Below are 288,358 nucleotides of genomic sequence, written 5' to 3'. Positions count from 1 at the left end.
GAATTTAACCTGGTCAGCAGCATACATGGTAAGCACCTTACCTACTCTATCTTTCTGGCCTGATTCTTGTCACTTTTCAAATCAGTGTGTGGAACCTTGGTCAGGATATTGATCACTTTCACATATAAAGTCAGTTTCAAAATAAAAAATTAATGTCCAAAGATCTTTGTCCTGTTTCTCTCTGCAGCTTTCCACCTGCCCCAGCTTTAACTTCTGAATTCCCTAAATAATTGTTTTCCTCACTCACTTGACATTTATTATATGCCAATAATATATAGTTTTCAGTATATTTTAGGCATATTACTGCCCCTCTCCCCTTGGAGTCAGAGACATTATTTAAAATCTCTTGCCCTTTATTTCCCAGGAGTCTGATACATCGGGTATCAGAAAAGGTTTACAGATGATGCTGAGTCTGTAAGACAGAGAACGAAAGCTGGCAAAGATGACAACTCTGAAAATACAAAATGGCCAATAATTTTGAGGGAACACGGTAAACTTATTTACCTAGAAAACTGGATATTGCTCCAATGACTTTCCAAATATCAGATAAACAGCTGTTCAGATTAACCAGATAAACTTCAAATTCTTGCCAGGGGAATCTCATGCTTCTTAATATTCTAAGACATGGGGCTGGTGACAGAGAGAGGTGTATTATGATTAAACTGAAATTATTTAAACAAATAGAACTTTAATAATCATATTAGGTTAGTCATAGAAAAGTTATTAAATACATCTAAATAGAAAATTGTTAGAAACTATACAAGTGTTTGCTTGGGATAAGTTAACGGAAAAAAAGAGAAGGAAATGACACTCAAACTCTGAAAGATTTTGGCAAGCAGAGTGTTATTATATGAAGCATAGAAAAGCAGAAAGCAAGATTCAACTCTCTTCAAATCAAAATCTCCTCATCCTAGAAAACAAGCTAGATTTTCAAAGTTAATATTTAGTGAGTTGCTTTGTGAACTAATTATCATTATTATGGCTCTTAAAAAATCTTGTTTTTGTTTGTCTAACAAAAAAAAACGTGTCTATTAAAAGGCTGATTTTGTTGTTGTTTTGTGGTATTGGTACTGAACCCAGGATTTCATACATTCAAAGCATACATTCTACTTATGCACTATATACACAGCCTCAAGACTCATAATTGTGGGGCTGGGGCAATAACACAGCGGATAGGATATTTTCCTTGCACGCAGTCAACCCGGGTTCGATTCCCAGCATCCCATATGGTCCCTCAAGCACTGCCAGAAGTAATTCCTGAGTGCAGAACCAGGAATAACCCCTGTGAATAGCCAGGTATGACCCAAAAAGCAAAAAAAAAAAAGACTGATGATTGTCCTTTTAAAAAAATTATAAAATTTATTAAAAAATTATAATTTATTTTCTTGTGTTGATGGAGGCATTTATCTGACAAACATACATGTATGTTTGTCAGTAGTAGGAACCGAGTAGGAACAGGATCCAAGTTTCATGTAGCTTGAAGTCATCTTATTGACAACTTTTGGACTAGTAAGTCCTGAGCAGAGAGCCAGGTAGAAGACCTGAATATAGATCTAGGTGTAAGCTGTGAGCACAGAGCCAGGTGTAAGTCCTGAACACAAAGCCAGGAGTAAGCTCTGAGCATCACAGGATATGCCTCCCCCCCCAGAAAAAAAAAGAAAAAAGAAAAAAAAACAAGCAAAGGAATAGAAAGATTGATTAAAATAATTTTATTATTTTCTTTTCCTTGTTATCACTCAATTGTCAGAGTAATTGCTAAGTAATAGGTGCGTAATAGTAACAAGAAATTAAACATACCCTATTTTACAAAAGACACATTTGAAAAGAAATCTAACTTATCCAATAATATTGCTCTCTTGGTCATCCGTTTTATGAGCATTCTTACTCTCACTTTACAATAAAATTAAATTCCATAAAATAGTTTTAAAAGATTGGATTCAGATATCTACAAACTACCCATTCCCAGTTAAGGTTAAAGTCATCTCAGTTTCCTTCTACCTCTCCCACACCCATTTCCTCCCAGTAATTTCATGCTACTTAAAGCTTTACAAATGTTGTATTTGCTGTGTGAGAAACAGTCACTTTCCCCTTGAAGTCATTCTTCTTTTTAACTTTTCCCTGGAGCCCAGAAGATACAAATTATACCAACTCTAATCTCTGAAGCTAATCAATACATATCCATATGTTGAATGCTATTCAAATCAGGTAAATGTCAAAAAAAGGAGGAAAAACAAAATACTATGACCTCAAATACTGCATTTCTTTCCATTTTGACATAAGTGCTCTGATGTACAATAAATTTATGATAAAAAATCTAAAATCAAATCTTGTGATGTAATCAACAAATTGCTTTTTTTTCTTAGCAATGTTCTTCTAAAATACAATTGCCACTATTTTCTATGCTAATTCCTTTCTTATAAAATTTGATGTTCTGAGGAATATTAAATCAGTGTGAAGTGCCATATTATTCATCATAGGAAACTGTTACCAATTAAACAATGTCTCAAAATTCAAGTTTGATTTTTTTGAAAGTTCATGTTTTTATTTATTGCTCCTGAGAAATACTTTCATGCCTCTGAATCTCCAGGAAAGTGTAGGGCTTGTGCTTTTCTTAACCAACAAATATTTATGTGGTAAATAGAATGCCTGTGGCCAAGAACTTACGTGTTGACTTGCATCCTGATGAAAATTTAAATAGCTGATTAAATTCCTCAAACACAGGATTTATAATGGATGCCACTATCATTTCCAAAGTAATTTAATGCATATTTAGTGCAATTATTATCTGCTATCTTCTCATAAGGAGACCCAGCTGTGATTCTGCAAGTGTAAGAAAGAGCAATTGGTATAAGGGCAGCAGTTTGTTGAGATTTGTGTGATGAAGGTCTTCTGAGCCTCACTTCACTGGAGATATGTAATTGTAGCATTGAAGAACATCCATAATGTTGCTGCCATGTATTGTGTGCATTTTGAGTAAATGATAAAAATAAACGGAATGATTAGCACACAAAGACTGAAATGACTTATTTGGATTTTCCTATCACTAATTAGATTAAATTCATTTGTATTTAAATGAGTACATTACTAAGGCATATTCCTTATTAGAATACAGAGATCCAAGAGCTAATGACAGAGGGAAATAATCTTGATAATTCCTGATAATCTTTGTCTGTACATGCATATGCGCACCAAACCCATCATCTCACAAACAAACTGAAGAAAGAAAGACTACACCCAATCTTTTACCACTGTGTTATAAAACACTATCACTGCACTGTAGCATTGTTGTCCCATTGTTCATCGATTTGCTCGAGCGGGCACCAGTTAATGTCTCCATTGTGAGACTTCTTGTTACTGTTTTTGGCATATTATTCTGGTCTAAAGTAGAACAGAATTTTTCATAATTCCCAAAGATTGTACTTTTCTCAGAAATTATTCCAGGACTCTGTCAAATTGCGTAGCAATTGATGATGATGTTGAATACCTCTAACTTCATATTTTTTTATGCTGAAGTAGTAGACTGTTCTTTCTAGAGAGCATATCAAAAATTTCTTTCAAAGAAGCCATAGAAAGCATGATGCTTTGAGGATAAAGAAGAGGAAAGTAGAGAGAAGTCAAAGAAATGATAAGAAATATAGTTTTAATATAAAAATGAAAATAATTCTAACTAATGTCATTATATAATTTATTTCAAGGTTGATGGGATTATATGGCACTAGGGGCAGTTTGTGGGTGTGACTGCCTAGCTACTGGAAAATTGGGGGTCTGGGTGGAAGAGGCCCAGTCCTGATCTGAGCAGGCTTGGAGATCTTAGCTTCGGGTCCCACACACTTGGGTTCCTCTGCCAGTTCCTTCATGCGTGAGGCTCATCCAAGCGTGTGGAGAATGGCCTTGAGCATGATTGTGGCTGGGTTCCGGAGGTCTTCGGCTACCAGGGCTCTGCTCGGGGCAGGGAGGGAGACTCAACCCACCCCTGCCGAGGGGTACAAGTGAAGACAGTCAGACACGGGGGCAAGAGACTCTGCGTTGCTCTCTTCCGGGAGCTTGGTTTTATAGTCTCTGGATGTTGGTGTTGATAGGATTACATGGCCTAGCAAGCTCCCAGTGACGTATTCATATGCCAAATACAGTAAGAATGATGAGTCTCATTCTCCTAACCATGAAAGAGCCTCTAATGCAGCACTGTTGGGAAGGAAGAGTAAAGAGAGGCTGCTAAAATCTCAGGGCTAGGACGAATGGAGAGGTTACTGGGCCCGCTTGAGCAAATCAACGATCAACGGCATGACAGTGACAGTGATACAGTGATTTCAAAGTTGTTTATAATCTGAGCAGCTAATACATTTATATATTACCTGATATATAGTTGTTTATAACCTGAACAGCTAATATTATTTATAATAATAAATAATTTTATATTATTTTATGGAAGAAAAGTTTTAATATGTTATTTTTTACATTATTTTTGACTTTTTGATGAGTCTCTCAGGCAGTACAGGTATGCAGGAGTCTTAATTGGTAATTTCTTGCCACCTTGACTGGTATTTTGATGTGAGAACCTGACCAAATACATGTGCTGACTGCAGGCATCCTCCTGAATCCTGTATCTTTCCAGGATTTCTGACTTTTTATTTTGTGGAGAGGTGGTGCACACCAGCAATGTTCAGGGGTTACTTCTGGCTATCCGCTGAGGAATTACTTCTCAGAGCACTCAAGGACCATATGGGATGCCATGTGCAAGCAAGTGCCCTATCCATGTACTATCTCTCCAATCTCTTTATTTTTGTAATGTTTTTAAATAAAATTACCAAGTATTTCCAGCACATTTGATATTCTTAACTCACAACACTAGGCCTATCTCTGTATGTCTCTGAAGCAGATTTTTTTTTCTCCTGCAAACACCTGAAAAAATGGTATCAGTTCCATTACCCTCTGAAGAAACATAATACTTTGGTCCTCTGAACATCCCTGAGATTAAAACATAAGTCAGTTATCACTTCTCTTGAAAAGAAATGCAAAATTAGCTATAGAAAAAGAATTAGGAAAGACTGAGCTAGAAAATAAATTTTAACAGAAAATAATCTTTAAGAAATGAGTATCATTCCATAAAGAAGCATAGTAAAGGTATACTGTGCTATCTGCATCATTCTTTCATTTTGATCTCTGGAGAAAGACACATCTGGAATTAAAAGATATATCTTCATGTCCTTTAAATGTGAAATAATAGCTATTCACCAATAAAAAGAATCAAGCAGATAAAGAGATTGTATTAATATACTAATATATGGTATTAATATATATTGCAAGACTCCACATGAGGTAGTTTAGTTGTTTGGATTTCTGTCAATCAATTGTCTCAAGCTGGTGCTTAAAATGTGAAAGTAACCAGGATAAGCCAAGAAAAATGCTAATCCATAGCTTCCATGCTCCTGAATTCTCCTAACTAAACTCTCAAGGGATTGTCAATTTTGCTACATTGGTGTTTATATTTAATAACCACTGTTGTCTTTTTCAGTCAATGTTTATGTATATGTTTATGCTTTTAGCAGGAGCTGGAATGGGAAAATAGTATTCTTACAGCAGCCCTCAAAGTAGTTTAACTTTAGTGAAAAGGAGAGAAGGAGAAGTATGAAGCAAAGAGCAGAGGCAGACTTAATAGCCTTCCTATCCAGGAAAATCTATAAGTCGAAACAGAATTTGTATAGTTTTGCTCAAAGACATCAATTTTAGAGATTGTACTCATCTCTGAGAGGGACAGAAACAAGTTAATGCCTCTTAAAAGAACTAGGCAGAGAATCAAGTGAATTTTATTGTTTCCTCAATTTCCTCTGATTATGTTTTCATATAATAATTTGATATATGCTTTTAACATGTGTTTTAAAGATGTATTAGATACATTCATATTTAAAACAAAAAACATTTGAGAGTAAATATCTGCAATCATACACTACAACCTTCATTGCTCTCTCGCACTCAATCAGCCACAGTTGAACAAGTCTCTCACAGTTTAGCTTTGAACTATGAATGTAGGTTTATGCATAAAAAATCCATCACCTGGGATATGGACCTTAGAGACAAGAATTTACTTAAGGTAGCTGCATCTGAAGTTTCCCTATGTATTCCAAGAAATTTTGCTCCTTGATGTAGAAAAGACATCAGTTAGGAGGGATTTCATATCTAGAGTATAATACATATGTAGGCTAAATCTGATTGATTGAATATTTCACTTCTGAATATATGTTCATAAATAGCATATTAAAGTTTAAGTATAGTTTAAGTAATAAGGTTCCAATAATATTAAAGTTTATGATATTTATGTACAAAGTATCTGCATGCCACCACCACTAATATGCCCATAACCTTCCATTACTGTCCCATGTATCTCTGAATGAAGACCAGATCAGAAGTGACATAAAAACGTTGTTATAAATGATTAAGAACTTGAAGAATAGACTTCTTTCTGTTCTCTAAAGGTACAGATTCAGGTTTCTATACAGCACCCTACGTTGAATGAGTTTTACAACCTATATTGTTTCTCTGCTGCAACCCCTGTCTTTTTAGTGTCATATTACTAAGGGCTCCATATTGTTTACCACAACTGAGAACCCCCTAACATGTATATTGTCAATAGAAGAAAGAATTGTCAGAGGTGCATAATCACATTAAAGATTTATAAAGGACATAAGAATTATTTCAAGTGGGAGAATAACTCAACAGAACAGTGCTATAGAGATGCCCTGGAGATAAGTTACCTAATTTGATTTTTCATTTCCAGAAATGCATTCTCAACTCCTTTAGAATAGATCTGTATTCATTATTTTGGGTTTTAAGTTTGGCAATGCCCATTAGTATAAAGATTTTGAGCATGTCTTTAATATCTGTAGATCTACTTTTAATAATACATTATGAAAATGTTGGTACATTACAGAACAAATTTATTCTTTTTTTCAGATTTTACTTAAGTTACAGGATCAAGCACATTACTGCCACTTCATGATGGGACACCTAAATTTCTACAATAATAGTTAAACATACAACTAATTTGATTAATTTTATGACATTAGGCTCTAGAACTCATTTAATTTTATATACATTTCTTAGAAAGTACCAATAAAACTACTGAATCTAAATCTATTCAAGTCCTTAAAGTTCATTTATTTTAACCTTTTCAAGGGATCCAACTGCTTTGTACTCTTTGTGCACAAAGATATATATGTATACATATATACATATGTATGTATATTCAATTGTTTTTAAATTGATTCATATTCAACTAATTTGTTTTTAAACTCAAAAATTTCTTTTTAAATTTCTAACTGTAATGTCTTTTCCCCATTTCTGTTTATGCTAAATTTCAATTTTCAAAGCATCAGTATGGGAGGATCAGTGATACATATAATTTATATCTTATTAATTTTACGGAAATAATTTCTAATCCATCTTGTGTGCAAGAAATACTTAAAAAGTAAAATTTAACCTCAAATATTTTTGTTTTGTTTTGGCCATACCCAGTAATTCTCAGGGATCTCTCCTGTTGAGGCTCAGGGTGCTGAGGAATCGAACCCAGGTAAGACACGTCCCTGCCTGCTTTACTAACTCTCCAAAACCTATTTTTTACATGAATGCAACAAAGCTTTTTTACATTGTTTCTATGATATTGTTTATTAAAAATGTGACACAATTTTCTGTGAGGTAGGGAGGATGCACCTTGGCTACAAGAAAAGTAAAAAGTAGAGATTGAGTCTCCAGGGATTGCTCAGGAAGCAGCTATATTAGGGGTTTGGACATGGGCTAAGCAAATATGCTGACAATGGCTAGGAGGACTGTTATCCAGAGTCTGAGACTTGACTTCATGTAGGAAATTCCTTATGTAAACAAACACAGTTGCAGAAGCAGAAGTGGAATTATGCTCTATAATAGCACTCCTTTCCCTATTGACTGGTTGGTTGGACTCTTAAGATAGTTAGGTGTATGTCACCCAAAAGAACCACTTCCCCCTATCCCTTTCTCACTACATTTCCATTGATTTCTCCCAAAACATAATGCTTTAGAAAGATGAATTTGTTTGGATATTGGTTTACTTTACTTTAGTTGAAAAGATAGATTAAAAACAGAGAGACATGTACAAATAGAAGTAAATAACTATACTTCCAAATCCTGAAATTGATTTTTAAATTTTATCTAAAAATTACAAAAAATTTTAAATGAAAATTCAGATAGCAAGTTTTCCCTTCTCCCTAATGTTTGTAAGATGCTCCTACAATTTGAATGGCTGTGATTTTTATGATTTTTTTTTAAAAAAACAGTGAATTTAAAATCAACTTTATTTGGAAAAATTTGAGACAATTTACAAAACTAAAATTCTCCATTTTGTAAGTATAAGACTTTTTATAGGAGACATATTTACAAATATCTAGTTTTTAAGTGCCGTTGTACAGTATTTTTTCAATAGTCATTAATTTATCATTTATTGTTTAAATGTTATCTTTAACTTCAAATGGGTCACAGTTGGTGAGATGCTTGCCTTGCATTTCAATTATTATCATTATTATTATTATTACTACTACTACTATTGCTATTATTATTTTACTTTTTGGGTCAAACCTGGCTATGTACAGGGGTTACTCCTGGCTCATGAACTCAGGAATTATTCCTGGTGGTACTCAGGGGACCATATGGGATGCTGGGAATCGAACCTGGATTGGCCACGTGCAAATTGCCTTGCATTTCTAAGATTGACCAAACCCTGTACCATGCTAGTACCATATATGGTCCCCTGAGCCCACTGAGGTTATTCCTACCAGAGCACAGAACAGGAGTAAGCCCTGAGCACTTTGGGTGTGACCCAAAATCAGAAAAACACATTTATGCAAAAAAAATTAAAATATATATTTTTAAAAAATAAAACAGATGTTATATTTTGCCACAAGATTAATCAGCAAACTTATATGTGAAATAGATTTTCAAAGATGTTTCATTTATACTTATAGAAGACATAAAAACTGTATTTCTAGATTTCTGTTCTATGAAAAGAATCACCTTGGGTGGCAATAACTTCAGTCATAAGACACTAAAATCAAAAGAGCAACTCTATCTCTACACTGAGAAGCTTGTCTTCCTTTAAAGGGCCTCAAGAGCCAGGATTCCTAGCTGAAATTCCAGTGGAACCAGTATTAATCCATGTAGCAGTCATTTAAAAAGCTAAACTTTTAATATAAAAATATTTTTTATCTTAATAAATAAAAACTGTATTTTCCAATGAGCACCCTTGAGCATGCCAGGGAACATAGGCATATGAAAGCGACTGGAGACTTTTATCAACTCCTGTCTGGCTTTTCTATAAGATTATTGAAAACGCATGAGCACAGATAATATGAAAGAGTAAATGGGAGCTGCAGCGATAGTACAGCAGGTATGATTTTTGCCTTGCATGCAGTCAATCTGGGTTCGATTCCCAACATCCCATATGGTCCCCCGAACACTGCCAGGATTAATTTCTGAGTGCAAAGCCAGGAGTAAGTAACCACAGTGCATTGCCAGGTGTGACCTAAACAGCAATAAATAAATAAATAAACAAACAAATAAATAAATGAAGATTTGGCATTTAAAGCTATGTTATACCAGAACCCACACCTTTATCCAGCATACAGACACAGCCCTGTATGGATGGAAATGTTAGGTAATCTTCGCTCACCCAGTTGTGAGCATGAGGTAACAGACAAAATGAGTCTACTGTTAGCATGAAAGTGGATTTTCCTGTGCTAGAGAGTTCTTGAGAATTCTACGAAAGATTTGCATACAAAACATGGAAGATATAAAGTTAGCTTATTGCACAGATAAAGTATATGGTCTGAGTCCCTCCCAGATGTCCAGTCCTCTCCTTCATCCTTGAGTGAAGTCACCAGTCCTGTCCCTCACACTGCCTGATGAACTGCTTCCTTGTCTCATCCCATTAGTCTACTCACTTCCTGTGAATAACAGCCAGGTCCTGTCCTGTTCCACTCTTTCTAGCTCACGTAATCTTCCCAGACTCTGGCCACAACCATATGGCATGTGGCTGAGGTCCTTGTGCTCTGTACCCTGTTGCTGGGCCTCCTTCCTAACTGTACCCCAGAAGTTCCTGTCATCTTAAGTTCTAAGAAAAAGCCTGAGAGTCTGTTTTCCAGATTGATTACTTAATAGATGAGACTGGGGGCTCATCTATTAAGTATAAAGAATTGAAAACTCTTTATACACATTTCTGCGTAGTTTCCTAGTTCAGACTCGCCAATGGACACAACTGTTTAATGAGAAAGTTCCTCACCTCCATCCTGGCTCAAGACCTGATGCCCAATGAGTGTAGAGCTCCATCATCTTATTCACCTAATAACTCCTCATCCCCTGGGCTCAGCTGCTTGTCTGTGAGCCTCTACATGCCCTAAATGAGGGATAGGGTCAAAGATCAAAAATGCCTTTACCTTCACGCTCAGGGAAACCTCCCAGTACTCATGGATCGTGCTGTTTGTAAAGTTCACTTGAGCCAACCCCCTTTCCACCTGGGAGTTCTGAAACCGAAGCCTGTGATCATCCATCTGGCCTGAATGCCACAGTTCTGAATAGACCTGATGGTTGCCCTCTTCGGACAAAGCTAAGATGTTGGGCATTGCAGCTGTTGGGAACTGCCCTGTGCCCAATGTACTCAAAGCCTGAGTTTCTTGTCTCTGGAAACCTGAGCTCATGCCTTTAAGGAAAGGTACGTATGGTGCAGCCATACACAAAACAAAACTGAGTTTGAGTGTTCAAACATTCCCAAGACTACATCATGACCTGCAAACTGTCTTCCAAACAGTATTTCCACTTGAGGGACCACCCCCTTCCAATGACTTGTATTCTGGTTTGTGAGAACAGACCCATGAACCTGAACAAAAAGTCCCTCCCTCTGCTTTTCCTGATGTGACTTGGACTTGACACCAGAAATCCCCACCTAGGTGGGCTCAAGAGCTATACCCTTATGCCTGGGGTACATCTTGGGGTGGAATCTATAGAAATTCCTTGCTTGGAAGCCTAATTTCCACTAACCACCTCCAGGAAGGAGTCAAGAGCTACCTCCCCGAGCCTGTGCACATCTCTGGGGCTGGGTTATTAGAACTTTTCCACTTAGAAGCCTGAAAGCTGCATGTACACCCATGTTTAGAAGCCATTTCTCTAGTGAGGTTCAAAACTGTTTTGGGTTTGGAAGCCACCACAAACCTGTGGCTAAAGGCAGAAACCTTTCCCTTAACTTTACAGGATATGGTACAAAAAGTTCTCTGTGTTGTAATGTGCCTACACCTACTGACTCTCTTGGACCTGATGATCCACACTCTTGTGGATTCTCTCTCAGTATAGACCTGAGTTCAGCAAAGTCACATGACCTATGTGCCAAACATTGAAATTTCTCACTGTACCTGGTATCTTCATTAGGTACCACTCTTCTGAAAACCTGTAAACTTCTTGTATGTCTGTCCAAAAGTATCCAGGGGGGATTGGGGAGGGGAGAGGGGGGCAGGTGCCACCTTGTAGCATCGGAATTCCCAGATGGGGCATGGCTAGAAACAGCTAGCCAGCTACTAGTAAAGCACTTCACCTTTAAAGTTAACTCTCTCAGCAGAACAGAACCATACATGCAGATCTTTCATGTGATTCTCAAGAAACCACCAGTGTAGGAAAATCCGCTTTTTTGCACTAAAAGCTGGAAGTGGGATCTGGCAGTATATAAAAGGAGGCTCCTCTCTCTCTCTCTCTCTCTCTCTCTCTCTCTCTCTCTCTCTCTCTCTCTCTCTCTCTCTCTCTCTCTCTCTGAATGCTCTTCAGACCCAGAATCTCTTTGCATCCCCCCAGCTGCCTGCAGGATCAGATAGGACTCCTGCCAGGACAGACTGCGGAGTACAGGCAGGCCTCTTAGGACCAGACAGAGGCAGACAGACAGACAGACAGGGCTCAGACGCCCAGGATAGCTCAGATTCAGGCAGGGCTTGGATGCCCAGGCTGGGACAGATGCTAAGCACAGGAGTCTCACCCATGCGCATCAGGGCTGTGGCTGAGACAAGGAAAGCCAGGACAGGATGACAGACACTGATGGGATAGAGTGGAAAGGCCCAGCGACAGACACAGCACAGGAGTATCACCCACATGCACATGCCGGTGGCTGGAGACTAAGGAAAGTGTGCACGGGATATAGAGCATGCAGGGATGGGGCCTGGGTGGGGTCTACTCGCATCCTAGCCCACTGGGTGTGAGTAGACTGTGTGGATGCGAGTAGACAGAAGGGTCGGACTCAGGACTGCATAATGCCAGGGACAGGGCTTTGTTTTTCAATAAAGAGAGGCCTGGGCATCTGGTGAGGGACCTGGACACATCTATTTAAACGGTACAATAAAGTCATACATTTTAATCTTCGAAATTTCGAAAATCTGCTTTCATGTTAACACAGCCATCCCTTTACCCATTCTGATTGGTTACCTGTCCCATGGGCGAGATTTAAAGTGACCAAGTTCATCTGGCTTCCCACTCTTCCACGCCCACGGTATCACCATCACCTGAGAACTTTGGAGTTGAAGAGGAAAGTAGTTTCTTTCCACCCACGAATCTTAACATGCAAGATGAATTTTCAAAACAATGGATTTTTAAAACTTAACCAGGATATCATATTCTCCTTTTTTTTGGACAGGAGACTAAATGTGAGGTGTTTGAAGGAGTTAAACAATTCTCAGTGAAATGGTCCCAAATTGAAAAATAAGGAAGTGAAACCTTCCCTGTGAATAGAGTTCCCGTATCATCTCTTAAGAGTTAGTTTGAGTTCATTCAATCTCTTCGAGTCTTGTCCTCCTTCCTCTGAAAAACTCAGAAGTTCTGCAACAGGATTAAATTAATCTACTTGATAAGTGTCAAGTATTATAAATGTGGGCACGGGTTCAGTAGAAAGAGAAGGCAAAGTGCTCCCATTGTCCTCTAGTATGGAAAATGAAAGCATCAGAGCTCATGGCTAACTTATGGTGGCGGGGAGGAAGTGAACACTTTCTAAGTATGGCGATTTCAAAAAAACTGGTTTAAATTCACATCTTGGGTGGGTACAAATGTTCCACCCACAGCCAGCTGTGCACAGAGAAAACCTCGTCCTGCCTTGGGTGGCACCTGGTCTGCCTAGAAAGTTTGAGAAACGGTTCTATTTATTGCCATTTCAACACTCCCCAAGAACTCCTCCACAACATATAATTTAATCCATGCTGTCCCTCGACTGCCTGCCTGCCTTCTTTTATTGGTATTACATTTAATGAAGCCTACATAGACTTGAGTAATTCTCTTTAGTATCCTCTTTCTGTCTTCTCCAACCACTTAACCAATATGCTACAAGCACTGTAGCACTGTCGTCTTGCTCATCGATTTGCTCAAGCGGGCACCAGTAACGTCTCCATTGTGGGACTTGTTGTTATTTTTGGCATATCAACTATGCCATGAGTAGCATGCCAGGCTCTGCCATGTGGGCGGGATACTCTCGGTAGCTTGCCAGGCTCTCCAAGAGGGATGGAGGAATCAAATCCACGTCAGCCGTGTGGAAGGCAAATGCCCTACCCGCTGTGCTATCGCTTCAGTCCAAAATGCTACAAAATAGTTTTTTTTTTCGTTTTTTGGGTCACACCCGGCGATGCACAGGAGTTACTCCTGGCTCTGCACTCAGGAATTACTCCTGGCGGTGCTCAGGGGACCATATGGGATGCTGGGATTTGAACCTGGGTTGGCCGCGTGCAAGGCAAACTTCCTACCCGCTGTGCTATCACTCCAGCTTCTTCTTTTTTTTTTTTTTTTTGCTTTTTGAAGATGCTACAAAATAGTTAAAATTCATTTTCTTTCTTCAAGCATGAAAACTTAATTCAGCAAAGAAAGAAAATGATACCCTTGACTAAAAATGCTGTGTTTTGTATTCTACACCCCCCTGAACTTCACTCTTGTAGAAATGCTTATGAAAGCGTCTTTCAATCCAATTTTGGGTGTAAGTGATAAATGAAATGAATAGCATAATTTCTAACATGTTTCATACGTTTCTTGCCTTTACCATAACAGAACTTTTCCATGCTTCTCTTTGGTAATAGCTCCTAAAAACCCCTGATATCTGGCCTGATCTTCAACATTTTATGTGCATGAAAGGTACATATTATACAATCCATTTGAAAACAAATTTCTATATAAATATCAATTTTCTTCTAAAACTACTACTCCAAGACTTTCATTTTCTTTACAACTATACTTCTATAATGATCTTGTTCCTTCCCAATCCTTCTTTCTATAATTGCTTTGTAGTCAGACTTTCCTTCTCATTACTAGACTACAGATGCTCTCCTGAAGGCAATCAGCTGTGACCTCGCTTATATTTAGGTAATGAAACATTCCATATTGTCATCCTCTCCCAGATAGCTTGTCCTCCAGAAGATCAAGCTTGTCTCTAAGCTGTATCTCATCTCTCCATTGACTTTTACATAGTTGCCTTTGTTGGCTTTTCTCCCTGAGTTCCCAGCATTAGATAATCCACCCACAGGTCTCACTTTGAGGCTTGTTTCCTTTAAATTTGCTTTACAAATGTCCCTTCTTCTCTGACCTAACATATTTTCTTCTCTCTAACTTGTTTGTTTTCAGGTTATATTGTCAGCTTGTATTTCAAGCATAATTTATTTTAATTCTTTAACTTTCTAAACCTTATTTTTCCCCCAAATAGGATGGATTCTATAATTCATCCTACTGGAAAATTTTTTGGCTTCCCATTACTTTTCTAATTTGTATTAACTCTGCCACTGGTAGTTCTTCCAAGATCTGGCTCAATCATTATGCAAACATTATTTATCACTGTATCACTGTCATCCCGTTGTTCATAGATTTGCTCAAGCAGGTGCCAGTAATGTCTCCATTCATCCTAGCCTTGAGATTTTAGCAGTCTCTCCTTACTGTCCCTCCCAATGGTACCTCATTGGAGGCTCTTTCAGGGTCAGGGGAATGAGATCCATCATTGTTACTGTTTTTGGCATATTGAATACGTCACAGGGAGCTTGCCAGGTTCTGCCGTGAGAGTCTACTGAGATACTCTCAGTAGCTTGCCAGGTTTTCTAAGAGGGAGAACTAGACAAGAGGTCACAGCTGCGAATGCGTTCATGCGCTTCCCAGAGCTCTGTTTTATAGTCTCTGGATCTTGGTTCTTGATGGGATTACATAGCGACAAGAGTAGTTTGTGGGTGTGGCTGCATACCTGGGTTCCTCTGCCGGTTCCTTCATGCGTGAAGCTCGTTTGAGTGTGTGGAGAGTGGCCTTGAGCATGGCTATGGCTAGGTTCCAGAGGTCTTTGGCTGCCATGGTTCTGCTTGGGGTGGGAGGAAAACTCAAGATAGTCAGGCATGGGGGCAGGAGACGCTGCCTTATAAACCTTATGTATAAATAAATATAACCTTATTTATACCCATCTAAATAAAAATAGTTCCTTATATTCATAAAAATCTATAAAAACTGTGTTTAAAATACTTAAATAAGTGGTCTCATTATGTTAGCTGTTTTTCTTCACTCAATACTATATTTTCACGATCTGTCCACATATTACACATCCAATTCTTTTTAGCTTATTCTCTTAATAAAAGCTCAAGTACATTCTCTTGAGATTTTATATAATTCTTTAAATATGTCATAATTTGATTATTATTTTCCATATTAAGGGGGTATTAAATTTCTCATCAGATTTTTAAAAAATTATTGAATCACTGTAAGGTAGTTACAAGCTTTCATGTTTGGGTTACAATTACACAATGATCAAACACCCATCCCTCACCCATCAGTCTTTAAGTGAGGGAACTACCAACGTTACAATGTGTTTACTTTTATATTTGTCTCCTCTTCATATTTAAGTGCTTCTCTGGACTGTGTGCAGAGTCTATATCATGGCTATTGTTTATTAATCAATAAACAGTATTGTTTATTTCAATATTATTTCAGCCTTAAAAGAAATTGCCAAGTTAATCCCTAAAATGGTGATTGGGGATGGAGTAATTTGAATAAAATTTGAATCTAATTTATCAAACAAAGCCGTATTTATGCCATTATTAATGTTAGAAAAAAACTGAAACAGCAGAGAATTTTAAAATGCACAAATTGAAGGAATGGACAATTCACTTCTTGTCAGACAGTAATCAAGTCAGCCTAAATTTCTGCAGTGTCTAATTTATGAATTTTACCAGTCTTTAGCAGATGCAAATTTTCATGAAAATATCAAGTAACCAAAATATAAGGTTTTTCTTTTTTATTTATATAAACTAAAATTTGACTGATAAACCCGTTCTCAACCCTCCCAACTACCCACTGGGCTATACAAAGACTTCAGGGGACTTAAGTAACATTAGTGTTTTCTAGAGTAATTCCCCCAAATTTGTCTAGTCTTGCCATTGAAATTTCTTTGTCCTAAAAAGACCTTTTTTAGAGGTAGCTTTGCTTTTTCTTATTTGTTTCAGTAGAGCATAAGGATCTTTGTTGAAGTAGTGAGTTCTTATTTCTAAGGTCCATTTAATTGAATAATACTATGCAGAATGCTAAGGTATTCATGCCTCTGTGGCAAATGAGATGAGTATTACCACCTACTCTCGGGAAGTTCCTATTGTGCCCACTTATCCATTTCCTGGTTGAAATTATTCTATCTGCTTCTTTTTGTCTCTTTGTCTCTGTCTCTCTCTGTCCTTTCTCTAACACACACACACACACACACACACACACACACACACACACACACACACGGTTACTTATACATGTCATCATACCACAGGTTCCTTCTCCTTTGTTGTATTCAAAGGTGTTCCTCTCTCTTACTTTCCTCTCCAAAAGATTTAGTGTAATATCTCTGGTTTGAGAGAACAAAGAACTTCTTTGGCTTTCTATCAATTTGGAAACAAAGGCTAGGGAATTTCAGGGATAACTGCCACTTTTCATTGATTAACAAAACAAAGTTAATTAGGGATAGCAATTAAGCATAAGTGTTACTTTAATTAGTTGAAATAATTATCTTCCACAGAACTTGGAAGAAATATGAGTAACCACTTCTTAAACAACTAAACAGAGGACAGTATGCAGAAGACAGATTTGGGAATACCAGTTTCCCTTCCCAACTTTTCTCAAATAAATTGGGCAGAGTGTGTTTAAACACCAGTGTTGGAAAAGGATCAGCTAATACGTAAAGGCAGTGCTCAATAATTATAAATTATTATAACTTATTAATTATTATAATTATAAAAATTATTGCAAGTTTAGGAGTTACAATATTTTTGTGAGGAAATGTTTCCCATATTAATTCACAATGATTGAAGCTTATTTTATAAATCTATGGAGAAAGCAAAAAAATCAGGATGAAATGAATAGATAATTGAATTCCTAGACCAATTCACCTCCAGGCTTCTTCCACATTTTTCTAGATCAATGGGTGGATACAAAGAACTTGTATTCTGTTCTTTGAACTTGACTTTTCGCATTCTATAAAGCATAATAAGAGCCTTTGCTGACCGTTCTCTGTAATTCCTTATGCTCTTATGTCCTGACATCTTGGGGTTTAGACACTGAACTATCCTCACAAAGAATAATAAAGGCCACTGCTTTTGTGAACTCATCTAACTGAAAGTAGAAGCCTGTATCCCACTAACAAATTTAGGTTCCATATGTTCAAGGCAGTAATCACTAACAAGAATATGCATGGAGTTTACCAAAATCTTCGGACAAAGTAGCATGGGAGAGCCGAATTTTATATATCAGTGGCAAGGCTTAAACAAAGTGCCTAACTATAATGTCAGTGTTTTATCTTATACCAAGCCTATGAGTGTCTTTCAAGTTCTTTTCATCCTTAACCTCCTTCCATCTTTGTTTCCTTCCTGTATGCCTCCTGTTCTACCAATTAATCCCTTACTCCTGTATGGTCTCACAATTATTAGATTTCCTGCTGGGTCCCCTTAGGATATCTTAGGGGTTCAGGTGCTTCATATGCATCCTTCTCTTTGAGAAACACTGGTTTAAACAAGAAAATTGCAAATGCACTACTCATTTGGTTTATACTACCTTGTTTATTTATAAATTCAATATTTTTCCTTCTCCTCCCCTCCAGCCCAAAGTGAGATCAGTATCATTTGGGATAAAAAAGCCCTAAAGAAATTTTGTCCCAGATTTGATCTTGACTAAGTATAATACTGCTAAAGTAGTATTATTTCCACAGATCTGACAAATTTCAGATTTTTTTGAACAGTAAGCAAGAATAGTATCACCCAGGATCTGAATTTGGGGGTACAATTTTCAGTTTACTTTTTTGTAATTTTTTTCCAATTTATTTTTTTGTAATTTATTTTAGGAAATAGGATAAATCTTGCCCTGTTTTTCTCTCAAAACAAAATTTGACAGATCTTTTTAAAATGACTGATTTAATGGTTGGTTTTATAAACATTCCACTTTAATTCCATTTTTAAAATGCTATTTTTCTATAAAAATAGAAATCCTTGTTTACAATTTCAAACCTATTATAAGAGTCAACAATAGTACTTTTACCATATTTATTTTTGCTATATCTTTTATAATTTTTATCATTATTTTTGTCATTATTGATACAAATGATGTTCATTTAGTGTTAAGACAATTTTCCACAAATTAAATTTACATATCAAATCCAAGCTTTATCAAAATTTCAACTACCCCTTTAAAAACAAATATTGAATTTGGAGCTCTATGTCATACCTCACTGTATCACTGTCATCCTGTTACTCATTGATTTGCTAGAGTAGGCACCAGTAACGTTTCTCCAATGTGAAACTTGTTGTTACTGTTTTTGGCATATTGAATACGCTATGGGGAGCTTGCCAAGCTCTGCCATGCAGGCGAGATACTCCCAGTAGCTTGCTGGGCTCTCTGAGAGGGGCAGAGGAATCAAACCTGGGTAGGCGGCATGTAAGGCAAATGCCCTACCCACTGTGTTATAGCTTCAGTCCATATCACACTTCATGAGAAATAATTCAAGATATTATTTTTCCCTGATTTATACTGATCTGCTGATAGTTAATTTTATTTTTACTTTTAAAGAAAATATTAAAAACTCATTCAAAAATCAACTTGAAAGATAACAATCCAAAATTTGGGGGTTAATCTTAGTACATTTTCTTTATCAAATATTTAAGTCCCTATCAACATTAATGACTCTCCTTCAGAAGCAATTCATAATCCTACCTCTATTTCTGAAAATTTTCCCACAGGCATAGATTTATCATTTATTATTCCTTCCTTCCACAACTTATTCTGATCGTGTGGGGCCCTCCCCACTACTGTCAGAGAAAATAGGTTTTACTCAGCATAGCATAAGCATCACCATTTTTCAGTGGCTATCATTCTGCACCCAAAGCTTGCTTAATGGAAAAATCTGTACAACCAAGACCATGGCTTTGAGGTATATCTCAGGCTTATCTGATGTTTCTAGCTAACTCAGCAGGGTATAGAAACCTGCATTTGGCCAGTTCTGGGAGAGAGATGAGATATGAACCCCCAGATGAAAATAACCAATAGAAGTTTGACACGGCACTTGCCCAACACAAATCAGCTGGAGTCAGCCAATCAAGTAAAAGGTTACCAGGAAGTTAGCTAGCCAACCCAGAGTTGGACAACTTGCAAAAATCAGGGATAAGAAAGGAAGTTGTCACTCTCCTACTAGAGGGAACAACCTTGACCAATCATCTTTCTGAACTCAATGCTTGCTTGATTTGTGCCAAATAAAACTTTATACTACAAAGTGCATTGCTTTGTCTGGTCTTTTGGATGTCAGACTCTAACAATAGTAGTATTCTAATTGCTCTCAATACTTTTTCTTATAGGTAGTTAATTTGATGGGTACAGTAGAGTAGGGGTAAAAGGGGGAATAAAGCAGGATGAGAAAACTGCTGAAAAAAGAAAATTGGACTATTTCATAATGAAAAACAGAAGGATCTTGAGATTAACACTGAAGTAGACACAAAGTGCTAACCCAGATAGGATAGCTCTGGGGTTACCAACTTTGTGATAAACAGAGGACTTTGGAAAACCAGTTCCAACCAGTTGGTAAAGCAAGCTCGGTGAATAGAACCTTGAGAGTTCACTATTCTCCTCATTAAGCTCCAAATACTTATTTCCCTGTGAAACTCCTAGCTTTATAATTACATAACGATTGCATATGATTCTATAAGCAATCATTTACACTGAAGTTGCTCACATGTGCAAGCTTAGCACCACCCTACTTATGCTACTCATCTCAACCTTGTATACATATTACTCACATTAGTTATCTCACTCCATATGAAGTCCATACTCCCAAGCTTTGTGTGTGTGCCACCTTATAAATCTCTCTTCTATTATCTACACTATCTTGTCTTAATTATTTCTTCTGGGAAGACAAAGGGCTGAGGTGCAGCAGGTTCCTTGCCCTTCATTCCTATGACATTTTCACATATTCCACTCATTGTCTTTCACTGAGTTCCCCTAATCTTTCTCTGCATAAGCCTCTATCCCCTAGGAAACACCATAAAATAAACACTCTAATTCCACTCAAGAATACATTATTTTTCTGCTCTCACTTATAATGAAACATGTCTTATTATAACTGATCAGCCATTAAATAAAATTATGCCTCATGCTTGAAATAACACCCCAAGTAACAACAACTAAGTAGAATGTAAAGGGCAACAAAATGTTTTCTTTTAAGTTTTAACGGTAACTTTAAGAAAAAAATAAAAGACTTTACCTTTCAGGTTTCTGATATGTAAATTCTAAAAGTAAATATATTTTTATTAGTTTCTAAAATTAAGACTGGAATGATGAAACATTAAATATTGAATTTATATTATATTTATTTATACATTAACTTTTTACCTAGTGTTTTTCCTACATTGCAAACATGCAGTGTTTTAACCTCTAGTTTCAATTGTGTTTAAATAAGCTGTGCTGAATATTTACAAGTACAATTATACAAATCCTGTTGATTGAGAAATTATTCATGGCTGAAAGATTTAGAATTATCATTCGGAGGGATAGCATATATCCTGTGGAATTAATGTTTTTGTGTTTTGGGTATAGATGTCAAGAAATGCATGTACACAAAAGAAAGTCTGACAGCTGGATCCTGCAGCATTTTGCTACTGGAACTGTCCCTCATAGTGTCCCATGAAAATCTAATCCTGAAACCCCATGAATATGCTGGAGTCCATGTGAAGAAGTTACTTTATATATGCCCTATATTAGAGGTACCAGTGAAACCAGGAGCTGCATTTTTTCACATCTCCATAACTTACTGTACATATACAAAGACATTATAACTATAGGTTTCTAACCACACATCAAGACACAAGAAGCAACTCCATACTACAAATGTCTCAACGGTGAAGAAACCCACCTGGCTTAGTGAGTGGAGTTGCTAGCTCAAATGACCCAACCAGTAATATCGAGCTATATAATCTCTCTGATAAGAAATTTAGAATGGAACTGTTTAAGAATACATAAGGAGTTCAAAGAAATGGAACGCATGGCCAATAAAATTAAAGAGTATATGAGATCATAAATGAGGAAAATGTAAATGAAAATACAAGCAGAAATGACAGATTTGGAAAACTTGGTAGGTGAAATGAAAAAAATCACTGGAAGACCTCAGCACCAGAGTAACAGATGCTGAGGAGAGACTCAGTGAGTTCCAAGAAGAGGTGCAGAGAATCTCCAGACAACAACAAAAGCAGGAAAAGAGCCTCAGAATAAACCAACAGATGACAAGAGAACACTGGGATGAATTCAAGAGAAATAACATAAGAATCACTGGGGCAGGAAGAAACCCCCCCAGACGAGCAAGCAAGTATCAAAGCCATCACTGCTGAGAAGTTCCCGAAGCTGAAGAGCACAAGCACACAAATTCAGGAGGCCCTGAAGGGAACCTGCTCAAAGCAATCCAAAAGAATACGCCAAAAAAAAAAAATAGTCTATGTTAAAAAAAAAAAAAACATAGATAGAGATAGAATACTGAAAGCATCAAGATCAAAGAAAGAAATTACAAAGGGATGTCCTTAAGATTTACAGCAGACTTATCAGATGAAATGCTCTAGACCTGAAGACAGTAGTGGGATACAGTGAAAAAACTCATTGAAATGAAAAACACACCAAGAATACTTAACCCATTCAGATTTGAAGGAACAATATGAGCCTTTATAGATAAACAACTCCAGGACTTCAGAGATTCAAAGCATTGTTACAAGAAGAACTAAATGGCGTACTTTAAGATAAGACAAGTCCCACAAATACACCAAATTCCTGCAGAAAGATGGGCCAAAACCACTGTAACAATAATCTCTCTCAACATTAATGGTCTAAATATACCAACAAAGAGACACAATGTTGCGGGATGGATAAGAAAACAGAATCCAACAGTCTGCTGCTCCAAGAAACACATATGAACAGTCAGAGAAAACACAGATTCAAATTCAAAGGAAAACAATTCTACAATCCAACAACCTCCTCAAAAAAAAAAAAAAACCAGGGGTGGTCATACTAGTAACAACATAGATTTCAAGCTGAATAAGATTATAAGAGAAAGTAAATTCTTTTCTTAATGATCAAGGGATCTGTATATCAGAAAGATCTCACATTCTTAAATGTATATGCACCAAATGAGGGATACCAGCTTAAACAATTGCTATTAGACTTGAAGAAAGACATCAGTAGCAACACAATAGTAGTTGAAGACTTCAACACCACTTCGTCACCTCTTAATAGATCAACTAGACTGAAGTTCACAAGGAAACTTTCTTCTTTATATATAACATATATTATATATAACATATTATATACATATATATATGGCTGGAGCGATAGCACAGCAAGTAAAGTAGTGCGTTTGCCTTTCATGCAGCCTACCCAGATTTGATTCCTCTGTCCCTCTCAGAGAGCCTGGCAAGCTACCGAGAGTATCTTGCCCGCACGGCAGAGCCTAGCAAGCCCCCTGTGGCGTGTTCAATATGCCAAAAACCGTAACTACAAGTCTCAAAATGAAGACATTACTGGTGCCTGCTTGAGCAAATTGATGAGCAATGGGATGACAGTGATGATGATGATATCTCTCTCTATATATACACATACGTATATATAAAATGGTTTATATATATTATATGTATGTATATATGTATACCTACCTACCTACCTACCTACCTACATACATACATACATATGGCTTTGCACCCCCCCAAAAGCTGACCACTCATTCTTCTCAAGTGCACATGGGACATTCTCCAAAATAGACTGCATGCTATGCCACAAAATATATCTCCACAAAATTAAGAGTATAGAAATTGTATCAACATCTTTTCAGACTAGAAATAGAAGTTAATCACACACAGAAATAAGACATCTGGAAATTAAACAGTTAACTATTGAACAACACGTGGCTTAGAGAGAAAATCAAAGAGTAAATCAAAAGATTCCTAGAAATAGGCAGGAATGAAGACACAAGCTACCAGAACTTGTGAGAAATAGCAAAAGCAGTGTTACAAGGAAAGTTTATAGCTCTGAAAGCATTCAACAGGAAAGAAGAAAGAATTCATGGAAATGAAATAATTTCACAGGTTAAAATTCTGGAAAATACCAGCAAAAGGAACCCAAACCAGGCCGGAGGAAAGAACTAATAAAACCTAGAAGCAGAAATAGATGGGCTGGAATCCCAAAATACAATCCAAATGACCAATGAAACCAAAAGCTGGTTCTTTGAGAAAATGAAAAAGATCAATAAATCACTACCAAGATTCACAAGAAAGATAGAGAACTTTGATAAACCAAACCAGAAATGAAAGGGTGGACATCACAACAGAAACCACAGGAATTCAAAGGATCACCAGAGATTACTTTGAGAAATTTTATGCCACAAAACAACAGAACCTCTAGGAAATGGATGAATTTCTAGATTCCTATAACCTCTCAAGGCTGAAAAAGAAGATTTGGAATACCTGAATAGGTGTAATCACTATTGAGGAAATTGGAATGGTAATCAGAAGTCTCCCCTGAAACAAAAGCCCTGGCCCAGATGGATTCACTAGTGAATTCTTCCAAACCTTTAAAGAGGTTCTATTGCCAATCCTTTTCAAGCTTTTCCGGGAAATTGAAGAAACAGGAACACAAACAGTATTTATGAGGCAAATATCACCCTGATACCAAAATAAGACAGAGACATCACAAACACACACAAAAAAGAGAGAAGTTCAGGCCGATATCTCTAATAAACAAAGATCATCCACAAAATTATAGCAAATAGAATTCAGCAACTCATAAAAATAATGAGGCAGGCTGGGGGCTTTAGGTGGAGTGGGGAGGCAGGAAGGAAACTGGGAAACTGGGGTCATTAGTGGTGCGAAATGTGCACTAGTGGAGGGTTGGGTGTTGGTATTGGAATATCATATCACTGAAACTTGATCATGAACAGCTTTGTAACTGTGGATCTCATGGTGACTCAATTAAAAAAAAGGAGTGATACAGCTGGGTTATATGGAAGTTCTACTTCTAGTTTTTGGAGAGATCTCTATATTGTTTACCATAAAGGCCGAACCTATGACATTCAACAGTGGATGAAGATTCTTATCTCACCAGAATCACACAACACTGGTTGTTCCCAGACTTTGATGTGTGCTGTTTTCCACTGGTAATAGCTTATGTTGTTTTAATTTACATTAGACTGCAAATATTATATTTTTGAGTTAGATAGTCCAATAAACTTACTGTGAATAGTTGATGCCAATTTTAGAGATCTGTTCTAAGTCAGTGAGATCAAATGATAAATTAAAATGATATTTTTGGAGACTATTTAATCAATCTGTTAATTATATATTCTTAGTTTCATCTTTGGAAATAAGAACTCAGTCTTTGACAGCTAAAACACCTACACTTCCACTTTTAACATGGAGAAAGTTTTAGAATTCTAAGATGTAAACTAAGACTGAGTGATTTACCAAGGTATCATAGCAGATAAAGCACAGAAATAGGATTCATCACTAAGTCTTGAATATTTGAATATTGTAATTCACCATAATATCTTATCCTAAAGCTATAAAATGTGTAAATTATAATACCACAATTCTCATAGTTTGAGAGTTAGCGTTTATAAAAAATAAAATAAAAAATACAAGAGGTCACAGAAGCATAGTACATGAACTAGAATGAACCATCTCTTTAAAAAAATAAAAGAATAAAGTTGCATTTTTTTTCACGTTGGAACAATTTTAGTATCCCACTGAGAATCCCAGCAACAGTGGCCCAATACTGTAATGAATATATAATTACTCTTTTTATTCATGAATCTTTTTCTTTCTAAGAAAAAAATTACATAAATTCTAATTGCTTATTTATCTATTTTCCCCCTCCCCCTCCCTGTGTTGATGTACAGGCTGAGGCGTTGTGCACTTTTGCTGTGGTGCTTACTGAAGATCATATTCCTTAATAAGGATGCTTTCACCCTTCTGGTCGTTGTGCCTGCTGGGAGTCCTGTGGTGCTCACATCCATGCTCACTGCGGGTGCCCTGTTGTTCCAGTGTTCTTACATCTTTTTAATTATGATCAAGGGTTCCATTCAATTTTAGTTGTGGTACTTTCCCACAACTGTCAACTTTGCAGCATGACCTGAAATTTCTTATGCCAGGAAAACTGTTCAGAACATGTGCAATACCAGGGATCAAGCTCATTACCTCATGTAAAGCAGACTCTTTAGTCACTGAGTTATCTCAGTCACTCGCTTCCCCAATTGCCACTCAGTACATCCTAGTAATATGCTCCAGTTCATAATATTAATCCCAATGGCTTGTGCTACAATATAAATACACGAATCAGTAATGCTATGCCAAAATAAGAAAAATTGTGGACAAAAGCAAATGACAAAAAATGCAGAAACTTTTGGTTCCCTAAAAAAGATTATTTATCCTAACTTTAGACTTTTAAACCATTTACTTACTGTTGTTATTCTCAAATCTGGTTAAAATAAAACTGATATATAAAACACTTTATGCAAGTAGAGTGTATATGCAGCCCACTTTTAATACTGGAAATGTCAAAAGACTAAAATATAGAAATAGAGAACTTCAAAAACAATAATAATAATTACAAATAAATAAATACTAGACCTAACAGATATATACAGAATATTCTAATACCAAATCTTTTAAAATATACTTTCCTAGAATATCTTACAGAATAGACAAAATGTTAGAACAAAAATCACAGCTTAGTTGATTTTAAAAGTTTGAAGTTATACATATTTCTGTGTGCAAATAGAATGAAGTTAAAATTCAGTAACTAAATAAAATCAGTGAAACTCACAAATATGTGAAATTAAAAAACATACTCTTGAAAACTAAAGGGTCAAGAATAAATTAACAGGAAAATTATAAACAACTTAAGAAAATTAAAATAAAATCCTACAAACCCAAACATAAATTTTAGAAAAACACAGGGCTCAGTAAAAAATGTATAACTGCAAATGTTTAAATTCTAGAGGAAAAAAACCTAAATTCTATGAGGGGATTACACTTAACAGAACTACAAAAAGTGGACAAACTACATTCAAAATTAAATCATCATCATCATCATCATCATCATCATCATCATCATCAACAACCCGTTGATCGTCAAATTTCTTGAGCGGTCTCAGTAACATCTCCATTCGTCCTAGCCCTAAGATTTTAGAAGCCTCTCTTTACTCGTTCTTCCTAAAGATGCCTCATTGGAGGCTCTTTCAGGGTCAGGGGAAAGAGACCAGCATTGTTACTGGTTTTGGCATATGAATACACCATGGGGAGTTTTCGAGGTCTTTGACCTCTTTTGGAGAGGTTAGAGACAGAGTTTAGAATGAGCTAGAGACTCTCTGCTATGTAATCCTACCAATGGCCAACATCCAGAAACGTAAAACCAAGCTCCTGGAAGAGAGCAACACAGAGAAACTCTGGCCTGAGCGCCTCGCTCTGTTCTCTGGGGCCCCTCGGAGGGGATGGGCTTCAGTTTCCCTCCCTGCACTGAGCAGGGCTCCAGCAGACGAAGACCTCCGGAGCCTAGCCACAGCCATGCTCAAGGCCCCTTTCCACACATTCGGATAAGCCTCACGCATGAAGGTACCAGTAGAGGAACCCAGGTGTGTGGGACTCGGGGCTGAGACCTCCAAACCTGCTCGGATTGGGACTGGGCCTCTTCCGCCCAGATTCCCCATTTTCCAGTAGCTAGGCGGTAGCACCCAGGGACTGCTCCACGCCATATAATCTCACCAAAGGCCCACATCTAGAGACTTAAAACCAAGCTCCTGGAAGCACTTGGCTACTTTGCGGCCTTGCGACATCTTATAGCCTACTTCTCCCTCTGGAGAACCTGGCAATCTACCGAGAGTTTCCTGCCCACATGGGAGACCCTCACAAACTCCCCATAGTGTATTCAAAATTAAAAGCAAGAAGTATATAATAAAGGATTAGAGAAAAGCAATAGAGGGATCAATTCACCAATAAATCGATAAACATTCAGGTAGCCTAATAAAAAAAAGAGAGAAGCAAATTGTTAAAATAAGATGAAAGTGGAGATCTTACTACATACCTTAAAGAAGTAATTTGGATTACAGAAAAATATGAGTAATTGTAAACTGAAAAATTAGACCACACAGAAGATTCCTATTTGGTTAAAGCACTCAAATTATTCAAACTGACTTTTAATGAGAAGTTAAATGCTAAGGTACTATGATAATAAGAGATTTATCACTTTCATAAACTTTGTCTGGAACCATAAAATAGTATAGGATTTAATGCATCTGCCTTGCATGAGGTTAACCTTGCTATGGCATGGTGATGGAGCTGGGGGCCAGGAAGCACACCCAGGCTGTGGACAACATCAGGAAGCTGATGACTAAAGGCCACTACTCCCCGGATGTGTGGAGCTAGGCTTGCACCCTGCCCGCCCACCCACTCCATGGACTGCCATGTAATTGTTTTCTGCGCTCTCCTGCCAGCCTCCGGGGCCACCATATATATGACGGAGACTCAGCCAGGAGGTGCCACTGGAGCCCCCAGGGCACAGGACTACACTGACCACACTGAGTGGTCCCCGCTTAGTGGCCACTTCACACCCCCGTGGGCATTCAGGGTTCGACTCTCAGGTGAGCTAAGTCCCAGTCTTCCAATGATTTTCAATGAGTTTAAATAATTTTAATCAATCTTTGGCCCTTGGAATAAACTTCTGTTTTCTGTTAAAAAAGAATCCCTGGCATTATATAGCCCAGCTCTTCTAAAACTGTCCCCTAAATTGCTGAGCAATAATGGATGTGTTCTTCGTAAATGTAAAGCAACAAAACAAAGAATTCTATTAAACAGTTGAATAAATAGCATTGATCCTTCTCAAAATCCTCCTGATTTAAGAAGTAAGAGAACACATTCTAGATTTTTTAATAAAACTTCACCAGTAGAAATAAAAAAATTACAAAAGATTTCAGAACCATATTCCTACAAACTCTTAGATAAAATATTATAAAATATTATGCAGCTTATTAAAATGGCACTCACTATGACTGAAAAGCAGGGTAGCACTCTAGCACAATTGTCCCATTGTTCATCGGCTTACTCGAGCATGCATGAGTAATGTCTCCATTGTGAGACTTGTTACTGTTTTTGGAATATTTAGTATGCCACGGATAGCTTGCCAGGTTCTGCCATGTGGGCGGGATACTCTTGGTAGCTTTCTGGGCTCTCTGAGAGGGACAGAAATCGAACACAAGTCTGCTGCATGCAAGGCAAATGCCCTACGAGCTGTGCAAAATGTAGGGTACACAACATTAAAAGTCAGTTATGTAACAAAAAATTATACAATGAAGGGAAAAAGACCTATCACATAATTTTTTCATTGAGGTACAGAGGACATTGACAAATATCTAACACCTATAATGATTAAAACTGTTAGAAACAACATGGTGAAGGTTGGTATTAAAGGACTTCAAAATACACTACAAAGATACAATGTCCAAGATAGTGTGATATTGGGGGGAAATGAACATTGAATGCTACATCACTTCTATCACTTGTCATCCTGTTGATCTTCGATTTGCTCGAGTGGACGCCAGTAACATCTCCATTTGTTCCTGTTTCATGCTAGAGTAGCCCAATAGTATCTGCTCGCTCCAGGAGCTTGAATAGCCTCAAACCGTTCATTCAGGGTTTTGATGGAAGAAGTCTGACCATCTCATTGGTGGGTGGCCATGAGGTCTTTTGATGTCCCGTGGAATCCAGTTGGTAATAGCTCTATTCCAGCGGTCATCTCTAAATCGCATTATGTGTCCGGCACATCTGATTTTCGATGGCTTGGCAAATGAGACAGCGTCCCTGATTGTCGATCATCGACAGAGATCTGAACTCTGGAATCCTTCTCTCACTTGAGTGAAATGTGATATTCCAAGAAGAGCTCTTTTGATTCCTCTTTGGGATACCTGAATAGCTTTCTCGTCCTGTTTTCATAGGGCCCAGGTCTCTGAGGCATATGTTAGAGCAGGAATTATGCTGGAGTCGAAAAGAAGTGCCCAGAGCCAGAGGTTTTTCTTCCTCTTAAGAACTTCTTCGACACTCTTGAAGGAGTTCCACACCACTCTCTTCCTCCTGCACAGTTCAGGTGCCAGGTTATTTGTCATGTTGAGTTCTCGGTCCTATCTTGGCATTGAAATCACCAACAATGATCTTGTAGAAGATGTGGACTTCTTTATAGAACTTCTCCAGCTCCATGTAGAATTTCTCAATTTCTTCTTCATAGTAGTTGGATGTTGGTGCGTAGACAATGAAGATAGAAACTGCCAGCAGTGAGCCACTTCTATTCAAGTGTAATCATCCAATTCGGGTTGTTAGGCATTGGAATGAATCAATGTTCATGGCCAAGTTCGTGTTGGCAAGGACACCGGCACCACCGACGCCTCTATTGTCCCAAGTTCCGAGGAACAGTTCTTCTCCAGTGTCGCAAATGGCATGATATGATTGATGCCTGCTCATTTGGGTCAGACCAATGATGTTGTATTTGATCTTCTACATTTGCACCATCAGGTCCTTGATGGATGGTTCCAATGCCAGCATACATGCATTGAAAGTACAGTCATTTTAGTGCTTCTTCGTTTTGGCAGTCTAGTTAGTCCATGAGATTTTATTAACCTCTCCTTACTCATCCTTCTTAACTCTGCCATATTGGGGGCTCTTTCAGTGTCAGGGGAATGAGGCCCATTGTTGTTATTGATTTTGGCATATTGAGTATGCCACGGGTAGCTTTCCAGGCTCTGCCATGCAGGTGGGATACTATCGCTAGCTTGCCGGGCTCTTGAAGAGGGATGGAGGCTTTTAGGGCGGCCTCTAATCACCCTTACAGGTCTTCCCATGGTTCACACCATATTTGAACCCCATCAAATATGGTGCAGTAATTATGGAAAATGGGTATTCAGTGTCTTATGATGTGTCGGGAAGTTGCGAAGCTGCCGCATGGTCCGGAAAGCGGCCTGGAGCGTGGCAGTGGCTGGGTAGTGGAGGTAGTGGAGGTCACTGATGAGGTGTTTATCTGGTGCTGGTAGGGTGGAGTTGTCTGGGTATGATCTCTGCGGTGTTGGAGATTGCAGGAAGCAGGCAGGGGATCTCTGTTTCTAGGTCCCATTGAGCCTGGAGTTCAAGTCCAAGTGGAGTCCTCCATGACCCAGTCACTGCCACACTCCAGGCCACTTCCTAGACACGGGCCAAGCCTCATGCATGAGTGAAGCTCCACAAAACCAGGTAAAGCAGAACTTTGTGACCTTCGACTCCAAGCTCAACGGGACCTGGAAACAGAGATCCTCATTGAATGCTAGAACAGAATAAAAATCACAGAAGCAGACCCACATACATATCTTAAACTAATCCTGAAAAAAAAAAATTTAAGAAATTCAATGGCAAAATATTAGCCCTTTCAATTCATGGTGCTGGAATAGACAGTTCTATGCCAAAATAATAATAGCAACAATAACTCAGCCTTTATACTTTCACATAAATTAATTTAAATAGATTGTAATACTAAGTATAAAATCAATACTAAAAAATTATGTAGCTAAGGTGTAGGGAGAGATTTGAATAACTGTTGTTTTAGTGATAAATTTATATATATATATATATATATATATGGCAGCAAAAGTAGGACTCACGGGAGAAAACTTAATTTAGTTGGAATCTACAAAATTAAAGCCTCTATAATGTAACAAGATATTTTTTCTTTTCTTTTTGGAAAAGAAAAAATATCTCAAGGAAAAGACATTAACAAGAATGCACATGAGCTAAAAAATAAGTCAGGATGAATTAAGAAAGTAAAGAACAAGGTCATAGAGAATAAACAATGAGAAAAGCACAAAAACTATGAAAATTGAAATATGTGATTCACCATGATCTTGGCAATGGAGTAAGTATTTAGGGGTTAACACACACTTTGCATAAAGTCAATCTCACTTTCATCCCTGGTACCACACGGTCCCCTGAGCATGGTCAGATGTAGCATCACTTGGTGGTCTAGTTATTCCCCAGTCCCGCAATGCCCGAGCAGCTCCAAATACACCGACCCTGGCTTTGAACTATCTGCCTGCTTGGTTGGTGGAGAATTTCTTGGTTGGGGGCCCCTAAGCATGTCTTGGGATACACCTAAAATACATAACAAAACCAGTAAATAATCTTAAAGACGACTTAAGGAAAAGTCTAGAAGTCTTATAACTATTTTCAGCAGTACTTCTAGATGCAACTAGACCTTGAATGAATACATTTATTTCACTAGAAACTTTTTGAGTTGATAAGTTGATAGAAATTGTTTAGGTTTTTCCAAATTTCAAATAAGAGAGAGAGAGGGGGGCAGTGGTTCAGGGAAAATGTTTATTATATTTATAGTGTGGTCCCTCTGATATAATTACTATGAACCCCAAATGGTGTCTTGACTTCCTGTGGGGCAGATTTATATTTTGAAAAGGCAATTACAGAGAACACAGACTTTAGTAGGCTGATCTGAAGACAAAAAGTGACCATTTAAGACCTAGCGTGCTCTCAGGTGACTGAGTAATACAAATGAAAACCAGGAACCAGGCAATTATGATCTCTCCAAGAATATGATCTCTTTTTACAAAATATGATATGTCTTTGAAGATTTAAGGACTTGACTAATTATTGAAAATTGAGTTAAACAGGAACTTTTACCAGTTTGTTTTTCTATATTGACATCTCATTTAAGTTCACGTTTAATTTAACTGTTACTGAGATAGTTTTATGCTAGCAAGTTGACAATTTAGTAGGGTAATAAGGGGAATTGATTTTGGCCATTAACTATTCCCTAAAGGTTTTCATCAGAACGTTGCATCTCATTGAAACTGAAACTAAGGTTGTGTAAAAATTCCCATAAGCATAAATTGCAGGATTCTCTGCTTCTCCTTTTCCCTGAAAATTTGGTTAAGGTAACATTGGCAATGATAGGGAAACACAATAAAGTCATTTTTACCTAATTGCTATCATTATAAGCTTTAAGTGAGAAGCATGAGTGATTAAGACTTGATATTCAAAGCAAGGTTGTACAAGTTACCCGAGGACTTGCTGACTCCAGGGCCGGATTCTCAGGATAGGCAAAGCATTTTCATCTGTATGTAAAGGGGTGAAAAGCTCCCCTCAGACTGTTTTTACACTACCATGAACTATGGTTGAATATGATTGTAAGTAGTAGACAGACAATCAGTGAAGAATTTCTTCCTTGTTTCTTATCATTTGCATTTTTGAGAAAAATTAAAGAAGGCATTGAGTGTATAAAAGAAAGACTGAATAAAGAAAATGGAACGGGGGAAAATTAGTGGACAAAATAGAAGTAATTGAAATGTCTTATAGAGTTTTCGTAAATCATGATTTCTCTAACTTGGTAATATCCAAAATATAGTTCTGTTTATATTTGCGTCTGGCAGTTCACATAACACAGCCTTTTTTTCTATGAGTTTACCACCTTTGGGGGGGCTATATCTGCATATTCTCAGAATTATTCCTTCCTCCATGCTCAGGGAGCACTTTTGGTGAGACTCAGGGAACTATAAAAGGTGCTAGGGACCAAATTTGTGTTGTCCAAGTGCAAGGCAAACGCCTTACCTGCTATACAGTCTTTCTAGCCTCAGCTGCCTTCTCTTTAAAGTAGATTCCATATGTAAAGGAAACCATGAAGCATTTGTCCTATTCTGAATTACACTACTTACCAAAATGTCTTCCATACTCATCCATGTCACTGAGAATGACAAAATTTCTTTTATGAATGATTAGTAGCCGATTGTGGCTATACATCAAATCTCTTCTTCTATGGATGGAGAGGTTGTTTCCATGTCTAGGGTACTGTGCACACTGTAGCAGTAGACAAAAGAATAAACATAACTATTTGGGATCCTGGCTTCATTTCTTTGGCTGTATCTCCAAAGTAGGACTATTTGATCATAAAAAGTTTTGAAATAAACTATCAACTGTCATAAATATTTTACCAATTTATATACCCACCAACAGTACATAAATAGCCCTTTCTCCACTTCTTCACCAATACTTATGTTTTTTGTCTTTTTAAAGATAGACATATTAAGAAGTGTGAAATCTGGCTTTGATTTTTATTTTACTGATGATTACTATTTTTATATTAATAGTATTAGTATTAGATGTTTAATCCGTTCTGTATCTGTTGTCCATTTTAGGTGTTATTTGACAAAATGTCTAGTCAAATCCTCTGCACATTTTTAAATTAGATTTCTTTTTTGCTATTTAGTTAAATGAGTTACTTATAGATTTGAAATAGTATACCTTTATCAAATATATGCTTTCCAAAAATGTTCTTCCATTCTCTAGTTTGCCTTTCTATTTCATTAGTGATTTTCTATTGGGCAGCAAACTTAGTTTGCTTTATTTTAGTACATTTTCCCGTTTTCTTTTGAGGAACGTATCTGTTTACCATTGCATAACCTTGACTCTTTTGCCACAAATTAATCATATATGTATGGGTTTACACGTAGGCTTCTATGTCCCATTGACCTATGTGTATATATTCATATCAATTTTGAACTGTTTAAATTACTATAACTTTATTATATAGTTTTAAAACAGGAAATATAATGCCTTCAGCTTAATTGTTACTAAATATTTTTTTGGTTATATGTGATTTCATATAAAACTTATTGTTCTCTGCATTTTTGTGAAAATGATATTGAATTTAATAGCATTTTAAAGTTAATATTGAAAATAATGAGAATATCACTAAAGGTTATATTTAAGTTATAAATTTCTTATAATTATAATTTAATAATACTAGCATGCAGATAAGTAATAATACTACTGAGTACATATATACTGCTACACTATATAAGATGTATACAATATGTTATTCATTCATCTTTACAACAAATTTGTGAGATAGTTAATGTTTATTTAACTAGTGGGCAATAAATCAGAGTGATGATTAATTAATGAGTAACTCTTCAAAGCATGATCAAGTATCTGGAGAAAAACAAAATCTAAACCAAAACATTTTAATCAATTCAAATTAAGCCTTGGAAAGGTTAAGTAATAACATTTTTCTGCTTTATAGTAGGAAATATCTTCACTTTTACGAAGTCTACTCAGTATTACTGTAGGTGAACATTAAAGAAAATTAGTCCTATCTAACTAGAAAACTATTAGAAATTTGTGGAAAAGAATAACATATTATCTAATAAACACGTTAAATACAGTAAAAGTATTGATCTAATATCTGCAACAGAAATACTTTTTTATCTTACATCACATTTGAGAGTTGAAATAAGAGAATTAGAACACAAATTTTTCTCAGTTATGTTATCAAGTATATTGCAGTGATTTACTCTTATAAACTAGTACTGCATGATGGATTGGCATAGTAGCTCTGCAACTGGAGAGTAACTTCAATAGCACTATAAATTATGCTATCTTAATTAAAAGTAAATTAAAATACATGTGCCTATTTATGTATATGTTACATATGTATACATACATACAATTATGATTGAGGGCTTATAAATCACTATAACATGGGCACTATTGGTATTCTAATTTCATAAATGGAACAACTGAAACGGTGAATTAAAGTAACTTGACCAGATTTTCATAGCTAAGCAAGAACTCAGACAATGTAGTTCCAAAGCTTATGTTTCAAAAATTAGCTACTTAAACATTTTCTGCTTGTGATATTTTGTCACCCACTATCCTAGGTCTACAGGTATACAAAATAGGTCCACAAATCAAATATTTATTGACAATCGATCATAAATTTGTACTGGAGCAATAGTACAGTGGATAGGCGTTTGCCTTACATGCAACCGATCCAGGTTCCATCCCTCCATCCCTCTCAGAGAGCCCGGCAAGCAGTCAAGAGTATCCCGTGTGCAAGGCAGAGCCTGGCAAGGTACCTGTGGTGTATTCGATATGCGAACATCAGTAACAAGTCTCACAATGGAGACATTACCAGTGCCCGCTCAAGCAAATTGATGAACAATGGGACGACAGTGCTACAGATTATAAATTTAATTTGAACAAAGTTTTTTAAAAGTTACTGAGCCATAGAAAGTCCAGTAACCAGTCCACTACATGTCATATTTTTAAAATCAGGAATATAATTTTTTAATAAATATCTTTTCATATATTTCAAATTTCTTTTGAGTTCATACATTTGTTTCATAAAAAAATCTCTTGAAAATCCATCCTGATATGCAATACAGTGCTGAAAATATAATACAGTGGGTGGGATGCTTGCCTTGCACACGGCTAGCCAGGTTTCAGTCCCTGTCACTATATTTCATGCTTTGAGCTTTGTAAGGAGTGACTCCTGAGCACTGAATCAGTAGTAAGCTTTGAGAAACACAGATGTGTCCCCCAAACAACAAAAAACAAACAAACAAAACTCATACCTAAATACCTTAGTGGTGTGTGTGTGTGTTTGTGTGTGTGAATATGTGTGTTGTGTGTGTGCATGCGTGTGCATGTGTGTGAGTATGTGTGTTTTGTGTGTGTGTGGTCACTCCATCTGGCTGTCTTACAGCCTAATTGTCCTTCAAGAGGTTAAAAACCTAAATGTGAATCTATCCATAACCTCTTCTTTAGAAGATTAAAAGAAGAGAAAACTAGGCAGCTCAGACTAATATGCATTGATCCATTGACTTTTTTCTCTATGCCAAGTTTTTCTATGCAAGCTGACAGAACGAAGTGTTCCCAAGCTTCAGATTCTGTGGGAAAGATGAACCTAGTCAGTCAATCCCTCAGTGCCGGAAATGTAGCTTGAAGTTCAGAACCAAACAGCATAATGACATTGTTCAGGGCTTACTCCTATCTCTGCACTCAGGAATTACTCCTGGTGGTGCTCTGAGAACCATACTGGATGCTGGGGATCAAACCTGTGTCAGCTGCATGCAAGGCAAACGCCTGATTGGTTATACTATCATTCTGTCCCGCCTTTCATTCTTAAAAATGTTATTGATTTGGATTTTGAATTTGGTGTAGCTAGAAAGGTTGAGAATACTAGGCACTGAGTTTCCAATTCATGCAGGTTCAGCAACAGAGTCATAACAATGGATATAAATTAGAGATTTTTTCAGTAAAACTGACACGGAATAAATACCAGGAGACTTCATGAAGTCTCAAGGGCCCCAGACTTCTAAAATGGAGAGTTCGAAATATAAGGGATTCTGTCAGTCTAGTAGGATGACACTTGGGAATAATTTTAATTTAAAAAGTAATAATTAATGATATGATATTTTAAGTGTGATTGGTGAGTACTATTTATAGGTCGACAACTGTGCAATTCCATAGGAAACCCTGGTTAGAAAAGTCTTGTGTTTGGTTAATACTCTATGGTTGTCATAGTGAAATTGTGTTTTTGAACAAGAAAACTCATGTTTTTGTTTTGTTCCAGGCCTTGCAAATTATATCCTGATTTTCTTTGTGAGTACATAGAGTTAAAATCACACTCACTGGAAAATGCTTTGAATACTTTTTACATCTCTACTCCACAAAATTGGAAACTTGCTAAAATAGTAAGAGCTAAGACTGAACTAAGAACTTGCACCAAGCACAAACACAAAATCTCACACCAAAGGTAACGTTTATTTTTGTTTCAGAATTTTAAAATCCTGTTATCAAATTAAATTTAAAACACAAAACCTCCCAGTCAAAGTGGGTTAAAAAAAACTGTAGAAATGTATATTTTAAAGCCAAGTAATAATTGAATCCCTGCGGACTAAACAATATCACTTAGCAGTCTGCACAATGTGAAAGACTAAAAGCTTTTAATTAGACTTTTACTCAATAGGGGAGGAAAAATAATTTAAAAGACTCAGGGCTAAAGCTGAATTGTTAGTTTTAACTTTGAGCACAAGGAAGAAACAATTTGACTAAATTAGTTTAGCTGTGTATTCATTAGCCTTTAATAGAAATGTGAATGCAAACTGACTCCAGGTTATTGTACTTAAAGCCAGCTTTTTAATTAGTGATTGGCAAAATGTTTATCTAGTTTGTTGTTGGAATGTTGAACCTTTTACACAACAGGACTGTTGCAAACCTTTATGCAATCTTAATTTGATCTTTCTAGAAAACAAGATTTCATGTACATAAAATCAAAAACTCTGGTAGTAAAGTTGTTTTTATTTTCGCAAACTTGGTACTTAAAAAAAAAAAGTTGTTCTATGTGACTCATTGAAATGGAGAAACAGCCAACATCTACTCAAACTGTTGAATGAGACACTCAGTTGAACTTGGCCATACCTTGATTTTCATTGCTTTGAAGCTAGACAGACTTGATTGCCTGAGAGTAAATGGGTTATAATCCCAAAATATTAGGAACATCCATAGATGTTTTGAGCCTGTTTCTTGGTCTTTAAAATTCAGATTACATAATGAATCTTAAATATGTTGTATACTGAAGATACTTACCAAGGGTCCTATTTGAGATACTAAATATATGGTACTTACCAAATATAAGATACTGATATACAAATATAAGATACTGAATATATGGTAGCTAACATCAGCTGCATCATTATCAACAGTATTTTTAGTTTTATACATTTAAGTAAAATAATTGGATAGATAAAATCAATCATTGATTTAACATTGAAAACCTGTGAGATCAATTATACAAAAGGACATAGAGAAAAAGTATTCTCCCATTTATCACAAATAATATGCAATTATTTGCATTGGCCAATAGCGTGCTACAAGTCAAATTAATATATAATGTAGCATAAATTTGGAGGGGGTTGTACCACATCTAGTGGTGCTCAGGTTTATTCCTGGCCGGTCCGGGGGACAATGTGAGGTTCTGGGGATCAAACCAGGGTTGGCCACATGCAAGGCAAATACCCTATCCGCTATCCATTTCTCCAGTCCCATGTAATATAATATTAATTTACTCTGGACATCAATTTTATAAATGATTGTAAAATTTATTCATCCTTTTTAATGATTACCTAGGTATAACATAATTGAAATAGTGCCTAAATGTTGGGAAATTACCTCATTTCAACTCTTTTGCAGTTCTAAATAAAACTTAGGTAAATATAGTTAGGCAGAAATTATCTTGCACCTGCACAGCTAATGGTTTGTAACTTCTAGAAGCAATATTAGTGGTGAAAGCATATCTATATATTTTTTCATTTTATAGATATATTCACACTTCTAATTTTACTAATTCTAATACTTATATTTCTACTAATGTCTTCAGGAAGAGTTTATCTAAGTCCTCACCAAGTCTTAAAAAAACAAACTTAAAAAAACAAAAACCTTCCTTTGCATACTATAAATGAATCTATATCTTTAAAAAGCTCAATATGCATTTCTTTTATTATGCATGAAATTTGCTCTTCCTTTAATATAAGAGTAATGTAAGAATAATTTTTATTTCTCCGTACAGATACTGGACTGAAGCAATAGCACAGCAGGTAGGGCATTTGCCTTGCACGTGGCCAACCCAGGTTTGATCCCTCCATCCCTCTAGGAGAGCCAGGCAAACTGCCCAGAGTATCCCGTCCACACAGCAGAGCCTGGCAAGCTAACTGTGGTGTATTCGATAGACCAAAAACTGTAACAACAAGTCTCACAATGGAGACATTACTGGTGCCTGCTCTAGCAAATCAATGAACAACAGGATGACAGTGCAACAGTGCCTTACAGATACTAGTTCTCCCACAGATCTGATTTCATATTTACTGGATTATTGGTCTTTTTTTCTGAAAGGATTTTTTCCAAAACTATGTCACATAGTAAGATCCATTTTTGGGTAAACTTTTCTATTCTATCTTCTCAGGGTTTTCATTTTTTTGTGGTTATACACTCATATATTGCTATAATTGCTAGAAAGGCTGTTTCAATATCTTTTAATATTTTATGATTTTCTAAGACTTGCATGTTTTTACTACTTGTAGTTTAAAATATTTTTATTTGTTTTAGTGACCCCTTCAGCTGTTTCAGTATTATTTGATATATTTATCTGCTCATCATTAAATACAAGTTGTAATATATGCTAAAAGATTTTATTGATAATAACATACTTTACATTAATATATTTATCCCATTAATCTATTTGCCAATTAGAGCAATATTCTCAACAGGTTTAAAATTCTTAGTAGTTATATTATTCCGAATCTGCTAAATAAGAAATTACATATTTATTCCTCAATTTTTACATAAACTTCAGATTATTAATTTCTGAAAAGATACATGCTAGTATTTTAAACAAGATTGTATCAATGTATTAAATTTAGTTAGAGAAAAAATACTTTTATGATATTACATATTTCCATTCAAAACCAGAAAATTTTTGTTTGTTTTTTATTGTTTGGTCCATATCAAGTGGCGCTCAAGGATTATTCCTGGCTCTGCACTCGGGAAGCTGGGGATCAAACCTAAGTTGACTGCATACAAGGCAAATGCCCTATCTGCTATACAATTGCTTTGTTGCCCTGAAAATGCATTTTTTTCACTTATACTTTTAATTACTAGAACTTTAGAGCTTTATTTACATATCTTTAAATTTCTTAAATATCTTAATGAATAATTACCTTTCTGTTATTTAAGGTTTTTTTCTGTTATTTAAGGTATATTTTCAAATTGCCTTTTGTGTAACTTTGTATAAACCCTTGATTTGGTTATTATTTTTTTACAGTGCTCAGCATAACTAAATCGATTACTAGTTGGAAACAGATTTTATTCAATTTTTGAGTTATATTTTGTGTATTTTGGAGTTACAGTATTAGTAGTATCCTTCCACTGTATAAAATATAATTAATTTAAAGGGGAAAGTTAATGAGGTACAGAGTTTTTTTTAAAAAATAATGCATTAAATCAGACCTAGATATACTGTGATGCACGGAGATACCTGGAATCAGAGAAGACAGAGAACAAAGTTACCTAGATCAGATCTGGAAGAGAGGATATCACTAGAAGTCCTACAGGTATTAAAATAACTGTTAGTAGTAAGAATGCATTCATGCCTATGGATTTGAAAACTTAGATAAAACTACTTTAAAGATAAACAGTATGTCAATATCAACTCCCAGTAGTCCTGTGACCAGTAAAGATTTTTCATTTCTAGCAATAATTTAAAACAACCCAGACCCAAATGTCCTCAATTGTTTGGAATTCTGTCAATTTTTAAGTGAAGAAGCCATACAGAAAATAAATACACCCTTTCAGAAAGAAGATGTAAAAGGTTAACACTGTTGTGATACTGAAATAAAATATTACACGACTCCAATGAAATTGGATACAAAAATTCTTAGCAAACCTTCTCAAATTATATTCAACAATATCTAAAAAGTATCACACCATGACGAATTATATTTTCTCCAGGATTGCAAAGTTGCTTCATGAGTCAGAAATTATTTAACTTAATTCAAAATTTTAAAAAACAATAAATAAAAGTCACAGATATCTCAATACGAATAAAAAAGCATTTTAAAACATAAACATACATTTGCAAAGTCCTGAAAAAACTAATAGAAAAAGTAGTTAATTTAATGCATAGATCCTATAAAACATCTACAACAAAAATCATCTTCAATGATAAGAAGTTAAATTATTTTTATCTAGATATAGGAATAAGAGGAGGAATTTGCTCATACCGTCATTTCGATTTCACATCACAATGCAGGTTTTACCCAATGCTTATAATAAGGCAAAAAGAAAAAAGAGAAGAAACAAAAGTTATGAAGACAGGACATAGAAAACATAACTATGAAAGCATAACTGTGTAAGAATAGATAACTATGTACACTAAAAATCTTAGAGAAGCTAAAAAACCGAATGAATAAGTAAATTAGCAAGTTACCACAAAGCTTATAAGAATAAATGTTATTTGGATATAATAACAATGAAAAGTTGGAATTTGAAACTTAAATATCACTCAAATTATAGTCTAATATAATTGAATTAGGAATGTACTTAATAAAACACAGACGAGATATAAACGAACAGCAAAATATTATTGATAGTAGCTAATGATAAAAATTGATACATATCTTTTTTCTGGGTTTGAAGACATGATTTCTTTTATAATGTATTGAATTGTAGAGATAGTATATCAGGAATTGTGATGGCCTGGCACATGGCCGACCTGGGTTCAGTCCCAGGCACTCAATATACTCCCCTGAGTCCTCCAATAATAATCTCTGGAGAAAGCCGTAAACACTTCTGGGAGTAGCTTCACTACCCCTGGCCCCAAGGTTATAATTTATCCAGAATGGTTTATACATTTAAAATTATTCTTATTAAAACCTTAGAAGCTTTATTGTAAAAATTGATAAATTTTACAATGAAAAGAAATAACCTTTAAAAGTGTTATTATAGAAATCTCCCATTCAAAGAAACTCTGGTAACCAAAAAAAGGATAAAATTTGTGAATATCATGTCTGTTCACAAAGGGATGTCAGTATAGATTAGTGGGCATTAACTCAAAATTAAGGGTTTGTCAGAAAGCAATTAAGACTATGATATTTGTAGAAGAATAAAGATATAGGGACAAGATAGATAGTACAGTTAGTCTAGGCACTTGCCTTCCTTAAGATTATGCCTGTTTTATCCTGATGCCATATATGGTCCCCCTATGTGAATGATCCCTGAACACAGAGCCAAGAGTAAGCCTGAACATCACCAGGTGTGGCCCAAGTACATAGAAACAATAATATTAATAATAGCTATCTCATACAATAATGTGAAACAAAATATAAGGCTAGATTTATTAATATATTATCAGAAGAAATCAAGGTAATTTATGGAAAATGGATACTTTTTAATAAACAACCTTGAAAAATTGAACGACCATATAGAATCATGTTACCTTTAGTCTTTATTCATAATACATAATATCGCTGGAGTGATAGCACAGCAGGTAGGGCATTTCCCTTGCACACGGCTGACCCGGGTTTGATTCTTCCATTCCTCTCGGAAAGCCCAGCAAGCTACCAAGAGTATCCCGCCTGCATCGCAGAGCCTTGTAAATAAAAATACCTGTGGCGTATTCGATATGCCTAAACCACTAACAACAAGTCTCACAATGGAGACGTTACTGGTTTCTGCTCAAGCAAATTGATGAACAACGGGATGACAGTGCTACAGTGCATAATACATACAGATTGAAATAAAACAAATTTAAAATTTATAAATTAAAAAATAAGTCTTTAAATGATCTGAAAGAAAGAAAGAGAAAAATCATTGTAGCCTTGGGTTAAGCAAATAATTCTTAGGTCAAAAAATAATAAATTGGAGTTTATCAAAATTCAAAAATTGTGCTTTTTGAAAGATAAGATTTCTCTCTACATATTACTAATGTTGCACTCTTTCTCAATTCCTTCTAATATTTGACTCTTGAGTATGATTTGTAACATAGGGATCATAAACCCTTTGAAATTTCTTGAGTGAAAGAAGCATCTCCTGGAGTCAGTAGAAAGATCAAGCCATAGTTAAAATATTGGAAATCGTAGCATAATACAAAAGTCTCTAGATAAGACAGAAGAACTTTGAATTGAGTATTTAATAAACAGTGTTATTGAAAAAAACAATCATGAACACTTTGAAAATAAGGTGTTTGGAGACCTTTCAAATTTGTAGGAAAACATTGGTTTGTTCTTTCTGCCTTGCCACAGGGAGCTTGGGTTTATTGGGTTACTCCCATCATAGTGTTCCCATTCCTCTTTTTATTTGTAACCTCTTTCTTTGTGCTCTGTTAACTTGTAAATACTGTTTTTTCTCTCCTCCTTAAATCCTTTTCATAGTTAATTCAGAGCAATGTCCTTTTTGCATGGACACAGGAAGACAGTTAATGCTATGCTTTTGTAACTTGGGAGTTAATTGACTCCAGATAATATTACCCCTGGGCATCTGTTCTCTTGACTTAAGCCTCAGTTGCCCTTACTCTTAGATACCCAAAAGTAGGGTTCCGATGAGGACCCTTTCTTCTAGACCATAATAATATGATCTAATCATTCATAGTATATTTATTTATGTAGATATTTATTTGTGATAAACTTGGAGGATAAATAAAAATCCTTGAAGATGGGTTCAAGATGGCAGTGTAAGAACAACATGAACTCATCTTTCACCACAAAATAAAATATCTTCAATTAAGTATGAATTAATGAGCTAGAACAGAGTATTGAAAACTAGATTGGTAGAGCTTCTACAACAAATGTTTTTGCTTCACAAAATAATACCTTTATTTAAAAAAGCAGATTTTTGCTCTGGGTTGAATCTCAGAACATACATGCTTTTAGACACTGTTTTGTCAAATACATGATCTTGTTAAAGTCAGCACTGGTGGGCGATACTTTCGAACCCTCCCTGCATCCTACCCTACATCTCACTAGATTCTATGGATGGAACTAATGAAAGGCCCAGTAGTGTCTTGACACACATAAAATAGAAAGCTAGTATGTTCTGTGTGATGGTCAGGTAGATGTCCCGCAAATCAGCAGCTGATACTTCCCCCAAGCACATAACAGCAGCTCCCCCATCTGCCCTGCACTAACTGTGTGTTGCTGATGGACAGGGCAACCACCAAATCTCAGTGAAACAAAGAGAAGAAATGAACAAAGAGGAACCAGGGAAAATGCCAGAAGACAAGAAGATGGCAATAAATACTGTATAACTGTGACTGTCATCCTATTGCTCATCAATTTGCTCAAGCAGACACCAGTAACATCTTCATTGTGAGACTTGTTATTGTTTTTGGCATATCGAATATGTCACGGGTAGCTTGCCAGGCTGTGCCCTGTGGGTGAGATACTCTGTGTAGCTTTCCAGGATCTCTGAGAGGGACGGAGGAATTGAACCCATGTGGGCCATGTGCAAAGCATCTGTTACCTTACCCGCTGTGCTAGCACTCCAGCCCAGGCAATAAATACACACCTACCATTTGTCACATTTAAATGCAAACGTGCTGTTCTCTAATCAAAAAACAGAATGGCTGATGTATAGAAATTCCCTTAGTTTAGCTTGTCCAATGTGTCACTTAAAACAAGTTTCCTTGATGTTTTCTTTCTGGAGGATCTGTTACACTGATGTAAGCAAGGTTATAAAGTAACTGACTATTAATGGTTGCTATGAATTTCTCCATATTTAATATAGGTTAGTGTTCTAATATTGATAAATATATATTAATGAGATATGTCTCTCAAATGGATTGATATCCTTATAATTATATATTATCCATTTAATTTTTTATTACAGTCTGAATTCAGTTATACTCACTTTCCTTTCAAGTCCATACCTTTACTTTCAGTCTACATGTTTTAAATAACTGTTTCTTGTATTCAACATGACTTATACTCCACAAATCTGTGTTTCTCTTTTATTTGATCAATTTCTAATTTCATACCAATTGATCTGAAAAGATGCTTAATAAAAATTTCAATCTTCATAAATTTATTGAGACTTATTTTGTTTGCTAACATATAGCTTGTTCTTGAGAATGTTCTGTGAGCTCTTAAAAGGAATGTGTTTACTGGCATAATGAGTTGGAATGCTACAAAAATATCTACTATGTGCTCCTTTTACAGTTTTTCATTTAGGTTCTCTGTTTCCTTGGTGATTTTCTGCCTCAGTGTATCTGTTGCTATAAGCAAAGTATTAAAGTCTCATTATTGTACTGTCAACAACTTCCTTTTGGCCTGTTTATATATATATATATATATATATCACTATCACTATCATCCCGTTGATCGTCAATTTGCTCGAGCAGGCACCAGTAATGTCTCCATTTGTCCTAGCCCTGAGATTTTAGCAGCCTCTCTTTACTCGTTAATCCCAGTGGTGTCACATTGGAGGCTCTTTCAGGGTAAGGGGAATGAGACCCATCATTGTTACTGTTTTTGGCTTACTGAATATGCCAAGAATAGCTTGCCAGGCAGGATGCTCTCGGTACCTTGCAAGGTTCTCAGAGAGGGAGAACTAGGCTATAAGAGGTCTAGGCTATAAGAGGTCGCACAGCCACGAATGAGGCTGCGTGGTTCTGTGAACGTTGTTTTATAGTCTCTGGATCTTGGCCATTGATGGGATTACATGGCGCTGGGGGCAGTTTGTGGGTGTTGCTGCCAAGCTACTGGAAAATGGGGGTCTGGTAGGAGAAGGCCCAGTCCTGATCAGAGCAGGCTTGGAGATCTCAGCCCCGGGTCTCACACACTTGGGTTCCTCTGCCGGTTCCTTCATGCATGAAGCTAATCTGAACATGTGGAGGAGGGCCTTGAACATAGCTGTGGCTGGATTCCAGAGGTCTTTGGCTGCCAGGGCTCTGCTCGGGGTGGGAAGGGAAATTTTTATACATATATATATTTATATATACCTATACCTATATATTTATATATATGGATATATATATCACTGTATCACTGTCATCCTATTGTTCATCAATTTGCTCAAATGGGCACCAGTAACATCTTGCTGTTTCTGTTTTTGGCATATGAAATATGCTACGGTAGCTTGGCAGGCTCTGCCATGCGGGCTGATACTCTTAGTAGCTTGCCAGGCTCTTCGAGAGGGACAGAGGAATCAAACCAGGCTTGGCTGTGCTATCGCTCTAGCCCATATTTTGGCTGGGGTGTGGGGTGTTGGGTCATACCTGGTAATGATCAGGCAATGATTATTTCTGCCTTAGGAATTACTTCTGGCAATTCCTAGGTGACCATATGGAATGCAAGGGATCAAATCCGGTTAGGCCACATGCAAGGCAAGTGCCCTGCCCATTGTATTTCCTCTCCCAGCCCTTGGGCATATTAATATTTTCTGTCTGTATTTTGGAACTGTTAGGTTGGGCATATATACAGTCATAATTGTTATATATGTGTGATGTATTTATCTCTGTTATTAGATAACCTCAACATTTATCTCTTGCTATCTTTTTCATTGTAAGTCTATTTTTATCTACATGTCAAATATATGCCTTTTTATGTTTTTTATTGGTTTATATTGGTAGTCTTCATTCCATTACATAAGGTTTAGCTTTGTCTTTAAGACCTATGTGAATTTCTTGCAAACTGAATATAGTTGGGTTTTAATCCCTCTGGTCTTTCCATGACTTTTGATTTGTAAATTAAGATCATTTACACACCACTATCACTATCCCTGAAAAAGAGGTAGGGGAGAGACAGTGTAACAATGCACTTGCCTTGCACACAGCCAACCCAGGACCAATTCCCTGGCACTACATACTGTTCTTCAAACCCACCAGGAGTGATCTCTGAGCACAAGGCCAAGAGTAATATCTGAACACAGCCAAGTGTGGCCCAACTCATCCTTCCAAAAAAGACCCTGTTTAAAGGGAGGTTACTAATTTATCAAGGCTAGACTTGCTGATGTCATTTGTCTTTAGTATAATTTTTTCCATTATTTCTTTTTCAAATGTTTCTGAATTTTGTGTGTGACTCTGTGTGTGTGTGCATATGTGTTGGTATGTTGAGATTAAAACAAAAGGCTTCATGCAGGCAGCACACACCTTATTCTTTCCTTCCTTCCTTCCTTCCTTCCTTCCTTCCTTCCTTCCTTCCTTCCTTCCTTCCTCCCTCCCTCCCTCTCTCCCTCCCTCTTTTCTTTCTTTCTTTCTTTCTTTCTTTCTTTCTTTCTTTCTTTCTTTCTTTCTTTCTTTCTTTCTTTCTTTCTTTCTTTCTTTCCTTCTTTCCTTCTTTCCTTCTTTCCTTCTTTCCTTCTTTCCTTCTTTCTTTCTTTCTTTCTTTCTTTCTTTCTTTCTTTCTTTCTTTCTTTCTTTCTTTCTTTCTTTCTTTCTTTCTTTCTTTCTTTCTTTCTCTCTTTCCTTCTTTCTCTCTTTCCTTCCTTCCTTCCTTCCTTCCCTCCTTCCTTTTTCTTCCTTCTTTTTCCATCCTTCCTTCCATTCTTTCTTTCTTTGCTTTTCTTTCTTTCTTTTTTCCTTTCTTCTTTCTTTGTCTAGTGTTGATAAATTCATTATTTTCCTTTGCAAATGTCTCTATTTTTCCCTCATATCTAAAGGGAAATTTAAAAAATTATTAACTGGAATTTTTTAATCTTTGAGTAATTTAAATATATCATTCAATTCTATCCTGAACTGTAGATTTTCTCCTGAGAAGCCTGATTAAAGTTTAAAAACAGGATATTTGTAAGTTGCATGTCTTTCTGTACTAGCTAGCAAATTTATTGTCTTGGTCTCATCATTATGTGTCTCCTTAATATCTCTTTGTATTTAAACAGGTTTCCTATAGCTTCATTAGTGTGTACCTTAAGATATTTCCACGGGTTTAATAAATTCTCTGTAATTATAACCCTCAAAACAAATTATAAACCTCAATATGAAAATCTGGAGCACAGATATTTAGAAGAAAAACTGAAGAAACTGAGATAATCTAGAAGATAATCTAGTCAAATAAAAAAATCTTTGGACAATTGAAAATACAGCCCCATATATATACATGTATGCATGAAAAAGAAAACAAAAATATAATGAAACTAAGTTAGACCTATATAACAACAATTTTTCTGAGTGATAATTATCAGAACTCACAAAAACAAGATGGCTGGATAAATAAATTAAAACCAGCATTAGCTAAATGATTTAGAGTGTCATGAGAAATATGAACATTTCCTGTGGAAATACTGTAAGAACACGCATTTCCATTCTATTTTTTAGTGTACACCAGCTGACTACAGAGTAACGGTGTTTATAAGCTTCTTTTTTTAAAAAAAAAAAAGAATATTTGGTCACAAAGACTGTTACACTAAAATGTTTACTGAAGACCACTAAAGGCTTTTGTTCTTTTGAATGTGTGCCAGTCTCTGTGGTGTGAGATGATCATTGTGTGATTGTAACCCAAACATGAAAGCTTGTAACTATCTCACTGTGATTCAATAAAATTAAAAACAAACGACCACTAAAGGCTCTCTTTGCTTCTTCTTGGCACATTATATTCTTAAATGGTAGGTGAAAGTGGGACAGAGACAAACAGCTGTTTAGTACATATCAATACAGGTCTGAGAGACAGTACAGGGGTTATGGTCACTTGCCTTATATGAGGCTGGCCCTAGTTCCATCCACCACACCACATGGTTTACTGAGCACTGTCAGGAGTACCATCGGGCACAGAGCTAAAAGTAATCCCCGAGTTCCACCTGATTTTTTCTTCCTTCCCCCCAAAATGTAACAGTAGGCATTTTTTATGGGCTAACATGTATGTGGAACTCAGCATACTTGTTTGCCAACAACTTAAAGTGACACTGTATCTTCCTACCATTTGTTTTTTGGTGTATTGCTTACCATTTGCCTGTAGAGGAAAATCAAAAATAGCTGACCAATGAATTAAACACAGTACCACTTTTAAATATATACAAAATTCTGCATTTCTAAACTAGGTAAAAGTAGCTTATTATTATCTAATTCTATTTTCATTTAATATATTAAAACCTATTCAAATTATATTTTAATGAAATAAATGTGCCTTCCATTAAGTCTCAAGTTGAGTGTTCTGATCAAAAAAATTGTCTTAGTTGAGAGCCCTTGCTCTTTTCTATTACAGTATGTGATGTATTAATATTCGATAAACAAATATAGAAATATAGCTACTATATATCAAATATTTACCCAAACAATTGAGTTATATAAGTAGGTTTCTTATGTGCAAAACAAGTATAACATGTCTGTTTTGTAATATGTAGCACTGTAGCACTGTTGTTCCATTGTTCATCAATTTGCTCGAGCAGGCACCAGTAATGTCTCCATTGTGAGACTTGTTACTACTGTTTTTGGCATATTGAATACGCCACAGAGAGCTTGCCAGACTCTGCTGTGTGGATAAAATACTCTCTCCGAGAGGGACAGAGGAATCAAATCAGGTTGGCCCCATGCAAGGCAAACGCCCCACAGGCTGTGCTATCACTCCAGTACATAATTTGTTATATTAGAGATAGCTTGTTTAACAACAAAATGTATCATATGCCTATTCTACTCAAAGTGGTTAGTTATGTAAGTCAGGTAGCATTGTGAATGGCATGTAACTGGTATTAAAGGAACAAAACTCATAGAATCCACAGGAGAATGAAGAAGCAGCTAAACATGAATTTTGATAAATGTTCCTTTCCCTTTGTTATCTGGAAGCACAGTGATAAACAAAGGATAATCATTATTTTGTCAGTAGATGTGTTAGCCTGGTTCCTTCCTCCAAACCCAGATACATGGAAGACACAGTATAACAAGACACACTATAATAAAAATGAGACCAAGACTGCCCCTTGTCACTGACTTCTATTGTTTATTCAAAGCAGATTTAGGTTGTTACACCAAAGCTCACCAAACTCAAATTCTTATATTCATCCAATGACTTTAAATAGAATAATTTTAGATACTTAATAATCTTTCTGCTTTTATAGCCCATGAACTTACACCTAAAGTCTGTTAATCATAAATAAGATGAACTATATATGAAAAACAACATATAAAAAAACCCATAAAGGTTCTGTTTGGTGAATCTTAATGTTTTAATTATATAGGATGAGTAAATTTTGGAAGCGTTATTCAACATTTTGCCTATAGTTAAAATTGTTTTGTTCACTTAAAATTTAGTTAAGAAATAAGTCTTATGTTGAGTATTCTTACCAAAAAAAATTTGTTATTTTATTTAATTTGTTTTTGAGGGAACAAGGCAGTTTTTATTGAGTGAAATATATTCAGACAGATGTGAGGATAGAAAAACAGTAGTAACATGTGTTCAAAAGAGAACATGGACTTGTCTAAAATGGAAAAAGCAAGCAAACAAAGATATGTGTTCAACTGAGGATACAGGCTTGAAAAATCAAGCCAAAAAGCAAAGAGACATATAGAAATACATGTTCAACCGAGAACACGGGCTTGAATGAGTGAACAATAGAAATCCATTTTCAAGAGAGAACATGGATTTGAGAGAGCAAGTCAATAAGCAAGCAAAGAGACATAGATCCGTATTCAAGAATACAGACTTGAAAGTGCATGACCCCAAATTTATATGAAAATAAAATAATCATAAAAATTTATTAAAAATCATTAAAATAATAATAAAAATCATAAAAATCCAAAAACTGTGTTATATCCTTCCCTCACCTCCAAAGTTATAGCAAATGATTATAAGGATGACTTAAGACTAGGACTAAAACAAAACAAATGGAAGGAATTGGTATACTTACTTTTCAATATTATATATGTGAGATTAACTCTACCTTATTAATATGCTCACAGCATCTGAGATAAAATAGTGCATTTACAAAATTCTTTGTCAAAATTTAATATATATAGCATGCTATAACAGAAAAATTAGGGGCTTTCTAACAAGAAAAATTGCCCGGTGAGTACATTTATCCCATTAAACTATTATTTGAAGTGGTTTTAGGGTATTCCTTATATGCAAATATACATTGCTAAAATAAACTGCTTTTACCTAGTGTATAGAAGCAGTTTCTTTTTTTAATAGTATTTAAAAGTGTGGACTGGGCTTAAATTCCAGGCTGGCCACTAAATTAGTTGCAAATGTGTGCAAGTTACAAGTCTTCTCTCTGTTTTGATCCATAAAACAGAAACAATAGCATATAAGATGAACCATGGAAAAACTGTTGATATTTGAGTTTTCACCCATAAAGAGAGTAATTTCATGTCATTTAATCTTGTTAACTCTAGTCTATATGCTGAGGGGATGATAGAGAAAATATATGACATGCATCAAGCACACTTCTAGAATATACTCAACCCACAGTAATGTTTTCTTGTATTTCCCTTGATTCTCTTTGAATGATGCTGACCTTTAGGATAATCCATTCTTAAGTATCTGTGTTAGTAAAGACAGCCATGGGATAGAAAGTCAAATACAGCAAATAATAATCACGTTCTCGAAAAACTGAATTGTTCCTTCTGTATATACTAATCCACTCAATTAATTTTTCAAGGGATGATCTGAACTTTTGTCACTCAGAAGGAAGACATTACCATTCTACATTAGGAACATGACCAATAAGTTCTAAATTTTATTTATATAATCTATCTACCTGCATGTCACAGAATATAACTTTTATAAACCTAAAAGCCAAACTATCTAAGAGGGTTTCTTTATGACTATTTTAAACTTAAAAATGTGATTTAGCATCAGTAACAATTTGAACGGATACAAACGTGCTAACAGTATCAATTGTAACATTTCATAAGGATAAAATTACCAAAAACATAAAATAAAAAAACTTAGTGGAAAAAATTAAGATAAAATATGAAGTCAACAATATCAATTTAAATATATCTCCATGCTAAGCTTTCTTAACTTCTGTCCCTCATGTCAATTGCTCAAATATTTTTAGAGTCTCATATTAACTTCTTTTTTTTTTTTTGCTTTTTGGGTCACACCTGGCGATGCACAGGGGTTACTCCTGGCTCTGCACTCAGGAATTACCCCTGGCCGTGCTCAGGGGACCATATGGGATGCTGGGATTCGAACCCGGGTCGGCCACGTGCAAGGCAAACGCCCTACCCGCTGTGCTATCGCTCCAGCCCCCTCATATTAACTTATTTCGTACAAACTTCAAAAAAATAATAATATATTACCCCAACCTTTTCAAAGAACAGGTCACCCCATTTTTATTTTAGGCATGCTATTGGGTTATGCAGTTTATAAATGGTTATATTAAAAATAAGAATACCAGCTGCAGAAAATCACAGAGTCATGACCACTTCAATTAAGAAGTATAATCATTTGTTAGCTTAATTAGTACTCTAGATTTCAACTTAGCAAAGTGTTGATTAAAGTTTTCTTCAAGTAAATTTCAAATTAGCAAAAAGCAACCATATATATACATATATATAAAATATAGTCACTAGTGTCCAATGCCCTCAGAAAATTTTTGTATAAGAACAAAAATATTTTTCTAAAGTTAATTAAAATATAAACACATCAAATCCAGTTTTCTTCTTCTATGCCTTGTCAGTTATTATTAATTTTTATATAATTCAAATTGCAAAAGCATCTTTGTTGTATTTCATCAACAACTACTTAGCAATATAAAACTTATTTTATATGGGTCAGCTACTTAGTAATATAAAATTACAATTGCAGCCAACTTTTTGGTAAAGAAGAAATCATTAGTCAGGTTTCTATTTGTAGTAGTAGCATTGTAATCCATATACCAGAGAGAAAATAAGTAGAGCAAATTTAAAACAAAATAAAGGTAAAAGATTGGCTCTTTAGAGATGACTTACTAAAATTTATAAGGATGACAAAGGCTAGTATCAAAGCACCTCTTTTTCAGTTGTTTACGAAAAGTGTATTCAAAGGTTTTTTCAGATTTTTGAGGATCAACCTACACAGTTCTGGCAGTGCTCATCTCTGCACCAACTATGTTGTGTTAACTCTCAGGCAGAGCTGAAAGTCATTTCATTTTTTTAATATTTAATTTACAGGAATAATGCAAAAACAATTGCACTAGAAATTTTGACTCTGATACCCCAGTCAACCAAATGTAGAAGTATGACATATGGCACAAGAGCAAGTTACAGATGGCTCAACAGCAGCCGTACACATCTGGCACATGATTGTTTGATTTTCTATTTGCCAACTCACCAGATGACTCTTTCTGGAGAAAAGCCCAATAAGAGAAATTCACTCATCTTCCTTTATTCTAAGACTCAATAGCTTGAGTTATTCTTCTCACTGTCATCTTTATATCCTGAAACAGCCATTAATTTTCAGCCCTTCTAAAAGAAAAAAAAGAAAAAACATCACTCTGGTTCAGTTTGGTGGTAAATAGCACCCATGCTTTCTGAGTTTACAACCACAGTAAGCACTTCAGAATTTTCTCTGGAAGCTCATTAGATAGCCTATAAAATGGAACAACATTTTGTACGATGATTATGCAGTGGTAAGAATACACTAAAGGAAATTCACAAATATCAGTCTCCCTCCAAAAATGTCATCTAAATATTGAAATCAACTGTAAGTACAATTGAAAATTTACCCACTTTAGTAGCACCCAATTGGAATGGAATGTGAAAAGAATGTTTGTTAGAAAAAATATTTTAGGGGCTGAGGTGATAGAACAGTGGATAGGGCATTTGCCTTGCACGCAGCCAACTTGGGTTCAATTTCCAGCATCCAATGTGGTCCCACAAGCACCGTCAGGAGTAATTCTTGAGTACAAAGCCAGGAGTAACCCCTGTGCATCCCTGGGTGTGACCTAAAAAGAAAAAGAAGGAAAGGAAAAAGAGAAAAAAACATTCTATGGTAGATGTTATAGCAAACAAGTGTATGTTTTCGTTACATATGAATTAATCACATAAGATGCCTGTGGTACAGAGACTGACACACATCCAAAAGAACAAGAGCAAACAGTGCTGGTGTGGATGTGGGGATAAAGGGACTCTCTTTCAACGTTGGTGGGAATGCCGACTGGCCCAGCTTTTTTGGAAAACAATATGGACGTTTCTCAAAAAAATAGACATTGAAATCCCATTTGACCCAGCAATACCACTCCTGAGAATATGCTTTTGGGACCCAAAATCACACATCAAAAACACCATCTGCACTTCCATGTTCATTGCAGTACTATTCACCATAGCCAGAATCTGGAAACAACCTGAGTGCCCAAGAACAGATGAATGGATAAAGAAACTATGGCACATCTACACAATGTAGCTGTTAGAAAAAATGAAGTAATGAAATTTGCCTATAAATGGATGGAAATAGAGAGTATCATGCTGAATGAAATGAGTCAAAACAGAGGGACATAAATAGAATGGCTGCATTCATTTGTGGTATATAAAAATGATATATAGTAGAAGACTAATATCCATGGCCAGGGTAAATAGGGGGTAGGAGGTCTGATCAATGGTTGGAACTAAACACAGGTGTTGGTGGGGGGAGGGCTATAGGTAGGTACAATAGAGAAGAAACCAGTATGGCAATAATAGCTGAGAATGATCATGCTGGACAAAATCTGAGGGCTAAAAGTAGGTAAGGGATATTTTTGATAACCTTTCAGTATCAATATTGCAAACCATAATGCACAAAAGGAGAGAGAGAGAGAGAGAGAGAGAGAGAGAGAGAGGAAAAGCACTTGACACAGAGACAGGCAGGGGGTGGCAGGGTGGAGGGTGATGGGTGATGGGAGGGAACCTGAGGACACTGGTGTTGAGAAATATACACTGGTAGAGGGATGGGTCTTGGAATACTGTCTGACTAAAATTCAATCACAAATTGCTTTGTAAAGGTCTATCTCCCGTGATTCAATTAAAAAGTAAAAAAGAAAAATGCCTGTGCTCGTCAGTGTCACTGGTCTCCAACTATTGCTAATTTCCTCATTTCTAGACATATAATAGGATTGATGATTGAGGTTATGTGACTTGATTTGGTTAATAATATCAAGTATAAATGGTATAAGGCTATTCCATAGGGAGCTTTAGGAGACAGGATGTGACCAAGAAGCATCTGTATGGAAGTAAGGACCACTGACCTGGGTTTGAAGAAATTGCAATGACTAGAGCTTTGCTGCCAACTTTAATCTGTGTGAGAAAACTTTGCTAAGTACTGATATTCAGGAGGTAATTTTTACAGCACCATTAGTCTATCCTCACTCATATAAATCAAATACATATTTCATTAAATACCATCTTAGTCTTAAGCCAATACATAGAATTGGAATAATTTAGGAATAGTGCTCAAAAATTCTTTTACAAAGAGATATAAAAATAGTCATAAAATTTTCTTGAGGAATATTGAGGCCTCAGTGTCTGGTTTAATTGCTCCCTTTTCTTAGGCCAAGAGAAAAAGAAGCCAATAGCACAGCGGGTAGGACGTTTGCGACCTGGGTTTGATACCTCTGTCCCTCTCAGAGAACCTGGCAAGCTACTGAGAGTATCCTGCCTGCACAGCTGGCAAGCTACCCTTGGCTTATTGGATATGCAAAAAAACAGTAACAATAAGTATCACAATGGAGACATTACTGGTGCCTGCTTGAGCAAATCAATGAGCAACGGGATGACAGTGATACAGTGATACAGTGAATGCTATACCTGCACATTTTATATCTTTTATAGTATTGTAATATGCAGATCTCCACCAGAGGAAATTTTAAAAGTCAAGTTTACCTCAAATTGCAGGCACAATATAGGGGAAAAAGTGAATTCACAAAGATGATACCCTGGCAAACTACCGAGAGTATCCCACCCACACGGCAAAGCCTGGCAAGCTACCCACGGCATATTCGATATGCCAAAAACAGTAACAAGTCTCACAATGGAGACGTTACTGGTGCCCGCTCGAGCAAATTGATGCACAACGGGATGACAGTGCTACAGTGCTAAGCTAAAAAAATACTTATAAAACTATTAAGGGGAGGTGTGTGGGGTGTATGTGTGGTGGGGGCTGTTTTCTGATTTAACACTACCTGATAAAGATTTCTCTTCATCTTACTATTACCTGATCAAGATTTCTCTTGCTCTGGGCTGAAGTGATAGCCAGGGGTAATTCCTGAGTGCAGAGCCAGGAGTGACCCCTGTTCACCGATGGGTGTGACCTAAAAATTAAAAAAAAAAAGATTTCTCTTGGATTTAACACTTTCTGATAAGATTAAATTCTTGGTTCTTCATTATGAGGGATCATTTGGCAAGAAGAAGATTTGATTTCAGAAGATTTTGTCTGAATATGACAATGGAACCTTTCCTTAGTACTTCTCATTCAATTTGTTTCCCTACTCTAACCCCCCAAACTAAAGTTTCTTTCTAAACCCCCCTTTTCCTACTGTTTCTGTCATAGTAATGGAGTCACCCACGATCTATTCAAGTTAACTGAACCAATATTTAGTAATTTACCCTTGACTTTTTAATAATATGGTTAACTTAGCTCAGTTTGATTAAGTTTATTGTGTTTTCTCCTTGTTTTTATCATTCATTTTATGATAGACCAATATTCTACCACACTTCACATGTCTATTTCTATAGTAAGTTGTCTAAAGCCAATTTACTGGCACTTTCTACTTCTGTTCAGTTGGGTGGTGCGGGGAAAAGGTTGCAGAAAATAAAACAAAGGAACACATAAGGAGACAAACAAACACTAGTGCCCACATTTTATGGTCACATTTTGCCCACTGGGCATGGGCAGCCCCCAGTGAGCTCATAGGCTGCGCATTTATTCAATACAATATTGCTCCCCCATTCTATTTCCCAACGTGTGAGTTATTCCTTAGGTTGACAGAGATATTAAGGAAAATTAGTAAAGCACATCAAAATTCAATGGCTATAATAAGAGCATAACTATGATATTTCACAGACAATAAGCAGAAACTGCTAAAGTATAAAGCTGTGAAAATTTTCTATTCTATTTGCCTGTTTTCCTCAAATCTAAAAGACACTGAACTGTTTTATTCTATTCTTTTCTATCACCCAATTATATTCTGAGTACTAAACTATTTTGCTCAGGAGACTATCCCAACTTTTAGATTTCCATTAGGGCAATGATCTCCCACAGTAACTTCATTTCTCGAATTTATACTTACTTTTCTCTAATCCACTACTTTTTAGTAGATTTAACTTTGATCATGTCACTGATCTGGTTGGCTCTGACATTTTTTTTTAAGTTTCAGCTTTCATTGTCATATTTCTTAATAGTATAATACATTTTGAGGGACAATAATCTCTTTACTAGTTGCCTTAATATTATTTCCCAATAAAACTGATTTTCAAATTTAGAGGAGGAATGGGCAAAGTTGAGCAAGTATATTCTATAAAACACCCACAAATGATTCCAATATCCCTAAATGTAGTTGAAAATAATAAAACTATATCAGTGTATCACCGTGTCACTGTCATCCCATTGTTCATTGCTTTGCTCAAGGGCACCAGTAACATCTCCATTCTTCCCAGCCCTGAAATTTTAGCATCCTTTCCTTACTCAACTTTCCCAATGATTGGAGGCTCTTTCAGGGTCAGGGAATGAGACCTGTTATTGTAACTGTATTTGGCATATTGAACATGCCACGGGGAGCTTGCCAGGCTCTTCCATGCGGGCGGGATATTCTTGGCAGTTTGCTGGGCTCTCCAAGAGGGACAGAGAATGTATATCAGAGAATACAAGCAAGTATGCTAAAACCAAACACATGTGTGCTGCTTAAGGCACATCAGTGGGCTAGACTATAAGAGGTCTTTGTTTTATATAGCCTATGGATCTTGGAGGCTGGAGCAACAGCACAGCGGTAGAGCGTTTGCCTTGCATGAGGCCGACCCGGGTTCAATTCCTCCACCCCTCTTGGAGAGCCTGGCAAGCTACAGAGAGTATCTCGCCTGCACAGCAGAGCCTGACAAGCTACCCATGGCATATTCGATATGCCAAAAAACAGTAACAACAAGTCTCAAAATAGAGATGCTACTGGTTCCTGCTCGAGCAAAACAGGATGACAGTGACAGTGACAGTGATGGATCTTGGCCCTTGCAGGGATTACATGGAGCCAGGTGCAGTTTGTGGGTATGACTTCCAAGCTACTGGAAAATAAAGGGTCTGGGTGGAGGAGGCCCAATCCCGATCCGAGCAGGCTTGGAGATCTCAGCCCCAGGTCCCAAATGCCTGGGTTCCTCTGCCAGTTCCTTCATGTATGAGGCTCATCTGAGTGCATGGAGAGTGGTCTTGAGCATGGCTGTGGCTGGGTTCTGGAGGTTTTTCGGCTGCCGGTGCTCTGCTTGGGCTGGGGAGGGAAACTCAACCTGCCCCCTCTGAGGGGCCCCGGTGAAGACAGCCTGGCATGGGGGTAGGAGATTCTGCGTCCAATAAAACAATATAAAAATACTAAATCATTTTCACTGCATAAGAGATTCTTTGTGCCTGTTTAGATTCTTTGCTACTGGTCTGTCTTTCATACCTACACCACACTAATGTATGTACACATGTAAACACACATATGTGCACACATGTGCAAGCCTACAAAATAATTTGAGATTACCTAAATATATCAGGATTACCATATGCTCATGTATTTACATATGCTTTTCACATTCCAACTGAAGTACTTTTCCCACTTTTCTATCTTACTCATCATTCAGAGCTCAAAATATACTATTTCTGCAGATTTTTACTTCTCTTCCTTTCCCCTAATTTTTAAAAATATCTTGTTACTTCTATGCTTTTCCTGGTTTTTATGTATGACTGATTTTTAATAAAATGCACTTTTCCTCATTTATGTTCTAGATTATTATATTGGGTAAAGTAAAAATAAATAATTTTCTCATAATTCTTGTAGCTAGAAGATGCAGATATAGATCAAGGAGTCAGTAATGTTAATTTTTTCTGAAGTCTCTCCTAGATTTTAGATAATTTCTTCTCTTCTTTAGATGTTCTTCTCTCCATATATCTGCATGCCTTGTCTAAATCTTATCTTATTATGATTATTTTCAGTCATATGACTGTTGGTCATAAAATCTTCAGTCATAAAATCTTATTTTAACTTAACTCTTTAAAGATACTCTTCCCAATAGTACCATATTTAGAAGTCCTGAAGATTGAAGTTTCCAAAAATGATCTTAGGGGGAATGCAATTCAGTGCATAGCAACTAAGCTATGCATGCTTTGAAAGAAGACTCTCTTAATAACTTGCATATTTTCTAGATTCTACCATGATTGTACTGACAGTATCCCACTCGCACAACAGAGCCTGGCAAACTATCCGTGGCGTATTCGATATGCCAAAAACAGTAACAACAAGTCTCACAATGGATGTGTTACTGGTGCCCGTTCAAGTAAATCAATGAACAATGGGATGAAGGTGCTACAGTGCTACCATGATTGTTGATACATTACTTGAAAATAATACATCAAATTAAAACACTTTGAAGATGGATAAATCACAGCAAAAATAAACCAAAAAAAAGCCAGATAAAACTCAAACATCTGGATACTGAACAATACATTATTAAAGAAGCTATGGGTTAAAGAGAAATAAAATTTAAAATAAAAGCTTTTATATACAAATGAGAATGAATACATGAGATATTAGACTTTGTAGGAAACAGAAAAAGCTGTGTTAAGAGAAAGTCAATAGCAATGGAGGCATACACCTTAGGAAACAAAACTAAATACAAATAAACTACCTAACTTCATGTCTCAAAAGAAAAAAGAAAATAAAAGAGGAAAAGAAGAGCAAAGTGACCTCAAAATAAGAAGGAGAAAAATAATGAAATTATAGCAGTGAAAATGATTTTGAAATAAAAACACAGTGCAAAAGATTGATAACATTAAATCATGTTGTTTTTATTTATTTATTTATTTTTAAATTTTATTGAATCACCATGAAATAGTTACAAGCTTTCATGTTTGGGTTACAATCTCACAATGATCAAATACCCATCCCTTCACCAGTGCCCATTCCCCACCACCAATATCCCGGTTATACTCCCCCTTTCCCACCCTTCCCGTACCTCTAAGGCAGACAATATTCCCCATACTCTCTCTCTCCTTTTGGGCATTATAGCTTGCAACACAGGCACGGATGGTTGATACAAGGGCCTGGTGGATTGCCCCATAGCTGGAAGACTGCTTCATGAGTGGAGGGGAGAAGGCAGATGGAATAGAGAAGGGATCACTAAGAAAATGATGGCTGGAGGAACCAGTTGGGATGGGAGATGCATGACAAAAGTCATGTTGTTTTTACAGAATTAGATTGACAAACCTTTGTCTAGACTCACAGAAAAAGAGAGACATAGAGAGACAGAGAAAGAGACACAGGTATATACACATACCTGATAAATAGAATCAAAAATATAGAAATGTGAGGGAAAAAGTTATGATAGCTTAGAAATACAATTAATCAAAGAGTTATCCAAGGTTTCTATGAGCAACATTATCTCTAAATTAGAGAATTGGAAGAAATAAGAAATGGATAAGTTTTAAGTCTTCCAAAAGCTCAAGATTGAGTCAGCAGGAAGTGGAAATATGAATAGACCTATTATCACCATAGAAATTGAGATACATGTGAAAAATTTCTCTAAGATAAAAATCCTGGTCCAGATGGTCTTACTAGTAAGTTTCCCTTTGGTGGCCAGGGCTCCTTCTCACTGCTACTCCATCCTAAAGTATGGTGGGTTGGAATTCATGTTTAGAGCTGTGCTGACAGGAATGTGGACAGGCTTATGGTTTCTGGAAAGTGCCCAGACGGATTGTCTCCATTTGGGCCATTGTGGTCTGCAAGAATCAATTTCACACAAAGGTAACATGTTGTCTCATAATCTCAAATTTTGCATCAATCTAACTCCATGTGCTGCTTCAATTCTTTTGCTCATTCATGTTTTGGGTAAGACAGTCATTTTGATGATATTGATTCTTCCAATCCATGAACAGGAAATATAGTTCCATTCTTTTTCATTCACTGTTGACTTGTAGCTTTCATTATATGGATCTTTGACCTCCTTTACTAAGTAGAGCCTATGTACTTTAGTTTTTTTGATGCTATTGTAAAGGGTTTTTTTTTTCTCTCTTAAATTTCTTTCTTACATTGCTTACATATTGTTTACATACAAATCTTGCATGCAGATAAATACCATTCAGTTTATGTCCAAATTGTCCCTCAAGCATCCTAGAGTGCAGCCCAGAAGCCCCCTGAATAATGCCAGAGTAGCGTGAGTACTCCTGGCACCGCAAGGCCCTAATAGCACCACATCCTTAGACCCTAGAATTAAGCTATTAGACTACTTGACCAAAATTGTCAATTTTATGGAGGGGCCTCTGAGTCTCCTGGACTCTGTTTGGGGGACCAAAAACAAAATAACATAAAAATGTAATAATACATTTTTAATAATAATGCATTATCTGAAACTCAATCATTAGCTCACTGAGATGAGCACATGCTTTGTGTCAAGGAGGCTTGGGCTTGATTCCTGGCACCACATGACCCCTAAGTACTTCTTGGAATTATCGCCAAAGCACAGAGCCAGAACTACTGCTCAAGAACTTTCATATAGTGCAGTAATTTCTACCTCACTCCCATTCTACAGTGGGTACCAATTTCATTAACACTAAAATGTGAATCTGTAGACATCGATATACCTATGTTCATCACAATGTTATTCATAATTAAGATCTGGAAACAACCCAAGTCCAACAACAAATGAGTGAATAGTATAGTGCTAGACTTACAGGAAATACTATTCAGCTATGAGGAAAAATTCAATCTTGCAATTTTCTGTAACTTGGACAGAATTGAAGGGTTTAGTTTAAACTAGGTGAGTCAGAAGGAAACAGACAAATACCTGATTTTTCTGCCTTATGTGTTATAAACAAAGCAAATGAACAGATAATCCCTGAGTGGGAACAAATCCTGAGATATTTCAACAGGTATTTAAATAGAACTGACTTGCAAAGTCTGGAGAAGAAGGAATCTTGGGAGAGTTGGGAGATCTTGGGAGTAAGAAAGTGCTATTGTCATTTCGGTGGCAGAGGATAGTGAAGGAACACAGCACATATGAGACAATAATGTAGAAACTTGTAAATAAAATAAATAAAATTGATTCTTACTTGTCTCAGAACTGAATTAGACAGTTATATTATAAATTTTAACTTACATATTACTACGTTGACTGGACCAGGTGCTATGTCAAGCACTTTCTATGCATTAATTTTGGAAACTGGGTAATATTTTAACCTTTATTTAATAGGTAAATAAACTGAGGGTTTCAAAGGCTTAGCTACCTGAAGAACTTTTGGTGAATAACAACCCAGAAACAGAATCCAGAGATGTTTTACTTATAAATTCAATATCACACGATCTGATTACCAACATGTATCTTCTTTAGTTCTTTACTTTTCTAAAATTTTTTCTACTAAGATATATCTCTAATTACTTTTTTCATTTTACTTGCATTTCCCCTCTTTATTCTTTCATGTTACAGAGGACTTGAAATCTAGAATAAATCTTACTTCCACTCTCCTTTTCCATCCTGGGTCATTGGAGCTTGATGACACACTAGGGGACCACAGATCTTTTTGTATGGGTTCGAAAATCCTTGCCACATGTATATTTCCTTTACCTTATTGGCAATTATGCTTTCCTTGTCCATTACTCAATTTCTGCTCTTTATATACTGACTACTGCATTCTATAGCTAACTAAATTTATAATCTCTATGATATGTGAGGCTAAATTACCTATATGTAAATAGAAAATCCCAATGAACAAGTGGATTTATATTCTGTTTTGTGGACTTTTATATTCCCACCAGTGTTAGAACATTTCAACCAGAAAGAAGCATTTTCTGGATATCTTTCTTCTTTTCAATACCTTTTCAAAATAGAGATGGTAAAGAAACAGCTGGTTTACTATATACATCAGAGTAAGGAATAAGACTTAGAAACAAGACCTGCAGAGTAAAGGGAAACTTTGAAAAATTTAGCAAAGTGGTCAAAATTACGCCAATTTCTTATGAATCCTAATTTATAATCCTGAAAAAAGGAAGCCACATGATAGGATTTTTTCAAAATTTTATATGATAAATTATAAGTCATATGATAGGATTCTGTTTCCAAGTTCAATGAGATAGAATTGAAAATACAGCAACAGATCCCTAAGTATATGGTCAGTTAATCTTCAGTAAAGGAGCAAAAAGCCTACAGTGTAGCAAGGAAAGTATCTATCACAAGTGATACTGGAAAACTGGTTGCATGCAAAAACAACCAAAAAATAAACACAGAATTTTTTCTAACACCATGCAGAAAAACCAGATAAAAATAGATTAAACGCCGCTTTCTGCCCAGACGAGACCCTGAATGGCCACACACTAATGGCTCCTTTGTTCCTGAGTGACCATGATCCCGGAGGTCCACTAACTACTTTCGGCACGCAGCAGCTTCTTTTTCATATTATGAATTTTTATTAGAGAATCACTGTGATGTACAGTTACAAACTTATGAACATTTGTGTTTGCATTTTACTCATACAGTGATCATTTACCCATCCCTCCACCAGTGAACATGATGGTCACTCAATACCTCTATTGCAAGCTACAACACCCAAAAGGAAAGAGAACAAAGGGGATTGCCCTGCCACAGAGGCAGGGTGGGGTGGTGGGAGATGGGGTGAGGTTGGTGAGAGGGATACTGGGAACATTGGTGGAGGTGAATGGACCCAGCAGCTTCTTGAAGAAATGCCTCTAGACTGTGAACTAAACTACAGCCCCATTCCGTCCTGGGACGGGAAAGGTTATTCTCTCTCTGCCTTTCCTGTCGGTGGCATGGTGACTGCCATCTTTTAGAACCCACAAACAGAGGCACAAGCTTGCAGTGATGTGACTTCGGGGGAAATTTCTCTGGACTTAATTACTAAGATACCTGAAATCCAAAACCACATGACTGCTCTTGTGGCCACGCAACCTCATATGCTCTTCATGCTCAGCAATGGAAAACAAATTATCAAATGATGCCTTTTCAGCAGGTCTGATTGTTGGGGGGAAATTCCAAATAATAATAGCGAGTTTTCTGTTGAAATATTGAGTGTAATAAAAGTAAAGAGATTAAAGTGACAATAATCAGCCACATAGCTGGGGGTGAGGGGTGGGATAGGAGGTGCACTGGGGTTCTTGGTGGTAGAACATGTGTACTGGTGAAGGGATAGGTGTTTGGTCATTGTATGACTGGGACTTAAACCTGAAAGCTTTGTAACTTTTCTCATGGTGATTCAATTAAAAAAATAGATTAAAGACCTCAATATCATGCCTGAATCCATAAGTTATAGAGAAAAATATAGGTACAACTCTCTATGACATTAAAACTATATGTATCTTTAAGAAGGAAATGCTACTGACCAAGTGGAAGCAAAGATAAATGAAAGGGACTATATTAAGTTAATAAGCTCCTGCATTTCAAAGGAGATAATGATCAAAATACAAAGATAGCCCACAGACTAGGAGAAATTACTTGCCCACCTCTCATCCAATAGGTGGCTAATACCCAAGGTATAAAAAGCACAAGTAGAACTGTATAAAAAAACCCACATACAACCCCGTCAAGAAATGGAGAGAAGAGCTAAACAAAAACTTCCTAAAAGAATACAGACAAATGTCCAAAAAGCATATGAAAAAATGCTTTATCTCACTAATAATCAGGGGAATGCAAATCAAAACAAGGAGATATCATCTCACACTACAGATATTGTCACTCATCAAAAAGAACAACCAGTGTTGGTGCATGTACAAGGGAAAGGAGACTCATACTCACTGCTGGTGGGAATGTTGACTGACCCAGCCTTTATGGACATTTCTTTTTTTTTAACTTTTTATTAAATCACCATGTGGAAAGTTACAAAGTTCTCAGGTTTATATGTCAGTTATACAATATTCAAACACCCATCCCTTCACCAGTGCCCATATTCCACCACCCAAAACCCCAGTATACCCCCGCCCCCACCCCCTACCCCCTACTGTATAACTAATGAATTTCACTTCATTTTTTCTTTACCTTGATTACATTCCATAATTCAACACAAAACTCACTATAGTTGTTGGAGTTTCCACCCAAGAGAGACAGACCTACTACATTTGAAAATTAGTTTTCCATTGCTGGAAATGAAGAGATATGTAGCCCCACTGCTACAACCGGCACGCCCTCGGCCCAGATAAATCCGGAGCCGCTGAGCGTGAATCGGACCCTCTGCGTCTAAAGACTTTGATTCCAGAGATCTAACACATTCGGGCATCCCGCGCAGCATCCGATAGCAATGCACTGGGACTGCGAACTGGGCTACAATTCTGTACTGCCGGGGGTGGATTTTTTTCCTCCCCACCCTGTCTTCCTGGATGGAAAGCGGCGGGCTGGCGGAACCCATGTGGCAGGCGCCATCTTCTGTGACTCCAAACCCAGAGGTATTCGGTTTTTACTTTTGGGGCTCCCAGGAACTCATGGGCCGGGGGGGGTGTAACCGGCACGCCCTCGGCCCAGATAAATCCGGAGCCACTGAGCGCGAATCGGACCCTCTGCGCCTAAAGACTTTGAATTCAGAGACTTCTTACAGCAATGCACTGGGACTGTGAGCTGGGCTATGTAATTTCTGGCAGAATTTTCCCTGGACTTTATACAGAAATCCAAAACCGCGCAGACGCTACTGCATCCGTGCGACTTAATATTTATAATTGTCAGTAATGTGAAATGGTTCCTTTTGAACAGGTCTGACTTGGGGGGGAAACTCCAAATAATAACAGTAAGTTTTTCTTGAAATATTGAAGGTTTTTAATGTAGCAGCCACCTCTCTGGACTGTGAACTAAGCAAAAGCCCCACGGTGGCCGACGCGGCGTGGCGTACACCATACTATGAGGCGCAGGAAGGGGGATGAGGGGGAAAAAGAAAAAAAAAAAAGGGGGAAAGGAAAAAGGAAAAAAAAAAGAGAGAGAGTTTATGGACATTTCTAAACAAACAAAGAATTTAGCTTCCATAGGATCCAGCAATTCTACTCCTGAAAATATGACCCATGGGCCCCAAAACACAATGCAGAAAAAAACCTCTGGACTCCTGTGTTCATTGCAGCACTATTCACAATACCCCAAATCTGGAAACAACCCAAACGGCCCAATAATGGATGACTGGATAAAGAGATTGTGGTACATGTACACAGTGGGATACTACTCGGCTACAAGAATAGATAGTCATGCAATTTGCTGATGCATGGATAGATCTGGAGAGTATCAGAGAGTATCATGCTAAGTGAAATCAGTCAGAGGGAGAGGGACAGACATAGAATTATCTCACTCATATGTGGTATAGAAAGAAATATAGTAGACTAATAACCAGCACCCAAAGGTGAAATGAAGAATAGGAGAATTGGTCTTTAGTAGAATTCCTAGCAGTAGCAGGATAGGGAGAAAAGGGATCGCTAGGACAAATAAAGAGCCAGGTTGTCAATCTGGCCAGGACTAGGTCTTGAGAGGAGATAAAGTAATGTGCATGATACCCTATCAAGTAACGGTATTGAAAACTACAGAGCCTAAACTGGAGGTTGGGGTAGGTTGAGGGTGGGGTGGGAAGTGCTTGCCATAGAGGAAGGCTGGGGGGAGGGGCCGGAGGAAAGCTGGGACATTAATGGAGGGAAGTTGATATTGGTGAAGGAACTGGTATTGGAACATTGTATACCTGAAACTTAATCTTGAATAATCTTGTAACTTTGTAATTCATAGTGACTCAATTAAAAACAAAGAAATGCAGTGCAGTAAGAAAAAAAATTATCTTCCAATTCCATGTTTTTTATATTATTAGCATAAAAACATAAGCAATAAAAGTGTATACTTTACCAAGCGAGACAACTGAAACTTAGCTTGCTGCTAGTGACCTGGTTAAGTAATTCGTGAATTTGGTAGAAATTGAAATAAATTCTAGTTATAATTCATGTATTTTTTAAATTCACATCTCAAATATGGACCTATTCACTCTTGGAGGACATTTTCACAATATTTGTTTAACTTATATTTTACATATGATTAAGTAAATTAAAAGTCACATGAAAATAAATAATAAATAATAATTAAATTGCAAAAAATAATACTATATAATTAGGGTTTTATAAGGAAGGGGCACAGTGATAACTGAGATATGTATTTGAAAGTTGCTTCTGCAACCAATACCTCTGGAGAAACACCTATGTCCTAATCAGATTCAATCTTAATAGGAAATGCCATACACGCAATACCTGTGTATAAGAAGGTCTGAGGTCATGGCTCTGGAATTAATCCTGTGCTAAATCCACACATCAAACTCCATGAACTTTAACTGCAGTTAGGAAAGACAATTTCAGAGCCTGGCTGTAGGTGGATAATTTATGATGTAGTGTGAAATAAAGGACTTTCTATACCTGGGCAACACAAAGGGCAAATTTATTGTCGTCAATTACTTCTATACAACAGTAGGGTCAGCCTCTGGCCCCAATTATTCATGTGCAGAAGCAAAACTGGTAGCAAGAAAATCAACAGATCCTCAGATGTTGTGAAAGAAACCTGGAAATGAATTGAGGAGGCAAGGTGGTTTCTCTATTCTCTACCCTGGTACCAGGAAAGCTCTGTGTTGACAAATCTCACAATCAGTTAGTGGAGAGATAATGGTTCTTTGATGGTGCTCCAAATGTGGTGCACATTTGGGTGAAATGTGGCAATATATATTTTGAAAAAGTGTGCCGTTGTACGGCTAAAACAAATGTGGTCATATGCACCAGTATTCCCTCAATGAATATTACTCCTCATTTTCCACAATGCTCTTAAGAAGATGGGACAAAATGTAGTTCAAAGACAAATGAGACGGGATGGTAGGAAAGTGCAACTTTTTAGTAAGCAGAATTTTGTACATACTTCAATGGAATGAGTCTATGTGGAGCTTCTGTTTCCATTTTTCTCTTCAGAGTTCTCCCTTTTCACTCCACCTGAGATGAAGTTGAGAATATTGATATGATGTTGTTAAGTGTTCCATAAATAGAGGGTGTTTTAGATACATAGGAACACCCCAAACAATGTGTTTTTTCTGGAAACTATAATATATTCATATAATCATATTCATAGCTAAGAAAAAGGGATGTACTTTTCCTATTTTAATGAGAGTCATTAAGCAATGAAGCAAAACTGTTTGTGTAACTCCCTTGTGGTTTAATACAACTTCAGATAAAGGAAAAAAAACATTAAAAATTTACTTTGGAAGCAAAAGAGAAACAAATTAGTTAAAATAAAAGACAAACTAGATATCGAGGTTTAATATTACATTACCTTCAGTGTCTTTTAAGAATTTATGTCATTTAGGTGGTAGCAGCTATGATAAACTGAAGATCTGGGGTTACAGTTTCTTGACATAAAGATCTTCCTTCAAAGAAACACGAATAATAGAGTGGTCTCAGGGTCAAAGAGCAGGAATTCAGAGAAATTAGTCATACCCTTTTGAAATGTCTACATTAAGTAGAGATCTTTCAAGGGGACTTACATGACAGAGCAGTCTCCACAAAAACATAAATTTTCAGGAAATATAGAAATCTAAATATTTTTTCTTGCCTTCAGCAATTTCCTGTACATTGAGTGAAAAATTTAAATGCATGTGTCTATGAGGAAAAATAAAATGACCTAGATATCTGCTAGAAGATACAGTCAATACATACCATACCCAAATTTTATACTTTTAGGTACCATGGCTCAGGAGAACGGAGATCTGACATATATCGTTTCTCAGTCTCCTCAGGCTACAAAAAAAATATTGTATATTTATATTAAAAAACTTGAAGAACCCCCATTTGGGGATCTTGTCTGCCTCTCCAGCTGAGATTTATAACTCTCTACTTTGTGGAGTACCCTCAGCTCTCTCCCCTCTGGAGAATTCTGCCTTCTCTCTTGAATGCATAATTCTCTCTCACTCCTGACTCATATTTCCCTAAATAAAAATACTTTACCTCAAAAAATGAAACAAAAAAAGAAAAAGAGACCATTTCTCCCATCGTTTTGTACTCTGGAATTCTGAGAGATCATTATGATTGAGTACTGGTAAAAAAGTCTCAACTTGGATTTCAGAAAATCACCTTCTATTGTCTCCTCACACAGTAGGAGAGGAAAAGAGAATGAGAATTCTGTTCTCTGGTTTCTCTTCTTATAATATACACTAATTTCATCATGAAGATGCTGCCCTTATGACCACATCTAAACCTAATAGCTCCCCAAAGTCACATATTTAAGTAACATTACATTGGAAATTGGGGCTTCATCATAAATATGCACATATGTATATATGTATATGTATGTGTATGTATGTATACATATACATATATGTATATGTGTGCATGTATTTGGAGAGATAAAATCCAATTTTCAGTAAGACTTTCTAAATACATATGCTGTACCTATAAACACACAGAATAACAAATTTGTTAGAATGAATCATTAAGGAGTTCTTAAAACATACAATTAAACCAATAAAGAGAAACAATATTGTTTTAGTAAAATAAACATGGATACTTGAAGCAAAATAAACTTGTATTGAAACTCTACTCCTCCACCTCCTATCTCTGTGACAGAAAACTCTGAAAAAAGTATAATACTAATTCCTTCTGAAGAGAGTACTTTGAAAATTAGTGAAGCTATATATAAAATGCCCAGAATTATGACTAGTACTAAGAAAACATTCATTAATATTAACTCACCTTTTATTTTGCAGCAGGAAAGTTTTCCACACAAATAATAGTTACTTTTTAGTATACAAATTTAATTGGTTCAAAATTAATAAAATCCTGGAAGGATAAAGATCTTAGCCTGAAACACTTGTGCAACAGTGCCCTTAGGGATTATTTTCCTCAAACCTTAGCATACAACTCAGTTATATGTTTGCCACTCAACGTTGCTGGATGCTCAACACATCTTCAAGCATCACACCCATTTTTCCAAACAGGAGGAAAAACTCCAAGAGTCCCTGATTTTTTTTTATGAGAAAAGCTAGGTAAGTGTCCCTTCTTTGGCCATCAGTGCCCCTTCATTGAATTTTCTATAAATAGGTAAATTTTCCACATGAATTAATTAACCTATGTAAAACTGAGGAAGAAAAACAAGTATGTGACTTTTTAACTTCTATACTGAGTATTGTTTAAAAGGGAATTACGATGGGTCATCTGTGGTGGACAAACTCAAAGATAGCCCTTAATGTTAATTCCTAGCTATGGCATATACACACTTTCTATTATACTTTTGATATGATTTTATAAACAATATTGCTTCATAATTATGATTGATTTCAATGAAAGATCATCCAGATAGTTCTGACTTAATTCAATAAACTTCATAATTTGTATTAGATGGTAGAGAGGTAAATCAAGAAATATGGAAGTCACCCTTACTAGTTTGGAGAGAAGTAGATGAAGTGGCAAAAAAAAAAAAAGAAAGAAAGAAAACTTCTAGGAGATTAGAGTGGCCCATAACAGCAAGTGAGAAAATGGATTCCTCAAGGAACTGTATTCTAACAGTAAGTGATTTTGGAAGAATCCTTTTTCTCATGGAGTCATCATGCAAGAACTCTTCCAGCTGTTATTTTTATTTCAGCCTGTGAAACCCTGAGCATAAAATTCAGACTTACTGCTCTGTGTATTTGACCTGCAGAACTATGAGTTTATCAATGGGTTTTTTTTTACAAAGCTAATAATTTTGTGGTAATTTTTTACTTGGTACCAGAAAGCTAGCACACCATCCAAACTGCATATCAAATCTCATTTTATCATTAAATAATTTTATAAAATATGACAAATCATATTTTTGATAAAAAGTTCAGCAAATAATGTATAGTAAAGAGGAGAAAATAACTTAAAGAATAAATGATTTATTAAAGTGATCATCATGAAAAAGGAACAGGGATGGGTGGGTTTTGAGTCAAGTTCATAAACAGAAATAATTATGTATTCAAATGTAAAATGTATAATAAAATTAAACATACAATCAGATTTTTCTAATTATATGGAAGTTTTAAAGCAAACTAAAAGGTAAAAAAATTAAAATTATTTTGCAAAACAATGATATCACTTGTCCCAAGAAAAACCTGGATGCTAAGCTAAAATATTGAGCTATTTTTTTTATTATGGCTCCACTCAAAAAGGTATTTTATTAGCCAGAATCTTGAGGGACACATTTGTAATTTATATGTACTTAATTTCTGAAATTTTTAAAAAGGAGTTTCAATTAAAATTTAAAAATTTCTCAAATATATGATAGCTTAACGAATGTGCAATCAACCTAAATACATATACCATTACTTTATGAATATTACTACACTTAAACTAAAATGTTGAGTGAGAAAACAGAAATGCACCACAGTGAACACAAAGCATCTATATCAATGTCAGATAACTGAGAGCCCCAATTCAGAAATGGTGAATAAACTCAATTACTTGATTCCAAAGGGCCAGTAAGAGCACAGACTCCACAACACCTGAAGCAGGTGAGAGCTTCCCAAGCCTTCGCATTGGCTGAAAAAAAAAGAAAATAAACCAGATGTGTCCACGATCCAAATCCTGGCATTTTATAGAGGACATGGTCATTTGTCAGAATGACATCAAGACACTTTGAGGAGAGTGTGAAACCTAAATATCATCCAACACATTAGGATTCTGGAAGAGAAAAGTAAAAATCACCCTGTCACTTGGTGGAACTGAAAGCTAGAAAAAATTAGACTTCCTTGTGATTAATGTTAGTACCTTCAGCTTCTACTCTGTCACCTACTTCTGTAGAATCTGGGTTTACATCATGGGCAGGAAGAAGCAGTTAAAGCACGCATTAAGGCAAAAACAGAACCAGCTTTTAAAGAAAGATTGCTTTAACTCTTCAAAGAACCTCCCCTTTCACATACATCATGTCTCTTTCTGAGGCTGGCTCAGATCAGCGAGTATAATTAGACTGAATCTCTGGTGGCAAGGCAGGTGGCAGCTGAATGGCTAGAAAATTACACACTTTGCTTCTACGCTGCCAGAAGCTGCCGTTTTCCTGTTTCTGATTTTGTTCTTTGAAGAAAAAGTTTTTTTCCCAGAGAATAAATTTAAGTGGAGCTGTATTCAAAATCATAAAACAGCTATGAGAGAAAAAAGAGAATATACAAATATAAGACCCTGTTAAATATGATCAGTAACTTAATAAAATCTATTTCAATACGGAGTATAAAAATTAGGATATAAGATATATGTGATCATTTAATAATCATTTTTTAAAATCTGATCACGCATATTCCTCTTTAAGTTGAGGATGAGAGTTTTATCTTTAACCTTGTAAGTATGCACGCTTTTTCTCTTCTTAAAGATTTTTAAGAATTAACTAAGATTATGAATTTTCCCCACAGGAAAACTGTATATGTAATTTAATGTATCAAATTAGCACCTATGAAATTATAGAAATATAATTTATAGAAATTATAGAAATACTCATTTCACATCTTTCTCAATGAAAATTCATTGTAGATTAATATAATTTAAAGTACAAAATTATGTGAAAGACATGTAAACATAAAAGAATAATATATGCATGCTGTGTACAAATTGGAAAAAATATTCTGACTTTTTTTTCAGAAGTAATATCTAGAAATATGTACTATAAAATAAATTAAGATAGGCATTTTAAAAAACAACTGTTAATGTATAATGGTGATTTACAAAGATTTGGAAATTATTTGAAAAAAGTATATAATATAAACGATTTAAGACAAGGCTTTAATAGATGAAGCAGCAAATAGATTTAGTGATAATTGGATGGAGTTAATGGAAAGGACAAAGGATATATAAGGATATACAGAAGGACATTGAAAGAGAGCTTTGAAAACAGGAAAGGAATCTGTTGCAAAGAGCAACAGATGGACATGTGAAAACTATAAAGGGTGAAGATCATTTTCAAAATGGTGTTGAAAGAAAAAAAGAAGACAGTTAGAAAAAATTGAATGGATGTTAAAGAAAGTTTATTTCTTGAATACAGAAATTAAGCAACATAAGGCAAATAATTCAAGATTAACGCCAGTTTAGAAATAGTAAATAGAAATGAATGTCATTAGTTTGTGAATACAATGGATTGATACTTTCTGTGACAATTTTACGGCTGAATTTATTATGATACTTTATTTATGCAGAACTGTGGTTCAAACATGGCCCAAACATTGGGAAGAGAGTCAGTGGATAGCATATTTATTTACCAATTTTCTCAAATTCCCGAAGATTTAACTTTTAGAAGTGTATTCAAAAGTGTATGTGTTTTTAGAGATTTCCAGAAAAATTTGTTTTGCATAGATACCCTTAATATTCCATGAGACATAGTTCTCTCAATTCCTTCCCAGAAAAGAATTCTTGTACTAACCCAAGAAAAAAACTCTTGTTCTTCCTGACCAGTCTTAATCTCTGGTTAAAGCCAACCTCAAACATCCTATGATCTCCCCCAAATCCATGTTTTCAGCACTATCTCTCTTCCAAACTCAATTATATTTTCAAATGTTTCTATATGTCCATTGAAGAAGACAACAATCCTAATTACCACAGGAAAAATCTTTCAAAATCACCTATCTTTCAGCCTCACCACCTTTATCTTTTTGATCTGCGTCCTACCATAGTCAAACTGATTTCACCGACACATGTGCCCTGTACTCCTTCAGGATAGCCAGGAAAATTCTGCTTCCTTTGCATAAACTTCAAGGATTACTTCTTAGAAGTTCCTTTTCCTCATGCACATCTTACATAGCTATCAATGATAATTGAAGTAGCAAATGTCGTGACATTCCCACTTTTATTTCTAATACATTGTCTGCTGCATATTGTTTATATACATATACACATATAGTATGTTACAAATATCATAGTTCAGACTTTTATTTCAATATACAGCTTTTCTTTAGTAAATGGAGTATCTTCTCCAATGTTCAGATGATAGGTTTTCAGAAAAATAAGATTATTTACTGAGTGATGATAAATAAATAGATATGAGAGATATGAGAAGCAAACCTACTTTAGTTTAAAATACTTTATAATAGTTAAAATACTTTATAATATTGCATTTTGGACTACACGTCAAATATAATAGTCTGTATGTAACATGACACTCATTTAAAAAGATAAATCTAAAATGGATTGTTTTCAAAGTCATAAAAAAAGAAAGGATTAAGAATAGTTTAGATTTTCTGCAAGACATTGAGCTAAGAAGCCAAACAGTAGATATAAAGATACACTCTTTGACCTGAAAGAATTGTCTGCGACCTGGTTAAAATTGTTGATGAAACTGAACAAAGAGCATTTCAATCAAAATAAATATCTGGAAGCTGTAAATGTACACACATAGATAATACTGTCATGGGAAAATACAACTACAATGATAACATAAACACTAAAAAAGAAGAAGGTCCATTTCCAGACAGGCATAGTTATATACCTGATCTGTTTAGAATTTTCTCTTTTGTATAGATGCAACCACCAAACTTTTAAGTATGGTGTAACTACACATTGTGCCCATTAGCTTAACCCCTTCTATTTATCTCATCTGTCATTCCAAACAGTATGAGAGAGAGTGAGAAACAGAAAGAGAGAGACACAGAGAGAAATAGAGAAAGAAACAGAGAGAGAAGAGAGAGGCTTAGCCAAAGGAAATACTAACTTTCTAACATTTACATTAGTTTTCCCTGTAATTTTAAAATTAAAGTTATTATTGCATTATAATACTCTATGTATCACATTTGATCATTATAAATCAATATATAAAGTTCACCTCTAATCTTAAATTGTTAAACTGTATTTTTAGTTTACATACTTTGTATGTGTGCTTGTGAGTGAGATCTGCTTGTATGATTCAACATGTCATGTCAGTATCTTTTCACTTTGGAATACAAATGAGACTGAGTTTCAGACTTTAGAGGGCAAAATGTCAGATTCACCAGTCATCCCTAAATATACATTTGATAATTATGTGCTTTTACCCAACAAAAATTCCTTCAGTAAAAGTAAAGATACAAAATATTTAAGACCCATCTCAAGAAAACAATATCCTAGATAATTATGGCGACTGAGTTAGTAAATGCAAAACAACTTTAGAAAAATATCAAGAGAGGTATTCAGTATAAGGAGCAAGGCCCACGAATATGGTGTAGTGGTTGAATATAAACCATGCATATGTGAGGCCCTGGATTTAATCCCTGGTATCACACACAAAAATATAAAGAAATGAGGAGCCAAATCGATACTACAGTGGGTAGGGCATTTGCCTTGCACTCGGCAGACCCAGATTTGATCCCTGGCATCCCATATGGTTCCCCCAGCAATGCCAGGAGTAATTCCTGAGTACAGAGCCAGGAGTAACTTCTGAGCATTGATGGGTGTGATCCAAAAAAGCAAAAACAAAACAAATAGGAGCACTGTTGTTTTTTTTCTCATTTCTTTGTAAAGTAATGAAATAGGAGTAATGAACTATACATTTAGATCCTTAAATATAGTTTCAAGGAGGAGAAAGAAACAAAAGATAAGAAATGAGACCATGCAGTTAGAATTAGTAATTGGGTCATAATTTTAATGGAACAAGGAACTAGACTGCTTAAGTAAAGGAGAAAGCAAGAAAAAAGAAAGGCAATAATATAAATCTTGTGATACACAAGAAATATTGGCAGATAAAAACTAACATAAATTTGAGAGCCTTTGAGTCTTGCAGTCAGACGTACAGCAAACCATTCTAGTCATGTGGCCACAAAAGTGACTTCAAGACTACTTAAGAAAAAAGTAGTCACTAATGAAGAAGGTGACCAGTGCGTGCCAATTATGTTTAAAAAATTAAAAGTAAAATGGCTCTGTGCAGTCCTTGCTTCTTAAAACAAACCAAAGCAAGATTGGGAGGTCGGAGTTTCAGGAACAATCTAGAGATGTTGCATAAAAATAAAATGCAAGCTTAAATTTATGCTTCTTTACTACAACACCAAGACTGTACTGGCCTATACTGAGTTAAAGTATAGATTTGACTATAAATTTATGAACAACTGAAGAGTGATCCAAGTCAAATTTTACAGATAAGAAACTTTCTATATAATTTTGGATTCCTCTTACATAGAAGGATAATATTCTCTACTTTTGAAATGGAAACTTGAAGAATAAGAGGATCAGTAGTAATACATATTTGGCCAAGATCATCCAGGCTACTGCTATTTATCAGGATTTATCTAGCTATTACTGTTTAAAACACTTTATATAATGAATTAAATATAGAGCAGGGATAAGCAAGGGCAGTTATTTATTCACTGGAATGGTCTCCTCTATTTCAAGTTCAGTAATTTAAAATTTATAAAGTTAAACTGAAAATTATACCAGGGCTAATGAGAAGTAATCCTTTGTTGGCATAAGACCAGGCCACCAAATGGATCTTTTCCATCATTTATTTCTCCATGGAGTGTAAAATTCCTGAGACCTCTCAACTCTCTTGGGATTAGACAAACATGAACAGTAAGCTTTCTAAAAGTTGGTAAAACTCTACTTAAAGCAAGTCTCTATGTTCTAACATATTACAGCAGCCAAATAAAGTTCAAGATTTGGAGCAAATTACATAAATTTCATCAAGGTTAGTAATTATTTGGTTCTGAAGGAATTTAGAGTAATAAAAAGCTAACAAATAAAATTCTTTATAAGTATACATTACATTTATTTGAATTCTTAAAATAGTAATTACCCATCCAATCTTAAATATATATATAAAGAGAGAGAATAAATTAGAGATATCCCTCAAACATCCTTTCCCCATTTAATGTTCCTTCCTTTTTGAACTTTGTTGACTCTTGTTCTAGTAAGAGGCATGTACACATACATACATACATACATACATACATACATACATACGTACATACATGCACACACACACTCACACCTCACAATGCTGCAAAGAATTTTAGGAACTTTAACATTCACTGAAGTAGTGAATTCATCCTGAATCTTCCTTCTTCTTAATAATAGTTTGCTCTAAGCTGTGTCTAAGGATTTGTAATGGAAACCCATCAAGGATATATAAACCAATAATTGTAGTTTATGGAGGTGTAACTTCCTGAGACTTGAAAACTAATGAAAAATATTTATCTAATGAAAACTAATGATTTGCCACAATAAGACACCACTTTACATTTATGAAAATTGATAAAATTTAAAATACCAATGGTAAAAATATTAATAAGGATGTTGAATCTACATTAGTAAGTATGTTGAATCCACTGTTTCAACTACATAGCTGGTGAAGCTGGAAATTATTACACTTTGGAGAACTCTTAAGAAGTTTAGTACAAAGTTGAGCAGGCATTCACACTAAAACCCAGCAATCCATGCCTCAGTGTTTATTCAAGAGAAATGAAAACTTACATCTACATAGAGATTTGTTTAAGAACTGCTATTATCCACAGCAACTTTTTTAATTGAAGAATTTTGAGTTACAAGGTTATTAATAGTTGAGTTCTAGGCGTATCAAATTTCAAAACAAACTGTACCACTAGTGTCAGTTTCTCTCCACTAGTCTTCCCATATTCCCTCCTCACCCCAATTTCTTCCCCACAACAAATACGTTATGTGTGAATTATGTCTTAATACAATATCATTAACTTGTCAGAGGCTTATTACAAAATTTCAGTGGATGCAGCTTAGATCTCATATTTTCAGTTTTGTTGAGTCTGTATTTTTGGTATTGTGGCTATACTACTCATCCATATCACCAACACAACAGAAGTCCTGATGCCTTTTTATCCATTATTTCCCATTCTCTTCTTCGCCCCTTGATTTCTTTCCTTCTCTGTCCTTCTTCTCTCAAAACACTTAGGTCAAGGGTAATTGAGGCATCCCCCCCTGTACTGCAATACATTTCCTCTTCCAGTCTTCCATCTACCACAGATAATTCAGATCATCCTGTATTTATCTTTATTATTCTGGCTTACTTCATACAATATATCTTCCAGTTTCAAACATGTTGCAGCAAATTGCATGATTTCATCATTCCTCGCAGCTGCTTAATATTACATTATGTGTATATACCACATCTTCATAATCCATTCCTCTGTTATTGAACACCTATATTTATTCCATATCTTAGCTACTGTACTGAGTGCAAAAATGAATAATGTTGTGCATATGTATTTTTTAGAACATTCCCTGGGCATAGATTGTCCTGGACAAAGATCACCCTGGGCATAGATTGTCCACAGCAAGTATAATTTTATTAGTTAAAAAGTGGAGAACAACTCAAATATTGATCATCTCCTGATTGAATAAATGCACTATTGCCATAAAATGGAATTTTTAAAAAAGAGAATATTTTTATTGTTGGCTGTGCATTCGGGGATCATGCCTGGCAAAGTCTGATTGCTGGGGATTGTACCCAGATAAATGGCTTGCAAGACAAATGCCTTATCTCCTATACTATCTCTACAACCATGAAAATAAACTATTTATACATGCACCTTTAAAGAAAATCCATGTAGATAAAAGAAGACAGAAAAAAGAGTGCAGATCATGTAATTTCTTAATTTGAAATATAAAATGATCCATGGATAAATATCAGAATAATGGTTATTCCTGAAGGCAGTAATTTAATATAAATAAGTTACTGGAATGTTGAAATATTTTATAGCTTGATATAGTGTGAGTTAAATGGATGTTTACATTTTTCAAAATTTATTATATGTGTCTTTTACTGATATACATTATGTCTCAATGGTAAGGTTTAAAAAATATCTAGAGATAGAGGCCAGACAGATATCTCAAATGGTATAAAATATGCCTACATGTTCAAGGCCCTGAGTTTGATCCCAAGGAATACAGTCTCCCCCATATGCAAACTGGTGTAACACTATGGCTCTTGAGCATAGCACCTATCAAAAGAACCTCAAAATAATGAGTTTACCTCTGAATCAAGAGAAACTGTACTTAAGAATGAGGTCAGGGGGCTGGAGTGATAGCACAGCGGGTAGGGCGTTTGCCTTGCACGCGGCGGACCCGGGTTCAAATCCCAGCATCCCATATGGTCCCCTGAGCACCGCCAGGAGTAATTTCTGAGTGCAGAGCCAGGAGTAACCCCTGTGCATCGCCAGGTGTGACCCAAAAAGCAAAAAAAAAAAAAAAAAAAAAAAAAAAGAATGAGGTCAGGATAGTGTGAAAAAGAAAACCCTCTAAAAGAAGCATGTTACATAAGGACATTCTTTAGACCAACTTCTCAACAGGGGATATTTTAAGAAGGGGGGAACAGGTAAAAGTCCCCTAAATGGGGACCACAGTATGAAAATATGAAGTAAATTGTTAGGCTAGAGGAAACAGTGACAAAATATGAGATGAGGGCCAAGATCAGAAAAGGATTTATCTAGACAAATAAATCCATGCCATAGAATTTGCATGTGGAATTATAGCACACATATTATAATCTGCCCTCTTATAATCTGCCCTCTGGTAATTAGATTATAGCTAGAGTCTTTCTCCAGGTGAAAGCATTTCAAGCAAGTATTTGCTAAGAGTCATCGTTCTTCCCACTTTCGGCCTCTCAATCAAGCTAAGCAGTATCAGTTGCTTGCTTACTTCAGTTTATTATTATAAAACATAGATCTGAGGACTACCTGTATTTTGATCTCTGCATTTTAAACATATATGTACATATATATTTAATTACAACTGGACTATGATTCTTTAATAAATCTAAGTTTACATTTTTAAAAGTCACATTACTTTTTCAAATAAATTTCAAATAATATATAGCCTGGTGGCTATAGTTACTGTAATATATATTTAATATACATTATATAATATATATACTGTATTTAACATTTCAATATTGTTAAGATGATAGATACTAAAATTTCAAAACTTGTAATTATGTGTAATAGTAAATGTTCATGAGAATTTTATGGTGCTTTCAATGTATGTTATGTCAATTTCAATGTATTTCAATTTATGTTATTTCAATTTTAGTATACTTCAATTTCATAATGTACTCAATATGTGTTAATATGTATTCTATACTTTAAACTAGAGGCTCCCAAACTTATTTGGCCTATTTTCTTCTTTAAAGAAAAAAGAAATTACTCAGAGCTTCCCAGAAATCTACCTTCAATAAGGTAATAAGAGAAAGAGCCCCCAATTGCCGTGAGGCTACCAAAGGCCCCCTGGATTGTTCTGTCACCCTATTTTAGGGCAGTATTCTCCACTTTGGGAAAGACTGTTTTAAACAATACAATGTTATGTGCCAAGTATATCTTGATAAAATAGAAAATAGTTATTTATCCAAAATGCTCTTTCCACTTCTGAGAAATTGAGGTTTATGTTTGATCCACTGAAAGTTTTCAGCAAGATTATGAAAAACCAGATCAATGACCCTTTTTGTTCCCTACAAGAGAACATTTACTGTCACCTGTTTAGTACCAAGTCTCTGAAGTACATAAGGATCTTAAAGATAAGGGTTGAGTCAAAACACAAGCTAGAACTTCACCCAAAGATATTTTTTACATATTAGTGGAACCAGCAGGTAAAAATCAAATTAACTATTTAATAGTAATTTCATCACCACCAATCTTTATTATCATAGCAATGTGCTCTGAGAACAAGGCTAGTTGAAAAAGGAGAGTTATTAGAACTAATATTTATTCTATTTCTAGTTGTATATTAAGCACTTTGGTGATAATTATTTCAATTCCCCAAATTGTTTTAACAGGTTACCATGTTATTTATTTATTAACTAAATTACATAAAGTTAATACCTTAGAGACATTAACTAATTAGCACTGTAGCACTGTCATCCTGTTGTTCGTCAAGCGGGCACCAATAATGTCTCCATTGTGAGACTTGTTGTTACAGTTTTTGGCATCAAATACACCATGGGTAGCTTGCCAGGCTCTACCGTGTGGGCGGGATGCTCTGGGTAGTTTGCTGGGCACTCCGAGAGGGACAGAGAAATCAAACCTGGGCTGGCCACATGCAAAGCAAACGCCCTACCTGCTGTGCTATCGCTCCAGTCCATAACTAATTAAAATTTTAAAAATCTATGTTCTTGAAAAAATGTATGGGTGGGTATGTATATATGATGATAAATGTGATCATGTTATTAAACAAATAGGGGAGAAATAAAATTTCAAAAGACGTTACAGAATCAGAATTTGTACCCATCTGACCACATACAGTTCATCCCAAAATATGTGTAGATTCTTTTAGAAAGTCTTCCATGGTCAAGTACTCATTACGTGCAAGGTCTCATGTATCTTACCTGAGTTAATATCACACTTTCTAGCTTTCTTGTTTTGCTCTGTTTTGTTTGGGCGCCATACCCAGAAGTGCCCTGGCTGTGTGTACAGAGATCACTCCCAGTGAAGCTTGAGAATTGAACCCAAGTTAGCTGCATGCAAGGCAAGGCCAGTAAGTGTCTTTTGTCTTATATTTCCAGCCCCTTTTTGCTTTTTGAGGCTGTGGTTTTTAGTTCTGTGGCAGGAGATTGGCACTTTAATGGATTTCTTATTAATTTGGCTGAATAAATTAATGTCTGAATGCTAGGAATGGTAATAGTCACTAGAATGGTACATGTTTCACTTTTCCTTTTTTTTGGCTGTGATTGTTGTGATGACCAGGAGTTACACACATTTGGTGGTGGCACCAGGATTCACAAAAGGCAGAATCACCAGAATCCATTTGGCATGGGAAAGTTCTGGGCACTGAACTTGTAGCCTCAAGCCTACAAAAAAGTTGCCCTACCACTGAGCTATCTCTGGGACTCCATGCTTGTTCTCTTAACCAGAAGAATATATATTCTTATCATATTTGAAAAAGAGCAAAGGTTACCATTTTCTTTATTATATTGAGCCAAAATTTTAGATAATAATTAACACTCATTAGTATTCATAATAGCATTAGCAGTAGATTTTAAAAGCTTCTGTACAATTATTGTTCATCATTAATTCTAAAAACACAATCTGGACAATAGAGATTGGTAACGCCCCAAAACATAGGGTGTTGTTTCATTCACTACTAAAGACCACACAGTGTTGGATACATTATAGTAAATATATCCAACATTTATTATAATGCGTAAAAACTAATAGCTATAAAATAACATATCATATACTAAATATATGTATATAACTATACATCAAGTTACATATAACAAATGCATTTGTTAACCACTGAATCTAATAAAACTTCATTTAGGTTTGTTTTACACCTGACTGTGATGTGATTTAGTGAATTGGTATGGAAGATTATACTTCATAAAAAGCATTTATTTATTTCTGGAGTTCATAGTCTTTAATAGAAAAGAATATCACCAAAAATGAACACTATAGTTACCAAATAGTATAATTGATTGCCAAAATATATGGTATATAATAGAATATAATTGAAAGGAAAAATCCAGGTGAAATCTGAGACCACTTGGACAGCTAGGGTGGACTTCATAAAGATCAGACAATAATAGTGCTTTTGAAAGAGAAATCAAGGTATAATATAGGAGTATATAAGAGCAAGAAAATTCTAATACATATAATGAAATAAATGGTAGAAAATTAAATGTAAATTAAATAAAAAACAGCTCAAAGTAGAAGGTCATAATACCATGGTGACTCAATAAAAATTTTTTTAAAAATAAAAATAAATAAATAAATAAAATACCATGGCACTTCATACTAGAAATTAATGTGATGTTCTAGAAAAATAATCGAATATAGTGAAAGGGGTTGCCTGTGTAGGCTGGACAAACATGCTTACTCGAAAAAGCCCTGAAATGAGAGAAAGTTTAAAAATAACCCAAGACTAGTAACGATCAAAAGCCAGCTGATCTAAAATATTTTTAGTTATCAAAACTCATGTTAGTATGTATCCTTGCAGGTATGTTGAACCTTAACCTCTAGGCTGAAAAGGGTTGGCATTTGGTGAGAGGTAAGAATGGGTTTCAGCAGTGGGAGTTGATAGTTATTTAATAGCGATAAACCAAAATGAGATAAGTCAATGTTTTGGACAAATAGGGAAGGAGAACTAGTCACAGTATAAATAAAAAACCCTCAAAGATATAAGAATAAAATGATGCTTCATTATGTTCTTACTAACACTTCCCCAATAATGAACAAATATAAACAAGGATATCATTGGAATTAGAATTCATCAAGTCAGATCCAGACTGCTATGTTCTCAAGTTTCTACAAGTGCATACTATTGTTGGAAAGGAATGAATCACTCAGAGGAATGTTTGTTTCTTACTCTTACTGTCTCGTGTCTGTGTTAAAGTTGCAATTACCTAGAGAGTAAAGCATGATGTTGATAGACAAAAAAATTCATGGCATAGTGTTGACATGGAAACCAGTAACTGGTTCATATTGGGGTGAGGGATTGTTGTGTTTTTTTTTTCTGAAGAACTAATTGTTAAATGCTTACAATAGATGATTCATAAAACCTTCTTTTCTGTAGTCCGTAAATATTCTTCTGTGGAGAGTATTGTTACATAAATTCCAGAATTGGTTTACCTCTCTTCTGTCTAAATCTTAAATTTCCATGTATATATATATACATATATATATAATTTAGGATTCTTTTTAAATCCTAGATTTCATATATATATGCATTTATATACATATGTACATTTAATATATAAATGAATAAGGATCATTTAGTTTCCCTTATTGATATTTTATTATTTTCTATGCTGTGTGTTGTGTCCAAATTTTGATTAAACCTACTACAGAGCCTCAGGAGAAGAGATTAAAATATTTGACCCATTATTTTAGAGGTAAAAGTTACCAATTATGAGTTACTAAAAAATTAATTTTTAAGAAATAGAACATAAAAACTTTAACATCAAGAACTGTAAGCATGAAGAAAGAAACCATCCATGCAGGAAAGCATTGGTTGTATAGGGAAGAGGAAAGGAGATGAAAATAACAGGGAGCAGGAAACAGAGGAGGCAATGAAGGCATGCTCCTTAATCCCTGTTCTCTCTTTTCAGCACTGACAGTGCTTTTGCTCTCTGCAACAATAGCAGAGTATTTTGCAGGTTTGGGATGTTTTTTGCTTTTTGTTTTGTTTTTTATGGCAGGGGAGACTTTTAACTTATAGCACATGCCACGGCTGGTCAATTTGAACAATTGTGCTTGAAGTATCATTTTTTCAGCTCACAGGTATTGAGTGGGTGTAATTGTTAAACCTAAAAGAATCACTGTCACTGTCATCCCATTGCTCATCGATTGTTCGGGTGGGAACCAGTAATGTCTCTCATTGTGAGACTTGTTGTTACTGTTTTTGGCATACGGAATACGCCACGGGTAGCTTGCCAGGCTCTGCCATGCAGGTGCGATACTCTCAGTAGCTTGCTGGGTTCTCCAAGAGGGGCAGAGGAATCAAACGGATTGGCTGCATGAAAGGCGAACATCCTACCACTGTGCTATTGCTCCAAATCTAAAAGAATAATTAAAGTTATAGCATCAAAATTGAGGATTTATACAGGTCCATATGAGAACATACTATCTTTTATTTATTTGTTTGGGGGTCACATCCGGAAGTGTTCAAGGCTTACTTGTGGCTCTCTAGTCATTCTTGACAGTGCTCAAGAGATCACATGGGGTGCTAAGGATTAACCCTGGGTCAGTCATGTGCAAAGCAAGAGCACTACCCATTGTACTACTGCTCTGGCCCAATAACATACTCTTCTTAAATTTACACACAAAGACTTTTGTTATTTTACCAGGTAGACAAGAATCTACTATGAGCATATCTTAAGAAAAAAAACTTTTAAAGCATGTAGCCTAAGAATTTGTGAAATCACAAAACAATTGCAGCTATATACATCTTCAAACATTAAACCGTATATACATAAACACATACTGAACATTTTTACTTCATTGGAAGGGACAAATTATCACTTCAAGCCTGCTCAGATAGGGACTGGGTTTCCTCCACCCACACCCCCCATTTTCCAGTAGCTTGGCAGTCACACCCACAAACGACCCCTGGTACAGTGTAATCCTATCAGTGACCAAGATCCAGGGAATATAAAACAAAGCTCCAAAAGCGCGTGGCCGCATTCATGGCCGTGCAACCTTTCATAGTCCAGTTCTCCTCTCAGAGAACCTGGCAAGCTATTGAGTGCATCCTGCCTGCAAGGCATAGCCTGACAAGCTCCCTGTGGTGTATTTGATATGCCCAAAACAGTAACAAAGGTGGGTCTCATTCCTCTGACCCTGAAAGAGCCTCCAATGTGGCACCATTAGGAAGGACAAGTAGAGATTGCTAAAATCTCAGAACTAGGACGAATGGAGACATTACTGGGCCCGCTCAAGCAAATCAATGAACAATGGAATGACAGTATTACAGTGACAGTGAATATTTTAGTGGTATAAAAAATTATATTTTAAAATTTGTTAAAAATAATTATCATAAGGGCTGGAGTGATAGCACAGCGGGTTGGGCATTTGCCTTGCACACGGCCTATCCGGGTTTGATTCTCAGTATCCCATATGGTCCCTTGAGCACTGCCAGGGGTAATTCCTGAGTGCAGAGCCAGGAGTGACCCCTGTGCATCGCCAGGTGTGACCCAAAAAGCAAAAAATAAAAAGTATCATAAAATATTAAAGTGATAAATCATTCTACTGAGCCCCTCACAAACTGTTTTCCTTTTCAAATTTGGTCAAATATACCTATTATAAAGTATTTTAATCAATTTTAAGTAACAGTTCAATCATGTTTAGAATATCCACATTGTTGCATAACTAATTTTCATAAATTTTTTTAATCCCTCAAAATTGGAACTATGCCCAATAATCAATTCCCTATTTTATCTTCTTCCATCTCCTGGAAAGAACCATTATATTTTCTGTCTATAAGACTCTAATGACAATAAAGAGCATATACACTAAAACCACATTCTATTTATCTTTTTATGCCTGGTTTATTCCATTTGGTATAATGTTCTGAAGTGTTATCCATGCACTTGCAGATCACAGTTTTGTTTTGGGGCCTGACTATAACTCATCAGGCTGGATCTCATGCTTGCGTGTGTGAGGCATGGGTTTGATAACTGACTTTGCACACCCCTGGAGCACTGACAGCAGTGACCTCTGAACAGTAATCTGGGAGCCTCGGCATTCCATTAGGCTTAACCACGAAACCGTCATCATCATCATCATCAGACTTGCCTTATTTTCAAAAGCTAAATAATATTCTACTATCTATATATACTACATTGTGCTTTTCTATCAATGTACTGTTGGAGATTTAGGTGGCTTCAGCCTTTTGACTATTGTGAAGAATGCTGCTATGAACAGGGAATGTTCAAATTTAATTATAAAATTATTTTTCTTATGAGTTTTAAGTGATAATTAACAAAGTTATAAATCTATATCAAACAGTATGTTCTTGGCAACAGATTAGTAAGTTTTCATATAAAATAATAACAGACTATTTATTTATTTTTATTATTTTTTAACCCTTTTTTATTGAATCACCATGTGGAAGGTTACAAAGATCTCAGGCTTATGTCTCAGTTATACAATGCTCAAACACCCATCTCTTCACCACTGCCCATATTCCACCACCAAAAATCCCAGTATACCTCCCACCCCCCACCCCCACCCCCGCCTGCGTAACTGATAAATTTCACATCATTTTCTCTTTACCTTGACTACATTCCATATTTCAACACAAAACTCACTATTGTTGTTGGAGTTTCCCCCCAAAAAAGACAACCCTACTGCCAAGGAAGCATTTGATAATTAATTTTCCATTTTTCCATTGCTGAGAATGAAGAGATATGAAATCCCGCTGTTCCAAGTACATAACTCTTTTATTTTCTCCTTCCTTAGCCACCAAGTTCGTGCCTGCTTAGTAGTCCTCATAATATGGTGGATGCCGCATCGCTTCTCCCCGAAAAAAGAAAAAAAAAACAAGAAAGAAGGATATTTCCCCTCCTCGGCTGGCGTGGGGCTATGGCTTAGTTCACAGTCTAGAGACATGGCTGCAAGCAGTTTCTTGGACCAAAAGTAGTCTAGTTGGCCTCCGGATCCTGGTCGATCAGCAGTAAAGCGGCCGCACAAAAGTGTGGCCACCCAGGTCGAATCTCGGTGGAGCGCACGCCGGTATCAGCCCTGGCCCGAGACTACCCAAGAGTCCCGCAATAACAGACTATTTAATAGTATTTACCAAGTTAAATTTAAAAACTCATGTGCTTATCAAATACATAATTAGAAGGAACTCTTAGAAAATTAAAATAATATGCTTAAATTTTACACACACGTATATAGTATAGATATTACTAAATTCATTGATTAAACAAAACTGAGAGTAGAAATAAAGTCTGTTTTAACTTTTCATTGAAACACAAAGAGGAATTTCTGACTGCTCATTACAACAAAAATCCTTTAAGATAAATGTCCGGTATTAATAAGAATGTGTCCTGAATAATTTTTTACTGAACTTTTGGTCAATATCAGCCAAAAACATGCTTTAACAATTCATAATTAAATGAGAGAAGTTAGAAACACACAATTCTGCAGTTATACCATTACAGATGTCTAATACTTTTGAAAAACTGAAATGGAGTTTTTTTAGCATCTTCATATGCTATTTGATCTTCATTATGTATCCAATGACTATTATCTTTCTATGATGCAAATTGTTTAAATTGTTGCTCTAATAGAAAATAAAATAGGAAATAATCATTAAAATATTTAAAAGAAGTAAAAAAAATGAAAGCAATTGACCACAAGAATATTAGCAGCAGTGTCCAGAGTTATAGTATAGCAGATATGGTAATTGCCTTGTATGCAGTCAACCTGGGTTTGATCCCAGGACCCTATGTGGTCCCCTGAGCTAGCCATTGAGTATATTGTGTGTGGTCCCAAAACAAGCAAACAAGAATTGTTGGTGACGGGCTTGGGCACCCCCTGCCTTAGTTCCTATAAACAGGAATGAGTATGGAGAAACGTGGCGTGAGGGCAAGTCATCCCCTGACAGACAACCTTGACAGGAGGCCGAAGGGCCACCATGCTCTGGCGGCCAGCCTGGAAAGGGGGTCGAAGGGCCACCATGCTCTGGCAACCTGCCTCGAAAGAAAAGTTGAAGGGCCACCACGCTCTGGCAGCTGGACTCGAGAGGAGGCTGAAGGGAGGATTGGCTCTCGTCTGCCATGGCCATGCTCAAGGCCACATCTGCTTTCCCATGTTTCTCAAGGCTGAGAAAAGGAACCGAAAAACAACTAAGATTGGCAAAAATAAAGTTGCCTGCACCGTTTGAATAATGTTTATGCCACTTATGTAACCTGCTGATCTTTGCTAAAATAAGACTATATAAACCCGCTTGGATTTCAATACACTTGCTGTATGCCGCATATTGTATGCAGTCCTCCCTAGCCCACTCAACTCTCATTCCCTCTCTCCGGCCGAGGTTCAAGTTGGCCGCGCAGGCTGTGGCAAAGAATATTAGCAGATTTAATCACAAAGTATTTAAATAAAAGTATAATGAAACATCAATATAATCACCATATTAAAAGTTCTACTAAATCTTGTCCTTCATAGACTGCATGTGCAACTTTTACTCTGACACTAGAAGCCTCTAATACTTTCCTTACCTTTTCTAGTGCTCTGATCCGTAGTATAGGATAGATTTTATACTTCTATAAATAAAAATTATATCTAAGAAGACAATACTCCATGGTCAAATTGGGCTCATGTGTTTATTAGATAATTATACAGTTAAATTATAGCACAGTAATGGCAAACAAGTATTGTAAATTTTAAGTATCCAAGTTTGTATATTTTAATTTTTCATATATGCAGTCCTAAACTGTCATTAATTCTCATTGTTTTCACATGAAACAGACAAATGATGCACTAAAAATAATTGCATTCTTCAGAAATCTAATTATCAATCACCTATAAAGTTTACTCACTATTATAAATCATCAAAAAAATTCAATTTGGTAATGAAAATATGATGATTAGATTTGAACCTCACTATTTGCAGTACTTATGTTCTACATAGTTTCTATGAACACAGAACTATTATGTATAGAAGAAATTCAATGTTAGAGTATGGTGACAATCCAGCTAAAAAAATTTTGTTTTGTTTTGTTTTGTTTGAGCACATCCACCTGTGTTCAGGACTTATGAGTGGCTGTGTGCTCATAGATTACTCCTAACAGGTGTTGGGGACCATATGTGGTGCTGGGATCAAACCCAGGTATGCTGTATGCAAGGCAAGCATCCGGCCTGCTGTATACTATATTTCTAGCCCAGCCATAAAATTTTTGTCAAAGTGATGCTTTGTAAAAGAGGTGGTACATTTACCATGCTCTTGTTAAATAAATTCTGTAGCATTGTATCACTGTCATTCTGTTGTTCATTGATTTATTTGAACGGACACCAGTAACGTCTCCATTCGTCCCAGCCCTGAGATTTTAGCAGCCTCTCCTTACTCGTTTTTCCCAACAATGGAGGCTCTTTTCTGGGTCAGAGGAAAGAATCCTGTTATTGTTACTGTATTTGGCATATTGAATACACCACGGGGAGCTTGTCAGGCTTCCCATGCCGGCGGGATACTCTTGGTAGCTTACCAGGCTCTCTGAGATACATGTATATATTTCCCTCTATGATTTGTTGCCTAATGTCTGAATCCCATCAATTATAGTGTGATAATTATGGAAAAATGAGTAGAGTGTCATATGATGTATTGTCCAGGAATATGTTCACTCATGCATGAGGCTCCGCCCGAGCATGTGGAAAGTGGCCTTGACTGTAGCGGCAATTGGGTTTTGGAGGTCAGCTGCCAGGGCGGGGGGTCTCTTGGGGTGAAGAAGGCTCTCACCTGCCCCCTTCTGGGGCGTTCCAAGTGAAAACAGCCTCGCACATTGTCCAGTGGCTTGGTTATGGGGGCCTCATTGTATGCTCCTTCCGGGTGAAGCAGCCATGAGTTCTGGAGGGTGGCTGATGAGGAGATTATCTGGTGCTGACAGGAAGTGGCTTATGGATATGATCCCTGGGTCACCGGAAACTGAGGGAAGCAGGCAGAGGATCTCTACTCCTGGGTCCCATTGAGCCAAGTCTCAGATCACAAACTTCCACATTACCTGGGTTCCATGGGACTTCGCTCATGTGTGAAACTTGGCCTGAGCATGTGGAAAGCAGCCTGAAGCGTGGCAGGGGTGGGGTAGTGGAGGTCGTCTGCTGGGGCTGGGTACCTTGGGGTGAGGAGGGCTCTTACTCGCTCCCCTCTGGGCCGCCCAGAGTCTAAATAAGTTAGACTCATTAATGTAGGAAGTCTATGCTTACACATACATTACATTTTTCTCTGTGTAACACTTATCAGGTAATTTTTTAAATTCTTCTGCAGCACTCTGATTCACAGAACCTGCCTTGCCTTCAAATTTAACATTTTTCATACCATGCATTGCCCTTTGAAACGTGTGAGCTAGTCATCACTAGCCAAGAATGGTTTAACATTTTCTTGACCCTGCGTAATGTGACCATAAATTTCTTTGGCATTCAGCCCCAGAACAATGTTATTCACTATATTTTAAAAATCAATTGTCATTTCATGGACCCACAAATATAGCCATCATTTTCCTACAGCTCCCTCACATATCATAGATGTTACTCCATCAATTTCTTGAATTAGCTTCACCAATTTGAAAATTTCCTCTTCTGTTTGGTGGGTATACAGCATTATTGATTCAATAATAAACTCTTGCCTATATAATATTTAGGAAATGACAGTATTTTCACCCCAATCTACATTTACTAAAGAGTACTTCTACACTACTTCAGAGGATCATTTTTATAATAAGATTATTATAAAATGAAAAAAAAATATGACACTTAACGAACAACCATAAGGACATTTATTGACAATATGAGAGTGTTTTGAACTTGAAGCAGTGGGACGCTTAGGCAGTCTCGGGCCAGGGCCGGTGCCGGCTCGCGCTCCACCAGAGATTCGACCTGGGTGGCCATGCCTTTGCACAGTCACTTTGCTGCTGAACGACCAGGATTCAGAGCCAGCTATATTACTTTGGGTCCCAGCGAGTGCTTGCAGCCATGTCTCAGACCGTGAACTAAGCTTTTGCTCCATGCTGCTCCAGGAAGAGAATTGATGCAATTTTCAACTTAAATATCCCTGGACTTAATTACTAAAATACAAAAATCCTAAACCAGTAGCATTTAGGCCGCTAAGGCAGTAGCGGCCGTGCGACTTTATATCTCTTCATTCTCATCAGTGGAAAACTAATTATCAAATGTTTCCTTGTCAAGAGGGCCGTATTCTTGGGGGATAAACTCCAATAAGAATAGTGAGTTCTGTGTTGAAACTCCAACAACAATAGTGAGTTTTGTGTTGAAATATGGAATGTAATCAAGGTAAAGAGAAAAGGAAGTGAAATTTATCAGTTATGCGGGGGGGTGTTGGGGAGTTGGGGGTGGGGGGGTGGGAGGTATACTGTTTTTTTTTTATTTGTCTTTTTTTGGTGGTGGAATATGGGCACTGGTGAAAGGACGGGTGTTTGAACATTGTATAACTGAGACATAAGCCTGAGAACTTTGTAACTTTCTACATAGTGATTCAATAAAATAAATTAAAAAAATAAAAACTGGACCATTGTGACAGGGAATCGCAAAGCAAACCAGAGGACTTAGGAGGTGAGACAATCCAGATATGGTTTGAATACATTGCACCTTTACTAGAATGATCTGCTTCCTCAGAAATTTTTATTAGTATCACTGATAAGTCAACTCAAATTAATGTGTACAATTAAAGTCAGCCACAAAAATTTTATATGTGGACAATATTTGACACAGAATTTACATTCATTCTAATCTTATTCACTTGGAATGAACTTATCTGAAAATAGGTTAATATCATACTCATAACAGTTCAGCAAAAGGGCTTAAAAATAAATCATTGTAAATAAGAAATGTAGTAGGAAAGGGGGGAAAAAAAGTATTTGCCCTGTGTCAGAACTGAGACTCTAAGAAGAAAGGTAAAGAGAAGGTAACATTTATCAAAAAAGTTGCCATATGTCAGGCATTCCAATGTTCTTGTTTTAGAGAGGAAGAGAATTGAGTTCTGAAAATAACATGATCAAGAACACATTAAAAAAATTCTAATTCAGTGCTGCAGTTTATAATACATTGGTAAGTTCTTTTCAACTAACAGTTTGTATTAAGTTATATGTAGCTGTATCTAGGATTTTAAGTTGAGTTGGGGGGGAATGGATTTATTATTCTCTACCTTACTGCACCCCATTCATTCTTGATACTTATTTGTTGAGGACCCTGATCTGAGGAAGCTGCATTATCAGGACACTCTTATGCTTTTTCCCAATGGGAATTATCAGCAGGAGGGCAAAGATCAGAGTATAAATTGATGTTTCCCTCAAAAGGAAGAGGTTATGAATCTGCTAGCATATCATAGTCTCAGCATACAGGTTCAGGGATTTGTCAGTGACAAAGCTGGGTATCACTATCTAAATATATAAATGAGGACACTAGAAACAAATAAGACTGACTTGATGATTAAATGTCAAAACATTATAGGTAAAATGAATTACATATTCACCAAAACCAATGCATTATAATTTCTGAATGTGTACTTAGTACAAATGTCAGTACCTTTATTATTGGAAAAATTACACAAGACAAAAAACAAATCATGGAATTGTATATGAATTTAAAGTCTCCCCATTATTCTTTCTTTTTATTAACAAGTTTAATATAGTCTCATAAAAATTATAACTCAATCTGTCTCATGATATTTTTCAACCCCAGGTTCAACCACTTCTCAGCCTGAGATAACTTTAGTTACTGACTTCAGGTTATGAGCAGTACAATTTTTATAGCAGAATCCTTTACATCTTTAAACTCCAGCTGTTTTAAATAGCATGTAATTAATTTCAAAACATTTGAAAGTATTGCACCAAGCATTCTTTAAAGGACAATATTGTGATGTAAATAAAGGTATATACCTCAAAGCTTCAGAACTAGGAAATGACTACTAAGAAATAGTAGCTGGAAGTAGCCTCAGTGAATGTATTTAATTTACACCTGGCCTACTTCTACTCACAAACTACTCCTAATTGCCAACAGGTATAATTACCTAAAGTTTGAATGACATTTTTTTTGCATACCTCAGAAATGCTTACGCTTTCAGATAAGCTTACATTTTCCATTTATCCACCATTATTTTACCAAAATGTTTATTCTTTCAAGAAAATGACATAGTATCTCATCAAGTTAAATTGAATAGTCCTGTTCATACTAAGAACAACATAAATGCAATCTATATAGTTTTATTATTTTTATTTCTCATCTCATTTTGATAGTGTTAATTTGTCTCTGCTTAAAATTTAAAACTTCTTAAAACTCCTTTCAGAGTTATAAAAAAGTCCTTATTACAGAACTCTTCTCTGGTTATATGTTTTAAAAATTGGGTCAGAATGGAAGCTCTTGGAAGAGTAATTCTTACAGTTTCTCATAGACCAGTGTTTCCCACAGATGGTCAGAACACTGCCCAGAGGCTGCTGAAACTATTTAGAAGGGCAGTAGCAGACTTAGGGACAACGGGTGGAAGGGCTTTCTGTTCACTTGAAGAAGGGAGGTTTCTGGAGGGTTGTGAGATCTTTATTTCTGAAAAGGTGTACTAGACCATATAACAGGCCAAGTAAACAGGGAGTCTTTTCCTGTATGGTTATATAATGTGATTTTATTTTTAAAACTATTTTAAAAAGTAATTATTTCATCAAAATATCAATTGAGCTCCATAGCTATTATTTAGGAAGTAATACATAAGCTTAAAAAGAGAATATTAGTTGTGATATAAATTTATTACCTATCTTGTTTTAAAGGAACAGTTATTAAAATGTTGATATGTAATTATTTCATAAACACAACTAAAATTAAAGATTAACTCTTCAGAGTTCATATAAGATATGCCAAACATCCTCCAATATGTTATATTTGCATTTTGGAATAAGGTAGTAGAAATATGACCAGAGATTTTGATTCTGGCCAAAGTGGAAACATGGAAACCAAATTTGCCCTGACACTGATGCAATTAAAAAAAATAGGAAAAAAATAGTGATGCCAGAAAAATAATAGTAAAATAACTTAAGCCCTGATGTTGTTGTGTCAGATAGTGACCTAAGACTAGGAATCCAGGTAAAATCTGAAAGTGTCTTGACATAGGATATGGAATTAAGATCCAAGGAGAGCAAGATAGAGTTTTCAGGACAGAGATATAGAAGAACTACAAAGTAAACAAATACCATAATTCTGTAAATAAATTTTCAATAGTTCATTATAATAGCAATTAGAAAATGCATGCTAAGTAACTTCTTGTATCAAGGTGAATAACAACAAATATATGTTTATTCTATAATATATATGTCACTGTCACTGTTATCCCATTGTTCATCGGTTTGCTCTAGTGGGCACCAGTAACATCTCCATTTTGAGATTTGTTATTACTGTTTTTGGCATACCCAATACGCCACAGATAGCTTGCCAGGCTCTGCTGTGTGGGCTCTCTGAGAGGGATGGAGGAATCGAGCCCGGGTCATCCGCGTGCAAGGCAAACTCTCTACACACTATGCTATCACTCCATATATATGTATATGCATATATTATGTATATACATATGCATATATATTTCATAATCAGGCTAAAGTACTTCATAAATTTTTACGGTTCTATGTAGGCTTACTAGAAGGGAATTACTTCATCACAATATAAGCCCTAGATTAGACAGTATTATGTCTCACATAACAAATTTTAAAAGCGAAGTGAAAGAAAACTACCTCCACTAATTCTACTATATTCTTGCAATAAGTTCAAAAATATTAATGTACAAAATATTCAGCATTGAACAAGGGAATATACCATATTATCTGGCATACAATAACAAAACAGAACTGACATGACATTAGGATTAATAAATAAGAAAATTAATGCAGTTAATTATATTCTATTCTACATAATTAGAGACTATTGAAAGACTTTGCATTTTAAAGAGAGATAGGAAAGAAAGAAGTGAACTAAAAAAATTCCAAAATTAAATTCTAGATAAAAAGATAATGCAAGATAGGTATGAAGAATGCACTGGATGATATTATAGAAGACTAAATTTCACAAGGAAGATATTTCTGAAATTGAAGAAAATATAAACAGTTGAAAGAATAATAACAAAAACAAATGTAATGTAGGTGATGAGAGAGTTAGGGAGCTACAATCCAAAGCCAAGTAAAATTGCATTGGATTGCAATATCTAATGGTAAGATGAAAGGAGTATTGAACATTTTTTGAGGCATTATTTGAGGCAATATCGATGAAAAAAATTCTAAGAATGAGGCATTACTCAGTGGTAGAATGCTTGTTTTGCAGGCATGAGTGCCAGGTCAGTCCAAAGAACCACTCCACATGCCAAGTCCATCTATCAGCACTGATATTTGTGATTTTTGGCCACACAACAAAGTTTATAGTCCCCAGAAAGCATGCCAGCAACTAAATGTGCAATGCCCAGCGAGCCCTGGCAGCCGGAGTGTTTGAGAAACGTATCTGAAATGTGTGGCCCCACAAAGAGCATCAGAACTAAAGGGTATGAGCACAGGCAACCTAGTTCCCTTCTCTGCTCCAGTCACTTCAACAACAACAAAAAGGGAAGTGACAGAGAAAATGAAAGTAAAGTTCCAAGTTTGATTAACTATATAAACAAATACCCAGAATATCAACAAACCCTATGTGCACATGAGATGAAACCATAAAGGTCACATTATAGTCACAGTGCCCTAAAACAGAGCATGATTTGGGAAATAAATTTGAAATTAACAATGAGAATAACTTTGGAATTTCTTTCATTTTAAAGTGATAATGCATAAAAGTACCCATTGGGTCAATGATAAATCTAAAGGAAATTATATAGATTTGAAAGTGAGTAAAAAAATCAAAACAGGCCGTGATGTGATCCTGGGGGCCACACGTGTGCAGCCTCACCGCAGCTGCACGAGCATGATTCCAGAGGCCAGCTAAACTACTTTTGGTACCGGCAGCTCCTTGCAGAATGTCTCCAGACTGAGAACTAAGCTGCGGCCCCCTGCCTGCCCAGGAGGTGAAAGGCCTTTTCCTTGCCCGGGGGGGGGGGGGAGGAAGGGGGGGGGGCATAGCGACCGCCATATTATGAGGACCACTAATGAGAGATACAAAAATCCAAAACCTCATATCTCTTCACAGCAGTTCTGACTCTAGTGGGGAACTCCTAACAATAATAGTGAGTTTTTTGTTGAAATATTGAATGTAACCAAAGTCAAGAGAAAGTAAAGTGAAATTTATCAGTTACATGAGGTGGGGGATGGGAGGTATACTGGGGGATTTTTGGTGGTGGAATATATACACTGGTGAAAGGATGGTTGTTTCAACATAGTATAACTGAGACTTAAGTCTGAAAGCATTGTAATTTTCCACATGGTGATTGAATAAAAAAAAATCAAAACAAAATTGGGGGGAGTTTAAGGAAATTGAAGAATTACTTGGTAGCACATTTATAGAAAAATTTTCCCATGTTAGCACTGCAGCACTGTAGCACTGTAGTCCCGTTGTTCATCGATTTGCTCCAGGGAGCACCAGTAAAGTCTCCATTGTAAGACGACTTGTTACTGTTTTTGGCATATGGAATACCCCACGGGTAGCTTGCCAGGCTCCATCATGCTGGCAGGATAGTCTTGATAGGTTGCCGGGTTCTCAAACCCAGGTTGGCCACCTGCAAAGCAAACGTCTTACCCACTGTGCTATCGCTCCAGTGACATTTGAATATTAAATGTAATCAAATATTGTGAACTATCTTAAATTAAAAAATTTAAAAAACAACTGCAGTCAGAGCCTCACCCAGAAACAGAACCTTTCACTGGGCCCCATGGCATGACCCGGCTGGTCAGCACCGCTAAGGTCATCTGCCCAATAGGCCCTTGCTGGACTCCAAAGGTGACCTGGCCAGAGGCCACCCACCCTCTCCCGAGCCCTCCCCAGCCAGAAGGGAAGGCGCCCAAACCACAAGCCACTTAATAAAGGCAATTAGCTTTTCAGATTTACTCAGCTGGATATTACTTATTTACTTTTACAATCCCTCTGACCCTGGTAAGGGCAGAATTCTCCACATCTCTATCTCAGGTTACCAGCACAAGGTGCACAGGATAATCAGCGAGCAATAAAGAACAGGGCCTTCCTGGTCTACTGGCGGCTGCCACAGGATAACCAGCCACAGCAGCAGCGCCCGCCCCCTACATGGCTCAGGTTGGCCTCGCCTTCCCTCCGGGGTGAGGACATGCCATCCCTAGGACCTTGAATGAAGGAGGGCGATTTCAGCTCTGGATACTCCCTGGGGAGAAAGACATTGCCTGAACCCCTGTATCCCACCCTTCCTTCCCTCCTTGTGCCCCAGAGCCAGCCATCATCAGCCAGACAGGTTCAAAGTGGATGGCCTCACAGTGTGGAAGTCAGAGGGTCGCAGGGCCAGAGCAATAGCACGGCAGGGAGGACTCTTGTCTTGCACGCGGTCAACCCAGGTTCGATCCTTGGCATCTCATATGGTCCTCCCGAGCACCACCTTGTTAGAGAGAAATATAATGCTTCAATAAAAATATATTCCACATTATAAACTATAGGAATGAATTCCAAAGTAAATAGAAGAAAGGAAGTAATAGATACCAAAGCAGAAGGAGCTTTTTTGTTTAGCAAAAAACAAAACAAAATCAATAAGACTAATATTAGTAGTGAAATATGTGCATCAGCATAGGTTTCACAATGGTATTTATGGTGATATTATTTTAAAATGTCAATATAGCAATTTTTACACAATGGATAAGTTACTTAAAACATACACTGCTCTATAATAAGTTATGAATATCTATCTATTTAAAAATATGAATTTTTAGATAAAAATAATCCTACAAAGAAACTTTTAATTCCAAGTGACAGAAAACCAAATAGTAAAAAATATTTTCATCTCATCCTAAGAAATCAAATTGATAAAAGGCAAACATTAAGGTAAAATACAGAAATTTCTCTAAGAAGCAAAAATTATTAACCAAATGTTAGCCAAAAAAAAGGATTGATTAAAAAATTTTTAAGTAACAGTGCATTAAAAAATCTATCTGAGGCATCATGACATAGAAGGCAGTTAATGATAGTTTCATGTGTCGTGTCCAGTGTTCGTTTCTGTTTTCCTCCACCATTGTACTTGCACCCTCCCTCTCCATTAATACATCCCTCCAGCAAATTCAGTCCTATGTATCAGTTCTCATTTTCTTTCGCTTTAGTCAGATGTTGTTTCTTTAGTATGTTCTTCTGACCAAGTGGGATGTATGCCAAAAATAATAGATTTGTTTAGCACTCAACAAAATTCTAGAAAGGAATGAAGCTGATATTTATTTGGCACAAGATCAACTTCTTCCCCACCCCAAGCCCCTGCCCCATGGTTATCAACCTAGGCTCAGTACCAAGGTAATGAACAAAAATACACATTCCCAGAGCCTCTGCTCTGTTAAATAATTTGCCTGAATACCAGCAGCCTCCTGAGGGACTAACTTCTAGCAACCTGTATCTGTTTGCTGCCTGTGATCCTCCTCTTTGAAACACTGATAGATCATGGCATATTCTCATCTACTGGAAACCACTGAGAATAAAGACACTGACTTAGATAATCACAGAAGTTTGAGAAGCAACTAGTTCAGACATGGCTGATTGATGAGCTTCATCTCCCATACAAGAACAGCCTATCAAGGCCGAGAAAGGTGACTGCTGTATCTAACACAGAGACATCTATAGAGAAAATCAAGGAAAATACAATTCTCAATGAGTACATAGAGATAGGAATAATCCCCAGCACTGCTGGGTGTGACCCCCAAATAAAAGCATACAAGAAATTGAAAGAAAAAACAAGCATCACCACTTATGCCCCCACCAAACAAAGAAAAACCTGTCATAAAGCTACTCACTTAGGTCAAGAAGACAATGCATGAACAAAATACTAATATCAACTATGAAATCAGAAACACTAAAAAGTATGAAACAAATCAAACTGCTAAAGAATATAATAATTGCATTGAAAAAATTAAATAGAGGGGTTCAACAGCAGATAAATAAGGAAGATGATTCAGCAAATTTTAAGAGAAGGTAATGAAATTCTAATTAGAGTAACAAGTAGAAAAAAGAGAAAAAAGACTAAAACAAACTAAAGAGATATAAGAGCACCTTGAAAATCACTTTTCTCATGATAGGTACCCCAAAAAAGGTTGGTGGTGTCAGAAAGCTTTTCTAGTCTAGGAAAGCAGACATCCAGATTCAAGAGTTTCAAAGTATTCAAGATAAGAATACAAACAGATCCACCCAGATTCACTCTCTAGTCAAATACAAATATAGACTCTTAAATTCAGCAAGAATAAAAGAAACCTAAATAAAAGATAAAAGAATTATCATAACAGTATTAAGAGTTTTTTTTCAGTACATACCTTGTTAGTTATATGGGACAGGGATGACATGAAATAAATACTAAAAGAAAAGTAAATATGACAACAAAAATATTTAACGAGGTAAAATTGCATTTCATAATTGAAAGAGAAGAGTTTCCTTTACAAACAAAAGTTAAAGAAATCAACTCACCACTACAGTGGTCTTACCACAAATATTCAGAGTAACTCTTAAAAGATTAATAGGGCAGCTAGTCGAGCTCGTGCTCGGCTCCGGCCGGCCGGGTTTTCGGCCCGGGCGCCCATGCCCCTGCAGAGCCGGTGGATGTGGAACAAGCGGGAACCAGAGACAGCTTTAGGAATTGGGGTTCCAGCAAGTGCCTGCACCCATGTATGGAGACTGTGAATTAAGCCTTTGCCCCACGCCGGCTAACGGAGGAAATATGTAATTTCTGGCAGAATTTTCCCAGGACTTTATACAGAAATCCAAAACCGCGCGGACGCAGCAGCGTCCGCGCGACTTAACATTTATAATTGTCATCAATGTGAAAGGGTTCCATTTGAACAGGTCAGACTTGGGGGGGAAACTCCAAATAATAACAGTAAGTTTTTGTTGAAATATTGAAGGTTCTTAATGTAACTGCCACCTCTGGACTATGAGCTAAGCAAAAGCCCCACGCTGGCCAACGTGGCGTGGAGTACACCATACTATGAGGCGCAGGAAGGGGGATGAGGGGGAAAAATTAAAAAAAAAAATGGAAAAGGAAAAAGAGAAAAAAAAGAGAGAGAGAGAGTTATGTCAACTATAGTGAGTTTTGTGTTGAATTATGGAATGTAATCAAGGTAAAGAAAAAATGAAGTGAAATTCATTAGTTATACAGTAGGGGGTAGGGGGTGGGGGGGTAAACTGGGGTTTCTGGTGGTGGAATTTGGGCACTGGTGAAGGGATGGGTGTTTGAATATTGTATAACTGACATATAAACCTGAGAACTTTGTAACTTTCCACATGGTGATTTAATAAAAATTTAAAAAAAAAAAAGATTAATAGGGCAAAAAAGCACAGTAGAAATGACATCTGTACCTTTATGTTCATTGCAGCACTATTCACAATAGCCAAAATCTGGAAACAACCCAAGTGCCCTAGAATAGATGACTGGTTAAAGAACCTTTGGTACAGCTACACAATAGAATGCCATGCAGCTGTTAGGAGAGATGAAGTCACTAAATTTGCTTATAAATGGATAGACATAGAGAATATCATGCTAAGTGAAATGAGTCAGAAAAAGAGGGACAGACATAGAATGACTGCACTCATTTGTGGAGTATAAAATAACATAATATGAGGCTGACACCCAAGGACAGTAGATACAAGGGCCAGGAGGATTGCCCCATAGCTGGAAGCCTGCTTCCTGAGTGGAGGGGAGAAGGCAGATGGAATAGAAAAGGGATCACTAAGAAAATGATGGCTGGAGGAATCAGTTAGAATGGGAGATGCATGCTGAAAGTATATAATGGACCAAACATGATGACCTCTCAGTGTCTGTGTTGTAAGCCATAATGCCCAAAAGTAGAGAGAGAGTATGGGGAATATTGTCTGCCCTGGAGGCAGGGGGAGAGTGGGAAAGGGGGAAATACCGAGGATATTGGTAGTGAGGAATGTGCACTGGTGAAGGGATGGGTGTTTGATCATTGTGTGATTGTAACCCAAACATGAAAGCTTGTAAGTATCTCACAGTGATTCAATGAAATTTTTTAAAAAAATTAATAAAGGGTTAAAATTTAGTAATAGCTAGAACATATAAATTCATAAAACTCACTGATAATATAAATATAGACTTAAATTCAGAATATTTAAAATATTGTCATGATGATGTTTAATCACTGATAAGGCTAGTATAAAAGCTAATAAATTTTAAACATAATTATAATAATTTATTAATGAGTCACTGTCACTGTCATCCTGTTGCTCATCGATTTGTTCGAGCGGGCACCAGTAACATCTCTCATTGTGAGACTTATTGTTACTGTTTTTGGCATATCCAATATGCCACGGGTAGCTTGCCAGGCTCTGCCGTGCGGGCTCAATACTCTCAGTAGCTTGCCGGGATCTCCGAGAGTGGCGGAGGAATTGAACCCAGGTCAGCCACGTGAAAGGCAAACGCCCTACGGGCGTGCAATTGCTCCGCATGGCACTTATATTAATGGGTAAATAGCAAAAATATATAAATGGTAATATCAAAGACATCCACTACTCAGCCACCGCCATGCTCCAGGCTGCTCTCTGGACACCATAAGACACTTAATACCCATTATTCCTGTACCATATTTGATAGGGTTCAAATTTGGTGTGAACCATGGTAACACCTCTCAGGGCAATTGGAGGCCACACTAAAAGCCTCCATCCCTCTCAGAGAGCCCGGCAAGCTACCAAGAGTATCCCACCTGCACGGCAGAGCCTAGCAAGCTACCCGTGGCATTTTCGATATGCCAACAACAGTAACAATTGACCGCATTCACCTGACACTGAAAAAGGCCCCAATACTGCAGTGTTAAGAAAGATGAGCAAGGAGAGGCTGAAAAAATCTCGGGGACAAACTAGACTGCCAAAATGAAGAAAGACTAAAATGATTGTCTGTACTTTCAACACATGTACGCTGGCATCAGAAGCATCTATGGAGGACCTGATGGTGCAAGCGCAGATCAAGTACGACATCATTGGTCTGACCAAAACGAGAAGACATCAATCACATCACGCTATTTTCGACACTGGAGAAGAATTGTTCCTCGGAACATGCGAAAACAGAGGGTTGCTGGCGTTGGTGTCCTTGTCAACACAAACTTGGCCATAAGGATTGATTCATTCGAATACCTAACAACTCGAATTGGATGATTACACTTGAATCGATGTGGCTCACTGCCTGCACTTTCTATCTTCGTCGTCTATGCACCAACTTCCAACTACAATGAAGAAGAAATTGAGAGGTTCTACATAAAACTGGAGAAGTTCTATAAAGAAGACCACACCTTCTACAAGATCATTGTTGGTGATTTTAATGCCAAGATAGGTCCGAGAAGGTTGCCCAAAGAACTCCACATTGGGACCCACAGCCTAGAATGAACGATCAGGGTGAGAGACTGACTGAATTCATCAAGTCGACCAAGACCATCCATGGTAACTCACAGTTTCAGAAGGACAAGTCTAAACGCTGGACATGGGAGTTTCCCAGTGGACAGTTGCACAATGAAATTTTCCACTTCATATTCAATCGAAGGTTTTGCCTGACCAATGTCGCTGTTGTCTCAAAATTCCAAACGGGATCAGACCACTGTCTCCTTCGTGCAAACTTCTACTTCACAGAGCAGGGAGAAAGGTCTGCAAAATTTAAGTCTAGAAGGCAACTCCCAGAATGACCACCAACTGGGAGCTCTTTGGCACTATTGCAGCAACGTGGAAAGATGCTGTCCTTGACAACATCGATGAGAAATATGATCGACTGGTTCAGCACCTCCATGACTGTGCAAAGAATGCCGAGAGTGAGAAAGCCACAAACAGATGCCTGTCTTCGGAAACTCTTGAGCTCATTCATCAACGTGGTTTGGCACGAGCCTCAGGCAACCACAAGCTAACGTCGACCAAGATGACTGCCCTCCAATGTCCCGATGGATCTATCACATCTTCCAGAAAGGCAATGGAGGGGATTACTCACGACTTCGACTCAGATCTCTTTGACAACCATGTCCACCTGCCCACATACCAAATTCCTCAGGATGGATATGTCATTCCCAAAGTCCTCCCTTCTGAAATCCGACACGCCATTTCTCTAGTAAAGACTCGAACAGGACCTGGTCCGGACAAGGTCAGATCTGAACACCTGAAAGAATCTGCTGCCAGTACTCATCAATACACAGGCTCTACTCTTCACACGCTACCTGTCTGAATGCAAGGTTCCGTCTCAGTGGAAAACCAGTAGGACTGTTCTGTTGTACAAAAAGTGAGACATCCACGATATCGGCAACTATCGCCCAATCTGCCTGCTGTCTGTCGTCTACAAGTTGTTCACTCGTGTCCTCCTGAATAGAATAGGTAGAACACTAGTGGAAGGACAACAATGTGAGCAAGCTGGTTTCGAAGGGGATTCAGCATGATAGACCATATCCACACAGTGACCAAACTCATTGAAGTTTCTTGAGAGTTCAAGATGCTGTTCTGTCTGACTTTCATCGACTTAATGAAGGCCTTCAATTCTGTTGAGACTGAAGCAGTTATAGAAGCCCTGGCCAAACAGGGCGTTCAAACTCAGTATATCAAAATCCTCCGTGAGCTATATTGTGGATTCACCACCAGGATCTCACCATTATACAAGGAAGTGATCATTGATGTAGAGAGGGGTTCGGCAGGGTGATACCATTCCACCGAAACTCTTCAGTACCATCCTCGAGAACATCATGAGATGACTGGAATGGGAAGGAATCGGAGTGAAGATAGACGGTCGGCAATTACACCACCTCCACTTTGCTGATAACATCGTTCTCATAACACCAAACATTAGCCAAGCGGCATAAATGCTGGCCGACTTCGACCACAAGTGTAGAAAGGTCGGATTGCAACTGAATCTCAACAAGACAATTTTGAGAAAAACAAACTAGTCCTTAAAACTCCATTTGCTCTCAATGGAACGAACATCTCCGAATGCAGCAGCTATGTGTACCTAAATCGAGAAATTAACATGAGGAACGACTTGATACCAGAACTGCGCAGGAGGAAGAGAGCAGCGTGGAATGCCTTCAGAAGCATCAAAAAAGTGGTTAAGAGGAGGAGGAAACTCCAACTCCGAGCACATCTTTTCAATTCCACCGTTCTTCCTGCACTAACATATGACTCGGAGACCTGGGCCCTAAGCAAACAGGATGAGAACGCTATTAGGGTATCCCAAAGTGGAATCAAAAGAGCTATGCTAGGAGTATCACGTCTCACTCAAGTGAGAGAAGGAATCTGGATTTCTGACCTATGTCGATGGTCAAGAATCAGGGATGCTGTCTTGTTTGCCAAGGCATCAAAACTCAGACGGGCCAGTCATATAATGTGATTCAGAGAGGACTGCTGGACTAGAGCTGCTATCGACTGAATTCCACAGGACGTCAGAAGACCTCGTGGCCGCCCACCAACTTGATGGTCAGATTTCTTTGTCAAATCCCTGAATGAATGACTTGAGACTCTTCCTGTTCCTGAAGCAAGCAGATATCATTGGGCTGCACTAGCATGTAACAGGGACAAATGGAGACGTTACTGATGCCCGCTTGAGCGAATTAAAGATCAATGGGATGACAAGTGATACAAGTGATCAAAGATTGCACAAAGAAACTAGATGAATTATCTCAATAAATTTTTAGAACCCAAAACCAATATCAAAAACAAGCTGTAGTTCTAATATACTAATCACAAAGCATCAGGAAGATAAATTAAGGAAACAATTTCATTTTCAATAGGTTAAAAAGGAATTGAAAAGTTTAGAATATACTTAACCAATGAATTAAAAGGCATGTCAATAGGCTCCTGGCACCATATAATCTCATCAATGGTCTTGATCCAGAGACTCAGACATAAAGCTCCCAGAAGAGAGCAACATAGAGTGTCTAGATCCTACTCCAGCTGTCTTCACCCAGGCAAATTGGAAGGGGCCAGGTGAGTTTTCCTTCCCACCCCAATAGAGCCCCAGAAGTCTAAAACCTAGAGTATTCAATCACCACCATGCTCACAGCCACTCTCCGCTTGCTCAGACAAGCCTCACCCATGAGTGACTCTGCTGTAGAGCCATTCTAAATTTTAGAATTCCTGAAGCGTGTGGCCACATTTGCAGCTGTGCAATCTCTCATGCTCTACACCACTGATGTACCAAGAGTAGCACTCACAAGGCCTTAATGGCTCCAGGATGAAATACAACAATCTTCGCACACTTTCCTCTAAGGAAACTTTATTGGACCATTTTTAGCAGATTATTTATGACAAGCAATACAAAATGAATTGTTTCAGTTCTGCTTTGGGGAGTGAGGTTTAGGATTTGGGATGGAAACATTCGAAATTTGGTGGTGGAAAGGTGCAATGGTGGTGAGACTGGTTTAGAATATTAAAAGTAATGAATTGTTGTAAATAAATTTATAAAAATAAAACTTTTTAAAAGTCATGTCAATGAAATTTTTAAAAACATAGTAAAGATATTAAAGAAAAAAATTAGAATGATAGTCATTGGAAGAATTAATATTACTTAATTATCCACCATCCAAATCTATCTACAGATTCAAAGCAACTCCTGTCAAATTTTAATATGTTTTCCTCAGAAAGAGAATAAAAATACTAAATTTTGTGTGGAACCACAAAAGATCTTGAGTAGCCAAAGCAATCTTGAGATAGAACAAACATCAGAAGCATCACACTTGCTATTCTCAGCTATATTCTGAAACCTTAATAAAATTATATAGTATTAACATTAAAATAGACACATGGAACCAGAGTGATAGTATAGTGGGTAGGGCATTTGCCCTGTAAGTAATAGCTCTGGATTCAATCCCTTCACCGCATATGGTTCACAGAGCTGCCAAAAGTGATCCCTGAATTCAAAACCAAAGCAAGCAGATGTGCTCCCCAAAGAAACCAACCAACAATCAACCAGCCAATCAAACAAACAAACGACAAATAAAACAAAAATATAGTCACATATATGATAAACTAGTTTTCAACAAAGAAGAAAATAAAATAAAATAGGGAAAGAGTATGCTTTTAAAATTGATGCTGGAAAAACTGGATAGTTAATAAAAGAATGAAAGGTGACTCCATTTTGCCATATGCCAAAATTATCTTATAGCTATACTAAATGTAATGTCAGTAAAAGATAAAAACTGTATGCACATCATCACTTATATATCATTGCATATATAAGTGATCTTTATGTATAAGGATCAAATCTAGGTCCTCATATAAGAGAAGGAATCACTTTACCACTGAGTTACACCCCCAGTCCTATTCGTGGAGAAGAATCTTTTTTTTAAGTTAAACTCAGATACAGAAAGTTAATAATAGTTGTCAGGGACTAGTAGGTGGGGAAAAATATGGAGAACTCAATAATAGGTTATAAAATTTCAGCTAAATCTGCCAATGAATAATATATGCAAATTTAATGTATAGTTATAAAATTGTATTATATAATTGAATTTTCCTGAGAAAGGATAAAATATATTTCTCTCAAAAAATAAGGTGTGATGATATATATGTATGTGTATATACATACATATGAATTCAATGTTGGTTACTGATCACACAGCACATTTTAAACATATTGTAATTTTGAAATTTTACCTTGACAAATATTTTTTCTTATAAGTATACACTAGTGTACACTATGCAAGCCAACTATCGAGTTCAATGAACAAGCAGAGCTAATATCTTAAGAAGTCAGAAAAATTGTTTATTTTAGGTTTAAGGGTTTTACATATTGATTTCATGAGACACCAAGAAAGGTTTTTTGGTGCTTAAAATTTGTGTATATTTTTCAGAATGTTGGTCAGATAAATAGATATGTAAATGTTATATTAGTTTACAAGATAAACATTATGTCACTTAAAAGACTTTAAAATTTTAATGTAAAAATATTTTGGAAGGTATACCTGAAAGTTCTCAGAGACTATTTCTGGCAGTACTGGAGGACAATGTGTGGTGCCTGGGACCCTAGGTATATCTGAGTTCACCATGTCTACTACACACACCTAATCCACAGTACTATCTTTCTGGCAGCAGTTAAAAGGCTTTAAAAAGCTATTTTTGGAAGCATTATATTCCCTACATTATATCTTCCCATTTCTATCAAGTAACTTTCATTGGAAATAGCAGCAGGATTCTTACAAACTCACTTCCTAGATTTTCTATTAACCTCAAAACAAGAGACAGTACCAAAATGCATTAAGAATAAGTGCTGATGGATCATTGTGAGATTGTAACCCAAACATGAAAGCTTGTAACTATCTCACGGTGATTCAATAAAATTTAAAAAAAAAGAAGAAGTGCTGATGAAACCTCAAGTCCTTGTGTTGAACTGAGGCTTGGTTGGCCAAGAATTGCATGCGGAGCCCCTGAACTTCTTGAGAGCATCCTCAAAAAAGAAACAATGATGGGCTGGAGCTACAGTCAGTGGTAATGTGCTTGCCTTGTAAGTGACTGACCCAGATTCAATTCACAGTATCCCATATGGTGCCCTGACCACTGCCAAGAAAATAAATAAAAATGACCAAAAGACACATGAAAAAATGTTCCACATCGCTAATCATCAGGGAGATTCAGATCAAAACAACAATGAGATATCATCTCACATCACAGAGACTTGCGCACATTCAAAAGAACAAAAGCAACAACTGCTGGTATGGATGTGGGGGGAAAGGGACTCTCTTTCACTGTTGGTGGGAATGCCAACTGTTCCAGCTTTTTTTTGGAAAACAATGTGGGTATTCCTTCAAAAACTAGAAATCAAGCTTCCATATGACCCCGCAAAACCACTTCTGGGAATATATCCTGAGGGTACAAAAAATCACAGTAGAAATGATATATGCACCTGTATGTTCATTGCAGTACTGTTCACAATAGCTAGAATCTGGAAACAACACTAGTGCCCGAGAACAGACAACTAGCTAAAGAAATTTTGGTACATCTACACAATGGAATACTATGCAGCTGTTAGGAGAAATGAAGTCATGGAATTTGCTTATTCGTGGATGGAAATGAGAGTATCATGATAAGTGAAATGAGTCAGAAAGAGAGGGACAGATATTGGAGGTCTCCACTCATTTGTGGAATATAAAAATCCATAATGTGAGACTGACACCCAAGAACAGTAGACACAAGGACCAAGAATATTGCCCCATAGTTGGAAGCCTGTCTCGTGAGCTGGGGGAGAAGGCAGCAAGAATAGAGAGGAGATCACTAAGACAATGATGGTTGGAGGGATCAGTCAGGATGGCAGATGTGTGCTGAAAGTAGATAAAGGAACAAAACGTGATAACCTCTCAGTATCTGTATTGCAAACCATGATGCCTCAAAGTAGAGAAAGAGTATGGGGTAAATTGGCTGTCATGGAAGAAGGGGAGGGTTGAAAAGGGGGGGGATATACTGGGGACACTGATGGTGGAGAATGTGCACTGGTGAGGGATGGATGCTTGATCATTGTATGATTGAAACTCAAACATGAAAGTTTTGGAACTGTATCTCACAGTGATTCAATTTAAAAAAAAGTTAATTTCACAGCACAGAGTCTAAAGTATCTCTTGAATATCAGTGGGTGTGGCCCCAAAACAAAACAAGGAATCAGTACTGACTATTGCTCAGAATGTTTTTCTCTTCTGGAAAGCTAATAAAAAGCAAACTATGGAGTACTCTCTATATTGTAAAATAATATTTTTAAATACATTCATTGGGCAATTACACCAGCAATTGAAATAAGAGAGAAGTTATTTTAAGAAAAATAATAATATGATTGAAAATATCTTAACCTGGTTGTAGAATATTAAAATTATGAGATCTTATATACTTGCTGCAGTAAAATTTTATATAAATTAAAATATAGGAATGACAATCTTAAGTTACACTTTAATAGAACAAAGAATAATATTTGATATTCTAACAAAATTTTTTCTTGAAATGATATAACAATAAAACCACATTTCAATAACTTCATATTGTTATTATATTGTATTCATATTGTAATCTAGTTTCATGACATTTTATTTATTATTTTTTTAATTTATTTTATTGAATCACCATGTGGAAAATTACAATGCTTTCAGGCTTAAGTCTTAGTCATACAATGCTGAAACAACCATCCCTTTACCAGTGCCCATATCCCACCACCGAAAAAAAAAAACCACAGAACACCTCCCATCCCGCCCACCCCCGCAACCCCCCCTTATAACTGATAAATTTCACTTTACTTTCTATTTACTTTGGTTACATTCAATATTTCAACACAATCCTCACCATTATTGTTAGGAGCACCACACTAGAGTCAGACCTGTTGTGAAGGGAAATGAGGCTACCGCGGCCGCACGGTTTTGGATTTCTGTATTTTAACAACTAAGTCCAGGGAGATTTCTTCTGGATATTGGATCATTGTAAGCTTGTAAATCCCGTCTGTGGTGGTCATAATATGGCGGTCCCCTTGCCCTTCATCCCCGGGAAGGGACAGGCGAGAGAGAGAAATACCTTTCCCCTCCTGGGCGGGCATGGGGTCGTGGCTTGGTTCTCAGGCTGGAGACATTCTGCAAGTAGCTGCCCATGTTGAATTTGGTTCAGCTGGGTCTGGATTCACGCTCGTGCAGCTGCAGAGGGACCGCACATGCGTGCAGCCCCCGGGGTCACATCTCAGCGGAGGGTTTCATGACATTTTAAATTAACTCCAAGAGAAAACTACAAGAGAAATATCATGTATGTGATAACATGTATTGCCATTAATGGTTACTTTTTAGCTTTTTTAAATGAAAAAAATTTCTCATTGTATATGCCATAAACCAATAATATAATATTTTATTACAACATTTAAAACTACAAAATATATTCTACTCAGACTCAAGTGTTATAAGTCTTACAAAGTACATTGAAAACATCTTTTAAAGTATGTCATCTACTTCTCTGCTAATTTTCATCTTTAATGTTATCCTCTTGTTACAATGTGTCACATGTTCTCTCCCATTATTCTGTTATTATCCAGATAATATTATCTGACAAGCAGAGTCTAATTAACTCTTTTTTATTTTGAAGCTTCAATTGTAGTCTTAACATGGTAGAAATTTGAAATATCTCCTTATGAGGAGAAATATAAGACTACCCATATAATACAGATACTTCGCTTCGGTTTACCTGTCATTTTATCCTTTTCATTTCTACTGAGTGTGGGTAGTTTAGGTTCATTAATATGTGGTGTTCTCATATAGCTTGGTCCTGAAGAGTAAAACAGTTTATCTAATCTAAAGCAGTCTCCCAACCTTTCTTATATGGCATATTTTATAATTTCAAGCTCACTGGTCTTTTCCTTCTGATTTATGATATATTACGGTGCTGCATATGTCATCTAATAACTATGCATGAGAGCATTTGGAGGAGGATTACTAGGGGGAAGGCAGCTTAAAAACTGCATTTACCAATGTCAAGGTCCTCATCTTCCCATTCTCTTTTCAAAAACATTATTAACACCTTATTTCAATATTATAGCCATTTGACATTTTTTCATAGATCATTGCATACTTTTATCCCAGTCTGATGAGATCATCTTCAAACATCTGGAATTTGGCAATATAGCTCAGACCCACTAAAAAATAATTAGGGCTCTAATTTTTCTGTCCCTTCTTACACTCCATGAGGTATATGATATTCCTTTCCTACCCTGTTTTTTTAGTGATTTCTTCCTTTGGTAAAATATTATTTCAGTATTTTTTAAATTTCCCTTCCCTTTATTGTTGTTGTGAGATATCCAAGGCTCATCCAGTTTCTATAGTTGCACACACTTGGTTAACAATAATAAAATAATTTTTCCTTTGACCATGAGATAGCTACTGCCCCATTTAAGGACTCTACTTCCAAACACTCTAAGATAATTGCTAATGATAAAAATCTGTGTTCTAATAATTAAAAGATCTATTTTCATGCTGTACTAAACTCCAGAGAAATGGTCATGATATGTGTAAATATTCTGCTGTATAAGTCTGAGTCTAGAAGAATATATTACTACTTAGTTCATGCACTCTTGCCATCCCCTGCCCACCCTCCACCCATACAGACACTTGTTACCACTAAAACCATATTGGTCAAAGTTCAAACAATTCTGACTATATATTTGCTTCTCTAAGTCATAATTTCTGCAAATGTGTAAAGAAAGTAACATCTCCACATTAGAATTCTATTATGAATAATAATGAAAAAATGATATGTGGTGCTCATCGTATTACCAGGACATAGTAAATTTTAAGCTTTTTTGCCTTGTTACTTTAATGTTATTTTCAAATAGAATGTTTAAAGCAGAACCTTAAAGCAAGTGGACTCTCTTTGCTATCCACACTGGACACCAGAACTGTGATTCCAGTTAAATCTTTGCATTACTTGGATCTATTTTAAATAACACTTAGAAGAGTTCTTTATTTGAAGATGTTTTTGGCAATGATAATTTGGTGAGTATTTTAGTTCCCATTGACACAAGAACAGTTCTGTGAAGAACTGGCATTGTTACTTGGTCAAAGAAAAAACATGTTTTGGCCTCCATGAAGACTTTTCTGGATTTTGTCACAAGTAAATTCTTCCTCCTTTGTTCCAAAAGGACCTCCTTTGTCTTCTCAATTTATAACTGATTATCCTACTACTGCTCTTACCTTTATTCTTTATCTTTTCTGTAGCAGTGGAAGAAATGTTCTGCTAACCTTACAGTTGTGCTTTAGATCCATTTCCACTCACATCTGAGGTCTATTGCAGTCATGAATTATGTAATAGAAGAGAGATATGTTCTGGGAAAAGCATCATAGGTTATTGTGTTACTGTACGTGATCATAGTACATTTGGACATGATCATCCTGTGCTGAGAGACAGAAAAATACTCGTACCTGGTCTTCAATTGGTGAGTTAGAAGTGTTTCCATATTTCATATAGGCCCTTTAATTTGTTATAAGACTCAATGCTCTCAGTGAATCATATCCTTTCAAAACTTTTCATCAGTTTGATTTTTTCTTCAAGATTGTGGTTATGGCGGGGGTAGAAATGCACTTGACTTGTGGGCAATATTCATAACTGATTCTCCAGTTTTATAGACCAAATCACTTTTAATTTTATTTCCAGGAAATTCTTTTAATGTTGTCTCTTATTTACAACATTAACAGTGGATACAAAACAACATCAATAAAGCACAAGGAAAAATTATGTGATCAAGAGATACAGTTAGCATGAGACTGCCTCCAGTGTAAAACTCTAACACACAAAATTTGTTACAATATCAGTCCACAATAAGATTTTAGGGACCATAATAGTATATGCAACCCACAGTTGACTGAAATGTTAGAAGGTACATGACTATATTTTGAAGGCATCACTTTCTGCACTGATTGTTCTTCTCTTTATGTTATCCCCATCTTCTCCTGACAAGGCCTAGGGCATACTCCTCTTGTTAAAATATAAACTTTCATTCTCAATCCTAAATCCCCCTGTAATTAACATTTCATCTTTGATCCCTTTCACAGAAAAACTTTAAAAACTGCTCTTACTAATTATGTTTTTATATGCCTTTCATTATTTAATCAATCTCCCTCTCGCTTTTGAATTATAAATGTTGATCTGTACAATTTTTGCCATCTTCAATAATATTCTCTGTAGAATATTTATAAAGTATACACTAAAAAATGTTATCCCTTCACTTCCATATCACACAATCCTTGCTTTTCTTTTATTCTGTCCTTTATCTCCTTTGTTGAATGACCTTCCTCTCTGACTGGTAAATATTTGAGAACTCTTTATGGTTTGATTCTACGAGATTCGTTTTTAAATTTTATACATTTAACTTTTCCATCTGTAATCTCTACCACCTCCCAAAAGAGAATTTTGCTGCTTTTAAAATTAACTTATAAAACTCTATCTCTAGCACCAAGCCTCACTCTGTTATAAATCCAGTAGCACTATAAATCCAATAGGCACCTCAAATCTGATATGTTCTAAATAAATCTCTTAATATAACTTCCTGAGGTATTTTATTCTTTTCCATCTCATGAAGTGATGACATCATCTCTACTGTCACAAATATCCTTGCCCTTAATTCCTCCTTTTTCTTTAACCAACTCCTAATCAAATCAAGTTACTCTGGACTGTTATATCTATTTGTGTACTATGAATCAAAATATCCACCTGTCTGCCTCAGACAGTACCAACTCCAGTTATGTCATTATAATTTTCTCAGTTACCAGGGTAGAGAACTCGTAATAAAGGTGAATGAACTCACAATGTCAAATTACTTGTGGAGAAACTGTCACCCAAATACCTGGAAATGGTCTGCCTATGATCTGCAGACATGAGTTAATATATGATTTCTCTCCTAGATATCTGCAACCTGAAACAATATAAATATAGAACTATCAACCAATTTATATTGAAAGTGGGAAAATTGATAAAGAGTAGTTCAGGGGCCAGAGTGATAATATAGCAGGTAGAGTATTTGCCTTGCACGAAACTGACCCAGGTTTAATCCCTGGCATCCCATGTAGTCCCCCAAGCACCATGAGGTGTAATTCCTGAGTGTAGAGACAGGAGTAATGCATCATGTGGCCTAAAACCAAACCAAACCAACAGCAAAAAAAAATAGAAATTGATACCAATAAGTGATATATTGGCATGAGAGAATCATTAACAATGTTAAGCTATGAATTTATAAATCTTAATATAAAACATACTCTACCAACTGACCAAAAATCACCCATAAATCTTATCGTCAGCCATTCTTTGAACCAGATTAACTAAGAAAACTACTTGCTAGATCCAATTCTACTATTTCCAAGTTCTCTGACTCACAGATGTGAACCATTTTCAAGTACTGTTAACAGATTGTTTTGAAGAATTAAAGAAGAAGCTTAATGGTTGAATTAAATTGACATGAAAAGATTCCATTTGATTCACAGACAATTGAGCAAGCGATGGACCTTAGCCCAAACTAAGATGATGATTAAGCAGGTTTATTGCTTCATTCCTAAGAGTAATGGCAACAATATATGAGAAGAATAGAGCATTAAATGATTACCCCAACTTAGAGTAACAAAGAAACACCCTTTGCCTTTTGACCCCAAATCACACAAACAGAAATGTTACTCATCTCATATTATTATGGAATTTCAAATAAAAACTATAATGAAACATCACCTACCCGGTGATAATAGCTATTATTCCAAAATCACAAAATATAAACATGTTGGGGATTATGAGAATTGAGTGAATTCTCAATTACTGGTGGAAATCTAAATCTAAGTATTGGCATTAGAGAAAACATAATATAAAACAGTTGACACTGGTGGAAAGTTGGTGTTGAATTATTGTATGCCTAAAATGCAACTATCAGTAACTTTGTAAATCATGACTTTTAATAAAATTTTTAAAAGAAAGAAAAATTTAAAAAGGAAAGAGAAATATAGATTTCTGAAAAATTAAAATTCTGCAAGATCCAATTGTTTCACTTCAGTATTTACTCAAAAAATAAAACAATTGTAATATATTAACTCTTGTATTTACCACAGCACTATTTAAAATAGTCAAGAACTACAAACTACCTAATTGCCCATCAACTTACAAATGGATATAAAACATAGAATGTGCAAGTGCAGGTGTGCACACGTACACACACATACACACACACACACACTCATTCAAATACTATTCATCTATGTAGAGTGATAAAATCCCTCCATTTACAATAACATGAATTAGACCTAGAGGACCTAGATGGTATTATGCTTAGGGAAATGAATCTTTCTTTCTTATTTTCTCCAAAGACAAACATCATATTATTCAAATCAGATGTGGCATAGGGATGAATTGAATAAAATAGAATAAGCATTTAAATTACAAGACCAACTGATGGTTATAGAAGGGAGGAAATAAGATGGGGAAAGAGTATAGAAAGCACTGTAGCACTGTTGTCCCATTGTTCATCAATTTGCTTGAGCGGGCATCAGTAACATCTCCATTGTGAAGCTTGTTGTTACTGTTTTTGGCATATCAAATATGCCACAGTACCTTACCAGGCTCTGCCGTGTGGGCGGGATACTCTTGATACCTTGCCACGCTCTCTGATAGGGATGGAGGAATCAAATCTGGGTCAGCCATGTGCAAGGCAAACACCCTACCCACTATGCTAACACTCCAGCCCAGGACAAAAAATGCATGCATTAATTTTCAATGATGTATGCTTAAACTTATTTTATTCTATAATACAATATTATTTCACTTAAGATATTAAGTTTTATGCTACTAAAAACATAAATTAATTTTTGAAATTTAAGATGAAAAAGTGGTTACCAGAAAGAAAGAGAGAGATGGTAAGAAAATCAGACTAAAAAAAAAGAAGAAAAATCTAGAAGGAACAGAATTGAACTTGCAATGGTGAACTTAATACAGCACATATACATAGTGATTTTCTGTAATGCACTCCTGAAACATACAAAGATATATCTAATGTTTATTCTATGAAAAATATATTCCAAATTAAGACACCCACAATACTGATGTATTTGCAAGAAAAATAGTTTCTCTTATTCAAAGAGTGCTCAACTTTTATAAAAGTAATTTTAATAATTAGGAGAAGCATTAGATGTACTACAATTACTCCATTAGAGTAAGGACTGGTGTGTGGAGAAAATGGAATTATAAAAATGCAAAGTAGATATAACGCTCCTTTTACTGAATTTTCCTATACTAGGAGGATAATATAATGACAATCAATAGTCTTTTCAAAATTAAATTGAAAATAAATCATTTTAATGTACAAATCCTAAATGATTGCAATCAGTATAACATTTCTAATCTGTATAAGTTTAATGTGTAATTTTTTAAAAAATTAAATATTTGTGTTTTCAATCCAGCTGGCTGCAATGGCACAGCAGGTAGGGTGTTTGCCTTGCACATGGCTGACCCAGGTTTGATTCCTCCAACCCTCTCAGAGAGACTGGCAAGCTACCAAGAGTATCCCGCCTGCACAGCAGAGCCTGGCAAGATCCCATGGCGTATTCAATATGCCAAAAACAGTAACAACAAATCTCACAACGGAGTTGTTACTGGTGCCCGCTTGAGCTAATCGATGAACAAAGGAATGACAGTGTTACAGTGTTTTCAATACATCATGGCCATAAAAGAAATTTGAATTACTTCATTATTTTTATTATCATTAAAAAGAGAAAATAGTTACATGAAAGTAAACCAAAGACAGGGTCTCAGACTCTAAGACACTTGTAGGATGGAGGAGGTAATGGGAATAGCTAGAGAGATGGAAGGTGAGCTCAGTTATTAAGATTGAGGCATTTAGTAAACTCTTACATTCACAGAGTAGCACAAAAAGAGTGGGAGACTCTGAACATGGGATTCTGTGATTTTTTTACTACTACTCTGAATTTTAGGCAGAGAATGGATACTTTGAAGGTTGTATTGAAAACAGTCAAGTTAGGTTTGGACTGGGATGGGAGCAACAGAGATGCTGTAGCAGTCAGTAGAATAAAGCACAGACTCTCTCTCTCTCATACTTCAAACTCATCTGTAACACTTGTTTTATTTCATAATTTCCCCAATTTCACCTTTTCTTGAGTACTAGAAAAATGAACAAACAAAATGATGGTGTGCTTTAGGTATAAACATTGGACTTTTTTTTATAATGTAGGAGCACTGCTATTTATTCAGCCATTGATTAAGCTGACTGAATTGGGCATGAACTCCACAATCCTTTTTTAAAATTTTTTTAAATTTTATAAGTTAGTTCACAATGTGTGATTACATTCAATATTCAAACACCAATCCCACCACCATTACACCTTCCCACCACCAAATTCGGGATGTTTCCATCCCAAACCCCAATCCCTGTACCAAAACACAACTGAAATAATATATTTCGTACTGTCTGTTATGGAGAACTGCTGAACATGCTTGAATAAAAGTGTTTACATAGGCAACAGTGTGAAGATTGTTCTATTTTGGCAGGAGTCATTAAAGCATTCTACAGGGTATCACTAACATGTTGTTAAAGTTTGGGTGATGTGAGCCTTGGTATATATATGTATATATATATCTGAAAATATGTATAAATGCATATACACATATATATTTTTTCCTCTGTGATTTGTTGCTTACTATATGAACCCCATCAGTTGTGGTATGGTAATTATGGAGAATGAGTAGGGAGTATTTTATGATGTATCACGGCCCAGGAGTATGTATACTCATATGTGAGTGTCGGCCTGAGAATGTGGGGACCGGCCTTGAACATGGTGGTGGTTGGGTTGTAGAGATTTTTGGCTGCTGGAGCTGGGTCCCTTGGGGCTCTCTGCCCCCTGCTGGGGTGCCCATGTGAAACAGCCTAGAGGGAAGTCTGGTGGCATGGTTATGGGGGGTCTCACGTTATGCTCCCTTTTGGGAGAAGCAGCCGTGTGATCTGGACAGTGGCCAGTGGTGAGATTATCTGGAACTGGCAAAGGGTGGCTTATGGGCATAAGCCCTGGGTCACTGGAGACTAGGGAAAGCGGGCAGAGGATCTCTGCTCCTGGTCCTGTTGAGCTCAGAGTCCAATGTCACAAAGTTCCGCATTACCTGGGTTCTGTAGGACTTCACTCATGTGTGAGGCTTCTCCGGAGTGCATGGGGGGTTGGCCTTGAGCATGGCGGTGGTTGGGTTGTGGAGGTTTTTGGCTGCTGGATCTGGGTCCCTTAGGGTGGGGAGGGCTCTCATCTGCCCCCACTCTGGGGTGCCCCAGAGAAGACAGTCTGGCTTGGGGTCAGGACATTCTGCAGTGCTCTCTTTCCGGAGTTTTAGTTTATAGTCCCTGTGTCTTGACCGTCAACGAGACCACACGGAGCTGGCGGCAGCCTGTGGGTGTGACTGCCAAGCCACTAGAAAACTGGGGTCTGGGGGGAGGAGACCCAGTCCCGATCCAAGCGTGCCTGGAGCGCTCAGTCACAGGTTCCCACCTACCTCTGCACTACAGGCCCTAAATGCGTCTTCTGATATCTTTTAAGATTTGTGGATCTCTGAAATAAGGCCAATAAATGACCTTATATAGCTGAGCTGGAGGTGGTTTGTGAGTGTGCTTCCCAATACCTAACTATTGGCCATTTAATTTCTTGGTAAACTTGGCCCCGAGTTTACGGGGTCTGGCCAAATGCACAGCAGCAATTTTGGGCTATCTGGAAGTTTGAAGGCACCACCGGGCTGCTGATACACTCACCCCACAGGTACTGGTTGACCTGCTGACAGCACCATATCCCCAACTCCGGATATTTTGAAGTTTTCATATAAAATAAAAAGGCACTTCACTATTGTTTCAACATTGCTTATATTTCATGTTATTAGGTTGACCAAAATTTAATATAATTAATTTCTACTATTTCTTTCAAGAACTGGAGCGATACCACAGCAGTAGGGCGTTCGCCTTTCATGCAGCCAACCCAAGATTGATTCCTCCACCCCTCTCAGAGAACCTGGCAAGCTACTGAGAGTATCACGCCGGCACAGCAGAGCCTGGAAAGCTACTGACGGCATATTTGATATGCCAAAAATAGTAACAGTAAGTCTCACAATAAGAGACATTACTGGTGCCTGATTGAAAAAATTGATGAGCAATGGGATGACCATGACAGTGATTTCTTTCAATGTTTACTAATAGTTTCTTTTTTCTTTTTTTTATTTTTTGTTGAATCACTTTTTTTAAAATTAATGAATCACCGTGAGGGTGCAGATACAGATTTACATACTCTCATGCTTGTGTTTCAGTCATACACAACTTGAGTACCCATACCTCCACCAGTGCCCGTTCTCCACTGATGACCCCCATCATCCCTCCCAATCCCTCACCCCAACCCCCCCCCACCCTGCCTCTGTGGCAGGGCATTCTCTTTTGTTCTCTCTCTCCTTTTGGGTGTTGTTTTATATTCCACAGATGAGTGCAATTCTTCTCTGTCTCTCTTTCTGGCTCATTTCACTTAGCATACTTTCCATGTTGATCCACTTATATGCAAAGGTCATGACTTTGTCTTTTCTGACAGCTGCATAGTATTCCATTGTGTATATGTACCAAACTTTCTTTAACCAGTCATCTGTTCTCGCGCACTCGGGTCTTTTTCAGATTTTGGCTATTGTAAACAGTGCTGCGATGAACGTATAAGTGCAGATGTCATTTCGACTATAGCTTTTTGCCTCTCCGGGATATATTCCCAGAAGTGGCATTGCTGGATCAAATGAGAGCTCATTTTCTAATTTTTTGAGGAGTGTCCATATTGTTTTCCAGAAGGGTTGAACCAGTCGGCATTCCCACCAGCAGTGTAGGAGGGTCCCTTTCTTCCCACATCCACACCAACAGTGGTTGCTTTTGTTCTTTTGGATGTGTGCCAGTCTCTGTGGTGTGAGGTGATATCTCATGGTAGTTTTGATCTGCATCTCCCTGATGATTAGTGATAAAGAGCATTTTCTCATTTTGGCCTTTTGTATTTCTTTCTTGAGAAAGTTTCTGTTCATTTCTTCACCCCATTTTCTGATGGGGTTGGATGTTTTCTTCTACCAGTGCCTCATATACCCTTGTGACCAACCCCCTATCAGATGGGTATTGGGTGAATATCCTTTTCCATTCTGTAGATTGCCCTTGTATTCTTGTCACTGTGTCTTTTGTGGTGCAGAAGCTTCTTAGTTTAATATAGTCTCATTTGTTTATCTCTATGTCTACTTGATTGCTTAGTTGCGTGTCATCTTTGAAGATACCTTTAGCTTCAATATCGTGAAGGGTTTTTCCGACCTTGTCTTCAATGTACCTTATGGATTGTGGTCTGATGTTGAGGTCTTTAATCCATTTTGATCTGACTTTTGTGCATGGTGTTAGGTCAAGGTCTAAGCCCATTCTTTTGCATGTGGTTGACCAGTTATGCCAGCACCATTTGTTAAAGAAGCTTTCCTTGCTCCACTTCCCACTTATTGCTCCATTATCAAAAATTAGATGTTCATACAATTGGGGTGGTGTGTAGAGTTATTCCACCCTGTTCCATTGGTCTGTGGCTCTGCCTTTTTTCCACTACCATGTTGTTTTAATTATTACCACTTTGTAGTAGAGTTTAAGGTTGGGGAGGGTGATGCCTCCCTTTGTCTTTTTCCTAAGGATTGCTTTAGCTATTCATGGGTGTTTGTTGTTCCATATGAATTTCAGGATTGCTTGACCAATTTCTTTGAAGAATTTCATGGTATCCTTATAGGGATCACATTGAATCTGCATAGTGCTTTAGGGAGTATTGTTATTTTGAAAGTGTTAAGTCTTCCTATCCATGAGCAGGGAATATGTTTCCATTTCCTCGTGTCTTCTTTTATTTCATGGAGTAGGATTTTGTAGTTTTCTTTGTAGAGATCTTTAACCTCTTTAGTTAGGCTAATTCTGAGGTACTTGATGTTCTGTGGCACAATTGTGAATGGCATTGTTTTTTTATGTCATTTTTCTGTCTCACTATTTGCATATAGGAAGGCCATGGATTTTGGGGTATTGATTTTATAGCCTGCAACTTTACTGTACATGTCTATTGTTTCTAGGAGTTTCTTAGTAGAGGTTTTAGGATTCTCTAGGTATAGGATCATGTCATCTGCGAATAGTGAGAGCTTGATTTCTTCCTTTCCTATCTGGATGCCCTTATGTCTTTTTCTTGCCTAATTGCTATTGCAAGTATTTCCAGTACTATGTTGAACAGAAGTAGTGAGAGTGGGATTCCTTGAATTGTGTGACTTCTGTTTGTACCTTTGAAATTTCTGCTCTCATTTCTTCCTGTATTATCTTGGTGGCCCAAGATAATACATGTCCTTTTTAATTTATTGGATGTCTGTTCCATAGTTACTTTAAGTTCATCAACCATCTTCACGATTTCTTCTCTGAATTCTTTATCTGAAAGGAGGTTGTAATTGTGGGTAGTCCCTGTTGAGGCTTCTGAGATCTTTTCTTCAATCTCTCCTGGGGGCGGGGATTTTCGCTGTTTCTTCATGTTGTTATGGGCCTTACTCTCAGGCACTCTTCCTAGCTTATGTAGGGCCTCTATTGTAGACGTGAGGTTATGTTCTCTTTATAAAGGGCTTTTGTGTAGCTTCTTGTGTTCACTGACAGTTTTTGTGAAATTAGGATAGGATAGGCTAGTGGACTATCAGCATATAGTGACTAAGATGGCCAGAGTGTTCTTGAAAGGAATTGGTTATACAGATTGTGACCTAATTGCACAATGCAGGGAAGTGGAGATATAACTGCGTCAATCCAGAAGGAGGCCATGCCCCTTTTTGAGACCATGCCCCTTGATGTAAGGACATGCCCCCCAACAACCTAGTGGAGAAACAGGGCAGAAAGCTGGGCGGTTCAGGACAGATACCTGGACGGGAGGAGGGAATGAGGGTGGTGGTAGAGGTGACTGACGGGAGCAACTTAGAGGTGCAGGGCTTCTACTTATAGTTTCTTCAATTGAAATGATGCATATGATTATATAAATAATTCTAGACTAAAAAAATTCTTAGTTCTAGATAAAAAAATTATGTGTGTAAAATTGGAACCTAAATTAATGCTCAGAACTTTTTCATATTCCCATACCATATACATTTACATGATTTCCAGAGTCTTTCAGGACATTACTTTGCAATTCTGTTATACTTTAAAGTAATAAATTACTGATATATATATACATAATTTACTATACTATGTAGCTTTAATTGTGAGATCTAGCAAATATTTTGTTTTGTTTTGTTTCCATAAGCACTACAGTATCTTCTGGGTCCTAACTAATAACTCATTGTAATGATGGATGTACTGACACCTCTGGAAATCATCTGCTCATTGTACAGAATGTAGCCCTCAGGGTTTGGCCTTTCCTGCTCTTAAGAGTAGTCAGATTCTCTGTTGTGTAGTAGCAGTCAAATTCTCATTGCCAATATTTTAAGATAAAATTATACTTTGGTTTCTCCCATGATCACCTTATTTCCACGAGTTTTACCAACCAATAGTGTTTCCTATGTCCTTGCAGATGACCAAGACCAATTTGATCCTTGGCACAATATCTAGTTCACTAAGCAACACTAGAAGTGATCCCTGAGCATGGAACCAATGTTCTGGCATTGCTTAAATCTGAGCATTGCCAGGCATAACCTCAAACAGAACAAAACAAAAAGAAAATATTAAAAATTTTCATTAGATGTCTTGAATGCTTTCACTCTATGAAGTTCAATTAAAATTATTAAGCTAATATACATCTTTTGTTTTCAAAATCCAATTTCTTTGAAATTGTAGTATTACCATGGACTATGGACTGGAGTGATAACACAGCAGGTAGGGCATTTGCCTTGCATGCGGCAGACCTAGGTTCCTCTGTCCCTCTCAGAGAATCAGGTAAGCTACCAAGAGTATCCCGCCCGCACAGCAGAGCCTGGCAAGCTACGTGTGGTGTATTCGATATGCCAAAAACAGTAACAATTCTCACAACGAAGACATTACTAGTGCCTGCTCAAGCAAATTGATGAACAATGGGACTACAGTGCTGCAGTGCTACCATGGACTTTATAGGGTGGAAACAATGGAATAGTCTTAGGAACAAGATGGTACTTTCTGCAAAATAATTGGGCCAAAAATTGTAATAGATTGAGACTATTAAGAAGAAAGAAAATTTCCTCTCCGCAGCTGCATGAGTCTGAATCCAGACCCAGCAAAACCTCTTTCAGCATGGGCAACTCCTCGCAGAATGTCTCCAGCCTGAGAACTAAGCCTCGGCCCCGTGCCCGCCCAGGAGGGGAAAGGTATTTCTCTCTCTCGCCTCTTTCTCTCCGGGGATGAAGGGCGCGGTGTCCACCATACTAAGACGACCACAGATGGGATTTACGACAAAAACTGCAGCAAAAGGACTCGAGGGTGCTCTTGGGAAGGAGGGAGGCACCGGCCCCTCCCACCGCCAAGATGTGATCCCGGGGGCCGCACGCACGTGCGGCCTCTCCGCAGCTGCACGAGCGTGAATCCAGACCCAGCAAAACCTCTTTCAGCATGGGCAACTCCTCGCAGAATGTCTCCAGCCTGAGAACTAAGCCTCGGCCCCATGCCCGCCCAGGAGGGGAAAGGTATTTCTCTCTCTCGCCTCTTTCTCTCCGGGGATGAAGGGCACGGTGTCCGCCATATTAAGACGACCACAGATGGGGTTTTCAAGCCTGCAATGATCCAATATCTAGAAGAAATCTCCCTGGACTTAGTGTTAAAGTACAGAAATTCAAAACTGCGCAGCCGCTACTGCAGCCGCGCAACCTTATTTGTCTTCACAGTAGGTCTGAACCTAGTGGGGTACTCCTAACAACAATAGTGAGGTTTGTGTTGAAATATTGAATGTAACCAAAGTAAACAGAATGTGAAATGAAACTTATCAGTTACAAGGTAGGGGGTGGGGGGGCGGGATGGGAGGTGTACTGTGTGGTTTTTTTTTGGTGGTGGTATATGGGCACTGGTGAAGGGATGGTTGTTTCAGCATTGTATAACTGAGACCTAAGCCTGAAAGCATTGTAATCTTCCACACGGTGATTTAATAAAATAAAATTTTTATTTAAAAAAAAAAGAAGAAAGAAAATTTAATGACAGATAGTACCAAGAAGGTATTTTTAAGACAAAAAAAAATGAGTCATAAGACCTGGTATGTTCAAATAATATAGCTCATGAGTGAAATGATCTTTGAGAGATTATTCTCTCAGGTTTTCTCAGAAAAAAGACTGACCATTACTGGTCTGATTTGATTATCAACTATATCTTCAAAATAATTTCCTCATAGATACACATTCAAAAATTTTATTAATCATTATTTTACATTTTTATGGTTAATGATAATTGCTTTAGCAAAATACATATTGCTCTAAATTAATATCCATAATGTATTTTATAACAGCACTGTAAAATCTGAATATCCCTAAGACTGTCTCATTATCTTCCCCCTCAAATAACTAGAATCCTTTCTAATCTATTGCCAGAAACATAAAAGTGAACAACAACAGTTAGCTACATCAATTAGTGCAATTTAACTAGCACAAAATCTTAGCCAACTTGCACTAAACATCAAAACAAAACTGGGACTAAAAGGCAAAATAACACTTGATAGAACAGACAGGGTGAGATCCCTCACATTTTCGAAGGATAAACATGAAAGTGAAAAAAAAGATCATTGGTGACAAACATGTACTAGGATTAGGACCTTACAAACTAACACTTATGACTAAATTAACATTGAAGATTAATGTTTTCTTTGTTTACATGCAAACCTTAGATATGACTAAAGGTATATCTCTCAACTACTTTCTCTCCCTACAAAGAATTCTCTGTTTTCTCATAAGCCTTAAGAATAGCTACATCTTATCTTATACCTAGGAAAAATTGATACTATAAAACAAAGTCATTTTGTTTCATCATCTGTGACATAAAATCCAATAAAACGTAATTGTGGAACTGAAGAGATAGTACAGTAGGATGCTTGTGTAGCCCATGGCAGACTCTCATTCAACCCCCAAAACCACATATCCCTGGAACCACACAGTTTCTATTATACAGTTTTGTTGATTATTACTTTCTTCTACCACTGTGGAAGTATTTCCAAGTTGTATTAGAAAATACCATTCCAAAGGAAATACTATTTTTGACAACACCTGAGGGAGAAGAATTAATTTTTTTATTATAAAGTATAAACACAGAGAAACTTAATTTCTTTTTACACTTGGATGCTATTTCAAATATTATTCTTTATGCTCTATACTTTTTTTGGACTTAGCCACTTATTTTATTATTATTATTAACTTTTTTATTGAATCACTGTGAGATAGACTCTTACAAAGTTGTTCATGATTGGATTTCAGTCGAACAGTTTTCCAAGACCCACCCCTTTCCCAGTGCACATTTCCCAGAACCAGTGTCCCCAGGTTCCCTCCCATCACTCCCCATCCCTTGCCTGCCTCTATGGCAGACACTTTTCTTCTCCTCTCCCCCCTCTCTCTCCCTCTCCCTCTCTCTTTCTGTCTTTATCTATTTATTTATTTTGCTTTTTGGGTCACACCCGGTGATGCACAGGGGTTATTCCTGGCTTTGCACTCAGGAGATCATATGGGCTGCTGGGAATCGAACCTGGGTCGGCCGCGTGCAAGGCAAATGCCCTACCTGCTGTGCTATTGCTCCAACTCCTACATGCATCATTTAGAATATTATTTGTCTTCCCCTTTACACTGTAAGCAGAGGGATTGCAATTTTTTTCTCTGACATGCTGGATTGCAAATTTTTTCTCTTAAGCCCTTTGATCTCTGCTACAACTACTAACTCTGTCACTATAGTACAAAAGCAGCCACAACAATATTTGACTGAATAAAATGCCCACTTCAATTAAGACTAAAATTAGAATTTTATTTAATTTTATGTGTCAAAACTGTTATCCTTCTTTTGATTTATTTGAACTATTTAAAAATATAATTATTCTTAACTTGTAAGTTGTGTATAAATGGGTGTCAGAATGGATTTTAACCACAGGTTGGAGTTTGCCAAGCTCTGCTTTATATTTATTACGGTCTGATGTTTATTTGAGCATGCTAGAGTGTCGTTATTTACCAAATTAACTTAAATTGACAGTGTAACAAAAGCTCTTTTGTCTTTCATGTTATATTTCATCTTTCTTTATGGATAACATTTGTGTGTGTTTTGATAGTTTATTCCTCAAAACAATTCTGTAAACAAGATCATGACTTTTGCTATATAAAAATTTTAAGTTCTAGCTGCATGGAAAATGGCAGCGGCAGCAATATCCACGTGGTGAGAGCCACCTTCTAAGACTCCCAACCCAGAGGTAAGGTCTTTAATAAAGATGATGAGGAGGAGCCTTACAGTGGGTAGGGCATTTGCCTTGCACATAGTGGACTCAGGTTCAATCCGAGGCATCCTAGCATACGGTCTCCCAAGCACTGCTAGGATTGTTTCCTTATTGCAGAGCACCCCTGAGTGTGGCCCACAAACCAAAACACAAAACGAACAAAACACAAAACAAACAAAATACAAAACAAACAAAACACAAATCAAACAAACAAAACAAACAAATAAATGAAAAATAAACCTATGGAGCATCAGACTTTTTAGAAGAGTAAATACCAAGATAGTGGCATTTGTTATTTTATTTTAGGCACTGTAGTTTACAAAACTGTTAATGGTAAGATTTCATGCATAAATATTCCAGCACCACACCCTCCACCAGAGTGTCTCCTTCCCTTCACCACTGACCTAGTGGCCCTTCAAATTGCCACCATGGTAAGATTTCTACTGGACAGTTCTCAGGGATAGAGGCACTCAGAAAGCCAAAATAGATAGAAAGGTGATAGTCTATATTTAACAAAATAAAGTCAAAAGCTTCCCAAGGAAAGAAGTAGCAATTGTGTTCAAGAAACTAATATATTCAAATTTTGAAATACAAAAAAATATCTATACCAGGGTATATCATACTAAGTTATTAAAGGTCAATGGCAAATATAGAAGGTAGCTAGAGAAAAAAGGGAAAAAAATTAAAAAGAGACTTTCAGGCTTACATCAGATCTTTCAGCAGATACCCTGTTGATTAGCAGAGAGTAAAATGATATTCACATTATTTTTTAAAAAAAGAAAAAAAACCCTTCCAGTCTAGTCAAGTATACTTCATCCGGCAAGATTATTGTTCAAATATAATGAAGAGATAAAAGCTTTGAAGATTATTACTCTTTTGAGAACTGCATCTGTTCGAGAATAAATGTTAAAAGATATATTCTAGTGAATAGAAGAACAAAAAGAAAACATAAAACTTAACATTTTGATATAGACAAAATAAGAGTTGCTTCCTCAGGAGGTAGCAAGGCAGGCAGTCTTGCACGTTAAGAGAAGCACACTATCATGAAATTTGCTTATAAAAGATAGACATGGAGAGTATAATGCTAAGTGAAATGAGCCAGAAAGAGAGGGACAGACATAGAAGGACTGCACTCATTTGTGGAGTATAGAATAACATCACATGAGACTGACACCCAAGGACAGTAGATACAAGGGCCAGGAGGATTGTCCCATAGCTGGAAGCCTGCTTCATGAGTGGAGGGGAGAAGACAGATGGAATAGAGAAGGGATCACTAATAAATGATGGCTGGAGGAACCAGTCAGGATGGGAGATGTATGCTGAAAGTAGATAATGAACCAAACATGTTGGCTTCTCAGTGTCTGTGCTGCATGCCATAATGCCCAAAAGGAGAGAAAGAGTATGGGGAATACTGTCTGCCATGGAGGTAGGGGGAGGTTGGGAAAGATGTGGGGGGGGATATTAGTGGTGGGGAATGTGCACTGCTGAAGGGATGGTGTTTGATCTTTGTGTGATTGTAACCCAAACACGAAAGCTTGCAACTATCTCACAGTGATTAAATAAAATTAAAAAAAGAAAAGGCACCTTAGTGGAAACCAGGCCCAGACGTTTCTCAGGTCAGTTTGATGGGGGAGATAGTGGGTCTGCAGCTCAATACATGGACATGGACACAGACACTCTGGTGGACAGTGGGTTTATCTGAAGAAGCAGGGCCTGTTTGCCTTCTACTTGGCTCCTCAATAGGTTTGACAGCATGATCAGGTCAATCATTGGTGACAGAAAACTTCCTGCTTGTAGGAACTGGCCCAGTACCCCATGAGGGAAAATTCTTATATGTCAAATTAAGCAATGCAAACCAGATCCTGTTCTGGATGAAACAAAATAAGGGGAACCATAGACTGCCACTCATTGTTCAAGACCAGCACATCTTGTCCACTGACAGCTATTTACCAAGGCCAAGAGCAACAAAAGAAAACCAAGTGTCCAACAGAAAATGAGTGGTTATGCTGTATATATACATAAAGAAATTCTGCTCAATAATCAAAAAAGAATAAATCTTACCTTTTGTTATACCTTGGATAAAACCAGAAGGTGTCATATTAGTAAAAATAAATCAGAAGGAGACAGTCAAATACCTAATAATATTACTAATATGTGGGATGTAAGGAAATTAAGCACAACAATAGAAAAAAACAATGTTAAACAGCAATATAAATGATAGCCTTATAAGACATGACAACAAATTATAAAAGGACAAAAGGACAGAATCTATATAATCAAACAATATTGAGCTGATGCCAGAACAGATAGACTATTTTAGATATACAAATTTATCTCATAGTAAATAAAAATTTGGAATGGACATTCAGAAAAAAAATAGAAACACCAGAGAAAATCATCCATATGAAAAGAAAAATAGAAAGGAATGGGAAAATAAATAAAAGCAAATAGCAACAAGTAATAATTGTATATCACTCTGATCAATATAGACATTTGCTTAATAATCAGACCATTAAAATGGACTGAACTCACCAATTAGAAGACAGAGGATAATTGTGTGGATCAAAAGTAAGATCCAGCTATATTATGTGTACAAGAGTCTCCCATCATACATATGGGAAAATATAGGTTCAGAGTGGAAGACTTACACTATTCCAAAACCAACACTGCAGAGAAATAGTTAGAACTTCTCTTCTTGGGCTAGATAAAATAGACTTTTATCTATAAAAGGCAATGAGACAACTATTTCTGAATATCACATATTAATTAAGGAGTAAATTCATTAAGAAGACATAATACCCATTAATACAAGGTTATTATGTAATACCCATTAATATATAGGTATTATGTTATTATGTATCAACATGGAGGCACCCAAGTATCCTCTAGATTGTTTCTTTCACATGCAGGCACCCAAGTATCCTCTAGATTGTTTATTTGGGGGGCATAGCCAACTGTGTTCAGGCCTGACCCCTGACTCTGCACTCAGGGATCAGCCTGGAGGAGCTCAGGGAACCATAGGAGTGCTGAGGATGGAAGCCGGATCAGCCATGAGCAAAGCAAACACTGTGCTCACTATACTATCGCTTGGGTCCCTCCAAATACCCCTTCTTAAAACCCTTGAGTTGTCAATTCTAACCTGACCTAATTCATCGATAATAATCTATCATTATTTGTATACCCTCTTAACCCTTGCAGTACTGTCTTTAGCTTTTTAAATGAAATAAATTCTTTCCTACCACAGGAAATCTAAGTATGTGTCAGCATCATCCTGGAATGCTCTAATTTATTTAATTTGACCTGGCTATTTCTGGACTTTATTCAAATATTATTTCCATAGAATTCTTACTCTATTTTTTATTGAATCACCATGTGGAAAGTTACAAAGCTTTCAGGCTTAAGTGTCAGTTACACAATGCTTGAACACCCATCCCTTTACCTGTGCACATATTCCACCACCAAGAACCACAGTAGACCTCCTCCCCACCCTCTCTCAGCCCCCCAACCCACCTGTGTAGCTGATAAATTTCACTTTACTTTGATTACATTCAATATTTCAACAAAAAACTCACTATTATTGTTTGGAGATTCCCCCCTCAAAGTCAAACCTGCTGAAAAAGAAGCATTTGATAATTTGTTTTCCATTGCTGAGAATGAAGAGATATGAGGTCGTGTGGCCACAATAGCAGACGCGAGGTTTTGGATTTCGGTATTTTAGTATTTCAGTAACTAAGTCCAGAGGAATTTCTGCTAGAATTTGCATCATTGCTAGCTCATACCTCTCTGTTACTTTATATTCCTCATATGCGTGCAATCTTTCCATGTCTGTCTCTTTCTTTCTGACTCATTTCACTCAACGTGTTACTTTCCATGTTGATCCACTTATATGCAAATTTCATTGCTTCATCTTTTCCATTGTGTAGCTGTACCAAAGTTTCTTTAACCAGTCATGTTTTTGGGCACTCCGGTTTTTCCCAGATTGTGGCTATTGTAAACAGTGCTGCAATGAACATAGAAATGCAAATGTCATTTCTATTATACCTTTTTGTCTCTCCGGGATATATTCCCAGGAGTGGTATTGCTGGGTCAAATGGGAGCTCAATTTCTAATTTTTTGAGAATCGTCCATATTGTTTTCCAAAAGGGCTGAACAAGTCGGCATTCCCACCAGCAGTGAAGAAGAGTCCCTTTCTCCCCACATCCATGCCAACACCGGTTGCTTTTGTCTTTTGGAAGGTGGGCCAGTCTCTGTGGTGTGAGATGATATCTCATTGTTGTTTTGATCTGAATCTCCCTGATGATTAGTGATGCAGAGCATTTTCTCATGGGCCTCTCAGTCATTCAGATTTCTTCCTTGGGGAAGTTTTTGTTCATTTAATCACCCCATTTTTTGATAGGGTGGGAAGTTTTCTTCTTGTGGAGTTCAACCAGTGCCTTGTATATCCTTGACATCAGCCCCTTATTGGATGGGTATTGGGTAAATATCATTTCCCATTCTGTAGGCTGTATTTGTACTTTGGTCACTGTATCTTTTGAGGTGCAGAAGCTTCTTAATTTAAGGTAGTTCCATTTATTTATCTCTGTTTTCACTTGCTTGACCAGTGGCGTGTCAGCTTTGAAGATACCATTGGCTACAATGTCGTGGAGAGTTTTGCCGACCTTGTCTTCAATGTACCTTATGAATTCTGGTCTGATGTTGAGGCTTTTAATCCATTTTGATCTGACTTTTGTACATGGTGATAGGTGGAGATCTGAGTCCATTTTTTTGCATACAGCTGTCCAGTTTTGCCAGCACAATTTGTTAAACATGCTTTCCTTGCTCCACTTCACATTTCTTGCTCCCTTATCAAAGATAAATGATCATATATTTGGGGTGGTGTGTCAGAATATTCAACCCTGTTCCATTGGTCTGCAGCTCTGTCTTTGTTCTAGTACCATGCTGTTTTGATTTCTACCGCTTTGTAGTAGAGTTTGAAGTTGGGGAGGTTGATTCCTCCCATTTTCTTTTTCCCAAGAATTGCTTTAGCCATTCGTGGGAGCTTATTGTTCCATATGAATTTCAGGAGTGCTTACTCCATTTCTTTGATGAATGTCAAGGGTATCCTTATAGGGATCGCATTGAATTTGTACAATGCTTTGGGGAGTATTGCCATTTTGATAATATGAAATCTTCCAATCCATGACCTTGGGATATCTTTCCATTTCCTCATGTCCTCTTACATTTCCTGAAGTAGCGTTTTGTAGTTTTCATTATATAAGTCCTTTACCTCCTTAGTTATGTTGATTCCGAGGTATTTGATCTTTTGAGGCACAATTGTGAACGGGATTGCTTTTATCATGTCCCTGTCTTCTGTATCATTATTTGCATATAGGAAAGCCATAGACTTTTTCCCCATTGAGGGTGATGCTTGCTGTAGGCTTGTAGTAGATGGCTTTGACTATATTGAGGAAAGTCCTTCTATACCCATTTTGGCAAGAGTTTTCATCATAAATGGGTGCTAGATCTTGTCAAATGCTTTCTCTGCATCTGTTGATATGATCATGTGGTTCTTATCTTTTCTTTTGTTGATATGATGGATTATGTTGATTGATTTCTGAATGTTAAACCATTCTTGCATCCCCGGGATGAATCCCACTTGGTCGTGGTTTATGATCTTTTTAATGAGTTGTTGAATTCTGTTTGCTAATATTTTGTTGAGAATCTTTACATCTGTGTTCATCAGGGATATTGGCCTGTAGTTTTCATTTTGGGGGGTGTCTCTGTTTGCTTTTGGTATTAGGGAGATATGAGCTTTGTAGAAACTGTTTGGGAGGGTTTCTGTTCTTTCAATTTCCTGGAAAAGCTTGAGAAGAACTGGCAACAGGTCCTCTTTAAATGTTTGGAAGAATTTGCTAGTGGATCCATCTGTACCTGGGCTTTTGTTTTTGGGAAGACTTTTGATGCAGTTTCAATTTCCTTGATATTAATAGGACTGTTCAGCTATGCCTGGTCTTCTTGGTTCAGCCTTGGGAGATTGTAGGAATCCATGAATTTATCCATTTCTTCTAGGTTCTCTTGTTTTGTGGCATACAGCTTTTTTCTGATAATGTTTTGAATTTCTTTGATTTCTGTTGTGATGTCCCCTCTTCATTTCTGATTCTGTTTATAAGGGTTCTCTCTCTCTTTATTTGTGGGTCTTGCTAATAGTTTTCCAATCTTGTTTACTTTCTTGAAGAACCGGCTCTTTGTTTCATTGATCTTTCGGATTGTCTTTTGGTTTTTCATGTCGTTGATTTCTGCCCTAAGTTTTATTATTTCTTTTATTCTGCCTGGTTTGGGCTCCTTTTGTTGGTCCTTTTCTAGAATCTTAAGCTGTGAATTCAAGTTATTTATGTGGGCCCTTTCTTCTTTCCTGAGGAATGCTTGCAGAGCTATAAATTTTCCCCTTAACATGGCTTTAACTGCGTCCCACAGGTTCTGGTAGCTCATGTCTTCATTCTCATTTGTTTCCAGGTACCTTTTGATTTCTTCCACAATTTCCTTCCTAACCCACTAATTGTTCAACATCGAGTTGTTTAATTTCCAGGTGTTTGATTTGGTTTTCTGCATCTGTGTGTGATTAACTTCTATCTTCAGTGCATCATGGTCTGAAAAGATAGCTGATACAATGTCTATCTTCCTGATTCTGTTGAGGTATGTTGTGTGGCCCAGCACATGGTCTATTCTGGAAAGCATTCCATGTGCACTGGAAAAGAATGTGTATTCCCTTTTTGTGGGAGATAAAGCCCTGTATAGATCTATTAGCCCTATATCTTCTATTTCTTCCTTCAAAACCAGTATTTCCTTGGTGGGTTTTAACCTTCTTGATCTATCCAGGGGTGATAGGGCATTGTTGAAGTCTCCAATTACTATTGTGTTGCTCGAGATGTCATTCTTAAGTCTGTTAGCAGTTGTTGTAGGAATTTGGCTGGTCCCTCATTGGGTGCATACACGTTTAGGAGTGTGATTTCTTCCTGTTGTACACATCCCTTGATTAATAAGAAATGGCCTTCCCTATCCTTTCTAATCTTTTTCAACCTGAAATCTATGTTGTCTGCTACTAGTAAGGCCAGCCCAGCTTTTTTGAGGGAGTTGTTTGCTTGCAGATTGTTTTCCATCCTTTGACTTTGAGTCTGTGTTTGTTCTGGTTATTCAGATGCGTTTCTTGCAGGCGGCAAAATGTTGGGTTCAGTCTCTGAATCCATTTTGCCACTCTATATCTCTTAATTGGTGAATTTAGACCATTGACATTAAGAGAGATTATTGTTATGGGATTTTGAGCTATCTTTCTGTGAGGGTTTGTTGTGCTTGTAGGGGTTGTTCTTGTCTTACAATAGCCCCTTTAATGCTTCTTTTAGGTTTGGTTTTGAGTCTATGAAGTTCCTGAGCTGTTGTTTATCCCCAAAATAGTGTATCATTCCTTCGAGTCTGAATGAGAGTTTAGCCGGATAAAGTATTCTTGGTGAAGCCTTCATTTCATTGAGTTTTTTTTACTGTATCCCACCACTGCCTTCAGACTTGGAGGGTTTCCTCTGATAGGTCTGCTGTGAATCTAAGGGGTGCTCCTTTGTATGCGATTTCTTTCTTCGACCTTGCTGCTTGCAGTATTGTGTCTCTATCCATGATGTCCATCATTCTAACTATGGTATGTCTTGGGGTTTTTCTGTTAGGGTCTCTTTTAGCTGGCACCCTTTGGGTGCCTTGAATCTGGATGCCTGCATTCTCCAGCTCTCGGAACTTTTCAGCAATGATTTGTTTGACTGTGGCTTTTTCGTTGGGATTGGTTCCTTGTCCTTCTGGTACTCCAATGATTCTAATGTTGTTCCTCTTGAAATAATACCCTAGGACTCTGAGTTGCCCTAGAGCTTTTTTCAGGTCTTTTCCCATTGTCTGTTGTTACCAGTAGGCTTCCTGCCGCTCATCTTCCAGTTCACTGATTCTGTCTCCCGCTGTAGTCATTCTACTGTTGAGGGTAACCACAGAGTTTTTTTATTTCATCTACCAAATCCTTCATTTCTTTTTGTAGGTTTTTTTATTTCTGCTCTCATTTCTTCCCATATTTTGTCAGCTGTCTGTTGTACTGTTTCTGTCAGGTCCTCCTTTAACTTGTCAATCTTTCCATTGAGTTCATTGAACATCTTGAGGATTTCAACTCTGAATTCTTTATCAGAGAGCTGAAGTTTGTAGGAAACGCCTATTGAGGTTTCTGGACTCCTTTCATTGTCTTCTCCTTGGGGTGGGGATTTGCGCTGTTTCTTCATGTTGTTGTGCTAGTATGGAAGAGAGACCTTCAAGTTCACTATCCCTGGTCCCTCTTGTAGCGAAAAAGGATTTGTATGTGCTCAGTCAATGGTGCTTGCCTTTTTATTTTCCCCTTCCCACTCAGATGTTCCTTTAGTCCATATGTGAAGTCTTGTGTTTTATTGTCCTACTGTGCTGGACGACAGAATGGTTGCAGTGCTTGGGGGTGGTGTGCTGGCCACACCAAATGTTTTCTCTAGACTTCTACACATCTTTGTACCTCTATATCCTGTACTTCTCTTCATAGAAAAAATAATACTGAGAATGTATACATTTATCTCTATTTATTAGATTCCTCTCAGACCTAGCAAAGTTTACCACATGGGTTAGATTGTCTGTCTCAGACAATCACTATAATACTTTTCTTTTTGGACTTATTCCTGGGTCAGTGCTTAGATATCACTCCTACTGGTGCCTAGGGAACCACATGTAGTAGGCAGAGGGAAACCAAAGTTGAAAGCATGCAAGGCAAGCACCTCCCCACTACGATGTCTTCTGGCCTCATGTTTCTTTCATTTCTACTATCAATATCTATTCTTAAATTTGTTTATTGTATGAATTTTATATATTAATAATATAGTACATGCATTTATTTAGAAAATAAATATGTATGTGTTGTTGGTGCATTGTCAAATATTTTCACTAATGGAAAGTCTTCTAACTTTGCACTAGACTCTGAACATCCTACAAGAAAGATTGTGTCTGTCATAGCATCCTTGTTACATATGGTTATTCCTCAATAAAGATTTTGTTTTGTTTTGGAGCCGACCTACTGTGCACAGAGCTTACTCCTAGCTCTGTGTTCAGGGATCACTCCAGACTGTACTTTGAGGAAACACATATTGTGCCCCAGACAGAACCCCATTAGGCTGCATGCAGGGCATGTGTCTTATTTGTACTAGCTCTCCAGCCCCAGTAAAGACTTTTTTTATTGTTAAATTCACTCTCTCTAATAATTGGTTAAAATTATTAAGTTACATTATTGTAACCATTACCATTTATTCACTGTATCACTGTCATCCTGTTGCTCATCGATTTGGTTGAGTGGGCACCAGTAAAGTCTCCATTCATTCCTGTTGCTTTCAGGGTCAGGGGAATAAGGCCCATTCTTGTAACTGTTTTTGGCATATCAAATATGCCATGGGTAGCTTGCCAGGCTCTGCCATGCGAGATTCTGCATTGCTCTTTTCTGGGAGCTTTATTTTATAGTCTCTGGATCTTGGCCATTGATGAGATTACACAGTGCCAGAGGCAGTTTTTGGGTGTAACTGCCAAACTACTGGAAATCTGTGGATCTGGGTAGAGGAGGCCCAGTGTCAATCTGAGCAGGCTTGGAGATCTGAGCCACGGGTCCTGCATACCTAGGTTCTTCTGTAGGTTCCTTCATGGATGAGGCTCATCTGAGCGTGTGAAGAGTGGCCTTGAGCATGGCTGTGGCTGGGTTCTAGAAGTCTTCGGCTGTCAGGGTTCTGCTTGGGGGAGGTAGGGAAACTCAACCCACTCCCTCCGAGGGGACCCCAGTGAAGACAGCCTGGTACAGGGGCAGGAGATTCTGTCTACCATTTATTAAAATCAATCATTCTATGCTTCTTCTAACAGACTAAATATCAACTAACAATTAGCATCCATTTGCACATAACCAAGTTCTAAGATTATACTTTTACATAAAAGTAAAATATCTCCCACAATCTTTTCTGAAGCATTTATAGTTAAAATTTTAAAGATAATACAAAGTGAAATGACCACAAATTTCAAATTAAGTTGGAATATGAGTTAATGAGGTTTTATCATCACATTGAACCCAAACAAAATGACCAGCATATTTAAGGTTCTAATTTCCATGAATTTTTTGATGACTGGGACCTTCCAAGCTCAGGAGGGCTGGGACCACTTCTGGCGATTCTCAGCCAACCTGTCCAGCAGTTTACTATGAGGAATTGATGACGCTGTACTATCAGGCCTTTTGGTGCTATGACTACCCAAGTCATCCTGTAAGTGATACTCAGGGGTCTGCTGGCAATGCTTAGGAAACCCACCTGGTAATGGGATCAACCAGGATCAGCTGTATGCAAGGAATGCACTGAAATCCCTGAACTATCTATCTCTCAAACCCCCTTTAATTTTTTTTAAGATTTATTTTTAAGTAACCATCTGCTCAGTAGTGATTTTTCAAGACCGTGGTGTCTTTATATGTTTAGAATTATTTATTGACAACAGTAAAACAACTAATACTATTAAAATTAATATTTTCAGGGCAACAGCAATAGTACAGTGGATAGGGCTTTTGCCTTGCATTGGCTAACCTAGGTTTAATCCTGGGAACCCCACAAGGTCTTTTGACTCTGCCAGGAGTGATCCTGGGCACAGAGCCAAGAATAAACATTATGCACTACTAAGTGTGGCCACCCAAAAAAAAACAAAATCATATTTTCAATATAATCAATATCACATTTTTATAATTTTTCAAACCTTATAATTATGTCCTAATATTTTATTTATTTCTCTATTAATTAAACTTACTAAATATATAACAACTTTCTTGACTTTATGTATTCAATAGTTTTTTCTTAAAACAGTTACCATATTCAGCCTTAAATTAAATTTTCCCTTCTTCTACCACTTTAATCTGCAGGAACTAACCTGACTCATACTAGAAAGCAATAAGAATTAAGTGCCAAAAATTTTAGCAGCACCTTGATAATGATAGTGCAGCCAATTTCTCTTCAATCAACGAATAGAGGATATGATGAGGAATCAATATCTATAGTTGGTGACAGACACTAATCTTCGTATGCAATTACTGTTATATTTTCTTCTCATTCATTTATTTATTCAATAGTCAATATTTAATAAACACCTTTTATACCAACTGTCATAAATTCACTAATGAATTTTAACATGTTTAATTTTGTCTTCATGGTGCTCATTGCCGAGGTCTACAACTGTGAATAGATGTATAAGGATATGCTCTTGCAAATTGTGATAAATGCTAAAAATCAAAAGAATGGTTACTTCAACTGCATTCTAGACACAAGCTGATTTAATAAACACAACCAACCATAAACGAGGAACATTCTTTTATTTTTTCCATTCTGGCTATTGCAAAAAATTATAAGAATGAGTAGACACTTTTCTTTTTCATTCTCAATATTGTAATTTTTAGCACTGAGTTTTTCCTGTGAATTTCTTTCTGTTTAATATTTTCATAGATACTCTATATAAGAAAACTCTAAATAATAGTGATTAGAGGAAGTCATAGGTTCATTTTTACTGTATGTGCAAAATAAAAAGATGCGTACAATTTTGAGCATTTAGATAAAGATGGGGGAACCCATTAAAACTCTGATAATGCAATGGTCACTCTTAGGCATTAGTCAGAAAAACATATAAATAGATCTTGATTACCTTTAGATAAGGACACATACACATAAATACACAAATTACATATATATATAAATATATATATGTATATAGGACTGGAGTGAGGCCACCCCGGCTTCAATTTCTTTGTTCCTCTCGGAGAGTCTAGCAAGCTACCAAGAGTATCCCACAAACACGGCAGAGACTGACTAGCTACTGTAGCATATTCGATATGTCAAAAACAGTAGCAAGTCTCACAATGGAGATGTTACTGGTGCCCGCTCAAGCAAATCTATGAGCAATGGGATGACAGTGATACAGTGATATATATCTGGTAATCAAGCACTTCTAGCTGAAATTAGTATCTTCTCTAAAGCACAGCCAAGTTATGGAGGCCAAGAAAAAAATCAATACACTACTACTTTACATACATTACAGCTCTAAGTATTTTTTTTACAGCTCTAAGTATTTTCAATTGTACATACTAGTGTGTTTAGAATCATTTGAGGAGTATTTTCTCTTCATCTTTTTCTATGGGATAGACTAATCTTTTTTTCACTGAATTCTAGTATAATGATCAATTTCTATCTACAAGACAAATGAGAACATACTTTATTACTATTAGTCCAGAAAGTGTCATGTAATAATTCACTGAGAAGAGGAAACTCTGAAAGAGAACAGCATTCTGCACTTTTCCTTTTTTTCTTCTTATTGTATTTCCTTTTTAATAAACATACTTATAATTTCAGGTTTATTCTGTAAGTTTGGTCCTGCATCAAAACCACAAAATAAGGATTGTCTCCTAGGCAAAACAGTTTACTTCTTAGAATATATATTTGGGCAGTAAAAGTATGCTCAGGAAAGGGGAGAATAAAACAGTTTAGTGTCTTTTAGCTATAAGGAACAACAAAGGCAAAATTAGAAAGGGAAGTTGTCACAAAATTTATACTTAAAGATTGCTTGCTGATTGGCTGTGTGAGCTATCCCAGTCAACTCTTAATATACCCACTGAATTTTGATGTGTTTACTAACTGCTCTTAATGTTTCTGTCAACTAAAACAATAACACATTTTGGAAAACAGGATGGGGAGCCATATTGTATTAAAAAATGGCAAGTCTGTGAACACACTAATAGCTATCTAAGCAATCCTAAAGCTTGGAAAATTCACATTTATTTGTTTGTCTCATGTAACTCTCTCATTCTCTGCAACCAATCCCACTGGACAGAGGTCGAAGGCATCAGTCCTATTTGCTTTAATGTGGTAAACTTGCATATGCTGATTCTGTTAAATACATAGGGAAGTAAAATATATGCAATTATATTATTATATAATAATATTTTATGTATAATAATCACTGTATCACTGTCATCCCGTTGTTCATCGATTTGCTCAAGTGGGAACCAGCAACATCTCCATTGTGAGACTTCTTGTTACTGTTTTTGGCATACTGAATACACCACGGGTAGCTTGCCAGGCTCTACTGTGTGGGTGAGATACTCTCGGTAGCTTGCTGGGCTCTCTGAGAGGGGCAAAGAATCGAACACAGGTCGGCTGCGTGCAAGGCGGCCTGCCCACTGTGCTATAATAATATAATTAAGGAAAAGTGATAAATTATATCTGCATGCCATTTTACCAAAGTAAGAAATGGCATTTTCCCAGCATAAAAGAAATGGATAGAATGAGGAGATATCCCCACAGACTGGGAGAAAACATTTGATCACCACTCAGCTTACAAATGGTTAATATTCAAAACATATAAAACAAAAAATTAAAGATATATAAAATCTTAAGAAAAAATCTAAAAGGGGAGAAAAGATGAATAAACCTTTGCTCAAAGAAGATACACAGATGGCTGATAAGCTTATGAAAAAAGATCATCACAAAAATGCACATCAAAGCAACAATGAAATAATAAACTCACACCAGTGATTCTGATATATATAAAAATAGCTAAACTAGTGTTGGCATGCTTACGGGAATAAACAAATCCCCATACGCTCTTGGTGGGAATGTTAACTGGCTCAACTTCTTCAGAAAGCAATATGGACATGTATTTAAAAACTTAGAATTGAACTTCCATATGATCTAGTAATTCTTCTTCTTGGGTTTTATCCCAAAGTCCCCAAACACTGTTTTTCAAAAAGACAGGTGAAGCACTATTCACAAGAGTCAAATTCCATAAGCAATCAATGTGCCCAAGAGCAGATGACTAGGTAAAGAAACTGTGGTATAGATACAAATTTAATACTACTCAGCTCTAAGAAATAAATGAAATAATGCAACTTACTGCTATGTGAATGGAACCAGAGGGTATCGTGCTGAGTGAAGTCAGCTAGAAGAAGAGGGGCTTAGGGAGAACTGTTTTTCTTTCATATATTGGGGAAACACACTAGGGAAATATTAAATGGTCAAAGACAATAGAATCTTAAATTGGATTACAGAAATTAGCGTTAGAGAACTGGCAAGGGTAGGATGTTGGGAGGGGTCCCTGAAACAATGATGGAGGGAAATGAACACTCTGGTAGAGGGTGTGGTATTGAAATGTTGTATGCATGAAACCCTGTCAACAGTATTGCAAATCATGGTGCTTCCAAAAAATTTTAATTTAAAATAATAAAGTGAAAAGATAAGAAAAATATGTAATATGTAAAACTGATATATCATAGTTTAATCACCATGAGCTACAAGATTATTCAGGTTGAGTTCCAGACTTAAAATGTTTCAACATCAGTTCTTTCACCGGTGTCCACTTCCCTCCACCAATGTCTGCAGTTTCCTTCCACCCATTACCAGGCTGTTTATATTTTATTTACTTATTTTAATTTCTGTAATTTTTTATTTTTTATTTTATTTAATTAATTTATTTTTATTAATCAGTGAGTCACCATGAGGGTACAGTAACAGATTTACACATTTCCATACTTGTGTTTCCCTCATACAATGTTCAAGCACCCCTTTCTCCACCATCAGTGAACCCAGTATCCCTCCCACCTCCAAATCCCATCCTCCCCTCCCCGCCTCTGTGGCAGGGCATTCCCTTTTGTTCTCTCTCTCTCTCTCTCTCTCTCTCTCTCTCTCTCTCTCTCTTTCCTATTGGGTGTTGTGGTCCGCAATAGGGGCATTGAGTGGCCATTATGCTTAATCTATCATCTACCAGGAGGTTGACTCCATGGCTTGGAATCTAGCCTCACATGCTGGGGGAAAAAGCAGTTCAGATAGAGAAGGAAACATCAAGTAAGCCCTGGTTGGTGGACCCACTCAGGAGGGGAGATGCGTACTGAAAGTAGACCAGCCTGTTTATTGTGTGTACTTTTTACCTCCTGTTAGCACTTCCTCCTCCTCTAAGTGACCTCTTACTTCTACCACTGTCTTAGTGTTCCTTTCCCTGAATTGCCTCCCACCCTCTATGGCAGGCTTCCTACTGAAGACCAGTTACTATGCCCTTTAGTTTCTGTTGCCTTTTGGGCTTCTGATATTCCTTTACTATTTGTCTTTATATCCCACAAGTGAGAGAAAACATTCTTTACCTGTTCCTCTCTCTCTGACAAACTTTACTTAGTATGATCATTTCCAGATCTATCCACTTAGCAGAAAATTGCATGACTTTTTTATGGCTGAGTAGTATTCCATTATATAGATGTACCATACTTTCCTTACCCAGTCATCTGTTCTTAACACTTGGGTTGTTTCTGGGTTTGGGGTATTGTAAAGAGTGCTGTAATGAATATTGGAGGGCAAATATCTTTTCTGATGTGTTTTTTTCTTTATCTCTTGGGGTACATTCCAAGGAGGGGGATTTCTGGGTTATGTGGAAGCTTAATTCCTAGTCTGTGAGTAATGACTATATTATTGACCATATCCCAAAAAGGCTGAATCAGTCAACATTCCTATCAGCAGTGAATGAGGGTTCCTTTTTTCCATTCCAACACTAGCTATTGTTCTTTTTTGATGCATGCCAATTTCTGAGTGTGAGATGATATATCTCAATGTTTTGATTTGTATTTCTCTGACGATTAGTTATGCAGAACAGGAGACAAAGAAACCCTACAAACAGAGAAATCATTTGCCCACCACTGATCTGATAAAGGGTTAATATTTAAGATATATAAAGCATTCATAGTTATAAGAAAAAATCCATTTAAAAAAGATCCAACTCCATTAAAAATGGGAGAAAGAAGAATAAAAATTTCCTTAAAGAAGAAATTAAAATGGTCAAATGGCATAGAAAAATTCTCTGCATCACTAATTATCAGTGAAACTAATTTTAATAGTAAAACTGCAAGAAATAGATTAACTAAAATAAGTGAATTAAGAATAGAATAAAGATAGAGAAGAGATGAATGATGTAAGATCATGTTGATTGAACTACTACTATTATAGATTATATTTAAAATTAGTAATCAAGAAAGAGTATAATCATTTTATTTAGGTGACCAGAAATAATGATTAAAAAAACTAAAAACAAATATAGTTTCATTTGTAACTAGGAATAATATACAGGATGGTAGGACCATGGAGTTGTTTATGTAATTTTATATTTTAATCACATTCATGTATTAACTTGATAATATTAGAATCACAATCACAATCACAATATCCCGTAAATCACCGATTTCTTGGGTGGGCTCAGTAACATCTCATTCCGTCCTTTCCCTGAGATCTTAGAAGTCTATTTCGACTGGCCCTCCTAACAATGTTGCACTGGGGGCTCTTCAGGGTCAGGGGAATGAGATCCAGCTTGTTACTGGATTTAGCATATGAATACACCATGGGAAGCTTGCAAGGCTGTCCCATGGGGCCAGGAAACTCTCAGAAGATTGCCAGTTTCTCCTAGAAGGAGAAGTAGGCTAAAGATATCACTTCTGGGAGCTTGCTTTTAAGTCTCTGGATGTTGGCCTTTGATGGGATTACACACAACTGGGTTCCTCTGTCGGTACCTTCATGCATGAGGCCTGTCCGAACATGCAGAGAGTAGCCTCCAGCAGGCTGGCAGCTAGGTTCTGGTGGTCTTCGGCTGCCGGGAGCTCTGCTCGGGGTGGGGAGGGAAGCTGGAGCCCATCCCCTCCGAGGGGCCCCGCGGAAGACAGCCAGACATGCGGGAAGATACTCTCTGCTAATATTAGAATATATACATAAAATAACAAAACCAAACCAATGACCAGTCGTAACTTAAAGTCATGTTTTATCTGCTCAAGATAAAATGTAATAACATACTATGTTAATGACTTAACATTATTTTTTCTTAAAAAAATCTAATTAATACTTAACTTTTATAGTCTAACAACGAGTTAGTTGGAAATGTATAAAATGAAAATTTTGTCTAAACAGATAAGCCAGGCAATATTGATGTGATCAACTATATTCAAAATGCTGTTGATGCTAAGAACAAATTATCTAGTTTTCTTTTAAAAAACAAATGGCAAATAAAAAGTATTGGGGAAGGGTTTATTACAGTATAAGAGGCATTTATAAGACATAAAATGAAAACACAATATGTAAAACACAATTAATTCCTGATTCAAATAGACCAAGGATAAAAACTTGATATTATTGAGTCTGTATAGTCATGACCTTCAGCACAAGCAAAAAGGTAAACGTGAGAGTGCAAAAGCAGGAGCTATTGTTTAAAATATAAAAGCGGAAGAATAAATGGAAATAGAACAGTTATCTCCTTTACTCCTCATTTACACAGGACGGAACAGTAGATTTATCCCTTTTCATTTCCTTGACCAGCTTGAGAATCTTTGACCTCAGGAACTGGGCTTGTGGGTAAGCGCAAGGTGAGCAATACCCAGTGTTGGCAGCTGCTTTGAGCAGTTTTGTCACTAGTGAGAGGTCAAGAGACAAGACAAATAGCAATCCATGTGTCAGAGAGGGGAAGGTGCCAGACCCAGAGGGAGTCCCCAGATAGTTTACCTGGAAAAATTGTTAAGTGTTTTTTTTTTTTTACAGGAAAAGAGGAGAAACACTATCTGTAATAAATACTGACCAATCAAAACAAGGATTACACTGTCAGACTTTTGAGTTGTATAATTACTTAACTCTTATTGCCACTTTGTAAAAGTTGTCTTTAAGAAATTTAAAAGAATGTTTACCCTCAAAACTGTTGAATCATCTTCAAGAGAAAAAAATTTGGATATAGATGTGTTACATAGGGTTAGAAATTATAATTAATTAAAATACATGAGATAATGGAATGATTAATATGTTTTAACAGTCTTTGCAGCTAAAGATGAAAGTGTCTATAAGTAAAAAATTGATATATCTTGAATTCACTTTTAAAATAGTCTAGGTTTTAGCAGCAGATGGCACAATTGGCTGGAGGGTGGAGCACAGCCAAGAACAAGTCCCTCACCTCTGAACACTGCAGGGTGTGACCCAAACAGGAAAGAAGGAAGGAAGGGAGGAAGGAAGGAAGGAAGGAAGGAAGGAAGGAAGGAAGGAAGGAAGGAAGGAAGGAAGGAAGGAAGGAAGGAAGGAAGGAAGGAAGGAAGGAGGAGGAGGGAATAAAGGAAGAGAGAAAGGAAGGGAGGGAAGGGGGAAGGGGGAAAAGGAGGAAGAGAGGGAGGGAAGGAAGGAAGGGTGGGAGGGAGAGAGGGAAGATTGAGAGAGGGAGGGAAGGAGAGAGGAGCGAGGAAGGGAGGGAGGAAAACAATCATGAGCTTGGAAATAAAACCAATACCTGTATCACTGTATCACTGTTGTCCCATTACTCATCAATTTGCTCTTGAGTGGGTGCCAGTAACATCTCATTCGTCCCTATTGCGTTCAGGGTCAGGGGATTGAGGCCCATTCTTGTTACTGTGTTTGGAAGGCAGCTATGCTAACCACTATACCACCAACGTGACGGTTTTTGTTACTGTTTTTGGCATATCGAATACACAACGGGTATTTTGCCAGGCTCTGCTGTGGGAGATTCTTCATCGTTCTTTCGGGAGCTTTGTTTTATAGTCTCTGAATCTTGGCTGCTGATGAGATTACATGGCACTGGGGGCGGTTTGTGGGTGTGGCTGCCAAGCTACTGGAAAACTGAGGACCTGGGTAGAAGAGGCCCAGTCTTCATCTGAGCAGGCTTGGAGATCTGAGCCAGTGGTCCTGCATGCCTGGGTTCCTCTGTCGGTTCCTTCGTGGATGAGGCTCTTAAGCAAGTGGAGATTGGCCGTAAGCATGGCTGTGGCTGGGTTCTGGAGATTTTTGGCATCTGGGGCTCTGCTTGGGACAGGAAGGGAAACTCAACCTGTCCCCCTCCAAGGTGCCCTGGTGAAGACAACCTGGAACCTGGCATGGGGCAGGAGACTCTCCCAAAAAAACCAATACCACTGTTGAATATTTCTGGCTGAGAAAATTATAAAAAGAGTGATGGAGGGGTTTCCCCTTTTCTCACCATACAGTCAGAATCAATCAGATTGGACCAGAAGCAAGATTGTTCATTGGCAGTGGGAAGAGTAAAAGTGCAGAAGCTTGAGTCTTATCTATGCCTTTCCATGCTGGCATATTAAAAGAACAACACTTTCTCCCTGTGCTTTTGTGAACCTAAGGTTAGAATAGCATATTATGGAACAAGTTTCCAGTGGTAGTGTAAACTATTTCACACTCAAGGAAGAACATCAATTTTGGCTGTTTCCACATTGCTAGAGAAAACAGAATGGTTCCTTTGAACATGTGGAAAAGATGTAGGTCCTCTTGGAAATGTCATTTAAGAAGGAACTCAGGAGAAAAATCAATTTACTAATCATTGTATAAGTGTGTTCAACTGCTGTGATTTGGGTACTATTAAAAAGTCATTATTTCTCCCCAAGCAATTAAGCAAAATATCTCAGTTAAATACATAGTTACATAGTATAATTAAATGTAGATAATTTTTCTTATTTTACTTAATAAATTGTGAACCTTTCAATAAAGTATAAGATTATGTTGCTATACAAATGATCCATAATATTAAAAATAATTTTGTTTTCTTCAATTAACCTATTTATCTAGAAATTCATTTTGTTTCCCAGTTTTTGCTGTTTCAGGATTATGTAGTAAGAAGTTAATATTTGTGTTTGTCCTTATTTTCTTAGGAAGAATTTAAAGGTGTAGACTTTCTGAGATACATGTTACTTTAAATGAGTCAAATAAAATGCCAAAATTAGGAATTTTTGCATGGAAAGAGTTAAACTTATGATAAATAAAACATCACATACCAGTATAGAATTGAATTGCTTCACAACAATTGTTCAGCTATTTATTGAGTATCCTTTTTTTATATCCCTCTTTGTTACAGAAATATTTATATATTATTTACTATGCTATATATAGAGAAAACTAAACTAAATTTCAGTTGGAAGAACTAGAGCAGACCAAAGACATAAAAGGAAAATAAAATGATAAAATGCAAAAAAAAGCAAAGTTTTATACTAAAGAATAACCAGAAATTAGCTACATATCACTGCTAAATCCATATTGCTTATAACTTTGTTGTTTTAAGAGACCCGAGTATCTATATAATTGAAGGTGGATGACCATGGCACTGACTTAGACTGAAATAGCAAAGATAACAAGATCACACTCCAGGGGATGAGAGTGTAATATGAACTTGACACTAAAAGAGGTTAGGAGTGTCTACAAGGCATAAGGGAAGTATAGAATTCTCTTTCTGGGCTGTTTTTCCTATTTTTTCCTATAACAATACAGTGATCAAACAAGTTTTTCTTTTTCCTCCTACATGCCCCTTCTCTATTAGAAATATAGGGGTGGGGGATGGGGAAATTCCAAAACTACTGTGACAGTGAAAGTTGTAGGAAAACAAAAGAAGAATAAGAAAGATGCATGCACTGTACTGTCGCACTGTTGTCCTGCTGTTCATTGATTTGCTCTAGCGGGCACCAGTAACGTCTCTGTTATGAGACTTCTTGTTACTGTTTTTGGCATATCAAATATGTCACTGGTAGCTTGCCAGGCTCTGCCGTTCGGGCAGGATACTCTCGGTAGCTTGTCGGTCTCTCTGAGAGGGACAGAGGAATCGAACCCAGGTTGGCCACGTGCAAGACAAATGCCCTACTCACTGTGCTATCGATCCAGCTCACCAAAGAGATTAACACCTAAAAATTTCCTAAAAAACGTAATGCTATGAAGAGCATATTGAATTAAATTCCCATAATAAATAGGCTCAATCTCATAGAAAATTAAAAAATATCAGAAAATGAAGATTAAATGATAATAATTACTCAGTTGGAAGAAGAGAAAGAAATAAGATTTGGAAAAAATTAAGAAAATATATGAAAAAGAGCAGATTAAATTAGAATGAAGAATATTGAGATAGTGTCATACATTCAAAATTATAGTAACCAAGTACATCCCAAATATATGGAAAGAACTAACCATACATGTCTAGTAAGATGAGTTAACCTCCAAATTCACCAAGACTCACCTGTGTTAAATAATGAAAATTTAATAACTTTTAAAAAATTCGTTGAGGGTCACTATGGAAAAGAAAAAAATAACAGAAAAAAGTCATCTTTCAAACTTTCACCCAAACTAGCAGCAGACACACGATTGGCAGAGAGTGAAATGATTTATTCACATGGATAAAAAAATTAAAACTTACAGCCAAGCGTACCTCATCCTGCAAAGTTATTATTCACATATGTTGGAATAATAAAACTTGTGTATTCTCTTCATTTTTGTTAAAACTAATGATTTACTCCACACCTGTTCTACAATAAATTTTCAAAGGTCTTATTCTACAATATATAGCAGAATCAAAATCACAAAACCCTAACCAGGTTGATAAATGGCAATATAGCAATAGGCCAGGAAAATATCTTATGGGCTAGGAGTACATGCATTGCATGCATAAGGACCAATGTTTGATCCTGAATTCTCTATGAACCAAGATCCCTGAGCACCAACAGGTTTGATCCTGTGGACCCCCAACACTTCTGGGGCAGAGGATGGCCAGGTTTTACACTGATTGAACCCTCCACTCAAGTTGGTCAAGGAATGGTTCCCTAGGCCCCTAAGCACTGTTTGCAGTATAATAAATAAGTAAAATATAATAGCAGAAATATAGACCACAGTAATATGACACAACAAAGCATAAAGGAGGAAGCAAAAAGGAATCGACTCCATGTAAGCAAATGACTTTGAGATGATACCAGTTCGTAAAAATTATTTTAAATACACTAAAGGAAAAAAACCCTCATTATAACAAAAATATCTCTGGGGCAGAGATATTTTAAAAATAAAGAGGAGCATAACAGAAAATAATTTACATAAAAATATAAACAAACTGAAAGTACGGAATAACAATATATAAGACCTTAATAGCAATAGTGATGATAAATGTGAATAGTCTAAACTCACCAATTTAAAGATCAAAAGTGTCCAAATGGATTAAGTAGCAATATCTATCCATACTATGTATATAGAAGTCCCTCATAAGACACAGAGAAAACAGGTACAGCGTGTCCCAAATCAAAGAATAGTCAGGAACTTTTTATTCTTATATCTGATAAAGCAGAGTTTAAAGCAAAAAAATAGAAAAAAAGAATATTATTGCAGTTTAATCAAGGTTTCAATATATCTAGTATATAAGATATAATGACCATCAATATATGTGCACAAAATAGAGGCACACAAATCTATACAGTAATTATTGACATATACTAAGTATTCATAAACTGCACCAAAATAGTTATAGGGCACCTTAAAAAAAATAGGCAGCACAAAGCAATAGGCAATACCACATATCATGAACTGGAAAAAAAAGTCACTAACTAAATCAAACTTTATATTCAAAATTGTCCTTATCTAGGGAGCAAGAAGTGTGAAGTGGAGCAAGGAAAGCCTCTTTAACAAATGGTGCTGACAAAACTGGATTGCTACATGCAAAAATGTGGGCTCAGAGCTCTACCTAACACCATGCACAAAAGTCAGATCAAAATGGATTAAAGACTTCAACATCAGACCAGAGTCCATCAGGTACATTGAAGACATGGTTGGCAAAATCCTCCATGACATTGAAGCTAAATGTATCTTTAAAAGGACGCTCCACTGGCCAATCAAGTGGAAACAGAGATAAACAGATTGGACTACCTTCAACTGAGAAGCTTCTGCACCTCAGAAGACACAGTGAACAGAATTCAAAAAAAAAATTACATAATGGGAACGGATATTCACCCAATACCCATCTAATAAGGGTTTGATATCAAATATTTACAACGCACTGGTTGAACTCTACTAAAAGAAAACATACAACCCCATCAGTAAACGGGGCGATGAAATGAACAGAAACGTTCTCAAAGAAGAAATCTGAATGGCCAAAAGGCACATGAAAAAATGGTCTTCATCACTAATCATCAGGGATATGCAGATCAAAACAACAATAAGATATTAACTCACAGAGACTGGCCCAATCCAAAAGAACGAAAGCAACTGGTGTTGGTATGGATGTGGGGAGAAGGGGACTCTCCTTCACTGCTGGTGGGAATGCCGACTGGTTCAGCCCTTTTGGAAAACAATATGGACAATTCTCAAAAAATTAGAAATTGAGTTCCCATTTGACCCAGAAATACCACTTCTGGGAATATATCCCCGAGATGCAAAAAAGTATAGTAGAAATGACATCTGCACTTTGCAGCACTGTTTAATATATCCAGAATCTGGAAAAAACCTGAGTGCCCGAGAACAGATGACTGGCTAAAGACTTTGGTACATGTACACAATAGAATATCATGCAACTGTTAGAAAAGATGAAGTCATAAAATTTGCATATAGGTGGATCAACATAGAAATTATGTTAAGTGAAATGAGTCAGAAAGAGAGGGACAGACATAGAAAGATTGCACTCATTTGTGGAATATAAAGTAACAGAATGGGAGACTAACACCCAAGAATAGTAGAGATAAGTATTAGGAAGATTACTCCACAGCTTAGAAGCTGGCCTCACATACTGGGGGAAAAGACAGTTCAGTTAGAGAAGGGATCACCAAGTAAAGGGTACTAGGAGGATCCACTCGGGATGGGAAATGCACGCTAAAAACAGAACATGATGGCCACTTAATACCTCTACTGCAAACCACAACAACCAAAAGGAGAGAGAGAGAGAGAGAGAGAGAGAGAGAGAGAGAGAGAGAGAGAGAGGAGAAGCGATTGCCCTGCCACAGAGGAGGGGTGGGATGGGGGGATAGGGTGAGGGTGGTGGGAGGGATGCTGGGACCACTCGTGGTGGAAAATGGGCACTAGTGGAGGGATGGATACTCATTAATTTTATGACTAAAATACAAGCACAGAAGTTTGTAAGTCTGTAACAGTACCTCACAGTGATTCACTAATTAAAAAAAATAAAAAATAAAAAATGAATAGTCCTTATCAAAATGCCAAAAGTATTTTTTAAATGAAAGTTATAAAATTGTGTGCACTGCAAAAGACTTGAAGCCATTCTGAAAGAAAGGAAAAGAGGTGGATAAATCATGCTATTTGAGCTCAAATTATATGCAGATTAGTAGTAATTTTAGCAGTATGTTATTAAAGTAGGCACAAAAACTAGTCTAAATAGAAAACAAAAATATAATATCATACATAAATGGATATTTAATCAATGATGAAGAATGAAAGCAATTCAATGAATAAAAGAAAGCAGCCTGGAGCGTGGTGGCAGTTGGGTAGTGGAGGTCGGCTTCCGAGGCTGGGTCCCTTGGGCCGGGGTGAGGGGGAGGAGGTTTCTCCATAGAATTATTTGGAATTCTACTCTTGAAATTCTAAGGAATTCTACTCTTCCATTTTAAGAAATAAAATTATCCTGTTGGGTGACAAATTGATGGATCTTGATATAATTATGCTAAGTGAAGTAAGTATGAAAGTGAAAGACAAGTACAAATGATTTAACTTACTATGGAATATGATTTCATGCATTATCCTTTAGCAGAAGTTAATGGCACTGTATGAAAACCAAGTCAATGCAAACTCTGAAGGAAAAGATGGGTAGTAAAATGCAATCAAGAACTGATGTACATATTTCATAAAAAATCAGTTGTCTGGAAAAGAAATAACATAGTGTTAAACCAATCCTTAAATGCTATCATATCAACGAAATCAAAATATAAACTTTTGATATATGTTGAGTAACCACAAGTTAATACTTCTTGAAGTATAGCAAGTGTAGCCTTGTTTAAAGTGTTGAACCATGTGGCATAACTGCAGTCCTATTAAAAGGATTATGAGTCCTGACAATCAAAACATGAACCTGAGCATAAGCTCATCTTACTTCTCTTAAGTGAGTAGTGGAAACAATAGTTTGGATGGAACAACTGACATTTCAGTGGATTCCATACCCCTTGTATCATGACTATGAATTAGGTATCACTGTATCACTGTCATCCTGTTGCTCATCGATTTGCTCGAGTGGGCACCAGTAATGTCTCCATTGTTAGACTTGTTGTTACTGTTTTTGGCATATTGAATACACCACAGGTAGCTTGTCAGGCTCTGCTGTGTGGGCGAGATACTCTTGGTAGCTTGCTGGGCTCTCTGAGAGAGGCAGAGGAATCGAACCCAGGTCGGCCTCGTGCAAGGCAAATGCCCTGCCGCTGTGCTACCACTCCAGCCCCCCTGGATTAGGTAATTACATAATTTAATGTATAATATTCCTGATAGGCTATTCCCAAGAGGCTATAAATTCTGAAGTAAAAAAATCAGAATTATCTCACAGAACTGAAATATCATAGGCATTTATAATCCACTACCCAAACCTCCATTCAACTTATACTAAATAGTGACCTTTAAATCCAGGCATTTTAAATGGAATGTCTAATAAATTAATGTTGTATAATTTGGGGTAATTAAAGGAATTTCTGGGTTCTTTTTATGAGGAATACACTAGACATTTAACTCTCACATTATTAAATTCTACCCTTTGAGCTGATAAATTTTAATATGCAAGCAAGTACTAAAGAATAAAATTCTGAGAGTCTCCACACTGTTCATGTCAGGAAATCTTTTCCAGCTACTTCATTTAGCTTTTAAAGTATAATCATGTTCTATCTGAAAAATTTAAAGCTAAGACCTCTGAATTATCATGTAGAAAAGAAAAGTAAATTTTACTGGTCATTTCCCAGAGGTGTAGATTTTGTTAAACAAACAAATCTAATTGTTGGGACTCTATGCAACTGTAAAGCTGAAAGTACAGAGTTTCTTCTTATGAAATACATTGTTTACTGGGGGCTAAAACTTAGGAAAGTAGGTGGGGGGTGGAATGAGATTAGCAAAAAAGAAGCATGTTAGTCTGTCTTCCCTCATTAATACATACTTCTCTAGCATGTAGGCCACTGTTTTTTTAAACTTTTTATTAAATCACCATGTGGAAAGTTACAAAGTTCGCAGGTTTATATGTCAGTTATACAATATTCAAACACCCATCCCTTCACCAGTGCCCATATTCCACCACCAGAAACCCCAATATACCCCCCGCCCCCACTCCTACCCCCTACTGTATAACTAATGAATTTCACTTCATTTTTTCTTTACCTTGATTACATTCCATAATTCAACACAAAACTCACTATAGTTGTTAGAGTTTCCAACCAAGAGAGACAGACCTACTACATTTGATAATTAGTTTTTCATTTTTTTTAATTTATTTATTTTTAATTAGAGAATCACCGTGAGGGTACAGTTACAGATTTATACACTTTTGTGCTTATACTTCCCTCATACAAAGTTTGGGAACCCATCCCTTCACCAGTGCCCATTCTCCACCACCCGTAAACCCAGCGTCCCTCCCACCCTCCCCAATCCCATCTCCCCCCCACCCCACCCTGCCACTGTGGCAAGGCATTCCCTTCTGTTTTCTCTCTCTAATTAGCTGTTGTGGTTTGCAATAAAGGTGTTGAGTGGCCGCTGTGCTCAGTCTCTAGCCCTCATTCAGCCCGCAACTCCCTTCCCCCACATGGCCTTCGACTACAATGTAGTTGGTGATCGCTTCTCTGAGTTGCCCTTTCCCCGGAACGTGAGGCCAGCCTCGAAGCCATGGAGTCAACCTCCTGGTACTTATTTCTACAGTTCTTGGGTGTTAGTCTCCCACTCTGTTATTCTATATACCATAGATGAGTGCAATCTTTCTATGTCTGTCTCTCTCTTTCTGACTCATTTCACTCAGCATGAAACTTTTCATGCCCATCCACTTGACTACAAAATTCTTGACCTCCTTTTTTCTAACAGCTGCATAGTATTCCATTGTATAGATGTACCAAAGTTTCCTCAACCAGTCATCCGTTCTGGGGCATTCGGGTTTTTTCCAGATTCTGGCTATTGTAAACAGTGCTGCGATGAACATACATGTGCAGATGTTGTTTCGATTGTACTTTTTTGCCTCTCTGGGATATATTCCCAGCAGTGGTATTGCTGGGTCAAATGGGAATTCAATATCTAATTTTTTGAGAGTCGTCCAAATTGTTTTCCAGAAGGGCTGAACCAGTCGGCATTCCCACCAGCAGTGAAGAAGGGTCCCTTTCTCCCCACATCCTCTCCAACAGCGGTTGCTTTTGTTCTTTTGGATGTGTGCTAGTCTCTGTGGTGTGAGGTGGTATCTCAAAGTTGTTTTGATCTGCATCTCTCTGATGATTAGTGATGCAGAGCACTTTTTCATGTGCCTTTTGGCCATTCGTATTTCTTCCTTGGTAAAGTTTCTGTTCATTTCTTTGCCCCATTTTTTGATGGGGTTGGATGTTTTCTTCTTGTAGAGTTCAACCAGTGCTTTATATACCATTGATATCAACCCCTTATCTGATGGGTATTGTGTAAATATCCTTTCCCATTCTGTGGATAGTCTTTGTATTCTGGTCACTGTATCTCTTGCGGTGCAGAAGCTTTTTAGTTTAATGTAGTCCCATTTGTTGATCTCTGTTTTTACTAGATTGCTTAGTTCCGTGTCACCTTTGAAGATACCTTAAATGAAGAGATATGTAGCCCCACTGCTACAAGTACATAACTCTCTCTCTCTTTTTTTTTTCCCTTTTTCCTTTTCCCTTTTTTTTTTTCCTTTTTCCCCCTCATCCTCCTTCCAGCGCCTCATAGTATGGTGAGCATGGGGCGTCGGCCAGCATGGGGCTTTTGCTTAGTTCACAGTCCAGAGAGGTGGCTGCTACATTAAAAACCTTCAATATTTCAACAAAAACTTACTGTTATTATTTGGAGTTTCCCCCCCAAGTCAGACCTGTTCAAAAGGAACCGTTTCACATTGCTGACAATTATAAATGTTAAGTCGCGCGGACGCGGTAGCGTCGGCACGGTTTTGGATTTCTGTATAAAATCCAGGGAAAATTCTGCCACTTGCTTTGCATGCAGCGACCCAGGCTCAACCCCTTGAATCACATGAATTCCCTAAGCACTGACTGGAGAGATCACTTACAAACAAAGCTAACAGTAGACCATAAGGACTGCTGGGTGTTGCCCAACCCTTCCCATGCAAATAAAATATTTAGAATACAAGTTCTATGTTTTTGTTTTGGCTCTGTTAGAAAACATGAGAATAAGGTCCTAGATTTGTTACTCATTGGCGCAGTGCATGCCATGTATGAGTCACTGTCACTGTCATCCTGTTGCTCATCGATTTGTTCGAGCGGGCACCAGTAATGTCTCTCATTGAGAGACTTATTGTTACTGTTTTTGGCATATCCAATACGCACATGTAGCTTGCCAGGCTCTGCCCTGTGGGCTCGATATTCTCGGTAGCTTGCCGGGCTCTCCGAGAGGGGCAGAGGAATCGAACTCAGGTTGGCCTCGTGAAAGGCAAACGCCCAACCACTGTGCTATCGCTCCAACCCCCTTGTATGAGTAAGGATCTAAATTTGATCCCTGGCACTAGCCCACACTTTGTACCGCCAGGTGCAATCCCCATCACCGGGTTTCATCCATCCCCACTCCAGATATCACAACACAAGCGCAATTTCTTTATACAACCACCACAACCAATAAGTAACCTTATTTTTAATTTTTAAAAATGAATGACCATAAAATTACAAATATTCATACATGGGCTTCAAGCATATTAAATGTTTCAACACCAGTATCCTCACCAGTACCCATTTCCCAGCAACAATCCCCTCCCACCCTCTCTGCCATTTATCTCCTATTCACCAGTCTACCTCACCAAGAGGTGCTTTTTATTAATATAAGTTTTGAACTGTAATTTACAGTAATGTTACTGATAAGTTCCATGCATAACACTTTTCCACCTTTTAGCAACCCCCCTTCCCCTGAAAAATAATCTTATTAAGACAGTAGTGAAGGAGACATCAAATGGGTATCAAATGGTTCTTACTTTTAATAATATTAAGTAATATGTATAGTAAAATACACATATAAATCCATTTATTAATGGTAATAACATGGAACTGGGCTGGAGATATAGCACAGTGGGTAGGGCGTTTGCCTTGCACGTGGCCAACCCGGGTTCGATTCCTCCGTCCCTCTCGGAGAGCCTGGCAAACTACCGAGAGTATCTCGCCCACATGGCAGAGCCTGGAAAGCTACCCGTGGCGTATTCAATATACCAAAAACAGTAACAAGTCTCAAAATGGAGACATTACTGGTGCCTGCTAGAGCAAATCGATGAGCAACGGGGATTACAGTGATACAGTGAACTTGGAACTAATAGGATTATGTACCTTTGATTTTAATATTACAGGAAAAGAAAACTGGGTATATTACAAAAACAATTATTTGAAATTATAAAATGTTATAATCCTGGACTAAATATAACAAAGAATGTAGTAGCATATCAGTGTGATTTTCTAGAATCCTAAACCAATATGCTCATTCCTGAGACACTGATGACTTTTGCTCTACATCTCTATAAGATTCCAAACCCAGAGGGAAGATGTAGCCATGGAATAAAAGAGAGGATCAAAGGAAGAATCAACAGTCTGAGGCTTTAGAAAAGACCAGCATGGTCTCTGACAGTTTGCCAGAATAACTAAAAGAGAATTAAACCAATAAACATATGATTTGATCCATAAAGTTAATAAACGTCTAAATGCTTTCTATATTCCAAGGTTCTAGGCAAGACTATGACAACAATTTCAAATAACTTAAATAATACATTCAAATATATAGACCCCAACAATTACTGCCAAATTAATATGACTGAAGCAGAGTGAGGAAATAAACGTATGAGAAGGGCAAAGTGCCAGGCCAGAGATGGTATAGCACGTAGCGCATGTGACTTGCATGAAGTTGATCCAGGTTCTATCCCAGCAATCTATATTGCTCCTAGAGTCTGCCAGGAGTCTGCCAGAGATCACTCAGGAGTGATCTCTGAGTGCAGAGCCAGAAGTATACCCTGAGCACGGCTGGGTATGGCTCCCAGAACAAACATAAATGAAAAAGAAATGCAGAGTAAATGAGCAGAACTGGTATCTACCAGTTCAACAGTCATGGCTAAAATTCATCAATTAGTTGAGGGATAGAAAAGGACTTATGATTTATTTATTCTTGTCCTTGTTATGTTTCTTTGTTCTTTCTGTCTTAGTGGATAAATATACTTTTCACCAATTTTTAAACTAGAACATGGCCAAATTTTGCAATTTAAAGCATCAATCATGTTTATGACAGCAATAATTCTTTTCTTTGGTTGCACACATGAAGCTCTTTTGAGCTCTGCTGCACACACACGCCCATAGGCACACACACGCACACATCTGATGTTCTGAATTAGACTTATTTACTATTTGAAGCAAGATTTGTAATGACAAAAATACTAAATGTAAAGGCAATTAAAATGTTACTTGCTTGACAAAATGAATTTGGAGATTAGTATTGTGCAAAATCTACAAAGAGCTTCCTTTGGAAGATACTTGCTCTGACAGTGTCAGCAACTCTCTCTTGACCCAACTTTAATAGAAAAACTTCTGTGGTGTCTTTTCTTCTTATCTTCATTAAGTATCACATTCATCCTCTTGGCCTGGTCCTCACTGAGAGTCTTAAAGACATGGTATCCTCCTTCTGTCAGTTGTTTGCTATTCATCACTCACTAAAATAATAAGACTCAGATAAGACCTTAATGTGCTTTATCCTCATTTGTCTCATAGGTAGAGCACATTTCCTCAGAAGCATCTGGAGAAAGTATCAGGTACCATATATAATTTTATAAATGGTAACCTAGTTATTAAAAAACCCATATTATCATTTCATCATAGATTTTCAAAAGATGATGTTTTTACTTGGGGGGGGGTGCACACCTGACTATGCCAAGGACTTACTCCTGGCTGTGCTAGGTATCACTTTTGGTATGGCTTGAGGGACCATGTGAGGTACCAGGAACCCAATTCAGATCAGCCACATGTAATACTAGTGCACTGCTTTCTGTACTAACTCTTCATCCCCATATTCTAACACCTTATACATAAAATATCTATAAATATTAATTGAATCAGTGAACATATGATAAAACTGATCTGTCTTTAAATTCACTAAACTGTAGAGCTAAACAATACTTATCTCATGCTTTATTTTTTATGTATTCAACATAATGTTTTCCATGTCACTGCCCTTTTAAAGTTAATTACTATTCTATACTTTAAGTGTCCAGTTACATATGCATATATATATAAATGAAGGTGCATGTACAAAAATTATATATTATACATATCTAATTCTGTACAGCAAAGCCTGGCAAGCTACCTGTAGCGTATTCAATATGCCAAAAACAGTAACAACAAGTCTCACAATGGAGACGTTACTGGTGCCTTCTCGAGCAAATTGATGAACAACGGATTACAGTGCTACAGTGCAGTGCTACATATAGATTTATTTATGTTTATATACTAAAATATGTGTATGATTTACTATATATGTTTATTTTAATTAAAAATGATTTTACTCTGAAGTGTTTTCTCCTTAATAAAAATCATTTTGACTCAGAATATATCTCACCTTTGACCACTTTATTTGGTCAATGGAAACTGACCTAAAATGTCCTAGTTTAGGTCACAGCACAAGAAATCATACTGAAATAATTAATTATGTTATTTAAAATTCTGATTTCTTTGGGTTTTTCTGATAATTATAAGAATAAAGTTAAATGTAAGGAAGAAAGATTTTTTCCTGCTCTTAAGTAGACATGACATTTAGACCTTCATAGTTCATAATTCCCACAAAGCCAAGTGGCTATTACCAGTCACCCAGAGCTGTCATAGGTTATGAAGCAATTAAGACCTTTTCAAGAGTTCATAATGACTATTTTTGCTTAAAACACTATAGCAAGCCACAAATGACATTCAGCTGCATTTAAGTCATTTTAATGGTTTGATTGGATCACATTTATCACTAGGACAAAAAAATCAAAGGACACATTTTTCATCATCTTTCTGTAAAAATTATTGCTGCACATGCATTACTTAACAGACTGTTCTCAATTCTAAGGTACAAGGGCATAAAGGTAGTCTTGAAATGTTAGCTTCACCTCTATTACCTTGAATTGGTGCAGTAACACTAGCCTGTCGCCTCAGTATTTTATGGGAATTCTTTCTGTTGCCATAGGGTTTTCATGCCTACATATTTTTATGCATGAGAAGATATATACAGCTATGACCAGAAGGAAGCATTTTAAAAAGTAATCTTTAATCATAGCAAAGTCTTTTAAATGATATGGAAGACAAGTGTAATGAGCAAATCTGTGTACTGGCTGGAGTGACAGGTGCAGATAAAGTCAAGTTGCGGTTATCAAGAAAGGACAGAATGAAGCTCAGTGCTTAAGAAAAATGAACGGAAATGTGCTGCCTTAAGGCCCCGAAGCGAACACTGAGGTCTGGATGACAGCTTCCATTTTCACTTACTGCTTGCAAAAGATTGATGACAAGTGGTAGACGGAGGAAAAAGACAGCCCAATCCTATATATACACAGCATATTTCAGCAGTTTCCTTGGGAATATTAAAGTTTAAGGTTTTATACCCTAAGCACAGATATAGCAGCAAAGAGTAATCAAGAATCTAACCAAAATCACATTACCCGGTGGGAATTGAAAGCATGGGAAAGTAAAAAACCGTTACAAAAGAGCTTGGAAATTTAGGCTTATACTATAAATAAATAAATAATCTGATGCATGCACTTAATTTCAAGAATGAAAATTAGCATGTGATGATATTTTTATGAAATTTAAGTAACCACATACTTTTGGATAATATGAATGATTTTGATATTATTGTTAGAATGTAACTGTACATTTAAATAATCCCTCTTTATATTAATATATAGGTCAGTAACCCAGCAAGAATTTAAGCTATCGGAAAATTTTTTGAAATATAATAAAAAATATAATCAAGTACTTGTGGAATGTTGATTTTCTATTTTATGTCAGATTATCATATCTTTTCTTTCTTCAGATGCAGTGTCAATTTTCATGAGCATCTTCCTCTGAAATGACAGAATACTAGAAAGTCCCTCAGACATAAATTTACCAAACCACTTGATTTGTTTTAAGAAATTAAGGTTTCAAGAAATCAAACGTTTCAAGGCAATCTGACAAAAGAGCAATAATTTAACAACTATTGCCACACATAAGAAAATGTTTTTCTACTGATCTGCTGGTATCCTGAGTGACAATTTTATTATAACAAAAGTCATTGAATATAGAACATGTTAGGTATATAAAACATCATTACTTTATATACCATTAAAAACTGATAGGCTTAAAGATACAGCATCATGTTGCACACCCTAATTTCAAAGATGAGATCATTGTGAGGAAAATGGGTATCTCATATTAGCTAAAATGTGTATTGTCTATACGAGAAGGAAATGATTATTGTGGTCTAGTCAAATTCACAATTAGATAATTAATGCTTATATAATTCCTAAAAATGATTAATTTGGTAAGTAACTGAAATCTAAAGGAACAACTGACTTTTGCTACTTCACACAGAGATTTGATAGAAATGTTGAGACTTAAGCACACATTCGGAGCTACTGTGATGACAGTTCAATTTCTATCTGTAAGGCTATGTGAGAGGGAGTGAATCCCATAGTCCTCTTTCTAGATCACTGAATTAAAAAGAGATTTCTGCTCTTACACAATACCAAGAGTAAAATTTCTTTTACAATAATAGTGTTTATTTTGTCTGCAAGCAATAGCATTTCTACACAAATAACTTATGTTTGTTATTTATTATTTACAAGACAAATTCAAAAATCTATTACAAATATTTCTTCCATCTTATAGTGAATTCAGCAAAAAGGTTAGAGAATAAAAATTCAAAATTTTTATGAACTATGTGATTCTTATTCATGTTTAGAGAATAAAAATTCAAAATTTTTATGAACTATGTGATTCTTATTCATGTTTACTACAATCAATGCTTAATCATTATTTTATTATCTTTATTTCACAACCGCTTTTAGAAACAATTTTGGGGAACTTAAGAAAACAGAAAAATATAGTTTAAAATCATAATGTAAATTAGCAAAATGTAAACTGAAATAGAAAAGGTAGGAGAAAATTTATCATAAAGCCTACAAACTGCAAAGAGGAGCATAAATCTACTAAAAATGTGATTTCTGAAATTGGATTATCAAATACGGGGCCTTGAGTATGGGGAGTATTGTCTGCCATGGAGGCAGGGGGAGGGTGGGAAAGGGGGAGTATACCCGTGATATCGGTGGTAGAGAATGTGCACTGGTGGAGGGGTGGGTGTTTGATCATTGTGAGATTGTAACCCAAACATGAAAGCTTGTAACTATCTCACGGCGATTCAATAAAATTTAAAAATTTTTGAAAACAAATAAGTAAGGGGCCTTAAGTTTTATTTCTGGCTCTGCAGATGTGGTGCTTCTATGAGACATGCCTGGGCTTTGTTTTGAGGGGGAAACCTAGCAGGTATCTTCGATCTGTTCAGGCTCCACTTATGTCAGTATTTGGGGTGCATGCAGGATCCCTTTGGACCAGACTTTCTCAGGTCAGGGATCAACTAAAGTGCACGAAGTGCCGTAAGACTGTGTACTCACACTTATACTCACTGAAAGAACATGAAAAATTCACTGAACATCATGTGAGAACCCCTCCCTCTCTCTACCCCTTCTCCTACTCCCCCACGCACCACACACACATAGAAACTCCACTGGGCACTTCAGCAGTAGAATGAGGTTCGCATCATTTTCAGAGAAGGAGGTGACACACAAAATCCTAGCCAAAGAATAAGGATTTGATTCATGTTGATTTTGAAAACCACCTCTTTCAACCACACTACTGACTTTGTTTTGTTTCTTTTTTTTGAGAAAAATAATCCAAACTCAATAATGTAGATGAAATTAAATAAGGCATCTATGGAGCACACATTATGGTCCAGTGGGGTTTACTCCAAGCACACAGTACTACAACAACAAAGGTAAAACCTACAGCTACATGACATACAATTATTGCTGATAAAGCATACAGAAAAAGTGAATACCTATATGTGGTTATAAAATGCTCAACAGTCTTCACCCTCCTGTAGCCTGAAGTTTGGTCTCCTCACAAAGGGAAACCTGACATCTGGACCCTGCAGCTTTTGCCCCCATAATCACCTGGAACCCTGGTAAAATACAACCCCAAATCCCCATGGATACTAGAGTCTATGTGAAGAAGTTATTTCATCTATATCTTATGTTAGAGGTACCAGTGAGCCCAGGTCTTTCATTTCCTCACCTCTCCATAACTCACTGTAACACACAAAGGCAGTCTAACTATAAGTTCGCAACCACCCAACACAAGAAACAGCCCCAAGCCACAAAGGTCGTAAAGTAAGGCAATGCAGAAATTCACCAGGCTTAGCGTGTGAAGCCCAGATGAATCTAACAGTAATAATGAGCTATATAATCTCTCTGACAAAGAATTTAGAATGGAACTGTTAAGGATGCATAAGGAACTCAAAGAAACAATGGAATACACTGACAATAAAATATAAGACAATATGAGAGCACCTATAAGGAAAATACAAACAGAAATGACAGATCTGGAAAACTTGGTAAGTTAAATAAACAAAATAACTGGAAGGCCTCAGCAGCACAGTAACTGCTGAGGATTAAATCAATGAGGTCCAAGATGAGGCGCAAGAAAAATCCAGACAACAGCAGAAAATGGGGAATAGCTTCAAAATAAACCAACAGAGCACAGATGTCTCCACACCCCATGCTAGGCTGAATCCATCTGGCGCACCCTGGAGAGTGGTGGGTGAGCCCACTACCTATTTCAACAGAGTTCCATTCTCCAAAAACCTCCAGAACTCAATTGTTGCCATGCTCATAGCCAATATCCACAGGTTCAGGACAAGCGCCTCACACATGGAAATGAATCTGCTGAAAAACTCAGGTATGCCGGTTTTGTGACCTAAATCTCCAGGCTTTCATTGAGTCAGGAATGGGCGACCTCCGCACATCTCCCTCTTCTTCCAGGAGCTTGGCAGTCACACCCACAAACTCTCTCTGGCACCATATAAGCTCCTTAATGACCATAGTCCAGAGACTGACAAATAAGTCTTGGAAGAGAGCAACAAGCTGCAGATATGCCTTTAGACCTCAAAGTCAACATTCAGTTAAAAATTTAGCTCAGCTATATCACCTTATTTAAAAGTTTACAATTCCGACAGTGACAACTCTTATTCTATGCCACTAATATACCAAGAGTAGCACAACACAATTAATGGGGTATAAAGTAGAAGGCAACTGACCTCAATCAATATAGAAATAGATAGATAGATAATCAATATATATACACACAAGGTTCAAGCTGTAACAGCATGTTAGTAATTTCTTATACAAGGACTTAATATTTTCAAGGTGAGATACAATAATCTTCACACACTTGACTCTAAGGAAATCTTTTTGATTCATTTTTAGAAGATACTTCATAATAAGCAATACAAAATAAATTACTTAGGATGTGCCTTTGGGGCAGGCTTGGGTGGTTGTGAGAAATTTCAAAATAAGGGTGCTGATAAGGTGTATTTGTGGTATGATTGGTGTTGGGATATTAAATGTAATAAATTATTGTGAATAACTATAAAATAAAAATTTGAAAATAATAAAAAATAAACCAATCGAAATGAAGAGAAAATTGGGATGAAGCCAGAGAAATAACATAAAAATCATTGGCATCCCAGAGGGATAGGAAGAAAACCCTGATAAAGAAGCAATTGTCAAAGCCATCATTGCTAAGATGTACCCAGAGCTGAACAGTGCATGCACTCAGATTCAGTAGGCCTGAATGGTACCAGCTAAAAGAAATCCAAATAAAGATACTCCAAGATACATCGTAATCAGAATGAAAAGTCCCATAGAGATAGAATACTGAAAGCAGAAATACCCAACAAGAAAATTGCCTATAAAAAAAGCATCCTTAAGATTTACAGCAGACTTATCTGATAAAACTCTCTGGGCTCAAAACAGTGGTGGGATATAGTGGAAAAACTCAATGAAATGAACACCTCACTAATATTTTACCCAGCCAGACTCTTATTCAAATTTGAAGGAACAATATACAGATTCACAGACATACAACAACCACAAACTTCATAGACTCAAAACCATGGTTACAGAAAAAAAGTAGACTGGCTACTTCAAAACAAGCTGGGGGTGCGGGGTGGAGCTATACTGTGATTCATGGTGGTGGAATATGTGCACTGGTAAAGGGATGGGTGTTCGAGCACTGTATAACTGAGACTTAAACGTGAAAACTTTGTAACTTTCCACATGGTGACTCAATAAAAAAAAATTAAAAAAAAATCAAGTCAAGCCTCTCAAACACTTCAAACTCCTGCAGAAAGATGAGACAAAAACCTTTAGCAATTATCTCTCTCTCTCAGTGTCAATGAGCTAAACACAGCAATTAAAATGCACAGAGTGGCAGGATGGATCATAAAATTGTATCCAACATTTTGCTGCCTGCAAGAAACACATCTGAATGGTCAGAGCAAACACTGACTCAAAGTCCAAGGCTAGAAAACAATTCTATAAGCAAACAATCCCTCAAAACAGTCAAGGTGGCCATACTAGTATCAGACCACATAAACTTCAGCCTGAATTATAAGAGACAGTGAAGTTCATTTCTTAATGATCAAGGGATCTGTACATCTGGAAGATCTTACACTCCTAAATTTATATGGACCAAATGAGGGACCAGCAAAATTCATAAGACAACTATTCATAGACTTGAAGAAAGATATCGATAGCAACACAATAATAGTTGGAGATTTGAACACTGCTTTATAACCTCTCAATAAATCAACCAGACTAAAGCTCAGCAAGGACACACTTTATTTGAAGAAGGAAATGGAAGAGAGAGTTAGTACATATATATCTGACTTTTCATTCCCGCAAAGCAGAATACACATTCTTATCCAGTGCATGTGGGACATTCTCCAAGACAGATCACATGTTGGGCCACACAACAGACCTTCATACAATTAAGAGGATATAAATTGCATCAATGATCTTTTCAGACCATGATGTACTGAAAAAAGAAGTTAATCACACACAGAAACAGAGAATCCAATCAAACACCAGGAAATTAAAGAGCTCACTACTGACCAACCAGTGAATTCAAGAGGAAATCGAAGAGGAAATCAAAAGATTCCTGAAAACAAATGTGAATGAAGACAAGTCACCAGAACTTATGGGACATGGCAAAAGTAGTGTAAAAGAGGGAAGTTTATGGCTCTGCAAATATTCATTAGGAAGAAAGACCCCACATCAGTAATTTAATCTCACAGTTTATGATGTTGGAAAATGACAGACAAAAGGAGGCCAAAGTAGGCAGTAGAACGGAAATAATAAAATTTAGAGCAGAAATTAATAAACTGGAAGTCCTCCCCCCAAAAAAAATTCCAAAAGATCAATGAAACCAAGAGCTGTTTTTTTAAAAAATAAACAAGATCGATAAACCACTAGCAAGTCTCATGAAAGGGGGATATCCCAACAGACACTACAGAAATTTAAAGGATCATCAGAGATTACCTTAAGAATCTTTATGCTACAAAACAAGAAAACCTCTAAGAAATTGATAAATTCCTGAATTCCTACAACATACCAAGGTTGACCCAAGGAGATGTGAAAGACCTGAACAGACCTATCACTGTGGAGGAAAATGAAGAGTACTCAAAAGCCTCCCCTAAAACAAAAGCCTTGGCCCAGGTGGACTCATTAGTGAATTCTTCCAAACCTTTAAAGAAGACTTACTCCAAACACTTTTCAAGTGTTTTCAAGAAATTGAAGAAACAGTAACACTTCCAAAGTTTCTATGAGGCAAGTAACACTCTTACACCAAAAGTAGACAGAAACACAACAATAAAGAGAATCACAGGCCGATATCTCTAATCTAAAAATCCTTAACAAAATGCTAGCAAATATAATCCATCAGGACTGTAGCACTGTCATCCCATTGTTCATCGATTTGTTTGAGTGGGCACCAGTCCCCCTCCATTGTGAGACTTGTTACTGTTTTTTGCATATTGAATACACAACAGTTAGTTTGCCAGGCTCTGCTATGAGGGCGGGATACTCTTGCCAAGCTTTCTGAGAGGAACGGAGAAATCAAACCCGGGTCTGCTGTGTGCAAGGCAAACGCCCTACTTGCTGTGCTATTGCTCCAGTCCATAATCTATCAACTCATCAAAAAAATCATATACCACAACCAAGTAGGATTCATTTTGGGATTGCAGGATGTTTTGATACTCACAAGTCAATCGAAATAATGCAACATATGAATAAAAGAAAATATAAAAACCATTGCTCATATCAATAGATGCAAAGAAAGCATTTGACAAGATCCAGCACTCAGTTATGATTAAAAATTCCCCTAAAAAATGGGAGATGAAGTAACTTCCATAAGCCCACTGCAAGTATTATTTTCAATGGGGAAAAACTAAAAGCCTTCCATAAGATCAGGGACAAAACAAGGTTGCTCAATATCACCATTTCTATTTAATATAGTACTAGAAGTATCTGTCAAAGCAGTTGGGCAAGAAAAAGACATCAAGGGCATCCAGATGGAAAAGAAGTCAACCTATCAATAGTTGAAGATGACAAGATACTGTCACTGTCATCCCGTTGCTTATCGATTTGTTCAGGGGGGGCGCCAGTAACGTCTCTCATTGAGAGACTTATTGTTACTGTTTTTGACATATCCAATACGCACGGGTAGCTTGCCAGGCTCTGGTGCGTGGGCTCGTTACTCTTGGTAGCTTGCCGGGCTCTCCGAGAGGGGTGGAGGAATCGAACTCAGGTCGGCCGTGTGAAAGGCGAACGCCCAACTGCTGTGCTATCACTCCAGCCCGACATGATACTATACTTAGAAAATCCTAAAGACTCTGCCAAAAAGCCCCTAAAAGCAATAGATTTGCCTAGTAAAGTGGCAGGTTACAAAATCAGTACCAAAAAGTCTATGGCTTTTTTATACACAAATAAAGAGAAGAAAGAGATATTTTTAAAAAAATATCTCAACCACAATTGTGCCTCTCAAAATCAAGTACCTCAGAGTCAGCTTAGCTAAAGAGGCGAAGGACCTGTACAAAGAAAACTACAAAATACTACTTCAGGAGTATTTGAGGCCTGGAATATAATTACATATATATATATGTGCGTGTGTATATAAATATATATACGAATACATATATGTATGTATACACAAACACATACACACACATATAGAGGGGGGAGGCAGAGATAGAGATTCCATTGGAAAAAAATATAGATGGCTTGAGAGGTAGTAGGTAGGGCATTTGCCTTGCATACAGTTGACCTGAGTTTTATCTCTGCAACACACATGGCCCCTCAACCCACCAGGAGTGAGTCGAGTGCACATAACCAGGAACAATCCCTAAACTCTGCTGGGTATGGTCTAAAAGCAAATAAGCAGACAAACAGAAAAAGATATTAGAAACAACAAATATAACAGTTACTGGTTATCAGTTAACATTTCAATGACATTTTAATGGAAACAGAACCTCTTTCCCCAATCTATGCTCACAGCGAATCATAGAAGATCCAAAATTGCTTAGGTCATTCTGATGAGGAAAAAAATAGTGTCTCTTCAACAAATAGTGTCAGAAGAATTGGATATGCAAAGAGCTACATGCAAAAAAAAAAAAAGCAAACTGTACTGCAATCAAACCCCAAATTAAAGAAAAACCAAATTAAAATGAATTTAAAAGGGTAGGAAGCAGAAGATCACAAAGCATTTTTAAAATATCACAGGTGAGGGGATGGAATGATAGCCCAGTGGGTAGGGCGTTTGCCTTGCACCTAGCCAACCTGTGTTCAATTCCCAGAATCCCATATGGTCCCCTGAGCACCACCAGGAGTAACTCCTGAGTGCAGAGCCAGGAGTAACCCCTGTGCATCACCAGGTGTGACCCCAAAAAGCAAAAAAATAAAAAAATAAAATATCACAGGTGAATGTTTATCAACATTGGTGTTAGAGATGTTTGAGATGGACTTTATCCAAAAAGTGACAGAAATATAAGCAAAGTAGATAATTCAGATGAAATTGTACCAAGCTTTTAGAAAGTGAGAGAAAATATAAAAAGAATGAAAAAATGGCCCCAAAATAAGGGAATACATTTGCTTAGCATATATCTGACAAAGAGTTAATATTCAAAGTTCTCATAAAATTAGGGCCAGAGTGATACTACAGAAGTAGAACGCTTGCCTTGCATGTGACTGACCCAAGTTCAATTGCTGACACTCTATATGGTCCCACAAATCCACCACAAGTGATCCCTGAGTGCAGAGCTAGGAGTAAGCCCTGAGCACTGCTGGCGTAAAGGCCAAATACAAGACAATACAAACAAACAAACAAACAAAAGAACTCATAAAATTAAATGATAATAAAGCAAAAAATTAAATTAAAATGGTCAGAACATTTGAATGAGCACATCTCTATAGAGGATATGCAAGTAGCCAATAGACATTAGGCATATGAAAAAAATGTTCACCATCACTGATTACCAGGAAAATGTAAACTAAGACCAAAATGGCAACCCTTTCATAGTTGTGGAGATGTCTTACATCAAAAGCAGCAAATGTTAGAGAATGTATAGGGAAAAAAAAGTCTGGATAACAGTTGGTAGAAATGCAAATTAGTGCAAACATTTTAGAAAATAGTACAGAGCTTTCCCAAGAAACTAAAGAGAGACACAGAACCATCACATGATTTGATGACACCACTCTCAAGTATATATCATAAGAAAGCAAAAAAAATTATAAACATATCAATATTTATTACAGAATTTTTTAAATAGGTAAAATCTGTAGGCAAACAATTTTCCATCAATAGATAATTTTAAAATGATGGTGCATTTTTATAATGGAATATTATTGACCTACAAAAAATAAAATATTTTCCATTTGCAACAATATGGAAGGAACCTGAGAGAATTGTGTTGAATAAGTCAGAAGGAAAAAGAGACAAGTATAATTTCACCTACATATATAAAACTGATGAACAGACTTGAAAAAAGAAAAATTAGTGGATTTTTAAAAGCTTTTTAATAAAAAGGCAACAACCATTGACGGAGCCCATCCAGAATCCTTTTTCACAACAAGAGGGAACAGGGATAGTGAACTTGAGGGTCCCTCTTCCATACTGCCACAACAACATGTAGAAAAAGCGCAAATCCTCACCACAAGGAGAGGACGATGAAAGGAGTCTCAATAGGCACTTCCTATAAACTTGAGCTCTCCGATAAAGAATTCAGAGTTGAAATGCTGAAGATGTTCAATGAACTCAGCGTAAAGATTGAAAGGGTATCCATTAAATTAAAGGAGGACTTGACAGGAACAATAAAAGTTTTTTTAATTTTTTTATTTTTACAAAGCTGTTCATGATTGGATTTCAGGCATGCAGTATTCCAACATCCATCCGTCTATCAGTGTGCATTTCCCAGCACCTGTGTCCCCAGGTTCCCTCCCATCACCCCCTGCGTATGTCTATGGCAGGCGCTCTCTCTCTCTCTCTCCCTTTCCCTCTCTCTGATATTATAATAGAAATATATGTATATTTATATGTATATATATCTGAGAAAAACAATTGGGAGAAAGGGGGAAAATGGTAGAGAATTTAAAAGCTAGAATCCCACCTTTAAATAAATAAATAAATAAATAATAAAAATATAAAAAAAGAAGAGGGGGCTTTGCTGCTGATTGACCATGATCCAGATGCCAGCTAGACTACTTTTGGTCCCAGAAACTGCTTGCAGCCATGTCTCTAGACTATGAACTAGGCCATTGTCCCTCACCAGCCGAGGAGGGGAAATATCCCTCTTGCTCAGGTTTTTTTTCCCTTTCTGGGGGGAAGCTGCGTGGCATCCACCATGAGGACTATACGCAGGTATGAACTTGGTAGTGTGGGAAGGAGAAAAAAAAGAGAGAGAGAGTTATGTACTTGGAACAGCAGGACGCCTGGGCAGTCTCAGGCTGGGGCTGATACCCACTCACGCTCTGCCGAGACTTGACCCCGGGGGGTGGCTACACTTTGGTGCGGCTGCTTTGCTGCTGATTGACCATGATCCGGAGGCCAGCTACACTACTTTTGGTTCCAGAAACTGCTTGCAGCCATGTCTCTAGACTATTAACTAAGCCATTGCCCTATTCTGCCCCAGGAAGGGAAATTACGCAATTTCTAACATAAATCTCCCTGGGCTTAATTGCTAAAATACTAAAATACAGAAATCCTAAGTAGCAGCCTTGCTCTTCATTCTCAGCAATGGAAAACTAATTATCAAGTGCTTCTTTGTCAGTAGGGCTGTTTTTTTTTGGGGGGGGGGAACTCCAACAACAATATTGAATTTTGTGTTGAAATATGGAATGTAACCAAGGTAAAGAGAAAATGAAGTGAAATTTATCAATTACGCAGGCAGGGTGGGGGTGGGGGGTGGGAGGTACACTGGGGTTTTTGGTGGTGGAATATGAGCACTGGTGAAGGGATGAGTGTTTGAGTATTGTATAACTGAGACAAAGCCTGAGAACTTTGCAACTTTCCACATGGTAATTCAATAAAATAAATAATTAAAAATAATAAATATATAAATTAATAAATAACCAAAAAAAGAGAAGAGGGACTGGAGCAATAGCACAGTGGGTAGGGTGTTTGCCTTGCACGAGGTCAACCTGGGTTCGAATCCCAGCATCCCATATGGTTCCCCGAGTACCGCCAGGAGTAATTCCTGAGTGCATGAGCCAGGAGTAACCCCTGTGCATCTCTGGATGTGACCCAAAACCAAAAAAATAAAGAAGAAATTAGAGAACTAAAGAACACAATAGTTAAATACAATACCAAGACATAATGGTAGCCTAAATGAAGTAGCAGACAAGATTTTAGTGAGTACAAACTTACTTCTAAAATACAAGTTCTAGAGATCAAATGTACAAAACTGTTTAGTCAAAAATACTGCATTACAAACCTCTTAATTTTTCTTACCACAAAAAAGTTAATTATATGGTATGAAAGAGGTATCGCCTAACATTAGAATGGCAGTCATGTGAATATGTATAAACATTTGAAATTACGTTTTACACCTTAAACTTACACAATAGTAAATTTAAACTATATCTCAAAAAAAAACAAAGAATGACCAGGTCATCTTTGTTTTTCAAGCAGAAAAAGTATATAGAATAAGATTTTACTTTGACTCTTGTATCATTATTGTAAAGTTGCCATAACAGCAGATTTCAATGCATATTCTATACATTGCAGTAACACTAAATTAACATTATCCACTCTTACACTGAAGACTTCATGCCAACAAGAAAATCTCTGCAGAGTGGTTTTTAAATAATATTATTGACTAACAAAACAAAAAAGTTTTAAATATTTTAGTTCATTGGCTCGTTTCCATTTTTAAAAATTCGAGTTTACAGAATTTCTCTAAAGTCATAACAGCTTGAAAAATATGTGAGAGTTTGAGGGCAGGCCAACAACCTGATCCAAAACATTTCATGTGCTTAGAATAGATGGAAACGAGATCTCAACAGGATAGAGTTGGGCTACTCTTCTCACATGGAGGGGGGAAGTGGATATGCAATTTGTTCTAAACCAAGTATTTCAGTCTTCCCTGAATTCTGATTTTCTCAATTTTAACCTAGAGTTATGACAAAGAAATGAACTAAACCCTATGTTGTCTGAATTTAACCATATGTTCTTCAAAATTATGTTCGAAAAGAACAAATAGGAACAAAAGAATTGGGATATCTTCCACTATAAGTGTTCTTTAAGAAAGTTTTTAAGTATTTTCCTTAAATATCAAGACCCTTAGCTTAAAATCTTAACAAGTTAAATCATCCATTTAACCATGGAATGAAAGCACAGAGACTTTTTTTCCCTCTATACATTCACATTTTCTTTTTTTTCTTTTTATTTTTATAAAGTTGTTCACAATAGTTCATTATAGATAATGTTCAAATGCCAATTCCACCTCCACGTACCTTCCCACCACCATAAGAGGAAAGTGTGTTAAGATTTTTTATTTCACCCTGAAGCCATCTAAACCTTTATAAAAGAGATTACAAGCATGCATATTAAAACCAAAAATATGTGTGCTAATTTTGGTACATCAGTGGGCTAGAGTATTAGAGGATGCTTCAAAATATTCTGTGTTGCTATCTTCCAGGAGCTTTATTTCATATTCTCTGGGTCTTGATCGTTGATGAGATTCCATGGCATTAGGGGCAGTTTGTGGGTGTGACTGCTAAGCTACTGGAAAACTGGGATGCTGAGGGGAGGAGGCCCAGTCCCGTTCCGGGCAGGCTTGCAGATCTCAGTCATGGGTTCCGCATACCTGGGTTTTTCTGCAAGTTCCCCTATGGGTGAGACTCATCCAAGCTGTTGGAGAGTGGCCTTGAGCATGGCTGCGGTTGGGTTCTAGAGGTTTTTGGCTGCTGGGGTGCTGCTGGGGTCGGGTAGGGAAACTCAACTCACCCTCTTCCTAAGTGCCCTAGTGAAGACAGCCTGGCACAGGGTTAGGACATTCTGTGTTGCTCTCTTGCAGGAGCTTTATTTCATAGACAGAAACATTTTCTAATTAAAAAATGGCATACCAGATTTGGATTTTAAACTAATGCTTTTGAAATACACTGTATTAAAAAGTCATTTATGAGATTTTTTTTGTTTACAAAGCTAATTATATGTGTGTATATGTGTGTGTATGTTTTTGTGTGCAGGCACAAATGTTTGTGTGGGTATCTGCATTATTTTGGCACTTCTTTCAATATACAGAAATTACAACTAGTATCAACATAGAAAACTATTTACCAATAAGTTACTTGTATAATATTATTTCTAGCACCTAACTAGAAATGTGGAAATTTCATGTATCAAAAAGCTGTATTTTCTGTTGAATTAATCATTAATTTTTGAAAATGCTAAGAATTATATAAGAATATGGCTGGAGCGATAGCACAGCAGGTAGGGCATTTGCCTTACACGCGGTCGACCCAGGTTTGATTCCTCTGTCCCTCTCAGAGAGCTCAGCAAGCTACCAAGAGTATCCCCCCCCCCGAACGGCAGAGCCTGGCAAGCTACCGGTGGCATATTCAATATGACAAAAACAGTAACAAAGTCTCACAATGGAGACATTACTGGTCCCTGCTCGAGCAAATCAATGAACAACAGGATGGCAGTGCTACAGTGCAGTGCTGCATAAATATCTCCTCAACCCTAAACAAACCCTACAACTTTTTCTTGGATTATTATTCTGTCCTGTAGTATTGAGAAGCAGAAGATCTTGTGCTTGAATTGATTTCCAACTTAATTATTGATAGCTCTGTTTTGTCCACCAAATTTCCTGATATCTGAGCCCCATTTCTTCATGCAGTAAAATAGACATACAGATAATAACATTACCCAGAATATGTTGGTGTAGATTAAATTAGTTGATGCACAGAAAGTTCATTGAATAACTTCTAGCACATGAGTAATTTTAAAATGCTAGCTAGAAGTCATAGATACATATTAGTATTCTGGACATTTGCTCCAAACTAAGTTATTAAACCTTAAAAAAAAGACTAACTGAGTTAGTCTTAGTTTTAAGGAACAATATTTACCATGACTACATTGAAGAGAAAATAATCCGACTCTAATTTAAAAGTTGCACATCACAAGTCTGAGAACTGAAAGGTTACGTGTCATCTACTCTCAGTCTCAGAATAAGTAGCACTTTCTTGAATGGCATCTTGGCTGTACACCACCGTGTCAGAGATTCTTTTAGAAGCATACTGGTAAATTCTAAATGAGTGTGCATAATTTGTTTTATATGCATGTACATATATATAAAATTCTCAGAATAATTTTATAAATAAAAAATAAGGTTCAATTGAAAAGCAACAACAAAAGAACAAGGGAAAAACTTTTAAATAATATCGAAATTTTTTATCACCACGTGAAGAAAACCCAGAGTGAAAAATTGCTGAGATGTGTAATAACTTGTATAAAATACTGGGAGGAAAATACAGAAATAACAGTGTGGTTTACTGTTAAATTTTGGGCCAAGGATGTAGCTGAGAGTTAGACCACTCTATACCTTTGTTGTTGCCTGCTTTATGCCTTACATAAAGCAGGCAACAACAAAGGTATGGATTTCACTGGAAAGCTGAGGAACCTAGAAACCCGAAAGAGAGAAAAACAAGCCAACGAGAAAAAATGACTAGAACAACTGAAGAACAAATATTTAATCATTTTTGTATTTCTCTTTGCTTAGTGTAAAAAAAAAAATCAAAGAAAATTAGCAAAGAGGAGAGAGCCCATAAATAATTTTTCTTTGTCTTTCTAACTTGACTAACATGGAAGTAGGAAAGAAATATTAAACTATAATGAGAAGCTGAAAGATAATTTGCAGAATCCCTGCAATATAAATATGTAATGAACCATGAACCAAACCTATGATGTCCCATCAGTGGCTGTTTCAAAGAACAGAACCTGAGGGTTGAAGTGACAGCTTCCTTCATAACGAGGCAGAGGTTGGGGGAGAAAGCCCCCTAGGGATTCTAGTATAAGACACTCAGCTGCCAAACAATGGCAAAAGGCCTACTTAGATATGACCCCCACAAAAATGCCTTACCATAGTTCATTGAAAGAGAATGTGTGGTATTGCAAAGAGGTTGAGTCTTATTTCTGTTTTCTGTTAACCCATTTGTGTTTATATGTTTATATTTGTCAATTTCATTTGCCAATATTTGCAAGTTTTAACTGTGTCTGTCTTTAACATGCTAACCATGTCTACTTGGAAGCCCCAGTTTGGAGCTTCCTTCTCCAAAGTACCTTCTCCACTTTGTATGAGTTCCTTTAATCTGCAGAAATGAGCCTGAAAACTGGAATGAGCGTGAAAACTGAACCACCAGACAGCAGGCCTTGCTCACATAACGTGGTTAGTGACAGTTGATAAGATTTGGTTAAGGGTGAAAATTTTATGTGATTTAAGAAGAAACTGGAGAATGGCAGTTCACACAATTTGGAGCCAAAATATAAATTAGCTATCCCATATTTTAGGGAAGGATTCTGATCCCAGGAAAGATATAAAGTGTTTTATGGTCACATAGTCAGTTGGCTACAGGTCTTGGACAAAAATCAGTTGTCTTGATGCCTAAATTTATATGATAGATACAAGCAAACCATACCACTCTACTTGGGAATCGAGAGAGAGAGAGAAGTTGAAGAACTTGGCTCTGTAGCTAGCTGCCAATCTTAAATAACATGTTGCTCTTGCAAAGGAAGGTGTGAAAGTAAGACTATGTATCTTTTTTACTTCTATAGGCGTCACACTGTTCATATGATTTTAATGAATGAAAATGTTTTCAGAATGTGTACCAAATACAATTTATTTTCCTGCTTCTCAGATTTGCTTCCTTCTATTTGACTCTTGGATCCACTGCCAGGTAATTAATGTAGAGCTTCAGCTTCTGCAACCACCCCCTAACTTCCCAGCTCTATCAGACTCACTTCTCAGAAAAAATATGGCTTAGGCTCTACTTAGGCTACCTTGTACCAGAACAGAAGAAATCCAGAGTCTTGGTTCCCCATGCTGGCACTTACGATCCTCTACCAATTCTTATATTTTGGGAGCACTGGGAATCTGGCTGCTAAAAGCTAGATTTCACCTCCCAAATTTCTTGAGAATTCATGATTCCTTTTTAAAAGCTATAGATGTAGATAATGGCTTCTTAATCATGAGAACTCAGCTAAAAGCCTTGCCTGATAAAGGTGAATCAGTCTGTAAAAGGAGATAGTACAGGTGCAGAGAGATAATACAGGTCTTGAGGCACTAGCCATGCATGTGGCAAACCCTAGTTCATCCCCCAGCACCATATTATGGCCAGTGAGCACTGCTAGAGAATATTCAAGAGCACAGAGATAGAAACAGTCCCTGCGAATCTCAAGGTATAGCTCAACACACCCTGAGTACTACCACCATAAAATAAAAAATGAACTAAGGTATTAGCTTGGGGGAAATTAGTTTTAAGATTGTGTCAATATTCTCCAGGAGGTAGTATCCACATTTAAATCAGAGTCAATATACAATACTGTTTTCCTAACTTCTGTATACTTGGAATTAGAATTGTGAAATTCCCCTTTTGGCCACTGTGCTCATGGCATTCTTGAAAAATAATCTTCACAAGGTGGAAATATCAATAGGAATGTTAGCAGTCCTGAGTCTGGAAGCAGTGGTTTCCATTTCTATCAGAATCTGTGACAACCACCTCAATACTTTGAACTAGATCCACCAGTGGGCAAGTATGGGAGATAAGGGTTTAGCATTTGGGGAGTTACTAAATTACAATAGTTATCTAGTATTATAGCACACGGGCTCATAGAAAAATGTGTCTAAAACTTTGGAAATTCATGTAATTTTAGTAAATTTACAATATACAAAAACAATAATAAAAGTCTTTACTACTTGCATATCAAATACAATTGTCAGTAACAAGCAGATACCACATTCCCAAAAAGACAAGTAAATTAAGGACTCATACTCATTGTGAGATCTGCCTTCAAGGTGGGGATCCTTTGAAATAGATGATGAACATAATTTACAGCAGCAAGATCAGCAACAGCCAATCAAACCGCACTTTTACTTACCAAACCTCTTTAAATCTTTTTCAGAGGTTGCAGCTACCATCTTTAAAGGAAATAGATGAGGAGACAGATTCTCGAGACTTCTTGAGCACTTTTATTTAAACGGCCCTCCTATTCTTATGAAAATGGAGAACTACATCGTAGAATTTTAAGAAGGTGTGAGCAGATCCAAATCATAAAAGATGAGTATAGCTGACTTAATTTTATGTGCCTTCCCATATTTATAAAACTTAGTGTCTCTGATCCTTTAGCTGCTCAGAAAGGCGTGTTGTTGGCTCGCCTTTGAACACTGCCAGCTGTGCCTGCTACCTTCTCCCACCTTCTAGGATTGGCCTATGCCAGCTCTGTTATACCCTCCCCCCCTTAGACAGGAGTGGCAGTAGTTCCAATCCCCAGACACAATTCTAAACATCTAATTTCTCCTACTCTTTCCTACCCAGATTAAGAGCCAAGGCATGAAATCTAGTCTTCCTGCGGGCTTTGCAAAGGGTTGAATGTCCAAATCTGGAGGAGAATGGGATTAGAAGAAAAGGAGCTTCCTTTTTCCTTCTGTGAGATTGTTCCAATGAGCTGTGGTTTTCTATAGCTAATCTCATTCACACGATTAAGTAGTCAGCTGTGTTGCTTCATATATTCATGCCATTTGGTATAAAGCCACCTTGTATTCCCCCCCTTATCTCTTCTCCTTCCTTTTCCTTCACTATTGCCACCTTGGCATTACACTTCCCAGTATGATATTAACTTGAAAATTTTTTCTCTGGCTAAGTTCCCTGGAGAACGCTGACTACTAAATATTTTGAATCATTCTTCCAAGAGAAGTATTCCAAAAACCGAAGCACATGTATATGCAGTTTTTTGAGTTAACTGTGAATAAAACTATCCCACTAACTGCTGATTATATTTTAACAAAGTCTTAATTTAAATTTGCAATAAAATAAAAATATTAGTTTTGCCTAATATTCCCTGATCCTTTATAATTTTCTCATTCTTTTCATCATAACTTTTGCCAAAGTATGCCGTAAAGTCTAGTTTTTCTTCTAGCATTTTACTTCATCAAGTATTTATAATTGGAAATGCACCATTGAAGCTTAAAATATTTCCACACTTGGAAAAAAGCTTTAATGGCACATTGTCAAGATTATAGTATATGTTATACATTATAATACATATTATCATATAGGGAATACACACATAATTTTTATACATAATGTGTATATATATGTATATGTGCATGTTTTATATACTCATATGCATACTGCCATGTGTGACATTGAATTCAAGATCTTACACATACCAGGTATGAATACTACCTGCTGAACCATGTTCCAAAATATATTTTTATGAAGTTATCGCTATCAATTTTTAAGTTTTATTTTTTTAAGTTATAGAGAATGAGTAAATGTAAGAATAGAATTAATAGCTTGCAAATTCCAGCTGTATCTAAACCTACACATGTAAGACATTTCTTAGAATCTTAAATGTAAAAACCGTAATTAACAATATTGTAAATCAAGTACCTCAATCTCTAAAATGTTTTGAAAAGGTTATTTTTGTTAAAATGGTGTTCAACTCTACTAGGGCAAAAAGTGACATCAATGAAAATTAATACCTTAGTAGAGAAAATTAAATATATATCCCATTATGTGTATGAAACTCACATGAAGAATCTAGCTGGCTTTGTTTTCATTGATTCCACTGAAGTTCTCAGATATATTTACTAATTAAGCCCTGTGATAGTGATAGACTGCATATGAAGTGAATTTTCATTAGCAGAATGTTCAAAGGCTCTCGAGATCCTGACTGAATCTTACAGGGGGTTACTATAGAGATTCAGCATGCAACAAGGATAGGGTATTCACATCATGGGAGAACATCACAGGTTATTACAACCCAGTAAATGAAGAATTCATAACGGTACAAGCTTTCAGGAAAGGAAAATATAGCCCCCCTGCCTTTGAACATGACTTTTCTATTGGATTTTGAATTTTTTTTTTCTGAAATACAGCAGAAAGCTAAAACATGCTTTCATTAGGCAGGTTCCAAGACAACAAAAGAAAACACACCACTCAGAGAATATCAATTGAAATCTCAGCACAGAGGTGGTGAGGTCTTACCAACAACAAATAATAGACTTAAGACAGAATGAGCAGATGTCTGCCGCTTTAGGAAAGCAGCTCTACATCCATCTTGTTTTCCTCTGTGGAAAGCCAGTGGATTATGGGGTGTGCTCTCCTTTTCAGTTTCGACACATTGGCCTTTGAGAAAGTCACCAAATCCCTGAGAACGTGAATTTCCTTTCTGTCAGTTCAGACTTCATTTATATGAGGCAACATAGTGACAAATTTGTAAAACTCTCCTAAATATGATCAATGTCAAGGAATGGTGATATTCCTTCACTTAAATTGAATAAAAGAATACAAACTTACACACCTTTAAAAAAATCCAGTACCCTTGATCTGTGTGGTTGGTAAATTGGGATCAATTTTTTTTTTAAAGCATTAAGAAAACATGCTTTTAAAAGACAAAATGGAAAATGTAGTTGTTTTACTAAAAACATTCTAAAAGAATAGGGGGTAAAATAACATTGAAATAAGTGATCTAATTGTTGCAGTAAAGAAAACAATTTTATCTTTAGGAACTAATTGTTAGGAAGGGAAAGGCAGAAATGAGTAGCTGAGTGGGGTAGTTGCCTTGGCCAGAGTAAAAATAGAAATAGTCTGTGACAGAAGCTTGGAAACATGGAACTTGCTGATTAGAAGTTTGGTGTCATAGGGAGACAGGAGAGAAAAAGAGGAAGAAGGAATAACATATTTTCTATTTTAATCAGAAATAGACAACATCAAGCAATGGCCCTTCTAAGAACTGTGCTGTCAACTGTCCACAGAGACTGTAAAAATCCTGGAGAATGAGGTCTGTATCTTCTTTCTACCTTTATCCCCCAGCCCTTTGCACTGTATGTGGTATATAGAAGATACACGATAGATGTTTACTGAACGAACGCATAACAGCGCAACTATTTAAGGAAAGAGAAGCCAAGAAAGCCGGATACAGAAACACGAGGAAGCAAGATGTTACCTGCCAGTAACTACCACATACAGAAGAGCAGAGAAAGAACCACAGTCAGCTAGAGGTTTTGCTACTGTCTCTATCCTGTGAGTTTTGTATGATTTCTGATAGAAGTCTTAGACTATAGATCAAACATGATGGCCACTCAATTACTCTGTTGCAAACCACAACACCCAAAAAGGAAAGAGAGAACAAAACGGAATGGCCTGCCACAGAGGTGGGGTTGGGTGGGGGTGGGGGTATGCGTGAGGCTTGGTGGGAGGGATACTGGGATCATTGGTGGTGGAGAATGGGCACTGGTGGAGGGATGGGTACTCGAGCATTCTATGACTGAAACGCAAGCACGAAAGTTTGTAAGTCTGTAACTGTACCTCATGGTGATTCACTAATAAAAAATTAAAGAAAAAAAATGTCTTCAGGTGTAAGGAAGTTAAAGTTATCCTCATAGCTTTTTTAAGAAAAATTCTAATTATTGTTGAAACTGAAAATTCTTTTCTGGTATGTAATTGTATCTTTATTTTGCTTAAATTCTAATCATTGTTGAAATTAAAAATTCTTTCTTTGCATACAATTGCACCTTCAGAAATGGTGCTATTAGACAGAAGGGCATCTACATCTACCCAAGAAGGTCTCACTTCTATTTTCCTGCTTAAGGTATGAGCTGCCTGAATTTTTCCCTGTTCTGAACACAACATACTCAGAACTGCATTTGCCTTACTTCTGCTTCTCAAAAATACACATTTGATTATGGAATGGCTTGAGAATGTATTCTAGTCAGAGCTTATGTATATAATTAAGATAAAGGACTCAAATCCCAATCTGTGGAAATGAATCTTCCCTGTCTACCACACAATATATTCAGGGGACTAATTGTTAGGGATATTTTATCCGAACACCAATGCAGGCCTGAAAATGGGATAAGTCAGTTTTGAATGTTTTAATGATCTGCTAAACAGAATCCCAGTTTACTGTTTGAAACAAAATGGTGTATGGTTATTGATATGTGATTCTGTTGGATCAAAGCATGAAAAAATATTGCCAACACTGACCACTATGATGTCCCTTTGTAGCTCGATTGTTTAACTGTCCTGGAAGTAAGAGCCCAGAGCATATGCTGGAGCCAAAGTCTTCATTTGCACTTGAGTGCTGAGCTAGCTAACACCTTGGTTTAACACATCATCCTGTCACTCCTACTTTGGACTCTTGGCTATTCACCTGTTTATTACTTCACCTCCTCATTTTAGCAAATACTATAAACAAAATCTTTTACTCCTAGCTACCACCAGAAACTCTGGATCCATAGATGACCAGGGGACAATTTTTATGTCATTCTACCCCATCTTGCAGAAAGAATTTCATGGTTTTAACCAACAATGAAATATGCAGTACAAATCATTAATTATTAGCTTATTAATGGAAAATTTTACTGGAGAATTTTTGAACTAATAAAATGGATATTTTCAACTCATATTTTGACGGGGTGGAGCGATAGTGCAGCAGGTAGGGTGTTTGCCTTGCATGTGGCCCACCCAGGTTAGATTCCTCCACCCCTCTCAGAGACCCAGCAAGCTACCGAGAGTATCTCGCCCACACGGCAGAGCCTGGCAAGCTACCCGTGGCGTATTCGATATGCCAAAAAGAGTAACAACAAGTTTCACAATGGAGACATTACTGGTGCCCGCTAAAACAAACTGATGAGCAACGGGAAGATAGTGACAGTGATATTTTGACAATTTCAAGTAAATATCATAACCCAATATAATAGCAAGAATATATACTAATTTTTAGTGTAGGTAGAACTTGTGATGTAATTATACCTAGAGCAGCTTCATTCCTTTGATAAATATTTATCAACAGTGAATCTCAGTTATTAGTAATCAAAATTAAAAGAAAAAAATTCCAGGGAAAAATAATTCTCAGAGGAAATTAGCTACCCCGACTCTCAGTTTTCAGCAGTCTAAACTAAAAATGACCCACACAACTAAATCCTAAGTAGTCCTAAAATACATTAATTGAGTGATGGCACTTTTACCACTGCCAATAGATTTTTGTATCTTGTCCTGTTACTTCTTGTTAACCAAATTACAGTTCAACCACTCAATAAATAGATATAATATTATCTTAGTAATATTTACCTAGTGAATCATACTATGGTACTCTATATGCAAGAAAATTTCTTCTACAATCATTTATTTTATTAAGGAAAACCTGTGATAAAATTGAGCAAAATTAAACAAATTCTATTGCTAAAAGCTTTACTTATGTGCAACTAAATGATCAGAACATGGCATTAAACAAGAAGTTCGTTTTCATACCACAGGTCACAAAATAACTCTCAAGATTAAAAATAGCAAGTCTTCTCTATTAGGGTGAAAAAACAGAAAGCGTTATTGGTAGAATGACTCAAATAGTAAAACTTATGTTTAACAGGATTGTAGAATGTCCCAGTCTCAAAAGTAATTATCCTGAAAGTAATGGTGAATGAAATTGAGTTTAAAATTCAATCTTTAAATTGAAATGCATTATCAGTCCTAAATCTGAGATTAAAAGAAAAAAAAACTTTCTAGGTTTCACGTTATGGCCTTTTAGGATCATCCTTTGTTTCTGTGCTTGCTCCTTCCTCTGACACATCACATTCTCCTAGATGAATTAGTAAGGCTCTTTCAAGTCCCTATTCAGATTTTACCTTTTGCTGAAGTCTTTCCAAACTGTATTGGTACACTGAAAAAATGAAACAAGTGGACATCATGTGTTTTATAATGCGGATGTAACTCAATGAAAATATCCACCTTTATCCATAAAGTTTATTGCTAAAAATTAGAACTGCCATCAAATCAAGCTCCCTCAATTTTACAAGCAGTTTGGAAGAAATTTATGAATACAAAAATACCCCAGCTAATTACACCCAAAGTTATAATTTGCTAAATCCACAATATGGGATGTAAACTCCAGGATAAACTAGTGAAATATATTCAGAAAGGACTGTTGGCAATTATAGAAAAAAATGCTAAAGACATAACAACAGATGCAATAGGTGGATCCTATTCAGGCCCTCACTCTAACAAAAGTGCTCTAAAAATACATTTTCAAAGCAATCAGGAAAAATTCAATACAGACTAAATATTAGATGATAGAGAGAAATGAGAGTTAGGTAACAATATTGCAGTCATCTGAAATATAAGTTCATATTAGCACTGTCCTTCTGTTGTTCATCAGTTCGCTCAAGCAGGCACCAGTAATGTCTCTATTGTGAAACTTTTTACTGTTTTGGGCATATCAAATATGCCACATGTAGCTTGTCAGGCTTTGCCATGCAGGTGGAATACTCTCAGTAGCTTGCCGGACTCTCTGAGAGAGGCGGAGGAATCAAACCTGGGTCAGCCACGTGCAAGGCAAACGCCCTACCTGCTGTACTATCACTCCAGCCCATAAATTCATATTATATACAATTTGTATACAATTATATACAAATTATATACAATTTGTTTCAAGTATTAATTAAAATATAAAAGGAGATAATAGTAGAAATAAAATTGGCAAAAATCATATAAAGTACTGATGCTGGTGATAGACATATGTAAGCTCATTTAAACCAAATTCTCAACTTTGAAATTTTATATAATGCAAAGTTTTAAAGTAGGGGAAATCTATAGTGGGAGCAAGGACCACAGAACTCTGTGCATAAAATAGTGAATAGAGTCCCATCAGAGATTATGTTCTTGACAGGAAAAGGTAGGCAAAAAAATTATAAATAAATATTAAATACACTACATTTACTAATCTCCATGAAAAAAAGGTTCAGTGTGTTGTGAGAGTGTCACAGAAATTGTGCCTGGTGCCCACAACCCCCTGCGTGCTTTCATCACTTTGCTCAAGTATCACCATTCCTCTACTCTTAGTTTTCTTATCCCCACTTTTTGTTTTTTATTTTCAAGCCCCACCTGGCAATTAACAGGGCTTTACTCCTGATCCTGTGCTCAAGATCACTCCTGAGGAATCTTTGGGGACCATATGAGGTGCAGGTAGAACCTGGTTAAGCCACATTCAAGGCAGATGCCTTACACTCTGTATCTTTTCTTTTGAGCTCCATCTTGTCTTTGGAACATCATTTCATCATTCTTTTATTTTCAATCCAAATTAAGATTTTGCTGCAAAAAATTTGATTAAATGTTTACCTAATTCATGGTCGTCTGCCTGTTCCCCAAGCTTACAAGGTCCTCAGTGACAAGGTCATGATCTGATCTGGTCCAGCTCTGTGCCCACTATAGCCCACAGAGATCCTTCCTGGTCCTCCCAGGACAAATCTTAACATGATGGTTGGAATAGACGCTGTAAATCCTTGCCCACATACCTTACAAGAGCAATTAATTTATAAATAAACTGTTTCAAGGATGCACATTCTGAGAGCCTCTCCAGATGTCCCCCACATTAAGGCTACTACATTAGATTGGATGTCAAAACCCAGAGGGACAGAAGGATCCTAATAAGGTTCCTGACACCTGCACCCCCAGACTTGACTAATTATGCCCCTCTACTTCTGTTCACCCCAGATTGAGATGTTGTTTATCTATGTGTCCCTTGGAGGAAGTAAAGGCTAGAATTCAAAGTGGAATAAAGCCAAAACTCTGCCAGGAAAACAAAGTATTTCTAGTATGATTAGGGTTTTTGGTGTGATACAGAATAATCTTACTTCATACAATAAATGGAACCATTCAATTCTTAGACTATAGCAACCAGCAAAAGGAAAATTTTTAATTTTAGTATTTTATACACACTACAGGTAAGTAAAATGTATCCTTAACTTTGGGGAAGATTGGGGCCTGAATGATTGTGCAGAGAATAGGTTGTTTGCCTTGCACACAGTCAACTCTGGTTCAATCCTGTACATCACATGTGGTCCAACAACCACCACCAGGAGTAATTTCTTAATGGAGAGCCAGGAGTTAGATCCTAAGCATCACCAGGTGTGGCCCAAAATCAAATGAACAAAATAAACTTTGGAGAAGATAAATATTTTAAAAAACCATGAGTGGAGAGTGAAAACCAGTATTCTGACCTAAAATTTTACTGTTTCATATGGAAAACATGCTATAGTTCTATGAGAAAAAAAAACAACCTTTAATTCCATCTAGCAACAAAATGCATTCATTAATCTTTTGGAACAAACCTAAAACTTGATTAATTCTCATTAAGGAAGTAAATTGGTTTTGCTTTTTGGTTTTTTTTTTTTTTTGCTTTTTGGGTCACACCCAATGCTCAGGGGTTACTCTTGGTTTATGCACTCAGTAATTACTCCTGGCGGTGCTCAGGGGACCATATGGGATGCTGGGATTTGAACCCAGGTCGGCCTCGCGCAAGGCAAACACCCTACCTGCTGTGCTATCACTCCAGCCCCAAGGAAGTAAGTTTTACTCAGAAATTCTTCCTGACATAAAGGCCTGGCCCTCGGACACTTTAGAAAAATTGCATAATAAATGTTTTTGACAGAGAAGCTCTCCTAAATGCAACTTAATGCCAAGAGCAAGCCAAGGAATGTGCATTCCTCATCACTACTACTCAACCGTGTAGCAGAGGATCTTAAAAGGGCATCAACCAAAACAAGAAGAAAAAAAAGATGGCATCTGCATTGGAAAGAAAGACATAACATGTTATTTTTCACAGCTAGACTATGTCAAAGTGAGTTTAGCAATTGAAAAAACAATGCTAATATGTAGAAATCAATTGTATTTTATACACAAAGCTATGAACAATTAGAACTTAAGAATAAAAACCAGAAATTGTCTTTAAGAACATTAGTAATAGGGACCCTCTGCGCCTAAAGACTTTGATTCCAGAGATGTAACACATTCGGGCATCCAGCACAGCATCCGATAGCGATGCACTGGGACACCGAACTGGGCTACAACTCTGGGCTGCCGGGGGTGGATTTTTTTCCTCCCCACCCTGTCTTCCTGCACGGAAAGCGGCGGCCTGGCGGCACACACGTGGCAGACACCATCTTCTGTGACTCCAAACCTACAGGTACTCGGTTTTTACTTTTGGGGCTCCCAGGAACTCATGGGACGGGGGCGTAACCGGCACGCCCTCGGCCCAGATAAATCCGGAGCCGCTGAGCGTGAATTGGACCCTCTGTGCCTAAAGACTTTGAATTCAGAGACTTCTTACAGCAATGCACTGGGACTGTGAGCTGGGCTATGTAATTTCTGGCAGAATTTTCCCTGGACTTTATACAGAAATCCAAAACCGCGCGGACGCGACAGCGTCCGTGCGACTTAACATTTTTAATTGTCAGCAATGTGAAACGGTTCCATTTGAACAGGTCTGACTTGGGGGGGAAACTCCAAATAATAACAGTAAGATTTTGTTGAAATATTGAAGGTTTTTAATGTAGCAGCCACCTCTCTGGACTGTGAACTAAGCAAAAGCCCCACGCTGGCCGATGCGGCGTGGTGTACACCATACTATGAGGCGCAGGAAGGGGGATGAGGGGAAAAAAAAAAAGAAAAAAAAAGGAAAAGGAAAAAGGAAAAAAAAATAGAGAGAGAGAGAGTTATGTACTTGTAGCAGTGGGGCTACATATCTCTTCATTTCCAGCAATGAAAAACTAATTATCAAATATAGTAGGTCTGTCTCTCTTGGTTGGAAACTCCAACAACTATAGTGAGTTTTATGTTGAATTATGGAATGTAATCAAGGTAAAGAAAAATGAAGTGAAATTCATTAGTTATACAGTAGGGGGTAGGGGGTGGGGGCGGGGGGTATACTGGGGTTTCTGGTGGTGGAATATGGGCACTGGTGAAGGGATGGGTGTTTGAATATTTTATAACTGACATATAAACCTGAGAACTTTGTAACTTTCCACATGGTGATTTAATAAAAAGTTTAAAAAAAAGAACATTAGTAATAATAAGTTACATAGGGAAAATGGTTTAAAAGTATATAAACCTACATAAACAATGAAAATTACAAAACATTGCTGAATAGACAACGGAAGACTTGAATACCTGAAATGCTTACCAGGATCCTGGATCACAATCCTCAAGCCTGCTAAGGTGTCATTCCCACAAATTAACCAGTTAATATTTTTAACTCAATAAAATTGTTAAAGAAGGACTATAACAAGATACATTACTTACAATTCAAAATACTTACAATTTTGAATTTTAAGTATTTTGTAAGTAATTATTTACAAATTACTTACTTTTTAAAAAATACGGTCTTTTTAAAAATTTATTTTTATTTTTGGACCATACTTGCCTATGCTCAGGCATCACTTCTGGTGGGGCTTGGGAGAATATACGGAGTATGGAACACAGGGGGTGAAACCCAAGTGGCATACATATGAGGTAAGCATCTAACTCACTGTAGTATCTCTTTGGCCCCAATATACAGACTTTTTAGCAATATAAAGAAACAGTATGATTACTCAAAAGTCCATACCAAATACAAAAGATGCAATAAGATAAAGAACAAAATTTGGCTTATCCTTTCTAAAATTATAGATTTAGACTTCCTGAAATTGAAACAACAGAAAACGACACTAACCCAAAGTGGGGGGTGTGTATAAAATGGAGAAATAAAATAATTCTGAAAAAGGATACAATAAACTGTGTCCATCTTATTTGTGTACAAAAACTGTGTCCAACCCAAAATGCAAACAATTTAGTGTGTAAAACAAAAAGGTTTTTAACAAATTGTACTGGAACTATTGGCATCCCTATGTAATAAACTTCCAGTGAGAGGTTTGCTCTATGAACAAAGTATCACTTCAAATAAATCAGACTTTATCTCAAAGTCTATAAAACAGCATTAGAAAATGTTATGATGATGAATTAAGCTAAGATTTCTTTAACATATCAAATATATGATCTCTAAATAATAAATTTATAAATTAGACTTTATCAAATTAAAAACCTCTGCTCTTTGAAAGACTCAAGTGTATGCAACACAAGTTGACTGAGAAAATAACTCAGATTACATACAAATCAGGATTGATTAAGCATTTTATAATAGAACACATTATAATCCACTAAAATATAATAAAAATAAAATTAATAAAGTCTGTGAGTAGACATTCAACCAAAAATATAAATGGACAACAAATATGTGATCTATATGTAAAAAAGGTAATCAAATATCATTGGTATTTAGAAAAATAAAAACTAAAATTATAGTGGATACTGAAAGGTTTAGTAACAAGATATTATTATATACTGGCAATTATGCATCTGAAAAAAATAATGTTTTTGGAAATGTCTGGCAATTTCTTATAAAATTAAGTGTTAACCAACCATATGACAGCCATTCTATTTCTAGGCATTCATCCAGGACAAATAAAAGCATACATAGATGTTATGTGTTAATGTTCCTTTTCTTTAGAACTTTATGTGAATATTAACAGCTATTTTATTCAGAATTATCCTGGGAAGAAAAGAACCCAACTGTGAATTAATAAACAAGTTATGGTATGTCCAGATAGTAAGAACTAAAATACCAATAAAAAGGAACAGATTATTGCCTTATTCAATAGCATAGAAAAAAAATGATGCATCTTTTTTTTCTAAGTGAAAGAAGTCAGATCCAAAGGCTACATATCTGTTCACAGGACATTCTAGAAAGGAACACAAAGCAGATTAGTGGTGATTCATATAAGGAGCTCTGAAGCATTTGAACATAAAGGGGAGCACAAATGCTATGGGGACGTAAGATCATTTTGCATAGAATAGTATATATGTACATGTTAACATCCATAACACTGTATACCACCGAGAGTGAATATTACCATATAGTATTTTTGAAAAGTGAGCAAGATGCAAGAACTGAGGATTGAATGCAGAATTGATCAGTTTGAATAACTATATTAGGAATGAATAATATAAGCTCTGAAGAGGGTGAAGAAGAAAGGAGTTGACATTGTAACTTCTTGAGAGTGGATTTGGGACTAGAGAGATAGTGCAGCACATAAGATACTTGCCTTCATGCAGCCAACCTTGGCTCAAATCCCCAGCACCACATAGGGGCAGAAATAAGCTTAAAATTTTAAAATTGTTCCTTTTGGGAGAAAAGTTAGGCTTTGAGGTGATTATGCTAAGTTAAATAATCAGTCACACAGTCACAGTCACGCCATGGACAGCTTGCCAGGCTCTGCCGTGCAGGCGCGATACTCTCGGTAGCTTGCCGGCTCTCCAAGAGGGGTGGAGGAATCGAACCCAGGTCGGCTGCATGCAAGGCGAAAGCCCTACCACTGTGCTATAAGAAGTAAAAACTAATTACTGGTGTCAGAGAGATAGTAATTAAATTTAAAACCCCTTTAATTAATTAAAGGGATTAAGATGCCTCCTTGCCTGCCTTACACACATTCAAGCCCAGTTCCAGCCTAGTACCACATGGTCCTCTGATAATTACAGAGTTCAGCTCTGGAGACCCCTGGGGTTCATGGTGGTGACCTGGGTTACTCTCAGCACCACAGACCCAAACAGCACTGCCTCCTTGGGTCCCTCCATTGATCCATGGTGGGGGCTCCCAGGCCTCCTGATCACTACTAAGCAGCCTTGCCCCTCACTCCACCCCCCAAAAAAAAAGATGAGACAACAGAAGAAATGAAAGGGTTTTTTTTTTTTTGTAGTGCAGTAAAATTGGAACTTTGGTGGTAGGAATTAGTTTCACACACAGACAGATGTGAAGGTAAATCCCTAAAATTCCGTATTGTAGACTGGTAAGAAGTTCATTTCAAAATGAAATGTTAGGACCAGAGGTTAAAGGGCTTCCTTAAGTCAGTCAGTCAGTGAGGCTGACTTTGGTTCAATCCCCCATACTGCATATGGACCCCTGAGTACTGTCAGGCTGTGATTTTTGACTCCGGAATGAGAAGTAAGACTGAGCTTGGCCAGATCTGGTCCAAAAGGAAATCAAAAGATTTTACTTTACAAAGAAATACATCTAAATATTAAATTAGAAAATAAATTTCTTTCAATTTTACCAGCATAATTTTTAAATGTTCACAGAAAACATTTTAATTAAATAAGAAAATTTACATGTTCCTCTGTTAAGAGTCAGGAACAAAAACAACAATGTTTTTGTTCAGCTCTCATTGCTAAATATTCAAATTATGGAAGTCTTGAATAACTCTAGAAGAAACAAAAGGGAAAAATAGGAAATGTATGATTCAAAGATGAGATATATATATATATACATATATCTTTATTTGCAAAACATATAATCAATTAACTGGAAAAAATTCTGAAAATAATCAGTAGAGCAGGAACATGGCAAGAAATTTATAAACTTTATACATAGAACATTTGAAAATTTTGATAAAGGACACAAATGATAGCTTTAATGAAGTTAAAAAATTAAGAATTATTTGATGCATTTAAAATGAAGGATAGCCCTCCCCAAGACATTCAGAAAGTATTATTACAAAGATCTGTCATATTGTCTTTTAGATTATTTTGACTTAAGATTAACCAAGACGCTGCAGAATCAAGAGAAACTTTAACACACCTGTACTTATAAAGATTGAAAATTGGGGGGTTCCCTTATTTTAGATTATTTCCAGAAAAAATAATCTATTAGAGAAACCTATCTATGTAGTAGATCAAATATGCAATTACAGAGCTGAACTACATCCCCAGTTCCCCAGTCCTGTCAGGATACATTCTCTTATCTGGAAACTGAATTGGGGAAATATCTACTTCCAAGCCCACATGCATAAACACATACACACACACACACACACACAGACAAATCATTATGCAATCATGTTCGTAATACTTCCTTTATTCTATAGTAGAAATAAATCAAGATACTACTTGCACTCCAGTGCAGAGCAGATTATATATCTGGAGAACAACTTAGTCACATGTCTGAACAATATTTACCTGATCATCTGTCACTGTCATCCCGTTGCTCATCGATTTGTTAGAGTGGGCACCAGTAACATCTCTCATTGTGAGACTTATTGTTACTGTTTTTGGCGTATCGAATATGCCACGGGTAGCTTGCCAGGCTCTGCCATGCGGGCACAATACTCTCGGTAGCTTGCTGGGTTCTCTGAGAGGGGCAAAGGAATCGAACACGGGTCAGCTGCGTGAAAGGCGAATGCCCTACCGCTGTGCAATAACTCCAGCCCTGATCATAGTACCTTAAGTACTGTTCATTAGCTTTTCAACTTATAGAATTAACCCTCAAAGTTTGTAGTTAATTATAGCTTTTATATAGTGCACAATAGGACAAATTGAAATCAGCAACAAAAATGTTGTAAATTGGATCATGAAAAAAGTGGAGAATATTAACATTTTTGGGGGGGAAGTAGATGGAATTGCACGTGGTGGTCTTCAAGAACTACTCCTGGCTTTGTGCTCATGGCTCATTCTTGGAAGTGCTCAAGCTACCATGTGGTACCAGGGATTGAATCCGGGCCTCTGCATACAAAGCATGCCCTCAAACCATTGAGTTATCTCTCCAGTCTCAGGTACTATCATTTTTAAAAGTGACTTCATTTAAAAAAAAACCCTTAATGTTAGACAGGAAGTAAATACTATGCCTGTAGTTTAACTGGAATATATTCTCCATTTTTCAAGTCAATATTGTCTAATGGTAAATGAAGAAATAGGGACATGAGTATACTGCTTGAATGGTAGACTGTAAAAAAGGTAAATGATATTTTGTATGGCACAGACATGCAGTGCACTAAAGGAAAAAGGCCTTTGATTTTTCTTTAGATCCCACTATACTGCTAGGTTTCACTTTTAACACCACCTGAATTTATGTCCATATATTTTAGGAATCAGGTGACAGTATATCAAATTTAAAAGCTTAAAAGAAACATAAAGATAATACATATCATCATTAGGATTTTTTAATAACCACAAATTAATTTGGAGAAATCCATTTATTCTGGATCATCTATGGCAGAGCCTAAGTAGAGCCATGACTTTGAACCTGTTCCCTGATTCTAAAATCATCCTCTACCAATATAGAACACTCTATTCAACTGCTCTTTTGGGGGAGGGAGGTGATAAAGAAAAGCTCCCAAGTCATGTGCAAGAAGTTAGGAGTCTCCCGCTGGTGATACAAACAATTAGGTTTGCATTTCCAAGAGGGAAGCTGAGCATGTGGTGCTGCTCAGGCCCTGTAGAGCCAGGGATTATCTGGCCACTCTGACACTGTTTGGGGCCTGCTAGGATGACATCAAGTGAACTTGAGGTGCTGAGGATGGATGGGACTGGAGTCAGCCAATCACATAGCAGTCCTACTCTTCAGCCACTCTACTGTCTCTTCAGCCCTCAAATATTCTTAAATTGAAGGCCGAATGCAGTGCCAAAAATTTTTCTTTTTTTAAATATGGTAATGATTTATTTTGGATGAGTCATTAATTGAACTTCCCTTCTGTATAAGCATTGTCACATGTAGATCAATGGTTTTCACTTTTTCAATCAGTAAAATTTATTCTTCAGATGAAATAACGGAGTCTCAAATTTAGAAAAACCGTTACAAAGAAAAGGAAAAGCACATGGGAAATTTTGTGTGATACCACTACACCAGCGGCGCAGGAAAAACACATCTTCAGTATGTGCTGAACTGGAGCCGTATGAATGTGTCAGATGTTTGCAGCCTTAAAAGACCCACTTTCAAATGTGTAGGACCTACGATTCTTAGATGTGGGAGCCATGAAGCTAGATTCAAATGGAAAGATCCAGAGGAAAAGCAGAGGTAGCAGTTTTAACAAGCCTCTAAGTGCTGTTAGCTTGCAAATAACTCCTCCTTCTCTCGGCAAGTCCCTGCATGATCTCACTGACTTTTCTAGTGTCTCTTATCGTCATTTTACTAAACACTCATTTCAATGAACCCATTGACAATGGAGATCAATCGCAAAGAACATGGTTGACTCCCAGTTTACCAGGGAAGCAGCTGACATGAGACAACAGCACGGAGATGGAGAACTTGAGTAAAACACAGCTGGACTCAAGCCTTCCTTGCCATTCACTGGAAACCTTGAGAATTAACCTCATCTCAGTGACCATCAAGCTTCTCCTATACAAAATGGAGATAAGTAGCTTGGTTGCTGTGAGGATAACAAATGATATATATGATGCATTGAAGTACTTAGCAGTCTTATAAAAAATAAGCGTTTAGTAACTGTTAGTTTATTCAGGGATGTAGAAGATATTTTTTAAACTGTGTTTAAAACCTTAACACTCTCATGTAGAAGTGCTTCAGCACAGATGATTATAACCTATGGCTAGTAAACCAAAGTTGTAATGTACAGGAACAAGTGCACATGAAATAAAACAAATTATTTTTGCTAGAATTCCACTGACGGCTGCCCACCAGAAAAGTAATATCAATATGTTTTTCAATTATCAGGAAGGGTTGTTCATCTTATTTGTCTGTAAGAATAGGTTATAAATAAAACCTAGAGCACATCTTTTACTAGCTACAACAAATGAAATAGCCCCCAAACATTAATTCCTTCCCCTTCGCTTTTCTGTCATTTTTGTCCTGCTAAAATTCTAGTTATTAAAAGAAAAATTAAAAAGAACTAACACTAACTGGATCAACATGGAAAGTATCATGCTGAGTGAAATGAGTCAGAAAGAGAGAGACAGACATAGAAAGATTACACTCATCTATGGAATATAAAATAACAGAGTAGGAAACTAACACCCAAGAATAGTAGAAATAAGTACCAGGAGGTTGACTCCATGGCTTGGCAGCTGGCCTCACATTCTGGGGAAAAGGCAGCTCATATAGAGAAGGGAACACCAAGTAAAATGTGGTTGGAGGCCATGCGGGGGAAGGGTGATGCGTGCTGAAGGTAGTCTAGACGCTGAACACAATGGCTACTCAACACCCCTATTGCAAACCACAACACCCAATTAGAAGGAGAGATCAAAAGGGAATACCCTGCCACAGAGACAGGGTGGGGTGGGGGGAGATGGGATTGGGGGATGGGAGGGATGCTGGGTTTATTGGTGGTGGAGAATGGGCACTGGTGAAGGGATGGGTTCTCGAACATTGTATGAGGGAAACACGAGCACGAAAATTTATAAATCTATAACTGTAGGGGCCGGAGCTATAGCACAGCGGGTAAGGCGTTTGCCTTGCACTCGGCCGACCTGGGTTCGATCCCCGGCATCCCATATGGTCCCCCAAGCACTGCCAGGAGTAATTCCTGAGTGCAAAGCCAGGAGTTACCCCTGAGCATCGATCGCTGGGTGTCACCCAAAAAGAAAAAAAAATCTGTAACTGTACCCTCACAGTGATTCACTAATTAAAAAATAAATTAATTAAAAAAAACTAACACTGTCTCAATCATTTAAAAATATTTTCTCTAATATTACCCCATTAACCATACATAAAGAAGTAAAATAAATATTTTGGGAGATTGTTTGGGCTACTCTTGGTGGTTCTCAGGGATTACTCCTTGCTCTACACTCTGGAATGGCTCCTGGCAAGCATAGGGGCACATACAAGGATGCCAGGGATCGAACCTGGGTTGGCCATGTGCAAGGCAATAACCTTACCCACTGTACTATTGCTCTGGCACCTAGAATGAATATTTAAAATACTCTATTCAATATAAAAAATTCTAGATTTGAATAGAGATTATATTACCTTATTAAGAAACATTTTTTTAAGAATGAGTGATTATCTCTGATTTCCTTTGAAGTGGCACTGTCTATGACAATATAATCAATTCTAGGGGCTACCTTAGAAATTAAGTGATTTGAGGCTGATGGATGATGCAATATTTTGGCAGTGTATTGTGCAAAAATAATCTATCATAAGGTATTTTCACATTAACCTGCAATAATACCAGTGCTTTGACCTCGGCCAAAATGTACTTTCAAAAAGCTTAGTGAAGTAAGTCGAAAGGAGAAAGACAAATACTGGGTGATCTCACTAATATGTGGGACATAGAGAAACAAAGCAAAAGAACAGATAAAGCCAAGTAAAAACAAACCCTTGAATTTCACCACAGAATCAAATTTTCCAGAAGAAGAAAGGAGGTAAGGGGGGCTGAAGGGAGAAGTGGGACTCGTAGAGTATTATGCAGGGTTACTGGCACTTTTATGGTATATGATACAGTTATGTACATAGAGGTTTTCAGGGTCAAGGCTTCAATGTACATAACTATATCATATACCATAAAAGAGCCTCCAATCATTGGGAAAGACGAGTAAGGAGAGGCTGCTAAAATCTCAGGGCTGAGACGAATGGAGATGTTTCTGGTGCCCACTCGAGTAAATCGAAGAAGAACAACAAGAAGACAGTGGTACAGTTATGTACATTGAGAAGAGCTGTGAAATTGCATTCTCAAGACATAAATCACAGTAAAAATAAGATTGCCTAAATATAAAATTAAAAATACCAGAGAGATAGCTTGCTTTGCACAGAGCTGACTCAAATTCAACCCAAAGCACCACTTACGGTTCCACAAGCAACTACAGGGATAATCTCTGAGCTCAAAACTAAGAGCAACCCTGATCACAACCAGGTGTGGCCCAAACCCTCAGCCCCAAGCTTTAAATAAAAATACTTAGTTTTTTTTAAAGCTTAGCACTGAACACACAGCTAATTCATAATTTAAAAAATAAATAAAATAATGTACAAATTAAAAAAATTGTAAAAATTAAAATAGGGGTTGGAGCGATAGCACAGCAGGTAGGGCGTGTGCCTTGCATACAGCTAACCCGGATTTGATTCCCAGCATCCCATATGGTTCTCCAAGCACCGCCAGGAATAATTCCTGAGTGCAGAACCAGGAGTAAACCCTGAGCATCACTGAATGTGGCCCAAAAAGGCCAAATAAATAAATAAATAAATAAATAAAAATATATGTTTGTACAATAGTGGAAGAAAACACTAAAACGTAATGGAATGACTATTGACTAAAGGCCACAGATATCTTCAAAAACAAAGATTAACATTTTAGAAGCTTGCATGTAGCAGAAAAACCACTACACAAGCAAAAAAGAAATCTGCTTCTCAGACAATATTAAAGTAAGTCAGAAGATAGAGTTTGCCCACATCTAATAAAATGTATTTTGTTTTCCCATATTCAAGAAATAAAACTGTCATTTTATAAACTCTAAATTAAAAAGCATATGAATTGAGTCCTTCCCCCACTCACCTCTAATAAACTGTATGTCCCTGGGCAAAACACTTCATCTCACTGAACTTTCTTGCTTTCATTTATTTAATGAAGAAATTAACCATTTCTATAATAATTTCTATTAAAAATAAATTGTGCTTGCTATAATAAAATGCATGCTATATTACAAATATCTAATAGTATAGAAAGTTATAAACAAGTGCTATATATTTGTTGTATGGATATTAGGATCATCTCCTTTCCCACTTTTTTCTCTTGGTTCTGACTTTTCACTAGCCAGACTAACAAAATTTTACATGGTTAAAAATGTATGAGAAAGAGCATTCATATCTGGTACAATAAAGTGCTTAAGATATAGGGACTCTCCCTCTTCCTGAAACAAGCCTAGGCTTTGCTCTCATTTGAGGTGCATGTTTCCAGCACTACCCGAAAAAGCAGGACTTCTTTTCCAGCATGATTCTGCCCAGTGCATGTCACTGTCACACAAGCATTTAAGGAGCCATAAGGCCTCCCGTCCAGTCGAATGATTTCTTCCCTAAAGAGTTATTCTTCTTTCTCTTCTACAACATTTCTTCTAATTTATTTCCCCAAAGGCACGGTGTCTTATACGTGGCAGCACTCGATAAACGCTTGCAAAACAGAAGTGAATGCAAGACAAAGGAAAAACAGCACAACGAAGAATTTCTCCTTCCAAACTTCTTTCTCCTAGCTCAGTAAACCTCTTTCCCTTACTTTGATACCTCAGTGTCCATCACCAATGAAGTCTGCCCTTTCTCTAGTTCTCAGCCCTGAAACCCCCCGCAGCTCAGCCACCTGCTTCCTGATAGTTAACCAGCACGCACCTCCCACACCAGATGGCTTCCTTCTCCGGCTTTTGCTTGGCAAGAATTTACAAACATATTTTCACATGTCCAGACTGGAACATGGACAGATGCATCCAAAAGTCAAGGTTTTGTATTAGCACCAGAAGAAGCGACTCAAACAGCCTAATTGAACTCAAAAGAGTTGTGTTTCTATGCATTTTGCATTATGCTATATGGAATTGTTTTTTGCATATAAATATACTTGTTCTCAATCACTACTCAGAAGTAGAAGGTTCCTGTGAAAACTTTCATAAGTTAAAATGGCTTAAAACTCAGCTACCATTAATTTATATAGAAAACTTTAAGTGTTCCCAGGCACCATCACCCCCACTCCCCGATAGTCTACTACATTCCAAATAAAACATATGGCCAAAAGCACTCACATATAGTAAAAGCAGGAATGATGTGATAATGCATGTCCTGTCTGAGGAGGTTGGCAGGGCCATTCTTGTTGTTCCTTGAGCAATCTGTGTATGGAAATCTGCTGCAAATGAACTGAGGGCTCTATTTGGCTAGTCACCGAAATGAATTATTTTCTTTGGATTTCTCTGGGTGAACTCAAAGAGGCACGTATGTAAGTCTTATTTCAATGTGAAGTGGTGTATGCAAAGTCCAAAATAGAGATACGTCTACTTTGCTCTAGAACATTTTTTTCTATTAATTATCTTCTCAATGCCTTTAAATACCCAAGTTGGTTTCAACAAGGTCCTATCAAAGAACTGGAAAGATATATTTAATCTGACTCATATTTGGCCTCACAATGTTGTGTAACCTGATTGCCAATTCCAATACCATTGTGAGAGTTATTTTAAGAATGGAATCCTGGGGACCACGACCAGAGTTCAGCGGGTAGGTTGTTTACCTTGCACATGGTCAATCTGGGTTCAATCCCCACATTATATAATAGCCCAAAACAGAGTGATCCCTCACTACAGATCCAGGAGTAAGCCCTGAGAACCATTGGGTGGCAAAAAACAAACAATTAAACAGAAATGGAATCCTAGGGTTGGACAGATAATGTGAAAGGCAAGGTAGTTGTCCTTTATGCCACAGACCATGTTTGATCCCTATCATCAGTTTGTCTCTATGTCTACAGTTCCTCAAGCACCACCATGGATCACCCCTGAAGTTAAGCCAGATTTAAGCCCCCAAATCTCTCGATGAGGCCTCCCCAAACAAAATAAACAACAAAAATATTATATTTCTGAGGCCAGTGATATAGCTTATTGGTAGAAAGTATTTGAGGTCCTGGGTTTATTCCCTTGATAAAACAAAAATAAAACATAGCAACTACAGAAATATACACTAACTTCCCAACCTTCACCGAGCAGTCCCTGATAGTAAAACAAAACAAAACAAAACAAATGCATATCTCCGTAAGGCAGCTCTAATGACAAATTTGGGAGAGGCAAGAGTGTGGAAGTGGCATTCTTTATAAACTGCATGAAAACCAAACTGGCAGATCACAGGATATAAAACAAAACTTTCCTATCCACACTTCAGAGATGTCCATCATTTCTCTTTCTTTTTACTTAAATTATTCAAAAGCCAAATGTTTGTCAAGTTGGAATATGAGTGTTATAAAACTGGAATTGGAGAAACTTTATTTCCTTTTGGTTCATTTGCGTGAAACTGAAAAAATAAGGTCTTACTTCCCCTGTTAATCTTATCATATTTTACAAGCTACCACATACATACATGAGCGAAAGTTAGAACAGAGGGCCTTGGTAAGAATAGAAATAAGAATTTGAATCTGTCCCTCTTTACCATCCTCATCCCTCCTCTAAAATTCCTCCTCTGAAATCAGTGAATTGTCAGTGAGTCATCTGGACTATTTATAACAATTAATTAGGTCCTCGGTATCAAAAAATACTGTTGAAGAATTATGATGCCTAAAGAAATATCAGTTAATTTCTAGTGGGGTATTTGGTCATAATATTTATAATGTTGCTATGCTTAAACTAATAAAAACTAACAACTATAAAGTAAATAATTTAACCATAATTTTCAGTACAGACTTTTATCAATAATTTTTAAGCTGTCAATTTGCTCAGTCTTTCTCATGTAACCACTTGAGTTTTGCAGTTAGTTAGGTAAAAAAAGTAATAGTAGCAACCAAAAATTATTTAAGGGCCAAGAGTAGAGCTCAAGTGGTGAAATATGTGGCCAAGGTCCTGAGTTTGATCCTTTACATGCACTGCTCCTCACCCCAGTCCCCACAGCCACCCACACTACCAGCTACAGGCTTGGCTACCCACTAGCCTACATGCTGTACCTCATCAAACCTGTGCCACTTGGCTAAGCATCCACTAGAAGCCGCCCCAGGGAGCCCATAGTGCTGCTTGGCTATGCCTCTACCATCAAAATTTGGATTGTTCTTAAATGTTTCTTGACATTATCAAGGCTACAGTATATAAATTCCAAGTACTATGTGTTTACTTGCACATCCTCCAACCTCACAAAATTATCCTCCGCCCATGTGGAGAAAGAAATGAGACAATCAAGGAAGATAATGTCCTTGAATAATTTCTACTCCTACACATATTTTGCTCCTCTTGAAATAAAAACCATGGCAAAAAAATGTTAAAGTCTATCGGTTTCACAGCTGGCAGAAAAGAGGGATTCATATAGCCATCATTTTCTTAAACATTCTCTTTTAATTCCAGGAGATCTGTGGGTGAAGGGCAGTCTTCTCCAAACCACACAGCAAGTTAAAATAAAGACCCATGAAAAGATCTCCTTATTTGTAGCTGCTTCACCTCTCTCCATTGCAATCCATTGCAAATATTCCTCACTTGAACCAGTTTAGCTTAATGCTTTCCCTGTACACCAAAGTTCCCGAAGCCAAATGCTTGAAGAAAAAGGAAGACTGGATATAAACATTTTCAATCACTTTGCTTGCTTCCAAAAGCAATGATGCATTCATTTTTATTACTTTCCTAAAGACACTTTCCCTAAATTGCTCTCAAGAAATAGCTCTCAAGAAATAGGGAAGAGGTAAGGGAAGGAGAGAGAGAAATCAAAGACCAAGGTTAAAGGCTGGTGTTCAGAGTTGGCAAATATATATGGCAGCCTACTTTAGGCCCATTTTTTCAGAAAGTCTTTCCTGTCCTATAAATTTTCTTACCCCACCAGATTTCTAAGGTTTAAAATGTAATCATTTGGCTTACATGAGTTTAAATTATTATACTGGCTCTACCAAAACACAATTGCAATCCATAAGAAACCTTTAGAAAATGTCTGACTTGACCAATTCATAAGAGCAGGTTTGGATATTTCTAATAGAGAAAGAACACCAGGAATTGGAACTGGAATTTTTTTAAAGAGTGAAGGAAAATTATTGCTCAGCATGCAATGGATATTTACTGTAGATTTTGAGACCAGAATTAGATTTTCAGTAACAAGAAACAGAACTGCAGGTTGTCGCATATCCACAGGCTTTCCTTCTCTCACAGAGTGTCAGTGCAGACTCTAAGTACTGACTTTGAAGTTTCTGTCACTTACAGATTTGTGATTTGGGGCATATTACCTAATCCTTTCCATCTAACTTCCTCACCTGTAAGATGGCATGCCAGTCAGTGAGTGTGAAGATTAATGATACGGTGCCCATAAAATACTAATTCAATGCCTGCTACAATTAAAAAGATTGTACAGAAGTATTTTCTGTTATTGTAACTATTGTTATTACTACATGGAATAAAGAAATGGGATTTGTGATAAAAAAAATTTAGGAGATGGTGCAGAGGATATAGTACAGCATGTAAGGTGATTGCCTGTCTGCAGTGAATCTGGGTTCAATCCTGGTACCTCGCATGATTCTCAGAGTATTGCCAGTAGTGATCCCTGAGCCAAGAGTAAGACTTGAGCATAGCTAGGTACGGCCCCCAAACAAACAAACAAAACAGTAAAATAAAAGAGGAATGTGGGGAAGTTAAGGGAGGAGAGGGCGTAGAGGTGGGTGGTGGGGAGAGAGAGAGAGAGGAAGGGAGGGAAACTAGGTTGCAAAATGTTACATTTTTTTAAAATCCCATGGTAGGGGGTGGAGAGAAATGCAAACAGAAATACATGTACAATGTTGGTATAGCAGCATTACCTGTAATTATTTGAACAATGTGAAGAAAATCTTGTATTTAACAACATAGAACCAGGTAAACATACAATATTCACCAATCTGATGAAATATGATTATGCCATTTCAAAATCACTAAAAGAAACATTCAATGCTACAGGAAATTATTTGAAGTATATAAGATTTGTATAAAACATTAGCTATAGTGTTGTTTCACTTGAATAAATATTGATAGTACCTACCACAACATCTAAATCAAAAGAGACTTGGTAAACATATGTAACTCCAGCAAGGATGTATGATGTTGCCAATTTATGTAGGAGTAAAGTTATTATGAATAATCTTTGATTTCCTCCTTAGACTTCACCAAATTTTATATAGTGAACATATATTGTTTTTGTTGACTTAAATACCTGACTATTTTATTGGCAAACAATTCTAGGAACTCAGCAGAAAGTTAGGTTTTATGGGGACAAATGAAAAATTCCTACAAGGTGGATATGTGAAAACTTTAAAGATTAAAGGAGAGAAACAAAACCTGAACTAAATCCTTTGCTGTCAGAAGGGACCTGCAGCTATTGTATGCATCAAGCATGAATCAATAAGTATATTTTAATAGGTTTTACCCACCTGAACTTTCATACTGTAAAAAAAATCAATGACCACTACAGTTGCTTTAAGCATATAGTAATGTTAGTTAGCACTTCCTCTATAAAACCTCATATGGCCAATTCTTTTTAGACTTTGGTACCCAAAGGAACCGTATCTTTTCTGAAGGACTATTATTCCAACCAGTATAATAGAGACCTGAAAAATTATAGGCTCTAGGTCAGAGAGCTTAGTTCTAAGCATCCTTCTGCCCCTTAATATCTCAGTGATTTAGTCAAGCTACTCCCACAAACCATGTTGTAATCCATCTGAAGATTCCAAAATTATTTTAGTTCTAAGTCTGCATATTCAACTGCCGTCTGGTTTTCCATTTAGATATCTCAATTTAGTTCTGATTTCTCACAGCCAAGATCATAGAAATCTCTTCATTTTTAAAGGTTCCATAAATCAACAACAACAAAGCTACAAAGGATTCCCTCTCTCCAACCCCATATGCAGTCTGTTAACCAGTCATCTCTTTCTTCTCCCCTCCAAACAATTTTATTCATTCTATCATAATCTCATATCTGAGCTGGTACACCCTCTTAATGGATCTCCATGGATTTGTTTTGCCCTTCTAAATGTTATTTTTCCATATATCTCTCAAAATATTGGATTTAAACTATTACCACCATCTCTTTGCTATTTTTAATACCATTGTAGAGGTGAAGTTCAATGATTTGGTCTGATCTGTGAGGTCTGGAAACGGTCTTGTCCCTCTTAAGATCACACATTTCTTATAACTCTTCACGTTTTTACTTCTGCCTCATCTTCTCTGGTCTCTTAGTTGCTTGAACTTACAACTTACAACTTATCAGGTTTTCTCTCACCTTAAGATTTTTAAATCTGTCGCTCCAATCCCCATCCTCCCTCTTTTATATTTAATTCATAGTCATCTTGATTTTATAGTAAACATTACTTCTTTAGGGAGCCCTTCATTGTTTCCAAAAAGTAGGATTAGATCTTCTACTGAATTTTCTTCTTACAATTCGTAGCTCATTCTGTGTTTGCAATTATGCAATTATGAGATTGACTAATTTCTTTCCTCAATACTGTAGTGCAATCATTAGAAAATCAAAAGTCATTTCTATTTTTATTTGCTATTAATGAAGGAACATGGCAGAGTCCAAAGAAGTCAGAAACTGTGCCAGTCACAAACTGGCACCTTTATAATTTTTTAGCCACACACTGAATCCTTTCTCCAGAGTTTCTTCCACCAAAATTATATTAATATATTGCTTCTACCCATCATCTTCACATATTCGAGTCTTTATGAGCTTCCAAATACAACCAAAATCCAGGATACTTTCATTGACTTCATTCAGTAGAAATGAACTTTTTTTTGAATCCTTATCTTGCCTGTACCTCATTAATGATGCTCATGGTTTTTACATTAATTATAGCTATTTATTATAGCCAAGTTTCTCAAGACTAAAAATTCTTTAGAGACAAAACTAGAATGCCAAATCAGTACCTTGAATATTATAGGAACTACATGAATATTCATTGCATTTTTAACCTGGGAAAATATGTGAATTATTTTGGTAAGATGTTCTTTCAGGATTATTTCATAATTGAAATCAAAGAAAACCCATCTATATCAACTTTCCTTTGAGGGAAGAAGTTCATTTCTATTGACTCAGTAGGTAATTTTCTTTGTACACTCACTTAATTTTTTTTCTAATCACTAAAGTGGCAAAAAAATGATACAGGAGAAAATTACACTTTTGCCTTTTGAATAAAGAAGACTCCTTTGATAGCAACTTCAGTATAGGTCTTCTAGAGGTCCTTTTGACAGAATACAATTATAGTCTGTAGTTTTTATCTGCTTCTTGTTAATTCTACATGGTGGCAGTTGATATCCTTGGTTTTTCGTTTTGCCTGAGCTACTGCTTCCAGCCAATTTGGACAGCTCAAGCTGTGTTCCCAAGCCACTTCTCTCCCTGGGTTTCTACCTCCTCTTTCAAAGTACATTGGTAAACGAGGGTGAAAAAAGTATACATTCTTGACAAATTTAAAGTATTTAAAAGGAGGAGGAAATTTAACCTATCAATATAGCAATTGGACTATTTGACAATTTTAGACCTAAGATTCAGAATCAAATGAATTTTAGGGAAAAGAATTCTGATTTGGAGACTCAAAAATTTGGCTTTAAATAAATCAAATATATTTAATGAGTTTACATACACAAAAAAGTATACTAATTGGATTTAATCAGAAAGTTCAAAAGACAACAGTGAATTTTTTATGGAATATGTACTGCATTTTTCGGTTTGTTTTCTTTTTGGGTCACACCTGGTGATGCACAGGGGTTACTCCTGGCTCTGCACTCAGAATTTACTCCTGGTGGTGCTCAGGGGACCATATAGGATGATGGAAATCGAACCTGGGTCAGCCGTGTGCAAGGCAAATGCCCTACCTGTTGTGCTATCACTCCAGCCCCAATGCTGCATGTTTGAGAAGCAAAATTTTTACACAAAAGAACCCTAACTCCTTCTATAAGACGGAGTGATTTAGAAAGAACGTTAGAGTAGTAGGTAGAAAATTTCTATTCTAGTTCCAATTGACACTGATGAGTCACAGGGAAAGTTAACTTTCTGTGCAAGATATTTCCCCCTAACATGCAAATAGTCTACTTGCTTCTCTGAATATCTGTTAGAATCAAATGAGAACAAATTAAATAATGCAAATGAAAGCATGCTACAAATTGAAAACACATTACTTTAGTGAATTTTTCCAGCCCAATTTATTTAATATAGCACATAAAATTAAAATGTTTCTATAAATGTTAAATTTATCAAATTTTGACTTTGTCCACCTTATGAAAGAAGTAGATAACTAGCATGCCTTCAATACAAAATTGGGTATAGACTATCCCTATTTTCTCATATTATCTGTTTTTTCATAAGTAAAAAGATTATATGAAGAAATAAGGATAGGCTATACTTATAAGGCCCAGTCCCTCAAAATTTAAATGATTCTCCCCTTTCTATTCCTATTTTCAAAATCGCGGAAATGTGGAACCAGAAAGATAATATAGTGGGTTTAGCACCTGATTTGATTGCCACCAACCAAGGTTGGAATCCCAGCATTTCATATGGTACCTTGTACCTTGTCATGAATAGGGAAAAAAATTATTAAAATGGGACTTAGACTGTTTATCTCAGGGGTAGACAAATGTCCCCAACGTATGTCAAGGTTCTGGTTGATATAGCCAAACATTTATTGGCTTATATTAGTGTCACTCATTAATACATTTATTAAGTATGTAGAATACAGAAGACAAGATATAATGTATTCATTATAGATAAACACAAATTATGTTTGATCTCATCTTGGCTTTCCGGAGTTCACATTTCCAATAATTGAGATGAACCATGCATACATATAATACTGTCAGAAAGTGCCTCTATGTCAATAAGAATAAAAAAGGTTTTTGGGTTTTTTTTTATTTGGTTTGACGGCCACACCCAGAATTCTCAGGGCTGACTCCTGGCTCTGCCTCAGAAATCACTCTTGGTGGTTGCTCTGTTCTCAGATCTGGGCCAGCCACATGCAAGGATCTTACCCATTATACTATTTCTCTGATCTAACATAGCTTCTCTTTTATTTTTATATGTGGTTAATTTATTCTGAAAATATTCTTGGTTGAGGGGTCATGCTAGGTGATTCTCCTGGCTCTGTGTTCAGAAGTATACCTGTTGGTGCTCAGGTGATCAAATGCAGTTCCAGGGATTGAATCAGAATCAGCCACCAAAGCAAGTACCTTAACTTCTAACTGTATTCCCAGTTCCCTGAGGATATTCTTTAATTCAAACTACTCTCAAGCATCTTACTTGAAAGTATTTTCACTTTCCTAAAGAGCATTCAAAAGGATAGGTGCCAACATTTGTTAATTTAGCTCACATGTTTCAGCAATATTCTAATCTCCCAAGGTGAATATCTTTAATCTAAACAGGATCCTTTCAGATTGTATTGATGGTTATCAGTTATAGGATAATGGGGTTTTATTGTATTGTCAAATTGTCCAACATTACTGGCTTGAAGTTAAAATATAAACTAATGGGACATGTTCTAAGTGAAACTGAATGTTACAAATCTTGTTGTTCCAACTCTTATTGTAAAGATTTGGAAAACAAAAGCCTTAAAGAAACAGCAACTAACCTGAGGTCCCAGAAGTAATTAGTGACTAATCTATGACTCCTTGAGGGCCAGTGTCTGTTCTACTATGTTTCAAAAGTAGGAACCTTTCACATAAAATTTAAAATATCTCTAGAATTTTTATTACCCATTTCTTTTACAATTCATGTTTCTTTCCTATCAATCCTATACTCTGCTTCATGTTTTCTATAATGGTCAATAAATGATGAGATCTTGAGAGCTACTCCTATGATTTGGCCTAATGAATAACACAATGACTAGTGACAGAAAACATTTATTGCTTTTAATATATCAAATAATAGCTTCAAACAGGTTATTTTAATTCTTTCCAAATAATCATGATAACTGCGATTATAAGCCTTGTGCACTACTGGATAAGGCCAAAAAAGTTTAAAAGTAAAATTAATTTGTCAAAATAATCCACACTTTGTACTTTGCTTGTTTGGGAACCACACCTAGCAGTTTTTAAGAGTTACTTTAGGATCTGTGCTTCGGGCATCTCTCTTAGCAGTGCTTGGGGAACTGTATGGTGCTAGGAATTGAACCCAGACCTCTTACATGTAAAGCATGATCTTAGGTGTATTGCTATACCTCTCAGGTCCTGTAGTATAAGTTTTCAATGATATATGTCCATTATTTGCTTGAATATTTTACTCTTTCTTGACTCTGACTTCCTTAAAATCTATCATAAACACAAGTTCTAAAACAATATTGAAGTTTCTATTTTTAATAAGATGTAAGAATCATTTCATTTTTACTCTGAAGAAGGATCTTTGATGCAATAAATGAATTAAAATCTGACATTAAGTCTATAAAATAGGGACACCATTATGATAAAAGATATAAAGACTCTTCAGATCTTTCCACTCCATATACCAAGTTCATCATAACACATTTTTATGTATTATAATCAAATATTTATGCAAATATTGGTGTGCAGATTTTGTATTTCAGTGATTATCTAAACAGAATCTAAATTATTATTGGAAAATTCTTGATGCCTGGACTTATTTAGACACTGGATCATTGTATGGCTCTTCTAGTTCCACATTTATGTAAATGTCAAGCAACTCAATTCACACTTATAGATGTGATTTTTCTAATTGCTCTGTGAGGATAATAAGATGTGGCCTTTCCTGCTATATAATTATGACTGGATGGCTATTCTTCCAATATGCCCCAAAGTATCTAAGAACAATACTGTGTAGAACTACATAGACCTGAAGGCATTTTCTAGAGTAACGGGGGAAAAATATAAAGTATATGACTAAACTACAAGTTTTGAAAGATGACAAAGGTATTTATCTAATACTTTTTTAACTTAAATGTTTCTGAAGCAAAAAATAAAGGTTCTCTAAGTGTTTTGTGGTAGACAGACGGTGTTCTCTTAACACATAGCAAAAGTTCATGAATGGAAGGGTGAGTGTTATTTGTGTTGGCGGGAATGCTAAAAAGAATATGGACACTGCCTATTTAAGGCAAATATGTCAAGAACAAGCCAGTCTGCTCAGTTCTTATTTTTGCACTACAATGAGGATTAACAGTCGGTGCTTTCATTTTCCTTTGCGGAAGGGCATTGGTCAGAGTGCATCCATCATTCTTTATGCAAACCAGATTCTGCTTTATCTTCTCAGTCTTAACTCTTAGATGTCATGGATTTCACAGCAACTTACCATGATCACATTGTGAGTAATTGACAATATTGTGATTTATATACTGTAAACTGAACCATAAATAAAACAACTAGAATTATGTCATCCTTTCCCTTGGGTAAAAACTCAGTATCAATGACAAGATAAAAATATTTCACTCAAAAGGCTCACAACAAAAAAACAGATAATTCCACTGAAACATTTGTATTATGGAAAATATTCATAGTTCATTTGATATTATTGTATCAACTTTCTCTAAGGAAAGTATTTTTATAAAATCATTGCTCTCAAAACAATTATAAAGCAGGTTTTATTCAGCAGAGAGGTTATTTTACTTAATAGTAAGACAAGTGTTTGATAACATTAAGTTTTCCTTGATCCTCCCATGGGTAGCTTAGATTTGTTGAGCTACTCCCACAACAGCGTCCCTGAGGCACACCCAATTCCATCAAGCACTAATAATCCTATATTGTTTTTCTCTTTCCTTTATATCATTTGCATGGTTTAGCAATTTTTTTTTTGTATAGACACAGGAAGACAATTGATGCTATGCCTTTGTAACATGGGTGTTAATTGACTTCAAATAATATTTACTCCTGAGCATGTATCATATTTACTTGACTTAAGCCTCAGTTGCCATTACTTCCTAGCACTCCAATAGCAAGGTCCCGATGAAGGGACTGGATGGACCCAGGGCAAGCTGTGAGCTACCCTGGCATCAAAATGGGCCAGGACAAGTGCCATAATACTTAACTATAATTTAAGAGCACAGTCATGGACAAACTCTGTCATGACCCAAAAAGAAGTAACTTTCCTAATCCTACTGGGTTTAGGAAAAACTAACCTGGCCTGAGGGCTGTGGTCTGGATTATATAACATGATGTCCTCAGGAAGAGCCAACCTTTAAGCTTAACATATCTCTTACTGTGTTCATACAAAATGACTATAAAGATTCATCATCATCATCATCATCCTCCTCCTCCTCATCATCATCCCACTGATCATCGAATTTCTTGCGTGGTCTCAGTAACGTCTCCATTCATCCTAACCCTGAAATTTTAGAAGCCTCTTTCTACTCATACTTCTCAACTATACCGCATTGGAGGCTCTTTCAGAGTCAGGGGAATGAGACCCAACTTGTTATTGTTTTTGGCATATGAATACAACATGGGGAGTTTGTGAGGCTCTCCCATATGGGCAGGAAATTCCAGGTAGCATTCCAGTTTCTCCCAGAGAGAGGAGTAGGCTATAAGATATTGCACGGCCTCATGGAAGTCTCAAGATTCCGGAAGCTTGCTTTTAAGTCTCTGGATGCTGGCCGTTGATGGGATTACACGGTGCCGGGTGGCGGGGGAAGGGGGGGAGTCCCACACACCTGGGTTCCTCTGCAGGTACCTTCATGCATGAGATTCATCTGAAGATTATTTGTCCAAATATTACTCACCCAAATATATGCTCAGAAATATTATTAGAAGTAAATTTACTATGATTGTTTCAATGGATTACTAGCTGAGGAAAGGAGAAAGTAATACACCCTGGATGGAACCCTGCCTTTGAGCAGATCTCCTTGTAATCTAGAGTGCTGAACCCTCAGATAAGATCTTGTCTTGAGTCAATACCTTTGAGTTAACTTCCCCTGAAGTAGTGGCTTTACCTCTGTTTGTTGTTATGACAATGTTTAACTCCACCTATGTGTAACCCCATCCCTCATTATTTCTATATAACTATGCTATAAGGGGCAAAAGGGGACGAGATGAGAAAGAGGAGGACTATGACAAGGACAAGGAAGATACAGACTAGACGAGAACTAGAGGTCAAGGAGAACAGAACTAAGCAGAAAATACTAGGACTAGCATGATGAAACTACAATAACTGGGACTATGACCAAAACTATGACTATGATTGTATTGTAAGGGAAGAGATTGAACTATGCAGGGGAGGAGAGAAAAAAAAAACTGTCTACTGACTAGCCTGGGGCCTAAGGCCCTGTTTCTCCGTTCCTTGGTCCTTCGACAATCTGTCACCGTGGATCCGTCAAGGGAACGGCTTTTGGCCACCAAACGCTCAAGTCCTGCGTGTGCCCATGCTTCTTTCTTTGGAAACTCACAGACAGCATTGGAAATCAGAGCAATATTTGATGCCACACTTCATTTATTTTTTGACTATCCTTAACTACTATATGTCAAAAACAGAGCTTGATATGGTGAAGAAAAAGAGCGCAAAGTTTTGGAGTTTTTGGGTTCTGGTTTTGAAAATGAGTCTTACTGTTTCTAAATTACAAAATCCTGGATAATATCTATGATCTCTTTGAAAGGAGAATAGTATCTGTCAACTTTGTTTCTTTAGAAATAAATAAAATTCTATAAGGAGAAAATATGTCTAGATTATTAGAAATGAATACAAATGAAAAGGTGGGCAAAGGAAAGTAAAGAAAACAGGAAGACTAGCAGTGTTACGTATAGCTAAAGGCTGGGGTGGTGGAAATGAAAATGAGATTGTTCCAAGATTCATTTTCTTCACTTTAAAATTATCTTCACTTTCCTTTACTCCACAACTCAAAAACATGGCTATAATAGAAGTCTTTCTTAGCATTGTCAAAACCAATTGTTTACCCCAGTTGCTTTTATGCAATTCAATTATTTACTTTTTGTTTGTTTGTTTGTTTTGGTGCCACACCTTGTGATGTTCAGGGATTACTCCTGCCTCTACACTTAAGAATTACTCCTGGAGCTCTCCGCAGCTGCAGGAGCATGAATCCAGACCCAGCAAAACCTCTTTCAGCATGGGCAACTCCTTACAGAATGTCTCCAGCCTGAGAACTCAGCCTCGGCCCCGTGCCTGCCCAGGAGGGGAAAGGTATTTCTCTGTATTTCTCTCTCTCCCTCTGTCTCTCTCGCACGCGCACGCGCCTCTTTCTCTCCGGGGATGAAGAACGTGGTGTCCGCCATATTAAGACGACCACAGATGGGATTTACGACAAAAAACTGCAGCAAAAGGACACAAGGGTGCTCTTGGGAAGGTGGGAGGCACCGGCCCCTCCCACCACCAAGATGTGATCCCGGGGCCCGCACGCATGTGCAGCCTCTCCGCAGCTGCACGAGCGTGAATCCAGACCCAGCAAAACCTCTTTCAGCATGGGCAACTCCTCGCAGAATGTCTCCAGCCTGAGAACTAAGCCTCACCCCATGCCCGCCCAGGAGGGGAAAGGTATTTCTCTCTCTCTCGCCTCTTTCTCTCCCGGGATGAAGGGCGCGGTGTCTGCCATATTATGACGACCACAGATTGAGTTTTCAAGCCTGCAATGATCCAATATCTGGAAGAAATCTCCCTGGACTTAGTTTTTAAAGTACAGAAATTCAAAACTGCGCAGCCGCTACTGCGGCCGCACGACCTCATTTGTCTTCACAGTAGGTCTGAACCTAGTGGGGTACTCCTAACAACAATAGTGAGGTTTGTGTTGAAATATTGAATGTAACCAAAGTAAACAGAAAGTAAAATGAAACTTATCAGTTACAAGGCAGGGGGTGGGGGAACGGGATGGGAGGTGTACTGTGTTTTTTTTTTTTTGGTGGTGGTATATGGGCACTGGTGAAGGGATGGTTGTTTCAGCATTGTATAACTGAGACTTAAGCCTGAAAGCATTGTAATCTTCCACATGGTGATTTAACAAAATAAAATTTTTATTTAAAAAAAAAGAATTACTCCTGGAGATGCTCAGGGAACCATATGGATGCTGGGGATCAAACCTAAGTTGGTTATGTGCAAGGCAAGCACCATAACAGCTAGACTAGCGCTCTGGTCCCTCAACTCTTCTTTAAAATGTTTTTTGGAGCAGATTAAAAAAAAAAAAAACAGGAGTTAGAGCACTTGCCTTACATATGGAAAACCCAAGTATGATACCCAACACCACCCATAGTCCTCCAAGCAACAGGAATGATCCCTGAGTTAAGAGTCAGAAGTCCGGATTACAGCTGGATGTGTCTGAAAGCATAATAAACATGGTTGGTTGGTTTGATTTGTCTTAGGTTTCTTTTCTGCTTCTTTCTCTCCCCGATATTGGTTATTTCCTTGATTCATTTTATACTTTGTTTCTGGTTTATTTCTTTCCACTTATCTTCCTTTTAATTTTTTCCTTTTTATTATGAAACCAGGATTTACAAAGTTATTCGCACTGGAGACTTTTTCACACATAAAATGTTTCAACATTAATCCCATCAGCAGTGTCTCCCTTTCTTCATCAATGACTCCAGTTCCCCGCCCCCCACCCCCAATCCCCAACATGCTTTCTTGAGAGGCACAATTTTAAGTTTGGTTGTTGTAGTTTGGATCTCATGTTTTCAGTTTTTTTGTTTTGACTATTTACATATATAGATATACCACACCTGTACACTGCCTGTGTGTAAAGGTAGCTGCCCTCTGCCCAGGTAATCTCTCATTCACCTCTTCTAACTTCCACCTGAACATTTTTCCCTTGCCATATCTGTTCAATAATCAAGAGATCAGACTAATTCCCCATTTGATATCTTGTATTCTCTTGCCTTGTTATTCTATGTATCACAAATAGTTGAGATCATCCGGTATTTTTCACTCTTCTTCTTCTGATTATTCAAAATGATAATCTCCAGTTTCATGCATGTTGCTGTAAATTGCATGAATCATCCTTTCTTGCAGGATTAGTATTCCGTCATGTATATACACTTTACTTTCATTATCCACTCATCAGCCATTGGATACTTAGGTTGATTTTATATTCTAGTTATTGTGCCAAATACTTCAATAAATAATGATGTGCATATGTCCCTTTGAATTAATGTATTTTTCCCTGGGGATAGATAGAAAAAAATGGAATTGATGGATTATATGGAAGCTCTACTTTTATTTTTCTGAGAAATGTCCATACTATGTTCCATGGAGGTTGTACCAACCAACATTTGCATCAGTATATAAGATTTTCTTTTTCACTATACCCTGTCAACATAGCCTGTTTCCAGTGTTTTATTCATAGATGCCATTCTCACTGATGTGAAATGATACCTCATTGACATCTTTATATTTTCTGAAAATATGTGGTGATGAGTACTTTCCATGTATTTCATTTTCCATTCCTTCTGCAAAGAAGTGTTTGTTAAATTCTTAACATTTTTGAGAAGGTTTATGTTGTTACTGTTAATCTTTATATTGCTTTATAATTTTTTATATACCTTGGATAATAACCCTTTATCTAGTATGCTAAATGCAAATATTTTTTCCATGCAGTCGGTTGTCTTTTTAGTATTAGATCACATTTCATTTGTCATGTAGAAACTATTTAGCTTGATGTAGCCCCATTTGTTTATTATTGCTACACTGCCTTTGTAAATAAAATTCTATTATTAAAAATATCTTTGAGGTGCAAAGCTTGGGGTGTTCTGTCAATATTTTCCTCAGTGTATTTTATAGATTCTTATCTGATCTCATGGTCTTTGATCCACTTAAAATTGACTTTAATGTAAGGGCAGACTCAACTCCATTTTTTTAAACATGTATTATCTAGCTTTTCAAGCAGTTTGTTGAAGGTACTATCTTTACTCCACTTCAAGTATTTACGTCCTTAGTCCATCATAGACCTGGAAATCTGTCTTGGGTACTTGTTTCAAACTAATTAGAAAGAGAGTCTATCTTTATTCCAGTACCATGTTGTTTTGATTATTATAAACTTACAGTGTAGTTTCAACTTAAGTAATGTCTCAATATGTCTCTGGGTATTTGGGGTGTTCAATGATTCCATACAAACTTTGTTATTAACTCCTCAAAGTCCTTGAAGAGTGTTATCTGAATTTGGATAGGGATTATATCAAATATATATATTGAGGAAAGATGGTTATTTTGACGATATTGATTCTTCTGATTGATAAACATGGAATATTTTTCCATATCCGAAGGTAATCTTTCTATTTTCTTTTTAAGTAACTTATCATTTTAAAGGTATAGATTTCTGACATCTTTTGATGAAGCTGGATCTGCTAGATTAATTACAGGAGTGAAAAGCAAAGAACAGGGTCCTTCTAACTCTAAGCATGTGCTTAGAATCCCAACTCATGTTATAAGCTAACCCACCTCATTCACACTTTGTTATAATATTTTTAGCATTATGATATCCACCTTGGCACAACAACCTATGAGTATGTATTATGGGTAGTTTCATGTACATAGAAACATAGTCACATAATTCACATCTGTCAATCATCCACCTAAATCCCAGCTAAGATTTCTCTTACCACGCTCTGTCCTAATTTCTGCCAGACAACTTTTCTTAAACCATAGTACCAAACCTACTCTTCTTTTCTACAAATATTTAATTGTAGTCCATTTCTAATTTAATGAACTCTGGCTATATTTCTAATTTTTACAGCCTTTTGCAATAATACCATCCGATTTTTTCAATTTGCTATCCCAACACTTCCTCCAGATGTACTCAAGACTCATTTTTGAAATACAAACACCTCTATTAATTGTCACCTTTTTCACGCTTATCCTCCTCTAAATCCTCATACCCCAGAAAATAAAATCCTGGCACTTTATTTCTATCTTAAATGATATCCTTTAAACAAATATTAATTATTTAACTTAGTCTCTCCTCTACAGTCACTATATAATTATTTGCTTTTTCATATTTATCTATTTATTTATTCTTCTTCATTATAATAACTTGTGTTCTTCATTCCATTTTTTAATGTGCTCCTTGAGGAAAAGTTCCATTGTTCCATTCCCTTGTACTAGTCTTATACACATGCTCTGTTAAATATATACTTGTCGGATTGAAATGGAAAGTTCAAGTTTTCATGATGTTAGAATATTATACTATATATTTCTAAGCTTTTGCACTACTGACTAAAAATCATGATAAATGCACTACTTAACATTATATAAATACGCTATCTTATATTTCCTACCCTGGATCTGTATATAACATATATCTTTTTAGCAGTTGCATACTGAGTCATTCTTCATGTCTCTATTTTCAGGATTGCATCTATATATAGTAAAGAAGGAATTTCTTCCTCCATTCTATTATAGCACATCACATGCTACAATGTGTCATGTAGGACTTGCTGTACTAGATTTTGTTCCACAGGATATTGAAGAAGCTACTGGAAAAGTTCTGTCAAAAGATTAAACTAAATGTAAAAATAAAAATACCATACAAATAATAACTATATGGCCTACCTGTTACCCATTTACTAGGTCAGGGCGGCTCAGAAATAGGGTAGAGGAAGAAAAGAAATTTTGACTTCCATGGGCAAAATGATAGAAGGTCTATTAAACTCGACTTTATTGTTGTTTTTCATTTTCACAGTAATCATCTGATCAAAAGTCAGATTGTCAGTGGATGAGTTGGCTTTACAACATTTAAAGTAATAGAGGGTCTTAGAGATATGATGATTAGTTTGTAAGTTTACTATTTCGCTCATGAAATCATTCAACTAGCCATTCTATAAGAATTTACGGAGTGCTTACAATGAATCAACCGTGGACAATTAGCAAAAAATAAAGAAATAAAAGTAATAAATAAATATTTTAGAGAACTCACAATCTATTTAGAAAACAGTCATATTAAACTTCTTCCTTTATTTTTCCCTTTCTTCTAGAAAGTATGTCTTTTAAAACAACTTCCATTTCTCCAAAATAACCAAAATATTAAGGAGTACGTGTTTGTGTGTATCTTAGCAGTTAATTGTTTTGGGGGGGAGTTAAGACACACCAGTTTTGCTAAAGGTTACTGACTCTGCACTCAAGGATCACTCCTGATAGGCTCAGGGGACAATATGGGGTGCTGGGGATTATGCCCCATTTGGTCACATGCAACGCAAACATTTTACCCACTGTACTATCTATGCAGCCCCAGTGGTTAATTTTTTAATAGTATCTTATATAAAGTCCCATACATATAAAATGGTGTGATATGTATTAATCATCTAGTAGCATAAATATATCATATATTGAAGATGTATGCTAATGTACATCTTTTAATATACCTTAGAAGATATGCATTATTATACAAGAATTATTACAGTGTTCCTATGCAACAGAAATTTTGTTTCACCATGCTAATGCATCTCCACAGAGACACCGTGCTCCTAAGAGTAAGATTTGAAACTCTGTCCCACTAAATCTGTGCGTCTCTGATCACTTCAGCAATAGCCTCTTGTGGGGAGTTACTACTTTATTAATAAAAGAACCTGTTAATGGTTTTGTTAATTTGTCTGTAATCAAGAATCCTAAGTGATGAAGGTATCTGGTTTGGGCCACACTCAGTTGTGCTTGATTTTTTTTTTTCTGGCACTGTGCTCAAAGATCACTCCTGGCAGTGCTGTGGGTACTATGTGCAATGTACAGCCTACAATGCAAGTGATTTACCCGCTGTACTCCTCTCCAACCAAGGATCTTGAACAAAGAACCCAAAAATAGATTTTTGCAATATGTAAATTATGAATCCAATGATACAGAAGGATACAAATTCAAAAAGCAATGCCAGAACTTATATGGAACTAAATGTGATATACAAAGTGAAATGAGTCAAGGAATAAGGCAAATGCTAGATAATCTCACTCATGTGAAATATGAAGAAAAAAAAAACAGCAGAGGGACTCCAATTACAGAACTGAGGTTATCTCAGTGTAGATAATGGAATGCAAGGGTCAGTATGGACTGTGGTAAAGGGTTGCTGGCACTATGATGTGGTAACATTGTGCCCCTAAAAAAAGCAAGTACACTCTTATAAACCAATATTGCCAAAATATTTTTAAACAGAAATAAAGATGCAATTGATGTCTAATCTGCTCCTTAGTCAGTACTGATAGTACAATGATCAGAGTGCTGGATCTAATTAAAATAATAGTTCTGGCCTGAAAGATAGTTCATGGGGTAAGATGCTGGCCATGTACACAGCTGATACAAGTTTGATCCTCAGCACTGCACGTGGTCTCCAACACTGCCAGGAGTGATCCCTGGACATAGAACCAGAAGCAAGACCTGAGCATGGCCAGGTGTGACCCAAAACTAGAAAAGAAAAAAAAGCACGGTTCTTGTCATCTAGGAAACTGGACATATTTTGATCTTGTTTGAAAACAGAATCCTCTGGTGGACCAGCTTTCATTTTCTCTGTCTGTTTTATATAGAAGCAATACAAAGCCTGCCTTAGCAGGGTGGACACCCTGAATGACCTGACTGAATGACAGGAGCAGGGACTCCCCAGAGGGATTCTATTTTGGTTGAATGACCTTTAGTGGCTACTGCCTGAAAACTAGACCTAAACTAGCAAATGATCATGTTTGTGCTTCATTTCTGAAAATAGCTTACCTGAGCTCCCAGGTTTGATCTAAGAGATAGTAATCATTTCTGTCTAAGAAGCTACAGTGTCACCAAAAGCAGGGTTCATTTCCTCAGAAGAGTTTTTAAAAAAAGCGACAGTAGAAAAGCAGAGAAAATATTCACAGATAGATAATAACCACAAACACAAGGAGTAAATGGAGAAACTTTTAGAGGCAATTATTCTGGGTAAATAAAAATAAGAGAAACAATGACATTTATACATATTATATGCAAGAACAATACAAAAATAATGTCTACTATATATGAAAATGAGTACATCAAAGAAAAATAAAGCAATTCAGCACATGGTCTGAAGAGATGAAATCTTCATGGGAGAGAAGAAACTACTTGAGATTTTGCATCTAGTATATAAACTTTCCAAAATTCCCTTTCCTGTTTGTTTTTATCAAACCCTCGTTGTGAAGGATTAAGGCTACATCACACAGTGAAACAAGACAGGAGGAAAATTTTGCAACTGAGAGCTAATAATAACTATGTGGAAGAATAAAGAGTTGGGAAAAGTAAGCTATTCTACTGCAGAGTAATCTTGTAAAGAAGTAAGCTAATCTTTTTGATCATTTTACTGGAATGAGGAAAGATTGAAATGTAAGTATTGGTTACTAATCTTTCATCATAAGGATCTGATCTTACTCCATAATTGTTTCAAGAAAATTTAGTTCTGAGAAAAAATGAAATAGGAGTATCATGAAGGACAAAAATCAAAGTGTCATATTTAGCAATCAGAATTTATCATAAAAAAGTTTCAAGGCCTCCTGTCGACACTAATATTAGTGGACTGATCTACTTCAAATGTTTATTTCTTAGTTTTTACAGTATTCTCGGTCATGCTATAGAAATTATATGTCTGGGGGTATGGTGCTGCCAGCAGGTCAACATGTAGCTGCAGGGCAAGTGCATCAGCAGCCTGATGGTGCCTTCAGGCTTCCTGACACCCTAAAACTGTTTCTGTGCCTTTGGCCAGACCCCAATATCTTGGGACCAAGTTTACCAAGAAATTAAACGGCCAAAAGTTAGGTATGTGGGAGCCATGATCACAATCACCTCTAGCTCAGCTATACAAGCTCATTTATTGGTCTTATCTCAGAGACCCATAAAAAAGCCACAGTTAATCTCGGACCTGCACATGGCTGAACAGTCTGGAGTAAATCGGAAAAAGGCAGGTTGGCCTGTGCTCGCCCAAGCAGAGCCCCCAGCAGCTGCTTGCTTCCATAATCCAAAATCACCCCCTTATCCCCAGCCTGACTCCACCGTCTCAAGATATAATCTGCTGAAAATTCGTGTATTCAAGTCCTGTGACTGAAATCTCCAGGCTTTCACGGAGTTGGGGTGAGCTACCTCCCCAACTTGCTAATACACATGGAAGCACTGGCAGTCACCCCCACGAACCAACTCCAGTGCCACCCTGTAAACTCTATTACTGGCCTTGCTTAAGAGACCCACAAATAAATCTCCAAAGAATTCAAAAGCCAGGGACACAGCAGCAAGTACAAGAAGACACCACAGAGCTGGAGATCTCTCCGGGTTCCATACCAAGCCATTTTCACCAGGGCACCCCAGATGGAGCAGGTGTACTCTCTCCACCTACTCCAGATGAAAGCCCGGCTACCAAGAGCTTCAACAAGCAAGGCCCAGGTATGTGGGTTCCAGGACCAAATATCCATGCCACATGGCAGCAGAGGTGTTGGACTGTCCCTCCCAGGCTCCCCTCCCACTCATCAACCTGGCTGTCACCTGCACAATTTGCCTCCAGGCACCATCTTAGCTCACTAACAGTCCTGGTCCGGAGATGCCCAATTGAGAACAAAAATGGATTAGTGCCTTACATAAATGTCTCTGAAAACCAACCATTTACAATCTAGGATTCCAGAAGTGCATGGCCGTGGCACTCGTGATATTCAAAATGAGCAATGAACAATAAATTATCTAGCATCTTCCCCTGGCAGGCAGGCTTGAATGGTGGTGGGAAAATTCAAGCAAAATATAATGCCCCAAAGTAGAGAGAGAGTACTGGGGAAATTGCCTGCCATGGAGGCAGGGTGAGGACTGGGATGGGGAACTGGGGAGGCGGATATACTAGGAACACTGGAAAGTGTACACTGGTGGAGAGATGGGTGTTCGATCATTGCATGGCTGAATCTCGAGCATGAAAGCTTTGTAACTGTATATCGTGGTTATTCAATTAAAAAAAGAGTTACATGGATTTCATGCCCAATTCAATCAGCTTAATCAACGGCTGAATAAAATGCAGCACTCCTACATTAAAGAAAAAGAGAAAGAAATTATATGTCACTGAACTTGGTTGACCTTTGCTGAAGTTTCTGCCCTGCCACTAGACATTGCTTTACCAGTTTAATTACACGTTATAGGTTGAAATGGATTTCCCCACAAATTTTATGCTATAAATTATTATTTATAATATTTGCCATGGAACCGACTATCTCTACCTAGATGGTATATTGAATGAAAAATTGCAGCAAATATAGGTAGAATTTTAATATAATATAAGGTGTTTTGATAAAAGAGGTAATTTGGGAGCTGGAGAGATAGTGCAGTGGATAGGACATTTGGCTTGCATATACCCAATCCGGTTTCAATGCCTGGCACCCCAAATGGTCCCCTAAGCACCAACAGGAGTAATTCCTGAGTTCAGAGCCAAGAGTAACCTTTGGCCACAACCAGGTCCAGAAAAAAACTAAAAATAAAAAATAAAAGGACACTTGTACATATGTACGCACACTTGAGAACATTGTGGCAATCTCTTTATACTAGAGCTTCAGAAGAAAGCATCAAGCAGTTAAAAGCTTGATCTGAAAATTCTAGTCTCCGGAACTGTGAGACAATAAATTTCTTTTGTTTAAACCACTCCACTTGTTGCACTAAAAGTACTATAAGGGATCTATATATGCAATAGACTTTAGAATATACAATTACATTAAGAATTTATAAGATCCTGTTTACTGCAAGGTTTACTCCCATGGTAGGGAGGCTATTAGAACTGGTTGAGTTCAATGTAGAGATAAATAGTTTCTGAGTTATACCAAAACCTACAGATGAAGAATTTTTTAATGAGAAGAAAAGGAATTTTCATTTGAAAGGAAGCTAGATTATTGGATTAGAATATTATTCGGAGTTCTTGCTTGGGCCTAGTACAAGTTTTCAAAAACCTTAAAATCGGAGGGGAAAGAATATCCAAGTTGCTGTAATCCCTAACTACCTCACAGGATCTTGCTTTCTAATAAAAGATCCATCAGTGGATCATCAACTTTGAGAACTGTACAATACAATGGAACAGTTCAGCCATTTTCTACAGTGCCTTTCCAGATCCCTGAAAGTTGTCATTGAAACACTCCACATGTGATCTACTACAGGTAAATTGTACCTCATGAACAGAGTAAATGAATGTGCATTCTCCAAAATGCAAGTAGAGGGGACACAAAATAAAGAGCAATCATCTATTTATGGTTAATTCGTTATGAGCCCTGAGAACCATGTGAGGCCATTATTTCTGCTCACAAAAAACTTGACATGGAAGATGAAATCCACTAGAATATGTTCACTGAAAATTTTAATTAATGAAAACCATCCTATATTCTGCTATATTAGTGGTTCTTTGCTGAATACTCATAGTTAAATATAAATTTTGGTAGTATTACAAAAGAAGAGAAAAATCTCTTCCTGAATCACATATATCAAACATTTACCCTAAGGATAATATAATAATACTTAGAAAGTTAAGATGAAACATAGAACATGAAATGTATTTTCTGTAACAGTTGTGTTAAATCTTTTAAAAATATTTTCTTATTATTGATATATTATGGTTTATAATAACATGGTTTGTGCTATATAGTTATTGCAACTACACACCAAGTGACAAAGATTCTTTACACTCTCATGTGACTTTAGTCTGCCCCATCTCTTATAACTCTCCAGCATTCCACCCTGCTCCTTTTGTCAGAGTCCAAGGTGCTCAGTTCTATGAGTAGCTCTAGATTCCGATAATTGCAAAGATTTCTGGAACTCTCACCAAAAGTAATAAACAAAACAGGTGCAATCGCTTTATGAAACCATAAGCATCTTTGTTTTCAAATGATTCCTGTTTTAGATTGAATTTGGCTCTCCCAAATTCATAAGTTTAATATTCAGTGTGATAGTATTAGGAAACAGGGTCTACGAAGTGCTTAAGCCATCAGGGTGAAATCCTCAAATACAATTGTGTAAAATCTTCTTTAAAATATTCAAATAAGATGGTGAAACCTCATGACTTAACTACTGACGCACTTTATAAGTATAGGTTACACTACTTAACCACAGAGCTCCATACTCCTTTAAACATGTAAGGATATGGCAGATAGATTTATAGTCTATGAACAAGGAAGGGTCTGACACTGAATCTACCAACACTTTAATCTTAAAATTATTTACCTTTAAAATTGTGAGGTTTTTTTAATACACTTAGAATTTTATGGTGTTTTTGCTATAATAGTCTTAGTAGACTAAGATATATTTCTTCTGTTCCCATTACCTGACAAATGCTGGTCTATTTTTTATCCTATTTTTGCCTTTTTGTAACATCCTAGAAATGGAATGAATCTGCAGACAGACATTTGTCACTGGCTACTGAACATGTTTAATGTTTCTGATTCACTCATAGTATTGTATATATCAATAGTCCTTTTTATCTTATAACTACATAGCATTCCATTTTATGGATGAGCCATGGTTGTTATAGCCATTCACCAGTTACTGGACACATTTACTACTACCACCTTGGAACTATTATAAATAAAGCTGCTATAAATATTTGTGCACAATTCTTTTCAATTGCATTAAGTAAATTGCTAAGAGTGTTAATAGTAAATCTTATGTATGTTTAGGTTCATAAGAAACTTCTGAATTATTTCCACAGAAGTTGTGTTCTTTTGAATTCCTACTGTAGTTACTTAACATCCTCAATAGCACTTTGTAAAATGTTTTATCAAATTTTTATTATTACAGTTTGAGAATATTTTTCTATTCTGGGTACTAGCTATTTATGAGGGATGTGCGAATTTTTAAAATAGGTTTACCAGTAAGTGAATTTTCTTATCTTTTTTTCTAAATTGTCTTAAGAGGAATAGGAGCTTCTAATTTGATGTAGTCAAAATTTCTCGTGAATCATACTTTTGGTATTATATATAATAAAATGCTGCCTAACCTGAAGTAGCAAAAGTTTTATGAAAATTTTTGTTTTAAAAGTATTATGGATTTATACCTTATATATTGGGTCTATGATCTGCTTTTACTTAAATTTTAAAAACTGATACATGGTATGGATCAAGATGATATATACATTTATATGTGTTCAATTATTCCGTCACCACTTACTGAGATGTAAGTCTGGATTTCTTTTTTTAGATTCACAATTATTCACAAATTCAGCACAAGAAAAACTCTCAGCAATTGAAAACCAATGACTTTATTCAGACAAAACAGGGTAATTGAAGTTATAGGGAAAAATGAAACTTGTGAAATGTAGAGACACAATGAGCACAGAGAATCACAGCAAGATCTTTTTACCTGGTACAGAGGCCAAGTACACAGTATAGCACTTCCCTTACATGCTGTCAACCCTGGTTCAATCCCCAGAACTCATCTGATCCCTTCAACACAACCAACAGTAAGCCCTGAGCACAGCTGTGTGCGGCCCCCAAAGTTAAAAAATACATACTAATAGGATTAAATATATAAATATTCTAATCTTCTATATGTAAATGAGAAAAACTTGTGAATAATCTGACAAAGAATAATAGCAAAGAACTAGTAAATAATAGCAAAGAACTAAGGAAATAGACATAAAAATGAAAGATTGAACTTTTTTAAGTAGAATATTTAAATAGTAGTTTTGGATAACTACTGGAAACTGACAATAGACTGGTAGGAAAGAGAATGACTCCTAATGGCCACAACCAGGAGAGTTCCCGACTATGGTGGGTTTTGTCTTGAGAAACCATTCCACATCCTCACAGTGAAGAGATAAGAAGAGTTCCTGCACTAAAGTGAGTGAGCATTGTTACATATTATACTTTTTCATCCTTTCATCCTAGGAACTATTTCTGGCATTCATCAAGCTTAGTTTTTTATTATTTACTTTTGAGTTCACTGCTGTTTGTTATAATCAAAAGTGTCAGATAATTGGAGCATTGAATATATTTATTTGGCTGACAAATATGGACCAAGATCATTGACCCATAGTTAAATTGTGAGACATTAAAATGGAAATAAAAGCAGAAATTGCCATATTCATTAGAATGTATCAAACAGAAAGCAGTATTTTTAAATAATGGATTGAAAGTTGCATCAAAAATAGCAACTTCATAATTATGGTACCTTAGTAAACAGTTGTTTGAATTTTTGTTTATTTCTGAAATGTTTTGTGTAGTGAACAAGTAGAATTCAAACCAGATCAATTAAGGTTAATTCTATACAGGGAAAATCAGAAGCGTTAAAAAATCCATAAATAGCAAATAGAAAACTAAATAACCTTCACTGATAAGTGCATCTTTTAAAATGCAACTTGAAAATAGGGAAGGAGCTGAGAGGTGGGAAATAAATTTGATTCCACAATGTTACAAAACCCTACAGATAACATATTAAAACGCACAAGGTGTATTTTGAGTGAAGAAATAATATCTGTATTTTTACAAATGAAAAAATAATACTGGGAGAAAAACAACTTAAATATTTCCTGACTATAAAATTCATAAATAAGATTAAAAAAACAGCAAATTAAAATATATGGGGTAAAAGAGGAACAACAGTAATTGGAGGAAAATAATCTTTCAGGTACTTATGTCCAGATTATACATACATAAATAAGAGGAAAGCAAAAATAAAATACTTGGAAAAGAGTCCAAAGATAAAATCCATACCTATTTTTAAAAAAAAAATAACAAATGTTATTATGTTTCAAATATTAAAAAAAAACAGAAACAGTAAAATCCTCATTTGGTGACAGGAGAACCCCCAAAATCTAAACAGGATAGCTAAAGTTTTAAAAAAGTATGTCATCAAAATGTATAAAACCACGATAAATTACATAGCATCTAGTTTCCAACATGGCTGTTTAAATCAATTATGTCATATATATCAAAGAAGCCAGAAACAAGAAGTGCTGGCAGGGACAAGGAGAAAAGGAACATTCTTTCACTGTTGGTGGGAATGTAAATTGATCCAACCCCTACTGAAAACAGTATGGAAATTTCTCAAAATATTAAAAATAGAACTACCATTCAATCCAAGTATTCCACTCCTGGGTATCAATCCAAAGAACACAAAATATTCATTTGAAAAGATATGCATATGAATGTTAATTATGGTGCTATTTTATTTTGGTTTTTTGTTTTTTTGAGCACCATGCTAGTAGTGCTCAGGTTTAGTCCTGACTCTGCACTCAGGAATTATTTCTTATAGGGCTCTGGGTACCATATAGGGTACCAGGGATCAAACCCAGGTCAATTGCATGCAAGGCAAATACCTTATCCATTGTAATATTGCTCTCTGGCCCTTGTGAAATAACCAAGATCTGGAAACAACCCAAGTACCTGATAAAAGGTGAGTGCATAAATATGCTTTATATATAAATCTTATATATATGAATGTGTGAATATATATATGTACTTATACACATTCACACAAACACAAAATAGAATACTACTTGGCTATAAGAAAGAAAGGTAATCTTATTGTCACAAAATGAATGGAATTAGAGCAGGCCATGCTAAATGAAATGGGCCAGAAGAAAAAGGAGTGATTCTAGAGCTCTCACTCACAGATAGAGAGAAGCAAAAGAAATTAACAGACAGTGTCAAACAAAAGTAAACTGTTGAACTCTAAACAAATTACTGCTATTAGAATATGGGGTGGGCGGGGCAGATATCAAACTCTAGCGGGTATCCTCTACAGTGGACTGTGGAGAAATGAAAACTTTGGAGGTGATTGTAATATGGTAACATACATTTAGAAGAATTATGAAATTGTCTCCCTAAAATATACCATTGTAAGTCAAATTGCCTTGGTAACAAAATAGATTTAGCGGGGTATAAAAGTAGTAGAGTGTGTAGGTTACGTGTCTTGCTCTTGGCCAATTTGGGTTTGATTCCCAGCATCTACATGGTCTCCCAAGCCCATTCGGAGTAATCCCTGAGTGCAAAGCCAGGAGTAAGCCTTGACCATAGCTGGGTGTGGCCCCCAAACCATATATATATATATATATATATATACACATACATATATAACGTTTATATATAATTTTTTTGTATTTAACTTCAGATTGGGTAAGGAAAGGTATGTCATTTATAGTAGTGTGATTTTTGTGAAGTGAAATAAGCATCTTCTTTTGTATTTAAACTGCAAATAAGAAAACAGGTATAGGGATTTCATGATTATTTTTATTTTATAATATTTTATTTCATTATTATTATTATTATTATTTCTCCATTTGGGTGCAGTTGGGTTTGATAGTCTCCATATACACCAGATTCTGCAAATAAAAGTTAACTTTGGTTGCATACTTCGAGCAGTATTCCAATTGGCTGCACTGAGTCACAACTTCAGCCACATTTTCCGCTCCGTATGGGCTTTCTTGTTGCTATTCCCAAACTTAATTCCTCAGTATGTCCATCAGTTCTATGAACTGTCTTCTAACACATTACTTTTCAGATCTGTCAATTAGATTTAGTTTTATTATTTTTTAACTAGAAGACCTGTCTGACAAACAAAAGTGGATGCCTGGGAAGAGGCTGCAACACACAGAGAGATGGGAAAGACCACCCTGCAAAATGCTAAGAGCCAAGACCTGTTGGTGACATTGCTTCCAGTAGCATTAAACAGATGAAGAGTGACATGTTTCTATCTCCAAATGTTTGACTCAAAGAAACAAACTGGTACTGAGAGGCTTTCTCTGAAGATACTAAAGATTTTGTTATCTTAAAATGTCAACCTTAAAATGGACCAAAAACCACATGTAAATTTTGGACAATGGGGACAAAGAGTACAGTGGGTAGGGGACTTACCTTGCATAAGGCTGACCCAGGTTTGGTCCCTAGCACCCAGGCCCAGGCATCAGTGACCCTGAGTGCAGCGTCAGCCCTGAGCACAGTGATGCGTGACCCAAAACAAATGAAGAAAGAAAAATTATGGCACAGATGATGAAAAAATAAGACTCCCTAAACTGGCAATGAGGATTAATTCTACTTCATGAAAGTAACCCAAATCTCAACCTCTTCTTTCTACTTTGGTGAAACTCCCCTGACAAATGAATGCACTTATTGGCTCATCATCTGTGAGGCTATTCTTCCCCTCTCTGATTAGTTACCATATATAAAGTAGTCATTACACACACACTCCTCCCTGCTCTTTCTGTTTCAGTCCCTACATTCATGGAAGATCAAATACACTATAGCATGATTAATCTATCTGCCTTTGCATCTGGGAGAGATCATAATTGTTTGTGTAGCAGATTATTAGAAAAGTAAAATCAGATACAGAAAGCATACAAAAGCAAGTTGGCAAAGGCACACAAAAGTTGGTCTTAGTTTCTACTAGGAATTCCTTCTCATGGCTCTACACTGAAAATATATTTAGGACACAACACTTCTGACCATTTCTACTATTATCATACTGTTTTAGCATCATCAACTCCCAACTGTTCACTGCAAAAGTCTCCAAACTAGTGCACTGGCCTTCTACCCTTGCCTTCACTAACCTATTCCTGTACATTATTCAAAGATTCCACATTGAGATGGGACTTTTACAAAACATTCAGTGTTCCTGTAATCATGAAGGTCCAGTTTCATTGCCACTTGAGGACCAATCAACTGAGAGAAACAATGGGTCAAAAAGCAACAAACTGTGATTTGGAGATGGATTCAAAGAGATCATCTCGTCTGCTTTACAAAAAGTACTTTTTATAGGAAAGAGAAGAGGGAAGCACAGTTTTAGGATGGATGAGTTACAGACTGCTGGATGCCAGATGATCAATAAATTTACTCATGAACTGATCTCCTGAAGTGTACTTCTGAGGTAGCTGCAAATAGACTTCTGAATAAGGTTTCACACTCAATCTATAGGACAAAATAAGAGAGATGTTCTCAACATTTTCAAACGTCCTTGCCTGCCTAAAAAGTTAGGGTTTTTTGTTGTTTGTTTTCACTATTGAACTTAACTCTTCTTCATTTCTATCATCAATCTTCATTCCTTCATCCATGACTTGCAAATTATAATTCACAAAGTAAAGGTCTACACTCTTATAAATTATTCATTAACCTCTACATATTATAGCTGCCAATTCACCCTCTAACACTGCTGCCTACTACCCACCTTCTCATTCAGTCTGCTTTATTCACACTGGCCTCCTGAATTTGCCTCACACTGTTTTAGTTGTTAATCTGTCTTAATCTTAGATGTTAATCTGTCACTTTCCTGAATTGTTTTAGGGCTTTCCTCTTTATTGTTCTTCTCCCTGAGGAGTTATGCAATTGTATTGGTTTTTTCCTCTCTTTTTGGTCTTTGTTCTTCTCAATGAAGCATACTTTGTTCCTTTTAATTCCATCAACTGATCCCTTCTCTGTGTGCACAATCACCATCCTCTACTTCCTCTATATTTCCTTCCCATTGCATTAATTTTTCTAACAAATTATTTAATAACTTATTAATATATTTACTTGTGGTCATCTGTTTTTTCTTTTTTGGTTGACTCTTAGTTTCCACAGATCTTACTTTTAGTGGAAGTCCTTGATTTACTTTTCTCTCTGACTCTTCCTGAGCCTTATCTCTTCTCAATTCTATACCTAAGAGGTGCTGACCCTAAAAGTTGCATTTACAAAGTTCTGAATCTGTCATCTTGGACCAAGGAAACAAAATCTTTACTGAAATTATTTAGTAAAGTAAAAATAATATCTTTTACCCCACTATAACATGATTCTCTAAAATCCTGATATTTCCAGAAATCTCTTAATGCTATTAGTATGCCAACTCTAATAATTACATGAAAGTTATCACTTCACTAGTATCACCTGTCGTCCCGTTGATCTTCAATTTGCTTGAGTAGGCACCAGTAATATCTCCATTCATTCATAAATTATAACATGAAAGTTATAATTTACTAAATAGTAACCAGAAGGCTCTTAGGAGGTCATGTGACTTAAATAGTCAAACATAATAAAGCCATATATTTAGATTAGGGGAAGAAATATGATTTTTTAAAATCTAAACATAAATTTGTTTTCTTTGGTATACTTATCCTCAAAAATCTAAAAGTACTCTACTATATTTATTTGAAAAGACATGTAAGCTAGAAATGATAAAATACTTGTAAAACTGATATCTTTATTCTTGATTACTTTTCACATATTTTCCCTGATTTTTCCTTCTGTCTCTTATGCTTTTTAGAGTCATTTTAAAGAGTTTTAGAAGTGGTCATGGTGAGCTAGCTATATGTTAGTGATACAAAGCTTGCTTCATATTTCCATCCTACAGTAGGTTATTTGTTCTTGGATATATCTCAAGGCGATCTTGACACAGAAATACAAAGTAATCACAGTTATCTGGAATCTTTGATAAAAGCTTACAGTGATATAGCTTTGGCAGCATAAAGATTTCTTATGCATCAAGGTGTTGAAAGGCTCCTTTTGAGATTGTGATTAGATAATGAACCCACATAGCCTGAAAAAAAACTTCATTTAAATTTTTTGTAAGGTGTGGCATGTATTCAGCCTGGCTATCAATTAGGCATTTTACAAATATTATCCCTTTAAATTCTCCCAAAGTGCTCAGGCCGTAGTATTATTTCAATTTTATAGATGAAAAACTGAAACTTCAGAGTCATATTGTGCTAAGTGACAGTGACAAAATTTCCAGACATCTTCCTAATTCCAATTTCTCAATTGTGTCCACTAAATCTGCTGCCCAGTAAATTTTGGAATTTACAAAAGTAAAATGAAAAAAAAAAACCAACAGTATACAAATATCCATAAAAGTTTATATGATCCCTAAGCAAGATCTATTACTTTTAGAAAGGAAACATTAAGAGGATGAGTTCTATGTACACTAACAGATCCAGTTGGAAATAGAGCCAACTTGGAATACAATTGCTTGTTTTCTTTATGATGGGATGGCTACAAGTAATAGGCAATGATAATTTAATTACACTTAAATTATATGTTAAAATGATCAGACCTTTAGATAAATAATTTACATATCTAGGGCAAACATACAGGGGAAATTTCGAATATTAGTAAATATAAATAATCATATTTTTCACTATAATATGGGCTGGTTATTGGTAGAAGCTTATAAATGTCCTGCAAGTGATTATCAACTATTATTGTTGAATTGAAAATAGAGGTTTTCAATTTTTTCTAAAGAATAAGTGGCAGAGTGGACAACTGTAAGTTTCCAATAAAGAAAGGGCATGGTGGGACACATAGGCAGGACACCATCTTTGGGTGGCCGAAAGGCACCTCCACAGATCGGATGTTGGCAGATGGGTGAAAAACCAGGGGAAATGGCGAAACAGGAACTGGGCCTCAGGTGGGTCAGTTGCCAGTTTATTTCTCTCTCCTCCTCAGTGTAGTTCAATCTCTCCCCATACAGCACAGACATAGTCGTAGTTTTGGTTGTAGTACCAATCATCACAGTTCCATCATCTTAGACTCCTTGTGGACCTCAAAATCCTCTCCTTTTGTAATCTCTTCTTCCTTATCTAGTTGTAGTCTCACAGTCCTCTACTTCCTCCAGTCATTGTCATCATATGATTCTCCTTCTAGTCCCAAAGTCTCTAAAGTATCAGTTCTCCTCGTCTTCAATGTCTCCTCTTGGACCTTCTAGCATTCAGCATCTAGCCCCCCAATGTCTATTCTTCAGCATCTAGTCTTAGCATCTTCAACAACTATTCTTCTCTTACCCCTTACAACATAGTTATGTAGAAGTCATGAAGGGTGGGGATACAAAGGTGGGGTTGAGCATTGTCATAACAACAAAGAGAGGTAAAGCCCCTTTTTGCAAGGACAAAATCTTATCTGAGGAGATTACTCCAGTTTGCTAGGTAATCTGCTCAAGGGTGGGATTCCATCCAGGGTGTATTGCTTTCTCCTTTCCTCAGCTAGCAATCCATTTAAACAGTTACATTAAATTTACTTCTTATATTTCTAGCAATGTCATTTTGTATGAACACAGTAAAAGATATACTAAACTTAAAGATTGGCTCTTCATGGGGACATTTTGCTATGTATTTCAGACCATAGTCGTCAGACCAGATTAGTATTTCCTAACCCCAGCAGGGTCCTCATTCAGATACTTCATTTTGGGTCATGACAGAGTTTGTCCATGAATGTGCTCTTTATTTATAGTTAAGTATTATGGTGCTTGATCTGGCTCATTTTGATGCCAGGGTAACTCACAACTTGCCATGGGTCCATTGAGTCCCTCGTCAGGACCCCGATCTTAGAATGCTAGGAACTAAGGGCAACTGAGGCTTATGTCAAGTAAATACTGATGCCCAGTAGTAAATATTATTTTAGAGTCAATTAAATCCTATGTTACATAGCATAGTATCAACTGTCTTCCTGTATCTAATCAAAAAGGACATTGCTAAATAAACCATGCAAATGACATAAAGGGAAGAGAAAAGTAATATAAGATTATCAGTGCCTGATGGAATTGGGTGGGCCTCAGTTGCACTGTTGTGGGAGTGGCTCAATAACCTTTAAGCTCCCTGCGGGAAGAGCAAGACAACCAACTGTAATCCAACAGACAACCTTAATCCATTTTTGCATTTATTTACTTCCTAACTATAAAATTCCAATAAAATAAATACCATAGATATTGTAATAATACTTTACATATATATTGGGTACATAAACATATATATGTATATGTAATGTTTTTAAAAATTTTTATGAAGATACAATTATTCTCAAAGCTATTTATGCTAGAGTTTCAGGCATACAGTGTTCTAGCAGAATTCCACCAGAATGTCAATTCCTTCCTTCACTCTCCCCAGATTCCCTCCAACCCCCATTTGCCTCCTTGACAATCATATTTTTAAGCTTGGTTGTTATAGTTTGGATCTCATGCTTTCAGTGTTATTGGCTCTGTGGTTTAGATATATACACTTACCACATTTCTACACACTGATGTGCCTGAGACCCCTGACCATTGCCAATATTACCTCCCATGCACCTTTTATAATTCCTCACTTTATTTCTTATATACCCTGTCCTTTTCATTTCTATAATCTAGAGTCAGGGGTAATCTAGGTAACCCCCTTGATACCCTCCATTGCCTCATCCCATTATTCAATATAACACAGATGATTGATACCACTGGGTATTTGTCTTTCTTCTTACTTTACTTCGTATGCTATCCAAATTGCAGCATATTGTATGATTTAATCTTTTTCATCTTCATAGTATTCCATTATTTATATACATGATATCATCATCACCCACTCATTCATTATTGAATATCTATGTTGTTCCCATATCTTAGGTATTGTACTAAGTACTACAATGAATAATCATGTGCATACGTCCTTTTGAATGAATGTTTTTGTGTCCTGGATGTAGATATCAAGAAGTGAAATCAATGTGTCTTATGGCAACTCCATTCTTACTGTACTAAGAACTCTCTGTACTGTTTTCCATAAGGGTTGAGCCAGGCAACATTCTCCCCAGCAATGGATGAGAGTTTTTCTTTACCACATCCTCAGCAACACTAGATTGTTGCCAGTTTTTTTGCATTTGTGCCATTCTCACTGGGGTGAGAGGATTTTTCACTGTCATCTTTGTTTGGGTCTCGCTGAAAATAAGTGATGAAAACTTTCCATGTGTCTATTGTCTATCCCTCTGTCTTCTTCAGAGAAGTGTCTTTATTTTCTCTTTGCAGTTTTGATAAGGTTTTTACAATTTTTTGTTGATCTTTGTATTTTATATATTTTTATATTAGCCCTATATCTGATACGTTACATATAATAATTTCCTCCATTTGGTTGATTGTCTTTTAGTTTTAGCCTGTGTTTCTTTTGCCATGCAGAAACTTTTTGATTTTGTATAGTCCCATATTTTTATTCTTGAACTACCTTTGTCAATGGAACCATATCAGCGTAAACACCTTTAAAGTCCAAATTTGGAATATTCTGCTAATATTTTCCTTAGAGTATTTTATGTATTCTCCTCTGACATGAAGATTTTTGATCCACTTCAAATTGATGTTTGTGCAAGTGGGAGGTATAAATCCAGCAGCTTCAATTTTTTTGCATATGGCTATCCAATTGTCCTACATCATTTGTTACAGAGAGTACATTTAATCCACTTCATATACCCAGTCCCTTTATAAAAGTTACTTGATCATAGAGCTGAGGGGTTGACTGGGTACTAGATCCTAATCCATTGGTTTAGAATCTCTTCTTATTTCAGTACCATGTTGTTTAATCACTATAGCTTGATAGAATAATTTCAAGTTAGATAGTGAGACAACTCCCCATTTATTTCTTAGTATGGTTTTGGTTATTTGACTTCTTTTATAATCCCATACAAATTTTTTATTGACCATTTTAACTACTTAAAGAATGTGATTGGGATATACACTAGTATTGTATTGGATCCATGTAATAAGTTATGTAGTATAGTCATTTCAACAATATTAATTTTTCCAGTCCATTAATGTGGAATGTTTTTTATGTCCTAATGTCTTCTCTTTTGTAATTGGCATCATTTTCATAGTATAGATCTCTCATATATTTTGTTAAGTTGATCACAGGTACTTGATTTTGTTGGACACTTTAGAATGAAGAGATTCTTTTATCTCTTTTTTTTACCTAGTTCATTATTTGCACATAGGAATGCAACTGATTTTTCCGTGTTGACTTCGTAGCCGGTTACTTTGCTGTATTGGTTAATGCTTATATGAGTTTTCTGTGGTCTCTTTAGCGTCTACTGTGTACACTATCCTGTTATCTTCAAATAGTTATAAATTGACTTCTTTCTTTGTTTATATTTTTTTGACTTATATACTTGTCCAGTTGCTGTAGCTAGAAATTCTAATATTATATTGAATAAAAATGGAGACATTGCACTTTCTTTCCTTGTGCCTTATCTCAAAGTAATGCTTTCAGTTATTCACAATTGATGATGATACTGGCTATAGGTTTGTTATATATGGTCATTACTATCTTGAGGAAGATTTATTTTACCCCTATTTGTTGGAGGTTTTTATTATGAATCATTATTGGATCTTACAAAAAGTTTTCTCTCCATTAATTGATATGATTCTATAATTTTTATTTCCCCTTTTACTAATTATTATATTTTGATTTGTGTATTTTGAGCCACCTTTGCATCTGTGAGATGAACCCAACTTGATCATGGTATATAATTTTTTGATATGCTATTGTATAATCCATAACTTTTACCAAACTTTTCTTATTAAATCAAAGAATTGTGGTCTTTTAGATGAAATATAATATACCATTATCACATGTAACCTACTCTTCTGCAAAGTTAAGGCATCTCAAGAAAACAACTATTTAAAATCCCATGGTCATATGCTAAACAAGATACATAAATTTATGAAATATATGTTATGGATGTATTTGTAAAATACACATTATATGATTGTAAAATGAACATTAAGGATCTATTTGTTTTGTGATGATAAAAATATTATCAACTGTTCAACCCAACATCTTCATCTAAGCATAAAAATACCACCAAATTAGATTTATTCGTGCTTTCAATATGACAAATGTTTTATTGTTTAACCTATAATATACAGAAAATATGACACAAAGAGAAGCTTAATAAATTCTATAACACTGGGGCATGTTCTTCATTACCACTATGAAACTTAGCTTGCTGGAGTAGCTCCAAGAGGAGAAAGGCACAGTTGTAACCAAGAGCCCCAAATAATTCCAGAGACATAAAGATGATATGATTTTGGACCAGTTAACCACAAGTGAACCAGAGATATAGCAGTGACTCCAGGTAAGATCAACAAAAGAATTGCCACCACACTTAGATTCAGAATCATGATCACATATCATTGATGCTTTTATCACTATATTTGAGGGTAGTATGTTACAAATAATAGATCATTTAAACACTGACATTTTTCTATACATGTACAAACACATATGAATTGTGCATATATGTCTACACATGCATACACATACATTCTTGCATGCACACACAAACTTAGTCAGTTTATCTTTACATATAACCTCTGTTCTTGGCACTAGAAAAAAATGTTACAAATGTCCAAACTGTAGTTTTCTATAATGTGTTGATCATTTTTACTACTGTCTTTATTTTTGTCTGGCTTTATTTTAATGAGTTCATAAATACCTAATGAATATAAATTTACTGAACTATAAAAATAAATCAGTGCCTAGCTGATATAATGCATAATAGTAAGGAAACTTTCATTGAAATATCCATGTGTGCACATATACACAAACACATATATACTTACAAGTATTAAATCATACCTCCATATATCTTTATAATAGTAAATTTAGTAATAATTTAAAAATTTAGAGACATTTGCTTAAAGTCATTTTATGAGAATACAAAACATATAACCATTTGTTCATAGTAACCTCAAAAAAGTTTTTGACTAAATTTCTTATATATAATATAAAAAAGCAGCAAGATTGTACATATGTATATTTTCATGGAGATTTTTCCCCAGTTAAAATGCAAATCCTTGGGAAACATAACATCTTTAATCTTACTTAGTATAATGATACTGGATTTACATTCAACTAAGAATTTCCCAGGATATTATAGGAATGATGCAAAATATCTGGAGATGGGAATATGGCCCAAGGTAGTTCATAAGCCAACCTTATCTGAGTCCCTTATCTTGAACCCTGATACTGCCTGACACCCTTTGGGGACTGCTGAATTGGCCCTGTATCTCATCTATTTTCAGCATCAAATTGTCAGGCACTTAGATAAACATTGCTAGATATGTACTCACCTCCTCTCTCCCTAGTACCACTGGGTGTGGCATCTAGTTTTAAAACATATAAATAAGAAATTTAAAAGGTGATAAATTTATTTTTTTAAAATTCTAATTCTTAAAGCAGTGGGGAAAGGGGCTAGAGAGATAATATGGCAGGTAGGACACTTGCCTTGCATGTGACTGACTTGGATTTGATTTCTGGAGTCCTGCATAGTCCCCTGAGCATCACTGAAAGAGGTAAAAGAAAGCCCTGAGCACTGGCAGATGGGGCCCAAGAAATACGTAAAGCTTAGAGTTTAGAAAGGCAGGTTTCTGCTCTCATTCCTTGCTGTTTGGAGTGTTTGTTTCAGCTTCTGTGGAAAACATTATGGAGATTTCTCAGAAACATAAGAATGGAGCTTTCTTAGACTCAGTAGTACCATTCCTTAGTATCTATCTCCAAATCACAAAACAAACAAAAACCTAATCCAAAAATATACATGCACACCCTTTTTGCACACCCACGTTCATCACAAGAGTTAGTGCAAAAGCCAGAATACAGAAGAGGCAAATTGATAAAGAATTTTGGGTATATGGAATATATATATGCAATGGAATACTATATAGCTCTAAGAGTAAATCAATTAGTTTGCTGCAACTTAGAACTGGAGAGTATCAAATTGAGTGAAATAAGTCCAAGGAAGAAGGACAAGTACTTGGATGGTCTCATTTACCTTTGCAATATAGGGAAACTAAACAAGAATATGATCAATATTTACTGATAATATACCATGGGTACTGTAGTGCAAACTGAGGTCACAAGATCGGGGGGAAATAGGTAAAATGGAGGTGATGTTACAGAAGTATGGGCAGGGGGTCTTGAACAGTTTGAAGCTGGGAGTTGGGGAGGTGGGGTAACTATAAACCAAGACCATACATGTAAACATGCACAATTGTAAATACATTACCGTAACTACAACAAATTCTGTAATAAAAAATAATTTTAACAAAGAAAAAAAGCAAATAATCTAAGAAACTCTCGGTGCTTACCTTGCATTTGCACCACTACATAAAGGAGTAGGCGATAGTCTGGATCCAGTTTTCTATTACTCTAAAGATATGGGATGGAGTCAGCTTGGCTGCATGTGATTTCAAGGAGAAAAGAAGGTACCAGCCACAAAAAAAAAAACCCTCCAATTTTAGAGTGAAATGATTTTATAAGTAATAGGCTATAGACATAGATGTCATTTGTCTGGGGAGCCCACAATGCACCATTCCCTCAACTTTCCATTCAAGATTGAGGTTTTGTTCTTGCCTCTCCTTGAAGACTATACAATAGAGAAATAGAAAGACAGATCAAATTTAGTTCCTCTTTACTTTCTCTATAGTCTGGGTACCAGTGCTAGTCTAGCCTATATGGTACACAATGCGTAACACAAAAGAACAAGATAATAAAAGAACCAGGAATTTGGCATTTTATTTTTATGAATGCTTCAAAGAAATCAACAAAATTCACACCATATTGTAATCATAATAAAGTTCTCACTAATAAACATTGCTTTTAATAAGTCCTTAGGAGATAAAATTTTGATAACTCCTATGTGGAAGAGGAAGTATGTTGTACTTAGATAATGCTCATAGGAAATGTTTACATAAATTGGTGCTTTTTTAACATTTTTATCTATTACTGACAACTTATTGGGCAGCATATTTGATATTTACTGTCAGAAAAAAATCCCCTTATAATGCAAAGAATTAAGGATAATTTAATACAAAGGAAAGAAAATCATTTTGCAAAGTAAGATTATTTATAGTGGCCTTGTATTCTATCCTAATTACTATAATAATTCCATTCTGAGCTGCTTTGACTTATTTCTACGGACGTTGTCTTAAATGACAAAGTGGAGTCTCTGAAGCTAAAGAGAGCAGTTGAAGGAATATTTTGAAGAGAAACAGAGGAATCCTGGCAGCAGATGGGCAGCTTAGAGAAAGAACAGCAGAGCCGTGGCAGTAGCTGCACCTGTCAAAATTTGGCTGGGAAGTATGTTCCCAGTTGATCTGATTTTAGAGTAACAGGATGGGTCCATGAAATACTTATCCTGACACTTTAAAATTGTGGATTTTACGGCTTGCTGCTGCGCCTGCTGGGCTGCCTGTTCCATTCAACTATGCTGAATCTACATATCTGGAAGTAGCATCTCTTGCCAGAGGAAGAATTGCTTCTAAACAGGCCAGTTTAGCCCAAAGAGACCCTAGATTGGCTGTAAACTCACAAGGTATGGTGAGGTTTTGATTATAATTAAGCAAAGAGTAGAAGGTTGGGTGGAGGGAATTGCATCCCAGTAATACTGACATTGATAATAATACCAAAACCTGATTCCTTGGCTTTGAATCTTAAACAATATAGAGCTTAGGCTCCATGGGATTTGAGAAGGCTCTACTGCTTGTGTCTGTAATTAATTTACTGTATTTGAATCTGTAATGAATAGAGATGAAGACAGTAGACACCGTGGCTCCCATCCCAATGCATGAAAGAACAAAGAGGCATAGGGGAGTCTATGTATCTAGCCTCTCCTAGGCTATGCATCTCCATGAAGCCTCTCCATAGAAGGGCCAGGACTCTTCTCTTACAAGCCTAGAGCCTCATTCCACATCCTCTTTCACATGCTACAATCTGACTCAAACCACCTACCAATGCTCTGAAATGCTCCTATCAACTTTCACTGGTATTACCAAATTACTTTCCAACAATCTGCTGATTTTAGTGCCTTGATGAAAACTCAAAAATCTCTTATTAAAAAATTAAAACAGTTGGATTTTTTATCTTTTTAAACTCACTCTAATATATGTGCTAACAAGAAAGTAAGAAATGCTGAGTAAAAGCAAAAATCAAAAATGGTTAAACTGGTTTTAACCTTGTGAACAGTGACCAAGTTCTGATATATTTTCAGTTGAGTTATTAAGGCTTTGAAATTGGGGAGCGTAGACAGGCACGAATAAATCCTTTGGAGAGTATAAAATGAACTTGCTGCATAAAACTAGGGCTGTAACAGTTCTACAATTGATTGTAATCTAAGTGCAAAAGAAGAGTGAGCTTGAAATAATCCTACCACCCCAGAATTCTTCCAAAAGGAACACAAAGAGAACAGATTTGGTTCTGAGTAAAGGAACCACAATACTTTTAAACGATAACTCAGGTCTCACAACAGTATCACCTGAATCTGAAGTATGTAATTAATCTTCAAAAAGCTCAAACTGAGAGTTTCAAATGATTTCTGAACTAGAATGCACAGGAGAAAATGTAGTTCTTCTCAGTATGAGTTTACCTTAATCCTGGGCCTAAAAATAACTCTACAACCTAAACATCAAGAAATATTTACCCACTCAAAATTATAGAACAAAGAAATGTCATTAAATATAATTTAAAAATAACAGAACTTGGCATGCACCCTGCTGAGCTATTTAAGTTATCAAATCAACTAGAAAACAAACATATGTGTTTTTAAACATTAAAAGAATAAAAAAAATCTAAGTGCTAGAACACTGGAGCATATTCTTTTAATAAATTCTAACTCTTAAATTTCTTGAAAGAAACATAAGAACTTCAAACTGTATAAGAAAATAAGAAATTCAAGCTATCCTGTGTTAAAAATAATAAGAGAATCAAAACTACTAAGTTCAAGGAACTAAAAAATGATAACTTGTATTTGAAAGATAAGCAATTTATGTAAATAAAACAATGATTATTAAAATTGGAAACTTAATAAATAGAGGTATTGGTGAGTAACTAGACTAGACAAATGTAAATAATGTATAAACTAATGTATAGACTAAATTAAATAATCATGTATTCAGGGAAAAATGTAAAAATAAAGTAGATGAATCTATAATACAAAATTAAGGAAGGTAGAGTTGAATGTAACAAATTTAAAGTCCTTCAATTGTTTTGGCTAACATAGTTTGTTACTTTAAAAATACTCTAAAAATGGGGCCTGAGCAATAGTACAGCGGGTAGGGCATTTGCCTTGCATGTGGCCAACCCAGATTCAATCCCCAGCATCCCATATGGTCCCCCCAAGCACCGCCAGGAGTAATTCCTGAGTGCAGAGCCAGGAGTAAGCCCTGAGCATCGCTGGGTGTAACACAAAAATGCAAAAATAAATTAATAAATAAAGCTTTTTAAAAACACATAAAATGGATCTAGAGAGGTAGTACAGGAGGCGAGGTCTGACATGTCACCAAACCCCAGTTCAGTCCCTGTTCTCATGTCAATCTCAAGCACCCAGGTACTGCTCAATTCCCTAAGTACTGCCAATGGTTACTCCTGAGCACAGAGCAAGAAAAGCCCCTGCACACCAGTGGATGTGGTCTAGCCCCTCACCCCACCAACACATATAAGAAACTACACCTTCTAAAATGGCAGGTATTTCTAAAACATAAAGGGGAAATGTAGATAATCCATGACTAGAACAGAGGGAAAATAAATATAGAATAAGCAGGCTAACCAAAAAGGTAGAACTATGGTTACACAAATTTTTCAAATATTTCAAATATTCCAAATATTTCAATAATTACAATAAATATAAGTTTTAAATATTCACTCAACCAAAATTACATATAAGGTAGACAGGAGAGGAAATTGTTTTAAATGTTCCACTAAAGAGACAGATTGTGACTAATTTCTTGAACTTTATCAAGGATTTCTTTTAAATGTTCTCCCTGAGGGCTGGAGCAATAGCACAGCAGAAAGGCATTCCCCTTTCACACTGCCCACCCATGTTCGACTCTTCCGCCCCTCTCGGAGAGCCCGGCAAGCTACCAAGAGTATCGCGCCCGCACAGCAGAGCCTGGCAAGCTACCCATGGCGTATTGGATATGCCAAAAACAGTAACAATAAGTCTCACTATGAGAGACGTTACTGGTGCCTGCTCGAATAAATCGATGAGCAGCGGGATGACAGTGACAATGACAGTGAGAGTTCTCCCTGAAAGACACCTAAAATACAGAATTCAGAAATACTGACAATAACATGATGGGGAAAGACAAGCCTTTTGGTCAGTGACAAATGCTAACCAAAAGAAATTGCTGTCACTCTTTTATCTTAAACAAAATAAACTTTAAGACAAAAGAAAACATTAACAATAAAAGATCACTGTGAAAAGTTAAAGACTGAAATATAGAGGCCTGGGCAATAGAGTCGTGCATGTGGGCAACCCGAATTCAATGCTGGACCCCTGTTTCCCCTGAACCCACCAGGAGTAATTTCTAAGTGTAGAGCCAGGAGTAAACCCTGAGCAACACCAGCTATGGCTCCCAAAACTAACAACAACAACAGAAGATTCAGAAGTGAAAAAAAAAGACTGAATATTCATATAATGGCTCTGAGTTTATTTGTTTTTAGGTCACACCCAGGAGTGCTCAAAGATTACTCCTGATTCTGTGCTCAGGGATCTCTACTGGTCATGACGAGGGGACCATGCAGAGTGTCAGAAGTCTGATCTAACCCAGATTGACCGTATGCTAGGCAAGCACCCTACCTGCTGTATCTCTCTGATCCTGTGGGCACTGACTTTAAATATAAAGTGTAAATCTCAATAGAATTATAGGAATAAAATAACCTAAGCTGACAAATTATCAGTAAGTATAGTGAAATTTTTGACTGATACAAATAACAAGCTTTATGTATATAAATGACAATATCTTTATTCAGCAACCAAGGAATATTAATAAATGCTGAGAAAATTTTCAATTCATCAAACAAATGATTGCTAATTCCAACAAATTTCAAAAGCTAGTATCATAATCATTACATTTTCTGATCCCCAAAATTGAGTGAATTAAAAATAATGATCAGAGGCTAGAGTGATAGCAGAGCAGGTACATTTGCCTTGCACGCGGCCAACCCATGTTCAATTCCCACCATCCCATATGGGCCCCCAGTACTGCCAGGAGTAATTTCCTGAGTGCAGAGTCAGGAGTAACCCCTGTGCATTGCCGGGTGTGACCTGAAAAGCAAAAAAAAAAAAAAAATTAACTATTAAAAACTCTATATGCTGGGAAACTGAAAATTTACTTCTAAAAATTAAGGTGATAAAAATTAATAAAGGAAAATTTCTTTCTCATCTGTAGGTAGTACAATAAGATAAATTAAGTTTTCAACTGAAAATTGTAAAAATACTAACACTAAATAGGATAAAATGGTTTGAGGGGCTGGAGCAATAGCACAGCAGGTAGGGTGTTTGCCTTGCACGTGTTTGAATCCCAGCATCCCATATGGTACCGTGAGCACCGCCAGGAATAATTCCTGAGTGCAGAGCCAGGAGTAATCCCCGTGCATCGCCGGGTGTGACCCAAAGAGCAAAAAATATAAAAATAAAAAATGGTTTGAAAGGAATATTTTCAAACAGTAAAAGAAATAAAAGTATAAAAATTACACTAGAAATATTGTACAGAAGATAAGACACCTTTGCATGTAGCCAATTCAGGTTCGATCCTTTGCACCACATGTAGTCCCCTGAGCACCACCAGAAATAATTCCTTAGCAGAGTCAGAAGTAAGTCTTAAACAGCACTGGATGTGGCTCCCTAGCCCTACTCCAGAGAGAGAGAGAGAGAGAGACAGAGACAGAGACAGAGACAGAAACAGAGACAGAGAGAGACAGAGACAGAGAGAAAGGAGGGGAGAGAAAGAGAGAAAAGGGAGAGAGAGAGAGAGAGAGAGAGAGAGAGGAACTAGTGAGAGGGTGCTGCTGACGGTTTAAAGACTAATAGAGGCTGATAAGTGTGGGGCCATGAATTGAATTTTTACTGCCACATACACTGAGCATGAATCGATTGGCTCTGCTATCTGGGACACCTGCCTGCAAGTCCCACAGCTGAACTGTGCAATTCTCAATGTGTGTGAGCACCTCAGCAACTCCTCACAAAGATTAGATCCAGAATGATGCCTACAACTTAACGGGTTCAAACCCCGGGAAGCACATGCATGAACACCACACCTGAAAAGTGCATAACATCCAGGGAGAACCATGGCTGAGTGTGTGCTTACAGTAGTCAAGTGTGTGTACCTCATCAAGAACTGTGAGAGGAACCCAACCATATGTATGTGACTCCCAGATAACTGAATGAAAACAGAAACAAGGAGAAAGGAAGTGGGGGAGATTCCTGAGGTAAGCATGCCACTAAGTTTTAGTACTTACAATTTATGAGTCTGAGCAGATGTCTTAACCTCTCTGTGCCTCTATTTTCTCATCTGCAGGATAGTAAAAATAATAGCAATTATTCAACACCGTGCTCCTTCAGACATGCTCTCCTATATCTTCCACTTTGTCTGTGCCAGGAGGCTGACCTTTGCAGACTATAATTACCAGGCATTCTTACTCTCTGTGGATTCCAAGAACCAGCAGGAGATTGATTGGTCGGAGGATAAAGAATCAAATATATATCCATGTGGCTCCTCCATTACAGTCTACACTTTGACAACTGCATTACCAAATCTAAGAAGCACATATCCTGTATGCGGATTTCCCTAATGAACGTTTAGACATTACTGTCCTCTTCATCTTACGGGTGGAGAATTACTTACCCTGTTTGCCTTAGAATGTTTCATCATTGTTGTTTCCTTTCAACCTAATCACAGCTTTATAAATAAGCCCTTTATTAAATTTTCTTAATTACCAAGATCATGTGTTAACCATCAGAACTCTGACTGAAACAATCAGTAAATCTAGGAAGCACTAATACTTGGTATCTGGAATAGAATAAACTTTATATAAGCCTTAGCCACTAAATTATTGTAGTTTATGTAAATATGGATGAAAGAGAAATTATGAAATTTGATATTCCCTAATCTCTATTTTAAAGCTTACCACATTAAGGACAATACAAACTTTTCTCAATTTAATAGAGAATAAATTTCCCTGCAATCAGAAAACTCTTCAGGTCTTTGGTCTGTCTCTATGATGTCACACTGATTTACTTAGTCCTACCTTTATGGTCCTTCTTTCTACTTCTGCAGTTTCCTTTCCTCTCTACTCATTCTAAGGCAAGCACCTTACCCACTCTACTATCTCTGCCCCGCATTAAATTTATTTCAACCCAATGAAAATTTTACTGTCCTCTACCTCTGGTTGTACATCTATGCATGCTATTTTCTCTGAAAGAAATGTTTTTCCTCCTCATAGGACTGATTTTTAATTCCTGAGATATGTGTCTTTTATCTTTTTATTAACCTTTTAATAATGCATGCCCTAATTTCCTGTCTCTTGGTTTCATGTATTAAGTCACGTCTATCTTGTTTTATCCATACTTTTATGAACTTACCAATATTATTTTAACACATTTTTTCTGGAAAGAAATTTAAAACATACCTCTAAATTAATATGTAAGGTCTTTTGTGCATGATAGCTACACTTGCTATTTTCATATTTTTTAAAAAATTCAAAACTTTGATGCCCCAGTACCATATAAACATTTATCACTTTCCAAACTCCACATGCATAAAATTATCTATCTTTATATTGTCATGGTCTAGAGTGATAGCACAGTGGGTAGGGCATTTGCTTTGCACGCAGCTGACCTGGGTTCGATTCCCCCATCCCTATCCGAGAGCCCAACTAACTACCGAGAGTATCCCACCCACATGGCAGAGCCTGGCAAGCTACCATGACATATTCAATATGCCAAAAACAGTAACCAGTCTCACAATGGAGACATTACTGGTACTCGCTTGAGCAAATCAATAAACAAGGGGACAACAGTGTTTACAGTGCTATATTATGATGTTTAGAACATGACTCAAGTTCTAAATAAGCTTAATATAGTGTGATTTATGATATCATTCTCAAATTTTAATCTCAGATTCTTTTTCAATTTATGATAAAGAAATATATATCTAAATTTTACCTTATAGAATACCCATATTCCAGATTATACTAATTGTGACAGGGTTAGAAAAGTGGTCTTCTGGGCAAGGCAGCTCTACCTTGCTGGGGGCAGCAACAAGCATTATGCTTAAAAAGTCCCAACTCCTTAAACTCAGTCAACAGAACTAGTAAACAGTTTCCATAATTGTCAAACAAGAATTGTCCCTTAATCTGCACCATTGCTTTACAATGTAATTTTGGCAGTTAAAAAACTCTAAGCCTTAGATATGTGCATTATAACGAACTTAACATTAAGATTTTTAACTACCCTAGAAATCACCATGGTTTTGAGTTTTCCACCAAAGAGAATAAAAGGGGGAAACCTTATTCCAGATAACTAGGGCGGACTTTCCAGGAATGAGACCACCCATGACCCACCCCTGCCTCAATTATGCTGCCCCATCCTTACAAAAGAGAATAAAACCCAACACTCTATGGTATGCCTTTTTTTTAACCATTGTATACTCAAAAACTGGCACAATGTCTGACTATAGAAAATGTAGAAGAAGTAAAAAAAAAGAGAGAGTGAAAAATAACAATAACAAAAGATAAAAGAGAGAGGGAAAATCATCAGTTCTCCAGGTGCACACTCCTGGGGGTTGGGAGTATGCTTTTGTTTCCCCCTCAGCAAAACTCCAGCCATGTTCAGAGACCTCTGCCGCATTCACAAATTCCTCTGCATTGAGTAGCAAGAACCAATGCCACACTGGACCATTGGTGCCTGCTTCTGTGTTTTAACATGTACCTCTGCCCTCTGTGTTTACACTACTCTGGCATTTAGAACTCTATATTTAATCAGAATTATGATTTTCTGCGTTTTAAGAGTATATTTCAATTTTTATTTATTATACTACCATGATACATAGGTATATAGATATAGCTCCCTTGCTCCTCTTTTTTCTTGTGTGTGTGTATGTGTGTGTAGGTGTGTGTGCGTGTGCCATACCCTGTGGTTTTTAGGCACTATGCCAGGAGGCATGTTGCTCTGGAATCCTCCTGGCTCTTCTCTACAAAGTTTGTACATCTTCTCAGTCCCTGCCTCTCTTTTATTGCCAAATATACCAGTTAATAATGATCAGTGCTTAAATTCACTCATTGATCACCCACCTGGCTGACACCTATCACTATCACTATCATTCTGTTATTTATTGATTGCTCCAGCAGGCACCAGTAATGTCTTTGTTTGTCCCTGTCAAGTGCCATTGCAGCCCAATGTTGTCTGCTTGCTCCAGGAACATGAAGAGCATGTTATTGTTACTGTTACTGTTTTGGGCATATCAAATACATCACTGGTAGCTCGCCAGGCTCTGCCATGCTGGCGGCTAACATCTAAACAACTTGTAAATCTAACATGTCTGAACTTGAAACAGTCCTACTTTTAAGAATTCTTCTTCTCTTCTTCCCATCGGTGCCACTTCCCTGTAGACGGTGTTCTCCTATGATATCTCCTATCATACTTTTTAAGCCACACAGCTATTTGTTAAATTAAAAATCTGCCTCAACCATGTGGAAGTCTCATGAGGCGGGGACCAAAACTATTTATTTACCAGCAAATATTTAAAACCTGGCATAGTGTCTAACTATAATCAAGGTGCCAGAAATAGGGAGAGAGAGTATAGAAAGGATAAAAGAGAGAAGAGGAGGAAAAGACAAATGCTTTAAAATATTGGTAAATGGATAAATTTTAAACATGAATTACTGAAAACAGGCTTTAGTCATAATCAAATATGAAATAGAAATATAAAACGGATACAGGATGATCAGAATTTATTCTTCTTGCTAGAATTAGTCTATTTAACAAGCATGTCTCAGCAACCTTTAGACATAGGTAGATTGATTTACAGTTTTAAGTTCTCTCAAATAAGAATAATATAAATAATGATACATTAAAAGGAAGTCAGATACTAAAAATTATTCTGGAGCTCTATTAGTTCATTGAAGAAATAAAAGAGGAAAAAAACAGAAACTGTAGAGCTAGTACAGAATTAATGCTCTTGTTTTGCATGTAGCCAATCCCAATTAAATCCCCAAATTCTATGTACGGTCCTCTAATACTCTACATATGGTCCCCTAGCACACTCAGTGATCCTTGAGCACAGAGCCAGGAGTAAAGTCTGAGTGCCACAAAGTGGGACCCCAAAAAACTGAATTGGGACCATAGAGATAGTTCAAGAGGTAAGGTGCTTGCCTTGCATGCAGCAGATCCAGGTTAGGATCCACCCCTGAACCCTGAGTCAGAAATAGCCAGTAGGCATGACTGCAGGTGGCCCCAACCTCCTCTCCAAAAATCCTAAATAGTAATAGTGAGAATTCTTAGAAATATTTTTTCCAGCATCCTTCCTTCTATTGGCTTCCCTCTTTGGTATTTTTAAAATTAGCTTTGGGGGTTGGGCGCCAAGACTACTGTCTCCATTCTTGATTTATACTTTAAGACAAAGATACTTGTGCTAGCTCTGAGTTTTAACAAGGAACCACCAGTGTTGTGTCCTGCTACAAATAAAAGGCTTACTTAAGAGTGCCTGAGTATAGAAGTTTACTGGAAATACAAGCAAAGGCTGGGTAAGTAAATCAAATTAAATATCATCTTCATAGGATGTCATAATAATCTTTATTGACAAGAAAGTTCTCTTCATGATATTTCTAAACTCAGTGAGACTTTCTGAAAGCTCCAATTGGATAAATCCCACTTGTCTATATTCTGCTACTACTATGGATACACCATCAACAAACCCCCTACTAGACTGAAATTATCTGATAGCCTTATTTAATAAAACTCTAGGGTAGTGATGATGTTTTCATCATTAAGATGTTGCATTCGAGCATATGCATTCATAACACATTGTATGTATTCGTTCAATAAAGACTTTTTCAAACTGTGAGTCTAAGGTGATTCCATATAAAATGATATATATGTCTTCCTTAATATAATTACTATGAAAAGTAGTTTTCTAACACAATAAGTCAATATTTAATCTGCTGTTATAATAAAAGTATCAGTCAATAATCTTTTATAGAAACAAAATCTTTTTCTCATGCAGATTTTATCTTCACTAAAAATGAAATTTTAAATGATTCTATTGATATGTGAGATACCTATTGCCAGGTGAAATATTTGAAACAGCATGCCAGTAAATATGATTGTTTACATTCAATTTTGAATAAAAGTATCATCTCTAATGCTAAGATTTGTTTTACCACCCTTCCTTTTTTGACAAGATTATCTCATCTCCTCAAAATACCTTTGAACACTTAATTTTAAAATATGATGTGATATAATACAATGTCCTGAAACAATCCTGTGTGAAAAACAAAAATATAAAATGGAGTTTCTCTCAGATCTTCAGTCCGCACTCTCTGACAGCATTGGTACATATTTGACTGGTATCTGTGTATATGCATGCATGTTGGATTAAATATATAGATGGTATATTATATATATGTATGAAGTAAAATACATTTGTCTTCACTATTTATCTCTCAGAGTTTATGAGACATACCCATCAATTCTAACAAAAATATTCTTTTTTTTCATTAAGAGTAACTGTCACTTATCACTTGTCACTTGTCATCCCCTGGATATTCAATTTGCCTCAGCAGCTGCCAGTAACATCTCCACTTATCCCTGTGATGTGCTAGTGTAGTCCAATGGTATCTGCTCACTCCAGGATCACAAAGAGCCTCAAACCATTCATTCAGGGTTTTGACAAAGAAGTCTGACCATCTCATAGGTAGGTGGCCATGTGGTCTTTTGATCCAGTTGGTAACAGCTCTAGTCCAGCGGTCGTCTCTGAATTGCATTATGTGTCCGGCCGATCTGATTTTCAAGGCCTTGGCAAACAAGACAGCCTCCCTGATTCTTGATCATCGATGGAAGTCTGAACTCCGGATTCTTTCTCTCAATTGAGCGAAACGTGATATTCCAAGCATAGCTCTTTCAATTCCTCTTTGGGATACCTGAATAGTGTTGTTGTCCTGTTTTCATAGGGCCCAGGTCTCTGAGGTGTATATTAGTGTATATTAGGAAGAATGGTGGAGTCTAAAAGATGTGCTAGGAGTCAGAGTTTCTTCATCCTTTTAACAACTTCTTCGACGCTCTTGAAGGCATACCATGCTGCTCTCTTCCTCCTGAGCAGTTCTGGTGCCAAGTCATTCCTCATATTGAGTTCTCAACCCAGGTACACATAGGTACTGCATTCGGAGATGTTTGTTCTGTTGAGAGCAAATGGAACGTTAGGGACTAGTTTGTTTTTCATGAACATAGTCCTGGTGAGATTCAGCTGCAGTCTGACCTTTCCACACTCACAGTCGAAGTTGTTCAGCATTTGTGCCAATTGGCAAATGTTTGGTGTTATGAGAACGATATCATCAGCGAAGTGGAGGTGGTATAGTTGCCGAACGTCTATCTTTACTACCATTTCTTCCCATTCCAGTGGTCACATGACGTTCTTGAGGGTGGCACTGAAGAGTTTTCATGAAGTGGTATCACCCTGCCGAACCCCTCTCTTTACGTGAGATCCTGGTGTTGAATCCATAATACAGCTCAAGGAGGATCTTGATGTACTGAATTTAAATGCCCTATTTGGCTAGGGCTTCAGTGACCGTTTCAGTCTCAACAGAATCAAAGGCCTTTAAATTGATGAACATCAGACAGAGAGGCATCTTGAACTCTCGCAAAACTTCAATGAGTTTGGTCACCAGGTGGATATGATCAATCATGCTGAATCCTTTTCAGAACCAGGCTTGCTTGCATGGTTGTTCTTCATCTAGTGTTCTGCCAGTCCTATTCAGGGTGACTCAAGTGAATAACTTATAGACAACGGACAACAGGCAGATCTGGCAATAGTTGCCAATGCCATGGATGTCTCCTTTCTTGTACAACAGGATGGTCCTGCTGGTTTTCCACTGGGACAGAACTTTGCATTTGGATAGATAGCGTTTGAAGAGCCAAGCCAGTGTATTGGCAAGTAATGGCAGCATATTCTTCAGGTGTTTGGGTCTGACCTTATCTGGACCAGGTGCTGTACACATCTTTAACGACAAAATGGCATATCGGATTTTGGAAGGGAGAATGTTGGGAATGACATATCCATACTGCGAAATCTGGTATGTGGGCAGGTGGATGTGGCTATCAAAGAGGCCTGAGTAGAAGTCATGAATAATCCTCTCCATTGTCCTCCTGGTAGACGTGATAGATCCATCAAGACATCACAGCGCAGTCATCTTCATCTTGTAGTTGACAAAGGACAGGTGAGCATTGTGAATACTTTTCCTGGTTTCTGCTGCACTGGCCAACACTGCTCCTCTTCTCTCTCTGAGGTCTTCCTTTATCACTTCTCTGCACAGCTTTGCGAGTAACTGTAGTCATGTGTTCTACATATTGGGGGTAACCTGCATCCCAGCATGTTTTGTGTACTTTCAGATATTTCCCTACTGGAGATGTCCATAATCTCACTTGAGCATCTTTCTTTCTCTAAATAAAGCTATTTTACTTCAAAAGTATAATAACAGAAAAAAAACATTTAAAATTTTTTAGTCTCTTTTCCCTCTTCCTTTGCTTTTATTGTTACAATGATTGGGCATTGGAGACACTTGATTGTGGTGCTTACATGCTTGGAATTGACAGAATTTTGGTGTTGAGCACACTTGGGCTGTAGCGCTTGGTGGTTGTTGCATATTTGGGATTGTACCATTTTGCATATTCTGCTTTGGTGCCAGGGATCCCAAATAACAGTGTTACTGACATGCCACTTGAAGTACGATGTGGTAGCCCAAATAAAAGCTGCAGCCTCGTATCAGCAAGGCAGGCAACTCTACCACAAAAGCCTCTTGTCTTTTTTTAAAAAAAGTAAAATAGATTATGAGTGTGGAATGGTGAAAAAAAATGGGGCTTTCTTTGTCAATTCAAAGTTTTAAGATTTTATGCAAATTAAATCAGTGAAGCTACTCATCCTTATATTGAAGTGTCAGATGCAGACTAAAGAAGAAAGACTATAAATATCTAGGTCAAGGATAAAGCATATTAGGGAAATATTCATCACTTCATTTATCCCATTCTACTCATAGCCCTGAATGATATGAAATTTGATTATGTATAAATTCCCATTATAAGTCAAAAATCTTGTTTAGCATTTCAGAAACAATATTTCTAGGTGAATACCCCATTTATTTCTTTCCTGTAGGTGAAAATTTTGAGTATTACTTCACTGGATCTCTTCCCTTATGCATGATTTTAAGAACTCACCAACATCTGCCCTCTCTCTATTGAGATTGCCTACATGAACTGATTTCAAAATTGAACCCCAGGAGCCAAGCAATAGTACAGAAAGCAGGGTGTTTGCCTGGCATGCAGCCGACACAGATTTAATCCTAAGCATCTCATATAGCCTCCCGAGCACCACAAGGAGCAATCCCTGAGTGCAGATCCAGGAATAATTTCTGAGCATCTGGGTGTGACCCAAAAAGCAAAACAAAAAAAAATGAACTCCAAATCTGATATTATAGATTTCTGATCTTCACACTAAAGATACTTTAGTGATTATTGCTGGGAGTTTATTGAAAGATTACAAAGAAATCAATAATTTTATAAGCGACAGTAAAGCAGCAACATAATTTCAACTTTGTTTAGAACTTCTAAAATACTTTTCTAGGTAACATAATAAATAACTGTTTGGAATATAATCCCTGCCCTCCAGAAGAATATAGTAATATTAAGTATGGATTTAAGTATTTCATAACCATTAAGGGAAATAAAATACTCGAGAGCAGTAGTACGCATGGAAATAAAGAGCATATTCACAAAGCCAAGGTAGTGTCAAAATGCTAAGATGCTTATTTCAAGGGAGTTTCTTGAACTTTTATAGCCTTTTATCCTTCACCTACAAAATGGAGTGAATGAAACTTACTTTATGGGGCCATTATAAGAATAACTTATATAAGGTGTGAAAAATCCTTTGCATAGTGCGTGACATGTGAGAAGTACTCAAAATTGAGTGGAGTTTGTATGATGCCAAGAACTAATAACTACTTTCTTTGCTTGAATCATTTCCATTTATTTTTTAGGATATATACTAATTCATTATTTTCCCTCTTATTTACACTAGAGTTTGATCATTTACCAAACATTATCTATTGGAGGTAGACTCTTCAATTTCTTAGAAATGCACAGTTCTTAGAAATACAAAATGAAATTTGAATTATTTATGTGTTGAGAAAAGGAGGGCTAAGGGATAGTGAATAATAAGAAACTGTTTTAAAGCCACATACAGAAAACATCCAACCCAATCAGAAAATAGACTGAAGAAATGAACAGAAACTTTTCCAAGGAAGAGATATAAATGGCTAAAAGATACATGAAAAAATGCTCTGCACCACTAATCATCAGGAAGATGCAGATCAAAACAACTATGAGATACCACCACACACCACAGAGAATGGCACACATCCAAAAGAACAAAAGCAACCGCTGTTGGAGAGGATGTGGGGAGAAAGGAACCCTTCTACACTGCTGGTGGGAATGCCGACTGGTTCAGCCCCTTTGGAAAACAATATGGATGCTTCTCAAAAAATTAGAAATTGAGCTACTATTTGATCCGGCAATATCACTTCTGAGAATATATCCTGGAGAAACAAAAAAGTATAGTCAAAATGACATCTGTACTTATATGTTCATAGCGGCATTATTTACAATAGCCAGAATCAGAAAAAAACCCGAGTGCCGAGAACAGATGACTGGTTAAAGAAACTTTGATACATCTATATCATAAGATACATGTATGAGGCATAATGGAATATTATGCATCTGCTAGAAAAGATAAATTCATGAACTTTACATATAAGTGGATCAACATGGAAAGTATCATGCTAAGTGAAATGAGCCAGAAAGAGAGGGACAGACATAGAAAGATTGCACTCATCTGTGGAATATAAAATAACAAAGTAGGAGACTAACACCCAAGAACAGTAGTATATAATACCAGGAGATTGGCTCCATACCTTGGAAGCTGGCCTCACACGCTGGGGGAAAGTCATCCCAGATAGAGAAGGGAACACCAAGTAAAATGTGATTGGAGATCCTCCAAGGGGAGGGAGATGCGTGCTGAAAGTAGACTAGAGACTGAACAGGATGACCACTCAATACCCCTATTGCAAACCACAACACCCAAAAGGAGAGAGAGATTTCAAATTGGAATGCCCTGCCACAGAGGCAGGGTGGGGTGGGGGGATGGGATTGGGGGGTGGGAGGGATACTGGGTTCATTGGTGGTGGAGAATGGGCACTGGTGGAATGATAGGCTCTTGAGCATTGTATGAGGGAAACATAAGCACGAAAATGTGTAAATCTGTAATTGTACCCCCACGGTGACTCACTAATTAAAAAATAAATTAATTAAAATCTTTTTTAAAAAATTAAAAAAATAAAACCACATACATTTTATTTGGCTCTCAAGTAAATGAACTATAAATTAAATCTCACCGTGTCTAGACCAGATATTTCCAATCCTTTTTTTTAAAATCCTTTTTTAAATATGAGACCTGTGCTTAGATACTGTGCTTATCAACTAAGCACTGTTGATAATCACTGGACTAGACTATTCTGACAATTCCTGTTAGGACAAAATAAATGCTTGACTACTTTTAGAAACATTTAAAAATTTTATTCTACTACAATTTCTATAATGCCTTGTGCCAACAGTCACAATTTCCAAAACATTTAGAGCTGTTAATTTTATTTCATATGTATTTTTAATATTGCTATTTTATCCCATAATAATAGATCCAATTTTACTAGCCGTCTGACATATGATGATAAAATCACAGTAAAAATGAAAGTAAACATGCTACAAAAAAATCTCATATGGCCTTTTTGCATGTCCTCTGATTTCTGCTTTAAAAGCTATGAGGGTAAACACTAAAATGACTGTGTGAATTAAAACTTTGCTACATCAATTTTATTGTAGTACTAATAGGTTGGCAGAGTACATTGCAGATTATGGTGATACAAATGCTTAATCTCTGAGAAAAAACAATAAAATTCAAAAGCATAACATTCTTTTAGGGGGGAGGAGTTGATTTTTGAATGAGCTCAATATAAAAAAATGCAAACCGATTACTCTAAGAACACTGAAAATTAGACATCGCCAGAAGGAACATGTAAAAGGCCTTCTGATGGTTTGGATTAGAGACAACTGTTCCCGCAAAGCCTATCAGAGATAAATGAAATAAATGGAAGGAAGATGCAAACTGGGTCTTTGTTCCAATAACTGCCGAATGTCATATGGAATTCTCCACACAAAACCAAATGGCTGGCAAGATCATCTGTATGCAAATGCAGAGTAAGTGACCCCCCCACCCCAACTTAGTAGCTATTTTGAGATAATTGAAGTCTATAGTAGCAGAAAGTGGTTCCTTTTGAAAGCTATGTTGCCTTTTTTAAAAAATCTAAAAATTTCTATGAGAAAACGTACCGCCTAAAAGAAAAAAAAAATAGAGCTTTTACATTTTTCAGACATGTGCCACTTTTTTAATCTAGGATTTCAATCTCCTTCCTACCTTGCTGAATCCCTCTCCTTCTCCCTCTCACTGCCACTGACACATTGGGGAGATGACCCAAGCTTGGCCAATCTGATGACCCTGCTTGCCACTTGGAATTGTGAGAAAGTGACAGAAAAAAAGCAAAGACAGCTTGGAATTCATTCCAAGATGCAGTTCCCAATGCCAACACAGCATCCAGTGCCCAGGGTGGTGGCCAGAGAAGGTGCGGCTGCAAGGCTGAAAGAATGTTGTAACCAGGCTATTCCTACAGCATAGCCTTGGCTGTGGTTCTTGCTGCTTGAACCTGCCTGATTTCCTGCCAGTTTACAGGGTCTCTAGACTTCTCTGCAAACAAGTGAGCTTCCTGGTATACCGCCAGCAAATCTTCCCCTCCCCCCCCCTTTTTTTTTTTTGCTGAAATTAATGAGAGTCAGTTTCAGATGTGATGCATTCAACAAAGAACCCTGACTGATACCTGAAGGGTTTATTCATTGTTAAGTGTTGTAAGCATTGCTCCAATGTTTTTTGTTCTACATATGAAAAGAGGAATACTTGATGCGAATATACCCAGCCCTCCAAGTATCTCTTTGTATAATGAAAATTCTTGTCATTCTAAAGATACACTGAATAAAAATAATGTTTTAGAGAAATATTATTGTACATTAGATACTCATATGGAGAGATTAATGAAATTATAGCTCTGTTGTTATATATCAAAGAATAAATACAACAAAGGATTGGCTTTTAGAAACAGTAGAAATTTACTTCTAGTTTTTAAAATATCTTCCTTGATAAAGAATACTGAGAGAGAAATTCATAGATATATAAGTGAAACTCACTTCAGAAGCATGTAAGTAGGGTCAAGGAGATGGTTGGATGAGCGGAAGCATATGCTCTGCATCCAGGAGGCCTGGATTCACTCTCAGTAGCACAGGGTTCCTGGAGCCCCACCAGAAAAGGCCCAGACCAACGTCCTCAAAAAAAAAAAAGTAACAAACACAAGTCATTGGAAGACAATATACTAATTGTTATAATTATAAATCTAGGTTCCAGTTCTAATTTCTTACTTGCTGGCAATGGGATATTAGCGATTTATATCTCTCCACCATTTGCTATATAATGCATAAATTCATATCACTTAATTCATAGTACTAATTAAAGTATTGAATATAAATCCAAAAGCACAATACGAATAAGTATTAAGAGTTTATCTGTGATGGAGTTCCAGTTGGTGCGTGAGTTTCATATTCAGTGACACATTTTTCCCCTCCATCCCCCTTGCTTGTGTAGGTATGCACACACAGGTATATATCAGCACCCATTAGCCCATAGACCCACGTATATGGGAGCCCAGCAAGCTACTGAGAGTATCTCATCCGCACGGGCAGAGCCTAGAAAGCTACCTGAAACGTATTCAATATGCCAAAAACAGTAACGATAGGTCTCATTCCCCTGACCCTGAAAGAGCCTCCAATCATTGAGAAAGACGAGAAAGGAGAGGTTGCCAAAATCTCAGTGCTGGGAAGAATAGAGACATTACTGGTGCCCACTTGAGTAAATTAACAAACAACAGGATGACAGTGATACAGTGATACCCATGTATAGTTTTGTTGTAGCTTATATTGGGAAGGTGACTAGAGCTCAAATCCGCTCCATCTTGGTATCTATCCCTAGTTTCTCGGGAACTTCACCAAAAGTCCAATCCCTTCCCTAGTCCTCAGCTCCTAGAGGGCTGCTGGCACTATTTTGTACCAATTTCAACCACTTCCAGTAACATTTTTGAACAACAAAAAAATTAGTTTTTCAAGGACAGGACAGAAAAAGAAACATAAAATTTCAACTTTGTCCTAAGAACAATATTAGCAAATTAGCACACGCCTGGCTTAAACAATGAAACAGTGATTTGGGAGACACTGTTAAATTCTTCTTGACCTTACATAAATTAGCACCTTATTTCTTTCATCCTTACCACTGCCACCACCCACTCTTCAGTCCTTTCCTCACCTTAGTTACTGGCTGATGAGATCATCCTGAAACTTAGAAGTAGGTTCTGTAGGTGACAGCTTCCCATTGCTAAAGGACTGATCTCCATTCTTCACCACCATCGCCCAGCCCCACACAGAGCTATGGCCCCAGCCTCTACTTCAGCCCTCAGTTCTCTAACAGATCTTTTAAAACAACACAAAGCAAACTGCCACACAGTCCTCACAGAGGGTTCAGTTATGCACATCTGCATTTAGAACCAAATTTAAACCCTATAGATATGAGGTAGAGTCCCCCCTGCCCACCCTCACCATACACTCCAACCCTCATTGCTACAGGCACCTCAGACCACTTAGTTATTGCTTCTCATGACCTAACCTTCATTCCCTTTCTGAGCAAGACAAGAACTCCCTGACCTATGGCTTTCTGTTAACATCCCCTATGAACTACCTTTTTCCCAAGGAGCTCTTTGGGTTCTGTCAAACATCAGGTATCAGATGAGACGGCACCAACACTTTCTCTGCCCCAACACTTTATTGAATTCTCAACAGAGTGGGTTTTTGGGGGAGGTAAGTATGTCTTATTTATTTCTTTCCTATGCCCCAGTAGATTTAAAGTTCATTTAAGTGAGAACCAAGTCATCCTTGTTTATTAGTATGTTTCTCCAAAACTCCTAAAGAGTAATCTCTGCTAACCACTTTTCCATTCCCATTTTTAAAAAATTCTTCTTATTTGGGTAGGTGTCCATTATAAAGAAAGAAAAACATGGTTCCATCAGTAACAAGAACTTGTGATTCTTCTACAGAAGGAACTTGACAGCCTCTGCCAGTTTTCCAAATAAGTCTAGAATTTCCTTTGTGAAGAAGACTTCCATGCTCCTCAGTGGACTACAGAACCACTACTCAGTACTGTGTGCATCGGTCAGGCTGTAAGAAGATAATTTCATCCAAATTGTCTTCTTATGACCTCAGGTCAAGCTGAACATTTCTCATCAGGCAATTAGGTAAAAGAGACAGCGAAGTGGGACTTCATGTCAGCTTCCCCGCTCCTTAAAACCAAAGAGCAAGGAGTGAGCTGATTAGACAAGTTTGAACTTAAGTGTAAACAGCTTCTAATTTCAAGGAAAGAAGTAGACATACTGGTTTGCAAAGATTTTCCATAATGAAGTCTCTTCATTCCTAAATGCAGGGGGGAAAAAGGCTTGTTAGAATACATACATAAACTGCTCGCCTTAACCTTAGCTATTTAACACTTCAATGGTTTTATAAGTATCAGAGATTCATTGAATATTGTGTGTCTGTATGTGTGTATGCACACACACACGCACACACACACACACATAGCTTTGGTGTGGGTGAGACAAGGGGTCCATGGAATCATCATGGTGAACACAAACTAGTGGCATTGAATAAGCTATGGAAGGACTGAAATTTGGAGGCAAGCAACAGTGACATCTAGTGTAGGCAAGAAACGCCAATACAGGTATTCCTGCTCTTTAAGCAAGAGAGAAAGCAGAGAAATAATGATGTGAAATGAGAGAATAGATGTAATAAAGGATGACAGAAAAAGTATATGCAAATACCTTTCTTACTCTCGTGACACATCTTAGCTTTCCAAGTCCCTGCATTGATTGAACTCAGCCACATCTGACCTCCCTCTCCATCCCAACACTCCCACTGGGCTCTCTGGTATGAGAAAACTCTTCCTCTTATCCTTGATCTCTGGCCATTTCTTCACCTTTAAAAAAAATGTTTGTAAAACAACTGTTCTGAAACCCTCTTGAGAAAATGGGTTTTGTGGGTTTATCCCACTCCATACCCTGCCATTTTTGTTTCCCCTCACCTTCCCTTTCCTCTTACCCAAAAACTCCTGCTTCTTTGAGCTTATGCTCATTGGACATATCATAATTTCCCATAGTAGTGACAATCACCTGTCAAAACTCTGATTATTCCCAATATTTGATCAATATTTTAACTCCTCATTCTTTATTTCTATCCAGCCCATATGCTCAAGGCCCAATATTTTATTACCTGCCTTGTAGTTTCTTCTTTGTTGTTCACCCAACTGACAGATAAAATGGTTTATTTGTATATTTAATCAACTGAGTATTTCTAAACAAAAATAACTCAGTCCCACTGACTGTTTTCATTTTTTAAAAAATGATGACAATTTTTTTAACAGTGCTTTCAATCATGTGGCAATCCTACTGCTTTTCTAAGTTACTGTTACTTCTCTCTCTTGAAGAACAATTTATACATAATTTACCCTCAATGCCCTACCTAATTACTCTTTGAACTTAAGAAAATGAGTGATCCATTCTATATCCTGTGTGAATCTATTCCCATTTTCTCTCTCTCTTCTTATTAGCAAACACTAGTTCCTCCTTGTCTACACAGACTCCCACTTTCATGCTTTCTTGATTTAGATAATTCCTACCCCTGTCAATATAATCAATATCCCTCTCTCCTGAATCAGTTCTATATTTACACAAATACAGATACAGTACTATGGATCTAAAAACACAAACAAAACTATCAAACCCAAAAGGATCTGTTTTTCTCTTCAATAGCCAAATTCATCAAAAGAGGCATTGTTGGCGCTATCTTCACTTTCTCCTCTCCCATCTGTCCTTCAACCCACTTCAGTCTGGCTTCTACCCCTACTATTCTCGGGAACATATCCCAATCCTTTCCCTCTCAGAACAGTAATTAGCATCCACAGGTGGGGATACTAACCACTATACTGAGGAGCTGGTGCATTATTCAGTATTGAGAACTTCATTCCTCCACTGAGTCCTGGCCCATCTTATCTGAGTTTTCCTTCCACTTATCTAGACCCTCCTTTTAGGGCTCCCTAACCCCATCCATGCTCCCACCCAACACAAAATACTAAAGCTTTAAGGTTTGAAACTTGTTTATACTCAGTCCTTGACCGACTTCTCTACTTGACTTATAGGTTTCTTATGCTTTCTGAAATTTTTTATTTTCCAGAAACTTAGATTTCCAGAATCCATCTTTATTTTTGATTAAATGACTTGTCTGATATTTCACATATATATCAAGCTCAACATATCCAAAACTAAACATTTCTTTACCCTTTCAGCCTATCTTTTCTTCATTCTTCCCACGCTTTGCAAGTAGCAACATCAAACAACCCAGAAATCATTTCTGAGTCTTCCTTCCCCTCCCTGCATCCCCTCACCCATCTATTGACAGTGTTTCAGAATTCTTTGTCCTGGCATGTCACTTGAGTAAAGCATTTACTCCATTTTTATTGTTACTGTCCTACCGAGGGTCACCATTATCTTCCACTGAATCTCTGCAAGAAGCCTCAAAGTTAGCCAAGGAATAAGTGAATGTTATAACACAAAAGCACTCATAAAATTGAAGTGACCAAGAAAGGAGAACTTGAAATAGTTGGCATTCAGCACTGACGAATATCACTGTCTGCCCTTCTAGCCATTGAGCAGTTTCACTCCTACACTCTGTGGAAACTACCTAACATTGCATCCAGCTGCGTGGTATCACAGTCAATGTCCAAGATTTCTTGGTGCTGCGTGATTGTTGAAAATGTTTAAAAGGGGCCAGGCTATAGTGTAGCTAGACAAGAGCTCTACCCTGTTGAATTTATGGAATCAGGCCACCCCCAGCACCTTCTGGGCTGGCCAGGTAATCCCAGGTGCTGCAGGGGCCCCAAGCAGATTTGCAGCCTCCTATCTGTGCATCAACACAGCAGCCCAGTTTTAATTGAGAGATGTAATTCAACAGAAGAAAACTAGCCTTGCATAGGTGATGCCCTTGGTTGATCCCCAGCATCATAAACAACAGAAACAAAGTTCAACATTTAAAGGAATTTACCAAAGCTTCATACAATGTTTCTGCATTCCGCTTCACATTCTACCTCCCTAAACCGTTGGATTTTCCTTCTTTCTTACTTAATTTTCCTTGTGAAAACGCTCTGACCTGCTGGTCCAAGTCTGAGCAACTTCTAGTTCTAGTCTATTTTCTGCTCTGTAATTTCTCACTTTCCTCTCTCAAATATCATTTGGACCTTGACAGAGTGCTGAATTCTAACTAATATTCTTCAGCTGTTTCCCTAAAACATTAATATTAGCCTCCTTAATTCTAGAGCAGTGGTTTTCGATCTTGGCTGCATATTAGAAGCAGCTGGAGAGCTTTTGAAACTCAGCACACTAAATACACAGCCAGTCATTTATATTAGCGTCTCTGGAGGTGGAACCCCGTCATCAGCCCTTCCTACTGCTCCTCAGGGCTTTCAGCATGCAGCCAAGGTTGAAAGCTACTGTTCCAAGCCGAGCTATCTTCCTAGCTCTTGCCTCCGTAACTTTGAACCCTAATACTGATTGCTCAACTTATGGATCTACATCATTTCAAGCAGCAAATCAACAAGTATTGAATTCCCTAAGTACTCACATCTGTGCCTAATTTTACTTCCTCCTCATGCTCCCAGCCCAGCTGTTTCTCTCCCAATCCACAGCATTAAATTCTTGATGTTAACAATTGAACTATAATTTCCTTTACATTTGATCCTGTGTCATTTCAATCTCAAAACTTTTCTGAACATTTCAACTAAATCCACACTTTCTCCTGAAAGAATGAGTGTGTGTGCTCATTCTGTTTTCTTTCACTTCGTTCACTTTTTCTCACTCACTTGCTTTTATTTGTTTTAGTCATAAAAGGGGGTTATATTAATGAGGCTTGTAGTAACTCAACTGATCTCTGTATGGTGTTCCGACTTATTTGTTTTTTAGTTTAAATATTGTAGTCACACGCTGAGAGCTTCTTTAATATGGTAATTCTAAGGAGAGCACATTACTATTACTATTTTAATATCCAAAGAAATCCATAAAATTGCAGACCACTGGTTCATATCCAGTTACTAACTAATAGAGTGTATTCTAAGAGAGAATGAAAAATGGTATTTGACTATTTAAAACTTTGTGTGCACACATAAACATAAAAATATGCAGTGAAGATGCAAACATCTTTTGACAGTCCACTGACTCTCCCTAACATATCAAAAAGTGCTGAATATGTGTGTAAAATATACTTAACATTTGCAAGACCTGGATCAGGAAATATAAAGTTGTATCTCTGGTCAATCTGCATTTAAATGGACTCTAGATTTCATCATACTGTAAATGGCAAAGTGCAAACTGCTAAAAACCTGACTGTAGAAATATTCCTATTTCAGAGTACAGTTTGGGTAGGTTGCAGATATATACAGTAGTGAAGTCCAACACAGACTCCACTGGACTAAAGGTAGTAGCAACAGAAACATCATGATTCAGTCCGAGAGAAAGAAACTTCACTGACAAATGCTTGTTTTCTCAACTGCCCCAGGCACAGATCAAGACACAGAAATTTAAAAAAAAAAAAACTGAAGGAAAAGTAAAAGAGGTAAATATACTTAAAGAACAGTATGGTCATAGAATGTTGGAATGTATACTGCGTTGAAAAATGACACAAAAGTATGTCTGAATAAAACTCAAATGGAATCTGTCATCCCATTGATCATTGATTTGCTCGAGCCGGCATCAGTAACATCTCCATTGTGAGACTTGTTTTTGGCATATTGACTATGCCATGGGTAGCTTGCCAGGCTCTGCTGGGCGGGTGAGATACTCTCGGTAGCTTGCCAGGCTCTCCGAGGGGGCTGTAGGAATTGAACCCGGTTGGCTGCATGCAAGGCAAATGCCCTACCCACTGTGCTATCGCTCCAACCCAAAATGGAATCTAGGAGGTAAAATTACACATAAACTAAATGTGTGAAAAAAACTTTTACAGCAATTAATTGACAAATATAATAATGCAATAGGCTGTTCTGAAAATGATGAGTTTCCTTCCCATTAGAAATAAGCTGATCACATTTGACAGCCTGGAAAATTGTTAATGACGTTAGAAAATGCTTTACCAAGCAGTGAAGACAACCAGTGTGCCTCTCCAAGTACTTACTTCCCTCTTCTCTCTGGATGGAGAGTTAAAAAGAGAATTCTGTTCTGAAGATAAAGATATTAAATATAAAAGTGAGAGAAAAAGGAAGGCAGAGGGGAGGTGATAAAATCTACTAAAGTATGATCACTATTAATAAAATCAATTTCATGAATTGGAATAATTTCTGCCATGAAATCTTTTCAAATGTACTATTTAAAATAACTTGGATAGGGCTGGAGCATTTGCCTTGTACGCGGCTGACCCAGGTTCGATTCCCAGCATCCCATATGGTCCCCTGAGCACCACCAGGAGTAATTTCTGAGTGCATGAGCCAGGAGTAACCCTTGCACAACGCCTGAGTGTGACCCAAAAAGCAAAAAATAATAAAATACAATAACTTAGATATTTTCATGATGAGAAGAGTGACTCCCATACTAACATTGGATTGTATCATATTTTGACACATTTTGTTCCATAGATTCCTTTCATCTCAGTATTTTTTTTATCCCTTCATTACTCTTCTAAGCTTGCCAGCTACCTGTGCAAGCTGCAAGGGCGAGCTACCTATGGCATATTTGAGATGCCAAAAACAGTAACGATAGGTCTCATTCCCCTGACCCTGAAAGAGCCTCCAATCGGAAAAGACGAGTAGAGAGAAGCTGCTAAAATCTCAGGGCTGAGTGTAATAGCTGGTGCCCGCTCGAGTAAATCAACGAACAACAATGGGATGACAGTGACAGTGACAGTGATAGTCTTTTTAACATCCTCCTCAGGTGATTTCCCATAGTTCCTGGGCTCCCTGTTTTATAAACCTTCCAGAATCTTCTCCTCATTCTCAGAGTTAATTTCTAATAATGTCCTTGATTATGTCTTACACACCGTAATCTACCTTGTTATGTGTTGGTCATATCAATAGAGTGTGAGGAGAAAACACGAATCCTGAAATGTTCTGTAGCACCAATGAAGAAGGGGTTAATAGTTTTTCAGTTGCATTTCTTTCTGGTGAATATGCCACAGATGAATATTTTTAAAATGAATATGAACGGTTTTAGATGAGTGCTCCTTAAATGTCACTGTATATTAGTCATGCAAGGATCATTAAGGGATGAGAGGTAGACTTGCACATTTCATCCAAGACATAGATTCTCGCTGTAGACTGTTACTGTCAGAGTTGCCAGGTTAGTCCGTGCAGGTAATGATTATTAATGGAACTGAAGCATTAAATGGTTCATTTTTCTCCATTTTCTCCATATATGACAACATCTTCAAAATATTCAGAAAAAGGAAAACTTTTTTTGCCTGAGTCCACGGGTTGAAAAAGAATACAAGGTTATTAAATGTGACAGAGTCCAAAATAAACCAAAAAGAAATTATCTTTTTAAAATTTTGTAATATTTTAATATGCCTGCTTCTGGACAGAAAGCAAGTTTTTGCCAATGAATCACATTAGTTTGTTAGGGAAAGATGAATCACTGAGTATCTTGAATATTTTAATATCAGGCAAAAGGTATGGGTTTTCTTCATTTTGTGATACTTACATCAGAGATAAATCACCAATTTATAACATACAAATACAATTTGCCATGAGATTGATATACAGAATCTCCCCTAGATGATATCCATTTGTCATATATGGCTATATAGATATATATGTAAATATAACAAATCAGAAACACTTCACAATGTTTCTCCAAAATACAGTGGAGTCCTATCATTCAGATTTTGCTTAGTCTTTACTTTTACTTGTTTTTACTTTTTATTTTTATTTATTTATTTTGCTTTTTGGGTCACACTGGCGATGCACAGGGGTTACTCCTGGCTCTGCACTCAGGAATTACCCCTGGCGATGCTCAGGGGACCATATGGGATGCTGGGAATCAAACACGGGTCGGCCGCGTGCAAGGCAAATGCCGTACCCGCTGTGCTATTGCTCCAGCCCCTTTATTTTTATTTTTTAACTGAGTCACCATGAAATACAGTTACAACATTGTTCAAGATTAAGTTTCAGTCATACAACGTTCCAACACCCATCCCTTTACCAGTGTGCATTTTCTGGCACCAATGTATCAAAGTTCCCATTTTTCCTCCCATCCTCCCACCCACCACCTTGCCTCCCATCTCACAGCCAGCCTTTATGGTAGATAGTTTTCTTCTTTTCTTCTCTTTCTCTCTGTCTCTCTCTCTGTCTGTCTGTTTCTCTCTCTCTCATTTTAAGCACTGTGGTTTGCAATATTGTTACTGAAAAGGTTTCATGCATATCACTTTATCTTCTTTTAGCACTCAATTCTTGTTCAGAGTGATCATTTCTAACTATCATTGTCACAGGTCCCTTCTCTGTCCTAATTGTACTTTGCACCCCCACCCCTCACCTTGTGGCAAGATTCCTACCATGAACCACTTCTCCTAGCCCTCATTTCTATTGTCTTTGGGTAATATTCTTATGCTACATTTTGAGATTAATTACTAAGAGGAGATCATTTGAAATTTACCTGATTGCTCCGGAGAGTCCAGATAGGTTAAAAGCAATGTTCTCACTGTGCCAAAGTGACATATCTGGACCAGTGATCTGAGTCAAACTCTAGCTGTTAGTTAAGAAATAATATCTTCTATCACTACCAGATCTCATATGACCACTTCCTTTGACTCTGAGCTATTATTTACCTTCAGTTTCTCTATCCATAAAGTGAGAAGCAACTGCCTCATGGGGATGACAAGGTTACTTAAGGCTTTTAGTAAGAGCCTTTGAAGAAAGCTTATATAATTTGCTTATAATTATACTGAAACAATTTAAATTCAATTTTAGACATTCTTTCTTGAGTAATTGCAGTTACTGAGCATTCATTGTAGGTGTAGTAAATTTTCTGTAATGAGGTAAAGCTAGCTTACATGTGTGAAAAGTTGCTATCAGCATCTTAACTGCACAAAAGAACAAGCTTTATTTCTTAAAGGAGCAAAGTATTTTATCAGGTTGGGATATGAGTAAGATAGTAAATAAATGTAATTTTAAACTTTCTTGTTAAACAAGAGTTCTTAATTTGAGTAGAAATTCCCATGCAAGAAAAAGAATTCAGTGGTGTCTTGTTATTACTAATATACTGAGGAGGAATCCAAAACTTTCTATTAAAAGCTATAATTGCATTTCTAAAAAAATCAAATCAATCATAGCATAAATAAACCATAATTTTCACTCAATAGAACAAAAATGATTTTCATTTCCAAGGGGCAGAGAGGCAAGATTCCTTGGGAAAGTTTACTTGTCTACCTAGTTCTCTCTTGTTCTATTCATCTCTCTCCTGTGGATAACCAAGTAAAAAATCTCCAAACGCAACTCAAGTTATTAAGTAAAGCAGCCCGACATCACAGCCCCATTAAATGATACTACGTAACTTTCCTATGAGAGCAATACATTTGCATTAAATAATATGATTTTTTATTACCTTAAAGTCTGATACGAGGAGTATAATCATGAATATAATCATCCAATTAATTAGGATGCTAAAAACCAAGGAAATTAAATATATAAAATTTAAAATAAATTAAAATTTTAATTTCCTTGGTTTTTATGTGCTAAAAAACAAGGAAATTAAATTAAATATAGAGTAATACAATTCAGAGGTATACACGCACATGTACACATGAAGAAGACAGATTGAAATCCCTTGCTAGGTTCTATGGAAATGCAAAGAGCTGCAAAAATGCTTTCCCCGTATTTTTCACCTGAGTCAACTCATCCTTCCACCATTATCTATCCTGTGAAGCTTAAATGATGTCTTACAATCCCCCATCTCTCTCTCTCTCTCTCTCTCTCTCTCTCTCTCTCTCTCTCTCTCTCTCTTTCCTTTTTTCATTTTAGGCACTGTGGTTTGCAATACTGCTACTGCAAGGGTTTCAGTAACCCTCTCACTTGCTTGCTCACTCTCTCTGCCATTCTCTCCATTTATTACACTCCTCCATGTACACTGTGTTTTTGTCAATCTTTCTTGATGTATTATATACACACAAGTGTATGTATTGCCTTACAATAAGCATACTCTCCTAACTCTTCACATATCTATCCTTTATGTCTAAGAAATTATATTCATCCTTTACAACTCTCCTAAAGGACCACTCTCCACCAGGAAGTGTTTGCAAGCACCAGATTCCCAGTCTGTACCCAATTGTAGTTATACTATTTTTTGGTATCTTTTCTGTTTTCTTTATAATATACAATTCAAGAACAAGGGTATTATTCTCATACATTGATCTCTAGCACAGCAATTGAAAGATGCTGAATGTTTTGATTTGGGTTCTACCAGTGCAAATAAGCAAATCAATAGCTAAGGTATGTATAAGTTATGCAAATAAACAGAACATAAAGCCATGTCAAACTGTGATAAGTGAAAATAAAATCCTTACAAAGAAATGAGATTATGAATTGAATCCATATGAGGAAAGATTGAGAAATGAGAAAAAATATGACAACTAGAAGGGGTTTTAAAACAATAACGAACTGATCCTAACCTAATAACAGAGAAAAATTCAAGCAAAATAAGAACACAATATAATATTGTAATGGGCATTTAAAAATTCACTGAGATAGATCTCATGTTTTTTATTATTATAAAATAATAAAGTAAATACCAAATGTCACTCTCTGATACACTTCTGTTGGGAATATACAAATACATCCTTTCTAAAATGTAGCTTTTCAATACCAATGTCTTAAAAATGTATATCCATTCACCATCATCATCACATTGGCTTTACCCTTACAGATATATTAATAGCATAATTCCAACTCTAGAAACTTTTCTAAAGAAAAATAGATCTGTGTGAAAGCTATACATTATAAACATCAGGCAATAAAATACTCATTATTTATTGAATTAATACTTGAATATTCATCTTCTGTTATCATTATATGCTAATAATAGTACTAAATAAAATAGCTACAGCTAAAAAATGCTTATAACTTATATTAATTAAAAAAGTAGGGGCCGGAGCGTTAGCACAGCGGGTAGGGCATTTGCCTTGCATGCGGCTGACCCAGGTTCGATCCCCGGCATCCCATATGGTCCCCCAAGCACTGCTAGGGGTAATTCCTGTGCATTGCTGGGTGTGACCCAAAAAGAAAAAAAAAAGTAATAAGTTTATGGCTGGAAAGATAGTAGAGACAACCAATTGGGTTTGATGTCTGGCACACTATAAGGACCTCTTAAGCCCCTCTGGGAAAGATGCCTGAGCACATATTCAGGAATAATGTGACACTGCTGAATGTGACCCCTTCCCCAAAATTTAAGTTTATAAAAATTTTATTTTATGATAAACTGACCAAAAAGTTGAAAATGAAATAACATGTTAACAGTGGAGACATTATGAAAAAATTGTTAGGTTACATTTATAAAAGAATAACCTATTTTTATAATCACTGTATCACTGTCATCCAATTGTTTATTGATTTGCTCAAGCAGGCACCAGTAACGTCTCCATTGTGAGACTCGTTGTTACTAATCAAAGTAATAAATTTATTTTTACTGTCAGAAAATTCTTTGGGCTGGAAGGATAGCACAGCGGTAGGGCGTTTGGCTTGCACACAGTCGACCTGAGTTTGTTTCCTCTGCCCCTCTCGGAGAGCCCAGCAAGCTACCGAGAGTATCTTGCCCACATGGCAAGTTATGCATGGCGTATTCGATGTACCAAAAACAGTAATAAGTCTCAACATGGAGACGTTACTGGTGCCTTCTCCAGCAAATCGATGAACAACGGGATGACAGTGACAGTGACAGTCAGAAAATTCTTTATTGATACTATTATAATCGAAGAAGAAGAATTTAGAATAGCAAGATCAAAATTCTGAGATTGTTTTAGAATTATAGCAGATGGAATAGTCGATAGCATCCAATGAGGTCAAATGTGAAAGATCTCTCAGAATTATAAAAAAAAGTGAATGCATTTCTCTTATTTTACAGAAAGTAAATTTTTAAGGAAACTGAATTTAGTTCTCCACTACCAGAAATTATGCATAAGATTTCTTATATTGGAACAAATTTCAGGGGGCAACACATCTGAAATACAATAGACAAATATAGTCATAGAAAAATCACCTTCCTGATCATACTATCAACCCAGCCAATCTACTATAAAATGAAGGTAGTTTAATTTCTTGAAGCTTCTTTTCAGAAAAGTTTTAGAGGATATGTAAAAGAATTGCGTGATGTGTAACAAAGGAAGGATCCTCTGGGTTAAACAACCTGAAGTAGATTCACACTGCAAGACATGTGAGATCCTTTCATTGACAGATTTTCACAGTAGTTCTTCAAGATCATGTTATACTCAATGTTTCCAAAATATATTTAAACATTCCCCCCAAAAAATGTTATGGGGTTCATACTTTATAAAACTCTTTGGCAAATGTTTAATAAAAAAAAATAAAATGTAGTATTAATTTTGAAATGATTTCAGTACAATGAAAATGTATGCAAGAATGACACAAACAATTTTAGAGTGAAGGTCTTAAGTTAGATTTTTGCAACCTTGGTGATACTGACATTTGGAGTTAGATAACTCATTGCTATAGTGGATTGCCTAGTGCACCAAAGCATGGTTAACCATTTCCTGACTTTTAGTCACCAGATGCTAGTAACAGATATCATCTCCTACTAAACAATTATGACAAACAATATCTATAAATATTGTCAGATGTCCCAAACAGTGGTAAGCAGCACTTATTTGAGAATGAGACTGGAAAACCTTGGCTGACATAAGAATTTTCAATCTCAGTTCCTTAATTGTTTAAAATATAAACTGTTTAACATCTTGTAAAATGTCTGTCTGATCTAGCAAATTCAGAAGAATGTTACCATGTATCTTTTCTAAAACACTATGTCAAAACAAGCATCTGTTAAAATACTGCACTGAACATCATTGTCATCTTATCAATATAACATTTTGATGAATGCTTAATTTAAAAGAGCAGTTATGACTTCTACAAACAAATTAAAATGTCCTCTTTTCTCTGTTAACTGTAACAAATTAGTATATTTGGGAAAATCACTTACTTAAAGCCTTAGTTTCCTCACACACAAAACAAAAACAAATAAAATTGAGTCCATTGTCCAGAGCCATTCTGACCACCAAAAATCAATAAAAGTTATAAAAAGTGACTTTTATTTTCTATTCATGATATAAAACATTTTGAACATTAAACTTAGTTTCTGGTTATTGCAATACTTTCAACTGGAAAAGTGCTATATTCTGACATTAAAAAATTATGTTCAAAAGAAATCAGAGTTGTAACTTTTTATATTTTGGAAACCCAATGTGCAATTGGGGAAATAAACAATGAGTTTATCAACAATAACACAAATAATACAACCCAAGGCATAAGAAAAGAGATAGGATTAAGAAATAAAGAGCTCTACATTCTGAACCAATGCTATGCTAGCATCAAATTTAGCATTATAGATTTAAAGAATTTTCTAAAAATATGAAAGAAATTGAATAAATCATCCAAAGAGAAGCCAAGGCCAGATTTATGGTATAATTTTAAACACAGATCATTCTTTCGTATGCCATTTTTCATCCTTTACTATGCTATTTTAGCTCTTTCAGAATAAAAATCCTTAAAACATGTTGTAAATATGCTGTAAGCCTAATACTAAAACCTGATAAATATATCATTAAAGAGAATATTCACACAACAGCTTTATGGTTGTCAACTGACACAAGTGCCAGTGTCCCAAGGATAATGTTAGTAAAATATATACTGTAATGAATCAAAGGAAAGGTCTGATAGATAAATGGGGTCCTATCCATCCACTAATTCATTCAACATGTTTATTAAACATCTATAATACAAATAGCAACTCTTAGTACTTGGTAAATATAAGCAAATAAATCAAAATTCTTGTCTCATGATAATGTTAGCAGGTGAATAAAGTCAATTATAACTTATTATAAATTAATGACATAATAATTTAGGGAGTGACAGTAAATAATATATAAAAAGAAGAAGGAGGTCAGGAAAAGGTCAGGAGTGCTGAGAATGTGGGTTGCAGTTTTAAATTATGAGGTCAGGAATGGACATCCCCTGATTTGAACATTTGAACAAAATCATGAAGATGTTATGGATGTTAGCATTATAGATGTTTTGAGGCTAGCATTCTGGGGGAAAAAAAAAACAAAGAAACAGAAGTTTGTAACTGATATTATGTCTGGTAAATTCAATGAATGTCTGAAAAACCAGTGGTCTGGGGTAGAGTGAGACAGAAGAGTAAGAGACAGAAAATCTGTAGGGCCAGATGCTCTCTGCTATGTTAGAAAGGCTTTAGCGTTTGCTTCAGGTGAAATGGGGAAGCCTTGAGGTTTCGAAAAGAGCAATAACTTTAATGATCTGCATTGTATAAGAATGACTCTGGCTGCTGTGGCGAGGGTAGGCTGCAGTCAAAAAAGGGTGGGATCAGGGAAGACAGATTAATGTATACTCCATAAATGTGTAGTTTAGACCAGAGGATTTGTAGTTTAGACCAGGTGAGTGGTAGTTGTGGAGGTGGTAATAAGTAGATGGTGTCTGTATATTTGAAAATAAAACCATCAGGAATTGCTTTTATATCATAGAGAGAGGTATCAAGCATGACTCCATAGCTTGTAATCTTGACAACAGAAAAAAATGAAGTTACTGTCAACTGAAATTGGGATAGTTGCAAGCTGAGCAAATTTGAAGAGGAAGCTTAGGAAACATTGGAACATATTATATGTAAAGTAATTTAGACATCCAAGAAGTGATATAAAATTGGTACGTAGATGATTGTTTAGAACTTGGGAAAGTCTGTGTAAGAAATATAAATATGCGGCGGCTCGGCGCTTCTCCTGAAGCCCCTGCCTGGCACCTTTCCGCCGCCGCCGTCGGATCCTGACCAATCTCCATCCTGCAGGTAAACAGGCAATCCTTTGGAGAGCCTGCCTCAGCGCGGAGAAGCCCCCTCCCCGCCCCCTGCCCGCCGCGGCTCGGGGCTTCTCCTGAAGCCCCTGCTTGGCACCTTTCCGCCGCCGCCGTCGGATCCTGACCAATCTCCATCCTGCAGGTAAACAGGCAATCCTTTGGAGAGCCTGCCTCAGCGCGGAGAAGCCCCCTCCCCGCCCCCTGCCCGCCGCGGCTCGGGGCTTCTCCTGAAGCCCCTGCCTGGCACCTTTCCGCCGCCGCCGTCGGATCCTGACCAATCTCCATCCTGCAGGTAAACAGGCAATCCTTTGGAGAGCCTGCCTCAGCGCGGAGAAGCCCCCTCCCCGCCCCCTGCCCGCCGCGGCTCGGGGCTTCTCCTGAAGCCCCTGCTTGGCACCTTTCCGCCGCCGCCGTCGGATCCTGACCAATCTCCATCCTGCAGGTAAACAGGCAATCCTTTGGAGAGCCTGCCTCAGCGCGGAGAAGCCCCCTCCCCGCCCCCTGCCCGCCGCGGCTCGGGGCTTCTCCTGAAGCCCCTGCCTGGCACCTTTCCGCCGCCGCCGTCGGATCCTGACCAATCCCCACTCTGCTGCTTAGGGGCGTGTCCTCATCTCAGGGGGCGTGGCCTAAAAAGTGGGCGTGGCCTCTTTCGGGAGCCGCGGCCGCTAACGCGGCCGCAGTTATTCTTTGCTACCTCAGCTCAATCCGTACTGTGTATTCCTTTGAAAACTCACTTTTGCCATCTCAAACATTTATGTAAAATAGCCATTAGCTTAGGCTGACACTATAAAAGCTATCAGGGAATAACGGAAGTTTAGCACAATCGGAGCCCCTTCTTCCCACAAAAAGGAAGAGGAATAAAGAACTACAAGGTGCCAACTCTGCACTTCCGTGACAATATGAAGAAACAGCGAAAATCCCCTCCACCAAGAGAGGGAGAAGAAAAGATACTAGAAACCTCAAAACAGTCTCCCAACATCTACGACCTCTCAGATAAACAATTCAGAGAGGAAATATGGAGGAGATTCGACCTACTCCAAGCAACTATGGAACAGACATCCAATAAATTAAGGGAGGAGATGAATCAAGCGCTCGAACGGTCTACCAAGAAAATACAGGAAGAAATCAGAGCAGAAATGAGAGCAGAAATTTCAAACCTTCGAACCGAAGTCTCACAAATACAGCAATCGGTAGATGAAATAAAAATCTCACTAGATGCCCTCAACAGCAGAATGACTACAGCCGAAGACAGAATCAGCGAGCTTGAGGATGAGCTGCAGAAAGCTTACAGACAAAAACAAATCATGGCCAAAGACCTCAAAATGGCTATAGAGCGAATCAGAGCCCTGGGGGATGACTTCAAGAGGAACAACATAAGAATCATTGGAGTACCAGAACCACAGGGAAGTAACGCCAATGAAAAAAACATAGTCAAAGACATCATCGCTAAGAAATTCCCAGAGCTGGAGAAGGCAGGCGTCCAGATACAAGAAGTCCGAAGAGTGCCAGCAAAAAGAGACCCAAATAAAAAGACTCCAAGGCATCTCATAGTCAGAATGGCGGATGCTCTAGATAGAGACACAATTCTACAAGTAGCAAGGTCAAAGAGGGAAATCACATACAAAGGAGCACCCCTCAGATTTACGGCCGATCTGTCAGAAGAAACCCTCCGAGCCCGAAGACAATGGTGGGACATAGTGAAAAAACTCAACGAAATGAATGCCTCACCAAGAATACTTTATCCAGCTAAACTCTCACTCAAACTCGAAGGAACCATACACTATTTCTCAGATAAACAACAGCTCAGGAACTTCATAGACTCAAAACCAATCTTGAAAGAAGGTCTAAAGGGGCTACTGTAAGACAAGGAGGAGCCCCATAAGAACAACAAATCCCACAGAAAGATGACACAAAACCACATCACAATAATCTCTCTCAATGTCAATGGCCTAAATGCACCTATCAAGAGACACAGAGTGGCTAAATGGATCCGGAAATTAAACCCAACATTCTGTTGCCTGCAAGAAACACACCTGAACAAACAGAGTAAACATAGACTCAAAGTCAAAGGATGGAAAACAATCCTCCAAGCAAACAACCCCCTTAAAAAAGCTGGAGTGGCCATCCTGGTATCCGACAACATAGATTTCAGGATGAAAAAGATCAAAAGGGACAGCGAAGGTCATTTTCTGTTGATCAAGGGATATGTACAACAGGAAGAAATCACACTCTTAAACGTATATGCTCCTAACGAACGACCGGCTAAATATTTAAAACGACTCCTAACAGACTTCAAAGAGGACATCACTAACAGCACAATTGTAGTCGGAGACTTCAATACGGCCTTATCGCCTCTAGATAGATCCACAAGAACAAAACTCAACAAGGAAACACTGACTCTGAATGAAGAAATCGAAGAGAGAGGCCTAATAGACCTATACAGGGCCTTACACCCCAAAAAGAAAGAATACACATTCTTTTCCAGTGCACATGGAACATTTTCAAAAATAGACCATGTACTGGGCCCCAGAACATACCTCAATAGAATCGGAAAAATAGAAATTGTATCAACCATCTTTTCAGACCACGATGCGCTGAAGATAGAAGCTAACCACCCACAAATACGGAAAATCAAATCAAACACCTGGAAATTAAACAATTCCATGTTGAACAATGAGTGGGTCAAGAAGGAAATCAAGGAAGAAATCAAAAGATACTTAGAAACAAATGAGAATGAAGACACGAGCTACCAAAACCTATGGGACGCAGCTAAAGCCGTGTTAAGGGGAAAATTTATAGCTCTCCAAGCATTCCTCAGGAAGGAAGAAAGGACCCACATAGATAGCTTGACTTCACGACTCAAGACCCTAGAAAAGGACCAGAGAAAGGACCCCAAACCAGACCGAAGGAAAGAAATAATAAAAATTAGAGCAGAAATTAATGACATCGAAACCAAAAAAACAATCCGAAAGATCAATGAAACAAAGAGTTGGTTCTTTGAGAAAATAAATAAGATTGATAAACCGCTAGCAAGTCTCACAAAGAAAGAAAGAGAGAAAACTCTAATAAATCGAATCAGAAATGAAAAGGGGGACATCATAACAGAAACCAGTGAGATTCAAAAGATCATTAGAGACTACTTTGAAAGTCTTTATGCCACAAAAAAGGAGAACCTAAAAGAAATGGATGGATTCCTTGATTCCTACAATCTCCCAACACTGAAGAAAGAAGACCTGGAATACCTGAATAGACCCATCAATGTTAAGGAAATTGAAACGGTAATCAAAAACCTCCCCAAAAACAAAAGCCCAGGCCCAGATGGTTTCACTGGCGAATTCTTCCAAACATTTAAAGAAGACCTATTGCCTGTTTTCCTCAAACTTTTCCAGGAAATTGAAAAAACAGGAACTCTCCCAAACAGTTTCTATGAAGCACATATCTCCCTAATACCAAAAGCAAACAAAGACACCACTAAGAAAGAAAATTACAGACCAATTTCCCTGATGAACACCGATGCGAAGATCCTCAACAAAATACTAGCAAATAGGATCCAACAACTCATCAAAAAGATCATACATCACGACCAAGTGGGATTCATCCCAGGGATGCAAGGATGGTTTAACATTCGGAAATCAATCAACATAATCCAGCATATCAACAAAAGTAAAGATAAAAACCATATGATCATATCAATAGATGCAGAGAAAGCATTTGACAAGATCCAACATCCTTTCATGATGAAAACCCTCGCCAAAATGGGGTTTGGAGGAACTTTCCTCAAGATAGTCGAAGCCATCTATCACAAGCCTACGGCAAGCATTATCCTCAACGGGGAAAAACTAAGGGCCTTTCCTCTGAGATCGGGCACAAGACAAGGATGCCCACTCTCACCACTCCTCTTCAATATAGTACTGGAAGTACTTGCGATAGCTATTAGACAAGAAAAAGAGATTAAGGGCATCCAGATAGGAAGGGAAGAAATCAAACTCTCACTATTTGCAGACGACATGATACTATATCTAGAGAAGCCTAAAACCTCTACTAAGAAACTCTTAGAAACAATAGACTTATACAGTAACGTTGCAGGCTACAAAATCAATACCCAAAAATCCATGGCCTTCATATATGCAAACAATGAGGCAGAGGAAAGGGACATGAAAAAAGCAATCCCATTCACAATCGTGCCCCAGAAAATCAGGTACCTCGGAATCAGCTTAACCAAGGAAGTAAAAGACCTTTACAAAGAAAACTACATAACACTACTCCATGAAATTAAAGAGGACATGAGGAAATGGAAACATATACCCTGCTCGTGGATAGGGAGAATCAATGTTGTCAAAATGGCAATACTCCCTAAAGCGTTATACAGATTCAATGCGATCCCTATAAATATACCCATGACATTCTTCAAAGAAATGGATCAAGCAATCCTAAAATTCATATGGAATAACAAACGTCCAAGGATAGCTAAAACAATTCTTGGGAAAAAGATGATGGGAGGCATCACCATCCCCAACCTCAAACTTTACTACAAAGCAGTAACAATTAAAACAGCATGGTACTGGAACAAAGGCAGAGCCGTAGACCAATGGAACAGGGTGGAATATCCCTACACACAACCCCAAATGTATGACCATCTAATCTTTGATAAGGGAGCAAGAGATGTGAAGTGGAGCAAGGAAAGCCTCTTTAACAAATGGTGCTGGCACAACTGGACAACCACATGCAAAAAAATGGGTTTAGACCTTGACCTGACACCATGCACAAAAGTCAGATCAAAATGGATTAAAGACCTCAACATTAGACCACAAACCATAAGGTACATTGAAGACAAGGTTGGCGAAACCCTCCACGATATTGAAGATAAAGGTATCTTCAAAGGTGACACGGAACTAAGCAATCTAGTAAAAACAGAGATCAACAAATGGGACTACATTAAACTAAAAAGCTTCTGCACCGCAAGAGATACAGTGACCAGAATACAAAGACTATCCACAGAATGGGAAAGGATATTTACACAATACCCATCAGATAAGGGGTTGATATCAATGGTATATAAAGCACTGGTTGAACTCTACAAGAAGAAAACATCCAACCCCATCAAAAAATGGGGCGAAGAAATGAACAGAAACTTTACCAAGGAAGAAATACGAATGGCCAAAAGGCACATGAAAAAGTGCTCTGCATCACTAATCATCAGAGAGATGCAGATCAAAACAACTTTGAGATACCACCTCACACCACAGAGACTAGCACACATCCAAAAGAACAAAAGCAACCGCTGTTGGAGAGGATGTGGGGAGAAAGGGACCCTTCTTCACTGCTGGTGGGAATGCCGACTGGTTCAGCCCTTCTGGAAAACAATTTGGACGACTCTCAAAAAATTAGATATTGAATTCCCATTTGACCCAGCAATACCACTGCTGGGAATATATCCCAGAGAGGCAAAAAAGTACAATCGAAACAACATCTGCACATGTATGTTCATCGCAGCACTGTTTACAATAGCCAGAATCTGGAAAAAACCCGAATGCCCCAGAACGGATGACTGGTTGAGGAAACTTTGGTACATCTATACAATGGAATACTATGCAGCTGTTAGAAAAAAGGAGGTCAAGAATTTTGTAGTTAAGTGGATGGGCATGAAAAGTTTCATGCTGAGTGAAATGAGTCAGAAAGAGAGAGACAGACATAGAAAGATTGCACTCATCTATGGTATTTAGAATAACAGAGTGGGAGACTAACACCCAAGAACTGTAGAAATAAGTACCAGGAGGTTGACTCCATGGCTTCGAGGCTGCCCTCACGTTCCGGGGAAAGGTCAACACAGAGAATCGATCACCAACTACATTGTAGTCGAAGGCCATGTGGGGGAAGGGAGTTGCGGGCTGAATGAGGGCTAGAGACTGAGCACAGCGGCCACTCAACACCTTTATTGCAAACCACAACAGCTAATTAGAGAGAGAAAACAGAAGGGAATGCCTTGCCACAGTGGCAGGGTGGGGTGGGGGGGAGATGGGATTGGGGAGGGTGGGAGGGACACTGGGTTTACAGGTGGTGGAGAATGGGCACTGGTGAAGGGATGGGTTCCCAAACTTTGTATGAGGGAAGTATAAGCACAAAAGTGTATAAATCTGTAACTGTACCCTCACGGTGATTCTCTAATTAAAAATAAATAAATTTAAAATTTAAAAAAAAAAAAAAAAAAAGAAATATAAATATGCAAGTCTTTAAAATTTATATATTTTTAAAAGCCAAAATGCTAGATAATTTCAAGTTTAGAAAGAAAAAAGTATTAACGACCTGGCATTTGAACATTATGAGATTGAAGAAAGGACACCAGCAAAGAATGAAGAAAAAAAAAGTAGGAAATAAGCCAGCAGAGAATAATGTTCTAGAAGTCAAGTCATAAAGTAAGACTGCTCAGCACAAGAAAATCTACTAACATAATTATGTTAATACAATTAATGAAACACTAAATTAAAATTATTAGTATTATTTGAAGAAAATCATAACCAATTAATAGCCAACATCATATCTAACATTGAAACAGTGCAGTTATTCTTACTGAACACAGAAACAGGAACAGTATGCCTACCTACATGATTACAGTCATTATTTATCTGCAAACATGTGACTAAACAAGATGCACCAATATGAAAAAAAAATCGGTCATAAATATTAGAATAAATGGATAATATGATTGTCCATACAAAAATCTTTAGAAATACTTAAATATCTTAAAACAAAACTCTTAAAGCTTTATTATAAGTATTGTGGCTAGTCAATATAAAAAATAATTGCCTACAATATGAAAAATAACTAATCAAAATATAGTTATATTTTTATATATAGTTATAGCTCTATAGCTGTATATAACTATAAAATATATGACCATATCAAAATTTAGTTATATATATAAAATATAGCTAATATGGCATTTTCCATAAGAGCAAAGAAATTATTTAAAATAGTTCATATAATTGGGGCTGGAGCAACAGCACAGTGGGTAGGGCGTTTGCCTTGCATGTGGCCAACCCGGGTTCAAATCCCAGCATCTCATATGGTCCCCTGAGCATCGTCAGGAGTAATTCCTGAGTACAGAGCCAGGAGTAAGCCCTGTGCATTGCCGGGTGTGACCCAAGAAGCAAAAAAAAGAAAAATAGTTCATATGATAAAAATGTGGGTCTGAAATTTTTTATTATAAATATGTAACTATAATCACATGAGGCTATACAAAGGGAGTTAGGGGCTATTATCTCCTTGCAATAAGAGGAGGTTATAGTCTCTGGGTCACCAGGTAAATGTATCACCATGCCTCATGTTGAACTCTTGACAATGAATCCAGAGTCTTGCCCACTGCATCACTATGTATACAGCCTAGATTACATCTATGAAGACTCAATTTATTCACCTCTACAGCCCACAATCATGAAATTCTTTTGGTTTTAAATGTTTTGCATGTTATAGAAGACCAAAATAAGATAAAGAAGAATTGTTGAAGTAAATCAAAAAATATATTATGTGGTGGTGGAGAATGGGCACTGGTGAAGGGATGGGTTCTCGAACTTTGTATGGGGGAAACATGAGCACAAAAATGTATAAATCTGTAACTGTACCCTCACAGTGATTCACTAATTAAAAATTAAAAATATATATAATGAATTAAAACTTAAAATACTATGTCTGGCCTTTGAAGAAAATAATCTTTAAGATATATCACACACTCACCATACCCCTTCATCATCATTTATGGCACCAACAGCCTAAACCACATATTCTGATCTCAAATATATCCCTAAACCCTCACTATTTTTACTGCTGGATGATTTCTGTGGTAGAGATGATGTCAATACAACACTTGCTTGCTCAAGTACTTTTAAATATTTCACCACATTATAAATCTTACATCTTCTGTTGTTCAACTCCTCTCTGATGTGGCTCAGTTTTCTCTAAATTAATTCCAATTTTATACTGTCTTCTCATACAAGAACAGGATCCTTGTCAACTAAAGAAGCCAGAGTTCAAGTCCTATTTTATTTTGATTTCAGTGTTCAAGGAATCATTTCCCTGACATTTCCCATGGTTCAATGTCTTGTCTTCCTAAAGATTCTGCTCTCACCGCAAAGTCTCATGACTGCAAATCAGCTATAACCTCATTGACTCTTTTCTCTTTTAAAAGCCTCAAGCTGCATAGAGGTGTTGGCATCCTTAAAAGATCCTACCTAGTTCCAAACCCAGATTTGTTTCCGTTTATGTCCAGAGATTATTTTCATACCCATCTAAATTCAAAGATCAAGGCCATTCTGCCTCTGTTGTATTTGGTGTGCTATTATGTTATCACCAATCCTTAAACTCTGCTTTTAAATTATTTTGTAGAAATTTTATTATTTTATAATGTTGTAGATGAATGTTCATGGCTTTCACTAAAAATACTTTTTCAATCACAGTCCTTAAAGGAAAACCAAATTAACTAAAGTTTTAATTAATTGCTCTGTTCTAAACTACATAACTAATATGAAGTATCATGTTAGCATGTAATTGTAATCACTTGTATCACTTGTCTTCCCATTGATCTTCGATTTGCTGGAGCGGGCACCAGTAACGTCTCCATTTGTCCCTCTTGAGTGCTAATGTAGTCCAATGATATCTGCTTGCTCCAGGAATAGGAAGAGCCTCAAAATGTTCATTCAGGATTTTAATGAAGAAGTCTGACCCTCTTGTTGGTGGGCGGCCACGCAGTCTTTCGATGTCCCATGGAATCCAGTCGGTAACAGCTCTAGTCCAGCAGATATAATTGTAATGTAAGTACAAAATATTACAATATTAAAATCATACAAATCACTTAAAAGTTAGAGGATCTTAAATCTTTTTATTATTTATTAAAGGCAAAACATGACATTCAAAATATTCTAATAGGTATTGGAAACATCATACTTTAGATTTCTTGAGAAAAGCCTCACCTTATATTTTCCTGAAAGTTTATATCTGATTCATGTACTTGGCAAAGAGTAAGTTGCATTTAATGAATATTCTTGCCTCAATAATTTTGTGCTGACTGCTATAATCAAGTGGGTTTATCATACTACAGTTTAATTTACTAATTTGCATACTTGGAAGTTTCACATTAAAAACTATAATGCATCTGAATTTCATAGAGTAGACAAGTGCAAGAATGGAGTATCTGGAATCCAGTAAGAGAATACAAAAAGCATTTCTATTCACAGTACTATGGGAACTTTACCTCACATACCCATATTCAAACAATAACCATGGCTAATTTACGAAAAATTAGTTGTATAAAAGTGACTTTTAAAATGTACTTTCTGTCAGCCCTGGAGGGTACGGCAGAAGGAAAACTGGGGACATTGATGGGTGGAAAAGTACACTGGTGAAGGGTTGGTTGTTGGAACATTGTATGGCTGAAATCCGATCATGAACAACTTTATAATTGTGTACCTCGGTGGTGGCGGCAATATCCACGTGGTGAGAGTCACCTTCTAAGACTCCTAACCCAGAGGTATATGGTTTTTACACTTTGGGGCTCCTAGGTAATCATGGGAAGTGGGTATAACCGGCATGCCCTAGACCCAGATAAATCCGGAGCTGCTGAGAGCGAAATGGACCCTCTGCGCCTAAAGACTTTGATTACAGAGACCTTCTAACACATTTTGGCATCCAGCGCAGCTTCTTACAGCAATGCATTGGGACTGTGAGATGGGCTATGCAATTTCTGGCAGAATTTTCCCTGGATTTTATACAGAAATCCAAAACCGACTTAACATCTCTTAATTGTCAGCAATGTGAAATGGTTCCATTTTAGCAGGTCTGACTTGGGGGGGAAACTCCAAATAACAGTGAGTTTTTTGTTGAAATATTGAAGGTAATCAAAGTAGCAGCCATTTCTCTAGACTGTGAACTAAGCAACAGTCCCACGCCAGCCGAGAAGAGGAAATATCCCTCTTTCCCGGTTGTTTCCCATTTTCAGGGAGAAACGCGACGTGGCATCCACCATACTATGAGGCGCAGGAAGGGGGTTGAGGGGGCAAAAAAAAAGGAAAAGGAAAAAGGAAAAAAAAAGAGTTATGTACTTGGAGCAGTGAGGCTACATATCTCTTCATTCTAAGCAATGGAAAACTATTATCAAATGCTTCCTTGGTAGTAGGGCTGTCCTTCTTGGGGGGAAACTCCAACAACAATAGTGAGTTTTGTGTTGAAATATGGAATGTAATCAAGGTAAAGAGAAAATGAAGTGAAATTCATCAGTTATGCAGTTGGGGTTGGGGGGGCGGGGGCGGGAGGTATACTGGGGTTTTTGGTGGTGGAATATGGGCACTGGTGAAGGGATGGGTGTTTGAATGTTGTATCACTGAGACATAAGCCTGAGAATTTTGTAACTTTCCACATGGTGATTCAATAAAAATAAATAAATAAATAAAATTTTTTAAAAAATTTTGTACCTCGGTATATGGGCACTGGTGAAGGGATGGTTGTTTCAGCATTGTATAACTGAGACCTAAGCCTGAAAGCATTGTAATCTTCCACACGGTGATTTAATAAAATAAAATTTTTTTAAAAAAATTGTGTGCCTCATGGTGATTTAATACAAATAAATAAATAAATAATAAATTTCCAATTCAGCTGTTTATACTTTGTATTAATGTTAATAATTGGAAAAATACAATGACAAAATTGATTTCAGAGGGAAAAATTGTTACATACTGGGTAAGTAAAGAAAAAAGCAAAACAGATCATTTAAGAGGAACTCACAATTGTTTCCTCTTGGATTCAGTGCTACTTGTGTGTGTCTGTGTGTCTATGTGTCTGTGTGCATGTGTGCATGTGTCATCAATTCTAAAGACATAACGTTAAGTTTTTAATTCTTTCAAAAAGCATTTTAAGTGTTTCAATCACATTGCTATATGTGATTTTAAAGAGTAACAGTAAAAGCTCACATTCGAATATTTGCCATGTTATGTTCAATATCCTAGCATATCTGAAGGGTGTATGTAATGTTTCTCCTTTAGATAAATCAAACTGTCCAGGAAAAAATACAGGGAAATTCAGTAGTTGTTATTTTCTCCTGAAAACTGCTACTTTATTTGAGTAGTGCTCTGTGATATGAATATTTTAGTAATCAAATTATTATTTGTTGAAATGTAAGTAAAATATACCACTTCACTGTATCACTGTCATCCCATTGTTCGTGGATTTGCTTGAGCGGACGCCAGTAACATCTCCATTCGTTCCTATTGCATTCTAGTTTCTATGTAACATTTAGTAAGGAATTCTAAAATTAAGTGGCAGGGATGAATGGAGATGTTACTGGTGCCCGCTCAAGCAAATTGATGAGCAATGGGATGACAGTGATACCATGATACAGTGATAGAGATAGATAGTTTTAAAAAAACATTGTATGAGACTAATACCCACAGACAGTTGAAACACTGACCACAAGGAGTGGTCAACAGTTGGAAGTTTGCCATAAATATGTGGGGGAGAGGGGAATTAGGAGAGAGAAGGACTACCTGATAATGATAGTTGGAAATGATTACTTTGGATAAGAACTGAGTGCTGAAAGTAGGTAAGAGCATATACATGAGAACCTTTCACTAGCAGTATTACAAACAATAATGCCCAAAAGGAGACAGAAAGATAGAGAAGAAAAGTGACTGTTACAGAGGTAGGCTTAGGGGGGTGCTGGAGGGAAACTGGGGACACTGGTAGTGTGAAATGTATACTGGCAAAGAAATGGGTGTTGGAACAATGTATGACTGAAATCCTATCATGAACAATCATGAGCAACTTTATAACTATGCATTTTATCTTTTTATTAAATAAATAAATAAAAATAAAATATTTGTGGTATTGTTAGGCAACTCGATGCTAACATTGGCATTTCAAATGCATTAATCTTGTTACATATATCTACTTTATGGAAAGACTACAAAAACCACTCGGCATTTATACTTCCTCAAAAATGTGTGGTCAAATACTAAATGGAGTGCTGACTCTCCATTTTCCTTCCGGGTAATTTCTCTCTCCTTGTTTACTATGCTCTTTTGCCAGGATTCTGACCATTATACCTTGCTTATGGATTTTGCTTGCATTTGACCAATGACAGCTCCTGATCATTGGAAGGGATGAACTAAGGATATTTATTTCCCTCCTTCCTTTCCTGCCAGGTACAAATGTGGTAGGTACATTATTGTGCTCAAACTCCTCACTGGTCCTCCTCTCTTGCAGCTATAACTCTCTCTGATTTCAGTGAACCCTCCATCCCCTTGTCCAAGCAAACCTATGGATCCCCTTTGGTCACCATAATACTTACCATAAGTTATATATTCCCTTTATTATATGAGCCTAATTATCAGAGTAGAGCATGCCATTTGTTTTTTGTAAGAATCTAAGTTATACCAGCAATAAAAATAGCATGGTAACTTCTTGATTCTTAGAGATGAGTATTGTAATGTCTGTTCATTAGGCAATTATTAAGTGGCTGTTTGTCTCAAACTGGAAGCATTTTCTGTGTTTATCTTATTATTCCAATATCCTCAATAGTGTTCCCTAGGACAAAAATAAATCATTCAGCAAAAATTGTATCATCAATCAAATATGAAAGAACACATAAGATTTTCAAACTCAAAACTTTTTTTTAATTTATTTTTAATTAGTTAATCACCGTGAGGGTACAGTTACAGATTTATACACTTTTGTGCTTATGCTTCCCTCATACAAAGTTCGGGAACCCATCCCTTCACCAGTGCCCATTCTCCACCACCAGTAAACCCAGCATCCCTCCCACCCTCCCCAATCCCATCTCCCCCCACCCCACCCTGCCACTGTGGCAGGGCATCCCCTTCTGTTCTCTCTCTCTAATTAGCTGTTGAGGTTTGCAATAAAGGTGTTGAGTGGCCACTGTGCTCAGTCTCTAGCCCTCATTCAGCCCGAAACTCCCTTCCCCCGCATGGCCTTCAACTACATTATAGTTGGTGATCCCTTCTCTGAGTTGCCCTTTCCCCAGAATGTGAGGTCAGTCTCCAAGCCATGGAGTCAACCTCCTGGTACTTATTTCTACGATTCTTGGGTGTTAGTCTCCCACTCTGTTATTCTATATGCCATAGATGAGTGCAATCTTTCTATGTCTGTCTCTCTCTTTCTGACTCATTTCACTTAGCATGAAACTTTTCATGCCGATCCACTTGAATACAAAATTCATGACCTCCTTTTTTCTAACAGCTGCATAGTATTCCATTGTATAGATGTACCAAAGTTTCCTCAACCAGTCATCCGTTCTAGGGCATTCAGGTTTTTTCCAGATTCTGGCTATTGTAAACAGTGATGCAATGAACATACATGTGCAGATGTCGTTTCGATTATACTTTTTTACCTCTCTGGGATATATTCCCAGCAGTGGTATTGCTGGGTCAAATGGGAGCTCAACGTCTAGTTTTTTGAGAATCGTCCATATTGTTTTCCAGAAGGGCTGAACCAGTCGGCATTCCCACCAGCAGTGTAGAAGGGTCCCTTTCTCCCCACATCCTCTCCAACAGCAGTTGCTTTTGTTCTTTTGGCTATGTGCTAGTCTCTGTGGTGTGAGGTGGTATCTCATGGTTGTTTTGATCTGCATCTCTCTGATGATTAGTGATGTAGAGCACTTTTTCATGTGCCTTTTGGCCATTCGTATTTCTTCCTTGGTAAAGTTTCTGTTCATTTCTTTGCCCCATTTTTTAATGGGGTTGGATGTTTTCTTCTTGTAGAGTTCAACAGTGCTTTATATACCATTGATATCAACCCTTTATCTGATGGGTATTGTGTAAATATCCTTTCCCATTCTGTGGATAGTCTTTATATTCTGGTCACTGTATCTTTTGTGGTGCTGAAGCTTTTTAGTTTAATGTAGTCCCATTTGTTGATCTCTGTTTTTACTAGATTGCTTAGTTCCGTGTCACCTTTGAAGATACCTTTATCTTCAATATTGTGGAGGGTTTTGCCGACCTTGTCTTCAATGTACCTTATGGTTTGTGGTTGAATGTTGAGGTCTTTAATCCATTTTGATCTGACTTTTGTGCATGGTGTCAGGTCGAGGCCTAAGCCCATTTTTTCGAATGTGGTTGTCCAGTTGTGCCAGCGCCATTTGTTGAAGAGACTTTCCTTGCTCCACTTCACATCTCTTGCTCCCTTATCAAAGATTAGATGATCATACATTTGGGGTTGTGTGTAGGGATATTCCACCCTGTTCCATTGGTCTACGGCTCTGCCTTTGTTCCAGTACCATGCTGTTTTAATTGTTACTGCTTTGTAGTAAAGTTTGAGGTTGGGGAGGGTGATGCCTCCCATCGTCTTTTTCCCAAGAATTGTTTTAGCTATCCGTGGGCGTTTGATGTTCCATATGAATTTTAGGATTGCTCGATCCATTTCTTTGAAGAATGTCATGGGTATACTTATAGGGATCGCGTTGAATCTGTATAATGCTTTGGGGAGTATTGCCATTTTGACAACATTGATTCTCCCTATCCACAAGCAGGGTATATATTTCCATTTCCTCATGTCCTCTTTTATTTCATGGAGTAGCGTTTTATAGTTTTCTTTGAAAAGGTCTTTTACTTCCTTGGTTAAGCTGATTCCCAGGTACTTGATTTTCTGGGCTACGATTGTGAATGGGATTGCTTTTTTCATGTCCCTTTCCTCTGCCTCATTGTTTGTGTATAGGAAGGCCATGGATTTTTGGGTATTGATTTTGTAGCCTGCAACGTTACTGTATAAGTCTATTGTTTCTAAGAGTTTCTTAGTAGAGGCTTTAGGCTTCTCTAGATATAGTATCATATTGTCTGCAAATAGTGAGAGTTTGATTTCTTCCTTTCCTATCTGGATGCCCTTAATCTCTTTTTCTTGTCTAATAGCTATCGCAAGTACTTCCAGTACTATATTGAAGAGAAGTGGTGAGAGCCGGCATCCTTGTCTTGTACCTGATCTTAGAGGAAAGGCCCTTAGTTTTTCCCCGTTGAGGATAATGCTTGCTGTAGGCTTGTGGTAGATGGCTTCGACTATTTTGAGGAAAGTTCCTCCAAACCCCATTTTGGTGAGGGTTTTCATCATGAAAGGATGTTGGATCTTGTCAAATGCTTTCTCTGCATCTACTGATATGATCATATGGTTTTTATCTTTACTTTTGTTGATATGATGGATTATGTTGATTGATTTCCGAATGTTAAACCATCCTTGCATCCCCGGAATGAATCCCACTTGGTCATGATGTATGATCTTTTTGATGAGTTGTTGGATCCTATTTGCTAATATTTTGTTGAGAATCTTCGCATCGGTGTTCATCAGGGATATTGGTCTGTAATTTTCTTTCTTAGTGGTGTCTTTGTTTGCTTTTCGTATTAGGGAGATGTATGCTTCATAGAAACTGTTTGGGAGAGTTCCTTTTTTTTCAATTTCCTGGAAAAGTTTGAGGAGAACTGGCAATAGGTCTTCCTGAAATGTCAAACTCAAAACTTTTGAAGTTTCTAAGACTACCTTTGGGAATAGTAAGCAAAATTGAATAAGCAACTGAGTAGAAAAGAGATTAGAGTTTTTAATCAAATACAAACTTTCCAACTGCGTACATTTACCAACAGACAGAATTTTGCCCTTACTTGTTTCAAGTGTGAATTAATAAGTGTTTTTTAAAAAATAAAGCTTAAGAAGCGGGTGAATTTAATTAAAATATATATAAAAATTCCATTTCCTGAGTTTTCATTATCATTACAAAATTACATGTGGCCATCTTATATTAATTCGAGAGTTACTATGGATAAAATAGAAAAGAAAACAATACATGCATGAGAAAGGCAGACAATGTTGTTCCACAGCAGATTCAAATCAACACTGAATTGTTTTGTTTTTCATTCTCCTAAGTTATAAAAACTTATTTTCACACTTAAAAATAGAAATCTTGTAGAAATTGCACCTCTCAGAAATTTATTTAACTTTTCATTATGTAAATTGAAAAAGCAGAGCACCCACAGCTTTGACAAATGAAGATTAAGTACTCTATTTGAGTTGGTTAGTTCACTCTCTTTCACAAGCCACAGACCTACGCGTAAGAAGGACTCCATTCCGGGTTGAAAGGCAAACACTTTAAAGTCCAGATCAAGCAAACCTGCTCATCCACAACTTCGCTTCTAAAAAAGAATGGGGTCGATAAATTTAGACTCAAAAAATGTGCTACCCCACACATGGAAAATTCAGGTATTTAAACCATCTGAGATCATGGAGAGAATTTGTGACCTACTCTTAGTAGATCAGAGGTGTACTTGTTTACATTAATTATCTGCAATGTGACTCCCTCACAAATGTGAAGATCTAGCTTATAAAGTAGAATTGTTCCCTAAAAACCAAGGACAACAATAGAGATATTTAGAATGATAAACAATGTCTAGTTTAGAGTCATTAAACGCAGCCAGTCTGAGACTTTGACCAAACCCCCTGCCCCTGAAAGCAAGAGCCAGCCCTGTTCACAGGAGCCCAGGGGCTCGCTCCAGCTTCCCACACACAAGGCACTCTGGTTGAGGAGACAATCGGATGAGGGGTGTGACAGTTAACATTTGCCTGAGCTGGTTAACCGGACCCTGAGATTAGGGAGTACAAATCATTAACTAGCATCTGTACTGAGCCCGACGAGATAAGCGCGATGATACATGCGTGGAATTGCGCCCCCCCCCATTGTGTGCATAAAAACCCCTGTGTAAGAGTCAATAAACGGAGACCGCTTGACCACCAGATTCCTCTCCTCTGCTCGGTGACCTTCTTTTTTAAAAACCAATGATCACAAAAAACAAATTTTTTAGATATTGTACTGAGAATTTTAGGAGAAATAAATGAACAGTCTCATATATAGAGAGATGGAAAAATGGTGATTAGAAAACAGGGTTCATCAAGTGTAAAAATTGGATAAAAATGATCAAAAGAAAAAAGAACTGGAAGAAAAATTTAACACATTTATTTAAAAATATATAAATATGTAATGGAATATTATTCAGCTGTGAGAAAGAAGGAACTTCTGTCACTTGCAACCACAAATTGAGACTGCCTTTGAGGGCATTAAGATATAAGATGAATCAGAGAAAAACAAGTACTATACTATACCACTTAATAAACGTGTGAATATTTAAAAAAAAGAATTGTATACACAAAGAATAGACTGGAAACTAGGAACTGAGAGGAAAATTAAGATGCTAACCTTTAATACCACCTACTTACTGCTAAGATAATCACATTTTCCAAACAAGAAATTCTCCTGAAATTCTAAGAGGGGAGTCTATAAAACAGTGTTATGGTGACATTTTTAAATGATATTTTCATAAAGTAAGTGGCTTTTGAATTTCAGATGCAGAAAAACATAACAAAAATAAAGCTCATCTCTAATAAAACCAAAGGCAGGCACTATTTACATTCTGATGCTGATTAGGGCCTTTGATTGCTGTCTTATTACTTAACATCATAGTATCGGTGTTTCCCTGTGGGACCTAGATGTATCATAATTTAACTTTTATAAATAACACCATAATTTGAACATATTTTTGATGAAAGCTTTGTATGCATTTTGAAAACATCTTTAAGATTAGTTGTAATAATAAGAGAAATAAAATGAACATTTGAGGGCTACAAATGGAGTCGAGTCACTGTCACTGTCATCCCGCTGCTCATCGATTTGCTCGAGCTGGCACCAGTAACATCTCCATTGTGAGACTTCTTGTTATTGTTTTTGGCATATTGCATATGCCATGGGTAGCTTGCCAGGCTCTGCCATGTGGACGAGATACCCTCGGTAGCTTGCCGGGTTCTCCGAGAGGAATCCAACTGGGGTCGGCCACATGCAAGGTAAACTCCCTACCCACTGCACTATCGCTTCAGCCCACAAATGGAGTTCAGTAGTAGAGTAAATACATTTTCACGTGTGAGGATCTGGGCTCAATCTTTAGCACCACAATACAAATTAATAATCAAATTAAGAGTAAACGCAAATTAATACTTTAAATATACCTGATATAAATATTTCAAAAGAAATTCCCCCAAGTGTTCAGGAATATTGCTTTTAATAACTTTGGTATAAATAAAATTCACTTAAAATACTAAACATAGAACATAAAAACTAAATTCATAGTACAATTAGAGCAGTGAGTAAAAATCACTTTCATTTGAAAATTACCAGCTACTTTTAATGAAGAAACATTATACTGGAGTTAAATAAGCAAGAAAGGTTTTATTTAAGACTAATACAATAGTTATAAGGATTGAATTAAACTTCCCTGGAATAAAAGGTTGAAGGGATTTAAATACTAAAGTGAGAAGGTGGGAGAGCGAGAAGAGTATCAAAGGCACAGTTGATCAGTGTGATTAAGTTATCTGTGTTTCTGTTTGGTGCTTTCATAGAAGACTGATTTCAACCTTCCCACCAAAGTTGAGATTTGGAGTAAAGTCTCAAAATTTCTTGAAGATGTCATTCCAAAGGAATGACTCCTGTGCCTTAGGAGAAAAAAAAGGTCTTAGAAGATTTGCATCTCAAGAAGGCCAAAATTATCTATTATTGCAAGTTTTTTAAGGATCTGTTTTAAGTAAAAAGATGTGAAGAACCTAAACTAAATGAACTGTTTAGGAATAGTAGGTAGGGGAAAGGCCTTACACACCGCTAACCCAGGTCCAACCCCCAGCACATAGGATCTCCTGAGCCTTACCAGGTGTGAAACCTCAGCTAAGCACAACTGGGCGTCTGTGTTCCCCCTACCAAACCCCCGCAAAAAAAAAAAAAAAGTTTGGTTGAGGAGACTCTCAAGGTTGTTTCGTCCAATCTCTCCAAGTGAGGATGTGCAATGCCCCATTGTACTCTATGGCTGGTTTATGGACATGAAAATTCAAGAAGAGACTACCTGTGTTAAGTAATAGGTATAAATTTCCAATTTTTATGACTAAATAAGAAAAGACACTATCTTTTGTTAACTTTCTGTTAGCATGTGAAGAGCCAAACCAGTGTATTGATGAGTACTGGTGACAGATCCTTCAGGTGTTAGGGTCTGACCTTGTCTGGACCGGGTGCTATACGCCTCTTTACCGAAGAAACAGCATATCAGATTTCGGAAGGGAGGACATTGGGAATGACATATCCACCCTGTGGAATTTGGTATGTGGGCAGGTGGACGTGGCTGTCAAAGAGATCTTAGTAGAAGTTGTGAATAATCCTTTCCATTGCCCTTGTGGAAGATGTCATAGATCCATCAGGACGTCGGAGGGCAGTCA

This window comes from Sorex araneus, chromosome 4 (genome assembly GCF_027595985.1).
Source record: "Sorex araneus isolate mSorAra2 chromosome 4, mSorAra2.pri, whole genome shotgun sequence".
Classification (NCBI taxonomy): domain Eukaryota; kingdom Metazoa; phylum Chordata; class Mammalia; order Eulipotyphla; family Soricidae; genus Sorex; species Sorex araneus.
The sequence above is the reverse complement of the archived record's forward strand: the minus strand, read 5'-3'. Positions refer to the sequence as shown.